Source organism: Bos mutus, chromosome 20, assembly GCF_027580195.1.
Source record: "Bos mutus isolate GX-2022 chromosome 20, NWIPB_WYAK_1.1, whole genome shotgun sequence".
In the NCBI taxonomy this organism is placed as follows: Eukaryota; Metazoa; Chordata; class Mammalia; order Artiodactyla; family Bovidae; genus Bos; species Bos mutus.
Window position 1 is genome coordinate 67,599,202 of NC_091636.1, and position 288,358 is coordinate 67,887,559.

The 288,358-nt window shown below is 45.7% G+C and overlaps 1 protein-coding gene across 1 annotated transcript; it reads right to left on the minus strand.

Moving 5' to 3' along the window:
• Nucleotides 1–23,711: 23,711 nt before the first annotated feature.
• ADAMTS16 (ADAM metallopeptidase with thrombospondin type 1 motif 16) lies at nucleotides 23,712–216,961 on the minus strand. Its single transcript, XM_070357849.1, is given in 24 exon segments — nucleotides 23,712–24,783; nucleotides 25,866–26,013; nucleotides 30,284–30,508; nucleotides 32,991–33,185; nucleotides 33,358–33,559; nucleotides 71,678–71,804; nucleotides 100,676–100,814; nucleotides 103,055–103,299; nucleotides 103,704–103,827; nucleotides 105,956–106,086; nucleotides 107,922–108,094; nucleotides 109,557–109,594; nucleotides 109,597–109,707; nucleotides 116,585–116,680; nucleotides 126,777–126,930; nucleotides 131,835–131,972; nucleotides 141,171–141,276; nucleotides 142,943–143,102; nucleotides 145,518–145,601; nucleotides 147,876–148,075; nucleotides 153,483–153,762; nucleotides 205,820–206,145; nucleotides 216,533–216,635; nucleotides 216,735–216,961. Coding segments are annotated over 24 exon segments (3,741 nt in total). The 5' UTR covers nucleotides 216,855–216,961; the 3' UTR covers nucleotides 23,712–24,667.
• Nucleotides 216,962–288,358: the final 71,397 nt, after the last annotated feature.

Sequence of the window (288,358 nt, forward strand, 5' to 3'; positions counted from 1 at the left end):
CCATTGCCTTCTCCGGGAAACAGTGACAGACTTTATTTTCTTGGGCTCCAAAATCACTGCAGATGGTGACTGCAGCCATGAAATTAAAAGACACTTGCTCCTTGGAAGAAAAGCTATGACCAACCTAGAGAGCATAGTAAAATCAGAGATATTACTTTGCTGACAAAGGTTCATCTAGTCAAAGCTTTGGTTTTTTCAGTAGTCACTTATGGATATGAGAGCTGAACCATAAAGAAGGCTGAGCACCAAAGAATTGATGTTTTTGAACTGTGATGTTGGAGAAGACTCTTGAGAGTCCCTTGGACAGCAAGGAGATCAAACCAGTCCATCCTAAAGGAAATCAACCTTGACTATTCAGTGGAAGGACTGATGCTGAAGCTGAAGCTACAATACTTTGGCACCTAATGAGAAGAGCTGACTCATTAGAAAAGACCCTGATGCTGGGAAAGATTAAAGGCAGGAGGAGAAGGGGACGACAGAGGATGAGATGGTTGGATGGCATCACTGACTCGATGGGCATAAGTTTGAGCAAGCTCTGGGAGATGGTGAAGGACAGGGAAGCATGGAGTGCTGCAGTCCATGGGTCGCAAAGAGTTGGACTCGACTGATGGACTGAACAGGAGCAGTAAGACCCTCCCCAGACAGCTCCTGTGGAAGGAAATACTTTTCTGGAGCTAGTGGCCTCCATCACTATTTTTTTTTTAATTTGAAGTATCGTTAATTTATTCATTACAATGTTGTGTGAATTTCTGCTGTACAGCAAAGTGATTCACTTATACTTTATACACATAATCTTTTTTACCCCTTCACTCTTTCATTGGGAGATTCTGTACACTCAACACCAACTGTACAAGTTTACATTTGAGTGAAGTAGGAGTCTCAGCTGCACAGAGTTGCAATCACAGAATTCTTCTAACAAGATTGGAAGGAAATATACAAAACATTTTAACTGTGATTATTTCCAGCTGGTGGGATCAATGAGGCTATACCCTCCTTCCTTTTTTTTCCCTCAATTACCTTCTAATGGACACAGCGTGTGTGATAACTTCCTAATCAGGGAGAAAGTGGAGTGAGCTGCATTTTGGGCACACTGTCTCGGTGTTGGTGACCAGAGGGAGAGCCGCAGCCACCCCAGGCTGGTGCTAATGGGGAGAGTGGACTCTCAGTGGGATGTGGACTCTCAGTGGGATGTGGAGTTACCAATGATTCAGCGTTGCTCCAAAGAAATGAGAATTTTGCATTGAAGAGTCTCCAAGGAGTCATTGTCCTAACTGGTAGCCAATGAAACTGCCTTCAAGGAAAGAAGACCTTAGCTCTTGCTTTTCTATTGAGTGAACTGTGAATTCTGCATCCATGCGTAACCATTTCACATCCCCCTAACACACTTAAGATGCTCTGGTAACAATTGAAGGTCTGCTTGGACTGTGATGGAAGGAGGACCTTGGGGCCTCTGAACTCAGGCACTGGTTGGCGGTCCTGAGGAAGATAGAGGGTCCCACACCATACGGAACAGGAGCAGTTCCAGGGCCAGGTCTCCGGAGGGCTCTCCCAGGGCTGGAGCGAGGATTTTAAGACAGCATTGAGAGCAGAATGATTCTAAAGATGCATCAAAACAGCCCCAAAGTGGACAGGCACTTCTCAGCCCTCTGGGGCGGCTACATTCTCGGAAGGCTCTTCCTTCTGGTGACGCTTCAGGGACATGGGTGTTCCTCCAGGAGGAAGGGGTGTGAGGGGCCCTCGGAGGACTCCCGTCCCACCCCATGCTCTTCAGTCACGGTGTTGCCAGTGGTACTCTGTGATCTTGAGAGAAGGTTCTAGAGGGAGAGGAGGGAGCCAGTGCTGGCTTCCCTGGACTGGCGACAAGAGTGTATTCAGAAGTGTTGCCCTCCACTTAAACACGTAAAGTCAGCCCTCCTCTACTGTGTGCAGCGGCCTGGTCTAATGTGCCATTTAAGGCCACCGTCCGGATGTCTGTCCACTGACGTACGTGGGGTGTTGAAGTCCACGACCATCACTGTGCTTCTGTCAGTTACCCTTTATGCCTGGCCCGTGGTGCTCTGCTTAATCACTCAGGAGTGTCCGAGTCTTTGTGACCCTATGGACTGTAGCCCACCAGGCACCTCAGTCTATGGGGATTTGCCAGGCAGGAACACTGGAGTGGGTTGTCATGCCTTCCTCCAGAGGATCTTCCCAGCCCAGGGATTGAACCCATGTCTCCCATATTGCAGGCAGATTCTTCACTGTCTGAGCCACCAGGGAAGCCCTTATGCCTGTTAGTATTTCCTTTATATATTTGGGTGTTCCTGTACTGGGTGAATATATCTTAATGAGTGTAATATCCTCTTCTGATATTGATCTCCCAGCATTATATAAAACCCTTCTTGATCCTTTATTGTAGACTTTGCTTCAAAATCTGCTTTGTCTGATATGAGTACTGCTACCCCAGGCTTCTTTTCGAGGGCTCACCAGCTCACGCTGGAGAGCTGCAATCACCGATGACTGTGACATCCTTTCTTTACTGATGTGGGCGGAAGTAGCCCATGTCTCACTGCCTACCTGGAGACAGCATCTGATGCTGCAGATTAAGGGCGCTGTCTTAGGAGACTGCCCACCCCCCTGACACACATACTTCAGATGCCAAACACAAGTCCAGGTTTTCAACTGTGATTCTGACTGATGGCTGTAGATTGGAGATTCCAATGACCCCCTCTTTGGATTCAATTTATTTGTTCAAGTGGCTCACAGAACTCAGAGGAACAGTTGGATGACTGGTTTGCCAGATTATTATGGAAGGATAGGACTCAGGAATGGCTGGACAGAAGAGATACAAAGGACAAGGTACGGGGAGGGGCTTGGAGCTCCCATGCCCTCTCCAGGCACCACTCCCCCCAGCCTCCGTGTGACCCCCACCTGGACGCTGTCTGAGCCCTGGCATTTTAGGTTTATATGGAGCCTTCGTTGTGTAGGCCAGACTGACTTAATCATTGGCTGTTGGTGACTCATTCAACCTCCAGCCTCTCCCCTTCCTCAGGGATCAGGAAGCGGGGTTGAAAGTTCCAACCTTCCAATCACATTGTTGGGTCCCCTGACAACCAGCCCCCAACCTCAGGCTACTTAGGGGCTTTCCAAAAGTCATCTCACTGACAAAAGGCACATTTATCGCTCTCATCACTTAGGAAATTCCAAGGGTTTTAGGAGCTCTGTGCCAGAGTCAGGATGAAGACCAAATACATATTTCTTCTTGTAAATCAAAATATCACAGTTTTAGTTAAAATAAGATTATCCAAGTATTTAAAACTTAAGTCTCAGACCAAAAAAAAGAGAAGAATTTGAGGAAGTTTTGAAATGATGTCAATTTCTTAGTCCCACCAGTAAAAGACAACATTAGGTGCAGTGATTACCATTGGGGTTAATATCACATTGGGCTTCCCCAGCGGCTCAGCGGTAAAGAATCTGCCTGCAATGCAGGAGCTACAGGAGATGTGCATTCGGTCCTTGAGTTGAGAAGATCTCCTGGAGGAGGTCATGGCAACCCACTCCAGGACTCTTGCCTGGAGAATCCCATGGACAGAGGAGCCTGGTGGGCTACAGTCCACGGGGTCACAAAGGGCAGGACACAAATGAAGCAACTGAGCATAACACGCAGTATCAGGTTGAGGTTCAAATCTAGGGTGAGTGCAGAGGAGAGCCTAAGGGTGTGAGAGTCCCTCCATGAGCAAGGACATGAGATAAATGAAAATAAGTTTCAAAGAAAGCTTCATGAGAGTTTATGAGAGTCACTAAGGTGTGTTGGGAGAAGGCGATGGCACCCCACTCCAGTACTCTTGCCTGGAAAATCCCATGGACAGAGGAGCCTGGTAGGCTGTAGTCCATGGTGTCGCTAAGAGTCGAACATGACTGAGTGACTTCACTTTCACTTTTCACTTTCATGCATTGGAGAAGGAAATGGCAACCCACTCCAGTGTTCTTGCCTGGAGAATCCCAGGGACGGGGGAGCCTGGTGGGCTGCCGTCTATGGGGTTGCACAGAGCTGGACATGAGTGAAGTGACTTAGCTGCGGCAGCAGCAAGGTGTGTTGATTGAGGAAAAAAATGCACAACTTAAAAGTTGAGAATTATGTTTCATCTGGTGGATGTACTGAAGACTTGGGGCTTCCCTGGTGGCTCAGAGGTAAAGAATCCACCTGCCAAGCAGGAGACATGGGTTTGATCACTTGGTGGAGAAGATCCCCTGGAGGAGGAAATGGCAATTCACTCCAGTATTCTTCCCTGAAAAATCCCATGGACAGAGTAGCCTGGTGTGCTACAGTCCACGCGGTCGAAAAGAGTCGGACATGACTGAGCGACTGAACAGCAACAACAACTGAGAACTTAAGACTAGGAGGCAGCCTTTCAGGTCGCTCTAGTGACCGCTCTGAAGAGGTAAGGGAGTGGCCAGGATGAAGTGAAGTCGCTCAGTCATGTGCGACTCTTTGTGACCCCTCCCCACCCCCATGGACTGTAGCCTGCCAGGCTCCTCTGTCCATGGGATTCTCCAGGCAAGAATACTGGTGTAGATTGCCATTTCCTTCTTCAGGGGATCTCCCCAACCCAGGGATCGAACCTGGGTCTCCCACATTGCAGGCAGACTGTTTACCGTCTGAGCCACCAGGGAATTCCAAGATATAGAGGAGCTTTTGCAAAAACAATCAATCAATCAAAAAACAGGTAGTTGATCAAGAGATTACCGGTAAAAGGGAATAACCAGATATCTCAAGTTAATGAATTCAGAGCTTTCCTCTGTATGGGTAGCAGCAGACTCATTCCTCTGATGGGCACCTTAGCTCTCTAGGGCCAGCGTCCTGCTTTTCTCCATCTTGAATCCCCTCCGGGTGCACAGCCGGGGGCGGCTGCAGTGGCTGCCACTTGATGGTCCCACATCCTTTGTTTACTGACATGGCAGGTGGCATTCGTCCACCCCAAGTGTTAAGGTAATATTGTGGATATGATGGGCTGCTGGCCGGTGGCCAAAGGAGATTTAAAGGTTGCTCACATTTCACATCATGACTTCTTCCAAAGTAGAGATTTTTGAAGGTGGGACTAAAGTTCTGTGTAGAACCCATGTTTCTGGTGTCTTCCCGCCTTTAGCATTCCCTTCTGCTCCTTCTGTCGAATGAGCCCTGGCTTCCTTTGGAGAACTCACCCGTTTCCTTGGTGTGCCATCGTGCTTGGGCAGATCTTCACGGACAAAGACCTCCCTATCGTCAGGTACCGGGGTTGTGCCTGGATGAAACTCCTGGGTGCTTAACTCAACGTCTGCCCTTGAAAGGGGCCATTGGAGAATGGGAAGAAATGCCATTGACTTAGCATGCACGCGTGCAACCCACTCCAGTGTTCTTGCCTGGAGAATCTCACGGACAGAGGAGGCTGGCGGGCTATACAGTCCAAGGGGGCCGAAAAGAGATGGACGTGACTGAGTGACTAACACTTTTACACTTTTTCACTTTTTCGAAAGGAATGCTTTGCAAATGAGTGGTCAGAATGGTGAAATGAGCCAGACACGGAATTGCAGTTTGAACCCCGAGGGGCTCTGGGGGCTGTCACGATGCCCCCGTGTGGCTGGGGCGGGGAGCACTGCTGCACGGGGGGAGGTCTGAAGGCTGAGCTTGCAGTGCCCCAAGTCCTGAGGGAACCAGACTGGACTTCAAGTGAAAAGGGCTTGTTCCTGTGGTTCCTTGGACTTTCCTGTGGTCACAGGAGGTGTGGGCGATGGTGGCCCAGGGCATGGCTCTCCCCAGGCCCTGCACTACAGCATCCCTGCCCACCCGGAGGGTGCAGCTCCAGTGTGCAGTGGCCTCGATGGAAGCGTGGGGGGCACAGCTGTGGGGAGACGGTCTTCCCGCTGAGCTCTCGGGAACAGAGTGGGAGGCACCTAGAAGTGTGCTGGCTGGGGTCTTCTTGGCCCAGGTGGGTGGCATCCTGCAGGTGTATGCTATCCGATACACTGGGTGTGAGTCCGTGGGGACCTTTATGTCACTTTCCAGATGTGTGAACTGTTTCACAGTTGTTCAGTCGCCAAGTCGTGTCTGACTCTTTGCGACCCCATGGACTGCAGCACACCAGGCTTCCCTGTCCTTCACCATCTCCTGGAGTTTGCTCAAACTCATGTCCCTTGAATCAGTGATGCCATCCAACCATCTCATCCTCTGTTGTCCCCTTCTCCTCCTGCCTTCAATCTTTCCCAGCATCAGGGTTTTTTCCAATGAGCCAGCTCTTTGCATCAGGTAAACTTTTGAAAAATGAGCTGAGGAGAAAGAAGTAAAAGCAGGAGCAGAGGAAATGGGACTGAGCTCCTTAACCGACTGAGCCGGTTTGAGAACTGGCCACATGCCGGGGAGACGAAGACCCCTGGGTGGGGACGGCAGCAGCCAGAATGCCGGGAGAGATCAGCTCAGGACAGAGAGCAGCTGCCCGGAGAAGCAGGAAGCCGCAGATAGAAAGGGGACACTTTCAAAACACTTTCAAATTCTCCTCTATTTGCAAGGCCTGGTACACAATGGTTCAAATTTACACAAAAAGTCATCAATGAGCATTGAGATGATTTCCTTTCAACTTCACTCTGTAAGGAGATTTCCGTAGGAGAGACTCTCATAGGAGCAAAGTGAGCTAGCACATCTTGGTGCCCAGAGTGCCGGTTAGAACCAAAGGGTGCCTGCCTGGTGAATCTGCAGAGAGAGGCCCGGAGGTCTGTCCACCAGGGGTGGAATCCCCAGGGCAGAGCAGCTCCCCAGTCAGGTGGTGGAGTCCTCTGTGTGGGCTGAGTCACTGCACGTCCCTGCGGGCAGCAGGGAAGGGCAAAGAAAGCATCCAGTGGCCCTGGGGGCCCTGATCCCGCCCAGGCTCAGCCCCCCAGATTCAGCTCCGGCCCGGAATCAGCAACAGGGAGGAGGGTCGGTCAAACACACTAGGGCCGTTTCCCTTATCCAGCGGCACGAATGAGCCCTAAGGTGCTTACAGCCCAGACAGAAGCATTCGGTGCTGAGCCACACATTTCTTTCAGCCTGAAAAATCCACTTGTCACTCACTTGACGAGTGCCCTAGCTTGTCACTACCCTACTCCAGTACTCTTGCCTGGAAAATCCCATGGATGGAGGAGCCTGGTAGGCTGCAGTCCATGGGGTCGCTAAGAGTCAGACACAACTGAGCAACTTCACTTTCACTTTTCACTTTCATGCATTGGAGAAGGAAATGGCAACCCACTCCAGTGTTCTTGCCTGGAGAATCCCAGGAACGAGGGAGCCTGGTGGGCTGCCGTCTATGGGGTCACACAGAGTTGGACATGACTGAAGCGACTTAGCAGCAGCAGCAGCAGCTAGCTTGTTAGTAGGATCTCAGAACAAAGCGCCTGAGAAAGTGTACAAGGTTGGGAATTGTGGACACCAATAGGAAAAAAAATAACCTGCTTTGAAACAACTGTGGGCGACTCTGACACTGTCGCCTGGGGCAGTATGTTCCCCTGGAAACTCATAAAGCCACCACTAAGCAAAGCTTGGGGAAAAATGAATTGCTCCTCTGAGACGCCAGGAAACATCGAAGAATCCTTCCCTCACGGGTGCCCTAGAGCCTGCGCGCATTCCTTCCCACTCGTCTCTCCCCCTCACCCCCAAACTCTAGAGTTCACGGTGCTGGTGGTACCCTGGAGTCCAGGAAAGACCCCATGTCCCAGTGAGGTGGTTAGCTCACTCCTCCGCCTTCTGTCTGAGGTTTTCCTTGCATTGTTTGCGGGTACCGCAGCGGCATCCAGCTTGCCGCAGCACCAGCACAGGGAGCTAGGAAAGACCTTCTCAGCAGGAACCCGTGGGACCCGAAACTCTGAAAGCGGAAGTGCTGCCTCTCACAATGCATTCAAAGCGAAAGATTACTGAAAAAAGCCCCAAACCAAGAAAAGGAAAAAAGGACGACCAAACAACTCAGAGTCAGGCATTTGGTTGTGTCCAGATTCTTCTTCCAGGCTTCCCTTGTGGCTCAGTTGGTAAAGAATCTGCCTACAATGCAGGAGACCCCAGTTCGATCCCTAGGTTGGGAAGATCCCCTGGAGAAAGGAAAGGCTACCCACTCCAGTATTCTGGTCTGGAGAATGGGGTCACAAAGAGTCAGACATGACTGAGCGACTTTCACTTCATTTCAGGGCCAACAAAGAGAGAATCCATTTATGTTTTTTTAAGGTTATATTTTTGTTGTGGTGGCTTTGGGGCTTCCCTGGTGGCAGAGTGGTTTGTTCCAACACAGAGGATCCTGCAGGGGCAGTTCATAAACTGTGCTTGGATTTATTCTTGCTCCCAGCCTGCTTTAGCAAAAATGGAATCATTCTGGTATGAACAGACATTGGTGAAACAAGGGTGTCACACTCCAAGCGTGTAGGATGCAGGAAGAGCGTCATCCCCAGAGTGGAACAGTCAGGAGCTGGAGGGCCTGGCTGATCAGAGCGCATGGCTTAGAGAAAGGCACTCACACATGTGTCCTGACAAGAAGACAACTGTGGGCCCAACAGAGACTCGGCCCTGGAGCCAGCACTCTGTGACGTCTGAGAGGCAGAAGCAAACCACCCACGGGATACGTGTGGACACCAAACAGTGACTAGACTTGAGTTTCGATCATCAGCCACTGCACCACACTGAAAGGCATGTGTGGGAATGGCACCCTTCCACATCGTATGAGCTAATCAAGGAGAAGACATTCTTTTCTTTGGTTTCCCTGGTAGCTCAGATGGTAAAGAATCTGCCTGCAGTGGGGGAGACCTAGGTTCCATCCCTGGGTTGGGAAGATCCCCTGGAGAAGGAAATGGCACCCCACTCCAGTATTCTTACCTGGAGAATGCCATGGATGGAGGAGCCTGGTGGGTTACAGTCCAAGGGGTCGCAAAGAGTCAGACACGACTGAGTGACTTCACTTCTTACTTCTTTCTAAAATTGAGATGATGCTTTTCAGCGCTAGGATGCTGCCTTTGAGAGAAATGCCTACAGCGCAGCAGATACAGACCCCCGCTCAGTCCCAGCTGGCTCCTCTGCGAGGTGTGTGCTAACACTCTGCTCTCCACTCCAGCGAGACTCCACGCTGGGCTCCCCAAGCCCCCACTAAGCATCCCAGTCTCTCTGGGAATGGGCACTCAAGGCAAGCAACTCAGAGCTCCTCGGGGTGTGGGAGGGAGCAGCCCAGCACCCCGACTTCATCACTCGCGGAGCCCAGAAATGCAGGAACTGAAGGGGCTCCCTGCAGGAGACCACCGGGGAAGCGCCTGGAAAACGCCTCTCTTCCTCACGGTGAGGGGGCGCAGGGAAGGGCCTTCTTCTTGGAAAGCAGCCCCTGGGAAAGAACACATTAAAGAACTGAAGGCCTCTCTGGCACTAAGCTTTCTACCAGGAAACGTTTAGGATTTCTCCCGCTTCCACAAGTGCGTGTCCACCTTTTGCTTATATGCTCCCTGTCTGTCACGACTCACACGGATGGAGGCTCTAAAACAGGGCAGCAGCTCTCAGCCTGCAGTGCTGGGCTCCTGTGTCTTCACGCTGCGACTAGACAGGCCAGGCTGCCAGAGATTCTCAGGAAGTGCCGGCTCATTTGGTTCCCTGTCTCTTAGGGGCCGGAGAAATACCAACAGCCTCAGATATGCAGATGATACCATTCTAATGGCAGAAAGTGAAGGGGAACTAAAGAGCCTCATAATGAGGGTGAAAGAGAAGAGTGAAAAAGCTGGCTTGAAACTCAACATTCTAACACCATACACAAAAATAAACTCAAAATGGATTAAAGATCTAAATGTAAGACCAGAAACTATAAAACTCCTAGAGGAGAACATAGGCAAAACACTCTCCGACATACATCACAGCAGGATCCTCTATGACCCACCTCCCAGAATATTGGAAATAAAAGCAAAAATAAACAAATGGGACCTAATTAACCTTAAAAGCTTCTGCACATCAAAGGAAACTATTAGCAAGGTGAAAAGACAGCCTTCAGAATGGGAGAAAATAATAGCAAATGAAGCAACCGACAAACAACTAATCTCAAAAATATACAAGCAACTCCTACAGCTCAACTCCAGAAAAATAAACGACCCAATCAAAAAATGGGCCAAAGAACTAAATAGACATTTCTCCAAAGAAGACATACAGATGGCTAACAAACACATGAAAAGATGCTCAACATCACTCATTATCAGAGAAATGCAAATCAAAACCACTATGAGGTACCATTTCACACCAGTCAGAATGGCTGCGATCCAAAAGTCTACAAATAATAAATGCTGGAGAGGGTGTGGAGAAAAGGGAACCCTCTTACACTGTTGGTGGGAATGCAACCTAGTACAGCCACTATGGAGAACAGTGTGGAGATTCCTTAAAAAACTGGAAATAGAACTGCCTTATGATCCAGCAATCCCACTGCTGGGCATACACACTGAGGAAACCAGAAGGGAAAGAGACACGTGTACCCCAATGTTCATCGCAGCACTGTTTATAACAGCCAAGACATGGAAGCAACCTAGATGTCCATCAGCAGATGAATGGATAAGAAAGCTGTGGTACATATACACAATGGAGTATTACTCAGCCATTAAAAAGAATACATTTGAATCAGTTCTAATGAGGTGGATGAAACTGGAGCCTATTATACAGAGTGAAGTAAGCCAGAAGGCAAAACATAAATACAGTATGCTAACATATATATATGGAATTTAGAAAGATGGTAACAATAACCCGGTATACTGAGACAGCAAAAAGAGACACTGATGTATAGAACAGTCTTATGGACTCTGTGGGAGAGGGAGAGGGTGGGAAGATTTGGGAGAATGGCAATGAAACATGTAAAATATCATGTAGGAAACGAGTTGCCAGTCCAGGTTCGATGCATGACGCTGGATGCTTGGGGCTGGTGTACTGGGACGGCCCAGAGGGATGGTATGGGGAGGGAGGAGGGAGGAGGGTTCGGGATGGGGAACACATGTATACCTGTGGCGGATTCATTTTGATATTTGGCAAAACTAATACAATTATGTAAAGTTTAAAAATAAAATAAAATTAGGGAAAAAAAAAAAAAAGAAACTCAACATTCAAAAAACGAAGGTCGTGGCATCTTGTTCCATCAGTTCATGGGAAATAGGGAAAAAGTGGAAGTAGTGACAGACTTATTTTGTTGCACTTCAAAATCACCTCGGATGGTGACTGCAGCCATGAAATTAAGAGACACTCACTCCTTGGGAGGAAAGCCATGACAAAACTAGACAGTGTATTAAAAAGCAGAGACATCACTTTGCCAACAAAGGTCAATATAGTCAAAGCTATGGATTTTTTTGTAGTCATGTCTGGATGTGAGAGTTGGACCATAAAGAAGGCTGAGTGCCAAAGAATTGATGTTTTCAAGTTGTGTTGCTAGAGAAGACTCTTCAGAGTCCCTTGGACAGCAAGGAGATCAAACCAGTCAATCCAAAAGGAAATCAACCCTGAATATCCACTGGAAGGACTGATGCTGAAGCTCCAATACTTTGGCCACCTGATGGGAAGAGCTGGCTCATTGGAAAAGACTCTGATGCTGGGAAACACTGAAGGCAAAAGGAGAAGAAAGCAGCAGAGGATGAGATGGTTAGATAGCACCACTGACTCAGTGGACATGAGTTTGAGCAAGCTCTGGGAGATGGGGAGGGACAGGGAAGCCTGGCGTGCTGCACTGCAGTCCATGGGGTCGCAAAGAGACAGAGACGACTTAGTGACCGAACAACAACAGAAGATATGAAAGCAATGAATGTAAAATGTTCCTCTACCCACTACTTGGAATCTTCTAGGGTCCCTTCCCTTGTTTCAGAAGCCCTATAAAACGGATAATCTATTTTCTAAAATAAAGAACTGTTTATATAAGTCTATGTAGATCTGTAAAGACTTTGAAGATTCTTCAAATGGTAAACACAGGATAACAAAATTAACAGCTACGGGCATCTGGGGAAAAGAACAAGAAGCACAGAAGGCAGTGAAACCAGGGCTCTGAAATGAGTGTCTGCTAGACATAGGTTGCCAATTTTATTTGGTAGAAAAATTAGCAGAACAAACCATGAATGTTTACCAGTTATAGTGCCCATAAAATTAAAAAAAAAAATAGGGCTTCCCAGGTGGCTCAGAGGAAAAGAATTTGCCTGCCAATGCAAGAGACAGAAGAGATGGGTTCAATCCCTGGGTCTGGAAGAGCCCTTGGAGGACGAAATGGCAACCCACTCCAGTACTCTTGCCTGGGAAATTCCATGGACAGAGGAGCCTGGAGGGCTACAGTCCGTGGCTGAACAAGCATGCTCCTGGAGCACGACTGTTCTGTTTTAATAAGTTTCCTCTTTCTTCAAATATTTTGGAGACTTTTGCCATTTTCTGTTCACGTACTCTGAGTAGACCTCATGACTACTATCCACTCTGTAGGATGCTCACCTGGTACATTTCACCTGCACTCTATCTGATTTATTGTTATCATATTTCAGAATGTGGAGTAGGTGGATGAACACAGGAAGCGGCTGATCGTTTGTGTGGTCTCCAGTCTGCTGAGCAAAGCCAGAGAACGTTGGTCAGAAAGAAACAACAGGGGCAGATGGAGGGCATTGGCTAAGGAATGTCTAACTCTTTGATATTAAATGACAACTTGAAATATACATCGATTACAAATTAACGTGCATTTCGATGATAATTTCCGATCCATTGGCTGATATCGCTACCATCCACGTGAGATATTGCTCCCACTGTGGTGTACATGTTTGTTTAAAACTAGTTTCTTCTCCTTCCTGTCAAAAGTCAGTAAAAGGGATGGGAGGAGTGGGTGGGTGAATCGTAAAGTGTGATGAAATGCCAACGTTTGGTTTTAACTGCCAAGGCCCCCAGATTGGCCTCAGAAAAGCAAATTAAACCCACTCCAGGAATCACTGCATATTAAGGAGAAACTGCAGCCTCCGGGGGCCAACGTGATCCAGTCTGTGACAATGCAGGGCTTTAAGGCTCTTGTGTAGGAAAGAACAAGGCTTGGGGTTTTCCAAGGCAGGATGTGTGGGTTGAATGGCTTTTTATTTGATTTTTTCTTAATTTCCTGACTATGCAGGCAACAGTTGTGAGCCCTGAGGGTCGGGGATGGGAGGAGCAGAGCCGCAGTTGGGTCCTGACGCACTCAGAGAATTACAGAAGGGAGAGGTCATTTTGTCAGACTGAGCTGGATCTGTGTCTAGGAGCGAGGCACGGAAGGGTCAGTTCCATGCTCAGGGCAGAGGCCACTTGACACGTTACGTCCAGGTGGCTGGAAAATGCTTTCCGTTTTCAGGCAGGGCTGGCCTTCCACTGGGAGGCCTTTGTTCTGCAGTTTGTATTAGTCCTGGGAAGGGAGGACCTTGAGGGGCTCAGGCGTGGATGTGGGATGATTTAAGACATTCTCCATTGCCGTGTGATCCAGCAATCTCCCTTGTGGACGAGTATTCAGACAAAACTCTAATTCAAAAAGGTGCATGTACCTCGGTGTGCACTGCAGCGATGTTTGCAATAGTGAGGGTGTGGGAACAACCAAGTGTCCCTCAGCAGATGACTGGCCACAGAAGATGTGGCGCATTAACACGATGGGATATTATTCAGCTATAAACGGATGAAATAATGCCATCTGCAGCAACATGGAGAGACCTAGAAAATAGCACACTGAGTGAAGTGAGTCAGACAGAGAGAGAGAGACGTGTCGTTTCTACGTGGAATCTAAAGTACGACGCAAATGAACGTGTCTATAAAACAGAAGTAGACTCACAGGCACAGAGAGCAGACTTGTGAGGGCCAAGGGGGAAGGGCAGAGGAGGAACGGAGTGAGAGGTTGGGACTGGCAGATGTAAATCAGTGCACAAAGGATGGATAAGCGACAAGATCCCACTGAATAGTACAGGGAACTACACTCAATATCCTCTGATAAACCACGATGGGAAAGAACATGAGAAAGGATGTCTAGATAGGTCTGACTGAGTCACTTTGCTGCACTGCAGAAGTTAACACAATGGTGTCAATCAACTATATTGCAGTTGAGAAAAAAAGATAGACTCCAAGAAGAAGGATTAGTCCCTTTAGGAGGTTTCAACTCTAGAGTGACACGTATAGCCTACGTTAGTGTGCACTGACCCTGAATCTCACGCTGCGTGTCACAGCCCTGCCACACTCCGGACAAGGGACGGTCATCGAGGTCATCTTGCAGTGAGGCGGCAACAGGTGGTGGTGCTGGAAAAGGGGAGAAGGCGGAAGTTCTCTGCAGAAGAGTGACTGGCAGGAGGTGGGCATCGAAAGGCTTGGAGCCGCCACTGCCCTTGACCTACAGCCACACTTGACTACGTCACACACACACACACACACACACACACACATGTGCGGACCCTGAGAAGGGAGGTGCTATGTAAGGAAGAGACGGCAGGAAGGCTCAGGAGTCCCCTAAAATACACAGCGAAACAGTTTCCATTCTGCCTTAAGTACTGGGCTTCTCTATCGTGTTAGGCATTAATCTCTTGGGATTACTTAGGGAGTAATGAAATGAACTGACTCTTGTTTTCTGTAATGTTTTCCCTCCTTTTCTTTCCCTCCTTGAGAAGTAGGGATCATCACTGAAGTCATCAGAAGCTAAACTCTTGGAAGAAAACATAAGCATACATTTTTCGTGACCTTGGATTAGGCATTAGTTCCTTTGATGTGACACTAAAAACACAAACAACAAAATAAAAAAAAAACACAGATAAATTGAATTTCATCAAAATTAACTTTTTTCTCTTTTTATTTTTTAAATTATGAAAGTATGATAACACATTTATGAGAGACTTGGGAAAAATAGAATAAAGTTACATATAGTTCTACTAGATATTACAATTATTTTTATGTGGATAAATTAAGATTTTTAGTTGGAGTTTAAATGTCAAATTCTCAAAAATTAGTAGAATGAATATACAGGAAAGTAGATACAGTTGGAGAAGGCAATGGCACCCCACTCCAGTACTCTTGCCTGGAAAATCCCATGGACGGAGGAGCCTGGTGGGCTGCAGTCCATGGGGTCGAGAAGAGTCAGACATGACTGAGTGACTTCACTTTCACTTTTCACTTTCATGCATTGGAGAAGGAAATGGCAACCCACTCCAGTGGTATTGCCTGGAGAATCCCAGGGACGGGGGAGCCTGGTGGGCTGCCGTCTATGGGGCTGCGCAGAGTAAGACACAACTGAAGTGACTTAGCAGCAGCAGCAGCAGAAAGATACAGTAGACCCAAAGAGCGCCAGGAACCAATTCAACATAATTAAGATTTATACAATTTTTACACAACAGTAGATACAAATTCAAGTTCCCATAGACTACTGCCTAGGAGACATTAGAACATATCCAGGGACATAAAACAAAGTGCAAACATTCATAGTCGAAAGGTATTTAAATCATAAGAGTCTGCTCTCATCACTGTGGAATCATGTTAGAAATCAATATCAAACAATATTTTAAGATAACCCATATATTTTCAAGGGCAATATGACATTTACCAAGAGATATCTTTGACTTAGCCACTGAAAGCCTCAGTAAAGTTAGAAGGCTAAAAAAATCACTGAGGGTGATTATTTAAATGGGAAATTAACATCAAAGATTAACTTTTGTTCTTCAAAGGAGACCATTGAGAAGGTAAAAACACAACTCTTACAATAGGAGAAAATATGTGTAAATTATGTATCTGATAAGAGGTTTATATCCTCGTACATAAAGAATTCTTATAATTAAAGAAAAAAAAATAAAGAGCCAAGTTGAAAATGGGCAAAGGACTTATATCCATTTATCCAAATCAAGTATACAAATGTTCCACTGGAGTATTCAAAGATGTGAATATCATCAGTCATCAAAAAATGCAAGTCAGAACCATATCGAGACGTGACTGCACGTCCATTAGTATGGCTAACACAAAAAGAAAGAAGATAACCTTTGCTGCTGAGGATGTGACCATGGAACCCCTAAACATTGCTGGCGGGCTTGTTAAAACGGTGCAAGTTCTTTGGAAAACTGATTGGCAGTTCCTCAACATATTAGACAGAGGGTCACCCTAGGACCTAGCTCTTCTATTCCTAGCTCCAAACCTGAGAGAAATGGAAACACACGTCCACACAAAATCTCGTGCACAATTGTTCATAGCAGCATTATTCACAAGAATAAAAATAAAAACCACCCAGACCTCCATCAATTGATGAATGAATAACCACGAGGTGGCATTTCTATTACCTGCAACAAAAAGGATAACGCAGTGATGCACACTACGCTGAGGATGAACCTCGAGAATTTCTATTACCTGAGACAAAAGGAATAACGCAGTGATGCACGCTACGATGAAGACGAACCGAGAAACCGTGATGCTGAGGGAACGCAGTCAGACACCAGGGCCACAGAGGCAGGATTCCTTTGATAGGTGGAGTCAAAGTCATAAAGACGGGAAGTACATGAGTGGCTGCCTGGGGCTGAGGACTAGCATGGGATTCCTTTGAGGATGACAAGAGTGTTCTGGAATTAACCAGCGGTGGCAGTTGCAAGGCCATGTGACTCTGTGAAAATCCGCTGAACTGTACACTTCAAAAGGATATATCTTATCATATGTCTTTGTTTTTTTTTAAAGAGCAAAGAGGAGGAAGGCATACCGCATGCACCAGCCGTTTGTAAACAAGACAGTGGAAGTCATATTTAAAAGCCAAAGCTTTGGATTATCAAACATTTCAGCCCCCAAAGTAAACTTTTTGGGGTGTTATGGGCGATGGGTTGGTGCATACAGCTCAGTCACACCGGTAGGTGGATGGACAATCCATCCTGTGAGGCAGGGCATGGAGTGGGGGATGGGCCTGGCCCAACTCTTCGCGGGTCCAAGCCCAGGACCGAGAGAGTGTCACCCAGCTGTGAGCCCAGATCCAGCCCCAACTGGGGGTCCTGGACCTACTGCTCAGTCCCAGCCTTTGACGGGTCAAGCAGCAGACAGGCGAGACTCTCCCCACCCTCTTCTCCTCCCGACCCTTCCCCAGTACAGATCCCACCCATTAGAAGGTCCCTGTGGCTGCAGGGGGATCCTCTTGTATTTTCTTTAATTTCAGTTCAGTTCAGCCACTCAGTCATGTCCAACTCTTTGCGACCCCATGGACCGCAGCACGCCAGGCCTCCCTGTCCAGCACCAGCTCCCGGAGTTTACTCAAACTCATGTCCATCGAGTCGGTGATGCCATCCAGCCATGTCATCCTCTGTCATCCCCTTCTCCTCCCGCCTTCAATCCCTCCCAGCATCAGTCTTTTCCAATGAGTCAGCTCTTCGCATCAGGTGGCCAAAGGATTGGAGTTTCAGCTTCAACATCAGTCCTTCCAATGAACACCCAGGACTGATGTCCTTTAGGATGGACTGGTTGGATCTCCTTGTAGTCCAAGGGACTCTCAAGAGTCTTCTCCAACACCACAGTTCAAAACCACCCATTTTTCAGTGCTCAGCTTTCTTTATAGTCCAACTTTCACATCCATACATGACCACTGGAAAAACCATAGCCTTGACTTTAATTTGCTTACTGTTTTTGGCTGTGCTGGGTCTTCCTTGCTCTCCACGGCTTTCTCTAGTTTCGGCAAGTGGGGGCTCCTCTCTGTGGCATCATGGTGGCTTCCTTGCTGCACTCCCATGGCTCTAGAGCACAGGCTCAGCAGCTGTGGTACCCACGGCATGTGGAATCTTTTGGGATCAGGCAGGGATCGAACCCGTGTCCCCTGCATTGGCAGGCAGTTTCTTAACCACTGGACCACCAGGGAAGCCCTGGCTCCTCTGTGTATACGCATGTTGTGGGTGGGTGTCCACACTCCTTTCACTGCGAAGATACTTAGAGTCTCAGGATGACTCTGTGTCCCACAGATTCGTAACGTTGGTCTGGGATGTGAACTCCAGTTTCCAGTTCTGCAGAATGGCTAGCATTCCTCGAAATAAATGCTCCAATCATCATGAAGGACCGCCTGTGCTGATAGAGACGGATGACCTTGATTCCAAGCACGATGTGGGACCCCCTTGCCGGCATCTGGGCCTGACGAACTCCCACCCAGGCTGTGATGAAGATGGAGTTCCATCTGCAGTGGATTTTGCAGATGCTTGAAGATTAATCAGTTGGAGTCCATTAGGAGAAAAAGAAAGGCAAGGGTGATCGGCTGGCCGTGTGGGGCTGTGGGGGGAGCCCCAGGCTGCATGGATGTTGAGTCATGGTGAGATGAGTAATGCTAAGAGGAAACAAATGTATGGCGGGTTCCGTGAGCAGTGGGGAGGCCAGGCCTGCCCCTGGGACAGAAGGGGCTGGGAGGTCTGGGAAAAGCGCGTGTATGTTTAGCGTCAGCTTTCCTGGGATTCCCTCAATGCTAATTACCACCGCCTTGCTATGCTGCATCACAATAAATTTTCCTAAGTGGACTGATTATTTGCCCTTGAGGTCCTGCCCACATCTCTCACCTCCCACGCCAAGAATTTGGTTCTCTGGAGACGCGTGCGTTTTTGTTCTGGCCTCAAGTCTTTCTAGGAGAGAGGAAAGTCCCAGGATGGAGCTGCCAAAGTTAATCCGCTTGACCACTAATTGTCTGAATACAAACGAAGAGGCACCGTGAAAGCTGTTTCACGAACTTGGACTGGTTAGACACTTCGCATGAACATTTGGGGATTAGTCATGAAACACAGCAATTAACACAAAAAGAGGCCCTGCCCTAGAAACGGTTTAGTATCTTTGAGAAGGAAAGAAACTGATGTGGTAGGAGGTTTGCCCTTGAGTTCTCAACTCAACTCTGGGAAGCGGCTTAAAGAAATCTCCCAGGAAAAGTGAAGGGGGAATTTGGGCCGCTTCCTTTCAGGTCCTGGGGCTTGCCAAATCAAGGAGGGAACATGGGTGCCCAGCCACCTGTGGGTGGGGAGAGAGCATCTCTGGTTACCGAGTGCTCAGCCAGGGGGAGCCAAGGCGCTCAGGAACCTGGAGGTGGTGTGTAAGCAGCTACCGGGCACCACTCGCTGACTGATGCTGCCCAGGAGTCCTGATGGAGACAGGCTGCAGAAGATGCTTCCAGGCTGGCCCCGGTTCCCATAGTCGCTGGCTTTCTCTGCCTGATGAAACTGGTTCTTTCTTGACTTCTCATACAAGGCTGATGCTTATTAGGCTCTTAAATAGATTTCTCCAGGAGGAGAGAACTAAAACTTCCCCTCACGAAGTCTAGTGTCTTGGTGACCCTCCTGTCTGGGCTGAGCCATTGTGAACAGGGGTGTACACGTTTCTGTGTGAGCACGTTTCCATTCTCTTAGGTACATACTTTACAAGCGGAGCTGGCGGCTCGCACGGTGGTTCTGTGTTCAACATTTTCCAGGAGTCGCCAAAGGAGTTTATCTCATCAGCAAGACCTGAGGGTTCTAATTTATGGTTGGATGGCATCACTGGCTCCATGGACACGAGTGTGAGCAAACGCTGGGAAATAGTGGAGGATAGGGAAGCCTGGTGTGCTGCAGACAGCTGCAGCCCATGGGGTCGCAAAGACTCAGACACGACTGAGCAACTGAATGATTTCTCCACATCCTCACCAATACTGGTTATTTGGTGAGTCATTCTTTCTTCTTTCCTTTCTCTGAGAGCCATCCTCGTGAGAATGATGACCTCTCTCATTGTGGTTTTGCTTCTCCTCTTCCTAAAGACTGCTATCCCACTGACACAGCACACATATTTCCCCTCTCCTGGGTGAGTCCCCAACCCCTGCCCCCACCAAACAAATTTGCAAGAAAACTGGAAACTCTTTGGAAGACAGTCTTTGTTCTTCCCCTCTGGACGTATTTGTCCATTGATGGTGTTTCTGGTCCTTTCATTTTTGGCAAAAAAGTGTCTCTTCTGAGGAAGAGCTCTGTCTTCATGAAAAATGCCTTCCTCATGAAAAGCGCCTTTCTCAGTAAGAGGGTGCATGTCTGGATCAGTGTGTATCTTGCATTCACGTTCAGTCGTGTCTGACTCTTTGTGACTGGAACCTGAGAGGCTTCTCTGTCCATGGGATTTCCCAGGCAAGAATACTGCAGTGGGTTGCCATTTCCTTCTCCAAACAGAAGACTGGGACTAACATAGAAACAAGGACCACTGCCACAGGAACACCTTCCTGTTGTGGAGAGAAGGGCCACAGAAGGAGTGATGCTGAGATGACCCTTTGTGTTCATTGACTGTAGTTTTATCTCTCAAAATTGAAGACAACCTCCTTTGTTACATGCTGCACCCTCAGATAGGATAATAATGAAAGAATGTATTTGCTATCAAATTGTTCCTGCAGGCTGCTCCGTCCTGATGGAACTTCCAGCAATGAGCAGTGGTACCAGAACCTGAATGCCTACCTGACCGTGAGTCTCTAACGATATCACCCTTTTTTCCTTCCTGTTGTCTTTTTCTTATTTAAATTTGCCAAGAGTTGATTTGAGGCTAGGTGAATAAACAGCACTCCTTTTAAATTATTTTGTACCTGCTTTTTGAGATTAGGGGAAGAGAATAAAAAATAACCGGGTTGGTTTTTTTTGCACATCTTACAGTATTCTCCCATCTTCCCACCCAGACATGCACAGGTTAAGTGTGTGTATGAGAGAGAAAGAGAGAAAGACGGAGAGAGAATGAATGAATCTCTGGTGCCTCTTTGTTTTCTGATGAGGACCCCAGCCCTGTGGGACCATGGACCCTCTTGTGACCTCATCTAACCTTAATTATCACCTCCCCCCGCCCGTCCCTCCATCTCCAAATACAGCCACATTGGGGGTCAGCATATGAATTTGAGGGGGACACAATTCAGTCCCTGGCCAGCAGGGAGCTGGAGGAGCGGGTTTCAGAGTGTCCTAGGGTCTAGGAGCAGCCCTGAAGGGTACGGAGTGTGACAAAGTGCAGTACTCCCCAGGACTACTGCGCTTGTTCAGAAACGAGGGGAGAGACTTAAAGCCGCACAGATTTGGCCCGTTTCCCCTGAGGCACTGGGTCCCCATGTCACGGTCGGGTGCGGAGGTGCTCCCGGCTGTGGAAGACAGACAGACCAGAGGAGCCCGTCTGCCCTGGGGTGGACGGCTCTGAGACCTCCCGATCCTGTCGGAAGGCATGCTTTGCCGCTTGGAGGTGACCCGCGAGTGAGTGGCACGCCGTGGTACTGACTGACACTGTGACATGAACCGGAGGAGGAGGTGCTGGGGGAGTCATGGACACGGGAGGCAGGCACACTCATCTCCTGGTGGGCCCTGGCTTCCCCCGGGAAGCTTGGCACCCTTCCTCAGCTCCTGAGAAGATGGTGACGGACAGGCGTGTGTGCAAAGCAGCAAAGCACGCTCCCCCAGCCTTTCATGCTCCTCCCCGCAGGCGCATGCCCCTCTCAGCCACAGGACACATGGGTGCCGTTGAGTCTCTCGCCAGACTACGGATTCAAGCTCTTTGGATCCGTATGCCCGAAGCAGACCCCCAGCCGGGACGTCAGCTGCCGGGCTCGGCTGTCCAACTCGAAGTCAGAAGAATCCTCAGCCATTGAGCCTCCTGGCTGGGTGTGACCCAGATGGGAGCCTTGCGCGGCCGTGCTCAGGCCTGTGACCACAGAGTCAGCCAGCCAGGCGGCTGTCAGGGTGCGTCCGGCAGGCAGGTGGGCCTGGGGGCTTTCCTGCTGGAGACCCTGGCAGGAGCAGCCTCGGCATGGTTTTTGGTGTCCTCCTTTGCCAGGTGGGCAGGCGGCCCTGGACACCCTGATCTGTAGAGGTGGGCTCTGCTGGGCCCAGCTCTGGAGTCAGCGAGTGTGGAGTGTAGGTGTGAGGATTTCCACGCGTGCGTGTCTGCTTGGTTGCTTCAGTTGTGTCTGACTCTGTGACCCCATGGACTGTAGCCCACCAGGCTCCTCTGCTCGTGGGATCTCCAGGCAAGAATACTGAAGTGGGTTGCCATTTCCTCCTCCAGGGACCTTCCCGACCCAGGGATGGAACCCGGGTCTCTTATGTCTCTGGCACTGGCGGGTGGGTCATTTACCACTAGTGCCAGCTGGGAAGCCCCGTACATATGGAGATGTATGTGTATCTACATGTATAACTTCTTTTCCAGATTATTTTATACTGCAGTTTATTACAAAATATTGAATCTAGTTTTCCATGCTATACGGTAGGACTGTGTGGTCTGTCTATTTTGTATATACTAGTTTGTATCTGGTAATCTCACACTCATAATTTATCCCCCCCCCCGCCCCCACATTTTCCCTCTGATAACTGTAAGTTGGTTTTCTATGGCTGTGACTTGTTTCTGTTTTGCAAATAAGCTCATTTGTATCATTTTTTTAGATCCCGCATGTAAGTGATATCATATTTGTTTTTCTCTGTCTGACTCCCTTCATTTAGTATGACAATCTTTAGGTTTATCCATGGTGCTGCAAATGGCATTATTTCCTTTTCTGTGGCTGAATAACAGTCCAGTGTATGTGTGTGTCTATGGCTGTTGTTCAGTAGGTAAATCATGTCCAACTCTCTGCAAACCCACGGACTACAGGACACCAGGCTTCCCTGTCCTACACCATCTCCAGGAGTTTGCTCAAACTCAGGTCCATTGAGTCAGTGATACCATCCAACCATCTCACACTCTGTTGCCCCCTTCTCCTCCTGCCCTCAATCTTTCCCAGCATCAGGGTCTTGTCCAAATGAGACCGCATCTTCTTTATCCATTCATATGTCAATGGACATCTAGGTTACTTCCATGCCTTGACTATCAACATTGGGGTGCATGTATAGATGTGATTAACATTTAAATCGGCGGACTTTGAGTAAACCCAATCACCCTCCATAATGGGGTGGGCCTCACCCAATCGGTTGAAGGGTCCCAGAGCAACAACCAATGTTTCCCTGAGAAGCAGGAATTTGGCCTCAAGACTACACTGTAGAGACTCTGCCTGAGTTTCCAGCCTGCTGCCCTGCAGAACTGAGGCTTGAGGCTGCAGCCTCAGCTCTTACCTGAACTCCTGGAGTGCTCCCTGCCCTACAGATGTGTGAAACCTCCACAGCTGTGTGAGTCAGTCCCTTAAAGCAACCCCCCCTCATAAGCTACGGTGCCTGTGTCTCTAGAGAACGCTGACTATTAAAGCAGGCTGAAGTGAAAGTCGCTCAGTTGTGTCTAACTTGTTGCAATCCTGTGGACTGTAGCCCGACAGTCTGTCCCTGGAATTCTTCAGGCAAGAATACTGGAGTGGGTTGCCATTCCCTTCTCTGGGGTGGCGGGGGGGTGGTCTTTCTGACCCAGGGATCGAACCCGGTTCTCCCGCACAGTGGGCAGATTCTTTATCGTCTGAGCCATCAGGGAAGCTCAGTGAAGCAGGGAGCGCCTGTTAATTGATCATGGCGTCTCTAGGGAGGCCGCACCTACCCGTTGCAGACTGCAGGTGCAGCTGGAGAAAACCTGGTCCCTGGGCAGGGAGCTGTGGCCCTGCCCCTGGCACTGGCCACCACCATCCCCAGGTCACCAGCTGTCTTCCCTGCAGCCTTCTCACTCAGGGGCCCTGTCTACTCAGACTGGTTCTAGCACTTTCTACCATATTCTGAGCCCCATTTCTGCCTCTCTGAGGCCAGGATCCCGATTCTGTGCCTGTCTTCCGCATTTCCGAGTAAACCTCACAAAGAATCACAGCTGTTCAGAAGCACGCTGCACAATATAAAATTTATTATAAAACTTCAGCAAATATAAATATCCAGGAGCCATTTGGAATGGAGACCACACCGCAGAAAAAGACTGAAATCTGGGGTTGGGCGGGGAGGGGAGGTTGGAGGCCCCCTGCTGCATAGCTTTTCACCTGGAAATCCTTGGCCTCCCTTCAGAATGGATGTTAGGAAAACAACCAAAATTTACGGGGGAAAAAAATCGAAAACCCTGCAGCACATAAAAGCAAACCCAAGTGGGCCAATCACAGCCCACAGTGCTTGGTGTAAACCCCATGGAGTCTCTAACTCGGGTCCAGCCTGTCATTCTGCCACTTGAAAGAGAAAAGCATTAAGAAATGCGTTTACATAGGAACACTCACTTGTAAATAACTGAGAAAGAGAGAAAAGGCAACGTGTGAGAATTCTTTCTTGCTTCCAACGGGTCTGAAAGGGACAGAGCACCATGGCGGGAATTTCATTTCCCGTTTCCAGAGGCCAGGCTCCCCACCAGCATGGAGACCAGCTCACCTGCCCGGGGCCACCCGGGGTCCCTGTGCAGAGAAACCGCCGCTGGGGCAGGACACAGGCCTCAGGACACTGGGGATGCAGCCCGGAGGGGCTGACCCCGCCTCCGGAAGCGGTGGTTTCCAGGTGGCAGCTGGGCCAGTCCTTAGAAGCAGACCTTCTGCAAGTCTTCCTTATTCCGGGCCGGCCTGCTTTGCCAGAGGTCCGCGGTTCAGGGCGAGCAGGTTGGGGAGCTCTGTCCTGACTCCAAGCCTCCTCCCCGCCAAGTGTGTGCCTGTGTGCCCGGGGATGAACACACACACACCCCCACGTGCATGCACACACACACACGTGCATGCACACACAGGCACACGTGTAGTCTGGTCCAGGAGCTCCGCACGGATTTTTCTTCTTCCTGGGACGCCTGCTGGTGGAGAGACCACACGGCCAGCTGGTGCTGGAGACGGCCCCCGCGCCTGCCGGCTCACAGGTTGGACGTGGAGCAGGCTTTGCAGCACTGCTGGCCGTAGAAGCGGTGGCCGCACACCCCGTGCTGGGGCGCCAGGGCACACCAGCGGAAGCGGTCCCCGCAGGAGGCGCCTGAAAGCCAGCAGCCCTGCGTCAGTCACCGGTGCCGCACCCCACCCTGGGTCAGCCGCCACCCGCGGAAACCCCGGCAAACCAAGGCAAGCCTGCCGCCACCTTGTGGCTGCTCTGCAGGGAGGGCAGCTCTGCAGGTCACACGGACCATGTGGGTCGTGCTGTTTGCACAAGATCTTTCTTGGCAGGTTCCTGCAAAGCTGTCATTTTCTGCTTTTCGTGCTAAACACCCCCCACGGAACCACTCAGCCACCCGAGACAACGGGTCTTCTGTGGACTGGACTCTGGTTCTCGGATCCCTGATTGAAGCAGACCACTCACTCTCCTCCAGCCCCATTTTCTCCTCCAGGAACCTCGACAGACAGACAGACAGGGCACGGTGCTGCAAATCCCCAAGGCACTTTGGGTATGTGTGCAGGGATCGCGTTTACCGAGCAGCCAAGGAGCAGCAGGAGAAGGGGACGACAGAGGATGAGATGGTTGGATGGCATCACCGACTCAATGGACATGAGTTTGAGTGACCTCCGGGAGTTGGTGATGGACAGGGAGGCCTGGCGTGCTGCAGTCCATGGGGTCGCAGAGTCGGACATGACTGAGCGACTGAACTGAACTGAAGGAAATCCCACGGACAGAGGAGCATAGCACGCTGCAGTCCACGGGGTTGCAAAAGAATGGGACACGACTTGGCGACCCTAACATCAACAACAAATGAATACGTTGGGGTCTCGTTTAACTTGGGGTGCAAAAGGCTGCTTTACTCAGAATGGCCTTCCCTGAATACAGACAGCAGCACAGAAACACAAGAGGCAGTTGTGCTTGCTGTGAGCCAAATGGCTCTCGCAGCCGCCTGTGCCGTTTCCGGGGAGGAAGGCGTGAGCAGCGAGGGGTCTGCTCCGTGGGCCCTTTCATGGGGAAAACTGGTGGAGGTGGAGAGAGAACAGTGTAGCGGACACAAGACCCTCTAACCCGCGGGGACCCCTGGTTGCTCAGCTCTCTTAGCAACCACTCCAGAAACCCGACAGCCCCAGCCGGATCGCGAAGGTCAAACCCAGGCGGGGGAGGGGGGGGCCCCCGACACTCACCTTTCTTCTCTGCGATGGGGCAGAACCGGGTGTTGCAGGCCTGGGAGACGGTGGGCTTCTGCAGCACGGAGCAGCCCGCGGCCGGCCGGCCCCCCGCCAGGCACTGCACGGACCGCGTCTGCATGCCGCCTCCGCAGCTGGCCGTGCACTGCGGGAGACACGAGCCGCCGTCACGCTGGGCCACCCGGCCGTCCAGCCATCCCTTTCTACGGGTCCCCTCCACCCAGGCTCCGCAAGGTGGTCTCTCTGTTTCTCGACCGGGGTAGGGGGCTGAACACAAGTTGCATATTTCCCAGGTATGGACACTGGGAAGACGGGCCCAGAAGTCTGAACATCTTGAATCATCAAGGGTTCGATGGACACACACAAAGCGACACCTGTCTGGGGATACAGGCTGCAGGCCCATCCCGAGACCCTCTCACAAGCCAGCCTTTCTGGTGCCCCTGACTCGGAAAAGCTTGACAAGCCAGCCCCCTCCACAGAGGCACAAAGACAGCCCTCTGGACCCCAAGTTTTGCAGGGACTCCGGATGCCTGGGCATGGCCGCCCCCTCCCAGGAACACCATGTCCCTACACTGGGGCCCCGCACTCTGAGGCTCAGAGCACAGAGGAGCCAGGGCAGGGAGAGGCGGCTCGGTCAGACCAGTCCTCACCGGCGGGCCGGGCACATACCCCATAGACCACGGCAGTGGGTCCACTGGAGACCCACTGCTGGCAAGAAACCGGGAGAGACCCAAACCTGCAGCAATGAATCTGCCCAGAAAGAAAGCGGCTCACAGTCCAGACCGAATTCTGACAAGCTCACGGCATGGCTCACACAAGGCTGCGTGTTCAAGAATGCTAAGAATGTTAAGTGGTAGAGGAGCCCCTGCAGAAAGATGGGGTCAGGAAACAATCTGGAGGTCCTGGTGCACGGTGGGTTAAGTTAAATAGTCGCGTTAACGCGTGAGGATAAAGCTCTGCTGATTTGGAGACACACACACAAGTTAGGCTGCTGCCAAGATGTGTGGACAGGACCAATGCCAGGATCCCCCTGGAGCAGTGGCCTGGGGGTGGTCTTCCATGGCCGAAACCGCCCATGGCCAGACTCTGAGGACCGGCTGCAGACAGAGCCAGGGGAGGTGGCTTGTAAACCCCTTGGGAGAGGGACGCAGTGATGCGGTAAGTAGAACATCTTGGTTTGCCCCTCGACGGAGGAGAGAAGCTGGAAACAGAGTCCCCAGAGCTCATAAGCTGAAGGAGTCGTTCTTTCTTCTTTTTTCCCTCTTTTGGGACAGGACGTCTGGGCCTCTGGAGAGAAAACCCAGGGCTTTTCGCTGATGAGCGTGTGGGTTTGGAACACACCCTGTGAGGCTGAGCCCTGCTCTTCAAATTCAACATCATCGGCGAACGCTGTGGGTCGCCCCATTTCAGGGTAGGACACCGGCAGCCAGGAGCGCGACAGTGCCACGGGCAGACTGGTGACGCGTCCCCGAGTCGTCAGGCCCGCTCGAGTCGTGTCAGCTGTCTTGCTGGGGCTGCGGCGTCTCGGACTCGTGACACACGCCTGAGTCGTCAGGCCCGCTCGGCCGCGCCAGCTGTCTTCCTGGGACTGTGGCGTCTCTGAGCGTCACGGCAGAACCACGCTCCTGGCCCGCAGCCTCTGACTCGGGTCCCAGGCGCTCCCTCAGCCCCTGTCCCGGGCTGGGAACTCACTCGGGGACCTGGTTCCTAGTTCTCTTTTCTCATCCATAGTGTTGAACCTCTCTGCCTTGGAGTTGAATTTCTTTCATCACGAGCAGCAGGGCAGACTGCCACTCCCTGCATATATCATATCTGTTTATATTTGAACCCAAGTTGTGGGCACAGAGGCTGACATAACTATATTTACAGAAAACAGTTTTTACAATTACAATTCACGTTTTAACATGCTGATACTTTTGACCTACTTAAAACAGGAAATGCTTGAAAAGGATACAGTCCAAATGTCCTGTGGTCCAGTATTTTAAATGAAACAGTTTCTAATACCATTCGGGGAGGAGTTCCTGTATTTCTAAATGAAAAGGTGACATCAGATTTGAAGATGTGCTAAGTCATTTCAGTTGTGTTCGACTCTTTGCCATTCCATGGACCTCAGCCACCAGGCTCCTCTGTCCGTGGGATTCTCCAGGCAAGAATACTGGGGTGGGCTGCCATGCCCTCTCTCCAGAGGATCTTCCTCACCCAGGGATTGAACCCGTGTGTCTTCTGTCTCCTGCACTGGCAGCTGGGTTCTTCACTGCTAGCACCACTGGGAAGCCCCAAGTTTGGAGATAAGCAGAACCAAAGGCACAAACACACCTAGAGGGCAGGTGCAGAGTGGGCGGGGAGCGAGAGCAGCCTCTGGCGGGCTTCAAAGACTCCGCTGCTCCCCATGGCCTGGCCGCAGAGCGCACAGTGCCGATGACAGGGACACCAGCCCCAGACGAGAGTGAAGCTGTGCTGGAGGGGAAAGTTCTCCAGATGAGGACCAGATGCGGCTGCCCTCAGGCACTCATGGATTTGCTTTTCATCTGAAATTCCACATTCCGCAAACACTCCCTGAATACTCAGTATGGAGAGTGTGCCCTGGTGGACACTGGGGACTGTATATATAAAATATGCATGCATGTATGTGTACACATATGTCAACATGGGGAACACACCGCAGAACAGCAGGGCACTCGCCACAGAGTTACCGGTCTGGACGGCTGTTTTGTGACTGCATCCGCTTTCAAGCAGCTCACGTCAGCGGGGCAGCCTTGACCTCTGACGAGGCCGCAGCACGGACGTGGCATGATTCTGGGATGGGAGGCGCGATTCTCCACTCCGGAGTCTGCTTTCTGTCCTTGCTTCCTTTTTGGCACAGGGCGCCCAGGAAGCTCGAGGATGCGGGACGCGCTTCCTGGGAGGGCAGTCACTGCATGGGCAGGGAAGACTGCCACCTGCAGCTGCCCGGGTCATTCCCGTGGCACCAGGCACGGAGCACGCCTTGTGGGAAGTGATTTGGAGAGAGACGAAGACTCCTGAAAGTTCCTCTGAAAGCAATGGGGAGCAGACATCCGCCTGCGGTTCCCGGGATCAGCCTCTGGAATCAACGAAGATCCTGCTTGCTGGCCCTGAGAGATCTTCTGCGATGGGAGTGTCCTGGTGGCCTGGTGCTCCGTGGATCTCATAAACTTGGTAAGACTTCACCTCGGAGGTCCTGGAGCCAGTGTTGCCTGATATGGTTATGAGAGCTGGCCCAGGCGGGAGCACAGACGTTCGTGGCCGTCCCCGCTATCATCTTCATCTGCTTTCTCTGTTTTCTTCACGTGGACCATTTTTAAAGTCCCTACTGAATTTACTACAATATTGCTTCTGCTTTATGTTTTGCTTTTTGGCCTTGAGGAATTAAGATCTTACCTCCAGGGATGGAGCCTGCACCTCCTGCACTGGAAGGCCAAGTCCCAGCCACCAGCCTGCCAGGCAAGTCCCTTCCTTTGCTTCTTAAAAACTGACCACCCAGACCCAAGTGCCCAAGAAGACACTGGGCTCTGAGCTGCTCTTGTGTTGCCCTCACTCACAGATGGCAACAGGACAGGCAGAGAGGGCTGCGAGGAGCCCAAAGCCAGAAGCAGGGCCAGGAAGTAGGCTGGGTCAACAGTAGTGTGTGCAGAATTCTTCCCTTACAGCTGCAGGGAGCACAGGAGGAGGAGGGAACTAGGGACACGGAGATGCCAGGACAGATCCCGCAGCCCCTCTCGGCCTGGGCTGGCCAAGCCTGGGGACAAGGCGGGTTACAGCCATTCTGGGGGCTCAACCCCATCCTCATTTGCTCAGCTTTGTGGTTGGCCTCAAACAGACTTACAATCACCTGTTTCTTCCAGATCTCGCATTTCTTCCCCATCCATACTCACCTCTGGGGAGCTCAGCCCAGCTTTTACCCAAACCATTACATCCTCTTACCCTGCACAGGGTTAGGGTTTAGAACAACCACGCTGAGCCTGTGTGCTCAGTCATGTCTGACTCTGTGAGACCCCATGGATGGTAGCCCACCAGGCCCTCTGTGCATGGGATTCTCCAGGCAAGAACACTGGAGTGGGTTGCCATTTCCTTCTCCTGGGGATCATCGCCATCCAGAGATAGCACCCACAGATCCTCCTGCATTGGCAGGCTGGTTCTTCTTCACCACCAGCACCACCCGGGAGGCCCTAGAACAATCACAAGTGCCCTAAAAGACGGAGTAACCTTTGGAGATCACCCCCTGGAAGGGCCCCCGCAACCCTGACCCCCAGAAACCCAACACCTCACGGGCTCTGGAGGGAAGGGCCTGGAGCTGGCTCCATGGGCCTGGGGGCTACACTCCGGCAGAAACCTTCCAGCCGAGGGCAGCTGGCAACACCGAGGAGGGGCTCTGCCCGCCACCCCTTCATCCCTACCTGAGACCAGGGCGAGGCAAACCAGCCGGCTCGCGGGGGTCCTGCAGCAGCAAATGCGGGGCGTTTGGGGCAGGGAAACGGGGCACAGGCACGCTGCAGCTCCAGCTGGGGCTGCGGCAGGTGCAGGCACTTCTTGGAGGCCAGCTCACGGTACTTCCCAGACACGTACTTCTCAGCACACTTCAGGAACCTTTTCTGGGTTCCTCTTTCACAGGTAACAGAGCACTGAAAAGAAGACAACCAAGGACGTGCGTGAAAGGCATGTCTCCCCACGTGGTGGCCGTTTCTCTCGCAAAATCGTTGAGTGGAGATGCCTCCTGATTACGTCAGCCTGAACATTTATAGATGTGTGAACAGTCAGTCCATCCTAAACGACATCAACCCTGAATACTCATGGGAAGGACTGATGCTGAAGCTGAAGCTCCAATACTTTGGCCACCTGATTGATACTTTTGAACTGAGGTGTTGGAGAAGACTCTTGAGGGTCCCTTGGACTGCAAGGAGATCAAATCAGTCCATCCTAAAGGAAATCAACCCTGAATGCTCATTGGAAGAACTGATAATGAAGCTGAAACTCCAATACTTTGGCAACCTGATGCAAAGAACTGACCCATTTGAAAAGACCCTGATGCTGGGAAAGATTGAAGGCAAGAGGAGAAGCAGACGACAGAGGATGAGATGGCTGGATGGCATCACCAACTCAATGGACATGGGTTTGGGTGAACTCCGGGAGTTGGTGATGGACAGGGAGGCCTGGCGTGCTGGGGGTCCCAAAGAGTCGGACACAACTTAGCGACTGAACAACAAACAGTCAGTGAAACTTATGGGACCTCTGCATTTTAAAATGGTGTTAACAGTATCTGCCAAAAAAACAACGACTCTCTTGAGGTCACAGTGGCCTGGTACTAGAGACATAAGTTGGGGCAGGGCAGTTAGAAACCGTGAAGGGAGTAATTCCGGAGCTATCACTGCACTGGGGAGTGAAGATGCTGGGCTGTAACCGATACCAGAATGCACTGGAATCTACCTCACAAGGATGTCAGGTAAACCCCAGAGCTCCTCAGATTCACACACCCAACAGCAGCGTGATGCTGGCCCCTAGCACAGGGGCAGGCAGGGGAGACCCAGGGCTTCCATCTCCCCCGGGAAGCTGAGTGCTGCCCTGGACAGAGCACAGCAGGCTCATTCATTCCGACCAGAAGTGCTCTGAGCCCGAGCTGCCACTGCAGCCGCACCCTCTTGCATGGACAGCGGGGCCCTGGGCCAACCTGTGGCCAGGCGGGGCTGCAGCCACGTGACACACGGGGATGACGCAGAAGGCCAGGCACAGACTGCACCAGGAGGCTGGCTCGGAGGTCACAGGGCAGGTCCCGGGGGCTGGCATCGCTGCCCCGGGCTGGCATGTCTGCAGGTCCCATCCACGGAGGAGGCTGGGTGCCTGGGGCTCCGGCCTCATGCTCAGGCTCGGCTTTGGGGCGTGCTTGGCGGGTCCTGCTGCCAGAACAGAGCTGGAGGGCTCCTCTCGGGGGCTTGTTGGGGCCAAGCCTGAGGGAAGCTCTGGGGTGTGGTGAGTGTGTGTGTGTGTGTGTGCATGCCCGAATGTGTTAGATATTCAGGGCAAGGGATTTCCATCTGGACACCTTCCAGACACCGTGTGTGTTAATCTCTCAGTCATGTCTGACCCTTGGTGATCCCAAGGACTGTAATCCACCAGGCTCCTCTGTCCATGGGATTCTCCAGGCAAGAATACTGGAGTGGGCAGCCATTCCCTTCACCAGGGGATCTTCCCAACACAGTGATCAAACCCCGTACTGCAGGCGGGTTCTTTACCACCGCGCCACCTGGGAAGCCCTTACTAGGCAGATCAAGCTGTTTCCTTCCTAAGGACTCAGCCTCTGGAGATATGCATAGAATCAAATGTCTCCTAATGACTGCATGATTCAGTCATCTAGACACTGACGCCCCTGTTCCCAGGTGAGAGAGGATCGGGAGTTCTTCCTTAGCAGCAGCAGGGTTCACGCAGTAGTGATGCTGTTTTTATTTTTCAGGGGCAAACAAGGGCTGTCTCATTCGGGATAAATGTCCTGCCTGGCACGCCATCACTTTATAGAGGCCTTCCTCCCTCCTGGACTAGACGCCATTGGTGGCCAGGGTGGGGATGAGACCCCGAGTCTGCCCCTGAGGGCCAGGGATCAGGGGGCCTTCTTTCCCCGGTTGCTAGGGAAACCAGCTGTGTGGGCTGCGTACACACATGCATCTCAGGACACGCTGTCTCCTCCTGCGGTCACCCCCCTGCCCCACCACCTAGGCACATCCTGGGAAACGGCTGCAGCTGCTCGGGGTGAGGTGGGTCCCCCAGCCCACAGCGGGCATGATGAACACCCCCCGGCCAGCACCTGTTCACCCACCCATCCACTCCACATCGAGGGAGGGATGATTGTGTGGGTGACCTGGGTGGGGTGCTCCACGGATGTGATACGAAAGCCAGAGAAAACGCCAAGGAGTGGAGGCCAGGTGTGGGGCTGAATACCAGGGGCAGTGGGACCGGAGACTTAGAGGAAAGGAGTGGAAGCAGAGGAACCCAGCAAGGAGGGGTGGCCCTGAGGTGGAAGGTGGTCGACCCAGTTCCACCTGGACCCGGCACGCCTACCTGGGACCAATGCATCTACCTGGGATCTGGCACACCCACCTGGGAAGGTGCACCCACCTGGGACCAGGCGGACACGAGCCACTGCAGCTTCCTGTGCTTGTGGCAGCGCCTGAGCAGACAGGCCTCATGAGTCCTGGGCTTGGGCTCCGCGGTGCAGACGGCGTCAGGCAGCAGCTGTGCCCTGGCTGAGGGGTTGGTGCTCTTACAGGCCACGGACCTCTTCCGCCAGCCCTTCCCGCAGGTTCGTGAGCACTGCGAGCAGGAAGAGCGAGTGTCGGCTCCCTCGAGAGGGGGATGGGACCGAGCTGGGGCTCCAGCCCTGAGCCCCGAGGCTGGGGAGACTCCAGGTGCCCCCACAGCCTGCACTGCACAGGAGGGACCCCATTCACCACCCCACCCATGCCAGCCCCCCCACCCCACTTACCTCCGCCCAGGGCCCGGTGCTCCACGCCGGCGGGCAGCTCTGAGGCTGGCAGGCCTGTCGGCTGGAGGGGACGGGCTGTGGACACAGGCTGGCCGAGACCCGCTCCGATTTGTAGTGCGCGCGCCGCGTGCACTGGACCGCCCGGCTCTGCGTGCCCCCTCCGCACGTGCGGCTGCAGGCGCTCCAGTTCCCCACTGACCAGCTGCGGGGACAGGGGACCCCACGGTGAGGGGCGGGGCTGCGTCTCCGGGAGGAGGGGGCAGGGTCCGGGGGCGGGGCATCAACCTGCATAACTTCCCACCTGCTGCCTCGTGTGTGCAGTCCTTTTCAGTCCTGCGTGTGGTCTCCCAGGCCCCTGCCCCTTCTAATTTCCTGATTAGTGTTCCTGACGTCAGGCCTCCCCTCCTCTGGCTGTCAGCTTCTCTTGGGCTTGGAAATAACTCCCCTCAACGCAGTGCATCTATTCCCCCCACCCCCAACCTTTTCCTAAAAGGAAAATTTCAAACATATACAAAAATATAGGCCCTCCGTGTCCCTGTCCACCCAGTCTCAAAGATTATCAGTTTATGTCCCCGATCCCTATAGCATTTTGAAGCAAATTCTAGACATACTCATATCTCAATACACACCTCTAAAAGATAAGGAGTCAGGTTTTTCAGCCTAATTATAATGCCACTGTGACATTTGAAAATTTTAACAATAATCCCTTAACATCTTTAAATAGTCAATGTTCCATTCCCAATTATGTTGTCCCTGTCAAAATTTAATCTGCTTGCTGGAGTCAGAATCCAAATAAAGCTCCTGCTTTGAAATGGTTGATGTGTCTTTTGTTTTGGTCTATAGGTTCTCCGAAATTTCATTTAGTTTTCTCTTTGTTACAGAATGACAGAAAGATGGCTCACCTTACTACATCTCTACAGCTTTCTTTCTTTTTTTTTTGCTGATCACAGGACTTTGCAAGCTACATCTCTGTGGTATCACTTAGAAGGCTCTCTGTCCTCTGCCCTTCTTGCAATTAAGTCATTAGTCTAAAGACTTTGTCATATTTTGGGGTTTTTGTTTTGTGTCTACAGATGCCCTGAAATTGTACCAATACTAGGTGGGCTGAGCCCCCCAAATTGCTGAACAAAACCACCAGCATGCGTCCTCAAGTTCTCAAAGGGGTCTGGGACCCAAATCATGGTCGAGCCTGTCTTTGGGCTTTTGTGAAAGTTCTAAGGAAGAAGGAGGCGATGGAGGGAGGAGAGGGGAGTCGATGACACTTGCTGGATTAGGAAGTGGGGTGACCCCGCCCCGGGACTTGGCAGCGCTGCAGTGGCACCAGGTGCACTCGGGCTGCACTGTGAAATGGGAAAGCGCCTGCTGCATCAGGAAACAAGGATGCCACAGCTATCCGTGATTCCAGCCCTCCCACGTGGGCTTCCGAGCTGGGCCCCACTCCCTGCACAAGGAACTGAAGGATGTCGCAGCCATCAGCAGTTCCAGCCCTCCAGCGTGAGCCAGAAGGCCCTAAGGGAATTCGAGAGAGAGAAAAAGTTCTTCTTAAATGTGCAGGGTGCTGGCCCCAGATAGCTGAGATGTGTTATGACAGGAATGACTTCAATGATCCCAGACTTGCATCTTCCCATGCATAGAAGAACACTAAATTCCTTAACTTGGTATCTGATTTTCCTTACTTAACAATCTTTGATGTTCAGACTGCCTGCCCTCCTTGCTGCAAACTGGTGTATAGCCTGACTCCCCTCCCACCCCCTTGGAGCGGTTTTCTCAGGGTCACTGAGATGCCCTCTCCCGAGCTTGGAATCCTTAACATTCCTGATAAATAACTCTCTACTTTCAGGTTGCAACTGTATTTTTGTAGTTGACAGAACCATGATATGTTTACTTAGCTTTGTTTGTAGAAGCTTTGAGCTAGATTATGCCAAAGTATTTCTCATGAACAGACTCTATTATCTTTCTAAGAAAATTATTTAAAAACTGTGATTAAAAGTTTTATGCATATAATAATAAACTATGTCAGGTTTGTAAGAACTGTTCCGTATCAACTGCGGAAATGCTTCCACTTCTCAGTGTTACCAAGATTGTTGCTGTTGTTTAGTTGCTCCGTTGTATCAGACTCTGCGACCCCGTGGACTGGAGCCCACCAGACCCCTCTGTCCATGGGATATTTCAGGCAAGAAATCTGGAGTGGGTTGCCATTCCCTTCTCCAGGGGATCTTCCCAACCCAGGGACTGAACCCTCATCTCCTTCACTGTAGGTAGATTCTTCACTGCTGAGCTATTGGGAAGCCTGGTCTTTACCACCATGTTAAACCGTGTAAATTATGCAAACTCCTTAGGAAACCCAGGCTTTGGGCTCCTGGCTGCGTTGATTCTTCATCTGGAGGCTCTCCATTGCTTTTCTATTTTTTATATTTCCTCCCACTTACATTTGCTTCTCAACTGCGCAGCCTCATAAACTCTAACTGGTCAACCCTGGGTCTGTGGAGGTGTCTTGGCTGCTCCGAGGCTTTTCACATCCCTGTGTTAAGTCCTCGGTCTCCACCATCTTAAGCTGTTCCAGTGGGTTGGTCCATGCTCTGACCTCCTCTTAGCCGCACACCATTAAGAAATGGTCCTGTGCAAAAATCGTTCACACGGCATCTGGAGATGCCAAGTGCTTGCTTTGTTTCACAGGCAGAGCTCCGGGCAAATGTCTTGACTGCAGCTCAGGAAAGAGTCAAATCCACACAAGCTTCTGTGCTGGTGTCTGAGGGTCCACTGAGCAGAACGAGCCGTGTCGGGTGGCTGACGAGCGGCCGAACCTGTCCTGCTGTGGTCTGGTTTTTCAAGTCCGCCAGCTGGAACAGAGCAGGCCGTGGGTGTGACTCCCGTCAGTCAGGTGCCCCAGGCAGGGCCTGGAGCACTCGGCCACCCGGCCACCACGGTGCTGCCCCCAGCCAGGAGTCACCTGGCAGGACTTACCCTGCAGCTCTCAGAGCTGCCTGGACAAGTGGTGGAGTTTACAGTAGTTACTCAACAGTCTGGGCAGGGTTCCCTGGCACCGTCTGCCCCATATTCAATGTCACTAATTGTCAACAGTCAGGAGCTGCTTCTCATAAAATGACTTTTGCCTTCCCATTAAAAAAATAGCAATATTTTGGTTTTGGTTATTTAATGTTTCCTCTGAAACTGCAACAAGGGTATTTGAAAATGCAAATTCTCAACAAGGGTGTTTGGTTTAGTGCAGTACGCTGTCGTGAAGCACTCCCCAGGCAGCCTCAGGGCTGTGACTGCCCTTCAGGCTCAGAGGTCACCCTTGGCGGGGACCAGACCTGTGGCTCACGGCCGAGCCCCACCTGTATGGTCAGCTCAGGGCTGTCACAGAGTCAGCATCAGAAACCGCTAACTTCGTTTTAGAATTGGGTTTCAGTGTCTCTTCCTGCTCCCTTCAAAGTTTTCAGACAAAGCACCCTGTTGATCCCATTTTCAGGAGTAACTCCTGGTCGTCAGTGGAGTGGCCTCTCATAACTCAGTAAGCACATGGGGTAATGACCAGGCAGAACCCGGTTGATGGGGTGAACCTAGAGAAGGCTGTGTTCACCGCTGGGTTTAGCTCCAGGGAGGTGCAGGCTGGACAGGGCGAAGGACAGCATGCGAACACAGCTCCAGTTACAAAGTGTCCCCACGTCGGTCAGGACTTTCACAGGCTGGTGTCCGTCACCGCCTTCAGGAAGGATGCTCTCAGTCACATTGCCCGCTTTGACTTTGTGACATGATCTTTGAAATCCTCTGTGACTACAAACACGGACATTCACACGCCCCATACTCAGTGGCCTGGACTGTGACAGTTGCCATTGCGGCCCAGCGGTCACTGGGTGGGTTCTGAAGACAGAAGGTTCTTGTCTTCATAGGAAACTACAGCCACGCCTCATGTGCAGGCGATTGAGGTTTACCACGCTTTCCGTCTACATGAAGTTGTCGACTTAAAAAACATTCACAACCTAAAAAGCTGAGAGTTATGTTTTATTTGGTGGGAATTTTTAGGGCTTAAGCCAAGGAGGCAGAATCTCAGGGAACCCTGAGAAAACTCTTCAAGGAGCTGAGGGGAGGAGCCAGGTTACATAGAAGTTTTGTGACAAAGGGCAGGTAGTCTGAACATCAAGACTATTGTTGAAGAAAACCAGATATCTCAAGTGAAGGAATTTAGTGCTTTTCTATATATGGGAAGGCACAAGGGTCTGTGCTCATTAAACTGTTCCTTTCATATGCTGTTGGGGCAAGTAACCTGTATTTTCACATCCTGAGCTCCGCCCCCGGGACTCACTGTGGGTAGTAGCCGCTGTCAGCTGCTAGATCATAGGGATTCTCCTCCTTCCTGAGCACCCTTAGGACTCACCAGCTCACACTGGAGAGCTGCCATCGCTGAGGACTATGACACCCTTGTTTACTGATATGGCGGGAAATACGCTGCTGCTTTCAAGATAACAATGCACATCCCATAATAAACAGATGCCAGTTTGAAAAATCTGCCTTAGCTGCAGGAAGAGAATGTCCGCAAACACATTAACTTAAAGAGAGCAGACAGACTGGGAGCTGAAAGCTCAGTAGCTGAGATCACAGGACTCAGGGTGATGAAGAGGGAGAGAAGCTGATTTCTGAGCCCATCTGGCAGCTGGCCACGCATGGGCTGTTCGCTGGCCTGGCCCATATGCTGAGTCAGGAATTACTGGTCTCTGTCAGGGGATGTTTCAACTGTATCAGAGGGTGCCAGCTGCACTCCAGGCCAGTTCTGAGGCAGAAGTCCAGTGCTGAAAGGGCCAATGATCTCGGTAACCAATTGTGCGAGTGAGTGGTGTGAGAGGCCAGAGCTGTTGGACACACAGCTTGCACTCTGCACTCCTGCCTTGATGCCGAGAGCAAGTCTTCCTGAATTGCAGCAGTAAGTACATTAGAAGTGACAGCAGCACGCCAAACACACACACACATCCTCCACCAGGTGTTGGCAGGGATGTGCTAGACTCTCTGGTTGTCTGCTGGATGCAATGCCGGGGAAAGGCCTCCATGGTCACCCCAGAACTGAAAGTCCATTACTGATGACTGGCTGGCAAGGATGGGGGCCAGACTTCAGGAAACTGGGCACCTGGATCAAGAATCCAGGCTCTGGGAAGCTGGCAGCTTAACAGTGACTTCACTTTGTTCAGTCTCAAAAGGCAAACTCCTTTGTTCGATGTGAGAGTGAAGGAGAGATTTATAATGAGTCATGCACAGGACTGAATTTTTTCATCGTTAAGGCAGCATTTCTTTGCTGACTCACATGGAGCCAAACTGCAGGACCTCAAAACCTCCCCAAAAAGGAGGTTCAGTGGATGTTAATCTTACGGACTGCGAGAAGCCAAAGATACGGAGATTTTTTATTATTCAGGGGCTGATGTGCTATTTTTACTGAACTTTCCTGTCTCACTCCCCTGTCATCAAATGTTATCTTAAGAAGAATCAGTAAGATCTACAGAGCTTCATTTACATGGGGGAGGCATGGGAAATGGAATTATGAGGGATGCACAGGCCAAAGAAATCTACCTCGCTGTTCCAGACAGCCTTGATAATTTTCTGTTTCAGCAAAAACCCTTCATCTGGAGGTTTTTTCTCTGCAGACCATGGGGGGTGTGTGATCCCATTAACTCAAATGAAAAACCCCGGCTCATAAAAGGTGAGAGGGAAATGCTTAGATTCCGAGTGACAGTGAAGGGCTGCTTATTTGCAGGGCTGCTCCCTTTAGCCAGTTTCCACGGGAAACTGGAAGAAAGAGGCTGAGTCTTAGAGTTGGGTAGGGCTTCAGATATGGTCTGCTTTTCCAGTTGTATGTTATGGATGGGGAAGTGGCACCTCAAGAAGCAAAGTGTCATGGAGGGAGTGGATAATGCAAACAAGATGGAGCTCAGGACTCCCCCAGTGCTGCCCTCTGCCTCATCCTTGCTCTGCTGGGAAGAGTGAGCATCTCCCCATTGTGAGATGTCAACGTGGGGAAGGCAGCCACCTCCCTCTCCTCTTCACCCCATTCAGCACCCAACCATCGAGCCAGCTCTGTGTCACAAACACCTCTGCTATGGAGTAAAAATAAAAAACTGGAGTGGTAACTACATACAGGTAGCCCAGTGAGCAACCTATACCCAACTGAAACTGAGTAATGACTTGGTCGGCGGTAACTCCCTCCACTTTCACAGGGTTCGCACCCCAATTCTTGTGCCCCAGGATGACCCCAGGGGCTGAGAGGACCTGTGGCTCAGCCCAGTGCTGAGACAGTATTTCCCAAACCACGGCTGCCTGGCAGGGCTTTCAAACATCCACACGCACCTGGTCTTTCCCCCGCTCTGCAGGAATCACAAATCTGTGGTTGAGAGTCAGAAATCTGAATTTTTGCAAAGCCCTCCTTCCCTGGATTGGGAAGGAGGGCTCTGTAAAAGCCCTTGAGAAGACCAAGAAACAGGACACCTGCTCATCAGGGCAGTCCAGGGCTCTGGCTCCTGCGGGTGGTAACTGCCCTCGCTCCCAGTTGTGTTAAAGTGGCTGAAAGAAACACAAGCTGGAATCAAGATTGCGGGGAGAAAGATCAATAACCTCAGATATGCAGATGACACCACCCTTGTGGCAGAAAGTGAAGAGGAACTCAAAAGCCTCTTGATGAAAGTGAAAGTGGAGAGTGAAAAAGTTGGCTTAAAGCTCAACATTCAGAAAACGAAGATCATGGCATCCGGTCCCATCACTTCATGGGAAATAGATGGGGAAACAGTGGAAACTGTGTCAGACTTTATTTTTTTGGGCTCCAAAATCACTGCAGATGGTGACTATAGCCATGAAATTAAAAGACGCTTACTCCTTGGAAGGAAAGTTATGACCAACCTAGATAGCATATTCAAAAGTAGAGACATTACTTTGCCAACAAAGGTTCGTCTAGTTCAGGCTATGGTTTTTCCAGTGGTCATGTATGGATGTGAGAGTTGGACTGTGAAGAAGGCTGAGCACTGAAGAATTGACGCTTTTGAACTGTGGTGTTGGAGAAGATTCTTGAGAGTCCCCTGGACTACAAGGAGATCCAACCAGTCCATTCTGAAGGAGATCAGCCCTGGGATTTCTTTGGAAGGAATGATGCTAAAGCTGAAACTCCAGTACTTTGGCCACCTCATGTGAAGAGTTGACTCATTGGAAAAGACTCTGATGCTGGGAGGGATTGGGGGCAGGAGGAGAAGGGGATGACAGAAGGTGAGATGGCTGGATGGCATCACTGACTCGATGGACGTGAGTCTGAGTGAACTCCAGAAGTTGGTGATGGACAGGGAGGCCTGGCATGCTATGATTCATGGGGTCGCGAAGAGTCAGACACGACTGAGCGACTGAACTGACTGAACTGATGCTATTTTTAATGATTATGAGAACTCAGAGGTGCCAATAAAACATCAGGGGCAAAGCCTGGTGAGTAGGTTCCTCTCCAAAAAGCCATCAACCCTCACTCCTCACAACAGGAAATCAGAAAAGCCCACTCAGGCAACCCCATTGTCTGGCAGCTCCCATGCCCCGGCCACCCCATCTTCAAGCATCATCCCTGGCTGTAAACACTCTTCTCTGGAGCTGGCATCTGGCCCCAGACTCAGCGACCGAGCCTCTCGGAGGCTGGCATGTCAGGCAGGCTTGGGCTCCTTCTGGAAGAAAGACTTCTCAGAACCAAAGTGGTGGAGAAGCTGGGTCAGAACAGAGCTGCTTCTCCTGTACGGCCCTTCTGACCTCCAAGTGAAGTGCTCAGAGAAGTAAAGGCAGACACATCCAGTGCTGATACTCCGGATCCTCCCAAACAACCCAACCTGACAGCTGGGGAGACATGGTTCCTATCTAAGGAAGGTCCCATGGAGCAAGGTCTTTGGAAATGCACATTTCTGTCAGGCATTGTCCACTTTAAAGTGCACAATGTGCAAAGTGAGGACTGGAGTCCGGGAGACAGCACCTCAGTGGCTCTGAGAAATCACTCCGGAGAAGTGGGGGGGTTGGTGGGGGACAGGAAGGTCAGTACACATGTGATTTTGGTGAAGTGGAAGTTCATGCAATTCAGCACATATCTTTCCAGAACGTTTCTGCTAATCTCATGAAGCTTTTGCTAATCACGAGAAGCAGTTGTCACCATGAAGGGTTTTAGTGCTTTTCTATATACGGGGAGATACAAAAATTGGGCTCATAAAACCGGTTCCTGAAAATATCTGAGTCTGAAGACCTGCCTCCAGTGTTGCCCTGAGCACAGAGGGCCTCATCTCTGCTCTCCACCCTGAACTCCTTGCAGCTTCACTGGTGGCTCAGATGGTAAAGGATCTGCCTGCAATGAGGGAGACCTGGGTTCTATCCCTGGGTTTGGAAGATCCCCTAGAGCAGGGAATGGCAACCCACTCCAGTATTCTTGCCTGGAGAATTTCATGGACAGAGAAGCCTGGCAGTTACAGCCCAAGAATAGGACATGACCGAGTGACTAACTGAACTCCTTTTGAGGGGTGTTGAAGCTCAGCAGCTGTAGCAGTACATGATTTAATCCTTGTAGATACTCAACATTCAGAAAACTAAGATCATGGCATCCGGTCCCATCACTTCATGACAAATAGATGGGGAAACAGTGGAAATAGTGAAAGGCTTTATTTTCTTGGGCTCCAAAATCACTGCAGATGGTGACTGCAGCCGTGAAATTAAGAGACGTTTACTCCTTGGAAGGAAAGTTATGATCAACTTATACAGCATATTAAAAAGCAGAGACATTACTTTGCCAACAAAGGTCCATCTAGTCAAGGCTATGGTTTTTCCAGTGGTCATGTATTGATGTGAGAGTTGGACTATAAAGAAAGCAGAGAGCTGAAGAATTGATGCTTTTGAACTGTGGTGTTGGAGAAGACCCTTGAGAGTCCCTTGGACTGAAAGAAGATCCAACCAGTCCATTCTAAAGGAAATCAGTCCTGAATATTCAGGACTGATGTTGGAGCTGAAACTCCAATACTTTGGCCACTTGATGTGAAGAATTAACTCATCAGAAAAGATCGATGCTGGGAAAGATTGAGGGCAGGAGGAGAAGGGGACGACAGAGGATGAGATGGTTGGATGGCATCACCGACTCAATGGCCATGAGTTTGAGTGAACTCTGGGAGTTGGCGATGGACAGGGAAGCCTGGCTGCTGCAGTCCATGGGGTCACAAAGGATCAGACATGACTGAGCAACTGAACTGAACTGAACTGAACTGAGAGATATGTGGCAAGTGCCTGTCATCTGTATCTGACAGGATGGAAGCTTGTGACAATAGATGTATTCATAGCTGGGGACACCATTTAGGTTACAAATATTCTACCACCCTGCCCCCTCAGTAGACAGTTGGTTTTTTACTGGGCAAGACCAATATAACTTCTAACATGAGACTCCTTCAGCGTCATCCCCCAAGAGAACAGAACAGTGGGCGCCTCCTCCGTCAGCGTCTGTTCCTGGGGACGCTTGCTGTCGGTTCTGTTCTTCTCTGAACACGAGACGCCCTCTGGATGGGCGCCTCCCTCTTACTGATGCATTTCCAGCCTCGGGAGCAGCTCCCCGCTCTGTTCTGAACTGACCCGTCAGATTCTTGGACGTCTTTTCTGTCTTGGCAAAACGGCCGGGCTGCTGCCTACGCCATGCTGAGCGCCAGGTGGGGTGAAGGGCCAGCCGTGCCCCAGGCTGTCAGCATCCTTCCCTGACACCCAGTGACGCCTGGCCGCACAGGAACCAGCGGAGCCTGCCCTCAGGGCTGCCTCTGCCAGCTGAACTTGGAATCGGAATTATGTAATATAATGAGGCTTGGTGTCGCTGGATGAAACATGAGCTTGGAGAAGGAGAAGGCTGTTTCTATGAACACTGGGTTGAATCTCTGGAATGACTCAGTAGAGACCCGTCATTAAATGGAACTGCTCTCAGCTTAGGTGTGGCTCAGAGAAAAATAAAGTCTGGAGAAAACATGAAAGATTTAAGATGATTTTGCACCCGGGTGAATGGGACAGGTTTCAAGTTTTTCCTTCAAGAAACTTAAACAGAACATCATAGGTGTGGGCACATTTTATGCAAATAATCAACTTAGATCTTTAATAGGCAGATTCCTACCCAAGTAAGCTTTGGTTATAACTGAAGGAGTTAGCAAATGGATGAACATTTCTGTATTTTAAGTGAAAACACAGGTTCAAGGCATATGTGTATCTTGTATTTTTAAAGGAGTTTCCCTTAATTTGCCATTTTCATCAGTGGACCAAAATGAGGGTCACTCTCATCCTCTGTCTGATGAGAACCCTGACTCCCCCCGTAAGCATCTCACCTGTAGAGACCTCTGCATCTCCATCACATGGCACTCCCACCTGGCATGTGATGGGAACTCAGAGCCAGCATTCCCCACTGCCCCACTGTGCCCCCTCTGCCCTGTGTGCCCATTCCAGGGGGTGGAACCCCTCCTGGTTTCTGTCCTCTAGCTCTTCCCATGTCTCCCCCCATCACGGATTCTATTTCCCAATTCCCCAGCAAAGCTGCCCTTCCTGAGTGTGTGTGCGTGTGTGCTAAGTCGCTTCAGTCGTGTCCGACTCTTTGTGACACCACGGACTGTAGCCCACCAGGCTCCTCTGTCCATGGGATTCTCCAGGCAAGAATACTGGAGTGGGTTGCCATGCCCTCCTCCAGGGTATCTTCCTGACCCAGAGATCAAACCCACATCTCTTATATCTCCTGCATTGGTAGGTGGGTTATTTACCATTAGCACCACAAGGGAAGCCCCTCTGATCAAATCCAGGTCGATGGTGGTTCATTTTATGTGTCAACTTGATTGGGTCATGGTACCCAGATATTTGCTCAAATATTAGTCCAGGTGTTTCTGGGGAGGTGTTTTTTTTTTTTTTTAAGATGAGGTTAGCATTTAACTCAGGAGGTTCTAAGTGAAGTAGATTGTCCCCCATAACGTGGGTGGGCCTCGCTCAATCAGTTGAAGTCCTTAATAGAAAAATACTGAGGTTCCCCAGAAGAAAAGAATATTCTAGCAGCAGACAACCTTTGAACTTGAACCATGGCACTGATTCTTCCCTGCGTCTCCAGATTTTGGACCTGCCAGCCTCCACAATTACATGGGTTGATTTCTTAAAATCTCTGCACACACACACACACACACACACACAGGCACACACACACCCTCTACTGGTTCTGTCTTTCTGAGAACCTGGCCCAGTGTAAGATCTTTGTCATTTCCCATTTGAATTGCCTCTGCACTGGCCTCCTTGCTCCTGGGTTTGGTGTGATAAAAGCCAGCCTCCCATCTGCTACCAGGAAGTTAGTTTCAGTGCTAACATGAATGGGCCCCTTCACTACCTAAAGTCCTTTCCAGTTTGGTTTCCTGGGATACGTGGTTCACCACCCAGGTGAACCTGCTGCATCACTGGGCTCCTTGCCTTCTTCCTCAGGTACTTATGATTTGGCAAAGTACTAGATGCAGAGTACGAGGTGCAGGGTACAAGGCGTAGAGCATTAGGTATAGGGTACTAGATGCAGAACGCCAGGCTCCCAGTACTAGGTGCAGGGTACTAGGTGCAGGGTACTAGGTTTAGAGTACCAGGCTCCCAGTACTAGGTGCAGAGTATGAGGTGCAGGGTACAAGGCATAGAGTATTAGGTATAGGGTACCAGATGCAGAATGCCAGGCTCCCAGTACTAGGTACAGGGTACAAGGCATAGAGTATTAGGTATAGGGTACTAGATGCAGAATGCCAGGCTCCCAGTACTAGGTGCAGGGTACTAGATTTAGAGTACCAGGCTCCCAGTACTAGGCGCAGGGTACTAGGTGCAGAGTATTAGGTATAGGGTACTAGATGCAGAATGCCAGGCTCCCAGTACTAGGTACAGGGTACAAGGCGTAGAGTATTAGGTATAGGGTACTAGATGCAGAATGCCAGGCTCCCAGTACTAGGTGCAGGGTACTAGATTTAGAGTACCAGGCTCCCAGTACTAGGCGCAGGGTACTAGGTGCAGAGTATTAGGTATAGGGTACTAGATGCAGAATGCCAGGCTCCCAGTACTAGGTGCAGGATACTAGGTACAGAGTGCTAGGTTTAGAGTACCAGGCTCCCAGTACTAGGTGCAGGGTACTAGGTGCAGAATGCTAGATTTAGAGTACCAGGCTCCCAGTACTAGGTGCAGGGTACTAGGTTTAGAGTACCAGGCTCCCAGTACTAGGCGCAGGGTACTAGGTGCAGAGTATTAGGTATAGGGTACTAGATGCAGAATGCCAGGCTCCCAGTACTAGGTGCAGGATACTAGGTACAGAGAGCTAGGTTTAGAGTACCAGGCTCCCAGTACTAGGTGCAGGGTACTAAGCTCCATCCTAGTGCAGGGTAACTCCTCCTCCACCCCATCCTCCACCTTCCCTCTCCTCCTCCTCCTCAGCCCTCACCTGGTGGGTGAGGTCATTCACATGCAGCCCAGCTGGCTCTATAAGTACAGCCTCTCCGTCTATCTACTCAACATACAAGCAAAGAAGGAAAGCCATGTTTCCTTACTGCATCAACTGTATTTCATATGTACTTTTTGACAGTCAATGAAGGGCTGATAAGGACATAACTAGTAAATACGAATTTTTAAAAAGTGAAAAAAAATCCCACAAAGATGTGCCCATTAATTTTGTTGCATTACTTCTAAGTAATTTTCTAATTATGGGTAAAGATCATGTGCTCAAGAGATCATGCTGCTGAAAGTATGTAATTCTCCACTCAGAAAAGAATTATTGAGAAACTTTAGAACTAAGTTCTAAAAGTGGTGCTGGGGGAAGAATGAGGGAATATGGAAAACAACGGTGACCTAACATATTTATTTACATCTGGAGAAAGGAAACATGGAAACTATCTCAACTATACTCAGCTGAATTAGAGACACAGGAGAGGCCCTGGGCAGGTTTTCCCATCTGTCCAGGTGTTTCTCACCTGAGCACAGGGCAGACATAGCTGGTCGCTGGTGAAGGAACATGGTTCTACACCGTGAAGGTTTGGATCCATCTCGAAACCAGTGCAACATCGTAAAGCAATTATCCTCCCCCAAAATGAAAAAAGACCCTGGAAAAGAACCTGATGCTAGGAAAGAATAAAGGTAAAAGGAGAAGAAAGGAAATCAGCCCTGAATATTCATTGGAAGGACTGATGCTGAAGCTGAAACTCCAATACTTTGGCCACCTGATGTGAAGAACTGACTCATTTCAAAAGACTCTGATGCTGGGAAAGATTGAAGACGGGAGGAGAAGGGGACGACAGAGGATGAGATGGTTGGATGGCATCACTGACTCAATGGGCATGGGTTTGAGTAAGCCCTGGGAGTTGGTGATGGACAAGGAGGCCTGGCATGCTGCAGCCCATGGGGCCACAAAGAGTCAGACACGACTTAGGGACCAAACAACAACACAGAGAAAAAAAGAAGTTAAAAAAAGCCTGTCTTTCAAAAAGAAAAGATAATGAGATACTTTGAGAACCCCTAAGAGACGACGCTAAAGCTTTTTGAGTTATGGGAATAAACAGACTCTTGCAGTTTCTTGACCTGCTTTCAAGCAACAGCTTATTAAGGAGCGTTCCCAAAGGACAAAGGCTCCTTCTCCCACCATGTCCGGAGAAAATGGCATTACGCTGTCCACCAGACTTAAACATTTTGATAGCAGGTGAGGAAATGATACAATGTATGGACAATCCAGGTGTATGAACAAGAGCTTACATGTTATGTGGATCTGTGGATTCCACATGGGATTTCCTTGTTGATTTAGAGAAACTTTCCTATCCTGAAGATATGCCATTTTCCCTAATTGAGAAAGGATGAGGTAATGTTTACCCAAATCACTGAGCGTGTGTAAATACACCCTTTAACTCACTCTAAGAGACACTCACAAGCTCACGACAGGAGGCTTGAACCTGTAAGGGTTTAGATTCTCTCAACTACTTGGATTATGCTTGGAGAAGGAAACGGCAATGCACTCCAGCATTCTTGCCTGGAGAATCCCTTGGACAGAGGAGCCTGGTGGGCTACAGTCCACAGAGTCGCAAAGAATCAGACACAACTGAAGCGACTTAGCACACATGCATGGATTATGCTGCTACAATAACATGAAGGCTTATTTTTCCCCGAAAAAGGCTGACAGATAATAGAGATGACATTTTCTATTCAGATACTCTTTTTCTGAAAAGAAAAAAAGCTTTCATCTAGCCCAGGAGTTGGCAAGCATTTCCCTAAAGGGCCAGAGAGTAGACAGTAGGTATTTTAGGCCGATGGCCACACGATTGCAAGTCCTCCACCTTGCTGTGGCAGGGAGAAAGCAGCCAGAGGCAGGATGTAAGAGAACGGGCAGGGAGTGTCCCAATAAAACTTTATTTGCAGAATCAGGAGGTGGGCTGCATGTGGACCTGGGGCCACAGTGTGCCAGCCCCAGACTTATCCGTTCCACTTAGGAAGGCGTGGACCGAACACAGCTGCAGACACCAGGAAGTGCTGGGTATTTGTACAACAATCGGGATGGCTCTATAAGGTCAGCGTGTCAGGGTTTAGACCCAGCCTGAGTGCAACCAAAGCAGATTACTGGGAGGAGTGGGTGGACACACTGCCTCATCGTGGGGGACAGATGTCAACAACACAACAGTGACAACAAGAACAGCCAGCCGCATACAATCGATCTTGAAGTTCCAACAAAGAAGAGTCACAAATAAGACAGGGAATCAAACTCAAGGCATACGGCTTCAGTACACGGGGGCAGGGGGCAGATCGTGGGCTCCCTGAAGGGACGGCCAGGCTGGGCTCTGAGAACCCAGACAGCCAAGAGCTCCTGACCGTCCTGCGGTCCTGCCAGCTGGGGGCTGGTCCTCATTCCAGCTGCTGGAGGACAGGGGAGAGCTTGGGAAGGCCCCACAAGCGGTGTGGGCCAAGGTTTGCGCCCAGGGTCCAGCCTGCAGGCAAGGCACTCCCTGGCTCCCTTTCTACGCTTACATGTTGCCCACTTTGTGCCCTGTGCCCTTCCAAATGCTTATGTGGATTAATCCACTCACACACCCATCCGTCTAACAACCCCAGGGAGGTGTCGTCAGAATTCTTATTTTACAGATGAGGAAACCGAGGCCCGGAGACAGTGGAGCCTGGACACAGCTCAGGCTGCAAGTCCCTCAGGCTCTGGACAGTCAAGGTCACACTGCCGGGAAGCGGCAGGGCCAGAGGGAACAGGGGAGAGCCGTGCTCTCAGCCGCCCTGAGTTCTGCTGCTCAGTGAGTCCAGGCCTCTGCAAAGTGGGCCTTTTAGCTGGGAATCGAATGAGGCTGTTGTTCATTGTGGCTTAGCTCTAAACCAGCCCAGGATAAATGCCTATATTGGGGGGGAGGGGCATTAATCTTGAGTGGGTAGTTAAAAATTTTTTGTGTATTGCTTCCACATACGTGTAAGTGTGGAATTCACTGTTTAAAGTAAATGCTGTGTATTTCTACCTTATGGATCATCACCATATAAAGCACTTTTTTCAAAAGTCCATAATGATTCAGTATTGAATCAGTGCTACGGTTTCTCCAATAGTCATGTACAGATGTGAGAGCTGGACCCTAAAGAAGGCTGAGTGCTGAAGAATTGATGTTTTCGAACTGTGGTGCCAGAGAAGACTCTTGAGAGTCTGCTGGACAATAAGGAGATCAAACCAGTCAATCCTAGTGGAAATCAACCCTGAATATGCATTGGAGGGACTGATGCTGAAGCTGAAGCTCTGATCCTTTGGTCACCTGATGAGAAGAGCTGACTTACTGGAAAAGTCCCTGATGCTGGGAAAGATTGAGGGCATGAGGAGAAGGGGGTGACAGAGGATCAGATGGTTGGATGGCATCACTGACTCGATGGATATGAGTTTGAGCAAGTTCTGGGAGTTGGTGATAGACAGGGAAGCCTGGCGTGCTGCAGTCCATGGGGTTGCAGAGTCAGACAAGACTGAGTGAGCAACAACAAAACACAAATACTCAGTTAGGTCCATGCTGTTTCCAAATATTTTTCTCCTCAGTCACCACGACATCCAGATTTTCTGCAACATCTGAAATATCTCTTCCTGCCTCTCAGGAAAACCTGTTTAGTGATGTCCTAGGGGAAAGCCTATGTGTCTAAAAGGAATTTAAACATTTCAAAACTGGCTTAGGTTCAGTTTTCTTTCTTTTAAAATGGATGACCTTCCCAGAGGAGAGGGCTTAATTCATCTCTCAAGGTGCAAAATGTGATTTAAGCCGTGGAAGATTCACTAGGAAATTCGTGGAGACTCACTTTCTTCGGATCCCTGTTTTCCTTGGAAGGCATGTCAGTTTCTTGTTCTAATACAGAAGTTGAACTGTCCCTACTGTGGCTTCTTGTTTATGAGGAGGATTTTAAAGATGATGGCATCACTCCTACAGTTTCAGGCGTTTCTGGGATTTTTGCTGTAGCGTTTGTTGGATCTTCACTCCCAGATAAACACTTTGCAATGATCTTCTGCAGACATATGAGTCGGTTTCCTGAGAATGCTTTCCAGGTGGCCTCGTCCAGCACATCTGGATGGTTTGAGCCTGACCACAGGCATTCAGTTCCCAGGGATTCTGCCCTTGACCGGGACGAGGGCTCGGAGGGGTCTGGGCCAAGGTGGATCAGTCACTTAGAGCCATCTTCAGAGGGTTTTATGTACCAGGGCTGCCAGGAATGGATATAAATCTAATGGGTTTTAAGAGGGAAACCAAAGAAGCAGATTGAAGTCATACTGCACACAGAGCAAATCTGCAGTCAAAGTGACACCGTAGATGAAATCAGTGTCAGTATCCTGCTCAGAGTTTCAGTCACACTCTGCTGGAAGGTGGTAGGAAACAGTAAGAGCATCACGGTCACAGGCTCACACAACCTAAGTCCCCGACGGAGCCACAGAGCTTCCTGAGTGCTGGTGGTGGTTGCTGTTTAGTTTCTAATTTGTGTCTGACTCTTTGTGGGTTGTAGGCTGCCAGGTTCCTCTGTCCTGGAATCTCCAGGCAGGAATACTGGAGCGGGTTGCCATTTCCTCCTCCGGGGGATTTTCCCGAAAGAGGGACTGAATCTGCGTCTCCTGCTTGGCAGGCAGATTCTTCACCACTGAACCACACTGCTACACGACTCTGGTGATATCAACTCCTTCCTTAAAGAATTATGAAAGCCGTAATGAGAACTGACTGACACCTGGGAATATGAGGCATAAAGCTACACAGAGGTTTGGGGTAAAGAACTTAACAGTAAGGGACAGAAATGATAGCAGACACACGGATATTTACTGTGGTTTCCACAAAATGATGGCAGGGTCTGACTTTTTACAGTGATTTCAAAGAATCTCCAGGTTTGATGTGTTAAGCTGTCAAACAGCTTCCAGACTGAGGTCCAGGTGTGAAGGCACCCCATGCCAAGATGCGTCTGCTGACCACGGGAGGCTATTAGGCTAAGTGCCTGCCAAGAACATGTGGGTAACATTTGATGCTGGGGTCTTCTTTCTCCGGAGGGCGGGAACTGTTCCATTCTCTGCAGGAAGCAGGCTTCTCACCGCAGTACTTTGAGGAGATTAATCGGATCCAGGAAATGAACACGTAAGAGTATGTAGAACAATATTTATGTAACCTCCTGGCTCCTGTCCCCAGGAAACTACCTTCTTAAGTTGCATTCATTCTTCTTCAAGACACTGAAGATCACTTATTTCTTATCTTCTTACCAAGTCTTAGGTACTCATTGGTTGGACTGCATCCTATCAGCTGTGTTTCATGTCTTTGTAAACACTGAAAGGCTGTAACACTTTAGGGAGTATTTAGTTAAGGAGCAGTGCTGCTTATTTAGTTGCTTAGTAATTATTTAGTTAAATGCTGTTTTATTCCTCGGAATCACTTTCCTAATCTAAAGCTTCATATGAAACATTACAAAACTTACCAGAGGATCCATGTAGTAAATGTTATATTCATCCGTTGTTGTTTAGTCAATGAGTTGTGTCTGACTCTTTCGTGACCCCATGAACTGTAGCCCACCAGGCTCCTCTGTCCACATGATTTCCCAGGCAAGAATGCTGGAGTGGGTTGCCACTTCCTTCTCCAGGGACTAAATCCATGTCTTCTGCATTGGCAGGAGGATTCTTTACCACTGAGCCACCAGGGAAGCCCCTGTATTCATCTACTGCTCTTAAAAATGTTGATGCTCAAAGACCAAAGCAGTGTGAAAAGGCATGTGTTCATACTATCCTGGTATCACATTCAGTGATATTTGCTGTATTACACTTGCCATGCTTGATCAGCCTGTGCTGCAAAAGAGCCTAATAATTCAACAGTACTTACATTATCTATATAGACAAAAGAAGGCCCTCTATTTTATATTTAAAAGCTTTCTCATATGCTCAATATTCTTACAACAGGTTGAGGCAGAGAGAAGCCCCACATGTAAAGACTTCATTCTCTAACTCGGCTGGTTTAAATGACTCAAATTGGGATAGCAGCCAAGCAGTGTAGCATTTATGATAATTTATTCCAAAATATCATATGCAGAACATGGAAACGATGTCTGGGCAGTTTAGACAGTACGATGATGTCTTTCTTTAACTGCCCGTATGATGTAAGGTCTACATTTGCACAAGTAGCCATGAGAGAATTGCCTTAGTGTCCACAGACATAGGATGGAAATCAGTGGAAAATTTGCTTCTTTGAACTAAATAAAGGGCCTCCAGAGGAACAGCAAGTAAAGGCATCAAAAAGTGCTGAGGTCAGTATGGCTCCCTGTGCATCAAACAGGCGTGGAGTGACATCGGACAGGCTGTGCAGGTTTTCATTGTCCTAGAGAAACCAATAAATTTTCCAAGTCCTGAACAATCTATAGCCAGATGATCTGGGCTAATGAATCCAATGCCCAAATCCCTCTAGTCTACCGGGTTCCGATAGTACTAGTGATAATGGGGTGGTGGTTTAGTCGCTAAGCTGTGTCTGACTCTTTGCGATCCCATGGACTGCTGCCCGCCAGGCTCCTCTGGTTGTGGGATTCTCCTGGCAAGAATACTGGAGTGGGTTGCCATTTCCTCCTCCAGGGGATCTTTCCCGCCCAGGGGATCTTCCCCGCCCAGGGGTTGAACCCGAGTCTACGATAGCTAGCATTCAATGAGGAGCTTTAGCTATGTTAACTCTTTCTCACAACAAATTTGTATTACAGGTGTGCTTATCATGCCCATTTCAGAGAGGAGAAATTGAGGTTCAGAAATACTAGCTTATGTGTTGAGGATATGTGGGGGCACATGGTAGAGCCAGGATTCCAGAGTTGTGACTGACACCCGCGATTCCCAGGCCATCTGGAAGGATGTCACAAACACAGGTGACATTGTGGTTAGCTACCCATTCTGGAGAAGAAGAGAAGTGAAAGTCACTCAGTCGTGTCCGACTCTTTGAGACCCCATGGACTATACAGTCCATGGAATTCTCCAGGCCAGACTAATGGAGTGGGTAGCCTTTCCCTTTGCTGGGGGAATCTTCCCAACCCAGGGATCGAACCCAGGTCTCCCACATTGCAGGCAGATTCTTTACTATCTGAGCCACCAGGAAGGCCCACCCATTCTGGAGAAACCCTTCACAAATGTCTTTGCTGCAATCAGGATAGTAACATTGTCTTATGCGGTGTGCCTGCTCAGTCACTCAGTGGTGTCTGACTTTTCGCAAACCCATGGACTATAGCCTGCCAGGGTCCCTGTCCATGGCAGTCTCCAGGCAAGAATACGGGAGTGGGCTGCCACGCCCTTCACCACGGAAGGAACTAACCTCTTCTGTCTCCTGCCCTGGCAGGCAGGTTCTATTATCGATCAATAGACCGGATTTTGAGTTAATGACTTTGATGACCAGAGGTAGGCCAACGAGCGATTTGATGAGTTATGAACACTCTTTGAAAACTTGATAAAAAGGCACATTTCCCTGAAATCTGTTTTGGTTAATTAAAAAAAATCATAGTGGAGATTTTGGGAAAGACAGTGCAAGTGAGGTAGCATAGAGATTCCTTTTATCCAAAGCAAATAAATGGCTGAGAAGTTGTGAACATATGAAAAGAATCAAAATAGAGGGATTACTCACGTTACACATCATCCATGTTTGCTCCATAAAGCACTTGGGAAAAGTACACCACAGGAACAAGGCCAGGCGGAAGGAGACCAGCTCCATTTGGGGATGTAAAGGACTTGGATGCAGATTCCTTGGTCAGAAATGAGCTGAGAAAAAGGAACTTTGTATGGAACCTAGGTGAAGATTGCAGACAACCTTCTTTCCATCAAATGCACGTGCAGAAGAGATACACAGCATTCAGAAAACAAAACAAAAAAAGGAAAATGAAGTATTCTCAAAGAAGATGTGCTCATCAAAAACAATTTTACAAACTAGAGTTACACTGTCAGGGAGCTTGGAAGCAAGCAAGAGGTCAGATGACAGAAGGATGTGAAAGGCAGCTAGGAGAGAAGCAACAGAAGGAAGCTCCCAGACGGGTAAGGAATTTGGCTTCCCAGGTGGCACAGTTGGTAAAGATACACCTGCCAATGCAGGAGATTCGATAGATGTGGGTTCAGTCCCTGGCTCAGGAAGATCCCACAGGGTAGGAAATGCAACTCACCCCAGTGTTCTGGCCTGGTAAATTCCATGAACAGAGGAACCTGGTGGGTTACAGTCAATGGGGTTGTAAAGAGTCGGACATGACTGAGCATGCACTTTTTTAAAAGGAAATTCATGATTTAATTATCCTAATTGAAAACTCTCTTAAGACACACTCCTGCTGACCAGGAAAACATTTAAACTGCTAAACTCAAGAATGAGAAAGCTATTGTATAAGAAAAGACTGGTGAGGCCACGTTGTTCAGTGTTCAGTTGCTAAATCGTGTCCGAGTCTTTGTGTCCCCATGGACAGTGGCACGTCAGGCTCCCTGTCATCCATTATCTCTGAGTTTGCTCCAGCTCATCTCCATTGAGTTGGTGATGCCATCCAACCATTTCATCCTTCGTCATCCCCTTCTCCTCCTGCCTTCAATCTTTCCCAGCATCAGGGTTTCTTCCAATGAGTTGCCACTGGATCCATTTAAACAGACAGTTTCACTTAAACAACTGTGGTCACAATTGTAACACAGAATTAACATTCTATAATTATTGAAGTGATAGAGGCGCATGATATAAAAAAATAACACTAAAGCCAAATGGAAATGAGAAACCTGCAAGCAATTATAACAAAGATTAAAGCCTGAACTGAAGTGTGAATAGCAGAGAATGAAAGAAGTAGAAATGTTCTAATCATCTTATTTTTCCAAATAGGGTTTAATTATATAGATTTATATAATTATATATATATAGAATTATATAAATGTATATATAATATATATACAGTATATATATATATAGCTTTGTGAAGTTGATAAATCAAAAAGAACAGCCTAAGTATATGATTTTAAACAGTACAGGCATCTAAAGTAGACTGAGAAATATACTGTATGTTTCCTAAATAAAAAGAGGGGTGAAAAGGCAATAAGTCAAAAATTAGAAAAGTAACTTCCCTTGTGGCTCAGCTGGTAAAGAATCCGCCCACAATGCAGGACACCTGGGTTCTATCCCTGGGTTGGGAAGATCTCCTGGAGAAGGGAAAGGCCACCCACTCCAGTATTCTGGTCTGGAGAATTCCATGGACTGTATAGTCCAAGGGCTCACAAAGAGTCGGACATGGCTGAGAGACTTTCACTTTCAACAGTAGAGAAACATTAAATAAAAATAGGAAGCAAACAGATGAAATAATTACAAGACTTTATCTATCAGAAGTAGCACACAAATGAAATCACAGATTAATGTTATGAAATGTACGAAAATCACAAAGAAATCTGTACAATTAAAGCATACACAGCGATGGCTGGAGTGAATGATGGGAGTGCAGGGATCACAAGAGGAGAGCAGGGAGCCCAGGCCTCATTAATCTCAGGCTGGAGAGTGAGATGTGTTTTTCTTTCCTTCACAAATTTAACATCACAAGTGTTCACTTGCTTGGATGATGAAAATGCATCCTAGTTCCAGCGTCCTCCAGCGACTTGGGGCTGACACTTGGATATACCCTCAGAGCTTCAGTCGACACTCATAGACTGTGGTCCCTTGGTCCCTGCGAGCTTCCGTCTTTTGCCTGTAAAGCCCACAGACCTGTGTGTGTAGAGAGGGCCAATATTCTTGATCCAAGGGATAGTCACCGAGACACTCTGGCTATAAATCCTAAGGTGACCATGTCCTCCGGGCTTCCTTGGAGGTGGGGTGGGGATAGGAAGTCAGCTCTGCCATGTGCTGAGTGCAGAACCTCACAAACTTCATAAAACGGATTCGTCAGCTTCTTTTCTTAAACCTCTCCATCTCTGCCACAAAACTGCTATGTCAGGAAGAAAAGGCACTGGCCAAAATTCAGTATCTCCTGAGAGAACAGAAACAAGTGGAGTTTCCAAAAGACAAACAAATAGAAATGCAATGGATGGCTTTTATTAAGTGAAGAACCAGCGCTTACTTGTAAAAATGTGGATTCAGACCAATAGGGATCAATAAAAAAGAAAGAACATATTTTAGTATTATTCAGAAAGCATACGCCATTGAAACTAAAGTGGGGTGGAGGTGAACGATGTGTATAAACAGTGGAAAAGGAAGTCAGCACTATCATCGTTAGTTTATTAATATAATGTTAAATATGTTTACTACCGAAAAATTAAAAAATATAAAATTTTAGTGTCAGGGTACAAAGTCACTATTTCATTGTAGGAAAGAATAACTAAGTAAAATATAATGGCATAAAATTATGAAATATTCAGGAAAATAAAATATATTTACTTATGGAAATAAATCTATGAACTATTCTTGAAGAACCCAATGACTAAATGGAATGATGAAGGAAAAAAACCTTGGTAGCTTCTATATTTTCAAGATTTCAATTATCAATTAATTAGGTCTAAAGGAACCTAGTAATGGAAAATAACCTCAGTTGAAATGTCAAAAGAATTCTTTTATATTCCTTAGCTTGACAACATGAATTCACCTGGAAGAAAGGATTCAAGAAGAAACAGGAAAGTTTTAAGAAAGACAACTGGTTTGTGAAACACTACAGGCATCACACAGTGAGATTCTGGCCCAGGAGGATAAACCACTGAAACAGGGGCCAGCACTAGAGCCGGTCAAGCAGTTACAGCCACAGATACAGGTCGTCCCAGGTCACTGGTGTGAGACATGGGGGTGAGAGTTGGACTATAAAGAAAGCTGAGCGCCGAAGAATTGATGCTTTCACTTTCATCTTATTCAGAGGGAGTAGAATCTGTGGGTCATTCCAGTCCTGAATATTCCTCGGAAGGACTGATGCTGAAGCTCCAATGCTTGGGCCACCTGATGCGAAGAACTGACTCATTGGAAAAGACCCTGATGCTGAGAAAGATTGAGGGCAGGAGGAGAAGGGGATGACAGAGGACCAGATGTTTGGATGGCATCACTGACTCGATGGACATGAGTTTGAGCCAGCTCCGGGAGTTGGTGATGGACAGGGAAGCATGGCGTGCTGCAGTCCATGGGGTCACAAAAAAGAGTTGGATGTGACTGAGCGACTGGACTGAACTGAAAGTACGAAAAACTTTCTCTGCTGTATGAATAAGATTTTACTGAAAACACAAACTTCATTGCATATTAATTTAAAAATATCATGTGACCGTTATAAGAAATGTGTCTGACAAGGTCCTACAACAAATTTTCCCAAATGATTATCTAGAGAGCAAGGGTCACATGCTGATCAACCAAATAGTTCATCGTCCAAACTAGGACACTCTGGAGGGTAAGAGCACCGTTACTTATAGCAGGACAGCAGGAGCTGGGTAACTGGACGAACTGGAACTGCTCTGGGCAAACTGGAACCTGCGGGACTTCTAATTTCTATGTCACACACACACACACACACACACAGAAAACCAGTGAAGATAAGGAGTTGTACATACAGTTTCACACTGACTCACGTACAACAGCTGTCTGGTTGGCTCAAGTGCTTCCTTGATCATTTTCTTGGGTACACTCTCCAAAGCCCATCTGCCTTAATTCTGCACATCTAAACCCCAGGGTTGGTAACAGTATCCAGATAATAACTGAGGCTATTCTGGGGATTGATGGCTTAATCCCTCATTTCATTGAGCACTAGACTCTTGCCAGGTAGTATGATTTTATCATTATCATCATCACCATCATTGGGGAGATCTAGGTTTGGTGGGGCCTGAAGCTTATATAATTGAGGTCAACTCCTGTAAGGACAGTAACATCAACACTGGGAAATCAGATGGGATCGAGAGGAGCCTTCCAGCCTCAGCTCTGGGGGCCCCACACAACCCCCCAACCACTAACATTCCCTCAGTGACACTGCGCCTGGGTTCCTTGGGCATTTCTACTCCTCTTTGGAAAGTGATGTAGCAGTGAACACCACTGGTTATAAGCATTTAGAAGAGGCATTTTCTACCATGATTCAACTCTTACAAGTCACACAGTTGGGGGAGAGGGCAGAGTGACCAGCTGCTCTGGTTGGTCTGGAACTGAGAGGGCTCCCCAGACAAGGGACTTTTGAAGTCAGGATCATCTAGGTCATTTGGGCTGTGCTGATCACTGTAGGAATAACTTACTTTCTTTTCTTCTCAATACAGAACTGATTTAACAATGTGAAGTGAAGTTGCTCAGTCGTGTCTGACCCTTTGTGACCCCATGGACTGTAGCGTACCAGGCTCCTCCATATATGGGATTTTCCAGGCAAGAATACTGGAGTGGGTTGCCATTTCCTTCTCCAGGGGATGTTCCTGACCCAGGGATTGAACCCAGGTCTCCCGCAATGCAGGCAGACACTTTACCATCTGAGCCACCTGGTAACCACAGGCATGTGTAAAAATTTCCAATAATTTTCCTCCATATTTCCATTGCCTTGCTTCAACTTACCACCGCTAACAGCACAGCACTGTGCCGATTTCGTTATCTCACGGCTGTTTAGCTGTCAATCTAACGACAGCAAACAGATGCCTGTAGTGAGACGTGGTGGATCAAGTCCGCGTGTTCACCCCTGTTGCCTCCCCCGCTGCTAGTGAAGGCCAGGAAGGAGGTTTCCCCTGCAGAGGCTGATGTGGGAGAACCCGGGGGCTGTTAGAATGGGAGGCTCTGAGACCCCCCGCCCCGGGGCCCGTCTCTGCTGTGCTGGGCACAGGGGCTGGCCTGTTCCCGATACACATGCATCTGATAACGGGACCCACTGGAGAAATAGATGATTCCAGGGGAAACTCTGGCAAGGGACAGAGCTGCTGAAGAACGCTGTCTCAGCTCGGAGATTGTCTAATGAGCATCTTGATGGCGGAACAGAGGATTGCGAGGCATCGGAGGGAGATGCCAGCACAAGATGGAAAGAGAAACCCCCACCACACGACTGTTAGAGGAGAGCAATACAGAGGGCATAGGACCTGTGGGTAAGGGGGTGTGGCGCAGGGGCAGAGGGAGGGAGAGGGAGGCAGGATATGAAGAGAGAGAAAAAGAAAAATAACAGAAGGGCAGCAATATATAATGTTTTCTTTTTTTTAGAATTTTCAAAGAGAAAAAAAAGAAGCAGAATGTCTTAATACAGAGGGAAGAATCAAAAACAAAAAAAAAAAGAAAAAAAAAGTGTGTGTCAGGTACTTAACAACAGGCTAAACGGTCTACAGCAGAAAACTTCAAAGGTGAACCTTAAACATCTCCTAGAACAAAAAAAGAAAGAGACGGCATTTGAAAAGAAAATGAGCACGTTATAATCCAAGCCTAATGCATCCAGAGTTCAGAAGGCAAGAATGTGCAGAATGAAGGGGGAGGTGATTAAACCCATTTTTCCCCCTAAACCCACAGGGCCCATGTAGGCTCAACAAACAAATGAAGATACGACAACATGAAAGCAGATGAGAAAGTTGGGAATAAACAAAAGAACCCTGTGATTTTACAAAAGGAGAGGTAAACATTAAAAAAAAATACCCCGTTTCCAAGTAAATGACTGAGAATCCAAATAGTAGCAGACTTCTCAGCAGGCGCAGGGGACGGAAGAGGTGATGTCATGCCCATAAAAGTCCAAGTGAGCGTGGCCTCCACCCCTGAACCCTCCTTTCAAACTCTGTCATCCCTGAAGCCTCAGAAAGTTCAACCCCCCCGAACGCTTTCTCAGACAGGAGAAAGAGGCTGTTTCCTAAATACGGTGTCAGCCAGCGGAGACAGACAATGGCCTGGCAATCAAGCAGCAGTGGGATCCACGTGGCAGAGAAAGAAGGGGTGTTCAGGACGACGGGCTGGAACAGAGGTGGTGGCACTGGTTCCCCCAGTGCCCAGGCCCCAGGACGAGGTCCCCAGGGAGAAGAGACTCTCTGGCACATTTAACCAAGCGAGAAGCATGGGACAGACCTGGGACACCCTCACCTTCTATAAACCCTGTCCACACTTGCTCACTGAGGTCTGCCCGACACCCTGACCCTTCTGCTCCCATGGTGCCAATCTCCTCTGCCTTGCTCTATTTTTCCCTTTATATCCATGGTTCTTATCACCTTCTAAACATGCCATTGTTTCAAAAATACACTATGTTTATTATTGACTGTCTCTTCCCCACTAAGCTTCTCAAGACTTGGACCTTTATCCCATTGATAAATGCTGAGTGCCCGGCACAGAGTAGACACTCAACATGTATTGGTTAAATGAGTTCACGAACGTGAATTTTTTTAAGGGTTTATGTAAAAAAAAAAAAATTCATGCAATCATTAGCTTTTAGAAAATACAATTTTATATACAAAAGGATACAGAATCAGGATGTTCTGCTTAACAGAGAATAATAAATAACAATGTCAACAATGAATACCAATGGGATATAACCTTACCGGAAGGATGGAGGTAAAGGAATTTGGTGTGAAGAGAGAGCTTAGTGATGTGAGAGTCACACAAAATGATGCTGAAGAGCTGCAGGCTCCCCTGTAGCGGATCAAAGGGTGGTCTCCAAGCCCTCACAGAGGAAAATGATGACTACACCCAGTATTGAGAAATACTGGAACAGACCCCAGAAGAGAGAACCAAGGTAAGGGAGTTGTTCCTCCTGGTCAGTGGGGCTGCGTGCGTGGGACAGGGAGTGTGGCCTCTCAGAGTAAGCCTTTAAAAAGCAATTAAAACAATGCATGTAAGAAGCAAAGACCAAGGTTTAGTGCAAATGCTGAGTTTTGAGGATTTAAGTGAATTCTTCTCTTCAGTCTTTTTTATTGTTAGATGTCATAAATGCATGAAAACAATTAAGAATCCCAGTAGTTGGAATTCTGTTTGACGTAGGGATAAAAGAAGGCTGCTATCACATGGCGGCTGGAGGCAGGAGGGGGACACTTGTGTGTTTTCCTGTGTTGTGTGGGATCCAGACAAATCTAAACATTCTAGGAGACTGCAGTCTTTATGACAATTACATTCCTGGTGACCACAGTCAAAGTGTATTAAGAATTTGTCCTCTTCTAGGTCTTTGGCCCTGAACTAACACGGAACTTGTTAGTTCTAACACGGAAACCAAGCTGAACGCAGAATCTTTCATTCTGCCATGTGGTGCTATTTCATCCTGCAACACCATTTCTTTGTTGAAATGAGGTCCTGTCTGGAAAGGGGTATTTTAATTGAAAATGTAGTTTACCTAAACAAATATATATGAGGATCTCTTTGGCTCTGGGAATACTGTTTAAAAATTATGCATGTCTTTAAAATGCAATGAATCATAAGTAATATTTATTAGAAACTATAAATAAAATAGGGACTGCTGAAGCAGGAACACTGTCAAAATAAGATGAAAAATAATCTAAGATTCAATGATGATATTCATACTTGTCATAATATCTTATAGCCACATGCTAAAATTAATTTAAAGTGACACTCCTTTTTTTCTGAGACTTTAATGTTATAAAGTCACCACAGCTGGTGAATATGCTTGGCAAAATCATGTGGCTTGTAGATGACTTTGGAATGACAAGACATCAAAAGTCCATCAAAACTAAGAAAAGTCTAATGTGAACAGCAAAATGAATGATTAAACTCCTGTATCTGATTCTGGTCAATTAGTTCGGCTGCCCTCTTAGGCGACAGCTCTTTCAGGGTTACATGAGTTCACTATACTCATTTGCTCAATTTTCCTAGTCCTAGGAGTTTGCTGATTTTTTTCTTTTTAATTTAGTGAAAGTATTTTTAAGGTGGCGGGGGGTGAGGTGGGGTGGGGTGAGGAAAGCAGGCAAAAAGGAGGATTATAATGGAGGGGAAAAAAAAGAATTTTTCTTCCAAAATAACTCAGGTAGCTTTTCAGGGAGCAGAAAAGTGCCATGTCACACTTTGCTGCTGCTGCTAAGTCGCTTCAGTCGTGTCTGACTCTGTGCAACCCCATAGACGGCAGCCCACCAGGCTCTCTGTCCCTGGGATTCTCCAGGCAAGAATACTGGAGTGGGTTGCCATTTCCTTCTCCACTTTACCATGTGGTATCATCTTGTAAGTTTGGTCTGAAACCTTAAAGAACCATATGGGGCCTCTATGAGTCAGAAGCCCACCCTCTGCAGAGGTTGCTATGGAGACAGATGTGAAGCTGAGATCCCGCCAGCCTAGAGTGCAGACTTTCTAAGGGGATGGAGGGGTGCAGCCCTCAGAAGGGTTACAGGGAGATGCCACTTTTGCCTTCTTCCACTCCCTCCCCTGCCCTCCCCCTTGACCTGCTCAGTTTGGACTTGTGGGCTCATCCTTAGGGAAGAAATAAAGGCCACATCCCCTCCTGCCCTTCCCAGGTTCATGCTGACTTCTGAATCTGGGATAGCAGAGTAGGTTGCATGTTACCTCTGAAGAGAAGGTTCAGGGATTTGTCTGATGCTACGGCCTTGGATTTGTCATACATTAAAACAAAATAAGGAGACAGGCTTCCTAAGGGCTTCCCAGGTGGTGCTAGATGTAAAGAACCTGCCTGCCAATGCAGGAGACTCAAGAGAAGCAGATTTGATCCCTGGGTGGGGAAGATCCCCTGGAGGAGGGCATGGCAGCCCACTCCAGTATTCTTGCCTGGAGAATTCCATAGGCAGAGGAGCCTGGCAGGCTATAGTCCATGGGGTTGCAAAGAGTTTGGACACGACTGAGTAACTAATGTTTTCACCTTCTTGGATTTTTTTTTCTTTTATCCTAATTCTTGTTGAGCTAACTCTGACCACCACACCTGTACCCATGACCTGTGTGATTAGGCTCTCTGTAGGACCTGCAGACCCAAGTGGGCACTCAGGGAAGTGCCCACCTGACTCACATGGCTGTCCAGGGCACTGCCCATCTCACCTTCTCCTTCCCGTCAAGGCAGCAGCCTGCTTTCCTGACGCCCAGGTGGTGTAATGGAGCAGGACCCTGCGGGCCCTTCCCAGGACAGATGCCCCACCTCCTCTACCTGACTCTTGCTTACAGGAAAACCTTAGCCCAAGAGTAAATGTCATCAGAGAAGTGACAAAAATCCTGAAGCAAAGAAAGACCAAAAAAGACAAAATCATATTGATAATAGTTTAACCATTAAACGAAGTCAAGGACCTTTAGTTCCTCCTCAGGGCAGGATTACATTTTGGATCATATACTTTGAGCTGCTGTGTAGATGCCAAAATCCCCACCCAGTGGAAGGAGTTACCTACATGATGATCAGACTGTAGCCATGACATCAGCTGCTCTATCTTGCACGATCCCAAGAACTGGGAACCAACCACCCCAGGAACTGAAGACTAACTGTACTTAAAACAACCAAGATGACACTGATCAGATCACAGGTGACAAGCTTCCAAGGTGACTGTCAAGGGCCGACTGTATGTGCAGCATGAAGCCCCCTTCCTCCTGTGCATCCCCGAAATGCCCCCTTTAAAGCTCTTCCCTGTGACTGGCAGTGGGGCGTTAGCCTTTGGACATGAGTCCACCTTCTTCCCAGGTCGCCAGCCTCCTGAATAAAGCAAACTTTCCTTTGTACCAACACTTGTCTCTGGAGTATTGGCTTTCAAGCGGCGAGCAGCCAGACCTGAGGTCAGTAACAGAAACGCTTAGCTTTTTTTTTTTTTTTTCCCCCCACTGGAAAAACAAAAGCAATGTGGCAGGAGCTTTCTCAGCTTCCAGCCCCCACTTGCCTGGGCGTGTCCCTGCTCCTGCCGAGGCCCCACCCTCACAGCTGCTCTGTGTCCCTCCCTGGTCATTCCCGAAGCCGCGCGGGCTCAGCGCACCAGCTCTCCCACGAGGCCGGAAGCAGCTGCCCCTTGGCTTCGTGGCCATTTCCAGGTGCAGCTCCTTCTGTCCTTTACGGCGAGATTCACCAGGGACGGGCCCGTCCTCACCTGCTCTGCTCTCTTGCCTCTCTGGAAATCCCACGTCTTTGCTCACCACCCGCCCCCACCGGACATGCTCATGCGGTGCTGATGATCCAAACCTTCCTAAACTTTACCAGCACTCGGGGTGCAGGAGGCGAGGGCCCTGCCTCCCAGGCGGTGCATGCTTGGACCCCCTGCTTCCCACAGGTGTCTTTTGTCCGCCTCCTCGCCCTCCTCGGAGAATGCACCCAGAGAACTCGAGCAGCACTGTATGAACGATCTGTAAGGGGCTCCACTCCAGTGTGAGCGCTGTCACAGCACACTTAGCTTTGTCTATAAATCCATTATTTCGGAGAGCTTCATAATAATTGTGTGTGGGCAACCTGAAGATGTTTTTAAAGTTACACTAATTTATGTGGCTGTCTGTGTTATTTATCTATATCAAAAAGCAGTGGTGTGAAAAAAGGAGAGAAGGTAGGATTTCCTACAGTAGAGGCCATACTACTACTACTACTAAGTCACTTCAGTCGTGTCCGACTCTATGCGACCCCGTAGACAGCAGCCCACCAGGCTCCCCCGTCCCTGGGATTCTCCAGGCAAGAATGCTGGAGTGGGTTACCATTTCCTTCTCCAATGCATGAAAGTGAAAAGTGAAAATGAAGTCGCTCAGTCGTGTCCAACCCTCAGCGACCCCATGGACTGCAGCCTTCCAGGCTCCTCCGTCCTTGGGATTTTCCAGGCAAGAGTATTGGAGTGGGGTGCCATTGCCTTCTCCAGTAGAGGTCATAAAAGAGTAGAAAGAGAATTGTACACATTCATTAGAGAAGAGAACAGGCGTGAAGCGATCAGATGCATAGATGATGGAAGACTCAAATCCTAAATCCTGACCTAGATTTATTAATAATACACGAGCAGCCACATCTCATGTAGACAAGCTAAGCTTGTAGGTAAAAGATACGCTGATTTGATAAATTCAAAATCCAACAGAAAATTATCCAAGGTGAAGAGAAACCTAATAACAGAGCTATTTAAAAATACAGAGAATGAAGAAACGTAAGGCAGGCCAAAAACAAGTAAAGGTAGCCTAGTGCCATAATGTCAATGAAAAAAAAAAATAGATCATCCACTAAAGCCATATTAGGAATATTGGGAAAAAGCAGTATTAGGAATAAGCATGGCTATTGTTCAATATAAAGAACAATTCATGCCAAAACTAGACCCCTACCTAACAACATAAAGTAGAATTTTAATGTTAACTATAAAGCAAAATTAACAGCAGAAACAGAAAAATGAACAATCCTAATGTGAAATTTTAAAGTGTTTCTCTCAGAAACAGACATACTAGAAGGAACATATTTGGATAAAGAAGAAGCCTGATCTGTCATATAAATAACCCTAATACAACACAAAACACACATTCCTTCATTCCCACAGAAAATATTTGTAAAAACTCCCATGCCTAAGGCAGAACGGAAATCTTGGAAATGCTAAAAATTACATACTTTTTAACTCTTTCTTTGATCTCAATGTAGAAACATCTGAAATAACAAAAAATTCACCCCGAAGCCTCAATAAATTTAGAAATGCAAAACCACAATCACTGTAAGTAATTCACGGATCAGACAGTGAAACAATGGTGTCTAACCTTACTTAAAAAACAACATACTGAATTCTCCTCTCAGAAAGATGTGACTCTGAGTGAAGCTTCAGTTTTCAACAAATATTTCCAGAAGACCTGACTAGGACACTTGCAGTGAATATACACGTGTACCTATAGAGTTTTAGTAAAGTCTATTCTATTAATATCAATAACCTCAGATATGCAGATGACACCACCCTTGTGGCAGAAAGTGAAGACGAACTAAAAAGCCTCTTGATGAAGGTGAAAGAGGAGACTGAAAAAGTTGGCTTAAAGCTCAACATTCAGAAAACTAAGATCATGGCATCTGGTTCCATCACTTCATGGCAAATAGATGGGGAAACAGTGGAAACAGTGTCAGACTTTATTTTTTGGGGGGCTCCAAAATCACTGCAGATGGTGACTGCAGCCATGAAATTAAAAGATGCTTACTCCTTGGAAGGAAAGTTATGACCAACCTAGATAGCATATTCAAAAGCAGAGACATTTGTCAACAGAGGTCCATCTGGTCAAGACTGTGGTTTTTCCAGTAGTCATGTATGGATGTGAGAGTTGGACTGTGAAGAAAGCTGAGCGCCGAAGAATTCATGCTTTTGAACTGTGGTGTTGGAGAAGACTCTTAAGAATCCCTTGGACTGCAAGGAGATCCAACCAGTCCATCCTAAAGGAGATCAGTCCTGGGTGTTCACTGGAAGGACTGATGTTGAAGCTGAAACTCCAATACTTTGGCCACCTCCTGTGAAGAGTTGACTCATTGGAAAAGACCCTGATGCTGGGAGGGATTGGGGGCAGGAGGAGAAGGGGACGACAGAAGATGAGATGGCTGGATGGCATCACCGACTTGATGGACATGAGTTTGGGTGGACTCCGGGAGTTGGTGATGGACAGGGAGGCCTGGTGTGCTGCAGTCCATGGGGTCGAAAAGAGTTGGACATGACTGAGCGACTGAACTGATTCTATTTATCTATAGATCTACCTACCTATGTTGAGAAAGATTGAGGGCAGGAGGAGAAGGGAGTGACACAGAATGAGATGGTTGGATGGCATCACTGAATCGATGGACATGAGTTTGAGCAAGCTCTGGGAGAGTGAAGGACAGGGAAGCCTGGCGTGCTTCAGTCCATGGGGTCACAAAGAGTCGGACGTGACTCACCATCTCAACAACAGCCTGCCTGTCTTTCTAATTGCCACCTATCTATCTACCTTTCCATCTATCATCCGGGTATTCCATTTATCTATTCGTAGGCTTCATTTTCATTTTTATTCCAACATATTTGAAGCATATGCTCTCATGTGTATTATTAGGACACTTGGTGAATTTTAGTTCATCATATTGAGGTCTCAGGACCAGAATAATAAAACTATTATGATCATTACAGGTACTATTTAACCTTTGTAAGTAAGTTCCCTGAAATATAAAAGTATTTCCAAAGTGCCTTTCTGCCTTTGCTCATATGGATAGATATACAAAACAACAAAATACTCACACACATATACTGACACACAAACATGGACCAAAACAAAACAAGTAAGGCAAGACAAATAAGGAGGCCCCCCAAAAAAACACCCAAAGTATTTTACGGAACTACATAAGGCAGATTTCTGGTGTGAAATGATGACTCCAGATCTAAATAGTTAGCTCACTTCTATAGCTCCACTTCTGCAATGATTTTTCCATTTTAATATTTCAGTGACCGAGGAAACAAGTCAAGTCAGCCTTGATTAGGACCAGTCTGTCCATATTTGTAACTTGGTTTTCATTATGGATGCACTGTAACAAACGTCACTATGATGGTTTTCATTACGGATGCATTGTGACAAACACCTTTATGAGCCTGAATGTACTCTAACTTCCTTGTTTTGGTTCAGCCACATCTTTCTTGGGGGAGATACAGTAAGACACCCCCGTTTACACTGAGACTGTCACATCTAGGTGATGACGCAGTCACCTAGTCAAGTCTTGATGCTCAGCCCCTGCACTGGCAACTTCACACTTCACACCGAATGGTTCTCCAAAGACTGTCAAGTACAGAGATGACCTAACGTTTTTGGTTTCTCTGGTTAAAAGGAGACAGCTAGATGCCTTTTCAGTGGGGGCACAGCGGCGGGAGGACAAGGTTTCTCAAGAAGAGGAAGGGCCCCTCAGGAGGCGGTGTCTGTGGGCATGAACCCTATGTAGCACCAGGTTCCCTGACAGTCAGCTCAGTCCCAGAAGAACAGCAGCGGGAAGTGCAGCACCTGGGGGACTCGGGCTCTGCAAAGCTCCCCAACCTGTGGCTTCACGCGTCCACAAGGGTTCTGAAGTTCAGCAAAGCTGATGCTCATCCCGTAAGTGGAAAGAAAACAGGAGAGGATAACTGTACCAAGTCTCCTATATCCTTCATCGCCACTGTCATGTCACCAGAGAAATCCATGATCTGAAAAGAGACAGCTAGAAAGGACAGGCTTGTGGACACAATGAGGGAAGGACAGGGTGGGATGACTTGAGAGCACCATGGAAACACAGACACCACCAAACGTAAAGTGGGTAGCCATGGGAATTTGCTGTGCGATGCAGGGAGCTCAAAGCCGGCGCTCCATGACCACCTAGAGGAGAGGGATGGCGTGGGAGACAGGAAGGCGGTTCAAGAGGGAGGAGACATGCCTCTGCCAGTGACTGATTCGTGTTGCTGTGTGGCAGGAACCAATACAATATTGTAAAACAATCATCGCCCAATTAAAGATAAATAAATGTATATAACAAACAAAGAAACAGTAAGTAACATTAAAAACAAAATAAATGAGGTTGTGCTCAACTCAAGGGGGACGTGTAATTAATTTACTAAAAGAGGAAACACTCTAGTACGATTCCCAAAGATTCCAGAATTAATGGTGTTGAGACAGAAGTTGGGCTGCTAGGTGAGAGGACTGGCTCTGTTCTTTGTGGAACCCGGTGCCAGGTGCGAGACCACGAGGGATTTCAAGTTGGCGGCATCGGAGAATTAAACCAAGTGGGGAGGGTTTCCAGCACAGGGCCCTGAGCCATGGGCAGGGAACACGCCCAGGAGGCTGGTCCTGCAGCTAGTTTATTCCCAGTCACTCGAATAATTAAATGAACTGACATACTTCCTTACCATCCTGGGAGTTAAACCCCTTCACATATATGGACCGCCTCCATGACCAGGGTCCTCTTCATCCCTGGGTAACCTGCACACTACCGGGTGTGAATATTTTCAAGGCTTAAACCTAGGCTGCTGTTGCTCAGTTTCGCAGTCGTGTTCGATTCTTTGCGACTCCATGGACTGCAGCATGCCAGGTGCCTTCACTATCTCCCAGAGTGTGTTCAAACTCATGCCCCTTGAGTCAGTGATGCCATCTAACCATCTTGTCCTCTGTCGCTCCCTTCTCCTGCCGTCAGTCTTTCTCAGCATCAGGGACTTTTCCAATGTGTTGGCTCTTCGCATCAGGTGGCCAAAATATTGGAGCTTCAGCTTCAGTATCCGTCCTTCCAATGAATATTCGGGATTGATTTCCCTTAGGATGGACTGGTTGGATCTCCTTTCGGTTCAAGGGACTCTGAAGAGTCTCCTCCAGCACCACAGTTGGAAAGCATCAATTCTTCCTGTGCTCAGCCTTCTTTGTTGCAGGACAAGTGTTACTGCCCCATCTCCTGTTCCTGGCAGTATTGCGGGAAGAAGATCATTAGTTCTTCATAATCACTAGAACATGACGTTCCCCTGCTCATCTCCTCCCTCATTTCTACCAAATGGACGCAGTCACCCTCGTCTGGATCTCGGCTGTAAAAGAAACAGTTCTGCTGATGGGTTTGTAGGAGTCAGCAAAATGTAGACAGGAACAAGAGGACCATCCAAAGACCAAGCGGGAGGAAAGCAGAGAAGGGCTCCGTTTGTACCGGGAGGAAGCATCGAATGACAAGACGCTTTATCTACACCCTTCCTCTGCATCCCTAGAAGAATCCTGCAGAAAGAGGCGAAGCATCCATTAACCATCTGGAAAGTATTTCCTCTAGTTCTATCTTCAGCCGGTTGACCAGGAAGGCGTGCAGTGAACGCTTGTGCTTGGAAAACGAGAGCGATAAGAGGAACAACAGGAAGAGCCGCTCCATTTAGATAAACTGAGAAATCGAAACGAAATAAGTATCCGTGTGATTTATGGCTCATGTATCAAAAGCAAGCCATAAAAATGCCTGATCCTCGCTCCAATGAGCCGGGGGAGTGCCGCGCGTTGCTGTCCGCGCGGGCCGGCAGAGCCTCCTTCCAGGCGCACGGAGGCGGCGGCGCGGGGGGCCTCGCTTGGTCACCAAGGCGCGGCGCGAAGTGCCGATGCTCCACGACCGGGCCGGGGTGCCCCCGCTGGCCCCCGCCTCGCAGACATTTGAGATCACCTTCCTCCAGGCTGGGAGGCTCCCGGACTCCCGGCTATCTGCCCGCGGAGATTTACGACCTGGGTTCGGACCCGGGGCCCTTGTGTGCCCCAGACGCCGGTGCGCACTTGTGGATGGAGACCGATGGGGGCGCAGGGTGGGGGGCGGGGGAGTGGGGAGCTGCAGGGCTGTTTTTTTTGGATCACGTCCGTTATAAAGAAGACTAGCTGTGATTAAGATGTTTTAAATCGCCCCCCGCCCCCCGCCCCCCGGGTCCTTCGGGGAGCCTCCCTCATGAGGAGGAGGAAACAGCACATTGCTCCCCGCTCCATCCTCTGTGCCCCGCTGTGAACCAAAGACGGTGGGAGGCTGAGCATGCAGCCGTGCCCTGTGGCCGAGGAGGCTTTGTGGGGCCCGGAGAAGCGGGTGGACCCTCCGCTTGAGAGGGTCATGGATGGACGCCTCGCAGGAGGCAGTCTAGTAGGAAAGACATAGGCTCTCCCAGGCGTCTCCCAGTGGGTGTGCCGCTCACTTAATCAGGAAGGAGAAACTGGCAGTATTCTGGGCAAGAAAGAAGGGTATCTTACATTTCAGAGGACAACAGAACAGCTTTAAAATTAAGATCTATTCTCCCAGTGCAGTTGGGTAATATGACAGTGCACAGGGACGGGTGCATGTAACGTAGTTCCTTCTTCTGTTTGTCATTGACCGTCAGTAAATAACTAATGCGAACTTGTTTCTTCTTTCCGGGCAAAAAAGCAAAGAGCCAAGATTTAGTGAGTGTCTTAGCACATGTCCTGGACTGAGTGAGAGCTTTTACATGGATTCCCTCAACACTTCCTTGACCTACACTGCCCTGATAAGTACAAGGTGAAGGTACTAATATAATATAATATAACATAATATAATATATATAACATTAAGAATATAATATGTCCTTGTGCTCAGTTGTGTTTGACTCTTTGCCACCCCATGGACTATAGCCCGGCCAGGCTCCTCTGTGCATGGGATTCTCCAGGCAAGAATACTGGAAGGAAAGTATTCGTTTCCTCCTCCAGAGGATCTTCCTGATCCAGGGTTTGAATCTGTGTCTCTTGTGTCTCCTGCCCTGGCAGGTGGATTCTTTACCACTCTGCCACCTGGGAAGCCCCCAAAGACCCTGCTTTCTGTTTTTGAGGCCAAGTTCAGCAAAGCCAGCTACTGTGGGTCTTTAAAATCAAGACGCATGAGGCCACATGTGACATGGTGAGTGCCTTGGCTGTCAGAAGGGCCTAGTGAGCTTCCCTTTTGTAAACACGTTACTCGGATGCTTTTGACAACCTCTCTGTGATGATGAAGCCTGGGAGATGCAGACAGACGGTGGGCGAGCCTAGGGGGTGACAGCTGGGGGAGGCAGGGCAGGACCTCGGCTGCCCCCCCGGGCTCCTGCCTGCACCTGAATCAGGGGACCGGGGCTTTCTTGAGGAGCGTGTCGGGGCAGCGGTGCTGGGGACGGGTGACCAAGATGGCCAAGGCTTGCTGCCACATTTGCACAGGGTCCACCCTCCCCGGACAGCCGGGACAGGCCTCACCACGGGCTTTCCTAACACATTTCACTCGGTAAGGACAGGAGACACTGGGGCAGGGCACGGAGGCTTGGTGGGAAAAAGTTCCCCTGCCCATGGCCCGCTGCCCCTCCCGCAGCCTGAGCCGATAAAAGCCAGAAAAAGCACCGTCCACTCTGAGACCTTCCGCGCCCCTGCCCAGATGGGCCAGGCCTGCCCCTACCCCGAGCACACTTTCTGTGGCTCATCTGTTCAGGCAGCTCTTGCTCCTCTCACTTCTGCCATCACGGATCACGTGGCCTCGGTTGGCACTTCTAGTCCCTAGGCTCAGGAGCCCCGAGGATTGGGCCTTATAGCTGCAAACCCCTGACACTCGTTCAGAGGGACGCGGCAGTTCTTACCTGGGGGGACAGGCAGACACCTTGCAGGGCACGACCCCTGTGACCGGCCGGGCGTCAGGGCTGCAGAAGGAGGCGTTCACTGGGACACGCAGGTCTCTGTAGCAGGCTGCTCTCGCGGTCGTCTGCCCTGTGAGAGAGAGGGATGCACGGTGAAGACCACAGACACGACCCGTGGTAAAAGCAGGCGAAGAGCTAATGCCGTCTCCGGAAACTCTGTTCCTGCATGTTAGCCTGTTTTTGCATGAATGACATTTGGCTGACTATGATATTCCACTTCTCTGATCTGTCTTGATGACTTTTTTTAGTGGAATTCATCAGTTCTAAGATGCCTTGTATCTTCCGCCTACATTAAAAAAATATATATATTTATTTTTATTTTTGGCTGCATGCAGGCTGTTCATTGTGGCGTGCGGCCTCCAGAGTGTGTGGCTCAGAGGTTGCCTTGTACTGGCTTAGTTGCCCTGAGACATGTAGGATCTTAGTTCCCAGACCAGGAATTGAACCCCTGTTCCCTGCATTGGAAGGCAGATTCTTAACCACTGGACCACAAGTACCCCACCCTGCCTACATTTTAACGTCTTTAAGTGTGTGCCTCGTTACTGGTGCCAACTTATATTTGGTGAAACTATCTGCCCCCTCATCCGGTCTTAGCCCCGACATCCCCAGGCTGGCCTCCCGGGCTCATGGAGCTGGCTGTCTAAGAGATACACAATCCATCAAATGCATTCAGAACAGGCTTCCTGAAGCCCCTTCTCCGGGGTCTGTAGTCTCTGTGTAGTCAAAGGATCAGTCTTGTAAGCCCCTGATTCCCACTCCCATGCCTTGCTCTGAGTCCACTGTTTAACTGATACCACCTATATTTATTTCCTTTACACACACACACACGCTCACGCTGCTCCCAGATTAAAAGCCTGCTCTTCTCTCGTTAAACTGGAGACCTCCTGGCCTTGTCCTCCAGCCTTACACACAGACACACACACACTCACACACTCTCACACATGCTCACACTGCTCCCAGATTAAAAGCCCGCTCTTCTCTCGTTAAAGTGGAGACCTCTGGGCCTTGTCCTCCAGCCCCGCTGCCTCCCTCTTGTACCAACATCTCCCCTGGTCCTCTGACCCCCAGAGCCCACCCACAGCTGTGTCTGTACGTGGAACTTGGTCCTCATCCACTGTCCCCGACACACCTGGTGGAAGTCCTCTCATCCCTCTATGGCAGGCCCACACCCTGTCCTCTGACACAGCACCTTCCCCTGCTCAGGGTTCTCAGACTCGAGTGTACATCTGAATCCTCTCGTTAGCTTAAACACACTCCCGGCCACTTCCAAAGCCTTGGATCCGGCAGGCCTGGGATGGGTCCTGAGAATGTAAGTTTCTAACATGTGCTCAGATGTCCAGGAGCTGCTGCCCCGCGGACCACACTTTGAGAACTGCTGCTCTAGGAAATATCAGAAGCTGCCACTTTAATGTCTCCTGTTACACAGGTGTGACAGAGTAAAAGATGAATACTTGGTCTCTTTCCCTGATTCTTGGAACAGCTCCTAGAACCTTTGGAGTCTCCTTTGTGAGCTACTGAGCAGACTGGTGGGTGGGGGGAAGCCCTGCACAGCTTATGGATGGAGCTGGTCCCAGAAAGACCAAGGCGTGATGCGAGGGTTTGCAGCCCAACCCTGGACCTCTGGGGAGGAGACGGGCTGGAGATTTAGTTTAATTACCAATGGCCAAAGACTTAATAATCCTGCCTGTGTAATAAAATCTCTATAGAAACCTGTAAATAATGGGGTTCAGAAAGCTTCCAGGACGATCTCTCTCTCAACTGCTTCAGTTGTGTCCAACTCTTTGCAATCCCATGGGCTGTAGCCCACCAGGCTCCTCTGTCCATGGGATTCTCCAGGCAAGAACACTGGAGTGGATTGCTGTGAACGCCAACATCTCATCCTCTGTCGCCCCCTTCTCCTCCTGCCCTCAGTCTTTCCCAGCATCAGGGTCTTTTCAGTGAGTCACCTCCTCACATCAGGTGACCAAAGTATTGGAGCCTCAGTTTCAGCATCAGTCATTTCAATGAATATTCAGGGTTGATTTCCTTTAGAATTGACTGGTTTGATCTTCTTGCAGTCCAAGGGACTCTCAAGAGTCTTCCCCAGCACCACAGTCCAAAAACATCAATTCTTCAGTGCTCAACCTTCTTTATGGTCCAACTCTCACATCTGTACATGACTACTGGAGACACCGTAGCTTTGATTATATGGACCCTTGTTGGCAAAGTGATGTCTCTGCTTTTAAAGATGCTATCTAGGTTTGACATAGCTTTCCTTCCACGGAGCAAGCATCTTTTAATTTCATGGCTACAGCCACCATCCGCAGTGATTTTGGAGCTGAAGAAAATACAGTCTGTCACTGTTTCCACCTTTTCTCCATCTATTTGCCGTGAGTTGACAGGAATGGATGCTATGATCTTCGTTTTCTGAATGTTAAGTTTTAGGCCAGTTTTTTCGCTCCTTTTTTCACCCTTCTCAAGAGGCTCTTTAGTTCCTCTTCACTTTCTGCCATTAAAGTGGTATCATCTGCATATCTGAGGTTATTGATTTTTCTCCCGGCATCCTCGATTCTAGCTTGTGATTCATCCAGTCCGGCATTTCGCATGATGTATTCTGCGTGTAAGTTAAATCAGCGGGGTGACAATATACAGTGTTGACATACTCCTTTCCCAATTTTGAATCAGTCCTTCATTCCACGTCCTTTGCTCCATGTTACTTCTTGATCTGCAGATAGGTTTCCCAGGAGACAGGTAAGGTGGTCTGATACTTTTATCTCTTTGAGAATTTTCCACAGTTTGTTATGATCCACACAAAGGCTTTAGCATAGTTGATGAAGCAGATGTTTCTCTGGAATCCCCTTGCTTTTTCTATGAGCCAACGGATGTTGGCAATTTGATCTCTGGTTCCTCTGCCTTTTCTAAATCCAGCTTGTACATCTGGAAGTTCTCAGTTCACTGCTAAAGTCTAGCTTGAAGGATTTTGAGCATAACCTTACTAACATGTAAAATGAGCACAATTTTATGGCAGTTTGAACATCCTTTGGTACTGCCCTTCTCTGGGACTGGAATGAAAATTGATCTTTTCCAGTCCTGTTGCTACTGCTGAGTTTTCCAAATTTGCTGACATATTGAGTGCAGTACTTCAGCTGCATCATCTTTAAAGATTTTAAATAGCTCAGCTGGAATTCCATCACCTCCACTAGCTTTGTTTGTAGTGATGCTTCCTAAGGCTCACTTGACTTCACACACTCCAGGATGTCTAGGTCTCGGTTAAGTGACCATACCATGACCATACCATCATGGTTATCTGGGTCTCCTGCATTGCAGGCAGATTCTTTACCACTGAGCCACCAGGAAGCCTAGTGATTTAATAATGCTTGACAAGAAATCATCAAAATATAGGCATATAGGCATATAGACATATTCTATAGGTATATTCTTTATTCTACAGCACTTGGGAAGAACTGAACACAATTTTCATGATTCACCTATGTATCAATGTAGAGATGAAATCTGAATCAATATTTTATGAACTTATTTTTCCACTTGCTAACAGGGAATAAGAGACAGGACAGGGAAAATTTAAAAAAAAAAAAAAAGAAACAGACGTCACTTTAAAGCTGTTCTGTAGAGAATCTTGTAAACTCCCTTACATTAAGCCAACTAATCTTAATGACCCAATTTATAGGAGGACATACTGAACAAGAGTATCATTTTTTTAAACTGTTGGAGGTCAGTTATAATGAGTAGAGAAGGAAAATTAAACTTTTCTCTTACATGAGCACTTAAAAGTCCATTTTAAAATTTTCTAACCAAAGTCTTCTGGCATTTTTGGTGTGACTCTGTGAATAATGACTTTGGTTTGGGTTCCAGTTTTGAGACTGAAGACGTGACATTCATATGACATATGACATTCTTATGCTCAAGTCTTAATAAAGAGTCAGGCCAAATGATTCTGCTGAGCAGGGTACAGGCTCTCGGTCAAACCAACAGGAAACTGCTTTGCTTTCAAACAGAAACAGAAGTGTCCTGTGTTAACATATTCATTTCTCCTTCTTGGTGGAGATGTTTGTCTGACTCTGGTGCCAGTCAAGTCCCTTTTACCTATTAATTGGATAAGGGGGAAATCTAGATCTAGTCACTCTTGGAATGATTTTAGTAACAACATGATAGGAAAAATATAACCTAAAGGGAATTTGCCCAACACATTTCTAAGTTCACTTTTTTAAGCTGCTGACATCGGAGACCTCTCACTTTTCCTACTGGGGCACTATTGGCATTTTAGGTAAAAACATTATTTGCTGTGCAGCATGGTTGTCATGTTGTAAAATGTTTAGCATCCCTGGATCCTGCCCACTAGATGCCAATAGCCACCCATGGCAACTAACATGCCTGCACACATGTCCAAATGCTTCTTCTAAGGAACAGTGCAGCCTTTGGTTGAGAGCACTGATAGACCACAAGCAGATAAGGAAGAAAGTACATGCTTAGGAAAAAAGAAAGGGAAAATGTAACGTGTTGCTTGGAAATCTTTAGTAATTCCTAGAAACAAGATCAAAACAGGACAGTGGTCATCAGGTTCATAGCAAAATTCATTTAAGAAAATGACAATGACAAAAATGCTACAAAAAAAGAATTTATGGTGTGTAGCTCAAAGTGAGATCCAGAGGGTATTTCACGGCCTTAAATACCTACAGTGATAAAGATAGGTATGAATGGAAATAAATGAATCTAATACTAATTATGGTGTTAGAAAAAAGGATAGCTCAAGGGCTTCCCTGGTGGCTCAGCTGGTAAAGAATCTGCCTGCAATGCAGGAGACCTGGGTTTGATCCTGGGTTTGGGAAGATCCCCTGGAGAAGGGAACAGCTACCCACTCCAGTAATATGGCCTGGAGAATTCTATGGACTGTATAGTCCATAGGGTCGCAAAGAGTCGACACGACTGAGTGACTTTCACTTTTACTTTCAAGGAAGCAGAAAGAAGGAATTGATATAGATTGGAACAGAAGTCAACATATTAGAAAATGAACAGACATCAATACACTTGCAGACAAACATGTGAAGCAGAAGTCAGTATGTCAGGAAAGAGAAAATGATGAATCCAGAAGCTGATATTTGGGAAAGGAGCTTATCCTCAAGCACAACAACCTGCAACTCTGCTCACCCCACTCTTTCTAGCTCTTCCCTGGATTATAGGGGTTCCAGGTGGGCCCTTCAATCTCTACATCTCTTGTCTGTGAGGCTGTTGGATAGATCCCATCACTGAGATGCTTGAGCACATGATGTGGTCAGAGCTGCAGCATCATGTTCCTGGCAGCAAGGATTTAAAACGTGGGCTCTGGCAGATGTGAAGTCTGCTGTAAGTCTCCAGACATTTTTCTGGGAATCACATACTCCAGTGCTGGCTTAGCTCTAATCCTCGCCAGGAATTTCTGGAATGTTCAACACATTCCACCTCTTTAGTAGCCAGAGCAACTCTGAGACCTAAATGGGTCTCTCTTTGACTTTTACTTCCCCAACTTTTCCAACTATTTTGTAAACATACGACGCTTTATAGTAAATACCTTCCTAGGATACCTAGGATGGATTCTGTTTTCCTGGCTCAACTGTCACTGACATACTAACTTAATGAAAAAACAAACAATAAGCACAAATATACAAAACAAGAAATCAGAGTAAGGAAATAGCCACAAGTAGAATAAACAACTGGAAAAGACCCTGATGCTGGGAAAGATCGAGGGTAGGAGAAGAAGGGGGTGACAGAGGATGAGATGGTTGGATAGCATCATTGACTCAATGGACATGAGTTTGAGCAAGCTCTGGGAGATAGTGAAGGACAAGGAAGCCTGGTGTGCTAAATCCATGGGGTTACAAAGAGTTGGACACAACTGAGTGACTGAGCAACAAGAAGAAACAAAAATGTTTTAATCAGAGTACTTTGTTCAAATATATTAAAATATTATTTAAAATCCTAAAGGAAAAAAATGGTTTTAATTAGTAAGACTACTCTCAAAAGAGATAAATAATCTAATTAGTCTAACTACCATACATATTATAAAAAAAAAAATCAAAGATCTAATGCCTGAAAAGGTATCAGATTCAAGTGCTTCAAAGAAATTCTACCAAATGTAGTAGATGCTACTGCTGCTACTAAGCCGCTTCAGTAGTGTCCAACTCTGCACAACCTCACAGACGGCAGGGTCCTCTGTTCCAGGGATTCTCCAGGCAAGAACGCTGGAGTGGGTTGCCATTTCCTTCTCCAATGCATGAAAGTGAAAAGTGAAAGTGAAGTCGCTCAGTCATGTCCAACTCTTCACGACCCCAGTGGACTGCAGCCTTCCAGGCTCCTCCGTCCATGGGATTTTCCAGGCAAGATTACTGGAGTGGGGTGCCATCACCTTCTCTAGTGCTGTTTAAATCATTACAGAGCAGACAAAATAGGAAAGATTTCCAACATTTAAAAAATTTCGTATATTTTAGGATGCAAAGGAAAATTATATTAATAACTCGATATATTTTCACCCTGTTCATTTAACTTATAGCAGAGTACAATTATGCTAAATGCAGGGCTGGATGAATCACAAGCTGGAATCAAGATTGCTGGGAAAAATATCAACTTAAGATATGCAGGTGATACCACTCTAATGGCAGAAAGTGAAGAGGAACTAAAGAGCCTCTTGATGTGTGAAAGAGGAGAGTGAAAAAGCTGGCTTAAAACTCAACATTCAAAAACCTAAGATCACAGCATCCAGTCTCATCACTTCATGGCAAATAGAAGGAGAAAAAGTGTAAGCAGTAACAGATTTTATTTTCTTGGGTTCCAAAATCACTGCAGCCATGAAACTAAAAGATGCTTGTTCCTTGGAAGTAAAGCTATGACAAACCTTAACAGTATATTAAAAACCAAAGATATCCTTTTGCTGATAAATGTCTATATAGTCAAATTATGGTTTTTCCAGCAGTCATGTACAGATGTGAAAGTTGGACCATAAAAGAAGGCTGAGCACTGAAGAATTGATGCTTTCAAATTGTGATGCTGGAGTTGACTCTTGAGAGTCCTTTGGACAGCAAGGACATCAAACCAGTCAATCCTAAAGGAAATCAACTCTTGGATATTCATCGGAAGGACTAATGCTGAAGCTGAAGCTCTAGTACTTTGGCCACGTGATTTGAAGAGCCAACTCATTGGAAAAGACCCTGATTCTGGGAAACACTGAGGGCAGGAGGAGAATAGGGTGGCAGAGGATGAAATGGTTAGATGGCATCATCGACACAATGGACATGAATTTGAGAAAACTGGGAGATCACTGAAGACAGAGAGGAGCCTAGCATGCTGCTGTCCATGGGGTTGCAAAGATTCAGGCATGATTTAGCACCTGAACAACAACAACCCTTAGAAATACTAATGGAAAAAATACAAAATAAAACAGGACAGAATCTAATAGTACCTTGGGGGAAAAAAGACATCAGATAATAATTCTCAGTAGAAATATAAGAATGATTTAGTGTTAGGAAAATCATTCCTAATAGTTTAGTGTTAGGAAAATTGGCTCGGAGAAGGCAATGGCACCCCACTCCAGTACTCTTGCCTGGAAAATCCCATGGATGGAAGAGCCTGGTAGGCTGCAGTCCATGGGGTCGCTAAGAGTCGGACACGACTGAGTGACTTTACTTTCACTTTTCACTTTCATGCATTGGAGAAGGAAATGGCAACCCACTCCAGTGTTCTTGCCTGGAGAATCCCAGGGACGGGGGAACCTGGTGGGCTGCCGTCTATGGGGCCACCCAGAGTCGGACACGACTGAAGCAGCAGCAGCAGCAGGAAAATTGGCTAATATATTTTACCATTTTAATGGATTAAAGAGTAAACATAAAGTTCTTCACAAATGTAATACATTTCAGCATGTGATAAATTCTGCCTCAATTTTGACAAAAATGTTTACAAAATTGACAACTGATGAATACTTAATCAATATATCTGTATATTTGCATGAGTATACGTGTGCATATATATACCTATGTATCTACATAGACAGATGTAGGTATTTACACGTTTATTTAAACCTAGAAACCAGCATTATGGTAAACACTATAAACAGTCCCATTAAGGTTGAAGAGAAGTGAAGTGAAGTCGCTCAGTCGTGTCCGACTCTTTCTAACCCCATGGACGGTAGCCTACCAGGCCCCTCCATCCATAGGATTTTCCAGGCAAGAATACTGGAGTGGCTTGCCATTTCCTTCTCCAGGAGATCTTCCCAACCCAGGGGTTGAACCCAGGTCTCCTGTTTTGTAGGCAGGCACTTTACTGTCTGAGCCACCAGGGAAGTCCAGACTATAGGTTAGGACCATTAAGGTTAGGAATAAGAAAAACATATATCATCATGCAGAAAACCTGGGTTGGATCTCCAGGGAAGATCCCCTGGAGAAGGGAAAGGCTACCCACTCCAGCATTCTGGCCTGGAGAATCCCATGGACTGTATAGTCCATGGGGTCACAAAGAGTCGGACACGACTGAACGACTTTGATCATTATCATTGATCATATCATCATTTCAGTTAAGACCATAAGGAGATACTGGCTCACACAATTAGATAAGATAAAATAAGGGTTATGAACATTGTAGTGGGGAGAAACTTCAGGTGGTATCACTATATATCTAGAAAACTCAAGGAGGAGTAGGTGTAAAGATGTTGGAGGAGGGGGAGAAAGAGCAGACTCTTGGGTACAGAGAAAAGACAAAGCGTGGACACAGACTGAGCTCAGAAGCAAAGAGAAAACAATGCCTGTCGCTGAGACAGTAAGAAGTTGCTCTGATGTGAGAGCCGGTATCACCAGTGTGAGGCCGAAGAGCACAGAGATTTGTATCAAAAGACCCTCATACGTAAGTGATGATGGGGAATCAAGGGCAAACCAGCCCCCTGGGGGAGGAGATGGAGACACAGGTGCTGGGCTTGTGGTGCACCTGCAGTAAGGAAGTTAAGGGACAGGACCAGTGACAAGACCGTGCTGATAAAGGAAGGAGGCAAATGGGCAAGATGGATGTCGGAAATCAAGAGCAGAGAAAGCTGGAAGGAATCAGGTCAATGGTGCTAAGGGCTTCGGGGAGGCCAGCAGGAGGCGGCTGAAGAAGGGCTTCTGATGTCATCACAGGGTGGTGGTCACTGCTAGAAGCGTCTCAGATATGAAACCAAGAAGCTGTAAGGATGACCAGCAGGGGCTCCTGGTTGGCAGTGGGGCAGGAAGTGGAGGTTATTCTCAAGGCAAGAGAGAGAAAAAGGAAACAATGGGAGACTGATGGGAAGGCTGAGGAAATCTGAGAGGGGGAAGACGGTGGGGCAGGGAAGAGTGACTTGAAAGGGAGGAAGGTTGTGTTTTGGTGGTGAGAACTTTGTGTGATGAGGTCACGGGTGAAAGCGGAGTATTGAGGTTGGGGAAGGGGGAACATCTCCCTGGGGCAGAAGATGCAGAAGGAATGAGTCGCAGAAAATTCTGCTGTGGTTGGTGGGAACCAGCTGACGTTTACACTGGGCTTAACCCTCCCCACACGGGGGATGGAAATCGCCCACATGTATGTGCAGAAGCAAGCTTGTGTAGAGACACATGGAACCTATTACAGCAGGACTCCACAACGGGTCTGGCTTCCAATCTACTAGGGCAGTTCAAGTGCTACCTTTAATCTATAATCTATAAGGCTCAGTAGAGCTTGAGGTCTGTTAGCAGGCACTGCTTCCCTCCTCTTACAAAATTACCATGATTAAAAGCATATGGAGAGGGGGCTGCTAATGGTCCCCGGACTCGCTTCCTGGGTGTGTTCCAGGAAATTTCTTGTCTTCAGTTCTCCCACCCATCCACTGTTGTTATTGTTGTTGTTCAGTCGCTAAGTCGCGTCTGACTCTTTGCAACCCCATGGACTGCAGCATGCCAGGCTCTTCTGTCCTCCACTTCTCCCAGAGTTTGCTCAAATTATTGTCCCTTGAGTCAGTGATGCTATCTAACTGTTCATCTTCTGTTGTCCCCTTCTCCTTTTCCCTTCCATCTTTCCCAGCATCAGGGTCTTTTCCAATGAATCGGCTCTTCCATCAGGTGGCCAAAGTGTTGGAGTTTCAGCTTCATCATCAGTCCTTCCAATAAATATTCAGGGTTTATTTCCTTTAGGATTGACTGGTTTGATTTCCTTGCTGTCCAAAGGACTCTCAAGAGTCTTCTCCAGCACTACAATTCAAAAGCATTAATTCTTTGGCACTTAGCCTTCTTTATGGTCCAAGTCTCACATCCATACGTGACTACTGGATAAACCATAGCTTTGACTAGACCGACCTTGGTTGGCAAAGTGATGGTTTTGCTTTTTAATACACTGTCTAGTTTGTCATAGCTTTCCTTCCAAAGAACAAGCATCTTTTAATTTTGTGGCTGCGGTCACAGTCCTCAGTGATTTTGGAGCCCAAGACAATAAAATCTGTCACTGCTTCCATTTTTTCTCCCTCTATTTCCCAGAAAGTGATGGGACCAGATGCCATGATCTTAGTTTTTGGAATGTTGAGCTTCAAGTCAGCTTTTTCATCCCACTAAACCTGTCTTAACTCACCTCTCAAGGAGCATTAAAGCATGGACCTTTGACCATCACAGTCCCTGGTGGGAAATCTTCTGACTGACATTTAAAAATTAACTGTAGGGTTCAGTGAAGTTGTTGCTCTTCTTTTAGAGCCAGTTCCTCTTGGAGAAGTGGTCATCCCTTGGTATTCCTGAATGCCAGGGACTCCACAGATGCCTCCGAGGGCTGCTGGGGCACTGAGCAGGGGAGAAGCCCTAGCCAGTGGGTTCCGCCTACAGTAGAAAAGTCCTCTCGGCAGAAGCACAATTGAAAGTGACTCCCTGAACCAGGGGTTCTCAATGTGCTTCATCACCAGGAGCTCTTAGTATAGTGCAGTCTGCTGGCCCATCCTTATTGCTAGGACTTCTGACTCAGCAGGTCCTGGGTGGGCCCAGCAGTTTGCATTTCTAACAGATTCTCAAGTGATGCTAATGATGCTGGCCTGGGGCCTACAATTTCCACAGCAGCTCAGTGACTTTTGCATATGATTCTGTAGAAAGTGACCTTAAACTGGGAGGCACCCTAGTTTTGTGAATGCGAAATCAGAATCTTCTATAATTTTTTTTATGTCAGATCCCATGCTACCATTCAAACTCTGCATCCACAAGTGAACAAATCTGCATGCGGGTGTCCACACATATGAGGCAAGGTCATCCCAAGAGAAGCCATCTTAGTCTTCTAGGAGTGAACCCTTCCGATTGTGTGTGTAAGTTGTGCAGTCATGTCTGACTGTTTGTGACCCCATGGACTGGGGCCCACCAGGCTCCTCTGTCCATGGGATTCTCTAGGCAAGAATACTGGAGTGAGTTGCCATTCCTTTCTCCAAGAGATCTTCCTGACCCAGGGTTCAAAACTGCGTTTTTCACATTGCAGACAGCTTCCTTACTGTCTGAGTCACTGGGGAACTGAGTCACCAGTTCCCCATAAAGAACCTGCCTGCCAGTGCAGGAGACGTAAAAGAACTGAGTCTGGTCTCTGGGTTGGGAAGATCCTTGGAGGAGGAAATGGAAACTCACTCCAGTATTCTTGCCTGGAGAATTTCATGGACAGAGGAGACTGGTGGGCTACCGTCCATGGGGTGGCAAAGAGTCAGACACAACTGAAGCGACTAAGCAACAAGCACAACTTTCAAATACTCTCCCTAAAAGTGGAGCCAAAATGTATCATTTCTGGAGCAATTTTTGGGGCTTTGGAAGGATTCACTATTTACAGTTCATTTTAAGTGTGAAAATTCATAAACAGAAGCCTCATTTAAAATGGAGTTGATTTTGGTGCTGACAACTTTTCAGTTCTTTATGTGCAAATACGCTTACTTTCAAAAATTAATCTATATTCTTCAAAAAAATTAATATGAAAATATGACTAAATATTCTGATAATACTAAGGTTTTAAAGGACATAATGTGAAATTCATGAATCTTTATTGTGAGCACTTCAACACTTAAAAGTACTTGACGCACAAAGTGAAGAATAGCAATACACACTGGTTGAATTAGTCAACATAAACTACTGGCTACCAAAAGAGTTTCAATGCTGACATCTTACTTGAAACTAGTATAGAACTGCACACAGAGACCATTTAAAAAAATTTATATAGGAATAATGCTGTTTATGTCCAAAGAAATAAGAGTCATTCAGGTCTCTTATATCCAAAAATAAAATTAAAGGACTCAGGAGGCCAGAAGGGCCCCAGCACTGGATGTCAACTGCATTGCCAACAAGAACAGTACCTTGCGGTGTGTCCAATAGGAAGGTGATTACTTTACTACCAGCAGGAGGAAGAATCTCTCTTTGCCTAGCAACAGCCCAGCCAATGAGAAACCTCACAACTCAGCCAATGAAAAAATCAGTATATTTCAAACTCCCAGTTTCCTCCAATGGATGTATTGTTATGATTTTTAATAACAGCCGCTGTCAACTCCCCCTTCTCCTCTATAAAAGACCTTTCTTTGTTCATGGGGCTTGTCTGCGATTGTGTCTAGAATTACAGTTCTTTGTTGCTCCCTGATAAATCCATTTTGCTGGTAAAATAACTAGCTGTTTTATTGTTTTAGGTCAACGAAAATATCAATAATGCTTCAACATATTTGCTCAAGAATGTGAACTCCCCTGTTAAAAAGGAGCCACTGGCTTAATACATAAAGAGGAACTCTTTGCAAATGAAGGATACAGATGAGGTGATAACAGGGAACACTTATCAGTCAGGATCTTCTAAAAGAGGGCGCACACATGGAAACCTGAATGTGGGAGGAAGGGATGAGATGGGACAGGGTTTACTGAAGTGTCTGCAATGACCTTGGGTCAGGGGGAGGTTTGTCTTCTGCATTTTCTATGGTTAGGACACTTGCGGTTAAAAAATAATTCCGACATCCACAGATTGGAGCCTCCATGAAAGTGCGCCTCCTCTCCTGCTGACATCCTGGGCAGTCTTTTCTCAGGAGCATCGGGCAGGGAGGGATGGCCGGATGGAGGGGTGCTGGGCCTCCCGGGTGACGCTCACCTGGCTGCCTACGAGCCTGCAGCCCGTCTGCCCACCCACCTGCTCTGGCCTCTCCTCCTCCTTCCTGCTCTTTAACCCCAGCAGACTCAGTTTTGGAAGTCCAAGAGATGCACCAGGGAGGGGGAAGCGAGGGCAGCTGACAGTCGGGTTTCTCTTTTGATCCACCTGGTAACTGTTCACTGACACAGAAAATCGAACTAGAAGGCTTGTCAGGGTCCCTAAAGCACACCCCTACACGGGCACTGAAGAAGCAGACAGGGTTCTGGGCCTGTTCAGAGTCCCTCCTCAGCAGAATGTGGAGTGGAAGGCAGGCTCTGACTGTGCCCTGACACTCACAGCTGACACCTGAACCCTTAGGGAGCATCCCAGGGGTCACACGGCCAGGCTGCTTAAAAACGGCTTTGGGTTAAGGTTTGATAAGCCATTTTTCACAGTTAATCCAGGGCCGCCAAAAACCCCATGAGATCAGAAAGTCTGTGCTTCGTTTGAGAACCTGAAAATCTGAGTCTGCAGGCCTGGCCAAGAATATCTGCGTTTCTTTTTTCATATTTCTGATTTTGCCCCTTAATTTCCGTGTTGTTCCTGTCAGACCACTTCTCTGTTACTGGTTCACTCCGAATGAATTCTCTCTCAAATGCCTGCTTTTCTGTTGTGCATTCATTACATTGGGCTTACGTGTATTTCAACCATCCAGTAACCTCGCCTGAAGGAAAAACAGTGAGCTGAATATTAAGTGAAAGAGATGGCCCACATGTTCGTGTGCAGCACCTAGACCTTTTTTCCCAAGGGTTTTTCTCGGGCCCTTGGTCCAAGCTTTTTGATCACAGTGTGCACGTAGTCTAAACACTCGGGTTGTTGGGTTGAGCGTTTACCTGGACCTGAAGTCAGGCAAGCAGCGGGGCAGGCTGCAGGCTGCAAACTGTCGGGTCAGATGCTAAGCCTGGGTAGAGAAAGGGAAAGCAGGAGCCCCACAGGACAGGTTTCAGGACCAGGGGAATAACTGGAGCACTCAGCATGGGGCCACGTGCTCTGCAAGCTCAGGACCGTCAGTGTGAACAGGACCACGTGCTGCCTTATCACACCACGTGCTGCCTTATCACACCATGTGCCAGGGCTGAGTCCACGTAGTGAGCGGAGCCTGCCAGGGAAAGGCACACTCCACCCAGGAGGCTGGGGAATCAGCCTGAGCGGCCCCCAAGTCCTGCCCCCAGGCCACTGCCCCTTCCAGGCAGGAAAAGGGCCAGGCCACACTTTGTCCACTCGCCGTGGTGGCTACCAGCCTACACACCCTCTACGCACAGAGACACACTGTGGGCACCTCTCCAAGTGTGTGTGTCCTGCACATGCCTGCCCACACGAGTGTGCAGAAGATGGCAACACAGTTCAAAACAGGGAGGAACGCGTTCATCACCCTTGCCTGGGGCCACGTGACTAGTGTCATTGTGGAATTTCCTTTGGCTTTAAGGGTTTAGTAACCCAAACAGTGCGATTTCTTAAGCAAAGCTATAACACTAACAGAAGAGAATAGAAGCTGACATTTACTTGGCTAGATGGAGTGTGAGAGCTTTACAGGTTTTTCTCTCCTGTAATCCTTAAAGGAACCCTATACGGTTGATTACATGATTATTCTACTTTACAGATGGGCTCACTAGTGTGTAAAAGGCTTAAGGAGCTCACAAGGTCACGTGTTTTAAAGGGCCAGAACTCAATCTCTGGCAGTCTGGCCAAACCCCCCGCTGCAACCTTCCAGCCTCGGTGTGATGGGTCACTGGCTGGCCTGGTCCTTCTATCCAATGTGATGGGCACGTGTGGCAATTGCAACCTCTTGTTTGATTTTTGCTTGAGAAGGAAGGAGATTCATAACATTTTCTACTTCAGAACCCGTCACACACTGGAGGGCAATTTCTTACACTCTGTTTCACTGGGAGTGGAGTTTAAGGCTGGAAGTAATGAAATGTGAATTCTAAGCCATCCACTTTCAGGCACGCTCCCTTTTTTCACACACAGCAGCAGGTGGATGAGAAGCATAAGGAGGCCCTGGGGACGCCGCCGTGGAGGGGAGGCGGCTGGCTGACCCTGTGTCATCATTTCCATCTGTGCCCTCGTGTGTTTATAAATCAGAAAGTGGTCGAGGTCTTGCATTCATCCTTCAACAAAGCAATGCCTGGTGCCTAGGCTGTGTGGACTCTGTGCACACAGCAGCTGATAATACACAGGAAACATCACCAACAGACCACCACCCCAGACCGCTCCATCACCGTCAGTGAATCTCAACCACAGAGACAAAGAAGCGACAAGTGCACACGTCAGGTGTAATCGAGCCGTGAGACAAGCGCCTGGGCGTGGAAGCTGCAGGAGGCACCGCCTTGGGGTGGCAGGGACCGTGGCCTGCTGCCTGAGTGCCTCCTAGAGCTGATCACTGGTGAGCAGAGCAAAGCCCACCAGAGGTGCAGAGAAGCTACAAAAGCCCTTCCTCAAACCCAAGGGACGTTCAAAGCATCAAGAAAGCTTACAAAATTGAAACCAGTGCAACAGAAGAAATCAAAACCAAAGAAAGGAAGAAAACGTCCTGTCATCAGTCAACACAAGAGCGCACTGGAATGATGAGATGTGAGGACGCATCATACGAAGCCTTCCCTCGGCAGGACACTTAACATGTCCAGGCAGAGGCTGGCCTGGGAGCCTACAGAAAAAAATATCCTTTCAGTCCCACTACAGTCATCCCCTCCATTCCTGCATTTTCAAGGGAACCACACCCAATGTCTCTGTGCATTTTCACCAAGATTAAGTCAGGTGGAGAATAAGACAGGCTATTGGTCAGCTCTCAGATGGGGAAACTCAGGCAGACTGTCGGTCAGCAGTCTTACCACCCATGGGCTGGGTGCCTGCACACCAGGCTTCTCAGGCTGCAGGCACTCCTGCTTCATGCGGACAGACACTGGTGAACGGATGAAACATTACCTGCCAGGTGCCTATGGGATGGCCCAGTGATGCCCCAATCCTAGACTATTAAAATGGAAACGGCAAGGCTCAGCTACCTTCAACATTCTCTTCATTGAACTCATGTCCTTAGGGACACTAAGGTGTCAGCGCCCACATCCCAGGGTGAAGAGCATCACCGCAGGTCCTGCCAGACGGGAGGTAGTTGCCTATGGATATGCATGCTCAGTCGCTTCAGTTGTGTCCATCTCTCTATGGCCCCATGGAGCATAGCCCACCAGGCTCCTCTGCCCATGGGATTTCTCCAGCAAGAATCCTGGAGTGGATTGCCATTTCCTCCTCCAGGGGATCTTCCCGATCCAGGGATCAAACCCTCATCTCCTGTGTCTCCTGCACTGCCAGGCAGATTCTTTACCACTGAGCCACCTGGGAAGCCCTGGATATGAGGATAGGAAAACACTCCTGACTCGGGATCTCTGATCAAGTCAGAGCATTTGAGTTGATCTGAGATTTTCATAGGGATTCAGCCTGGGAAAGCTCTGCTTTATTCCACATGGAAATGCTCAGGAATCTAAAAGTCCAGCAACGCGCCAAGGGATGATGAATTCTGGAGGTCAAATCTGCTTGTGTGTGGTAGGGATGCTCGAGGTTTTAATGTAAAATTAATTTTCCATATCAACAAAATAGATGTAAAGGTGAATTTAAATGTTTCTCTTGTTTTCAAATATCTAAATATCCTGGGAAAATATAGACAGCCATATGGCCAATGGTATTTAGGGTTTCTGGGTTCTATTTCTACACTAGATTTTAGATAATTACGTTTTCAGATGAGTTTCATGTGGGATGAGGTCTCGTCAGCCACCTGGCTGAATGTTTGCAGAGACTCAGGTATCATTTTTCTGACCAAGGCACAGCTGTAAAGCAATTTCTCAACTGTACTTACAATCTCTCAACTATTTGTCAGAAAGAAAAATCTGTGAGTCCACAGGAATGTTAGAATCAAGCTGGCCAACCTTCTAAAATGATCCATATTAATAGATAAGAGAGAAGCAGAGTTAAAATTCAAAGAATAAATAAAAAAAGACAGAATAATCCTTTAAATGGGAAAAACCCAAAGCTGAACCCTGGCCATGGAAGGTGGTGAGTTTAATGAGCAAAGAGATGAAGCTCTATCTTAATCTTTTTACAGAAACCAGCTCTGGCCAGCTCTTTGGAAATCATTTTAGAATCTTCATACTTTGCCAAAGTATCTGGAAGAAGAGTATTCAGTCTTAAAGACGGTGATTATATCAAAGAATCTCTACGTTTTCAGTCATTCTAATGGCAGAATGATTTCCAGCTGTTGCCAAAAGCCTTAGCCTTCTTTTATAAAGGCAAGGAAGCCAATCCTGTAAGCAAAACTGCCCAGGAAACCGGAAGATATTCCACAAACAAAGCATGTGCTTTCACAAGAAGTGTGCGCCATGCGGACACGTGGTGTCTGTGTGCTGAAGGGCCTTGAAGGTGGAGAGGGTTGGTAGCTCCAGGAAAGCAGGGTGGGGGAACTCCTGGCAGCTGATGCTCAGAGTCTAAGCTGTTCCCATGTGTGCCTGAGTGGCAGCTTTGCTGGCATGATCACGCCAGGCTTACGGAACCTGAATGGGCACCTGAGCTTGGAGGGTGGCGATGACTACCATTTATGGATGGCCCGTGGCATCCTGTGTCAGTTCTGATTGATGAGAAACTGGCCCGATATCTGAGTTCCCCGACAGCATGGGCTGGTCCAAGGTGACAGCAGGACATGCCGCTCGTCTTGTTTTAGGTGGGCATTCCCCGTCTTTAAGGTCCCAAGTTTGGTTAACTGAGATGTGGGCAGCAGGACTTGAAACCCACACAGGCACACACACAGACACACACACACACACACACCCATGGCAAGAGGGGGGAAGGAACCAGTCATGACCACATGACCACCATGGGCCTGTGTGAGGGACTAGACCTTGGGCAGGTCCCAGTGCCCCAGAGGAGGGGGACTTTGCAGGACTGGGAGACTCTGAGAAAGGGAAGAATTCCTACTCCTTGGGATGAGCTGGGCTTCTGCAACTTACCCTGCACCTTTGAGGGTGCTCCAGGAGAGGGATGGGGTGGACATCACACATGGCCCCTGAGGACAGTGGCCCCTGTCCAGGGATGAACTTTGTATTCCTCTTCTCTGCTTTTCTGGTGGGTAAGAGGGCTAAAGGAGGATGTGCTTTGCAACTTCTCAGGGTCTTGGATAAAGACACAGAAGTAGTTTCATGAATTTGGCTCAAAGGTGACCCGACACAGGGAGGAAAAAGCCAGAATCATTTCAGTTGATATCTGGGACCTAGAAGGACAAGCTCAAGCCTTTAAAGTTTAAAAAAGTAAAATGCACATTTACTTTAAGACTCAAAGCATGTAAGGATGTTCTAAATGTATGGATGGGGGAAATCTAATTTGAAGTAGTTCCTGTGAAAAAGATATGACTTTTAGCCAACTAGAGGAAGACTATGAACAGTTGATGTTCAAAAGCGGTCCCAGGTCTCCACCTGTGACTACTCCAGATGCTCAAAGTGCAGCTCCCCAGCGCTCTCTGTGCCGGGTTCCTGGGGCTCTGGGCTCTCACGGACCCCGGCACACGACAGCATGTAGCCTTGCATGTTGCATAGGTGGGTATGCATGTTTTTGGGGACAGGGCCAGTCTACATGATTCCTCTTCACAGACAGAACTCGGCATGGTGCCTTACACATTTAAGGAAGAACAAAAATGCCCCATGCCATAGAAGTTCAATTCAGTTTGGTGGCTCAGTCGTGTCCGACTTTTTGTGACCCCATGGACTTGCAGCACGCCAGGCTTCTCTGTCCATCACCAACTCCTGGAGCTTGCTCAAACTCATGTCCATAGAGTCATCCAAGCATTTCATTCTCTGTCGTCCCCTTCTCTTCCTGCCTTCAATCTTTCCCAGCATCAGGGTCTTTTCCAATGAGTCAGCTCTTTGCATCAGGTACCTTATAGAGGTCCCATGTTTCAGTCAGCCATATTGCTAGTAAGTCACTCAATACTTTTTAATAAAAGTAACAATTACATTATGGGGCTTCCCTGGCGACTCAGATGTAAAGAATCTGCCTGCCAATGCAGGAGACATCAGTTCAATCCCTGGTCTGGGAAGATCCCCTGGAGAAAGAAATAGCAACCCACTCCAGGATTTTTGCCTGGGAAATCCCCATGGACAAAGGAGCCCAGTAGGCTACATACAGTCCATGGGGTCACAAAAGAGTCAGACACTATTTAGCAACTGAACAAGAAAAATTACACTAGTGTTTCATCATCCAGTTCAGAGACAGAGAGGTTTAAGCAAAGGTCTCTACATTTTCCCCACTTGATTTAAAAGTTTGAGGTTCAGCACTTTTGAACTGTGGTGTTGGAGAAGACTCTTGAGAGTCCTGGGTGTTCATTGGAGGGACTGATGTTGAAGCTGAAACTCCAATACTTTGGCCACCTGATGTGGAGAGCTGACTCATTTGAAAAGACCCTGATGCTGGGAAAGATTGAGAGCAGGAGGAGAAGGGGATGACAGAGGATGAGATGGTTGGATGGCATCACCGACACAATGGACATGGGTTTGGGTGGACTCTGGGAGTTGGTAATGGACAGGGAGGCCTGGCGTGCTGCAGTTCATGGGGTCGCAAAGAGTTGGACACAACTAAGAGACTGAGCTGAACTGAGGTTCAGACTGATACTCAGAAACATTTGCTGACTGGACAGTAAATGAATAAATGGTTTCCTATCAACAAAACAAAGGCAAGGTTTCCAATATGTAATTTTTATTCTATTTTCTAAACCTCATCACTAAAATTAAAGTTTAAGCCCTAGAAATATCTGCAGCTGATGATGAGAACATTGCTGGAAAAGCGTAAGAGAGCTTGATTTACAAGTCAGTCTTAGGGTTTGTCTGAGGAACACTAACTGTAAATCAGAGGAATTATTCCCATTTGAAAAAAGAGATCATCCCCAGATACTGCATGATATGTATCAGAGAGATTAAATGTAACTATAAGCCATGCTGCAGTCCATGGGGTCGCAAAGAGTCGGACACAACTCAGCAGCTGAACTGATAAGCCAAATCTGAATAAGCCTTTTCATGTGAAAGTAAAGCAGTGGTTTGAAATTCATTACTGTTTGAAATACATTGAGCCAACGGAGTCACCGAGGTTGATTTTTAAAAAGCACAGCATAAGTAACTTTGAGAAATAGCTGATGCCCTTACACTGGAAACAAGAGTCTGCTGAAGCCATTCCCGTGTCTGAAAGTCCCTATCTTAGAGTCACACTTAATCGGCTAAGTTGGATCCTCCTCTCAAATACTCTTGGCTTAGCATCTCCCTGTGTGAATCCTTCCTCCACCACCCCATCATGAGTGCCCCAGTGAGAGTCCGGCAAAGGCACAACTAAGCAGGATTACTGAAATAAAATCCCATGGTTATGTCACAAGAGTGAGTGGAAAGGAAAAAAAAAATGAGCAGAGGACGCTGCCAGAAAAGATGAGAGGCACTGCCTGCCTTGTCAGGAAACCTTGCTGTCTAAAGAGAAATGGCCCATTAGAACAGATAAGGGATGGGACTGTCCTTTTTTTTACAGAGGCCAGGTGATGTATCCAGATGAAACCAGGGCTGGGGGGTTTCCCAGGGGTCTCCTCCTGGTTTACTCGTTCCCTAGCTGTTTCTCCAGCTTGTAGACGTTAAAGTCACAAGAAGGAAACTAAGCAAAGCATGCTTCAAGTGTTCCAGCCTAGGTTAGGAAGAGGCCTAGGCAAGTGGAAATCTTCAAAACGTAAAATATGATGCAGATGAAACAAAACCCAGACCTGAACCTGATCTGGCTGCCTCAGGTGGGGTCTTTCTGTTTTTAAGCCCTGTTGAGGAAGGAAATCAGTCCTGAATATTCACTGGAAGGACTGATGCTGACGCTGAAGCGCCAATACTTTGGCCACCTGCTGTGAAGAGCTGACTCATTGGAAAAGACTCTGATGCTGGGAAAGATTGAAGGTGGGAGGAGAAGGGGATGACAGAGGATGAGACAGTTGGATGGCATCACTGACTCAATGGACATAGGTTTGAGTAAACTCTGGACATTGGTGATGGACAGGGAGGCCTGGCGGGGTGCAGTTCATGGGTCGAAAAGAGTCGGACACGACTGCGAGACTGCACTGCACTGAACTGAACTGAGGGTTTCCACAAGACCAGGCAAGTGACAGGACGCGGTAGGTGCCCAGTTAACCACAATGTTGTGTTTCTTATTTTTATCTTGTTTGTACAGAAAATAGGATAATCCTGGGGGATGCAAGAGAAAGAGTGGGAGAAGGGAAGGTGTGGTCTTGCCCTTTTAGGAAAATATAGGAGGGTCCACTTCAAGCCAATAGCATTTAAACAGTGCCCTTTCCTTAAGCCCACCTACTTATGCTTTATTAATATACGAAAAAATAGGCAAGAGTACACATGGAAAAAAAATGATTTCTTCAATAAGTGGTTCTGGGAAAACTGGACAGCTACAGTCTTCCCAGGTAAAAGAATGAACTTAGAACATTCTCTAACATGTATACAAATATAACCTTAAAATGGACTAAAGACCTAAATGGAAGATCAGATACCATAAAACTCCTAGAATAAAACATAGGCAGAACAGCCATTGACATAAACTGCAGCAATATTTTCTGGATCTGTCTCCTAGAGTAATGCAAATAAAAATAAAAATCAACAAATTGGACATAATTAAACTTAAAAGCTTCTGCACAGCAAAGGAAACCCTAACTAAAATGAAAAGGCAGCCTATAGAATGGGAGAAAATATTTGGAAGAGAAGTGACCAACAAGGGATTAATTTTCAAAATACACAAACAGCTAATGTCAAAGAAACAAACAACCCATTAAAAAGGTGGGAAGGAGACCTAAACAGACATTTCTCCAAAGATATACAGATGGTGCAAAGGGACATGAAAAGATGCTCAGTACTGCTGATTACTGCTGCTGCTGCTGCTAAGTCGCTTCAGTTGTGTCCGACTCTGTGGGACTCCAGAGACGGCAGCCCACCAGGCTACCCGTCCCAGGGATCCTCCAGGCAAGAGTACTGGAGTGGGTTGCCATTGCCTTCTCCGGCTAATTACGAGAGAAATGCAAATCAAAACTACAATGAGGTATCACCTCACACTGGTCAAAATGGCCATCAAAGAGTCTACAAAAAGTAATGGTGGAGAGAGTGTGGGAATATAAATTGGTGCAGCTACTATGGCAAACACTATGGAGGTTCCTTAAAAAACTAAAAGTAGAGCTACATCAGATCCCGCTCCTGGGCATATCCAGATAAAACTGATTCAAGACGACACACGCACCCCATCATCCATAGCAGCACTGTTTACAACAGTCAAGACACTGAGGCAACCTAAGATGAATGGACGAAGATACAGTAATCTTGACACAATGGAATGTCACTCGGCCATAAAAAAGAATGAAATAAGGGCATTTGCAGCTACATGGACGAACCTAGAGGTGATATACTTAGTAAGTCAGAAAGAGAAAGACCAATATCATATGGTATCAGTTACATGTGGAATCTAAAAAAAAATGTTACAAATGAACTTATTTACAAAACAGAAAGAACCTCACAGACATAGAGAACAAACTTACGGCTATGTAAGAGGGAAGGGGAGGAGAGATAAGTTAGGAGTTTGGGATTAACAGAGACACACTACTACACATAAGCTAGATAATCAACAAATATATTCAATATAGCACAGTATATTCAGTTATACATATACGTATATGTTATTCAGATGTACATACGTTATTCGTATACATATATATATATATATATATCATGGAATTACTTTGCTATACCCCTGAAACTAATGCCAAATTGTAAATTAGCTATACTTCAATTAAAAAAAACTTAAGATGCTCTTGGTTAGGCACTGAGTCCTGGGAGCTGCACAGCCTTGGCATTTCCACTGGAAGACTGTATAAAAGAGCCACCTACTACACAGGTGATGATAAAAGGATGGGGTTAGACATCCCTTCTAGCTGTTGAATAGAGAAACCTTGATTTTCCATGAATTTTCCATCAAAGTTAAAAACAAACAACCACTCACTGACTCTATAACACAATTCTTCAGGCAAATGACTAGGGGATGGGTTTTGGGTTGATTTCCTCTAGAAACCTCAAAGTGAGAATTATTCCTTAGGTGGACCTTGGTGATTTGCAAGCATGCTCAGCATCTGCTAGAGTGTTTCAGGCTATTGAGGCGGCCATGTGGTTGGAGCTGAGGAAACCCAGCGTCCTCTGCATGCCTGGCTCTCCCAGGGAGGACACGGAGAAAAGCCCTAATGAAACATACTCATGGACCAGCCGTCCTTACACGTGCTGCCATGTGACTTGCTGCACTCTTTTAGCCACATGAAAATCTACAAGGACGCATCTGAAAATTATCCTTACACAAATAGAAGGCTTTGTGGTTTATTATTTTAATCAAACACTGTTAGATAATCCTAAATAGGGACAGATAAAATCAAATGCAGCCAATAGGGACCAGAGAGTCGTAGGGGATGGCTGTGAGACCAGAAGAGAAAGGGAAGGAGAATAAATGGGATTAGAGTAATAGCCAGACCACACACGGGATGCCCACGAGTACGGCCTGTTTTATTTCCCAAATGGGGTAAAATTATAGCTGATGTGGGTCCCTCGCCAGAGTAGATACCCCACATTTTCTCTGGCTGCCTTTAGGGTCATTTGTTGCTAGTCTGCATTGCAGAAAGGGATTCTATTTTGCCTTAGAAAGCTCCTAAAGTCAGAATTTAAATAGGATTTAAACATTTTATTTTTAATGAGAAGAATAAATACATATCGAGTACGTGGTGTTAACTTTTCAGACTGTTATTTTTTAATTGTTCAATTTTTCTGTGTTTCCTTCCATTCATTGATTTAAAGCAATTATTAAGAAGACACGAGTTCAGTTTTTTCCTTATCAACTCATTTTATTCTTACTTTATAAAATGTTCATTTGTGTCCTATTATACTTAAACATATGGACTTCCCTTGTAGCTCAGCTGATAAAGAATCTGCCTGCAATGCAGGAGACTCTGGTTTGATTCCTGGGTGGGAAAAATCTGCTGGAGAAGGGATAGGCTACCCATTCCAGTATTCTTGGGCTTCCCTGGAGGCTCAGACAGTAAAGAATCCGCCTGCAATGCAGGAGACTCAGGTTTGATCCCTGGGTTGGGAAGATTCCCTGGAAGAGGGCATGGCAACCCACTCCAATATTCTTGCCTGGAAAAGTCCATCAACAGGGGAACCTAGTGGGCTACAGTCCACAGGGTTGCAAAGGGCTGGACATGACTGAGCAACTAAGCACAGCACACAGCATGTACTTAAATTTACAGTACTGTTTAGACTAATTTCCTAATTATTAAAACCTGGAATGTACAAAGCTGAAAGCCCTTTGGCCATATGGAAACGTGTCTGTTTTTCAATATTAGGTAGAATTTAATATTTTGTCTCTAAAATTTGTAAGTATTTATTCTCCATCCTTTCCCAGATAGCACAAAGTGGCTCTAGCTAAAAATATCTCTCCAGTGAACTGGCTTCCTCAACTCAGTCATGGGCTGAAAATTCTTAAGGTATTAAGATGACAAACTCATCTTCTGTCAAATGAAATTCTTCTTTTTGACATGTTGTTTCTTGTCATTTTTACTGACTCTTTCATGAAACTCTTATAATTTCTTAGTGAATTTAAGTATATGACTTTATAGCAAATTTCTTTCCAATAAAATGTTTGAACAAGACCATTTGATAAAGGGCTTCCCTCGTAGCTCAGTCAGCAAAGAATCTGCCTGCAGTGCAGGAGACCCAAGCTTGATCTCTGGGTTGGGAAGATCCCCTGGGGAAGGAAATGGCAACCCACTCCAGTATTCTTGCCTAGAGAATCCCATGCTCAGGGAAGCCTGACAGGCTACCATCCATGGGGTTGTAAGAGTTGGACATGACTTAGCGACGACATCACCACCATTTGATAAAAAATTATCACTCTGTATCACTCGCTTCCACAAAGGTTTCTATTTCTCATCATCAACAAGAAATATATAATAATTTGAGTGGCTTTCATCTGAATGATGGAGGCTGAACAACACGCTGCTGAATAACCAACAAATCACAGAAGAAATCAAAATTTGCATAGAAACGAATGAAAATGAAAACACAACAACCCAAAACCTGTGGGACACTGTAAAAGCAGTCCTAAGGGGAAAGTTCATAGCTATACAGGCATACCTCAAGAAACAAGAAAAAAGTCAAATAAATAATCTAACTCTACACCTAAAGCAACTAGAAAAGGAGGAAATGAAGAACCCCAGGGTTAGTAGAAGGAAAGAAATCTTAAAAATTAGGGCAGAAATAAATGCAAAAGAAACAAAAGAGACCATAGCAAAAATCAACAAAGCCAAAAGCTGATTCTTTGAAAGGATAAATAAAACTGACAAACCATTAGCCAGACTCATCAAGAAACAAAGGGAGAAAAATAAAATGAATAAAATTAGAAATGAAAATGGAGAGATCACAACAGACAACACAGAAATACAAAGGATCATAAGAGACTACTATCAGCAATTATATGGCAATAAAATGGACAATGTGGAAGAAATGGACAAATTCTTAGAAAACTACAACTTTCCAAAACTTGACCAGGAAGAAATAGAAAATCATAACAGACCCATCACAAGCATGGAAATTGAAACTGTAATCAGAAATCTTCCAGCAAACAAAAGCCCAGGTCCAGACGGCTTACAGCTGAATTCTACCAAAAATTTAGATTAGAGCTAACACCTAGCCTACTCAAACTCTTCCAGAAAATTGCAGAGGAAGGTAAACTTCCAAACTCATTCTATGAGGCCACCATCACCCTAATACCAAAACCTGACAAAGATGCCACAAAAAAAGAAAACTACAGGCCAATATCACTGATGAACATAGATGCAAAAATCCTTAACAAAATTCTAGCAATCAGAATCCAACAACACATTAAAAGATCATACATCATGATCAAGTGGGCTTTATCCCAGGGATGCAAGGATTCTTCAATATCCATAAATCAATCAATGTAATATACCACATTAACAAATTGAAAAATAAAAACCATATGATTATCTCAATAGATGCAGAGAAAGCCTTTGACAAAATTCAACATCCATTTATGATAAAAACTCTCCAGAAAGCAGGAATAGAAGGAACATACCTCAACATAATAAAAGCTATATATGACAAACCCACAGCAAACATTATCCTCAATGGTGAAAAATTGAAAGCATGTCCTCTAAAGTCAGGAACAAGACAAGGGTGCCCACTTTCACCATTACTATTCAACATAGTTTTGGAAGTTTTGGCCACAGCAATCAGAGCAGAAAAAGAAATAAAAGGAATCCAAATTGGAAAAAGAAGAAAAACTCTCACTGTTTGCAGATGACATGATCCTCTACATAGAAAACCCTAAAAACTCCACCAGAAAATTACTAGAACTAATCAATGAATATAGTAAAGTTGCAGGATATAAAATCAACACACAGAAATCCCTTGCATTCCTATACACTAATAATGAGAAAACAGAAAGAGAAATTAATGAAACAATTTCATTCACCATTGCAACGAAAAGAATAAAATACTTAGGAATATATCTACCTAAAGAAACTAAAGACCTATATATAGAAAACTATAAAACACTGGTGAAAGAAATCAAAGAGGACACTATTAGATGGAGAAATATACCATGTTCATGGATTGGAAGAATCAATGTAGTGAAAATGAGTATACTACCCAAAGCAATTTATAGATTCAATGCAATCCCTATCAAGCTACCAATGGTATCCTTCACAGAGCTAGAACAAATAATTTCACAATTTGTATGGAAATACAAAAAACCTCGAATAGCCAAAGCTATCTTGAGAAAGAAGACTGGAACTGGAGGAATCAACCTGCCTGACTTCAGGCTCTACTACAAAGCCACAGTCATCAAGACAGTATGGTACTGGCACAAAGACAGAAATATAGATCAATGGAACAAAATAGAAAGCCCAGAGATAAATCCACGCACATATGGACACCTTATCTTTGACAAAGGAGGCAAGAATATACAATGGATTAAAGACAATCTCTTTAACAAGTGGTGCTGGGAAAACTGGTCAACCACTTGTAAAAGAATGAAACTAGAGCACTTTTTAACACCATACACAAAAATAAACTCAAAATGGATTAAAGATCTAAACGTAAGACTAGAAACTACAAAACTCCTAGAGGAGAACATAGGCAAAACACTCTCCAACATATATCACAGCAGGATCCTCTATGACCCACCTCCCAGAATATTGGAAATAAAAGCAAAAATAAACAAATGGGACCTAATTAAACTTAAAAGCTTCTGCACAACAAAGGAAACTATAAGCAAGGTGAAAAGGCAGCCTTCAGAATGGGAGAAAATAATAGCAAATGAAGCAACAGGCAAACAACTAATCTCAAAAATATATAAGCAACTCCTACAGCTCAATTCCAGAAAAATAAATGACCCAATCAAAAAATGGGCCAAAGAACTAAATAGACATTTCTCCAAAGAAGACATACAGATGGCTAACAAACACATGAAAAGATGCTCAACATCACTCATTATCAGAGAAATGCAAATCAAAACCACTATGAGGTACCATTTCATGCCAGTTAGAATGGCTGCAATCCAAAAGTCTAGGAGCAATAAATGCTGGAGAGGGTGTGGAGAAAAAGGAACCCTCTTACACTGTTGGTAGGAATGCAGACTAGTACAGCCACTATGGAGAACAGTGTGGAGATTCCTTAAAAAACTGGAAATAGAACTGCCTTATGATCTAGCAATCCCACTGCTGGGCATACACACTGAGGAAACCAGAATTGAAAGAGACACGTGTACCCCAATGTTCATTGCAGCACTGTTTATAATAGCCAGGACATGGAAGCAACCTGGATGTCCATCAGCAGATGAATGGATAAGAAAGCTGTGGTACATATACACAATGGAGTATTACTCAGCCATTAAAAAGAATACATTTGAATCAGTTCTAATGAGGTGGATGAAACTGGAGCCTATTATACAGAGTGAAGTAAGCCAGAAGGAAAAACACCAATACAGTATACTAACGCATATATATGGAATTTAGAAAGATGGTAACAATAACCCTGTATACGAGACAGCAGAAGAGACACTGATGTATAGAACAGTATTTTGGACTCTGTGGGAGAAGGAGAGGGTGGGATGATTTGGGAGAATGGCATTGAAATATGTATAATATCATATATGAAACGAGTTGCCAGTCCAGGTTCAATGCACGATACTGGATGCTTGGGGCTGGTGCACTGGGACGACCCAGAGGGATGGTATGGGGAGGGAGGAGGGAGGAGGGTTCAGGATGGGGAACACATGTATACCTGTGGCAGATTCATTTTGATATATGGCAAAACCAATACAATATTGTAAAGTTAAATAAAATAAAATTTAAAAAAATGAATGATCTCAAATAATAAAATTACCTTTTAAAAAATCTTATACTAGACAAAAAGGAGAATCCAATTCACTAAACTTTAAGGGCACTTGTGGACACAGCTGAATTAGAAAAGGGAGCCCAAGTTCTCAAGGGACACTCGGGACCACTGCTCAGACACTGCCTCTGGAAGAGTTAAGGAGCCCTGGGGTCCTCATCAGGACAAGATGAGGGTCAGTATATTGTGATGAGGACCAGGGCACGTGATGGGGACCAGGGCACGTGATGGGGACCAGGGCTAGATGTTGAAGACCATGGCAGTGCGTCCCATGGCCCAAAGAGGCCTGGCACCTCTGTGCCCATCACCAGGTCAACTGTGGGATGAGACTTACCTCCTCCACAGGAGACGGAGCACTCGGAGCGGATGGTCACCCACGTGTAGCTGGGCTGGGCTCCAAGCTTCTTCTCAACCTCCAACCTTGGCATGGAGTATTCCCAGGCAATGCCTGGGTTCCTTCCCTGAAACAGAAGCTACAAAATAAAAAAGGGAAAGAGAAAATGAGTTAAAGTAGAACATACAGTAGGTAACTTGGGATTCCCTGGTGACTCAGTTGGTAAAGAATCTGCCTGCAATGTGGGAGACCTGGGTTCGACCCCTGGGCTAGGAAGATCCCCTGGAGGAGGGCATGGCAACCCACTCCAGTATTCTTGCCTGGAGAATCCCATAGACAGAGGAGCCTGGCGGGCTAGAGTCGATGGGGTCACATAGAGTTGGACATGACTGAGCCACTAAGCACAGCACAGAACCAACATATAGAAGGTAATCTGTTTTAAGCTCTTGAAACATTAGTCGTGTCAATAAGAAGATGATCGTAATATTAAACTAGACTCAAATACATCTATAAAAATATATAGACATTTGATTCTTTTGCTGTATGCATATTCCCTTCATAGTCTTTGCAACCTAACAAAGGGATCTGGTTCTTTTCCTGGGTGTTTCCTGGAAAGCCCCAGCCATCCTCCCCAGCTGAGCAAATCAGAAAGTGATACTTAAAAAGCACCTTCACAATTCCTAGTGAGTTCCAAACAACCAACAGTTGAGTGCATCTCATCTCTGCAGGATGGAAGCTAACTCTGAGTCCTTTCTCAGGGGATGGGATGCAGAGATCTTCTGCCTACTGACATGTTCCGTGTGGGCGCAGGAGGAAAGATGCCCTCTCTGGCTGGGCACACCTGTGAGCCATGCTTAGCACATGGAATGGCACTTGGACTCTTCACTTCCTAGCTGGAAACCTGACCACACGGGCCAACTACCTTTTCCTCCTAAAGGTATCTGATCCCTTGATCTCGATGACAGGCTTTTTTTGTGTGTGTGTGTGGGGAGGGGGGAGCATGGAACTTTGCCATTAGCCTGTTACTAGAAATCCCATCTCTGAAGCCTTCACTGCTTCTTAATGGGAAGGCTCAGTGGATAGTCACTGGATCTTCCCCGACTCCCTGGCACCACAGTCCCGTCCCCGACAACACAGCTCAAATCTAGTTGGGCAAGATGCTATAGGACAGGGATAAGCCCTGGACAGATGGCCGCACTGCAGGCCATAGATCTGCTCTTGCACCTGACATCCTGAAATGGGAAACGGGGTTCTCAGTAAGCCTCGATCACTTTCAACCCTGACCGATCTCTGTTTCTCTGTGAGTAATAAAGCTAAAAGGGGCTTCCCAGGTAAAGAAACTGCCTGCCAATGCAGGAGATAAGGTTCAATCCCTGGGTCAGGAAGATCCCCTGGAGGAGGAAATGGCAACCCACTCCAGTATTCTTGCCTGGGAAATCCCATGGACAGAGAGCCTGGTGGGCTACAGTCCAAGGGGTCCCAATGAGTCAGATAGGACTGAGCACACATGCGCGTTAAAGCTAAAAGCCTGAGATGGTGGGAGAGAAATAACCAAGGCAGGAATCCAGGGTAAACATGTCTACAGAGGGGAGGGGGAGCAGTCCCAGGTCGAGAGGGGAGATGGAGGTGGGACATGTGGAGATGAGGCATCTCTCAGGATGATGCAAGGATGGCGGGATGGAGCTGCGAGGCCCACGTTGCAGGTGGAGGGCACCTGGGGGGCTTCACAACTGCACACACAGGTGCAGGCTGAGGGGGCAACTTTTGAACCAAGTTTTTCCTTTAAATGTGCACAGAAACGTAAAAACGCGTGAAATTAGTGTGTCCGCTGCGTGTTGCCACCATCTGCCTGGTCCCAAGGGGACACGTGACATTGGTAGAAGTTGCTCAAGCGTATCTCATGGGCCTGTGCCATCTTGGGCAGAACACAGAGGGGCTTGTGTAGGAGGTGAGTGTGAGGGTCCCTGCCTGGCACTGGGCCCAGGCGGTGGGTTCTCATCTCACTCCCGTTTCCACCGGACTCAGAAGAATCCTGATCCCGCCTGAAACACAGGCACAGACAGAGCCCCCCCACAGCGGCCGCTTCTCACGGCCTCAGAGCTTACAGGAGAGAAGCAGGCTTAGGTCACAATCCACTAATAAAGATGGAAAACCCAGGACTGCATGCTGTGTGTCCTTACAAATTTCATCACGCGTCTAGAGACGAAAGACGAGCGGTCCACTGGCCCACTCAGTCTCTGCATTGATTAGTCTTGTTTCTGAGACATTAACTGCAAACAACTTTCTGGGGACGTGATATTTTGCCAATACAGCCTTGAACCTACAGAAATGCCCCAAGACCCCCCGTCCAAGCCCTGAGAGCAGGAGGCTGGGGTTCACCTCCACGATCAGCGTTTCGTTGGTTGGCCCAGGAGAGGCTAAGCTCTCAGGCTCCTTGTAGGAACGTCTGTAGTCAAAGGTGGTTCCTGAAAACTTGTACTGGCCAGGCCAGTCCACCGTCCAGTGTCCGTTCAGGTAGTACTTTTTGAGTGCATTTCGCACGGAAATGTAGGAGGTAGATACGTTCGTTTCATAGATGCGGATGCTCCGGGCTCCGGAGGGGATGGTGACCATCTGGTAATACTCTGGGCAGAGGAAACGGGAGGGGAGAACGTGGTGTTTCAGCAGCGCAGGGCCAATCCCAGTGCCCGCGGCTCTCTGTGACCAGCCCTTGGGGATCAGGGTTTGGAACCTGGAGGTCTAGTTTGGCCATCCAGGTCCATGATTCCTATAAAGGAGTTTTTTTCTTTTTTTTAATTGGAACAGAGCTATTGTAATATTCATGGTTTCTAAAAACTACTTTAATTGAAATAACCTAGCAACCACTTCTAATCAAAACAGAGGGTTTGAGAAGCAAAGCAGGCCAGGAATCACACAGGGCTCTCAGGACCCTGCCTATTGGCTCTTTTCACTACACCCTCCTCCTTCCCACAGAGGGTCCCTTTCCGTCTCTGCTTAGGTGGTGGGCGGATCCCACGGGTGGACTCACGGTTGGTGCGGTGCTGCTTGGCGTAGAGGCCCTTGTGCATTGTGCAGCTGGAGTTGTTGCCCCGGCACACGCCGCAGGCATCTTCCGTAGCATCGGACCCCAGGATATTGTCACACCCCACTCTCTGTGGGACCCACGAGGCCACGGGTCATTCATGAAAGACAAGACAACAGGAGCGAAGTCACAAACCTTTCCCCGGAGAGTTGAAAAGTTTCACCAACACGGGAGAGTTAACAAATATTTATTGGATACCCAGTATGTGCACTGTGAGACTGTCAAGCTATGCTTCTGTCCAAAGGAGACCTTCTCATGGCAAACACAGCCTGTCCTCTTTGGCATTGCTACACGACTGTCCTGTCTGGAGCCCTGGATTACACCTATCAGATTGTCTTGTGGGAGACGTGGGTAAATTTCAGCCCGACGTGAAGAGCCAAGCACAAATGACAAGAGATGTGGCCTCATGGGGGTCCACTGGAATTCACCTCGTGCTTGTGAATTGTCTTGTGTAGAGATAAAGAAGGAACGTAGGCCATGGGACGATTATTCCCAAATTATAGCACATTTGGCTATGGTCTTAGAATTTTAGCAGCTCTTTATAAATTCTATGACGCTTGCTAGTCTTACATTTCCTAACAAAAAATATAGGCTACCTAAAAAAAAAAAAAAAAAAATCCATTCAGAAATGAAGTAATCAGGGTCCACAATCCCTTGTTTGAAATACCAGGACCAGATACAGTGCAGAACTCGGGGTTTTTGGACTGCAGGAAGGTGAGTAACATGTTATACATAAGATGTGGGGACATCGATGATGTTTGTAAACTCACACACTGAGCGGGATAAACATAACTGAAGACAGTCTCATCAATTCAAGGCAGCTTTGCAAACACATAAATTCAAGTTGCCTTATATTTTACAGCCAAATAAACTTTCCATTTTGCAGCTCTTTGGACTTTAGAATTAAAAATAAGGAATTGTGACACTCTATCACTAAGAGTACATAAAAGCAATGAGATATTTAACAAATTGACTGATAATCAGACACGGTGGGTGGAGACCTGAGCGTTTCAAAAAGCTGAAAGAGATCTGAACAGTGTGTTTGTGTGTGTGTGTGTGTGTTAGTTGCTCAGTTGTGTCTGGTGTCTGACTCTTTGCAACCCCATGGACTGTAGCCCGCCAGGCTCTTCTGTCCGTGGGGTTCTCCAGGCAACCCACTGCACTGACTTGCCATTCCCTTCTCCCAGGGATCTTCCCCACCCAGGGATGGAATCCGGGTCTCCTGCACTGCAGGCGGATTCTTTACCGTTTGAGCCCCCAGGGAAGCCCTGTGTGTGCTGCTTTAGTCTAACCTCATAGTGCTGGTCCAACTTTACCGCCGTCACGGTTTACACTTTTAGAGGAAATCAGATCTGGGACCAAGGTCTTTGGACTCCACTGAATACAGATATTGAGTCACTTCCCTGAAAAGCCCGGTATTTGTCACTGCACATAGCCCCCTCCCTTTGTTTATTAATGTAACGAAATGCTCCCCACATCTCACTTCTGCACATGGTGATAAGCTCAGAGCTTTGGGTCCACACAGCATCCCCTGTTTCCCAGCCCATGCCCTGAGTCCCTCTCCAGCAGGAGTGAGGCTGTGATCTCCCCAAGACCCTGCCAGAACGATGCAGTGGCCCCTGGCTCTAAGCTGTCCCTGGCTTCATTCACTCTGACGCCACTGCCAGGTGACTGCCGTCTGATGCTGCGACTCTGCCGGTCCCCAGTCGCAGTGTCTTCCACCGAAATGTGAGGGTAAAACCGAGTCTTCCAGCAAATGGCCCTTTGTGAGCACCTCTTCCTCCACTCACCACCCTCAGCGCCCCCAGCTCCTGCCTGCCTCCTTGTTCTCTGACCACCAAACCCGTTCCTGCAGCCCATGATTCCTGTACCACCAGGTCCCCCTCCCCCTCCCCGTTTCCCCCTCGGCCCTCTTCCATCTCATCCTTTCAGGTCTAGCTCCCCTCCCCAGCAGTCCTGAGAGTTTCCCGGGTCCACATCTAAGAGGGAAGCAGCTTGTCCCTCCCGTGGAGCTCTGCACACACCTCCACTGCCAAACTGCCTCCTTCTGTGCTCATGGATTTCTCTCCCTCTGGGCTGCAACAGGGAGGGAAAGGGTGTGGTTTTCGGTGTCTGGTCTCCCTAGCCCCTTACAGGATGCCTGGCACAAAGCGGACTGTTGGGAGATGTTTGTTGAACGAATGAATGATCATTATTACCTCACATATCCCATCTATACAAACATTACGGCTATCCTCCGAGCATGGAGTCCCATCTGTGACTTTATTTGACAAAGAAAAGAAGAAATCAAATCCTTCTGCGATACAGTAGAGTTTGCAGAAGTCCTGATCTTAAAAAGAAATACACACACAAACACAAATAAGAAAGATACTTAAGCTCTGATCACTTTTTGCTCTAAATGTTATAGACTATTTTTTTTCTTTTTTTGCCCATAAAAACTCCCACACAATAATACATAGCAAAGACATTTTTAAAATTGCCTCTTTTGGCTTCATTTTCCCTTTCATTTTTAAATTATTTTTTAAAGCTTCACTATTAATTTTTATTTTACTCTACTGTGTCCTTTATTGATACTCATTCTATACACAGTGGTTGGCACATAACAGGCATTCAATAAACATTTGTTGACTTGAACTACATTACTGTTCAACTATTTTACTAGTATAATTAATTGATCTGTGTAGAAATGCAAAAAATCACTACCATTGTGCAGCAATATACAAAATTCTTACAAATAAAGTATAATAAAATAATTGAAATAATCACAAAATTTCTTAATTAGCTACTATATTTACTAAAACACATAATATTTTTAAACTGATAAAGGAAATAACTTTTGGATGAAATCTCCAAAGAATATTGGTTTTTCTTAAAAAATATAATGAACTGCCAAAAATATTGTAACACAGAGAATACAGATCTCATTATGTACTTAAGACTGGAAGATCAAGTTCACACCCTCTCTCGGTAATCCACTTCAAGGACTTATGATTTATATGGCTAATATGAACTTTTGTAGAAACTTTTTTCCTTTGTTCTCTTCTCAGTAAAGAAGGGAAGAGTTGATAATAAATATTAAACAAGGGAACAGTTGATAATAAATATTTATCTGCCTTAGGAATTTTCATTGGCCCAATGCTCATATACAAATATGCCCTTTATTGTGCAGGATAATAGAACTGACTGAATAATGCTAAGAATCAAATTTAATATTTGTTTTCATGATCAATGACCATATTTACTGAAGACTAGAAAAACCAGAAACAGCACACAGATTTTTTGACCCTGATCTCAAGGTTCTTTCTCCTTTATTCTTCTGCTTACTTGTTTCTTACTGGCTTAATTTTTACTGAGTATGGTAGTAATAACCCAACAAAAAATTCCTTTGTATAAAACTGCTTCAATTTTCCTTACAGAATTTATTGATTTCATAAACCTCTCACCATGATAACATTATATATATACTGAGATAGTTAAAGTGAGTGCCACGTGAGATAAGGCCCAACTTATGTATTCCCCAAGTATTTCCTGATAATATTCTCAATTCCAAAGAACACGATGTTTAGGTGTTCTTTGAATTTATTCTCAAATTATACTACTATATTATACTTATTCTCAAATTATACTCAAGTTATTATAATGATAAGAATAATGCATATTTCTCTCCACCTGGAGAGTAAAATCTTACATACAGTACAAATAAGCTTCTTGGTTCCTAAATTATAGATCAAACCTTTCCAAATACAGTATAGTATCTGATTTTCCAAAAGATACGGATATTTTATCTTTCATTTTTCAGCAATGCTAATCATTCAGTGGGCGATATACTCATCGCCATATCACCATCAACTACTGTGATTTGTAATTTTAAAAGAATTGATTCATTATCAATAAATCATCTACTTTGAGTGTTTCATCACTTCTTTAAAGATTCCACGGTATTTTGCACAGACTCACTATCTAGCTTGCTGTTTTTCCGAGCACACAGCTCGTCAGGTTTAAATAAGATGCCTTGGGGCAGGCAGAACAGACCTAACAACCAGAACAGAATCTGTGACTGGCCTCACAGTATTCGGTCTACCTGGACCCACTCTACAGACGACGCAGTTCTTTAAAGAGTGAAGCAGCCGAGGCCGCTACCAGAAAGCGTGATTTGAGATTTACCTTCCACGTGGGTGTATGGCTTCCACTTGTAGGACCATCCTCGGAACCGTTTGCCGTTGAACTCGGCGCACTGCTGGGCGCGGAAGTCGATGCTGTTGTGGGGACATGTGTGACTGTTGCAAAGCTTCAGAGTTCGCGTGGAGCCCACACAAAACTTGCCGCCATGCGATGGTCTGAAATGTGTAGTTCATGGTTAGAAGCTCGCCTTAGAACAGCTACTTACCCCTGCCTTGAATCGGGCTTGTTAGGGAGAGGGAGCAGGTAATGTTAAGGTATTTACTGTCACCAGTCAAGGAAAGTGCCTTTCTAAGAAGCCCCTTGCACTTGTTACATACTGACAATATGGGTAGTGTTTTCCTTTTTTATTGGGTGTATTGTTTGCAATATTGATACAACAGGTTAGAACTTTGAAAGCGGGTGGCATGTATTTGCTCGTCTCCCCACAGACTCAATGGACGTGAGTTTGAGTGAACTCCAGGAGTTGGTGATGGACAGGGAGGCCTGGCGTGCTGCAATTTATGGGGTCGCAAAGAGTCGGACACGACTGAGCGACTGAACTGAACTCTAGGAGGCAGGTGGGCACCTCTGTTCTCTGATCTAAAAAGCAGAGCATGACTAAGGGCAGTGGTGAAAAGCAGAAATGAGCCTAAAATTCAACTGCTTCATTCTCCAGATGGCAGCTTCCTTCCACTCCCAGCTTCCTGTGACAAGGAAGGGGATGGAAGGAGCAGTCGTCCTCCACTGGCTGCAAGGGACAGTAAACAACCCCTTCACCCCTAGAATTCACGCAGGCACCCCTGAAGGGGAGCACCTTGCCAAAGCAGGAGACCACCTGGGTCTCATGCATTAAAGACAGGACTAATATAAATCATTTTGCTTAGTGTCAACGTAAGTTAAACAAATAAAGGTGTACAATGAGGGCTGAACACCCTTTCACTCCACCGCACTGAGTTCTGCTTCTAACACCCTTGTCTCCCACAGAAGACACAATGAAACCACACACCGCGCAGGGAAATATCCTTGATGAAAAACCAAGGCTTTGTTTTTCTCACTTGAAAAAACTGTCCCTACTGATTCTCACTCATTTGTGTTCTCTATATTTTTCTTATGACTTATTTCCATATTTTAGATGGAACCTTGGTATTTCATGTAAACGGACTACAATCGAGTTCCTGAATATTGTTGTCGGGTCTGTTACTTTTGGGGCTTCCCTGGTGACTCTGCTGTAAAGAATCTGCCTGCTAATGCAGGAGAGTTGGGTTCAACTCCTGGGTTGGGAAGATCCCTTTAAGAAGGAAATGGCAACTCACTGTGGTATTTTTGCCTGGGAAGTTCCATGGAGAGAGGAGCCTGGTAGGTCTATGGGGCCGCAAAGGGTTATATATGACTGAGAAGCTGAGCATCCATGCACAGTTACTTTTGTTGTGGTCAAATAGTTACAAGCGCCTTAAATCATATCACAGAGACATCACTATACAATAAATGCCTGAGTGAAAGGGCTTTCTGCCTTGGAATTCTTTTGCAGTAATACAAGAAGTACAGAATTATTTTCACTGAGCTTCCTTCCACATACTCTTTGGGAAGTTTGTCACAGAGAGATGGCTCGCTGGGGAGGAGGGAGGTCTGAGCGCTCACCTGGGGTTTGTGCAGAGTCTGTCCCTGTGCGACACCCCCCTCCTCCGCAGGTCCTGGAGCAAGGAGACCAGGGAGACCAGTCTGACCAGTGACCGTGAGTGGGCTTGGGGCCTTCGTCCCCGTATTTCACACACTGTCCTCCGCGGCACCACTGAAAATTAAAACAAAAACAAGAACAGTGATCTGACTGTGGGTGGAGACTGACTTCATCACTACAGCAATGCTCAGCCCTGGAAACTTGGTAGTATAAGCAGATATCAGTCTCCCTGCCCTCAGGAGCACATAATGAAAATACATTTAACACTTCTTTTTTTTTTTTTTTAATTGAAGTATAACTGCTTTACAGCATTGTGTTAGTTTCTGCTGTACCACAATGTGAATCAGCCACATGTATACTTATGTCTCCTCCTCCTGGAGCTTCCTTCCCAGACCCCCTCACCCCCATGCCACCCCTCTGGTCATCATGGAGCACCAGGCTGAGCTCCCTGTGTTACACCGCAGCTTCCCACTAGCTTTCTATTTCACACACGGCAGTGTATATATGTCAATGCCACTTTTATTCTTTCCAAAGTTAGCCTTGTTCTATAAATCCGCGTGAAGGGAAGATACAGAGAAGACTAGTTTTCAGGCATCTGTCTGAGCTGCTGGAATCTTGCACATGTAGTCAAGTTTTGTTGTAGGAACACGTAGTCCAATTGTTCACCTCTCAGGTGTGTGAACTCTAATCTTCCCTGGCAACAACACGCTCTTCATCTCTTGCTGTCAGAACAGACTGACTGTCGGGCAGAAAAGTCCAGCTGGAGGGTCTGTGTGTCTCAACACCTTGTCATTTCCGTCCGGTGCTTCGTGCTTTTACTCCGAAGCACCTGGGCTGGGAGCCTGGAGGCTTTAAGTGATGCCTGTCAGAGGTCACACAGCCTTCTGAGGACACGAGACAACCCACACAGGGCTCCACCTGTCCTGGGGAGGCCGGGGATGCTATCAGCTCCCCTTCCTCTAGAGAAGCGCCCATTGATGTTATTCTGCTAAAGTCCCCGTGGTTCCTGCACTGGCACCACGTGCAAAAGCTACACAAGATAGAGAGCTGCATTCAGTGGCCTGGGTTTTCTCACTGATGGACTTACGCACTGGGCACAGTCGGCATTCTGATGGCAAACACTGTAGGAGACTAGAAAATAATAGTTCTAGGAAGGCAAAAACAACCTACCAATATTGATATGGTCGCTGAAAACAGCTTATGATTCCTTCTAGTACTTGGTGTCTACTGCATACATTCGACCTGAGATGCAGAAAGCGCTGGGTTCGATGCTCGATACTGGATGCTTGGGGCTGGTGCACTGGGACGACCCAGAGGGAGGGTATGGGGAGGGAGGAGGGAGGAGGGTTCAGGATGCGGAACACATGTATACCTGTGGCAGATTCATTTCGATGTTTGGCAAAACCAATATAACATTGTAAAGTTTAAAAATAAAATAAAATAGATAATGTAACAATAAAAAAAAATAAAGTCACTTGGCTAATTCCTCTGTCAAGTCATGGTTAAGCCAATACCTTGACTTAAAGCCTAAATGGGACTTGTTTAGGTTAAATTATTTCATTTTTCTTGGGATGCTTATAAATTACTTTAATAAAATTTGGTCTAGTTTTATTTTAAAATGACATAAAGTGTTTACATGATGTAAGGATTTGTTTTAAAATGACACGAATCAGAGATCAAATTGCCAACATCCATTGGATCATAGTAAAAGCAAGAGAATTCCAGAAAAACATCTACTTCTGCTTAATTGACTATGCTAAAGCCTTTGACTGTGTGGATCACAACAAATTGTGGACAGTTCTTCAAGAGATGGGAATACCAGACCACCTTACCTGTCTCCTGAGAAAGCTGTATGCAGGTCAAGAAGCAATAGTTAGAAACAGACATGGAACTACAGACTGGTTCCAAATTGGGAAAGGAGTACATCAAGGCTGTATATTGTCACCCTGCTTAATTAACTTATATGCAGAGTACATCATGCGAAATGCCAGGCTGGATGAAGCACAAACTGGAATCAAGATTGTTGGGAGAAATATCAACAACTTCAGATACGCATACACCCTTATGGCAGAAAGTGAAGAAGAACTAAAGAACCTCTTGATGAAGGTGAAAGAGGAGAGTGAAAAAGCTGGCTTAAAACTCAACATTCAAAAAATGAAGATCATGACATCCAGTCCCATCACTTCATGCCAAATAGATGGGGAAACAATGGAGACAGTGACAGACTTTATTTTCTTGGGCTCCAAAATCATTGCAGATGGTGACTACAGCAGTGAAATTAAAAGACACTGGGTCTTTGGAAGGAAAGTTATGAAAAATCTAGACAACGTATTAAAAAGCAGAGACATTAGTTTTCCAACAAAGGTCCATAGAATCAAAACTATGATTTTGCCAGTAGTCAGGTATGGATGTGAGTGTTGGACCATAAAGAAGGCTGAGCACTGAAGAACTGATGCTTTTGAACTGTGGTGTTAGAGAAGACTCTTGAGAGTTCCTTGGACTACAAGGAGATCAAACCAGTCCTGAAGGAAATCAGTCCTGAATATTCACTGGAAAGACTGATGCTGAAGCTGAATCACCAATCCTTTGGCCACATGATGAGATGAGCCAACTCATTAGAAAAGACCCTGATTCTGGGGAAGAGTGAAGGCAGGAGGGGAAGGGACGACAGAGGATGAGATGGTTGGATGGCGTCACTGACTCAATGAACATGAGTTTGAGCAAGCTCTGGGAGGTAGTGAAGGGCAGGGAAGCCTGGTGTGCTGCAGCCCATGGGGTCACAAAGAGTTGGACCCGACTGAGAGACTGAACAACAACAAAGGGTTTATGTAATGTTTTCCTGAAACTTGGAGTTTATTCTTTTATTTTTTGATGTAAGCAAATAATGTAGATTAATCATTCCTTTTCTTTCATAAATGACTCCATGTTACCCACATCTTTTTCCATTCTCTTTTTTTCACTTAACTCTATATTCTGTAGTTCATTCCATAGAAGAAGGTAGACACATCCCTCACTCCTTTGTTGCAGCAACAAAACATTCCAGTAAGTGTATTTCCAATCCATGTCCTTCTGATGAACACTTGCATCATTTCCAGGCTTTTGCTTTGATAATCATTGCTTCAATAATTGTATTGCAAAAAACCGAATTTTTTTTTTTGCTGTTTTTGTCAGAGTGTACTTTTGTAAAATTGAAGTGAAGTTGATTTACAATACTGTGCTAGTTTCAGGTTTATGGCAAAGTGATTCAGTTATACTTACATAAATATGTACTTTTTTTCAGAATCTTTTCACTTGTAGGTTATTATACAATTTATAATATAGTTCCCCATGCTGTAAAGTAGGTCCTTGCTGTCTACTTTATGTATAGTGGTGTGCATCTGTTAATGCCACGCTCCTACTTTATTCCCCTTTGGTTGCCATATGTTGTTTCCTATATCTGTGAGTCTATTTCTGTTTCATTTATAAATTCACTTGTGTCATTTTTTAGACTCCACATATCATATGATATTTGTCTTTCTCACTTAGTACGATAATCTCTAGGTCCATCCGTGCTGCTGCAAATGCCATTATTTCACTCCTTTTTATGGCTGAGTGATATTCCATTGCATACATGTACCAAATCTTCTTTATCCATTCGTCTGTTGATGGACATTTAGGTTGCTCTCATATCTTGGCTACTGTAAATAGTGCTGTTATGAACATATGGGTGCATGTACCTTTTTAAATTATCATTTTCTCTGGATATATGACCAAGATTATCCTTAAGTGAATATTCTTAAAAATTATTTTTAAAAAGTTATTTTTTTTGTGAATTTGAGGAGAAGCCACTACATCTTCTCCCAAGAAAGTTGCATGTAGACACACAAACATACATACACGCACACAATTTCGAGCATAATTTCTCACAGGTTGCAGACCCCTGCAGCTGGTGAGTGAGGTGGTCAGCATAAGATCTTTGTTAAGTAGACACACAAAATGTCTGAAGAAGCACTGGTTGTATTTCTAAGAACCATTCCATTTGGTCGCAGTTTTATATTTTATTGATGACTTGAAAGAAGGCTTTCTCTTGGGCAGTGTGATGTCACCATGAAGCACACATCCTGTTGTGATGCTGACCACGAAATCCACTGTCACTCTGAAACCCAGTACAGACAGGGAAGCAGCATAATGAGTCACGAAAACTGATGCCGTGGAGGAGAAAATGAGCCCTACATATCAGCTCAGCCAGGTGCATGACCTGGGCACTGACTCAGGTGCCCCGAACCTGCCCTCCTCTGACCATCAGGCATGATGGAAACCACCAGACTGAGTTGTTCCAGGGACCCAAGGTAATGACCCAGTCCTTGTACCAAACGTAATCACAAAGCGAGAGCTGGTTTAATTTTACATTAGGGATCACCGAAGAACCAGAGTCTGCTTTGGCATGCATCCAGGCTGTAGTCCTCATCCCCTTGCTATGGATTTCTCATGGCGAGAGCACAGGGAACCCAGTGTCTTTTTCCTGGAAGAGTTCTTGGGTCTACAGTGGGGGCTACCGTAGGTTTACCCTCCGGATGCTTGTGGGGATTCAATGTATATAATGCTCTAAGGACAGCTCCTGTCACTAAAAGATGCACTGACCACGGGTCAGGTGTACCAGCATGCAGGTCCACCCAGAGCCTCATTGTTGTAGCCGGTGGAGGGGAATAGGCTCCCATTCAGGAAAGAGATATACAGAAGCTGGAGAGCTACTGTCAGTTATCTAGAACATACCCACTACTCTCGAATACCCCAAAGTACTGGCACACTGACTTTTGATAATGCTCGCTTCTCAGTCAGTACACCTCATGGACACTGTGGACCAGTGATGCACAAAGACACACCACTAACACCAAAGAAGCTTTTACAGGGGCCTCTGATGCTTGTCCCATCCTGGCCACTGGGCACCCATGAGATTCTAGGCAGAACACTTAACGCCGTGCAATTCGTAAGGATCCATTCTGGCTTAATATATACTAATTCTTTTCAATTTGAAGGAAAAGGCTCTATTTGGAAACATAATGAAAAAAAAAATACCACGGAAAATCAGCAACAGAGGATGAGATGGTTGGATGCCATCACTGACTCAATGGACATCAGTTTAAGCAAACTCAGGAGATAGTGAAGGATAGGGGAGCCTGGTGTGTACTGCAGTCCCTGGGGACCCAAAGAGTCAGACACAACTTAGAAATTGAACAACAACACTTGTGCTTTCAAGGTAAACAGAATGTAATGATAATACACGGGTAGCACCAGAGTTATTACATCATCCCTGAAAAATAGTAGATTTTAAAGAAAGCAGGCTGCCTGGAGAGCCAAGCCACACTGGTGTGCACCATCACCAGGGCAACAATGGGAGGGCTACCAATCTTTCAAGAAATCAGCATAATTTTGAAAACTTTGCAATCAAGTATATGCAGGGAGTCATGATCACCTGCAGCTTAAAGCTCAGGTAAATTGCCTGGTTAAAGTGTCAGTCACTCAGTTGTGTCCAACTCTTTGGGAACCCATGGACTGTAGCCCACCAAGCTCCTCCGTTCATGGAATTCTCCAGGCAAGAACACTGGAGTGGGTAGCCATTTCCCTCTCTAGGGGATCTTCCTGACCCAGGGATACAACCTGGATCTCCTGCATCATGGGCAGATTCTTTACCATCTAAGCCACCAGGGAAGTCCAAATTCCCTGGTATCCTGTGACAACTGGCGTTTCTACATTGCAGTATCTCAGCAAATGCATTTCCTCTTTTGAGAAACTATTGTTCAGTCGTCAAGTCATGTCTGACTCTTTGCGACCCCATGGACTGTAGCATTCCAGGCTTCCCTGTCTCTCACTATCTCCCTGAGTTTGCTCAAGTTCATGTCCACAGGATGCCATCCAGCCATTTTATCCTCTGTCACTCTCTTCTCCTTCTGCCTTTTGAGAAACTAAAAGCATTCTTATTAGACTTTTTTGTTATGGACTAGTTTACTGCTGTCTATATCACTAGACAGATTTAAATATCAATCTCACCCTTGGAAGGTCTGAAAATAAAGCATATTAACAGATGTAGGATGAATGGTTCTTAGGTGCTATTCCTAGGCAAATTTACCTCACTTCTCTTCATTTTCTCAGTCAGCACTGCAATAATTTAACCTGAAAGCATGTTAACATTGTTTCTTAATACTGTAAATCCTTTCTTTCTGTACTCACATATAAATATGTTTATAGTGTAACAAAGTTTACTTCAGAATTTAAATGTACTAGATCAATAATATTCAGGCATATGTTTCTCTTTTGTACTTGTTAGCATCACTAAAAAGTTCAGATACATAGAAGAAAAAATGGTTACGGTGACAATTTGGTTCTGACATATTTCTGTCTTTTTCTAGTAGCCTTTTATAGTTTGAAAAATACAATCACGCAGCTTAAATAAAAATAATTAAAATATTACTCTTTAGCAGTAAGAGAATTTAATTTTCAGTTTTAATGACAGAATTGTCATTGTCTCCCAGCTAGTAATGAACTTGCCATCTTATGAATTTTCTCTTTTCCCCAGGACAGCATCTTATTTTCCCAGGAGCAATAGTCAAAAGGCTCTGTTCAACAGTCTTCAATGGATGCTCTGAGGCTTTATCAGAACTACTGAACACTAGTTCTTTGTATGATTATAAGGTAGTCAAGAGTTTAACATTATCGCTCATTAAACAGAATCAGCCATCACCTGTTGCCTGACATCAGTGTCTAGTAATTGCAGGTATCTCATCAATGCATCACTAGAAAAGTGAGAAGGGGAGTCAGTCCTCTTCATAGAATTAATATAAATTAAGCAATTTTTCGACATAGTATCAGTTCAGTTCAGTCGCTCAGTTGTATCAGACAGGAGCATAAAGATCAGGAAGACAGGCTCAGAAATACAAAGACAAAAGGAGGAAGGATGCATGGCTGAAAGGCTGACATCTGAATATGATGTCTGTACCTAAGGTGAGCTTCTTACCATGTCATGCCCACAAGTAGTGCCTTCTGCAGCTGGCATGAATTTAGTCTCACATTTTCTTCCTATCCGGTGGCACCACAGGGCTTTACAGATATCCTAAAATGGAAAGAAGTTCATTAGTATTACAAATAGTCCACACAGCTGTGATAAAATGTTGTCATTGTTTAGTTGTTAAGTCATGTGTGACTCTTTTGCCACCCTATGGACTGTAGCCTGCCAGGCTCCTGAGTCCATGGAATCTTTCAGGCAAGAACACTAGAGTGAGTTGCCATTTCCTCCTTTAGGGGATCTTCCTAACCCACGGATCAAATATGCATCTCTTGCTTTGGCAAGCGGGTTCTTTACCACTGAGATACCTAGAAAGCCCAGTATTACTGAAAAGTTTAAGGGAAAAACAACTGATACATATTAAAAGCTAATGTCTACTCAGGAGTAGGTACTCATGGTAGACTAATGACCCAGAAGTCTCATGTTCTAGACATGGTCCAACTTCATTCTATCCCCGAAGCTCTATTTATTTCTATTTATTCATCATACATTTAACAAAATTATACTTCCTAAATTAAAAATAAAATATGCTTAATCCAGACATTGAAGAAAAGTACAAATAATTAAAAATTAAGAAATTAAAAACCAATAACACATAACATTTCATAATTCACTCTTGCTCCTACCTTTCACTAACCTCTGCAACTCTGAATCCTCATTTCCATGTTAAAGATGATGATGAAACTTGCTGACATGTCCATTTCTCTAGCCAGTCATCCATTCATTCATTTACCCACCCATCCACCAACCCCAAATCTTTGATGAAGGTCTAGAATGTGCCAGGTATCTAGCTAGGCATGGGGTTTCATAAGCAATATGACCAGACCTACTCTCTCAAGAATGGTCTTAGAGGGAGTAGATCGGTGTAAATCACCACTGGTGAACATGGGAAGAGGTTCCCCTGCTACAAGGGAAAGAACATGGTGCAGCATGGGCTTGCCATTAGAAAAGAGCTTCGCCTGAAGGACTCAGGAAAGGAGTGGGAGAAGATGGACAGATGAGTCAACTCTTCAGATCAAGTCTGGCTCTTTCCGAAGAGAAAGAATGAAGGGTTCATGCAAAGAAAGATAAGAAAGAACAATGGCATGTGCAGAGGAAGGAAGCTCCACATGGCTGATTCGTGAGCAAAATAAAACAAGATCTGAGGTTTAACCACAATAAAAAGCCTCTCCAACTGTAAGAAATTATTTACGCTTTTAGATCCAAAGGAACATCTTAGTGAAGGGTAGACCGTGGGGCTCATGAAATGATGGGACCTTCAGGAAAGCTGGTGGGGGCTGCAGTGCACATGACGAAAACATTTCTTAAATGACCTGTACAACTGTTCTAAATACTTGAACCAGTGCTGCACTATTTCCCAAGACATTTAATATCTGCATCTACGGGGTGCTTCCTGTTATAAAGAAAATGCAACACAGCAAAACTTCCACATGGTTCTGTCTGAAAAATGGCATTTCACGGCATCTGTGCCTCTACTTCCAGTTTCAGGTGGTGCTTCAGAGTGACTGTGCCTCTATTCCTGTTTCAGATGGCACCTCAGGGCGTCTGTGCCTCTTCTTCCTGTTTCAGGTGGCGATTCAGGGCGTCTGTGACTCTACTTCCTGTTTCAGGTGGCCTTTCACTGCGCCTGTGCCTCTACTTCCTGTTTCAGATGGTGCTTCAGGGCGTCTGTGCTTCTTCTTCCTGTTTCAGATGGTGCTTCAATGCCTCTACTTCCTGTTTAAAGTGGCGTTTCACAGCGTCTGTTCCTCTACTTCCTGTTTCAGGTGGTGTTTCATGGCGTCTGTGCCTCTACTTCCTGTTTCAGGTGGCACCTCAGGGCGTCTGTGCCTCTACTTCCTGTTTCAGATGGCGCTTCACGGCATTTGTGCCTCTACTTCCTGTTTCAGGTGGCGCCTCAGGGCGTCTGTGCCTCTACTTCCTGCTTCAGATGGAGCTTCAGGGCGCCTGTGCCTCTACTTCCTGTTTCAGGTGGCGCCTCAGGGCATCTGTGCCTCTACTTCCTGTTTCGGATGGCGCTTCACGGCATTTGTGCTTCTACTTCATGTTTCAACGATGCTAGAGATGAGCTCACACGAGGCTTTCTGCATTGTATGAGTGACTAATTGAAAGATTTTCCTTTTAGCAATCCATATGGATTTTACCTTCACAAAACATAATTCTGAAATCTCCATAAATTTATTCATTATATGTTTAACAGTTAAAATAGCTGTTAAAGACACCCCCTCCCCCCACGCTTGTATCTCTCTCACTGAAAAGACAGATTTTCAGAACATGGAATTTTAAGAAGCTTTTGATGTTTTAATTTGGATATCAATTCATTGCTTTTATTTTGAGGTGTTCATAGTAATCTCCTATGGTTACAATCATGGTACTGTTAAATTGTATTTTCTCTGGAGCCTGACAGAATCATGAAGTGCTACTGGGGCAAACATGTCATGCCTGGTGGTCAGTGTTGCGCCTGGTTCTCATGACATTAATTAGCATGCTGTACCAGGGGTCTCTGTTCTTGGCCGGAATGGTGTTTAGAGATCAGAGCCATAAGAAGACCTAAAGGCATCCATAACATCAGGGGGCTGGGTGTCTGTAAGTCTCCAAAGGGACAGCTAGGAAGCTCTGTTTGCACGGATGACACACAGATTTCAGACAGTGGTGCAGGGGAGGGGTACCTGCCCTGATGTAACCTAGTGATTCGGGCAGCTGGGCAAGCACAAGCAAGGGGAAGGACACACAGATGGATAAGTGCATGATAAGGGAATGGTTAGCTCCTATGGCTGGGTTAGCAGGAGACACAGAGGCCCAGGGGAGGGTTTGGGCTTCTGAGAAGGTATCTGGTGTAAATTGGGCAGGACAGATAGGGCAGGCAGAACCCGGGTATCCTCTTTGTATGTAGCTGCCCATCGACTTGTCCCGGGGGCCACATGAAGTGTCAGAGGTCCTGTGCCCCCTTTAGGGCTTGGCACCCGACAGGCACCAAATTCATGCCAGTGTCCTTTCTCAATTCCGATCATGAGGAGATGTGAGCTCACTTCCAGTTCCCAGCCTGGTTCATGGCTGTGGCTGGAGGGAGCCAATGCTGCTAATTCCTGGGGCGGTTTCGGAGATGATGGAAGAGGGTAAAATAAATGGGGCTTTAAAATGTTAAATTATTTTTATGTTTTTGTCATCAATACCTGGAACAGTGCTTAGCACCTGGCTGGCTTTCAATAAATGCTTTCTGAGTGAGTCAAACATCTGTTAGTTTGTTTCTGTGGAAACGTTGGACAGAGTGAGCAGAAACTTCTTTAGTGTAAAATGATCATAATAGTGATCAGTGGATTGTGATCATGAAAACATCTACGATAATTTAGGAGGGTAACCTTATGATATGAAAATGCTACACCGAGACTACTGCTAAAAGTATTTTCATAGTCTTCTTACATGATAGTTTTGGGTAACGTTCTGCAGAATATAGACATATAGATGGAAGATACTAATGAAAGTGACGGTTTTTAAGTTTTTTAAATAAGAAGCTCCCATGTAGAGGAGGCTGGTGGCCATCAGCACACCACTAAATCATATGATGTGTCTCTTCTTCAGCCTGTGCCCAGTTTATGCCATCTGTGTATTTCAGCCCCATCCTTCAAACTGCTCAGTCCCCAATTCTAGGCCCCCAGGTAGAAATAAATCAAGAGTTACAAGAGCCTTGAAATATATAATTCATGTTATTGTGTTCTAACATGTCAGAAAGTATTCGAGGCTTTGGTGTCTTTATGTAAATGCTGGCCACTTAATAACAATGTGACATTCTATCCTGGAAAACAAATAGAAAACCTAGTATCTCAAATGATGTTTATTTTGTTATCTAAACAACTCAAATCCAATTATTCCCTCTTGGTTTTATCATATTTTGACTTTACTGCTAACTTCTGGATTAAGTACAAGGGTGGTATTAAACTAACATTATGATCATTACATTCTTAATAAAATTTTAGGTCCTCTTGGAACAAAGATACTATTAAATAATGGTTCCAGGGATAGGAATGTGGAATGCAATAAATGCTGGATGGGGTGGGGTGGGCACAGGGCGGGGGACTTCCCAATTTACCAACAGTACCCAGGACACTAAGGTGATAAAATTTCCAATTCTCACATGCTGCACCTCAGATTGTCAGTTCAGGACACCAAGCGATGTTGATGAAGCAGAATAGGAACTTAACAAAGACAAAGTGTTCAAAATAACTAAAAATGGTATAGATGATCCTATTAGCAAAGCAGAGATAGAAAGAACAAACGAATGGGCACCGAAGGAGGAAGGGGAGCTGGATGAACTGGGAGATTGGGACTGACACATATACATTACTGATACTGAGTGAGTATACTTTCACTTTCATAAAATAGGTAACTAATGAGAACCTACTGTATAGCACAGAGAACTCTACTCAATGCTCTGTGTTGGCTTAAATGGGAGGGAAATTAAAAAAAGAGGATACATGTAAACATATAGCTGATTCACTTTGCTGTACACAAAAGTTCACAACACTATGAAGCAACTATTGTTGTTGTTCAGTTGCCCAGTCGTGTCTGACTCTTTGTGACCCCATGGACTGCAGCATGCCAGGCCTCTCTGTCCCTCAACATCTCCTGAAGTTTGCCCAAGTTCATGGCATCAGTGATGCCATCCAGCCATCTCATCCTCTGAAGCCCTGTTTAACCCTGTCTAAAATATCATCCATCCATCTGTAACCCTTCCCAGCAAATTTGTACTGAGTGGGTCTTAAGTGCCAAGGGTTGGTTTAGGCACTGGGTAGTTTTTCTGTTATTTATTATTTTATATTCTCCCATCAGAAAAGTTCAAGATATTTACATTTCAACTTAATCAAATAGACTCATTCTTAGAAGATTTCAGCAGGAGGTCATTTGAAAAATTAAATTTTGTAATTGAGAATTTCCTGAGATGCTTCAATTCATATAGAATATATAGAATCTAATTGTCACTCTATATCTAAAGTTGAGATTCTTTATATTAGAAGGTTTGGCCACATGAGTAGAATTTAACTTCTAAAAAGAAAACTATGTCAATTTTATTTGTATTAAAAAACAATTTCACATCATAGGGAATTATGTTACAATACTGACTTTGATGGATTTTTTTTCAAAAGGTATCTTCTCTATTGTTTATGGTGAAGTAACTGGTACTAGGCTTACTTTTCTACATTTAAAAATTATAAAACTGGCTAATTGTTTCAGACTCTTGCAACAAGCAACACAGTACATAGTTCTCAAGAGAAGAGAAATTCATCAGGTGAGTGCCACCTCTGCCCAACTCCCCCCCGGGTACATTTTGCTGACCATGGTACAGAAATGTGGATCCTACGCAGACAACAGCGGTCTCACCGAACTGAGAGTGCAGAGATCCAAGTTGGGGCTGCAGAAGTAGCCAGAATTTGTGGGACGACGATCAGAAAGGAAAAAGTTAAATTGAATAGGGAGCCCTGAAGATTCCCTTCAGGTCCTTATCTAAGGGGTGAATGGCTGATACACAGGATGAGACTCCAAGTGGTCTGGCAGAGCGCAGCATCTTTGAGCTGATAGCTGATAAGGGTTGGAAGATTGTGCATACACAATGCTGGGAAAAAGCAGTGTTCTGGCCCACACAAAGTGAGCATCTGGGCATCCAGTGGAAAGCCCGAAGTCCACGTTTCATGAGTAAGAACCATAAGCTGTCTAATAGGTAGAGTACAGGCTGTGCCTTAGAGCTAAGGAAAACCTTATGGCAGAAAGTTAAGAGGAACTAAAAAGCCTCTTGATGAAAGTGAAAGTTGAGCGTGAAAAAGTTGGCTTAAAGCTCAACATTCAGAAAAGGAAGATCATGGCATCCGGTCCCATCACTTCATGGGAAATAGACGGGGAAACAGTGGAAACAATGTCAGACTTAATTTTTTGGGGCTCCAAAATCACTGCAGATGGTGACTGCAGCCATGAAATTAAAAGACGCTTACTCCTTGGAAGGAAAGTTATGACCAACTTAGATAGCATAATGAAAAGCAGAGACATTACTTTGCCAAAAAAGGTCCATCTAGTCAAGGCTATGGTTTTTCCTGTGGCCACCTATGGGTGTGAGAGTTGGACTGTGAAGAAGGCTGAGCACTGAAGAATGGATGCTTTTGAATGGTGGTGTTGGAGAAGACTCCTGAGAGTCCCCTGGACTGCAAGGAGATCCAACCAGTCCATTCTGAAGGAGATCAGCCCTGGGATTTCTTTGGAAGGAATGATGCTAAAGCTGAAACTCCAGTACTTTGGCCACCTCATGTGAAGAGTTGACTCATTGGAAAAGACTCTGATGCTAGGAGGGATTGGGGGCAGGAGGAGAAGGGGACGACAGAGGATGAGATGGCTGGATGGCATCACTGACTCGATGGACGTGAGTCTGAGTGAACTCCGGGAGTTGGTGATGGACAGGGAGGCCTGGCATGCTGGGGTACATGGGGTCGTAAAGAGTCGGACACGACTGAGCGACTGAACTGAACTGAACTGAAGGAAGAATAATGGTGGCTCAGACGGTAAAGGATCTGCCCACAGTATGGGAGACTCAGGTTCAATTCCTGGGTCTGGAAGATCCCCTGGAGAAGGAAATTGCTACCTACTCCAGTATTCTTGCCTGGATAATCCCATGGACAGAGGAGCCTGGAGGGCTACAGTCTATGGGGTCACAAAGTCAAGTATGACTGAGTGACTAAAAAAAAAAAAAAAAAGGAATAATAAAACAAAGGCTCAGGGGATCGAAAGAATTCACCTACTATAACAACATAATATTAATATACATAACATAAAATAACAATATATCATGATATATAATTGTAACGCAAGTGATATATTCAAAAAACGGGCATAAGTGAACAAGTAGGATATTCTCTAGAGACATACAGACTATAAAAAAGAACCAAATGGTGATTCTAGTATGAAACTTAAAATAAACCAAATGCATAGTTTGACGAATTGTCTAAATAAATGACTAGGAATGTTAGAAGAAAGAGACAAATGATGAGAAACTTTTATTAGAAACAGCTGAGTCAGATGAAAATGGAACTATGTCTTTAAAGGGTCTAAAGGGAAAAAAAGGAACAAAGAATGGACTGTTTAGAATTTTATATTCAGAAAAAAAGTGTTCTTCAAAACTGAGGGTAAATTAATGACATTTTTCAGATAAAGAAAACCTGAGATACTTTATGGCCACAGATTTGTGCTACAGAAATGCTAAAGGAGGTTCTTCAGGCCGTAAGGAAATGACACAGTTTGAAACTGATGAATAGTAAATGGCAAATGTGTGGGTTAACATAAAAGATGACCCTATTTTATTTAAAAATAACCCATTATTTTAAAACACAAATTGTAACAGTGTGCCATGTGGCTCATAGCTTGCAAAAGAAATAAAGTACATCATGACAATAGCACAAAGAGTGAAAGAAGGCTACATGGACCCATTTGTTGTAAGGATCCTGCATTTTGCATAAAGTGACATGATGCTAATTCTATGTAGGTTGCAAGTTAAAGATGCAGCTTTAGAGCAACCACTAAAAGTGCAAGAAAAAGATAGCTAAAAAGCAAATTGGTTCAAAAAATAGAACTTTTGAAAAGACATTTAATCCAAAAGAAAACAGAAACAAAAAAGGAATGAGAACAGGAAACAAATAGCAAAATGGGAGATTTAAATCCACTGTGTCAGTAACTGTTGTGCTTCGTCGCTCAGTCGCGTCTGACTCTTTGTGACCCCACAACCCTCAGTCATGTCTGACTCTTTGTGACCCCAAAATAAAACAGAAACAAAAAAGGAATGAGAACAGGAAACACATAGCAAAATGGGAGATTTAAATCTGCTATGTCAATAATTGTTGTGCTTAGTCCCTCAGTCGTGTTTGACTCATTGTGACCCCGTGGATTATAACCTGCCAGACTCCTCTGTCCATGGGGATTTTTCAGACAAGAATACTGGAGTGGGTTGCCATGCACTCTTCCAGGGGATCTTCCCAACCCAGAGATCAAACTCAGGGTTTCCTGCATTGCAGGTGGATTCTTTACCATCTCAGCCACCAGGGAAGTCCCATGTCAATAATTACATTAAACATAATGGATTAAACATTCCAGTGAAAGGCTAGAAACTGTTCAACTGGATACAAAAGCAATATCAAACTAAAGGATGCTACAACAGACACATGTTACATAAAAACACAAAGAAACGGGCAGTTAAAGAATGGGGAAAATATGCAGAGTATTCTTAAATAAGCTGATGTGGCTGTATTAGCATAAGATAAAGTAGAATTCAAGAAAAGTGACATTATCAAAAGTAAAATAAAGTTATTGTATATTAATGAAAGGATCAGGAAGAAATAAATCCAAAACTTGTATACACCTAAAAACCTAGCTTCAAAATACACAAAGCAAAAACTAATAGAACCAATGGGAAAAACAGGAAAATATATAACCTTTGTTAAAGATTTTAACACTCATCTCTGAAATCATTACATAACAAGTAACAAATATTGTAGAGGCTACAGAAGTTGTAAATAATATTGGCAAACAAACTAACAGAATCTCTTACCAAGCAAGGACCAAGAGGGGACCTCAGTTTGATAAAAGGTTACCAGGTAAAAATTTAATTGTCAACCTAAAACAAATGCATTTCCCTGAGTGTAAATATTTCCTCATTAATAGAAAGATGTCTGGAAAAGGAAATGGCAACCCACTCCAGTGTCTTGCCTGGAGAATCCCATGGACAGAGGAGCCTGGCGGGCTACAGACCATGGTGTCACAAAAGGGTCGGACATGACCTAGTGACTAAACAGTAACGACAATAGAAAGACATGCTGCATTGAACTTACTCCCTGTATTTCCCAAACACTATTAGTTTACCACGGATGATAGCCTACAGTCTCAGCAAAACAGTGTGGAAACCAGGAGTATGCTGTAGAACACTCCACCTTTGAAAGAAAATGTTAGATGTGGGCTCCTTTTCCTTAGCAAACAGAAGAGTAACACAAAAAATTCTCAGGGATCTTACATATTCCTCCAACGGAAAAAGCAACACTGGGAATACTGTGTTGATGCTAGCTGATTTACTATTCTGGTTCGAAGCTGAGATTACCCAGCTGAGGAGATAAACATCCAGTTCTGGCAGACAGCTGTAACTGACTCTACGGGGAGACCTACTTGAGTTTAGAAGAAAGAAGATGATCATGTTGGATTTAAATTGGGCATATTCCCAACGTGTTCTGAAATGTTGGAGATTTCTGGAGGACTATATATTTTTGTCCACTTTACTTTTGATTTTATTATAAACTAGGATAAAAGAAAACTCGTGTGACCCCATGGACTGTAGCCTGTCAAGCTCCTCTATCCGTGGGATTTCCCAGGCAAAAATAATGGAGTGGGTTGCTATTTCCTTCTCCAGGGAATCTTCCTGACCCAGGGATCGACCCCAGGTCTCCTGCATTGGCAGGTGGATTCTTTATGGACTGAGCCACCAGGGAAGCCCCCAAAATCACTACTTTCATTCCATTTATGGGTGGCTTTGATAGCAGTTTAGTAGAGCGAGTTATGAAATCTTCATGTTCCCTTGTCTAGCAAGACCACGTGTCTCTGTGTTACATGGGGAATCTATGTGAGAAAACCGCTCTGCTGGTGTCCCTGGGGTCAGGAGACTACTATGAAAGGCTTCTCTAGAAATACTTCATTTGAGGAATTTAATAATCAGAAGTCCCAGACAGGCTACTGCCTTATGGTAAATTCTGTCTCTGTCTGAGGAAGGTAGGGGAGCAGAGGCAGTGCGTACTGTTCCTTAAACACCATTTGAAAAGAATACAGTGTATTAATTTGCCACCTTCCACCAACCAAGAGTTCTCACTGAACTCGCATATGATAAATCAGAAGGAGCTGACCCAAGAGGCCAAGTCAGTACTCGAGAGAAAGCTGATACCTACCGCAGCATCCACGGCCACCTTCTTTGCCAGTAAAACATGTGTTTCCTGTTATACAGGGCCAGCCCTAACACACAGGATTTGACATTTGGTAGGTACCCAATAAACGCAGCACACATCAACGTCAGCTTCACCGAATAAAACGGTTTTATGAAGCATTTCGCGCTGAACACTTGCGGACAATCGCTTGCCTTTTTGAAACCCAGCGTGCAGAGCTTGGCTTCCTCTCCAAATTGCCACTTGCACTGTGTGTTCGCGTCGTATAACTCTCCGGGCAGCTTCTCCGGATACTTGTACTCCTTCACGGGCTTTGGCCGGTCGGCAAGGCAGGTAGCCTGGGCGGTGCTAGAACACAGAAGAGCTGCTGGTGAGGCCAGGAGTTCCCAAAGGTGTACACGCAATCAGGCCTTTTGTTTCCCCTCATCAGTGGCACCCCACTCCAGTACTCTTGCCTGGAAAATCCATGGACAGGGGAGTCTGGTAGGCTGCAGTCCATGGGGTCGCTAAGAGTCGGACACGACTGAGCGACTTTACTTTCACTTTTTACTTTCATGCGTTGGAGAAGGAAATGGCAACCCACTCCAGTGTTCTTGCCTGGAGAATCCCAGGGACAGGGAAGCCTGGTGGGCTGCCGTCTATGGGGTCGCAGAGTTGGACATGACTGAAGTGACCCAGCAGCATGAAAATCTACAACATGTCTTGTGCAAAGAAGAGGAGACTTTTTTTTTCCCCTGAGGTCGAAATAAAACATTTATCTTAATCGTATTTCAATATAGGGGCCACAGTTTCTAAAATTGTTCAGAATCTATGTCATGTTTTCTGGGGAGGCCATTTGCTCTTCCTGGGATCTCTCACTTAGCGTGGGGAAAGTGGGAAGAAATGGTACAACCAGATGTTCGATGCAAGAAGCTCCTATAACAGACACTGTCTAAAGTACACTCCTTTCCAGGAACAATAAAAAGATGAAATGAGCATTGTTAATAGCAGAAACATGATCAACCTGTGTCAAAGGCTGTGATTTTTTTCTTCCTTCCTTTCCTGCACAATAGCTTCCAGCTTCCGCATGGAACATGTGCAGTGATTTCCATCAGAAATGCTCTATACGAAGGCTGATTTCTGACCAGATTCCCAGGCCTAGAAGAAGTTCATTCTCTCCTTCAGTTCACTAGCAGATAGTTAACCACCAATTGGTGATTTCTTCCTCCACAAACAGGGCATTCTGTTCCCTACAGAGACGTGCTTCGGGATAATTTTGCATTGGGAGGAAGGAGGAGAAACAAGTGTTTGCAAATAGCAACTAAATTCTGCTTATAAATTTCCATAAGCAAAAGTGAACAGCAAACAAACAAAAATAAAACACTTCTGTAATCACAACAAATTCCACAGCAGTAGGTCACCTTAGGCATCTCCCAACTTTTCTTTGTGGGGTTGTTCACCTTGAGGGGAATCTTTACCTCACCCTACTCACCCCAAAGTAACAATCTGTTCTCTGTTTCTGTTTTTCTTTTCAACATCCCACACATTCATGAAATCATACAATGTCTGTCTTTCTCTGACTCATTTCACTCATTTCACAATGCCCTCAAAATTCATCTATGTTGTCACACGTGATTGAACTTCCTTCCTTCTCGTGGCTGAATGATATCACACCGTGTGCACGTGTGGATATAGACACAGTACACATACGAGCTTCCCAGCTGGCGCCATTGGTAAGGAATCCACCTGCCAGTGCTGGAGACACAGGAGACTTGTGTTCGATCCCTGGGTTGGGAAGATCCCCTGGAGAAGGAAATGATGACCCAGCCCAGCACTTTTGCCTGCAGAATCCCATGGACAGAGGAGCCTGGCAGGCTAAAGTCCATGAGGTCGCAAAGAGTCACTTGCGACTAAACACACGCACACACACACACACCAGTGCATATACACATGTGAACATCACATGTACATCACATGTATCAAGTCCTCTTTACTCTTTCACCCACTGAAGGACACTCAGGCTGTTTCCAAGACTTGGCCATTGTGATGTGCTCCAGGTCATGACCTCGGTAGAAGTTACACCAAAGTGTGTGTGCATGTGTGCTAAGTCGCTTCAGTCATGTGCAACTCTGTGACCCTATGGACTGTTGCCCCCAGGCTGTAAAATGTTATTGAGCTTATAATTTGGTACATATATATTATATATGTGGTCAAGCACAGCAAAAAATAACATTAATGAAGAATATTAGGCCAAGCCGGAGGTTCTGTAAGAAAATTTCAAAGTCCTTTTCCCCGCCATGACTCACGAACCATAACAGGTTAAAGACTTCCAGAGATTTTTTTTTTTCTTTTTTTACCTTTACCACCTCTTCTTCCAAGAGAGGACACGGGCCCTCAGGAAAGGCTACCTACTTGCCACGGTCAAGGTCTCCCAGGCTTACGTGGGGAAGTCCAAGTTGGCGCATGAGCTGATTCCCTGGCTGATCTACAGGAAACTGCTCGTCCTTCCGTCTCACAAAAACTACACTTAGCCATGACTCGAGGGCTTGTTTTTCTTAAGATCAATATTAAACAGCAGGGCAAGATGTAAATGGAAATGTCTTATTTCTCTTATGTCCCCAAACAGATTCTTTCAGGTCAAATCAAATTTTCTCATCCACAGGGTGGTCTGGGGCACGCCAGGGCATCCGTGCCCCTTTAAACTCCTGCTTTCCTGCAATGACCTTTCTCATGTATGGATGTGGATTATGTGATGAGAGGGCTTCCCTCGTGGCTCAGACAGTAAAGAATCTGCCTGCAATGTGGGAGACCTGGGTTTGATCCCTGGGTTGGGAAGGTCCCCTGGAGAAGGGAATGGCACCCCACTCCAGTATTCTTGCCTGGAGAATCCCATGGACAGAGGAGCCTGGAAGGCTACAGTCTTTGGGGTCGCAAAGAGTTGGATACATCTGAACAAATGTTTCAGTTCAGTTCAGTTCTGTGATGAGAAGGGAGGTGATATTTTCTGATCAGCAGTTCATGATTCAAACTTTCAAGCAGCAAATTGAAGATGAGCCCATGTTGCCATTAAATTTAAAATAATGAGCTAAAATTTCCCTAAGTCCTAGGCCTCCCAGATACAGACATGAGTAAATGTGATGAAGTCTGTCTGTCTGCAGGAAGTGACATACGTCTTTACTGATGAGTCTGAGGAATTTACTGTAAACACTTTTCTACTAAGTATAGAGAAAAGTCATGCTGACAACTTCAGGCCAATTGAGTTTCCTTATTATATATAATTTTTCTGTATACCTAATGCTAAACTGCTAATAAAGGAAAGCAGATTCATCTTCGAAAAGTTGGTCACTTATCCTTACTCATTGTTGGGATCACATCCAAATTGCTGACTAACTGGTGGAGAATATAACAGTGTTTTGATTACTTAAAAGTTAGGGAACCAGAAAACATGTAAAAGAAGATGGATTCAGGGTCATTAAGCCAACGAAAAATCAGGGTTGAAACACTGGGCACATTCAGTTCACAGCCAGACATCTCAAGTGCTAAGAATCCGAAGAGTGAATCGGACAATGAGAGGCTTTCTTGGAAAACTTGATCTTTCAAGAAAACACATTTCTGAGCATGAAAAACATCTTATTATTATTATTTTTTTTATGTGTGGTCCAAATTTTTATTATTATGTGGTCCAAAGAAATTAGTAAACTCCCTGAAAACAACTGTTTATTACTGCATGGCTAGAGAAGAGTTTTAATAATCGGCACAAAAATCAACCGAACAAAATGGCTCTGGGCTCCAGACTCTCATCGGTCATTCCCAGGGCCACATTTTGATTTGGCGATTACACCCCTGATTAGTGGCATGGAGAGAATTATTGTCTCAGACTAGGACTGCTCTCTTTCCGTGAGTTCCATATTTCTTGGCAGTTTAAAACCCAAACTCTCTCATGAAGCTGATCTTCATGCAAGCCCACACTTTGTATCCCTGATGCCTGCACTTTTCAGGTTTTCAGAGCACATTTCAAAAAATTTATGATGTTTATATGTCTTCATCAAGACCAGTAAGATGAAAAAGAAGTAAATTTTTAAGAATATAAAATTTATACAAAGGATTTGAGATATAAAAACATTTAAAATTTTCCTTGTCAATACACTTCTTTGTTAGAGAAAGCAGAATCCTTCACACACACACACACACACACACACACACACACACAAACACACACCCCTAAAAATTTGAGCAGCTGCATGAAGCAGCGAAAAACAATGCTAACAATCCCCAACTTGACCCCAAGAGAACACTGTGCAGAGAAAAGCAAATGTTGACAGGACCCATTGTGCCCTGCCAGTTGAAGAAGAGTGTGAATGCTGCCCTTTTGGTAACAGAAGTTTTAAGAAGCGATCAAGTGTGTATCCCTGGAGTACAGGTTTATATTACAGGATACAGATTTGTTATTGTTGTTGTCTAGTCACTTAGTCTTGTACAACTCTTTTAACACCCCATGGACTGCAGCCCACCAGACTCCTCTATCCCTGGGATTCTCCAGGCAAGAGTACCGGAGTGGGCGGCCATGCCCTCCTCCAGGGGGTCTTCCCCACCCAGGGCTGAGCCTGCATCTCTTGCGTCTCCTCCACTGGGAAGTCCTAGGGTCTATTTGTGTGTTTCCCCCTGGTCTTCTTTCATTTGTTTTCTCTCTCTGACTTTCAAGTCTACTAATTTTTTTTTTTTTACTTTTTTCTTTTTGATTTATTTTTGGAGGCTAATTACTTTACAATATTGTATTGGTTTGGTTTTGTCATACACTGACATGAGTCCGCCACGGGTGCACATGTGTTCCCCATCCTGAACCCCACTGCCTAATTTTTTTCTTGTGATAATCTGCTACAAACTCAAGGTAAGGTGGTTTCATGTGTTAAGTTTTTTCCCCAAGAACATATAATTGAAGTACGAGTGGTAACACTCACACTCTCCTTGATGACGCTCAGACATGTGAATGTGCTTAAAGAGACCTAAGTAGCCACTTCCCTCCTGTTTCTTGCCAGCATGCGAGTATTTTGAAAATAAGGAAGCATGCTCTTTGCATCTCCTTTACAACAGGGGTCCCCAAACCCTGGGCCACAGATCACTCGTGTTCAGAGGCCCCTTAGGAACCTGGCTGCACAGCAGGAGGGGAGCGGCTGGTACACATGAGTCTGGGGACCACTCCAACGGGACTTGGCGGACCCAGCCGTGAACGTCAAAGGCAGCGAGAGACACACAGCCAGCTGCGGGGCTCGTACCTTAAAAACCTGTGCAGGTACTGGCGGCTGCAGGGGGACCAGGAGAAGACCCCGTTGCGTCCTGCCAACGTGGGGGACATTATGTTGCCTTCCGACTTCTTGCACACGTTCCCCTCTCCGTCATGGACCATGCCGAAGCTGTGGGAGAGAAACGGGTCTGTCAGAGCAAAGAACAGGGTCAGCGATCGCACTCACTCAAACCAACACAGGTCAGCCCTGTGAAGACCACTCCTCCTGTGTGCTAGGCAGGCTGGCAAGGGGAAACCAAACCGGGGAAAATATCCACGTGGTCACGGACCCTTCCGGGAGAAACTACCATTTGTGCAGCTACTGAAAGTGCCCACCATCAAAACAGAGCCCACGGCCAGGTATCTGTGAAGGGCAGACAATTCAGTTATAAAAAAGCGTTTCCAGTGTGGGGGATGTGTGCGTGTGTGCTCGGTCACTCAGTCATGTCCGACTCTTTCAGACTCCATGGACAGTAATCTGCCAGGCTCCTCTGTCCATGGGATTTCCCGGGCAAGAGTACTGGAGTGGGTTGCCATCCCCTTCTCCGGGGGATCTTTCCAACCCAGGGATTGAACCCAGGCCTCCTGCATTGCCGGTAGGTGTTTTGCAGATGGTCAAAACCCAAAATGCCAACAGTGCATCCTTACTGTCCCTTGGGAAAACTGCAGTCTCGAGCTTATAAGAATCCCACTGACAGCTGCTACACATGCCCATTAAATCAGCTGCTGCTTAACTTCCTAAAGCTAGTCCTGTAGGATTGCCTCAGGTTGCCATCTTCACCCACCTCAGAAGAGCACAACTTGCTGCACTGGGAAGGAAGCCTGGGGGACTTGGGAGCTCCATGACCTGGAAGACTTCCCATGGGGGCGGACACATTCTTGGAGAGTCAAGCCATTTTTGGCCTTTAGTGCCTGGTACCCACCCGCTCAGGCTTCCCTGGCAGCTCAGCTGGTAAGGAATCTGCCTGCAGTACAGGAGACCCCAGTTCGATTCCTGGGTCGGGAAGATGCCCTGGAGGAGGGCGTAGCAACCCAGTCTAGTATTATTGCCTGGAGAATCCCCATGGACAGAGGAGTGTGGCGGGCTACAGTCCATGGGGTCTCAAAGAGTTGGACGTAACTGAGTGACTCAGCACAGAGCCCACCCGGTCACTGTACGGAGTCCCAGAAAGCAGTTCTGAATGAGCGGGATACAGAAGGAAGGGGAAGGGAAGAGAAGGAGGAAGCAAAGAGGGGTGGATGGTTCCTGCATCCATGTGGGCTTTCCTCTGCCGAGAACCCCATGATGAATGGAGGGAGGGGCACAGGGCTGGGAGACAGGGACACATGGGAGGTAGCTCCCAGGGGGCTGGGGAATCTGCACTTGTGGCAGAGGCTGAAGACTCAACTGTTTTCCTTAGAGCTGTTTAATAATATCAGGAAGAAGAACAACTCCCATTTGTAAGCACTACTTTTCAGGTATGGAGAAGGCAATGGCAACCCACTCCAGTACTCTTGCCTGGAAAATCCCATGGACATTAAGCACATTAAGTATTATTTTCTCACTACAGGTCTACAAGGTAGACATTATATTTGTAACGATAGCAAGATGGGAGGCCGGAGACAGCCTAGTCCAGAGTCTCAGAGCTGGGACTGGAACCCAATACTCTTGATGTCAGAGCTAGGACCGACCCATGCAATAGTGTAATCTGAGCGTGGTTGAAGGGTGGGTCCAAGGAAACCTGCTGCACAATCACTGTCCAACTTCTGCATGATTCCCGCTCAGGACCAAGGGGATGCAGATGCAGTCACTCCAGCCTCCACCTGAAATCCCATTAAAAGCACTCAGTCAAGGCGAGGTAACCGTACGGCAGAGGGGATGTGCCCCAGAAATGGAGGATTCAGGCGTCATCCATGGGAGGCTGCCTCGGGGAGAAAGTGATGAAGATGAAATAGCAAAGTACCTTCCCCTGGATGGCCCTTGACTCGAATATGAAGAAAACACATTAGGGTCCAGCAAGTGCCCTAGATGAATCTGCTACCAATTCTGCCTTCATTTCTAAGGAATTCAAAACCACAGTATCCCACATCTGGGGATTAAACATCTTCATCAAAGTCATTTTCGATGATTCTCAGACTTGTCTGAGCATCAGAATATCTGAGAAATGTACCACACGCTGGCTCCCCAAAGCCTACCTGGTAGAGTTTTGATTTAGTAATGTTGGGGGTTGTTGTTGAGTCGCTCAGTCCTGTCTGACTCTCTGTGACCTCATGGACTGCAGTTAGCCTGGCTTCCCTGTCCATCACCATCTCCTGGAGTTTGCTCAAACTCTTGTGCATTGAGTCGATAATGCCATCCAACCATCTCATCCTCTGTTGCCCTCTTTTCCTCCTGCCCTCAATCTTTCTCAGCATCAGGGTCTTTTCCAGTGAGTTGCCTCTTTGCATCAGGTGGCCAAAGTATTAGAACTTCAGCTTCAGCATCAGTCCTTCCAATGAATATTCAGGGTTGACTTCCTTGAGGATTGACTGGTTTGATCTCTTTGCAGTCTAAGGGACTCTCAAGAGTCTTTTCCAGCACAATTTGAAAGCATCAATTCTTCAGCGCTCAGCCTTCTTTATGGTCCAACTCTCACATCCATCCATAACTACTGGAAAAACCATAGCTTTGACTATATGGACCTTTGTCAGCAAAGTGATGTCTCTGCTTTTTTAATATGCTGTCTAGGTTTGTCATAGGTTTATTCTTTACCATTTGAGCCATCAGGAAAGCCCAAGTTGGGGGTTAGGTTCTGGTGTTTGGGTGAATCCTCACAAAATGATTCTGATACCCAACCAAACTTCAGCACTACTATGTTTCAAGTTGTTCTTGGAAGCAATACAAACCCTAAACTGCACTGAAGGAGTGTGGGGGATCAGCCTAGTGGCATGAAAGTGCACACAATAATCACAGTTGATAGTAACATTAATAAAGTCATGGAAGAATGACTAGGGCACATTTTGAAGATAAGGTTGGTATTTGGCAGCTAAGAAATGAAATTACTATTCAAGTTGCACATGCCAGACATTTTTTTTTTAGCTTCCATGACTCACAGTACTTTATTCCAAGTGGTTACTATTCTATATTTTAAAACAATACATATTCCCGCTTTCTTGTGTACTAGCTTTTAAGTTTCTAGAGAACAGAAGGTCTTCTTAACTGTGCTCAGAGACCCAGCACTGGTGGACTTTCTAGCTCATAACAGGAGCTCCAATGACGTTTGCTGAATGAATAAGAAACGACCTTCCAGCTTTAACAGCAACTCAAATACCCAAATGTAAACATCATTTCACATCAAACTGGACTTGAGAATTATATTCAGTGTCACATGCTTTTAATGTCTTTTACAGAATTTTCTTGAGTTATTCAATGACATCAGCCAGTATTTCCTTGTTACTAGGGATATACCCAGGCTTCTCAGGTGGCCTAGTGGTAAAGAACCTGCCAATGCAGACTTAAGAGACCCGGGTTTGATTCCTGGGTCAGGAAGATCCTCTGGAGGAGGGTGTGGCAACTCACTCCAGTATTCTTGCCGGGAGAATCCCATGGACTGAAGCCTGGTGTGCTATGGTCCGTTGGGTCGCAAAGAGTTGGACATGACTAAAATGACTTTGGCATGCATGCAGTGATATACCCAGGATGAACAGCCAAGCATTTTTAGAGGTTGCATCAATATTTCAGGCTGATCAGACAGCAGTGGTTAAGACAAAGGGAAGACCCTTCAGAAGTAACGATAGGTCAGAGTCATCTGGAAGGTAAATCACACACTGGCTGTGATGATGGTGCCACAGGTAGGACTTGTCCAGACTCGGATGCAGGCTTTTGAAGAAGCAGACCCATCCTCCCTGACAGACAGGAAGCCGACATGGGGACAGCAGTCAGGTGGGACTCTTGAAGCCAGGGCAGGTCAGATAACCTGGGAGAACATGAGTTGCGGCGGTGGGGGAACCTCCAGTCAGGGTCTTGGCCCTGTCATTCACAAGTGGTTTGATGTGGAGCAAATTTTTCAAGTTCCTGAGTCTCAGTTTTCTTACCTATAAAATGGGATGATAAAACTTGCCTCTTAAACTGTTCAGCATATCTGGCATCATGCATGTAAAAAAGGGAAAATTCAAAATATCTCTTTCCCTGATTCACATGGGGTCTTAATCTCAAGACACCTAGATGCCAGCTATCACTTGCATACATAACTTTGGTGTGTGTGTGTGTGTGTGTGTGTGTGTGTGTGCCTGTGTGTAAGGGCGGTAATGAGGAGGCAGTTCAGCCGAAGGTCAATGGGTTTCGAATACTTTTGGTCACAGAAACAAAAATCTTAAGAGGAACGACAATAAATAAAATTGGTAAGAAATGATGCTCCAACCTGCTGGGGGTCCTGGGGGACAGTCTGACAATCACCACATCAGATGATCTTTAAGCAACTATTGCTTTGATATTCTTTAAACCCTTAAAATCACCCAGTGCCTACCCGATCCAGCTAGGGGCTCAGGCTGATGGCAGAGAACAGCCATAAATCAGTGAGGTGCACACATCACCAGCCAGTGCTTGGAAGGGCATCTAATATCAACAGCTAAGGATGGCAATGGACCCCACTCCAGTACTCTTGCCTGGAAAATCCCATGTACAGAGGAGCCTGGTGGGCTCCAGTCCATGGGGTCCCTAAGACTCGGGCACGACTGAGCGACTTCACTTTCACTTTTCACTTTCATGCATTGGAGAAGGAAATGGCAACCCACTCCAGTGTTCTTGCCTGGAGAATCCCAGGGACAGAGGAGCCTAGTGGGCTGCTGTCTATGGGATCGCACAGAGTCGGACACGACTGAAGCAACTTAACAGCAGCAGCAGCAGCAAGGATGGCTAAGCAGAATGGTATCCGCACACCAATTCTGTTTCTTTCCGAAAGACTTCCCTGATCTTCCGTGCACATCTTGCCATGCTGCAGCCCTCACTGCTTGGCCTCTCACATGCCGTGTCTATCTTACCTGGCTTTAGGCTTTTGGAGGGCATGGACCACTAGTCAGTTTGTAGAATCCTACACAATGGTCTGCTGGCACAAGGCAAATTGCACCTGGTGAATGGATCAGAGCATGCATGTGTGTGTGCAGTCATGTCTGACTCTCTGTGACCTCATGGACTGTAACCCACCAGGCTCCTCTGTCCATGGGATTCTCCAGGCAAGAATACTGGAGTGGGTTGCCATGCCCTTCTCCCAGGGATCTTCCCAATCAAAGATCAAACCTACATTTCCTGTGTTGGCAGGCGAGTTCTTTACCAACTAGGAAGCCCCCATATGGATTGGTAAATAGTGGAAAAAAGAGGGGGGCAGGATGATGGCTCATGCATACTCTTGAGCGCAGGATGTTTAATATCATCTTGATGGTCTGCGATGACCATGAAAATTATGTATTTAAGCCAACTTCATATACAAGCAATGCTCAACTCAAGTAACACAACTCAAATTGCACCTGCTGAGGTCTCACAGACTCTAGGGGTTTTATATACAGAAACCTATGGAAGAGGAGACCAGGCTATGCACCACAGTCATGGTCAGGCTGCCAGAGAACCACAGGGTATCTGGGATCTGAGTTCCAGGGCCCTGCCCATCGAATGGCATGACTTCCTTCGGCAAATGAGAATTTTTCAAATGGATTCATGCCCAGATGACACATTTTCCAAAATGTGTAGTTGAGCCCTCGTGCCTCTGTGTCAATTCTTCAACACCTCCATTGAGCAAACCGCACATGCTGTGTGTAACAAGTGACTCAGTACAACCAGGAAGCCCACCCTCCACCAGACCTGGCTCAACCGCACACTCGAAAGGAGCAGACACGTGCTTGTTTCCAGTTCCAGTCTCTCTCCTCCCCTTCCCAACACAGATCCAAGCCATGGTTCTTGGCAATTCCCGTTTCTAGGTCAGATTCCCCAGTGGAAACCACAAGATGCCTTGAGATTAAGAAAGAACCGAACCTGGCGGAAAAAACGGGCTGGACATGAACTGAATCTTTTTGAGCTGAAGGTTAAGAATCTATGGCTGAAAGGCTCTGAGCCTTACATATATACTGCTGTGCATAATATAAATGCATTACAATTACATTATCCACTGTAATGATAAACCTGAATGATCAGGTCCTCTGGACATAAACCAAACTTCACCTGTGAAACAGGATGCTTTATAACTCAATAAATGTAATCACTTCTCCACTGATCTCCAGTGGCACCCAATATGCTACTGGAGGTCAGTGGAGAAGTAATTACATTTACTAAGTTATAAAACATTCTGTTTCACAGGTGAAGTTTGGCATAACTGACTCAATGGACATGAGTCTGGGTAAACTCCGGGAGTTGGTGATGGACAGGGAGGCCTGGCGCGCTGCAGTCCATAAGGTCGCAAAGAGTTGGACATGACTGAGTGACTGAACTGAACTGTAATTACTGTATAAATGTAAAATTACTTCTTAATTCTTATGGTATAGAACTCAGAAACTGCTTCTGCTTAGAGCTCCCTGCTAAGGATAAGGTGAAGGCATGCTGCTGGATCCCTGCCTTAAACCTATGACTACTTCTCCGAGTAGTAATAGTTATTAAGTGAATAAACTGAATCACTGGGTTTGTTTGTGATTCACCTGAAAGGCATGGAGCCACATTTCTGAGCCTCCCTGCCACGGCCCCCTCATCGGACGCAGGTGCCACAGTGAATGATGTGTTAGTAACACGCCCCCTTATGTACAGACAGTGAGAGGGAAAGAGAGGCGAGATGAACTGGGGAATTGGGATTCACACACATACACTATTGATCATTGTTGTTGTTCAGTTTCTAAGCTGTGTCTGAATCTTTGCGACCCCATGGACTGTAGCCCATCAGGCTCCTCTGTCCATGGGATTCTCCAGGCAAGAATCCTGGAGTGGGTTGCCATTTCCTACTCCAGGGGATCATCCCAACCCAGAGATTAAACCCAGGTCTCCTTCATTGCAGGCAGATTCTTTACCATTTGAGCCATCAGGTCGCTGACACAGATGCAAATTTCCATTCATTACATGCATGACCCTAACAGACAGGGCTACCATTCCAGGCTATTTGCTATGGCAGCTGGCACATGCCTTTTCTGTGCACACCTCCCACTGTACTTCCTATTTCCTTAATACGATCAGAAGCTATTTCACTGGTGACATGAAACACTCAGGGCTCTCGGACTCTCTGACTCTTGCACAGTGGTCTCAAGCAGCAGGTGCTGGAGAAGGAGGTCTCAAGCAGAAGGTGCTCACTTCATGGGGTCAGTTCTATTAGGAGTGGGACTCTCTGCACCCACACCTCTAGAGTCCCTTTCCTTCCTCTCATCTATATCCCCACTTGCAAACAAAAGCACTTTTCTCCTGTTTGGAAGAAATTCTTTTTCTACCTACACTGAGCCCTAGTGACAAAAGGAATAATAGCTGGCTTCTAAGAAAAAGGGGCTTCCCAGGTGGCATTAGTGGTAAAGAACCCACCTACCAATGCAGGAGACCCGGGTTCGATCCCTGGGTCAGAAAGATCCCCTGGAGAAGGAAATGGCAACCCACTCCAGTATTCTTGCCTGGAGAATCCCATGTACAGAGGAGCCTGGTGGGTTACAGCTCATGGGGTCACAGAGAGTTGGACACGATTGAAGTGACTTAGCACAGATGCACCCACTCTAGGAAAAAAATAAAAGCAAACGCTGATGCTTGTTGACATGGAAGATGGGGAGTCTTGACTTGGATGTACAGAGTTGAATTTAGTTAAATTCACCAGCTGTGGCTGCCAGGACTGCCAGGGCCCAGATCACAACTGCTTATCTAATGCTGGTTTGTTCAGCCCTTGATGACTTAAATATTTCTTACCTTGATTGTTTAATTAAATTTAGGTATGGTTCAGAGGACAGCAAGAGCCCCATGTCATAAAAATAATGAGAGTTTTTGAAGTTTTAACTCCAGCAGCCCATTTACAATTATGATTTAATTGAAAGCTTTGTAAAGTGTAGGTGCAATTTTCTAGGCACTGAAAACGTCAATCATTACCTGTAATGATGAAGGGATCAGTAATAAGATATAAAGCTTCACTTTCAGGTCATCAGTTCACACAGAGCCTAAATCTGCGTGGCTTCTGTGAGATTCTATTAAAGGCAGGCACACGTGTGTCCACACACACACACTCATACACACACACACACACTTATACACACACACACACACACACACAGATGCTTTGAACAGGTCAGGATGATACAACTGGCCTCAGTCCAATTTCTAACCAGATGGAGAAGTCAGTTTTGCAAAAACCAAGTGACAATCAATGCCTTTTGCAAATTTTGTGATTAGCAAGATCAATGAGGATGGAAGTAAAATTAGAAAAAAATTGTAACTCCTGGTTGGGGCTTTCTAGAAGCTTCAAGTACAATTTCAATCCAGAAGAAAAACATTTGTGTTATTATTGCTGATGCTCATATAAACAAAGCAATTGCAGCAAGTGAGCCCCATTGAGTAAAAAAAAAAAAAAATTAAGTAGATGGTGCCTCAAAGTGAGGCGACCTATAGATTATTAGAGTAAGAAAGCTTGTTTAAGAATAACAGCTGCTAGAAATAATTGACAGAAGTGTTTCATTTTTACAGGAATGAAGGTAAGCTTCTCACTTGAAAAGATATCGCTAATGACAAGCCACCCACCACTGAGAATTGCTTGGTCCTGCACTGTCCATCCGTCCGCCAAAGCCCCAGGCTCCCCACTCACCCTGTTGCTGCTTCACTTCACAACTGACAATGGTGGGCACGTGGGGATGTGAAAGCCAACCAGCTCCTACCAGACTGCATCTCTTGTCCTGTCTGCATTCCCCAAACCCTGCACACCAACCACAACCCATCTCTACAAATGATCAGAGTGACATCAGAATGCAAACTTTCGAACAGTAAGTTACCAACGTTTACCATCCTCAGCTACGTGGGGTCCTCCTGCAGGAGCTAACCAGGGAATGCAGTCAGCCCACAGGACAAGCTCAAGACACAGGACAGAGGAGCAGGGACAGACAGACATGTCTGCAGTGTGCGGTTTTTTGCACATGTGTGAGCAGGAACGGATGAAGAGAGGGAGCAAAGAGCAAACGCGTGGATCACCACCGCTTGAGATCGAGCACAGCGAGGCATTCAAATGGAATAGATGCACCTACGAGATCATCTCCTATGGTCCATGGCGTTCCTGCTGGGATGTCCCCTTACAGACGTGACCTACCCATCACCATTTCAAGACAAACATCCAGCCCAGAGGGGATGCCAGGCTCCGCCCTCCCAGGGAGATGCACTCACTTGTGTCCAGACTCGTGGGCGATGGTGAAGGCCAGTCCAAGACCCGTGTCCTCATTAATCGTACAGCTGCGGTATTTACTGCACATGCCACTGATGGGTGCGAATCCTACGAGACAAATGGATGGAAAGAACGTACAGGCCGAGCACCGTAGGAAAACAGAGACGGGGCACAGCACACACGTGTGTTCATCTTTGTCCTTCCGAGACGCCTGGTTCTCGTCTTGGTCAGGTGAAACGTGAAAACAGGAAACCCCTGTTAAGGGCCCTGAATAACGTGGGAGGGGGCATTTGTTCTCTCTTCATGGAAAACAGTCCACAGTTCTACCTCATGTTCCAGTTACAGGTTACAAGGGGGGCAACATCCAAGAGGGGGTTCCGTGCTGAAGGAGGAGAATTTCAGCTTTTTTCCTACAAACGTCTGTGTCCTCAGAGGCCCGACACAAAGTGCTGTGGAGAGTGGGTGTCGGTGGCCCTCAAGGCCATGCCAGGGTGGACGACCTGCCGGCGGGGGGCTGTTCACAGGACTCAGCATCTGTCCTGCTCATGGGTATAGTTTAATGTGGATAAAATGATAAAGTGTAGAATCAGCAGAGGGAGCGAGCACCTGGGGAAAGGCCTGGGGGAAACCAGGCGCGAGGACCCGGGGCCTTCCCTGCAGTGGCCTTGCACAAAAGGACTTAATCCCCCACAGGAGGAATAATGCCGACCAGGGGTTCTCAGCAGAGACTCAGGTCCAGGCGTTGGCTGGGGGCTGGCCACAGGGCACCTCGGCCTGGTGTGGGCCCCGGTTTCAGGCCCCAGATGTAAAGCAGGCGTTCCAGGTCAGCCTCACGGCGTGCATGGTGTAGGCCCAGTGGGTCAGGCTCGCCAGCTGGCGGCCAGGAACTCTGCTGGATCCCACAGCCGAGGGCCCACTTTGTATGCAGGCCTTTCGGGAACAAGGAGTCAGGACTGACCTCTATCAAACCCAGCCTTGTTTGAATGTTTTTGTAACAAAGAGACTTCTTCCCCAAGACCTTGGAAAGAAATGGAGAAAGAGAAAAAAAAAAAAGTCCAGGAGCATCTCTGTCAGTAGCTCACTGTTTACACTATTTTACACCATTCGCAAAAAGACCGCCTCATGGACATTGCCCCCATTGTAACCTGTAACTTGAACATTACACAGAACTGTGGACTGTCGTTCCACACAGAGAGAACAAACGCCCTTCTCCCACCTTATTCAGGGCCCTTTGTGTGATTGTCCAAGGGTTTCCTGTTTCACATTTCACTGTTTACACTGTTTGGAAAAGTATAAAAAAATTTGCATCATAAAGTACCACTAACATTCAGTCAGCCCTTTAAGCATGCTAAAAGTGGCTAAGATTGAGATATTTATAGAGAAACAGAAAGATGAGGAACACAATATTATTGTAGTATCTCTATAAATATTCACAAACATATGTCTTTTCTATCATGAGAGACCCACTTGGACCTCTTGATCCCACTCTCACAATTAGAGGAAGAAATGGAAGAAATTATTTCTTAAATTAGAAGAGACAGGAGTTCTTGAATCTGTTAGACCTTTCCATGGGAAAGAAGTGATTTTGGTGACGACAAGCGCACTCTTATGTTTGGCCAATGTTTATGCAGGGACAGCGTCTGTTTCTCACAAAGGCACTCAGCAGCAGCTGCCACTTACGGATCCGGGTGGGAGGTGAGAACCCTCCGTATTCCGGGCTGCTGACGGAGCACGGCACACACGAGTCTGTCAAAGCCCCAGCAGAGGCTCTTACCCAGGGTGTCACAGGGCTCGTTCTTCCAGGAGCATATGTCCAGGCCGGTGAGTAAGATGGCGTGGTCGTGGCGAGCCCCATCTTTCCCCGTCAGTCCAGACTGCCACTGGCAGAAGCTGCTCAGGCTGTGGTCCGCGTGATGGCTTATCACCAACCCTGGCTGCGTGGGAGGGCACCCGAGAAAACAGGAAGAGAGCATGTCAGGCAGCGGCACTGGCATCATCGCACACTACCACTGATTTGGATTTCAGTGACGTGGTGAATCTGAATGGCAGACGAACTAGTCTATCCATCTCATGTATTAAAATACAAAGGAGGGCATTGTATATAAAACTTGTAGATTCAGTGTAGATGCTCATGTCCCTTTCTCCAGTTCTGTACAAAAACAGTGGGGATTCAATCACTGATCACACTTCGATGACCCAAGAAACATTACTTCTGTGTCTGTAACTCTTCTAAGAGTTATTACTACAGCATTAAATTAGGTCAGTTTTACACGGATACACCATGTTGTAAGAAGGGGCTGCTCAACTGACAAAGCTTTATTTCTTTATGTCTAGAAAGAAATTTCTTTATTTCTAGAAAACAGGCTGGAACTAGAAGGATAGTTCCAGGTGACGTTCAGCCTCCTCCATGTATTGCTATTGTTGTTCAGTAGCTAAGTCATGTTTGACTCTTTTGTGACCTCAAGGACTATATCCTGCCAGGCTCCTTTGTCCATGGGAATTCCCAGGCAAGAATACTGGAGTGGGTTGCCATTTTCCCTTCCAGGGTATCTTCCCAACCCAGGGATCAAACCCGCATCTCCTGCATTGGCAGGCAGATTCTTTACCACTGAGCCACCATGGTATATATACCAAGTTCTAATAGATCAGCAATGAAAGATCAGAATGAAGGTACTTGAACTCTTGGTAAACGAAGAACTGGGGGGCTGGTAAGAATAGCTCTCAAAGCTGGCAGATGAGTTATTTAAACCTTATCTATAGGTTCGATATATTTTCCTATGGATGGTCACAGAAAACCAGCTTAAACATCTCCATTTCAGGACAACAACTTTAAAGCTTTTCTGACCAGAGTGTTGGGCTGGAACCGTGTCTCTCAGTCACTAACATGCTTTCTCCTTCAGTGCTATTGTGTCTTTCCAGAAGGCCAAGTGCACCCAAGCTTAATGCTGCACATCAACCCTGGGACATGCCTTACATTCTTCAGCCGGTGATTTCCAGGAAAACTGCATTAATTAAAGTTAACACAGGTGTATGATCAAACGATAACCTCGCTTATTCTTTGCTGCTTGGATGAATTCCAAGGTGAAACATTTTAATGCAGAGAATAATTAACCTGTCACCTGGAAATCCCTGCTCAGTCAGCAGCCCCCTCTGCAGACACACACGAGAGGCAATGGAGTTGTACTTCGCTGACTATTCAGTCCAGAAACATGCCTGCCCCTGCACACCCCGCCTGCATGGAAAGAGGGCCTCAGCCCAGAACCTGCAAATCTAAAGGCATCTGAGATCTTATCAAGGATCTCAGAGTTCATCTAAAAATTATTTGTTTCATAAACAAGACAACCATGGCTAACAGGAGACTCTGCCGAAACACCAGCAAGGGTGGAACTGGAGGTTGGGTGCCTGACTAGGATCCGGGGTTCACTCCCTGACGTCCAGTCAATGACCAGCTCAGGGCAAAATAGAACTGAGAACCCTTGATGGCTAAGAAACTCCCCCTTACTTCTGCCACAAGACGCCCACCCGAGGTGCACTGTGAACGGAGGTGCACCTCTGTGTGTCCACACAGGGGTTCTGAAATGAAGGCGCCAGACAATCTTTTCCCCACTGCTCCCAGGATCCAGCATAATTTGGAGGTTTGCACGCAATGAGAGAAATGTGCCTGACATTCTAGACTCTACGAATAAAATGCTGAGACTGAAGGTGGTGAAGGTGAGTGTCAGCGCTTGGGAGGTAACAGAGTACAAGCACACAGAGCCGCACGGTACGGTGCCGTCTCCGGGCTACGGGGCGCTATTAAACGCCTTCCAACAAAAGACGCCACCTCCATCCCCAGGCTCACAGTGGAGCACGCTTCGTATTCCGGGTGTATTTCCCACCCAGGTGCTACAATAGTTCTTTTTGGGACTTCCACAGTGGTCCAGTGGCTAAACCTTCACGCTCTCAATGCAAGGGGCCTAGGCTCAATCTCTGGTCAGGGAGCTAAATCCCACAGGCCACAACTAAAGAACCCTGCACGCTGCAATGAAGGTCGGGGATCCTGAGCATCTCAACTAAGACCAGTGCGGCCAAATAAACAAATATATTTTAAAGTTACTTTTCCTTTCCATTTTCTTATTAGCCAAGCAAATGAGTATGCTTTACTTCTCTGCACAAAAATCACAAACAAAAGTCACATAAGCATTATGGGAACTGACAAGAAACTGACTGTATTATACACAATATCAGAACGTTTCTGTCCTCAAGGGAAAGAGAAGGAAAGAATCCATAGAAAAATTACATTTAGGAAAATGAATATTTTGCACGTGTTTTTCTGAGGCGGGAAGCTGCTGGTATCAAAGATAGGATACCTGTTCCTCTTCCAGAAGAATCAGGGCGACAATGGCAATGTTGATATTCCCTCCTATTGTCCCGTCTTTGAATAAAGCAGACACCTGGGAAAGACAGGTAACTCACGTCAGTCCCTGCACATGACACCCTTTCCCCCAGCCCTTAGCCTGGAGTTCACAGCTGAAGGCCAATCCCGTGTTCTCCACGTGACAGAGCAATGTTCGGTTTCTTACACTGCTAGACACACAGGGATGTGAAGTGAAAGTGTGAAAGTGAAAGTGTTAGTTGCTCAGTTGTGTCTGACTCTTTGAGACCCCATGGACTGTAGCCTGCCAGGCTCCTCTGTCCGTGGGATTCTCCAGGCAAGAATACTGGAATTGGTAGCCTTTCCCTTCTCCAGGGGATCTTCCCAACCCAGGGATGGAACCCAGGTCTTCTGCATGGCAAGCAGATTCTTTATCATCTGAGCCACCAGGAAAGCCCAAGACACACAGGTATGGGAACATCTAATCACACCAACTCTTGGGTCCTTATGGTTGGTGCTTGGAAGTAAAACAATGAAGTCTGGGGAGGTAGGTCCCTCGTGTTACCAAACACCAGTGAAGGGCTCACAAGTCCCCTTAGTTGGAAAGTGTCCTCATTAGACTACAAGGAAGTTTCTTTTTTAACTGACAGTGATGACCCACAGGTAAGCACTCTCCAAGCTGTCCCAGTGAAAGATTCCAGAAGCATAAGAGAACTTCTTGGGAAAAGACCAGAGGATACAAGAAAGAGAAGGAAATCAATGCAGAAAGACAGTGATCAAGGGGAGATGCAGACGTTAGAGGTGAAGGTCACAGGAGTAGAAACGAGTGATCAGAGTGATCAGGCGTCACCTCAGGCATTTGAGGCGACGAGTGAGGACGAGTCAACGGTCACGGGAAGCTCCAGGGAACTGATGTGGCACCAGGATGTGGAAATGAGAGAAAAGCTCAACAGAACAGAGGCAACGTTTGCAAATGGCAGAGACCTGCAGTGGCGGGTGCCTCTGGGTGACCACCTGCCTCAGTCCCCTGGGAGACTGGAAACCACGAGGGTCTGGCCGCCAAAAACAAGGACGGTGAGAGCAGCCATGCCGAATCATGGCAAACTGAATCATATTTAGGGGTACTCTGTTTATCGGGATGTGAAACGTATGTTTCAAATAAAACTATTTTAAAAATTCACTTTGATGGCCCCAAATTTTGTCTTCTGTTATGCAGATTCCACTTAGGTGGAATGGGGTTTAGACACCTCTTGCTACACTTTAGTACAGACTAGAGCTGCCAAGCAGACACAAAGCCAGACACATTTCTATCTGCAGTGACATTTAAAAAAATTATTGGAGTATAGTTGCTTCACAGTGTTGCGTTAGTTTCTGCTGTGCAGTGGAGGGAGCCAGTCATATGTATCATATCTCTACATCATTTGCTATTGTTGTTAGTCACAAAGTCATGTCCGACTCTGGCATCCCATGGACTGCAGCATGCCAGGCTCCTCTGTCTGTGGGATTTCCCAGGCAAGAACACTGGAGTGGATTTCCATTTCCTTCTCCAAGGGATCTTCCCGACCCAGAGACTGAACCCATATTTCCTGCACCGGCAGGTGGGTTCTTTACTGCTGAGCCACCAGGGAAGCCCCATGTGTACACACATCCCCTTGATTTTGGACTGCATTTCCATTTAGGTCACCACTGCAGTGACATTCTAAACGGTGTACTGCTTCTTGTTCTTGTAGATAAAATAATGCATCTTTTATATTCATATTCCTAAAAAGATGAGCATTTTCTGTGTGCTGTGTTTTAAGTCACTTCAGTCATGTCCAACCCTTTGTGACCCCATGGACTGTAGCCTGCCAGGCTCCTCTCTCCATAGAATTCTCCAGGCAAGAATACTGGAATGGATTGCCATTTCCTTCTCCAAGGGATCCTCCCAACTCAGGGATCAAACCCAGGTCTCCCTCATTGCAGGTGGATTCTTTACCATCTGAACCACCAGGGGAGACGGGCATTTGTATAGGGCCACCTAAAATCACACATATATACTGCTGATGGGCAGACTTACTGCACTCAAAGGTCTCAGCATCCTCTTGGAGATTTCTGATAAATGGAGACATCGTAAACTTGAAATATTGTTCATATTTTTTTCATGCCAAATTGTTCATCCTCCAAATTTTATTCTCTGAAGGATTGAAAATGGCTCTTCTGATTGGAGCATAGTAAAAGTGAAGGAGCTATCATGGATGAAATATTTCTTGAGTATGAAACATAAATCCACAAGTAAAAGAGGGAGGCAAACGCACACACTACACCCACACGAGGCAGAATCACACACGCGGCTCAAAGAGCAGGACGAGCCTACCATGTTGAGAACTGTCAGCACGTAGGTGGTGATGTTTTCATGGCCATGGTTTTGCATCATCTTTTTGTCAACCACCACCAGCGTCTCCACATTCAGCTCTTCATTCCTATGGGACTTCAGAAGGGAGCGCTTTTGCCTTACACATGATTTATACTCATCCGGCAGGATGAAAAGGTCTTCTTTGGGAGGCTTGGGCATGTCTACAGGGGGGGCATTTGGAGAGGAAGTAAAAGCAAAGTCATCACACAAAACCTGTGGCAGAGCTCGCGCTAAAGAAAATGGATTAAAAAAATGAATATTCATGAAATGAACCATAAAACCCTTAAAACTATGATGCGAAACTTGTGTTAAGGTGGGACACTACATTTAAATAAAGTTTGCACAGCCTAGATGTCATAGAATTCATCACTATATGGACTTTTGTATAAATTTCTCCTGATTTAAAACAAATTGGTCTGTATAGTCAAAGCGGTGTTTTTTCCAGTAGTCATGTACAGATGTTAAGAGTTGGACCATAAAGAAGGCTAAGCACTGAAGAATTGATGCTTTCAAACTGTGGTGTTGGAGAAGACTCTTGAAAGTCCCTTGGACTGCAAGAAGATCCAACCAATCCATCCTAAAGGAAATCAACCCTGAATATTCATTGGTAGGACTGATGCTGAAGCTGAAGCTCTAATCCTTTGGCCATCTGGTGTGAAGAGCTGATTCACTGGGAAAAAACCTGATGCTGGGAAAGACTGGCAGCAGGAGGAGAAGGGAACGACAGAAGACGAGATGGTTGGATGGCATCCCCGATTCAATGGACATGATTTTGACCACACTCTGGGAGTTGGTGATGGACAGGGAAGCCTGGTGTGCTGCAGTCTGTGGGGTTGCAAAGAGGAGTTCACAACTGAACAACTCAACAACAAAAACAAAAAGATCACTTTGGTTCTGAAGTGCTGGTGTCTAAAAGCAAGATGTTCCAAGATTGTGAACATGAGGGTATGTGCAACAGGGGCTCCGAAATGGAGTCACTGACAGAGCAATAAAACTAATAATTACAAAAAGAAGTGCTGTCTTACACGGTGTTCTCATTTGAAGACTTTTAATGACCTAAGAGGTTTTAAAGTTGATTCCCGGGTCTGGACACACAGCTGGATAGTCTGTAGTATTTCCAGTGGGTTATAAACACACAGCCAGATTGTCTGTAGTATTTCCAGTGGGTTATAAATGCTCCAGACAGATCCACTGTAGAGCTGAATTTCCTCAAAAGTATTATAAATATTTACCTAATTTAACTGGAAGACAAAATAGACTTGATCTTCTTAGTGCAAGCTGTTTAAAAATAGTTTTGGCTTTGATAATCGGGAAGTTGACACTATGCTAAAAATGGTCAAGTTTGGTGGATGCCTCAGAAAACGTGGTTAGAACTGCTCCGTGTGAAAGTATCCAGGTATTAGGTGGCAGTACTTTACTGAATTAGGTGAATTACTAAATTCAGTCAGTCGGTTCAGTTCAGTCGCTCAGTTGTGTCTGATTCTTTGCGACCCCATGAATCACAGCACACCAGGCCTCCCTGTCCATCACCAACTCTCGGAGTTCACACAAACTCACATGCATAGAGTCAGTGATGCCATCCAGCCATCTCATCCTCTGTCGTCCCCTTCTCCTCCTGCCCCCAATCCCTCCCAGCATCAGGGTCTTTTCCAATGAGTCAACTCTTCGCATAAGGTGGCCAAAGTACTGGAGTTTCAGCTTTAGCATCATTCCTTCCAAAGAACACCCAGAACTGGTCTCCTTTAGGACGGACTGGTTGGATCTCCTTGTAGTCCAAGGGACTCGCAAGAGTCTTCTCCAGCACCACAGTTCGAAAGCATCAATTTTTCGGCACTCAGCCTTCTTCACAGTCCAACTCTGACATCCATACATGACCACTGGAAAAACTAGAGCCTTGACTAGATGGACCTTTGTTGGCAAAGTAATATTTCTGCTTTTAATATGCCATCTAGGTTGGTCATAACTTCCCTTCCAAGGAGTAAGCGTCTTTTAATTTCATGGCTACAATCACCATCTGCAGTGATTTTGGAGCCCAGAAAAATAAAGGTGGCACTAATTCAAAAGCTATGCCAGCTCTGCTCATGGAATACTCAGCTAGAAGACACTGTTTTGATTGACTGATACTCACATCCACTGCATTTTACTCTCTTTGCTAAAATACTTGCAAACTTAAAAGAACTCTTGGGAGGATAACAGTTACACCACTACAGTTTAATAAGCACTCATCACATGCCATTTGCATTGATGCAGTTTACACTGATGTGGTCTCCCCCATAAAAGATGTCTATGTATAACCCACTCACTCTCTACACCAGCTGTGGGTAGGAGTGAGGCCACCGAGACACGGGAGATGAACATCACTTTCTCAAAATCCCTCCCTAGAAGGCACTGGGAATGGATTTCAGATCTGGCATTGTGGTCCCAGGGCCCTTAGTCTTAATTTCCATAAGTACAGGGTACAAGCGGAGATGGGAACATAGCAGTTCCCCAGGCCCTCAGTACTGGAAAAAGGCAGGAGCACAGAGGTGGTGGTCTCACTGGCCTGGGGTCTGAAAAGCCCCTCAAAACAAGTCATCCGCTCAATATGGTCCCACAGCATCTCCCGCCACACATGAGTCCCAGCTCAAAACCCACCCATGATGCCTCAGCTAGAAGCAGCAAGCTACTATTTGAGCCTGAGGTTCAGAGTCACAATTGATTTTAAGCAAATCAGCCTGCTTTTCTCTGCCCTTTTCAACAGAGAGAGATGCCTAAACCCACAGGAAAGCGAAAGGGTTAGCTGCTCAGTCATGTCCGACTCTTTGTGACCCCGTGGTCTGCCCATGGAATTCTCTAGGCAAGAGTCCTGAAGTGGGTTGCCATTTTCTTCTCCAGGGATCTTCTCCACCTAGGGATCAAACCTGGGTCTCCTGCATGGTAGGCAGATCCTTTACTGTCTGAGCCACTGCTGCTGCTGTTGCTAAGTCACTTCAGTCGTGTCCGGCTCTGTGCGACCCCACAGACAGCAGCCCACTAGGGAAGCCTGAACACACAGGAAAATCCCTCATCTCCTGAGCAGAGACTCCAGGAAAGAATCTTTGTAGGTGTAAACCCCCTGAGACAGAAGATGGAGATACCTCTAGGGAAGCCCAAAGCCTCATGGATAGTGTGGGAATATCGTGTCCCATGCTGTCAGATAAGTGAGCCTTGAGGACTAAGTGCTCAGCCCAGAGGGATTGTGCCAATTCTGCTAGGCGTGGCCCCAGCTGCTCGGGGGGCCCAGGGCAAAGAACTGCCACGTGCCCTGCAGAAGCGGGCAGAGATGGCAAGTCAACAGCACCAGATCAGCCACTGACATGGCCCACATTTTCTGCCACCTTGTTTCTAGTTTTATTATGAAAACATAGTGCTTTTCAGGTCTACTATAGCCTTCTACTTCTCTGTATATTCGTTCTATTAATTTTTGAGAGTTTGATATTGAAACTCCAACTAAAAATCTTCATCTACTTAAAAAAAACTGTAATATATAGTGGAACTATATGTAACCTTGTTCTGTATATTCTGAGACTCCTGTAAATGAGTTATCATACTTTTGTAATTTAAAAAATTAAGATTAAAAAGGAGAAAAAAATGGCTACATTTTTCCATTTTCCAGCTGCGAGTCTTATTGTATAATTTAGTGTCTTATTCAGATATCTCCCTCTCAACAACCAGACTCCACTACTGAGATTCTGAAATGCCTCTGGAGACAAATGCATCGACACAGGTGCACAGACAGCCCCACCAAACAGAACAATCGTACTGCCCTGCATGCCCAGGTGCACTGCCTTTGAGCTATGGGTCTGAATGACTCCGATCACCTCCAGATAAGAATGAAAGGGTCACATTCATTCCAGAAGGGTCAGCACTGCTGGATTGCTCAGAAACACTGAAACATCTGCGTTGGGCCCTGGAGCGGCCTGTCAAAGACACGTGGACAGCCCTGCCCATCTTTCCTGCCTGGATCCAGGTGCTTGGTCAGCTTTCTGTCTCTGACACATGGAGTCTGTCCTACTCTGACTACACCCTCACCGGGAGCCCTGCCAGCACCTTCCTGGCTCTGACCTTGTCTGTGCCTGAGTCCTGCCTCTCTGTCTGTTCCAATTGGTCTCGACCTGTTTGGCCCCGCCCCTGACCTGCCTGGCCCCGCCATTGGTCTGTCCGGCCACGCCCCCCCCCTCCCCACCCCACTGGCCCCCGACCTCCTCCCTGTCTGCACAGACTCAGGAAGCCACTGCTGGTCAGTGTGCCCTGTTCTGATGCTCAATCAGCTGGACTTCCCTGACCTTCTCACCCTCCTGTTCGCTCTCCTTGTGCTCAACACTGTTCTTCCTGCTGCCTCCCCTAAGACCCAGCCCACTCTTGGTCAGTTTGGGATGAGATTTTTGAGACCGTCTGAATGTATTCTGAGACTGATTTACAGGACATGCGTTCAGATGACACACGGGTGCGAACAGGTCAGCCGCGCTCGTTCTTCTGTCGTAGGTGCCAGGTGATTCTGGGTCATTCTCTCTTCTCTGCAGTGTGTTATGGACCCCTGCATGTGCCCACACTTATGTGAGGGTGCTGGCCCAGCGGCCAATGAAGCTAAGCAGCAGAGAAAGGTGGGCTTCCAGAAGTGCTTTGGGGAAGGTTTGCTATTAATAATTAAAGCCATGCTTGAGGGGAAAGCTGAAGCAAATGAGGACACGTTCAGAAAACACTGATCTTCTATTCCTGAGTCTGTGAGAGGGTCCTACATAAAATGTAAGTATCATTTCTCTTCCTCAATGTTCATGACACAAACAAAGAGGACTTCGATAAAGCCTTGGTGAAAAATTGTAGGTAAATTACACCATGCATCCTGTGTCTTCTGACGTGATGAGTGAAGTATATAAACCTACCTAGGGATAAATCACCTCAGTGGGAAAAGCATGTCAGCTTTAACAAATCTGCTGCTAAGTTGCTTCAGTCGTGTCCGACTCTGTGTGACCCCATAGATGGCAGCCCACCAGGCTCCCCCATCCCTGGGATTCTCCAGGCAAGAACACTGGAGTGGGTTGCCATTTCCTTCTCCAATGCATGAAAGTGAAAAGTGAAAGGGAAGTCTCTCAGTCATGTCTGACTCTAGCGACCCCATGGACTGCAGCCCACCAGGCTCCTCCGTCCATGGGATTTTCGAGGCAAAAGTACTAGAGTGGGATGTCATTGCCTTCTCCGATTAACAAATCTAGACCTCAGAAATAAAGTTACTGGGTAGAGACACCAGGATTCTTTTGAAGATGTCTTGTAGAGGAGTCCACATTTCTGTGAATCACGTCATTTAGTTTGCCCAGGGAACAGCTCTTAAAATTAAAAAAAAAAAAACTACCTTTATCCATTTGCCATGGAAAGATGTTTTATCCTGAACATCCAGACAATGGGCTCTCTTTGGAATCATTACTTAGGATTAGCAAAGGTGGTCAATAAATTTCACCTCGAGGGCAGACTACTTTGAAGAAAATGAAAATACTCCAGTGTCTTACTTAACATCCTAATCGTTAAATTACAAAGACAATCGTCCTTACATACATTTCTTGCGCCTTCCGCAGAAATGCTGCTTCTGTGGGTGCCTGAAGCTGAAGCCGCGTGGGAACTGATCTTCGTGGTGGAAGAGATGGTGGTTTTCCAGCCCCCACTTTTTCTCCATCATCGCGACCCGGTGGGGCCCCACGGCCGGTGGCTCGGTGGATCTCTTGTACAGGATGTGGGAGGGAGGCCTGCCCCCCGTGGAGTCACTGGGGCTCCCTGCCAGGTGTGAAGGGAGGGGCTTCAGGAAATAGTCCGCTTCCTGGGTTCTTATCATGCCTGACTGCAGAAGAGAGAGGGAGAAAGAAAGGTGCATCGCTCCTTTATCATCTGCTCACAAACACGCTGCTCCCTCCAGGGATAAACCTGGAATGGGAAATGACAACCCACTCCAGTATTCTTGATTACAGAATTCCATGGACAGAGGAGCCTGGAGGGCTACAGTTCATGGGGTCCCAAAGAGCAGAGAAACACACACACACACACACACACAAAAACACACGGTTCCCTCCAGGGAGAACCCATGTGGAAAAGGGTCATGTAGGGGGCTGAGAATTAGGGGATGAGGGGTCCACCCCATCTTTTCAGAAACAGTGGTGTGGTGGTCAAAGGACTTGACTCTTGGAGCAGAGAGAGATCTCACAGCATACCAAGGTCAGGTTCTTTACTGGAAAAAATGGAGGAGAAAGCACACACACAGCCCTAGATAGTAATACGGGTCAGGGTGGGTGGGGGAGCTCTCAAAGAAAGACATAAATTTATAAACCTATTATACAGAGTGAAGTAAGCCAGAAGGAAAAACACCAATACAGTATACTAACGCATATATATGGAATTTAGAAAGATGGTAACAATAACCCTGTGTACGAGACAGCAAAAGAGACACTGATGTATAGAACAGTCTTATGGACTCTGTGGGAGAGGGAGAGGGTGGGAAGATTTGGGAGAATGGCATTGAAACATGTAAAATATCATGTATGAAACGAGATGCCAGTCCAGGTTCGATGCACGATACTGGATGCTTGGGGCTGGTGCACTGGGATGACCCAGAGGGATGGTATGGGGAGGGAGGAGGGAGGAGGGTTCAGGATGAGGAACACATGTATACCTGTGGTGGATTCATTTTGATATTTGGCAAAACTAATACAATTATGTAAAGTTTAAAAATAAAATAAAATAAAAAAATTGATAAACCCAGCATAGTCAGCTGTTTTTCTAGTTTTATGCACTGTTCACTGAAGAAGGCCTTCTTGTCTCTCCTCGCTATTCTTTGGAACTCTTCATTTGGTCGAATGAAACTTTCCCTTTTTCCCTTGCTTTTTGCATCTCTTCTCTAGAAGAAAACAACAGAAGAGGAAAGACTAAAGATCTCTTCAGGAAAACTGGAAATATCAAGGCACCATTTCACCCAAAGATGATCACAATAAAGGACAGAAACAACAGAGACCTAGTAGATGCTGAAGAGATCAGGGAAAGATGGAAAGAACACACAGAAGAGCTGTACAAAAAAGATCTCAATGAACCAGATTATTATGATGGTGTGGTCAGTCACCCAGAGCCAGACATTCTGGAGTGTGAAGCCAAGTGGACCTTAGGAAAAACTGCTGCTAATAAAGCTAGTGGATGTGATGGAATTCCAGTAGAACTATTCCAAACCCTAAAGGATGATGCCATCAAGGTGTTGCATTCAATATGTTAGCAAATCTGGAAAGCCCAACAGTGGCCACAGGACTGGAAAAGGTCAATCCTCATCACAATTCCCTCGGACATGGGGTAACTCCTCTCGTCGCTGCCCTTGACCTCGGACACTGGGTATCTCCTCTCAGCTGCACCCCCTGACCTCGGACGCGGGGTAGCTCCTCTTGGCCGTTCCTGCGCCGTCGCAGTCTGGTACTCTCGGCCACTACCCCTGACCTCGGACATGGGGTAACTCCTCTTGGCTGCCGCCCTTTGGGCATGGGGTCCTCCCGGCTTCTGCCCCTGACCTCGGATACAAAATGATAGGATACTGAAAGAGGAACTCCCCAGGTCAGTAGGTGCCCAATATGCTACTGGAGATCAGTGGAGAAATAACTCCAGAAAGAATGAAGGGATGGAGCCAAAGCAAAAACAATACCCAGCTGTGGATGTGACTGGTGATAGAAGCAAGGTCCGATGCTGTAAAGAGCAATATTGCATAGGAACCTGGAATGTCAGGTCCATGAATCAAGGCAAATTGGAAGTGGTCAAACAAGAGATGGCAAGAGTGAATGTCGACATTCTAGGAATCAGTGAACAGAAATGGACTGGAATGGGTGAATTTAACTCAGATGACCATTATATCTACTACTGCAGGCAGGAATACCTCAGAAGAAATGGAGTGGCCATCACGGTCAACAAAAGAGTCTGAAATGCAGTACTTGGATGCAATCTCAAAAACGACAGAATGATCTCTGTGCATTTCCAAGGCAAACCATTCAATATCATAGTAATCCAAGTCTATGCCCCAACCAGTAATGCTGAAGAAGCTGAAGTTGGGTGGTTCTATGAAGACCTACAAGACCTTTTAGAACTAACACCCCAAAAAGATGTCCTTTTCATTCTAGGGGACTGGAATGCAAAAGTAGGAAGTCAAGAAACACCTGGAGTAACAGGCAAATTTGGCCTTGGAATACGGAATGAAGCAGGGCAAAGACTAATAGAGTTTTGCCAAGAAAATGCATTGGTCATAATAAACACCCTCTTCCAACAACACAAGAGAAGACTCTATACATGGACATCACCAGATGGTCAACACTGAAATCAGATTGATTATATTCTTTGCAGCCAAAGATGGAGAAGCTCTATACAGTCAGCAAAAACAAGACCAGGGGCTGACTGTGGCTCAGACCATGAACTCCTTATTGCCAAATTCAGACTTAAATTGAAGAAAGTAGGGAAAACCACTAGACCATTCAGGTATGACCTAAATCAAATCCCTTATGATTATACAGTGGAAGTGAGAAATAGATTTAAGGGCCTAGATCTGATAGATAGAGTGCCTGATGAACTATGGAATGAGGTTCATGACATTGTACAGGAGACAGGGATCAAGACCATTCCCATAGAAAAGAAATGCAAAAAAGCAAAATGGCTGTCTGGGGAGGCCTTACAAATAGCTGTGAAAAGAAGAGAAGTGAAAAGCAAAGGAGAAAAGGAAAAATACAAACATCTGAATGCAGAGTTCCAAAGAATAGCAAGAAGAGATAAGAAAGCTTTCTTCAGCGATCAATGCAAAGAAATAGAGGAAAACCACAGAATGGGAAAGACTAGAGATCGCGTCAAGAAAATCAGAGATACCAAAGGAACATTTCATGCAAAGATGAGATTGATAAAGGACAGAAATGGTATGGACCTAACAGAAGCAGAAGATATCAAGAAGAGATGGCAAGAATACACAGAAGAACTGTATAAAAAAGATCTTCACGACCCAGATAATCATGATGGTGTGATCACTGACCTAGAGCCAGACATCCTGGAATGTGAAGTCAAGTGGGCCTTAGAAAGCATCACTACGAACAAAGCTAGTGGAGGTGATGGAATTCCAGTTGAGCTCTTTCAAATCCTGAAAGATGATGCTGTGAAAGTGCTGCACTCAATATGCCAGCAAATCTGGAAAACTCAGCAGTGGCCACAGGACTGGAAAAGGTCAGTTTTTATTCCAATCCCAAAGAAAGGCAATGCCAAAGAATGCTCAAACTACTGCACAATTGCACTCATCTCACACGCTAGTAAAGTAATGCTCAAAATTCTCCAAGCCAGGCTTCAGCAATATGTGAACCGTGAACTTCCAGATGTTCAAGCTGGTTTTAGAAAAGGCAGAGGAACCAGAGATCAAATTGCCAACATCCGCTGGATCATGGAAAAAGCAAGAGAGTTCCAGAAAAGCATCTATTTCTGCTTTATTGACTATGCCAAAGCCTTTGACTGTGTGGATCACAATAAACTGTGGAAAATTCTGAAAGAGATGGGAATACCAGACCACCTTATCTGCCTCTTGAGAAATTTGTATGCAGGTCAGGAAGCAACAGTTAGAACTGGACATGGAACAACAGACTGGTTCCAAATAGAAAAAGGAGTTCGTCAAGGCTGTACATTGTCACCCTGTTTATTTAACTTATATGCAGAGTACATCATGAGAAATGCTGGACTGGAAGAAACACAAGCTGGAATCAAGATTGCCGGGAGAAATATCAATAACCTCAGATATGCAGATGACACCACCCTTATGGCAGAAAGTGAAGAGGAACTAAAAAGCCTCTTGATGAAAGTGAAAGTGGAGAGTGAAAAAGTTGGCTTAAAACTCAACATTCAGAAAACGAAGATCATGGCATCCGGTCCCATCACTTCATGGGAAATAGATGGGGAAACAGTGGAAACAGTGTCAGACTTCATTTTTCTGAGCTCCAAAATCACTACAGATGGTAACTGCAGCCATGAAATTAAAAGACGCTTACTCCTTGGAAGAAAAGTTATGACCAACCTAGATAGCATATTCAAAAGCAGAGACGTTACTTTGCCAACAAAGGTTCGTCTAGTCAAGGCTTTGGTTTTTCCTGTAGTCATGTATGGATGTGAGAGTTGGATTGTGAAGAAGGCTGAGCGCCAAAGAATTGATGCTTTTGAACTGTGGTGTTGGAGAAGACTCTTGAGAGTCCCTTGGACTGCAAGGAGATCCAACCAGTCCCTTCTGAAGGGGATCAGCCCTGGGATTTCTTTGGAAGGAATGATGCTAAAGCTGAAACTCCAGAACTTTGGCCACCTCATGCGAAGAGTTGACTCATTGGAAAAGACTCTGATGCTGGGAGGGATTGGGAGCAAGAGGAGAAGGGGACGACAGAGGATGAGATGGCTGGATGGCATCACTGACTCGATGGACATGAGTCTCAGTGAACTCAGGGAGTTGGTGATGGACAGGGAGGCCTGGTGTGCTGCGATTCATGGGGTCGCAAAGAGTCGGACACGACTGAGCGACTGATCTGATCTGATCGTCACAATTCCCAGGAAGGGTAGTACTAAAGAATATTCTAACCATTGGACAATTGCACCCATCTCCCTTGCCAGTAAGAGTGTGCTTAAAATCTTGCCTGCTAGGCTTCAGCATTATGCAAACCAAGAACTTCCAGATGTCCAATCTGGGTTTAGAAAAGGTAGAGGAACCAGAGATCAAATTGCCAATATTCACTGAATCATAAAGAAAGCAAGGGAATTCCATAAAAATATCAATCTCTGTTTCATTGACTACACTAAAGCCTTTAACTGTGTGGATCATAACAAACTGTGGAAAGCTCTTAAAGAGATGGGAATACCAGACCATCTTACCTGTCTCCTGAGAAACCTGTATGCGGGTCAAGAAGCAACAGTTAGAACCATGTACAGAACAACTGTTTGATTCAGGATTGAGAAAGGAGTATGACAGGGCTGTCTGCTGTCATCCTGTTTGTTTAACCTATATGCTGAGCACATAATGAGAAATGCTGGGCTGGATGAGTTACAAGCTAGAATCAAGATAGGTGGGAGAAACATCAACAACCTCAGATACACAGATGGTACCACTCTAAAGGCAGAAAGTGAAGAGGAACTAAAGAACCTCTGTATGAGAGAGGAGCAAGTCAGCTTAAAACTAAATATTAAAAAGCTAAGATCATGCCACCCGGCCCTATTATTGGATGGCACATAGAAGGGGAAAATGTGGAAGTAGTGATGGATTTCCTCTTTTTGGGCTCCAAAATCACTGTGGATGGTGACTGGAGCCATGAAATAAGAGGACAACTGTTTCTTGGCAGGAAAGCAATGACAAACCTAGACAGTGTGTTGAAAAGCAGAGACATTACTCTGCAGACAAAGGTCCATATAGTCAAGGCTGTGGCCTGCCCAATGGTCATGTATGGTTGTGAGAGCTGGACCGCAAAGAAGGCAGAGCGCCAAAGAATTGATGCCTTTGAACTGTGGTGCTGGAGTAGACTCCTAAGAGTCCCTTGGACAGCAAGGAGATCAAACCAGTCAATCCTAAAGGAAATCAGTCCTGAATATTCATTGGAAGGACTGATGCTGAAGCTGAAGCTCCTGTGTTTTGGTCATTTGATAAGAACAGGCGACTCACTAGAAAAGTTCCTGATGCTGGGAAAGATTGAGGGCAGAAGGAGAAGAGGGCAACAGAGGATGAGATGGCTGGATGGCATCACTAATGCAATGGACATGAACTTGGACAAACTCTGGGAGATGGTGAGGGACAGGGAGGCCTGGTGTGCTGCAGTCAGTCCATGGGGTTGCAAAGAGTCAGATGTAACTGGGCAACTGAAGGAACGAACAGATATAGTCAATAGCAAAACTCCATTCAAACCTGAATATGATGTAACACTTTCTATAAAAGCGTAACAATGAAATCAACCCAGTAGGAAGCAAAAAGGAATAGTTTAAGGAATTGGGGAGATCTTTCTAAACAAGGTATTTGGGAAATAGAAAAGAATTGATTATAAAAGTAAAAAAAAAAAAAGTACAGTATAACAGACAATGAAGCACAATGGCAAACATAGCTTAAGTGAGAGAAAACAGAGACCCTTTTACATTTAGAGTGACAAGGACTTTCAGAGTTGATAACTATTGGGAACAGACTGGCAGTGTGGCCCCGGGAAAGGGTGAACTGGGGCCCCGCCAGGCTCATCTATCAACACTGAAAATGTATCATTTGATTCCAGGATTTTAACCCTCTGGAATTCTTGCTTAATTTATTTTAATTGAAGGATAATTGTTTACAATATTGCAGTAGTTTCTGCCATACATCAACATGAATCAGCCACAGGCATACATATGGCCCCTCGCTCTAGAACCTCCCTCCCACCTCCCACTCCGGCCCACCCTCTTAGGTTATCGCAGAGCATGGGGTTTGAGCTTGTGTGATACAGCAAATTCCCACCAGATATCTATTTTACATATGGTATTGTACATGTTTCAATGCTATTCTCTCTATTCTTCCCTAGAGGCTATCACACAGAGTGAAGTAAATCAGAAAGAGAAAAACAGCTATCCTATATTGCCAAATGCTTCTAGCAGGCACTCCCCCAGTATTGATACATATTGTGAATGTATAATTTAGTCACTGTTTATAATCATTTAAAAGTACAGACAAAACAAATTAATAACAAAAATAAATAATGTTTATCAATTAGTTCAGAGTGGTTTTTAAAGTACATTTTTTTGGTATTTGGAGAGTATATAACCATTTTAAAAGGCCAGTTAATTATGTCCTGATGATAATCTTAAGTAAACACTTTTGTGTGAGCTCCTAAGATTATGGCCAGCATTTCCTATATGACACCTTATTTATCACAGACATCCTGGAAGGTTGGTATCACTCTGCTCTTCCTTCTATGGACAAGGAAATACAGAGTCTGGCTGATTAAATAACATATTCAAGGTTACCTGGGAAAGTATAAGAATTTGAACAAAATCAGAGTAAGTTCAAAACCTGTAAGGTTTAGGCTTATAATGTAGGGTTCCCAGAAGTTGTTAAATTTTTTTTAAAGTGTATGCTGCTACTGCTGCTGCTGCTGCTAAGTCGCATCAGCCATGTCCGACTCTCTGCGGCAGCCCACCAGTCTCCCCCGTCCCTGGGATTCTCCAGGCAAGAATACTGGAGTGGGTTGCCATTTCCTTCTCCAGTGCATGAAAGTGAAGAGTGAAAGTGAAGTAGCCCAGTCGTGTCTGACTCTCTGCGACCTCATGGACTGTAGCCCACCAGGCTCCTCTGTCCATGGGATGCTCCAAGCAAGAGTACTGGAGTGGGTTGCCATCGCCTTCTCCTTTAAAATGTATAATAAAGTATACATATAATGTATAATATATGTATTATACATATATTGTATAATAAAGTATATAGTGTGATTCCAAATGTGTTCATTTTTTTAAGTGTGCATCTCCACTTAAAGTATTTTCCTAGAAGGGCTAATGAAAAATTGCTGAAGCTGGTTATGTTCCGGGAGAGGAAATCAAGGAGGAGGGATGTAAGAAGAGAATTCCACATCCATTTTTACATCTTTAGGCATTACTCAAGTTTGTAAAATCTGTGTACATCCTTACCTTAAAAATATCAATGGCGTTGCTGGATCGTGGGATGACAGATAAGCTTTTAAAATCCTTATGAGTGTTTTAAAATATCTTTATAATTTTAGAATACAGTTAACTATTCCTACAGAACTATTAAGGTATCGCTTAGCATTCTCCAATATAGTATTATAAGAGTGCGGATATTTTCCTAATTATTTTCTTAATTCAGCACGTGATTAGCACTTTCTAGGTACTCAGAGACACTGGTGCTCGGGTGCTTATTCTCAGCGAACATCTGATTTAGGACCTGAAGCTGACCCTCATCTGGGGGGGGGGCAGTGCCCATCACCACCCACCAAACTCAGTTCTGTGGGTGCTGAGCTGTCCTGCACAGATCTGAGTGTTTGCACAGGGTGGGATGATAGACACGGAGAAGCCCTTCCCAGATCTCGGGAAAGTGTCAAATGCAGCTCTCAGGGACAGGAGGGTGGGGTGGACACAAATGAGAGGGGAGACCAGGCTTATCGTGCATTCAGAGGTGAAGCCCTGGCCACAGTGTTCCTGCAGGTGGGGAAGGGGGAGACCAGATCGTGCGTGAGTGCTTAGTCACTCAGTCATGTCTGACTTTGTGACCCCATGGAGCCTGCCAGGCTCCTCTGTTCATGGAATTCTCAGGCAAGAGTACTGGAGCGGGCTGCCATTTCCTTCTCAGGGGAAGAGAAGGTTAACAGCAGTAAACAATCAGTGAAGCCATCAGCACCTTGGGGGGTAGACCTCCCAGGGCAGAAATGCCAGCCTGCAAGGAAAGGTGAAATCCTTGGAATGTATGCTGCAGATCCAGGTGGTGGAGGAGGAGGGCTGGGGAGGCTGTCCCTGGTGCTCTCCATGGATGCCCGGGAAACCTTTTTGGCTAAGTACTCTGCCAACTAAACTAGAAGAGACAATACTTTAACATCTGCAGTGCTATCAAGGAAAAGTCAAGTGTGGGATTAAATAAAAGCTGGAGCCAGGTGGGTTTCATCCTGTTGGCAATTAAACTAACTCAGGAGTAGCAGGAGCAGTTATGGGTGTGTTCAGCCTTGTGTGATAACATACCCAGGAGTTTCCACACTTGCAACTAGTTGAAGTGTTATATTCAGTTCAGTTCAGTTCAGTCGCTCAGTCGTGTCCGACTCTTGGAGACCATGAATTCTGCTGAATTCTGCTCATGAATTGCAGCACGCCAGGCCTCCCTGTCCATCACAAACCCTGGAGTTCACTCAAACTCATGTCCATTGAGTCAGTGATGCCATCCAGCCATCTCATCCTCTGTCATCCCCTTCTACTCCTGTCCCCAATCCCTCCCAGCATCAGAGTCTTTTCCAATGAGTCAACTCTTCACATGAGGTGGCCAAAATACTGGAGTTTCAGCTTTAGCATTATTCCTTCCAAAGAACACCCAGGGCTGATCTCCTTTAGAATGGACTGGTTGGATGTCCTTGCAGTCCAAGGGACTCTCAAGAATCTTCTCCAACACCACAGTTCAAAAGCATCAATTCTTCGGCACTCAGCTTTCTTCACAGTCCAACTCTCACATCCATACCTGACTACTGGAAAAACCAGAGCCTTGACTAGATGGACCTTTGTTGGCAAAGTAATATCTCTGCTTTTGAATATGCTATCTGGGTTGGTCATAATTTTCCTTCCAAGGAGTAAGTGTTTTTTAATTTCATGGCTGTAGTCACCATCTGCAGTGATTTTGGAGCCCCCCAAAAATAAAGTCTGACACTGTTTCCACTGTTTCCCCATCTATTTCCCATGAAGTGATGGGACCAGATGCCATAATCTTCATTTTCTGAATGTTGAGCTTTAAGCCAACCTTTTCACTCTCCTCTTTCACTTTAATCAAGATGCTTTTTAGTTCCTCTTCACTTTCTGCCATAAGAGTGGTGTCATCTGCACATCTGAGGTTATTGATATTTCTCCTGGCAATCTTGATTCCAGCTTGTGCTTCTTCCAGCCCAGCATTTCTCATGATGCACTCCGCACATAAGTTAAATAAGCAGGGTGACAATATACAGCCTTGACGTACTCCTTTTAAAAACAGTCATTTTTTTTTTTCCTTAAAAAACCCTTTTCTCATATGCAAATAATGTCTTACTGTTCAAATCACCTGGAAATACAAACAACTCCTGTGGGTTCTCTAGAGTCAATGATGTCCAGCATCTCTGACTGGAGCCCAGATGGACTTACAGAGAACAGAGAGATGAGTCTGATACCGATTATTCGATTCTAACATTACAATCTTTGTGCCTTTGGACGAGTTACTCATTCCCTCTGTGCTGTTCTGTCCTAGGGAGTGGATACAAAGACAGCCACTTGCCATGAGTTTGTAAGACTTAACACTAATATATACCTAAATACATAAATGAACGCTCAGTCATGTCCAACTCTTTGTGACCCCATGGACTATACAGTACATGGGATTCTCCAGACCAGAATACTGGAGTGGGTAGCCTTTCCCTTCTCCAGGGGATCTTCCCAACTCAGGGATCGAACCCAGGTCTCCTGCATTGCAGGCGGATTCTTTACCAGCTGAGCCACAGGGAAACCCATTTAAAATACATGACCTCCAGTAAATAAGCAAAAAAAAAAAAAATTTGCTGCATAAATGAAACAAAGACTGCAGATACCATGCTTCAGCCTGAAGATCTATGATTCCCTTTGGATAACGCAGGTGGTTTTTGTCGGATGGTTCACTCTACAGTATAAGATCCCTCTGAAGCCTGAGTGTGGGGGTGCCCCAACAACATCATCATCACCCCAAACACACCTTGGTTCCTGGCTTGCTGCATTGGCCTTTCTGGCTTACTCCCCTAAAAACACTTGGGTTCTGTGAGCACTGTTCCAGATTCAAACCCATCTCCTTTTTCCCTTGGGTTCACTCTGGGTGGCCCAGAGAACCAGACTGTCAGGCAAGAGTGACCTCCACCCCCCGACCCAAAGGACTTCTGAATGTTCACTGACCAAGCAGTCAAGTGTTTATGCTTGTTTCATTTATAATTCAGTCTGAGGTACAGTATTCTGTGTTTAAATAATACCCATGTTCATTAAATACATAGAATAAAATAACTGATAACACTGATATTTTGATATTCCTTGATAATCAATACACAACGAAAAATACAAGAGGAAAGTGACCCCACTGTCTTGCTGCATTATTAGTTTGCAAGCTTATTTAAATGATTATGTAAATTGTGGAAGATTAATGTTTTCTTCTTATCAAAGCTTTTCTTCACTGAATCAAGAATATTTACTTGGAGGCTCATAAAATGTCTGGTGTACACCTGCCCACAGTCACCACTGGGAGGTCAGCTGGGTGGATTATTAACCGGGCTTCAGAAAAGGCCAACATCCCCCAGACATCACAGGGGAGCTCTCCAGATGCCTGCATCTCTCATTGCCAGCTCTGTAAATCATTTGACACTGGGGAACTCAACACTAGCATTGCATTTATAAGAAGAGGAAGAGTAAGTGCCTTGTCAGTGATGAGAATGGGCAGCTCCTCAGACTCACAGACACAAACAACAAAGTTGTGGTTTGTCTACAACAAAGTAGACAAGCAGTGACTGGGAGGGGCGATATAAGGGCAGAGGATTAAGAGGCACAACTATTATGAACTAAGCTATGAGGATATACTGTACAACATGCGGAATACATCCAATAATCTATAACAACTATAAATGGAGTATAACCTTACAAATTGTGAATCACTATACTGAACACTTATATTGCACAGCAACTATATTTCAATAAAAAGAACATTTTAAAAAAAGAAAAAAGCTGCTTCTGAGCAATGTGAGTAAAGAAAAAAATATTGAAGCTTGAAAGTAGGATGTTTACTGTGTTATATTTGTTGCTATTCGCCCTTAAATGTTGATAGACCTTTATTTAAGCGTGCTTCCCAGGTAGCTCAAATGGTAAAGAATACACCTGCAATGCAGAGACCTAGGTTCGATCCCCTGGGTTGGGAAGATCCCCTGGAGGAGGGAATGGCAACCCACTCCAGTATTCCTGCCTGGAGAATTCCATGGACAAAGGAGCCTGGTGGGCTACAGTCCATGGGTTGCAGAGAGTCAGACATTGAGTGACTAAAACACACACACACATACACAGACTTTTATTAATGTATATCTATTTAGAAAAGTTGTCTGTAAAAGTTGTGTGAGTCAAAAAATAAAGTGTAAATTAGGAAGTGATGAGCTTGGTGGGGCGTTCACATGGTGCCGTCGTGAAAGGGAATTCCCACTGAACTGGGGCCAAGCTTGTCTCGGGTGGCACCATGCGCCCTTTGCTCAAGAGCTAGCTATCAGTCAACACAGGGAAAAAGAGATCTAGCTAATTAGAAGAAATATGAATTTCAGTTCCAATTCATTTCACTTTTTACTCAACTTCTTTGTCATTTCTTCCAAAATGTGGTTTGTCTGGGGACTATTCTTCTCATTCTAGTCTTCTTAGTGACGTTTCTAAAGCACAAGACAAATGCAGCGTCTATAGATCTTTCACACTTACTTTGTCTCGGGCACCATCTTTGTGGCTGCTACTGCCCTAGGTGTTTTGCTTTATTTATTATCTTGTCCTAAGTACTCTTGCCTGGAGAATCCCAGGGATGGAGAAGCCTGGTAGGCTGCAGTCCATGGGGTCACTGAGGGTCAGACACAACTGAGCGACTTCACTTTCACTTTTCACTTTCATGCATTGGAGAAGGAAATGGCAACCCACTCCTGTGTTCTTGCCTGGAGAATCCCAGGGACGGGGGAGCCTTGTGGGCTGCCATCTCTGGGGTCGCACAGAGTCGGATGCGGCTGAAGCGACTCAGCAGCAGCAGCAACAACAAACATACGAAGTGAGAATCACAATTCCCATTTAAAGGAATGGGACACTAAATGCAGACATTTGCCCAAGACGGAAAAGCTAGGAAGTGGGGTAGCTAAGAGGGAAACTGAGTCTGAGTAACTCAGATTTACAAGCCACTGTCAGCAAACCATGTTACTTCTCTACCACCATGTACCCTGGAGAATAATACCAATGGTTGTGGTCACTGAGAGTGAACTCAACTTAGTTGTAAATGTATATTGCAAACACTAGAGCAAAAAAAAATTTTTTTTAAGTATAACTGATATGCTAAAGAAGGATATAAAGTATGATTATAAAAATGCTAAATTAAACTCACAAATAGCAGAAAAACAGTTGAAGGCAAAATATGAATAATGAACAAAGGCAATGGTAGAAAACTGTAACATATATAGTAGATATTATTTCAGTTACATCCACTTTGACTGTCAATGGTTCAATGTACCAATTAAAATACATGTAAAATATCATGTATGAAATGAGATGCCAGTCCAGGTTCGATGCACGATACTGGATGCTTGGGGCTAGTGCACTGGGACGACCCAGAGGGATGGTATGGGGAGGGAGGAGGGAGGAGGGTTCAGGATGGGGAACACATGTATACCTGTGGCAGATTCATTTTGATATTTGGCAAAACTAATACAATTATGTAAAGTTTAAAAATAAAATTAAATTAAAAAAAAAGATACTAAAAAAAAAATAAAATACAGAGATTGTCACAGGGCAGAAAACATGATCCATCTATATGCTGTCTACAAGAAACCCATTTAAAATATAAAGACACTTATAAATTAACAGTAAATGGATGCAAAAATATACCTTGATAACACTCATCAAAAAAAAGCAAGAGAACTATATTAATTTCAGAAACAGCAGACTTCAAAGTAAGAAAAGTTATTAGAAACTAAGAGGGAAATTAAATAATGATAAGGGAGTCAGAACTCTAAGAAGATGCAGCGATTCTTAATACATATGTACTTAACAACTTAACTACATGAAGCCAAGTCTGGTAGAACTGAAAGGAGAAATAGATGAATGCACTATGGTAGTTGGAGTCTTTATTGCTCCTCTTTCAGAAATGGACAGATTCAGCAGGCAGAAAATCATTAAGGACATAGATGAACTCAACAATGCTGTCAGTCAACGGGCTATAAATGACATCTATAGATAGGAAGCTGTCGGGCTTCCCTGGTGGCACAGTGACAAAGAATTCGCCTGCAATGCAAGAGATGTGGGATCTTCGATCCCTGGGTCAGGAAGATCCCCTGGAGAAGGAAATGGCAACCCACCCCAGTATTCTTACCTGAGAAATCCCATGGATGGAGGAGCCTGGGGGACTACAGTCCATGAGGTTGCAAAGAGTCAGACCCAACTTACCAACTAAAAAACAACATATATGATTTCATCCGACAACATCAGAACACACTTATTTCTCAAGCTCATTTAAGACATTCATCCACATAGACCACATTTTGGGCCTTAAAACACACTGCAACATATTTAAAAGAATGGGAATTATACAATGTCTGCTCTCAAACCACAAGAGAATTACACTGGAAATCAATACAAAAAAGTAACTGGAAAATTCCTAAATAAGTAGAAATTAGACTATACACTTCTGAATAACACATGGATCACAAAGAAATTCAAGAGAAATTTTGAAATATTTTGGACTAAATTGAAATGAAAACCCAATTCATCAAGATTTGTGGGTTGCAATAAAATGCTAAATGGGTAATTTATGATACTGAATGCAGACATTAGAAAAGAAGGAAATTCTAAAGTCAGTTATTTAGGTTCCTGGCACAGGAAACTAGAAAAAGAAGAGTGAATTAAGTGCAATGTAAGAAGAAGAGAAGAAATGATAAGAATTAGAGCCTAATCAATAGAATGGAAAACAGGAGACCAACAGAGGCAGGTCAGAAAAACCACGAGCAGATTCTTTAAAACTGCAAGATGTTCTCATGCTGCACTTGGAGAAATTTGAAGCTCTAAATGCTTTCCTTTTAAAAAAATAAAGAAAATAAACCAACCAAGTATTAGGTCAAAGGGTTTTTAAAATTGCAATGAATGCCTACCTAGAAACCAGAAAAAAACTTATTAAAAATAAATTCAGAATAAATGAATCAGTAACTACTAAAAGAATGTGGTTATTAAATTGGAAAAGCCTAATAAAGTCAAGATCAAAACGGGTATACCTCATGAAAAACAATGAATATGAAAACAGTTAAGAACATAGATAAACCTAATAGGCCATGGCAGTTATTTATAAGGGCAGATCAGATCTCTCTTGGAGCTTAAATGTTATGGCCATGTGTAGTCTTATTTTTCATTAGCAAATTCTGGGGTTCAGCTTTCAATTTTATGACCTCTTTCAGGTCAATCTATTACAAGGATTTTAATCTCTGCTAGAGGAAAACTTCTAGATATGTGCTCTTCCAAATGGTAGCCACTAATTTTAATTAACATTGAAGAAAATTAAAAATTCACTTCTCCAGCTGCTCAACAGTCAAGTTTAAACAAATTAATATCAATTCAAGTTGAAAAGGTAGTCTTGCCATTCCTCAATAGCCACATGTGACTAGCTGCTCCCATACTGGACATCACAGATAATAATATTATGGCACAAAATTTTATGGAAGAACACAGTTCCAGAACAACTGGTAATTAACAAATCTTTGGGGGCTTACTTCTTAAGACTGGTCTCCTAATTCATGATAGTTGGCTACAGTACTCGTCTGTAACAAGTAGTACATATCACATAATTAGGAACATTCTTATAAATCACATCCACCTAGCATCTTTATAAAAGTTTGCCAGCTACAAATCAGAACATGTCCTAGACTGATGCTTAGTAAGACTGCCTTTGGTTGACACGAAAATATCTGAACTAAAAACAGCTCAAACTCTCAGATCCTGTGTTTCTCTGTACATTCCCAAGACACAAAAAGAAATGTCTATGCAAATAGTCATTTAGTCAAGGCAATGGATACATTGCTGCTACCTAATGTAATAAAAATACCATGGATTAAATGCTCCAAAAAATTCATTTACAGAGTTGCGCAACATTGAGACATGAATTTGATCCTGTAGTGGAGGAAATTCACAAATTCTCTCATCCAAGAAATGTGCAATATTATATATTCATTCATTCATTCATTTAATGCATTCATTTAATTAATTCATTCAATTAATTGCATATTATGAGCTGGGTTCTCTCTTGTCTTAAAGAGATGGGAATACCAGACAACCTTACCTACCTCCTGAGAAACCTATATGCAGGTCAAGAAGCAATGGTTAGAACCAGACATGGAACAACAGACTGGTTCCAAATTGGGAAAGGAGTATGTCAAGGCTGTATATTGTCACTCTGCTTATTTAACTTATATGCAGAGTACATCTCGTGACATGCTGGGCAGGATGAAGCACAAACTGGAATCAAGATTGCAGGGAGAAATATCAATAATCTCAGATATGCAGATGACACAACCCTTACAGCAGAAAGCAAAGAAGAACTAAAGAGCCTTTTGATGAAAGTGAAAGAGGAGAACAAAAAGGAAAAAGCTGGCTTAAAACTCAACATTCAAAAAATGAAGATCATGGCATCTGGTCTTATCACTTCATAGCAAATAGATGGGGAAACAGCAGAAACAGTGACAGATTTTATTTTGGGGGGCTCCAAAATCACTGGAGATGGTGACTGCAGCCATGAAATCAAAAGATGCTTGCTCCTTGAAAGAAAAGTTATGACAAACCTAGACAGCATATTAAAAAGTAGAGACGTTACTTTGCCTACAAAGGTCCGTCTAGTCAAAGCTATGGTTTTTCCAGTAGTCATGTATGGATGTGAGAGTTGGAGCATAAAGAAGGCTGAGCACCAAAGAACTGATGCCTTTGAACTATGGTGTTGGAGAAGACTCCTGAGGGTCCCTTGGACTGCAAGGAGATCCAACCAGTCCATCCTAAAGGAAATCAGTCCTGAATGTTCATTGGAAGGACTGATGCTGAAGCTGAAGCTCCAATACTGGCCACCTGATGTGAAGAACTGACTCATTAGAAAAGACCCTGATGCTGGGAAAGATTGAAGGCAGGAGAACAAGGGGACGGCAGAGGATGAGATGGTTGGATGGCATCACCAACTCAATAGACATGAGTTTGAGCAAGCTTTGGGAGATGGTGAAGGACAGGGCAGCCTGGCATGTTGCAGTCCATGGGGTCGCAAAGAGTTGGACATGACTGACTGATTAACAACAGCTCTCTTGTCAATCCAGATACAACAATGAACAAAATAGACAAATACAACTTCCCTTGTGAAGTTTAAATTCCATCTTGGGGGCTCGGGGGGCTTGGGGGACATATAATAAACAAAATGGATGACAAAACTAAACGTAAAACTATAAGCTTATAGAAGATGACATAGGAGAAACTAGATGACCTTGTCTGGCAATGACTTTTTAGACCCAATGCCAAAAAGATCCATGAAAGAAGGAATTGATAAGCTGGACTTCACCAACATTTAAATTCTCTGCTCTAGGAAAGATACTGTCAAAAGAATGAGAAGAAAAGCCACAACTGAGGGAAAAATGTGCAAAAGACATACCTGTCCTTCAGTAGGTTAATGGATAAATAAACTCTAATGCATCCAGACAATGAAATATAACTCAGTACACTAAAAAATAAGCTATCAAACCATGAAAAGGCAGGGAGGAAGCTTAAATACATATTACTAAGTGAAAGATGTCAGTCTGAAAAGGCTGCCCACTGTACAATGCCAACAATACGACACTTTGGAAAAGACAAAACTATGGAGACATTAAGAAAAAAACAGCAGTAACCAAGGCTTAGTGGAGCAGAGCACAGAGGACTTTTAAGGCTGAAACTATTTTATATGACACTGAAGAAGACTCTTAAAAGTCCCTTGGACTGCAAGGGGATCAAACCAGCCAATCCTAAAGGAAATCAGCCTTGACTATTCATTGAAAGGACTGAAGCTTCAATCCTTTGGCCACCTGATGTGAAGAGCCTACTTACTGGAAAAAACTCTGATGCTGGGAAAGACTGAGGGTGGGAGGAGAGGGGGACGACAGAGGATGAAATGGTTGGATGGCATCACTGACTCAATGGACATGAATTTGAGCAAACTCTGGGAGACAGTGAAGGACAGGGACGCCTGGTGTGCTGCAGTTCATGGAGTCGCAGGCAGTCTGGCACAACTGAGCAACTGAACAGCAGTGACGATGAATACACATCCTTACACCTATCTGTGTATGGGTGTGTGCGTACTCCGTGTCTGACTCTGCGTGACCCTATGGCCTGTAGCCTGCCAGTCTTCTCTGTCCACAGAATTCTCCAGGCAAGAATACTGGGGTGGGTTGCCATTTCCTTTTCCAGTGGATCTTCCTGACCCAGGGATCAAACCTGCGTCTCCTGCACTGGCAGGTGGATTCTCTACCAGCGAGCTGCCTGGGAAGCCCATACGTATTTATCCAAACCCAGAGAACGTGTATCACCAAGAGTGAACTGTAACATAAACCATGCACTTTGGCGATTATCAGATGTCAACAGAGGTTCATCAGTTCTGACAAACGTACCACCTGGTGAGGGATGTTGACGATGGGGGTGGGTGGTGTGTGTGTGGGGGCAGGGTGTGTATAGGAATTCTGTGGACTCCATTTTGCTGTGTCCTACTAAAATTGCTCTGAAAATAAACACTATTAAAACATAACTCAGAAGGAAGAAGAACACCAGGAGTGTAGGAGAGGGGGTTTCAGTCTTAGACAGGGTAGCCAGGAAGGCCTCATTGAGAAGGTGTATTTCAGCCAAGCCCTGATGGGTGGGGAGTCGGCTGTGAGGTTCCGGGGGAAGGCTGCAGGCCCGGCAAGGGAGCAGCACCCCCAGCGGGCCTGTGGCCCAGCGCGGCATCAGCCGATGCTGTGTTTGCTGCAAAACGTCTACACGTGATAGACTCACCAACGAACAATGTTAACAATCATTCAGCAGGGCCTTGCTTGGACTGCATAGACTTTTGAGGAGGCCTCTTGCGGCCCATCGAAAGGGGGGACACATAAAGATCCTTCTGGCTTTTCCACCTCCACCTTCTCCCGTAGAGGGCTACGCTTACTGTCCGCCACTTCCACTCTTATCCTCCTTCTAAGGTTTCCTCTGCTTGTTTGGAGGAAAGAAGAAGCATCAACCAGATCACTGACTATATACAACCTTGCAGTTGCATCTTCTGATTTGAGAGCACAGTCCTGGAGCCTCCCCCGCTCCAGCCTGTGTCGATTTCCTTCCAGGTGATGCTCCTGCCGCCTGCCCTGGGCTCAGGACCCTCTGCTGCACCTGCCGTCCTGCAGTCTCAGCAGCACCTGGGCACCTTCTGGCCTAAGAGTCTGGGCTCCCACTTGTCCGGCTTCCTATGTACACCTGCACAGACCTCCACCAGCCTGGCTCTTCCTCCCCTCTCAGTCTGGAGTGACAGGGGGAGGCGTGGGGCCTTGCTTGCCCTGGTGTCGCTCTTAAGGGCAGAACAGATGTTAAACCCAGCCTCGTGATATGTGCTGCACTGATGCAATGGCCAGCAGTCACCACTGAGGTCCAAGCTCAGGTTCAAGTCCTAACTCCACCTCTCTTCCCAGGGCAAGCCTGTGTATGTGTGTGTATTTACTTGAATGTGTCCTGAGTGTTCTAGTGTGAGCTGCTCAATCATGTCTGACTCTTTGCAACCCCATGAACTGTAGCACATCAGGCTCCTCAGTCCATGGAATTCTCCAGGCAAGAATATTGGAGTGGGTAGCCATTTCCCTCTCTTAAGGGATCTTCCCAACCCAGGAATCGAACTGAGGCTTCCTGCATTGGCAGGTGGATTCTTTACCAGCTGAGCCTCCTGAGACCTAGTTCCTATCTTTGCAAATACAGGACAATATCTACAGCTATTTCCCAAGCTGACTGTGCAGATTAAATCTATACACTTCAGAGGTGGCCAGGCTTCCCTTCTGGCTCAGCCGGTAGAGAATCCAGCTGCAAGGGGGGAGACCTGGGTTTGATTCCTGGGTTGGGAAGATCCCCTGGAGAAGGAAAAGGCTACCCATTCCAGTATTCTGGCCTGGAGAATTCCGTGGGCTGTTTAGTCCATGGAGTCACAAAGAGCTGGACATGACTGAGTCACTTTCACTTCACTTCACTTCAAATGTGGTCAAAAAACAGTACTTTAAAGACATCCATCAAGATCCCAGCAGATACCGTGGAAGAATGAGGGCAGCACCTCACTTGGAAAGCTGCAAAGAGAGGAGGCAGCGAGTGTGCAGGGCTGGGCAGGTTGGCAAAGAAAGGCCAACAGGCCAAGGGCAGCTCCAGAGGGTCCCAGCAGAGCCGGTCAGCCATGGCCGCAGTCAGGGCAGAGAAGTTGCCAGAGTCGCGAGGCGGGGCAGGCACACATGTTTCTCATCAGAGGCCCTGGGGCCCCGGGGTGTTGTCACCTGGATCCCCGAGCCATTGCTGAAATCACCCCGGTTTTTCCGCACACACTCAATCCATCCCAGTGGATGATCTGGGCACTCCCCCCCACCCCCACCAACGCCAACAGCGGCAGGCTGCTAGCTCTGGGAGGCTTCTGTTATGAGCTCATCAAGCTGACACTTAGCTCATGAATCAGCTGGTTTTTCTATTTAATTGGCAGCTGGGGTATTTCCCTTCCCCTCTGGTCTTGGTGTTGATATCCAGTCTCTGACAACAGTGCCCTTTAAGCTCTGGGTTCCAGGACTGTGGCATCATGTTTCTCTGAGCCTGTTAAGTCCCTTCAGTACTCTTTGCAACCCCAGGGACTGTAGCCCACCAGGCTCCTCTGTCCACGGGATTCTCCAGGCAAGAGTGCTAGAGTGGGTTGCCATGCCCTCCTCCAGGGGATCTTCTCAACCCAGGGATGGAACCTGCGTCTCTTATGTCTCATACATTGGCAGGTGGCTTCTTTACCCCTAGTGCCCCTTGCAAAAACTTAATCATCTCAATATTGATGCCATTCTGCCTATCACACCACTCCTCTGTCCCAGGGACTGGGATACCACCTTCTTATCAGTAATCCTCAGAACAGGATTGCAAGGGAGGGATCGGCAGCTACATTTCTGCAGACAAAGAAACAGGGATGCTCAGAACCCAAATATCCATCAACCGGTGAATGGGTAAACAAGATGTGGTGCGTCCTTACAATGGAACACCGTTGGCAATGAGAAGGGATGCAGTATGAATAAACACGGATGAATCCAAGTGTGCGGAGTGAAGAAAGCCATACCGTGTTGTGTGATTCCATCTCTCTGAGATGCCCAGATGAGGCTAAACCATGGAGGCAGGAAGCAGAGCTGTGGTTGCCAGGCTGGATGGGAGCAGGGAGTTACTGCTGGCACAAGGGTTCTCTCCTGGGTGAAGTGAATGGTTTAAAACTGAATCACCGTGATGGTTGCACAACCCTGCCTGTTTACTGAAAGACCACTGAACTGTGCACTTGAAGCAGTGAGGTTTTCTTAAGTGAATTATATCTTGGTAAAGCACTCAGAGGGGCTTCCCTGGGGGTTCAGTGGTAAAGAACCTGCCTGCCAGTGCAGGAGACATGAGTTTGAGCCCTGGGTAGGGAAGATCCCCTGGAGGAAAAACTGACAACCCACTCCAGTATTCTTGCCTGGGAGATCCCATGGACAGAGAAGCCTGGTGGGCTATGGCCCATGGGGTCGCAAAAGAAGTCAGACAACTTAGCAACTAAAAAACAACAAAGTGTCTAGAAAATAAAACAAACCTGGGGCCCCAGGAGTGCAGGCTGAATGAGGGCAGCAGCCAGGAGGGCTGGGCTCCACTGGCCTTTCCTTGCACACCTGGGGCTTCCTGGGTGCACATCGAAGTCATTCAGAGACGTGCCCTCACCAACAACCCGCCTGATAACCAGCACAACACAGACTTCACGGCCCTCCAAGGGGTCAGATTCCTCACGAGCGATCACAGAGGCAGCCGATGAAGCTGAGAGACTCAGAAAGCCCAGGGGCCAGAAGCCTGGCCCGGGCGGGAGCTGTCTTCCCCGTGATCCACCTGGGGCATCCTCGCAAGGCTAAATGCGAAGCCTCTGTCCACTTCACTTCATCTTTTCCACGAACCCTGTCACTAAAGATGATGAACACTGGAGGTCAGTTCTTCACTGGGCTCCTCCCCGCTGCCCCGGGACCGGGCAGAGCACAAGGCAGGGGCATGAGCTTTTCATCTGAGGGGTCCCTGCTGCAGACACACCACAGGAACTTCATGTGCACCCCCCGAGGAGGCACTGGGTTGGGGAGGGTATCACTTATGCAGACCATGTATCCAGTGGGGACTCCAAAACCTGTCCATGAGAATCCTCTGAGAAGCCCATGGAAACCCACACTCCCCTTCCCTGCCCAACGTTCTGAATCAGCAGATCTGGGTGGGGCTTGTGACAATGTGCATGTTTAATGAGACACATCGACGTGACACTGAGACACACCCAGTCTCTGTGTCTCCAAGGCCAGGGCGGGTACATCCCACACTCACCTGGCACCTTTCACTTTCCAGCCCTGCGCTCGGGGAACAGGACCCGCGAGACCCCTGTGGGGTCAAACAGTTTTGTCAGATGTCTTCTGCTTACTAAACAACTTGCCAGGACACAATTCAACTTCACGAGAAGCTTGCTATAACTAAGCTTCCTTGTTTGCAAGCAAGTTGACATCAGACTTGCTTGCTGTCAGAATCAATATGGCCCCATACTGGCTTTTGTAATGTAGGGCCTGGGATGGTCATCTGTACCAACACTGTGTGTTTGACACGACTTCTGTGACACATGTAACCTTCCAGGCAGTTTCTTTAAACATCCGTCACTATGGATACCAAATCTGACCGTTCACAAATTCCAGCCTCAGTCATATATATGACTGCACATACTCTCACACACATGTCAGAATCCCCAGGGGGTTATAAAAGTTAGACCCATCCTGTTTCCAGAATGTTAACTCAAATTGCATGATCATTATAATGTGGCAAAGCATATTCGAAATGGTCTATTTTAGAATGACTTCTTTTTAAAACATGTTTCCTGATTCCTTCTTTAGTTTTAAAACAGCTAACAATTACAAACAGGAATGCATTTTAATTTTAAATATTCAAATTTAGTTGGACACAACTGAAGCGACTTAGCAGCAGCAGCAACAACATGTGCTACATATTCCTACATTAAATGATTGATTGGAAATAAACAATAATAGCACCATGATGGGTAAAAACAAAAGAGAATGCCTTCTTAATAAGCTGGTGGTATCAAGAACCCATTAGGCAAATACCATCTCTTTTTTCTTTTGGTAGAAATTCCCTAATAGCTCAGTTGGTAAAGAATTCAGCTACAATGCAGGAGACCCTGATCTGATTCCTAGGTCAGGAAGATCCACTGGAGAAGGGATAGGCTACCCACTCCAGTATTCTTGGGCTTCCCTTGTGGCTCAGCTTAAGAATCCGCCTGCAGTATAGGAGACCTGAGTTAGATCCCTAGGTTGTGAAGATCCCCTGGAGAAGTGAAAGGCTACCCACTCCAGTATTCTAGCCTGGAGAATACACAGTTCTGTATACTCCATGGGGTCGCAAAGAATTGGAGCAACTTTCACAACTCACAACAAAAGCATTGAACACACTAAGGCAAAATCAGTCCATACGAATCTAGGGGTATTCTACACAGCACCTTCTCAAGGAGAATGCTCACTGCAGAAAACGTGGACAGATCCAGCACTTCCAGAGAGGGAAAGCAACAACAACAACAAAGAAACAAGACAAACAGCAACAAATAGGAAAAAGAAACCAGGCCAAGGCTGGTTCCTTCCTGTGATTCACAGCTCGCTCCCCTCGTGGCAGATTGCCTTTGCCAACCAGTGAGGAAAGGATTCAGTTCCCATGATGGCTCAGAGAAAAACCTCCAGATTAACCTGGTATCAGCTCTGTCCTCCTTTCCTACAGCCACGAGAACCGCCCAGCTACGCAGACTGAGCCTGTGGTCCTAGGGGTGGCAAACAGCTATTCCAGACCATGCAGATATACTGTTCTACCTTAACTGGGTTTACTGCTGATTTAGCCTCCTCCACAACTCACATTCAATTATGTCAACCACCAAAGAGCCCCCTAAAAGGATGAACGTCACCTACATTATTTCTCCCATAAGCATTTGTGCTCAATCAGATCAGTCGCTCAGTTGTGTCTGACTCTTTGCGACCCCATGAATCGCAGCACGCCAGGCCTCCCTGTCCATCACCAACTCCTGGAGTTCACTGAGACTCACGTCTATCGAGTCAGTGATGCCATCCAGCCATCTCATCCTCTGTCGTCCCCTTCTCCTTCTGCCCCCAATCCCTCCCAGCATCAGGGTCTTTTCCAATGCTGTATGTTAATCACAATTCAAATCCTTCTGTCGTCAGTCGCTTCTCTGGGAACCCAGAAGCAGGTATCATGGCTCAGCTGGTCCTTCACATTCTTGGGAGTATTTTGTATATATTTTAGAGCAAGCATATCTAGAGAACTTGTCAAATAGATGATGGTGGATGGGGATCATTCAGCTGCCTTGAATGGTGCATTAACCAGTAACTCTGTGGTGCCTTGGCTCACTGATCTCTGGCCTTTTCACATAAGTCATGCACATAAAGCAATAACTGTTAAAGACTGAGACCCAGGTCCAAGTGACTGGTTCTTCTACAGGTCAGCACATTGAAACCCTTGGGGGTGGTCCCCATGGGAACACTCAAAATCCATGGGTTATGCTCTGCAGAAGGGTAAGATATTGCTCACATACTAGGATTACATATTATGATTAACATATAGATAAGAGCTAGAAATATAGAAGATGATCAGTACATAAGAACTCCGTGTCTCTGATCAGATCATAGACTTTGTATTAACAGGGCAACTCTTGGACCAGTGAAGTTAATCACACTCAGGTTACCTCCCATCCCATCTAAAAGTATAGCCCAGAAAGTTAAAAAGTTTCTGGAAGGACATTTTTTTGAAATTGGTATGAAAGAAAAGTGAAAAGTGAAAGTTGCTCAGTCGTGTCCAACTCTTTGCAACCCCAAAGACTATACAGTCCATGGAATTCTCCAGGCCAGAATACTGGAGTGGGTAGCCTGTCCCTTCTCCAGGGGATCTTCCTGACCCAGGAATCGAACCCAGGTTTCCACATTGCAGGTGGATTCTTTACCACCTGAGCCACCAGGGAAGCCCACCAGGGAAATTAGTATAAATTAGTATATATGAGTATGTATGTGTGTATTTAATGGACAAAGATGATTTCTGATGAGATAGTTTATTTATTTTATTCACATAAGAAATTAAACAAGAGAATGCCTGGGACCAGTTCTCAGTTATCTGCAGGTGAGACACTCATTTCTCTCAGTCAGCCTATTATAGCTACACTCACTGTGCTCCCTGAGGCTGCCTTTTTGCCAGTTTTCTACATGCATTTTCACCTCAACCATCTGGAAAGGAAATAATGCTATTACACACTGCTTTCATGTCCATAAGAAACGGACAGTGAGTTAGGCTGAAACACAGGGACCAGTCACTGTTTATGATGAGAGATCTCTGTAGCCTTCCTTGATTAGTTTTGGATTATGAAAGCTTTAAACTATGTTCTCTGTCATCTGTCTTTATGGTCTTTCATCACTAAATAATATAAACGTGTGAGTTGTAACCACTAGAATGCTAAAGGACACAGAAGCCCCCTAAGTTCTCCACAAGAATCATGCCATCTGAGAAAGGTTGTGCAGAATTGCATGGCTGTCCTCCATGCAAGCATCAAAGTGATTAAAGGCACGGGTTTTGTACATCTAAGTTCTTCTTGTGGTGCCCAACAAGTCAGCTGACTCCAAGGAGAAAGAGGAAGAATGTCCTTCAAGGAGACAAGAGTGTGAGGGGTGGGGGACAGTTCACCATTTGTTCTCAGGTCCGACGAACATGGCTTGGATCCAGACTCTGTCCCTTATAGGATGGCAGCTTTGGGCAGGCTGAAAACTCTGACTGATCCTTGATTCCTCTTATTCACAATGGGAACAGAGATCCTTCTTGTATTACTAATATACTATGCAAGAGTAATGCAATGAATCTGATTGCAGAAATACCTGGCCTGGAATTAAAGCAAGCGCTCACTTTAATATCAATATCCCTCCTTATATTAGTGCATTTTCATGTTATTTGAAACTATTCAGAATGCCTCATTGATACATACTATATATAACACACATGCTCCTATGGTGAAAAAGTTGAACACACCTGGACTTCTCTGCAATGGAAATCTGCCTGCAATTCAAGAGACCTGGGTTCAATTCCTTGGTTGGGAAGATCCCCTGGAGAAGGGCATGGCAACCCACTCCAGTATTCTTGCCTGGAGAATCCCCATGGACAGAGGAGCCTGGCGGGCTGCAGTTCATGGGGTCGCAAAGAGTCGGACACAACTGAGCAACTAAGCACACACACCACATGTTTGCTCCATAAACACCAAAAATGGAGTGCAAATTAAAAGCAGGACTTTTCAAAATGATGGCTCATTGGTACCCAGGTACATTGAGCATTAGAAGAATTTTATGTTCAGATTTTCCCCAAAAACTGTGGTTCAGAAGTTGGAGGAGAGCAGTTGGTAGATTAAAAGATGGTTAGTTAGCATCACTGACTCAATGGGCATGAGTTGGAGCAAATTCCAAGAGATAGTGAAAGAAAACTATGACCAACCTAGACAGCATATTAAAAAGCAGAGACATTACTTTTCCAACAAAGGTCCATCTAGTCAAGGCTATGGTTTTTCCAGTGGTCATGTATGGATATGAAAGTTGGACTATGAAGAAAGCTGAGCGCCGAAGAATTGATGCTTTTGAACTATGGTGTTGGAGAAGACTCTTGAGAGTCCCTTGGACTGCAAGGAGATCCAACCAGTCCATCCTAAAGGAGATCAGTCCTGAATGTTCATTGGAAAGACTGATGTTGAAGCTGAAACTCCAATACTTTGGCCACCTGATATGAAGAGCTGACTCATTTGAAAAAACTCTAGTGCTGGGAAAGATTGAAGGCAGGAGAAGGGGACAACAGAGGATGAAATGGTTGGATGGTATCACTGACTCAATGAACATGAATTTGGGTAAACTCCAGGAGTTGGTGATGGACAGGGAGGCCTGGCATGCTGCAGTCCATGGGGTCACAAAGAGTCAGACACGACTAAGTGATTGAACTGAACTGAACTGAGTGAAGGACAGGGAAGCCTGGCATGCTGCTGTTCAGTGTCACAAAGAGTCATACAGGACTTAGCAACTGAGCAACAAGACTGAAAGAGGAAGAAAGTGAGTTAAACAGCTTTCCCATGAAATCATCACACTTCCCCCGTTTGTCTGTTGACAAGGAACAGTTGAACCACCATTTCCCAAGAACCACAAAACTGAAACAGCTCAAAGCTTAAGAATGTGTCCGCTTTCCTATGATAGAAACAGTATTACCAGAGCCTACCCATCTGGGCAAGAGCTGGAAATGTGGGATGTGAGATTATTAATATTAAAAAAAAAATAAAAGCAGTGGAAAGAACATGTGAATGAAAGATGATTAAAACACCACAGGAATTTGAAAAGTTAGCTCAACATAAAAGGAATTCTCTAACCACTATTCAACTAAACACGACGGCAACAGTGACCAGAATCTTATGATACAACTGTCTCTATACCTGACATATACAAGAGCACATTATCCACTGTGTTTATGGATCCCACAACCTTATCCACATGCGCATATCTATGATGTGTCATGGCCCCTCCATGCCCTGTAGAGCTGGAACGGGCCACATCTTTGACAAAGCAGAGATGAAAGGGCTTGAAACCAGAGAAAGGAGAAGTTTGTTGGGGTGGACTTTGAAACCAAGATCAAACAAAGAGTGCATGAGATAAAGGAGAAATCTGAACCATGAATAATTGCCAAATGAGAGGGTTAATCTGCAAACTACACAGTGGAACATGATACAAGGTCACAGTGTAATTAATATTCTTGACCTTCATAGTTGGAAGTCAATGTTGGATAGAATGGATGTTAACCCCTGATTTTACTTTAGTATACAGTATATAGTATGAGATGGTTGGAAGGCATCATTGACTCAATGGACATGAGTTTGGGTAAACTCCATGAGTTGGTGATGGACAGGGAGGCCTGGCGTGCTGCAGTCCATGGGGTTGCAAAGAGTCGGACACGACTGAGTGACTGAACTGAACTGAGCTGATATAGTATATACATAAACAATAATATAAGTAACACACTTGGATCTATGTGACTGAGGAATGCCACTCAACAACTGATGTTTTTTTATTTATTTTTTTAATTGAAGGATAATTGCTTTACAGAATTTTGTTGTTTTTTGTCAAACCTCAACATGAATCAGCCATAGGTATACATATATCCCCTTCCTTTTGAATCTCCCTCCCATCTCCCTTCCCATCCCACCCCTCTAGGTTGATACAGAGACACTTTTGAGTTTCCTGAGCCATACAGCAAATTCCCATTGGCTATCTATTTTACATATGGTAATGAATTGGTGATCGCAGCCATGAAATTAAAAGATGTTTACTCCTTGGAAGGAAAGTTATGACCAACCTAGATAGCATATTCAAAAGCAGAGACATTACTTTGCCAACAAAGGTCTGTCTAGTCAAGGCTATGGTTTTTCCAGTGGTCATGTATGGGTGTGAGAGTTGAATTATGAAGAAAGCTGACCACGAAGAATTGATGCTTTTGAACTGTGGTGCTGGAGAAGACTCTTAAGAGTCCCTTAGACTGCAAGGAGATCCAACCAGTCCATCCTAAAGGAGATCAGTCCTGGGTGTTCTTTGGAAGGACTGATGCTAAAGCTGAAACTCCAATACTTTGGCCACCTCATGCGAAGAGCTGACTCACTGGAAAAGACTCTGATTGGCAAAGATTGAGGGCAGGAGGAGAAGGGGACAACAGACGATGAGATGGCTGGATGGCATCACCAACTTGATGCACATGAGTTTGGGTGAACTCCGGGAGTTGGTGATGGACAGGGAGGCCTGGCGTGCTGCAATTCATGGGGTCACAAAGAGTCGGACACGGCTGAGCGACTGAACTAAACTGAACAGAATGAATTTAAGTGATGGGCTTTTAAGAGATTTTTGTGGTTGAATTGCAATCTATGAAACTGTCAAACTATTCTTACTGATATATTCACATTATAAGACAGAAGTGGCCAAACCATTTCGAACACGTATGTTCCTTCATATGTATAGAGGCACAGGGGTTCTGGGGCACCTGGCCTTTCTGATGAGGCTGAAGCTGGGTTTGCCCATCCTCCCAGTACCAATGCACTTCTGTGATACAGGCCTGGGGTGAAGTTGGGGTTTGGCTTTGTTGTTTTTAAAGTTTTAAATCAACGTGGAGAGTATTTTCATTACTTTGAAGCAAAACTTTCTATCCCCATAAAGCCCCTGCACCAATTGCAGCTTGAGGGCTGTAGTCATTTTGAGCCTTTAGATGTAGGTCGCTTTCAAATCTATGGGCATAGGTCGTTCCTCTACGGTTTTCATACACAAAGTGCCTCCAGTTCCTCCTCCAATAGAGGAAGCTGTGATGCACGTATTACTAAATCTTCACTGAGGGTTGTGTATGCATGCATGTGTGTATGCATGTACGTTTAGTCGCTCAGTCATGTCTGACTCTTTTTGCGACCCCATGGACTGTAGCCCCCAGGCTCCTCTGTCCCTGGAATTCTCCAGGAAAGAATACTGGCGTGGGCTGCCACTTCCTTCCCCAGGGAATCTTCCCAAACCAGGGGTTGAACCTGCAGCTCCTGCCGCATCTTCTGCAATATAGGCAGATTCTTTACTGCTGAGCCACTGGGTTAATAACAGCAAACTTGAAAGTGTTGGGGATTAATAAGCTCAATTTTATTAGCATATACAGCACATAAGCTACTCCCCATTGGACAACATATTGGATTTTTGGAGCTAGAGGTAGGAAATTATAATTGATATTAAATTCAGAAAAGTTTTTAATAAGGAAATATATAACTATGGCATGTATCAACGTTAAAAATTCATAATATGCTACCAAGTGGTTAATTGGTATATTATATTATATTATAATATATTATTGACCTTCTTTAGAACATATAATGACTTCTGTTTCCATATATGCCACGCTTACACTGTACAGTACTTATTATACATTTAAACATTTACCCTTCATTCTCCAAAGTCTTCTATGCATACTTGTACATTTCAGCTACACATAGATGGGTGCTATAAAATGTCCTAGCTTCTCTTTTGGCTTATTATTATGCAATCCATCACTTTTTATTTTATTACCTAATGATGACCTGCAAAGGGAATAGTCAAAACTCCCCCAGCTTCAGTTAGAGATAATCTCTGCATATAAAACAAGGTTTATAGCTCCTTTGGCTGCTTCAGGAGTATACAAAGCCAAGATGTCCACTATTCTGGGCATTTTTCTCATTTATGATACCTTGTAAGCACAAAGGAATCTCCCAGGTGTTAGGAGAGGACTGCTTTCTTTCAAATGTGTGGAAATAAGCAATGCTTCTCAAAAGTGCATAAACAGCTCCCTTGGATTTTAAATTGCTTGTTTAAATGATGTCTTTTAATCATCCTAAGTGCTTTCAATAAATCACCTAAGAAGTTTTAGTGTATTCTAATCCAGTCCTAATCCTATTCCCATGCCATCTGTAGGCCTTCTCTGAAGGTCAGTGGAGCTTCACTCTATGTTCTTTAATACCACTTGAATTTGCTTACCTGACAGTGTATTCAGTCATATTCTAATAAGATATTTTTGAATCTTGTTCTTATACTTTAACAAACTATTTTGGAGATTTTTCATGTTCAGTTAAGAAGTGCAGTCATGTCTGACTCTTTGTGACTCCATAGACTGCAGCACACCAGACCTCCCTGTCCATCACCAACTCCCAGAGTTTACCCAAACTCATCTCCATTGAGCTGGTGATGCCATTCAACTATCTCATCCTCTGTTGTCCCTTTCTCCTCCTGCCTTCAATCCTTCCCAGAATCAGGGTCTTTTCCAATAAGTCAGCTCTTCTCATCAGGTGGCCAAAGTATTGGAGTTTCAGCTTCAACATCAGTCCTTCCAATAAACACGTAGGTGTTCATAGGTCCATCCATGTCTCTACAATGGAACATAGGTCCATCCGTGTCTCTACAGATAACCCACTTTCACTACTTTTTCTGGCTGAGTAATATTCAATTTTATATATTGGAGGGCAGGAATAGAGACAAAGATATAGAGAACAGATGAGTGGACTTGGGGGAGGGGGGTGAATTGGAAGATTGGGATTAACACATGTGTATTGCCCTGTGTAAAACAGGGCAGCCAGTGGGAACCCAAAAGGCAGAGAGCTCAGCTCAGTACTCTACAGTGACCTAGAAGGCTGGGATGGCAGGGGAAGTTCAAGACGGAGGGGACATATGTATACATAGCGATTATTCACTTTGTTGTAGGGCAGAAACTAACACATCATTCTAAAGCAGCTATATACCCTAATTTACAAAATCAGGTAGATATTTATGTCCTAACATGAAAATCACTGCAGATGGTGACTACAGCCATGAAATTAAAAGACACTTAGTCCTTGGAAGGAAAGTTATGACCAACCTAGACAGCGTATTAAAAAGCAGAGACATTACTTTGCCGACAAAAGTCCGTCTAGTCAAGGCTATGGTTTTTCCACTAGTCATGTATGGATGTGAGAGTTGGACTATAAAGAAAGCTGAGAGCTGAAGAATTGATGCTTTTGAACTGTGGTGTTGGAGAAGACTCTTGAAAGTCCCTTGGACTGCAAGGAGATCCAACTAATCCATCCTAAAGGAGATCAGTCCTGAGTGTTCATTGAAAGGACTGACGTTGAAGCTGAAACTCCAATACTTTGGCACCTGATGTGAAGAGCTGACTCATTTGAAAAGACCCTGATGCTGGGAAAGATTGAAGGCAGGAGGAGAAGGGGGCAACAGAGGATGAGATGGTTGGATGGCATCACCGACTCAATGGACATTAGTTTGGGTAAACTCTGGGAGTTGGCGATGGACAGAAAGGCCTGACTTGCTGTGGTCCATTGGGTCGCAAAGAGTCGGACACGACTTGGTGACAGTTGAACTGGATGGACCTAGAGTCTGTTATACAGATGAAGTTAAGTTAGAAAGAAAAAATAAATATTGTATGTTAACACACATATGTATAATCTAGAAAAATGGTGTAGATGAACCTATTTGTAGGGCAAGAATAGAGATGCAGATTTAATTATGTTTTTATTTGCATTCATAGTTTAGTAATGGGGGTTACTGAGAAGAACAGACACTTGCTCAGATCCTACTGGGAGTCCTATGATAAGGCCTTTTCTATATATGTTGCCTCATTAATTCTCATGTGACCCTATGAGGTCAGAGTTATCTATAAATTAAAGAAACTGAAGGAAAGTGGTGAACCATTTGGCTAGTAGTAAGGGAAGTTAGATTTGAACAAGACCTTGTGTGATTTCAAAGGCTGTGTTTTTCATTAGATTTACCTTTTGTTTACCTTAAGAAGTCATTTTACTCTGCTTCTTATTTGAATGTCTGTCTAAGTAAATATCGTCCTTCATGTGTGAAGAGTTCATGATTTTCCCTCCACTTGCAGCTCTGAAAAACTACCACAGCCCTAAAATTGCAGCTTCTCCAAAATGCTTGTTGACTAGCTTGGTTCTAAATAAAATAGCTGCTTAATACTTATCTTAAATAAATGAAGTAAGTATGGAAAATTTCTTATTTTATGAGAAGTGTCAGCTTCTCATCCCTGAAAGTTAGTATAGAATAAATTTGCTGCATCACATTTTGTGAAGGATTCATGATGAGAAGAATGTAATTTCTCAGACATTTTCATGTGCAGTAGGCAATTCTCCTTGGTCATAAGCTTGATAAACAAGGAAGACAGCCATCCAAGAGACTGAGACACCCAAATCACACTGTAAAAATCACAGTATCTCTATGCTCATGTAGGAAGGTATAAAAGGCTAAGAGGTGGACATGTTCCACTGAGTTTCTTAAACCATTTTTTTACATAAATCATATTATATCTTCTTGTCTAAGTATATTGCGATGCCTCTTATTTAGGATTTGCTTAGAGATACTCTGTCATTAGAAAAGTTATTAATATGGTTAGGCCTGTAAAGTGCTCATTTGCAGATTGCATTTTCTGAAACTACGTGAATGTGAACAGCACTTGTTCTGCTCTTTTCTGCTGTGGAGACACACTCCCAGGCCTCAACAGACAGGCTTCAATCTGAGTGGTGCCTGGGAAATGCATGCTGTCCAAATTTAACCTAAAGCTGTTTCTAGACAGAGCTTTTCACAGTCACTACTCATTCTCTCTGGAAACAGGAGCTTTCTCCAGTATAGCTGGAACTAGTATCTGAAACGAGGATCCTCCATCCACCCATCCATCCATCCACCCATCTACTCAGCCCACCTCTCATCTACTAACTCCTTCCAAGGTCCAGGAACACTGCTGGGTGCTCTGATCCTTGAGGTATCCTGACAGTTAGTGCTACCATTAGGATGCTGACTATCTACTGAGAGAGGTGGGTAAATACTAAACTGGTGACCAAAATAAGAATTAAATTGATATCATTCTTTAAGTGAGTCATGAAGGTATTACAAGGGAACTTACCCTGGTCTGGAGCATCAAAGAAATAGGACTTCTGCAAGTGTCTTTCCAACTGATGCCTAAAGAATAGAGAACACTTAACTGGAGGAAGAAGGATGGGAATTGTGTTCCAGGCAGAAGGAACAGCATTTGCAAAGACCCTGAACAGAAGAGAAGCTCAGCATTATTATGAAAGAAAGAAACTGATGTCACTCGAGCCTGGAGAGTTTTCCCTACGAGGCTACAATCGTAGGCAAGGGCATACTCCAAGGGCATCTTCAGTCATACTGAGGAAGTAGGTTTCCCCAGAGTGCTCTGGGAATATACTGCTGTAAAGGAATGAAAAGATTGGAACTGTGCTTTTCAACCTCCACTTAGGCTGGAAAACTAGGAAAATGGTAGGGCTGCAAGCAGTTGGCCTCAACTTTCACAGAACCGTCTCTGACCCCTCCGTCTCCATGTCTGTGCATGCTTCCCAGAGCCCAATTTGAACTACCTTGCATGGAGGCCCTGACTACTTCTGAAGCCCAATCAAATCTAAGAATATTCTTTCAAAGTGCTCTATTGTGTAAACTTAAATGTAGGCTTACCTATATTTAAGCTTACATACGGGACAGCCCTGCTTTTTCACCTAAGAGAAGAAGATACAATGCATTCACATGAAAATTTAAACTATAATGAAATGAAATAACCCTAAGGTCATCAAGGCAAATATTTTTTTCAGACTTTACATACTGAAAGAAATCACCAATTACTTAAACTACATGTTACTTTACATGTATTACTCCAAATTTCTAATGTCTTACTCCAAATTTCTAATGTCTTAAGGGATGGAGCTGTAACTATTCAGTGACAGAAAATTGGAAAATTGGATAATATCTGTCATTTCTGAAGCTTTCTATTATTTTAGTGTGTGCACGTGTGTGTGTGCATGTGTGCATGCACTCCCTCAGTCATATCTGACTCTTTGCGACCCCATGGACTGTGGCCCACCAGGCTCCTCTGTCCATGGAATTTTCAAGGCAAGATTACTGGAGTGGGTTGTCATTTCCTACTCCATATTATTTCAGTACTGTTTTTAAAACTAAAGGCAGCCAGTCATTTTAACATGACTGCAAATCTGGTAACAGCTTGTATTTTTCTTTTAGTTTTTGTTTCAGTAATTTTTGTTTCAAAACTGGTAACTTTTACTATATTGACAGTTCATACCTCACTGGACATGCTCCTTCACTGTCAATTAACTATAAAAAAAAAAAAAAAATCTTGCCTACATTTCTTTAGATTGTCATTTTTAAAATGAGATATTATAGTTAGTTTTCCTATAATTTCACAGAAATAGAGAAAATGAAATTAGCATTGATTTTGCTACTAATTTAAAACATGGAGTTACTTAATGTCTTTAAAATACATGTTATTCTTATAATATTAAAAACAAGCCCTTGAGTAGTGAAAAGTATGTGCAATAAAGGACAAAGAATGAATACTATTATTAAACAAAGGAATAAAATCACCAAAAATGACATGTACTTGGAATAACTGGGAACTGGAGTAGAAGTAGAAAAGCAAATACTAATATAGTTGAGCTCTGAGGCTCAGGGAATCTGAGAGTTGGGGTGGGATTACTGAGAATGGCTGTTGTCCAGAATGAGCAAAGACGAGATCCACTAAGTGTGTAAATTCACGTTGATACCGAGCCTGGCCTCAGGCCTGTAGATGATGATACTCCAATATCTCCTTCAGAAGTGGTTTAGAGTAACCAGACTCACAGACACTATACACACACACACACACACACACAGGAGCCCTGAGTGCCAACTTATTCCTGTGTAGTAAGCAATGAAATACTACTTCCAGCCTACTGAGGAAACTCACAGTGTGATGCTTCTCTCTCCAGGCAAGCAACACATGGGACTTTATTTTATTTTATTTTATTTTTAATTTAATTTAATTTTATTTTTAAACTTTACATAATTGTATTAGTTTTGCCAAATATCAAAATGAATCCGCCACAGGTATACATGTGTTCCCCATCCTGAACCCTCCTCCTCCTCCCTCCCCATACCATCCCTCTGGGTCATCCCAGTGCACTAGTGGACTTTATTTTAATCAAGTCAGGAAGAAGGGCAAGAACAGCCCATCTCAGGGGAGGAATGTCTGCATGCAGGGGTCTCACAGCTCCACCCTCTCACAGTAATATGCCTGCTACCAGGCCTCGGGAGATCTATTTCTTGAGGTCCAGCCCTTTCCCTAAATAGGGCTGTGATGTTCCTACTATGCTTTGTTTTTCCTCCCCCACACCTCTTCTGAGCAGTGCCTGTGCAAATGATTTTTGCAAAGCAGCAGAATTTCCATTTCTCCATTAAAAAATAATTTGTTCATAGAATACCTTTTTATTGAGGATTTGAAAGGTCTGTCTAGTCAAGGCTATGGTTTTTCCAGTGGTCATGTATGGATGTGAGAGTTGGACTATGAAGAAAGCTGAGCACTTAAGAATTGATGCTTTTGAACTATGGTGTTGGAGAAGACTCAGTGTTCCCCCTGTTCTCTACTCACCTTTAATAACAGCCAACACAATGGGGGATTGGATAGAACTAGGAAGGTGGAAGAATGTGTTCCTTTCTTCCCATCTACTTCCTGTCTGCACCCTATGAACTTCCTGTCTGCTCCCAATTGACTTCCTGCCTGCTGCTTGTGGATTTGTGGACGCTCTATCTGCTCCTCATGAACTTCCTGTCTACTACTTATTGACTTCCTGCCTGCTTTCTGTGGACTTCCTGTCTACCCAGTAGACTTCCTATCTGTTCCATGTGGACTTCCTGTCCAGCCCCTGTAGAATTCTATCTGCCCAACATGGACTTCCTGTCTGCTTCCTGTTCCTGTCAGCTTGGTTTCATCCTGGCAGTGGCAGTTGATTCTAGTAATTGGCAGTGATAGCAGCTTACAGCAGTATACAGGTGGCTTAAAAACCCAGCTGCAAGGTGCCCCCTCCCAGTCCTGGCACCAGTGGGCCAAGTCCTCCTCCTCAGGGGTTTGAGCCCAGCTCCAAGCATCTAAATTTTAATGATCCTAACTTCTTCCTCAGTCCCTCAACTTTAGGTCCAGTGGCTACTTCCTGCACTTGCTATGCTGTGATGTCTGGGTATTTTCCTTTTCTGTTTTCAGTTTTTTAACATCCGATTAATGCACTGTATTAATTCTCTCTTTTCAATTAGTTTATGTGGTTTGTGTCCCTAACCAAGCTATAATTAATATTGATAATGATAAATCTGAGTAGAAACATAAATCTGGGAAGGGAATAGGAAGTACATGTGAAAGGAGAAGAATAGGCAATTTTAGATGGTGGTGGGGGGGAGGATCAGGGAGGTCCTCTTGTTGAAAGAGATATTTAAGAAGAAAAATGTTACATGTGATTTATGCAGGTACAATCAGACTGCTCTGGTCAAACCTCAGGCAAGACAGGATCACACTTTAAGGACCTTGCCTTCATCTGACCTCCTTTTTATATTCTCTCTGGCATGGACTTTCTCTGAAATAGCCACTCTCTAAAAAGTAGGTTTCAGGTCCTTTGAAAAATTCCAGACATGAATCATCCCTTAGAGGGATCACATCTTGGCTCCTCCAGGGGATCATAAGGCTGTTCTCAGGTTGAACTTTGCCTCGTAGAAAATCCTGGTCATACTGGTTGTGGAGATGAGCACCATTCCAGTGATCCTCACAGTAAATGTTGTACTGGCCACAGAGAGTGCTTATATGGGAGCTGCCATATGGGGGAGGCACTTACTTCCAACAAAAAGATATCAGGAGTACCAAACACTAACCATAACTGAGCATCCCACTCTGTCTTCTCCCTATGCTACCTGCCCCAGATCTCCAGAACAAGGATCACTTGCTTTATCATTAACATCTTTGGCATATATTTGAACATAGAAAGTCTTCAACTGACTCTTCCTTGTAATGAAAACTAATAGTATCCATTTCTGTTACAGTGAAAACATCCCTGGATGGAGAATCTAAAGACAAACATCCTAGACCTTCCTAAACCTTACCTGCCTTTATAATATTGACCAAGTCATTCATCTCTTTGAATCTCAGGTTCATCACTTGAAAAGTAAGGTAAATGGAATAAAATCAAGATTTTATACTTAAATTTCTCCAATCATCTCATTTTCTTGGTTTGTTTACAATGAATGGTAACCTAATAGAAAAATATGGTCACATCAAGTATATGCGTGTTCAGTTGCTCAGCCGTGCCCAACTATTTTGTGATCCCGTGGATTGTAGCCTGCCAGGCTCCTCTGTCCATGGAATTTTCCAGGCAAGAATACTGGAGTGGGTTGCCATTTCCTACTCCAGGGGATCTTCCTGACCCAGGGATCAAACCCACATTTCTTGTGTCTCCTGAATTGGCAGGTGAATTCTTTACCACTGCCTTTGACTGTGTGGATCACAATAAACTGTGGAAAATCCTGAAAGAGATGGGAATACCGGACCACCTGACCTGCCTCTTGAAAACCTATATGCAGGTCAGGAAGCAACAGTTAGAACTGGACATGGAACAACAGATTGGTCCCAAATAGGAAAAGGAGTCCATCAAGGCTGTATATTGTCACCCTGCTTATTTAACTTATATGCAGAGTACATCATGAGAAACGCTGGGCTGGAAGAAGCACAAGCTGGAATCAAGATTGCCGGGAGAAATATCAATAACCTCAGATACGCAGATGACACCACCCTTATGGCAGAAAGTGAAGAGGAACTAAAAAGCTTCTTGATGAAAGTGAACGTGGAGAGTGAAAAAGTTGGCTTAAAGCTCAACATTCAGAAAACGAAGATCATGGCATTTGGTCCCATCACTTCATGGAAAATAGATGGGGAAACAGTGTCAGACTTTATTTTTTGGGGGCTCCAAAATCACTGCAGATGGTGACTGCAGCCATGAAATTAAAAGACGCTTACTCCTTGGAAGGAAAATTATGACCAACCTAGATAGCATATTGAAAAGCAGAGACATTACTTTGCCAACAAAGGTCCATCTAGTCAAGGCTATGGTTTTTCCAGTGGTCATGTATGGATGTGAGAGTTGGACTGTGAAGACAGCTGAGCACCGAAGAATTGATGCTTTTGAACTGTGGTGTTGGAGAAGACTCTTGAGAGTCCCTTGGACTGCAAGGAGATCCAACCAGTCCATTCTAAAGGAGATCAGCCCTGGGTGTTCTTTGGAAGGAATGATGCTAAAGCTGAAACTCCAATACTTTGGCCACCTCATGCGAAGAGTTGACTCATTGGAAAAGACTCTGATGCTGGGAGGGATTGGGGGCAGGAGGAGAAGGGGACGACAGAGGATGAGATGGCTGGATGGCATCACCGACTCAATGGACGTGAGTTTGAGTGAACTCCGGGAGTTGGTGATAGACAGGGAGGCCTGGTGTGCTGCAATTCATGGGGTCGCAAAGAGTCGGACACAACTGAGTGACTGAAATGAACTGAACTGAACTGAGCACCACCTGGGAAGCCCCACATCAAGTATATTATAAATGTTACTTTATTGTTACTCACTCAGTCATGTCTGACTCTTTGTCACCCCATGGAATGTAGCCCACCAGGCTCCTCTGTCCATGGGATTCTCCAGGCAAGAATACTGGAGTGAGTTGCCATTTCCTTCTCCAGGGGATCTTCCAGACCCAGGGTTCAAACCTGGGTCTCCCGCTTTGCAAGCAGATTCTTTAACTTATGAGCCACAAGGGAAGCCCAAAAGTTACTTTGACCTTGTTCTAATAATAACATACATTCCATTCTGTCAATTTAAAGATTTGCATTATATTTAATCTTAAGTAGTTAGCAGAAATTTATGTAGTGATTCAGTACATTAAGTTCCCCATACCCACTTTTAAAATCTCCTAATAATCAATACTCAGGCCATACTTCACCCAAAAACTTTATTTTTTGTACAGTTTTCTTACATGCCTCCTAAGGCTGACCTATTTTCAACTGGTATGCCATCACTGGTCTTCTCAGATAGTGACATTTTTCTTTTAAAACTCATATTAGCTTTGCTAACCATCTCTTGTGTTGGTCCTCCCTTTCTGCTCCTGTTTTAGTTTCCTGGCTCAAGAACATTTTTCAAAGTCAGTTACAAATTTGGCAACATTTCAGACAGTTCCTAGGATTTATTGGGTGCATTAGGAAAACCCTCAATGACTAGGTTTTCCAGAGAATCCCTGGAGTTTGTGTCTGGAAATGAAACGTCATACAGTTCAAAAAAGGGCCCCAAGTAAGTCTCCAACCAAGTGAGGGAATTTGAAAACTTAAGTAAGAACTGTGGCATTTACAAGGTTTGCAATACTACTGAAAACAAGAAAGTAATTAGATTTTAGGAGAAGTGGTATGTATCCTATGCATTAACACCTTAACAAACTACACAAGAGGAGCTAAAATTCTGCCAGATTTTGTGCCAAGGACAAATGATAGATTTAATATCTTTTTTTTTTAAAGTACTAATCCAAGTATATGTTTCCCTGGTAGCACAGCAGTAAAGAATCCACCTGCAGTGCATGAGACGCAGGTTCAACCCCTGGGTCAGGAAGATCCCCTGGAGGAGGGCATGGCAGTCCACTCCTGGAGAATCCCATGGACAGAGGAGCCTGGCAGGCGATGGTCCATGGGGTCGCAAAGAGTCAGACATGATTTTGTGACTGAGCACAATCCAAGCATAGGACTGGCATAAGACCCTTTGAGAAAATCTAATTCTGTTATATGCAACAGAAGACAGTTCCAAAGAAAGCTCATTTAAAGTATTGACAATGGAAGTTTCTAAAAATAGCCTGTCAGAAATCTTATTGATTAGACCATTTCTGAAAAAAAATGTACTTCAAAAGAAAAAGAAAATTTATATTACTTGACATTAGTCACTAAAGGAAATCATACACAATGTATTATAACATGAATTTTATATTTATTCATATCTCAAAATAGAGATTGAGAAGACGAAATATTTTTGTTTGTGAATGTGAAATACAATCATTCATTGCGAGAAAAAAAAAGGAACTCAGTGTTAACAGGAACTTTGGAAAAACAAAGATGAATAAAACAATATCTCTTCAAGGATTCACAGTCTGGTATAAAAAAAACCTATAAATAAATAATTGTGGCATTGAAACATGTATAATATCATGTATGAAACGAGTTGCCAGTCCAGGTTCAATGCACAATACTGGATGCTGGGGGCTGGTACACTGGGACGACCCAGAGGGATGGCATGGGGAGGGAGGAGGCAGGAGGGTTCAGGATGGGGAACACATGTATACCTGTGGCGGATTCATTTCGATATTTGGCAAAACTAATACAATATTGTAAAGTTTAAAAAAAAAAAAAAAAAAAATTGTGGAATGAATCCATGTTTTTCAATATAAGGGCCTAATATATTACACATCACCCACTAAATTCAAAGAAGGCTTGATACCGAGGAAGGTGGCCTTGAGGTGGAAACCAAAGGAGAGCATGCTTACACTTCAGCATATTCAAGGATGATGCAATGGAATCCACATAAACAGCCTTGTAGGTCCCTGTGGTGCAACAATGACCTCATGATCAGGGGAAGCAAGACAGTCCTATAAGTTCAAGTGCTGTTTCTGAAGTCACTCAGCTTAGGTCAAAATCCCACTCTTTCAAGAATTACCTTGGGAATCATCTGTAGAATGGCCATAACAAAATAGCTTTGGGCAGTGCTTTGCAAAATATGTTCATAATAGCATCCAACAGAGACTGACTTCCAGAATGGCTGTGTAAGGAATGCAGAAGATTCTCTCTCAAGTGAGACAGCCATTTGCCTGGCGAAAATCACACACACACACACACACACACACATCATTGAAAGTCTCTAGAAATTGTCCTAAGGGCATAAAAAGTAGAAAATCTTTTCTCATATAGATTATCACAGACTACAAAGTAGAATTCCCTGTACTGTGCAGTAGGTCCTTGTTGATTACCTATCTTATATGTGTATAGTAGTGTGTGTGTGTTCATCCAAAGCTTATGATTCACTTCTCTCATACTCTAATAAAAAAAAAAAATGAAGGACTTCCCTGATGCTCTAATGGCTAAGACTCCATGCTCCCAATGCAAGAGGCCTGGGTTCAATCCCTGGTCAGGGAACTAGGTCCCACATGCCACAGCTAAGAGTCTGAATGCCACAACAAAGATCAAAGATCCCAAGTGCTGCAACTAAGACCCAGTACAGCCAAATAAGTAAAATAAGTAAATGTATTTTTATAAAGAGTGGGAAATCATCTATTGAATTAAATTTAGTAAATCTGTAAAAGAATGATAAAATTTGGTTGTATTTGAGCCCATGGTCTAGTCACATATTACCTTTTCCCCTGCTCAATATGACCACACTCCCTACGGCCTTAACACCCAATCTAGGGCTATATTTTAAAGTCAGGAGACACAAGGCGCCAACACTTCTTATCCCCTTGGTATTATATATATATATATAAAATCCCATGTTCAAGGGCAAGGAGAAGCCCCAAAAAGACAGTAGGAGGGGTGAAGTTGCATAGAATCAAACCCCATACCCACTAGAGATGCTCAGAAGGCTCAAACAAAACCTTGTGCCCACCAGGACCCAGGGACCCCACAGAGACTGAGCCAGACCTGCCTTTGAGGAATGCTTGAGTGTCTCCATCAGAGGCACGTGTCAGCAGTGGCCTGCCCCCGGGACAGGGGCTCTGGCTGCATCAGACCTTGGAGGCACAGCGTGCGAGCCCCACTATAGCCACCAGGCAGACAACCCACAAACTGGAGAACAATTATACCAAAGAAGTTCTCGCAATGTTGCAAAAGTTCAAGGGCCCACAACACATTTCCCAACCTGAGGATACACCAAAGGGAGTGAGAACCCCTAGGGAATGTGACTTTGAAGACCAGTGGGATTTAATTACAGAGCTTCAACAGGACTGGGAAAACAGACTCTTAGTTCAGTTCAGTCACTCAGTCGTGTCTGACTCTTTGTGACCCCATGGACTCCAGCACACCAGGCCTCCCTGTCCATCACCAACTCCTGGATTTTACCCAAACTCACGTCCATTGAGTCGGTGATGCCATCCAACCATCTCATCCTCTGTCGTCCCCTTCTCCTCCCACCTTCAATCTTTCCCAGCATCAGGGACTTGGTGGGCACAAACAAAACCTTGCTCCTTGGAAGAAAAGCTATGCCATACCTAGACAGCATATTAAAAAGCAGAGACATTACTTTGCCAACAAAGTTCTGTATAGTCAAAGCTATGGTTTTTCCAGTAGTCATCTATGGATGTGAGAGCTTGACCATAAAGAAAGCTGAACACCAAAGAATTGATGCTTTTGAACTGTGGTGTTTGAGAAGACTCTTGCGAGTCCCTTAGACAGCAAGGAGATAAAACCAGCCAATTTCAAAGGAAACAAACTCTGAATACTCACTGGAAGGCCTGATGCTGAAGCTGAATCTCCAATCCTTTGGCCACCTGATGCGAAGATCTAACTCATTTGAAAAGACCCTGATGCTGGGAAAGATTGAAGACAGGAGAAGGGTACAAGAGAGGATGAGATGGTTGGATGATCTCACTGACTCAATGGACATGAGTTTGAGCAAGCCCTGGGAGATGGTGAGGGACAGGGAGTCCTGGCATGCTGCAGTCCATGGGAGCAAAGAGTGGGACACAACTGAGCGGCTGAACAGCAACAACAACGTGAGTGTGTGTGTGTGTATTTACATGGATAAATATATTTTTGGCCATACCACATAACATGTGTCATCTTAATTTCTCAACCAGGGATCAAATCTCTATCCTTTGTATTATAAATGGGAAATCTTAACCTCTGGAATGCTAGGGAGACCCCCACCCCCACCACAGTTCTATATTGCAGAAACTCTATTAAGGACAGGCATGGATATGTAAGCTGATTTGCCTTCTGCTAAGCCACCCCCACCACTCCTCAAGATTTGGTGATAGACAGGGAAGCCTGGTGTGCTGCACTCCATGGGGTCACAAAGACTTGGACATGGCTTAGCAACTGAACTGAAGAAACCCCTGATCACAGGATGGAAGCTCTACATCAGGCTCAGCAGGCTGAGAATAACAGATCCTGGAACCCCTCCAACCTAGAACCTTTGTATAGTAAGGATTTCATGTTTGGAACCAAAGTAGACACAGCCAGGAGCTACTATTAGCATCCAGAGCTCCACTCAGAGATAGGGGTGTTACTTTGGAAGGAAAAGTATATATCAGTTCCAGCTCCTTTACAGGCACACAGATTTTTCCCAGGAGGAAAAACAAGTTCTATGAACAAGAAGCTCACTTTAAAGGAATGATTCTATTTGGAACAGACTGTGAAAGTTATGCCTAACAGCATTATAAAAAATAATGGGTATTCTTTAGGCACGCAATTAAGAGAAAGCTGATTGCTCCATGATACACATACCAATAAATGAAACAGTACCCCAACTGGAAGTTTAGCAGAGAGATTTAGGGAAAAAGACAAGAGGATTCTTCCTGCTGTTGGAGTAATCTCAGTAACTGGCCGCATCCTAGTCCTGAAAAGCTCTTCTGTAATCAAATTAGACTGTGGAGCAATTCAAGACCAAGCATGCTATTAAAAATAATGCAAAAAGATCACCTAGTAGTTAATGTAGGCTAAGAGCTGGGTGTGATACCAATAGAGGCAGATTAGCACAGGCTTTCAGAAAGATTGTGCACATGCCCTAACTCTGCACTCTCTGAGAGGCCACATTGCAGGCTGCATATTGCAAAGAAAACAGACTTCACTGATCTAGTCACTAAACAAGCAAGAAAGAAAGCAACAGCAACAATCACTTGAGTGGTGGCATATGGTCAGTCTCAGAGTATCGAGAGTTGCTAAGATATATTATCTACAATGCTCAGTATTCAGCAAAGAAATTATGAGAAAACACACACACACACACACACACAAAACAGAAAAGTGTGACCCATACACAGGAAAAGAAAGAAGAAATGGAAACTGCCTCTAAAGGGATCTAGGTGTTTAACTTAGTAGACAAACACTCACTCCAAAGTCACTGTTACAAATATATTTAAAGAACCAAAGGAAACCATGTCCAAAGTATTAAAGAAAGGCCTAATAGCAATATCTCATAAAGTACAGAATAAGAGAAATTATAAAAAGAACCAAATTGAAGTTGAAAAGTACACTTTCCAAATAAAAAAATTTACTACAGAAGCTTAATAATAGATTTGAACTGCTAGCAGAGAATCAGTAAGCTTGGTGATCAATCAATTGAGATCATACATTTGAGGAGCACAGAGGAAAATGAATGAAGAAAAATGAGTGGAACCTCAGAGAAAAGTGCTACATCATTAAACACACCAATATATGAAGAGCAAGAGTACCAAAGGAGAGGAAAGAAAGGAGAAGGAAAACATAGTTGAGGAAACAGTGGTCAAATACTTTTCAAATTGAGGGAAAATATTAATATGAATATTCAGGGAGCTCATATAATTCTAAGAAGGATAAACTCAACCATACGCACATCTATACACAGCATATAATAATGTTGAAAGACAAAGACCCATTGAGAGCAGCAACAAGAGCAGAAACCCCCAATGCTTTATGAATAACAAAACTACAGTGAGATAAATAGAAGACTTCTTAACAGAAACAATGCCAACGGCGGCAGGATGGAATATGCAAATGCGGATGGAAAAGCACACAGCAAACAATGAAAACTGAAAGAAACTGTCAACCGATCATCTCCACCTAGCAAAGCAAATTCGGAGCAAGATAACGCTTCATATCCACTCGGATGTCTCTAAGAAGAAGAGATGGACAAGAACAAACGTTTTCAAGAATGTGGAGAAACTGGAATACTTATACATTGCTGGATAGATGCAAAATGGTGCAGCTACTGTGAAAAAATGGTTCAGAATCTGATAAATATTAAGCACAGAATTCCCATTTGATCTAGCAATTGCACTTCCAGGTATATACTCAAGAGAAATGAAAACTTATGTCTACACAAAAGCTTGTACACAAATGTTTATAGCAACACCATTCACATAACCAAAGAAAATACAAACAATGCCTATCAACTGATAGACATCAAAATAAAAAGTGGTGTATGTATACAAAGGATTATTTACCAATAAAAATAATGAAGGCTTTAAACATGTTACAACATGGATGAATCTTGTATTCTGTATACTAAATGAAAGAAGCTAGTCAGAAAAGTCAATGCCTCCATTTATCAGAAATGTCCAGAGTAGGGCAATCTATAAACACAGAATGTTACACTAATTGGTGTCTACGACTGACTGATGAAGGTTTCAGAGAAATGAGAGGGACTGGACTATACAAAAGTTTCTTTTGGGGATGATGTAAATGTCTCAGTTTGTGGTAATGTTTGCACAAGTCAGAGAATATACTAAAAAAAAAAAAACATCAAATTATACATTTTCAAGGGGTGAAACTCTGTTGACATATAAATTATATATTAATAAAGCTCTTAAAAATAGTACCTATCTCTTAGAGATATCATTAGGCTAAGTGAGATAATGTGATGTGACTGGTGACAGAAGCAAGGTCCAATGCTGTAAAGAGCAATATTGCATAGGAACCTGGAATGTTAAGTCTATGAATCAAGGCAAATTGGAAGAGGTCAAACAGGAGATGGCAAGACTGCATTTGACATTCTGGGAATCAGAGAACTAAAATGGACTGGAATGGGTGAATTTAACTCAGATTACCATTATATCTACTACTGTGGGCAGGAATCCCTTAAAAGAAATGGAGTAGCCATCATGGTCAATGAAAGAGTCTGAAATGCAGTACTTGGATGCAATCTCAAAAACAACAGAATGATCTCTGTTCATTTCCAAGGCAAACCATTCAATATCACAGTAATCCAAGTCTATGCCACAACCAGTAACGCTGAAGAAGCTGAAGTTGAATGGTTCTATGAAGACCTACAAGGCCTTTTAGAACTAACACCCCCCAAAAGATATCCTTTTCATTATAGGGGACTGGAATGCAAAAGTAGGAAGTCAAGAAACACCTGGAGTAATAGGCAAATTTGGCCTTGGAATATGGAATGAAGCAGGGCAAAGGCTAACAGAGTTTTGCCAAGAGAACGCACAGGTCATAGCAAACACCCTCTTCCAACAACACCAGAGAAGACTCTACACTTGGACATCACCAGATGGTCAACACCGAAATCAGATTGATTATATTCTTTGCAGCCAAAGATGGAGAAGCTCTATACAGTCAGCAAAAACAAGACTGGGAGCTGACTGTGGCTCAGATCATGAGCTCCTTATTGCCAAATTCAGACTTAAATTGAAGAAAGTAGTGAAAACCACTAGACCATTCAGGTATGACCTAAATCAAATCCCTTATGATTATACAGTGGAAGTGAGAAATAGATTTAAGGGCCTAGATCTGATAGACAGAGTGTCTGATGAACTATGGACTGAAGTTCATGACATTGTACAGGAGACAGGGATCAAGACCATTCCCATAGAAAAGAAATGCGAAAAAGCAAAATGGCTGTCTGGGGAGGCCTTACAAATAGCTGTGAAAAGAAGAGAAGTGAAAAGCAAAGGAGAAAAGGAAAGATACAAACATCTGAATGCAGAGTTCCAAAGAATAGCAAGAAGAGATAAGAAAGCTTTCTTCAGCGATCAATGCAAAGAAATAGAGGAAAACCACAGAATGGGAAAGACTAGAGATCGCATCAAGAAAATCAGAGATACCAAAGGAACATTTCATGCAAAGATGAGACTGATAAAGGACAGAAATGGTATGGACCTAACAGAAGCAGAAGATATCAAGAAGAGATGGCAAGAATACACAGAAGAACTGTATAAAAAAGATCTTCACGACCCAGATAATCACGATGGTGTGATCACTGATCTAGAGCCAGACATCCTGGAATATGAAGTCAAGTGGGCCTTAGAAAGCATCACTACGAACAAAGGTAGTGGAGGTGATGGAATTCCAGTTGAGCTCTTTCAAATCCTGAAAGATGATGCTGTGAAAGTGCTGCACTCAATATGCCAGCAAATTTGGAAAACTCAGCAGTGGCCACAGGACTGGAAAAGGTCAGTTTTCATTCCAATCCAAAAGAAAGGCAATGCCAAAGAATGTTCAGACTACCACACAATTGCACTCATCTCACAAACTAGTAAAGTAATGCTCAAAATTCTCCAAGCCAGGCTTCAGCAATACGTGAACTGTGAACTTCCAGATGTCCAAGCTGGTTTTAGAAAAGGCAGAGGAACCAGAGATCAAATTGCCAACATCCGCTGGATCATCGAAAAAGCAAGAGAGTTCCAGAAAAACATCTATTTCTGCTTTCTATGCCAAAGCCTTTAACTGTGTGGATCACAATAAATTGTGGAAAATTCTGAAAGAGATGGGAATGCCAGAGCACCTGACCTGCCTCTTGAGAAACCTATATGCAGGTCAGGAAGCAATAGTTAGAACTGGACATGGAACAACAGACTGGTTCCAAATAGGAAAAGGAGTTCGTCAAGGCTGTATATTGTCACCCTGCTTATTTAACTTATATGCAGAGTACATCATGAGAAACGCTGGGCTGGAAAAAACACAAGCTGGAATCAAGATTGTAGGGAGAAATATCAATAACCTCAGATATGCAGATGACACCACCCTTATGGCAGAAAGTGAAGAAGAACTAAAGAACCTCTTGATGAAAGTGAAAGAGGAGAGTGAAAAAGTTGGCTTAAAGCTCAACATTCAGAAAAGTAAGATCATGGCATCTGGTTCCACCATTTCATGGGAAATAGATGGGGAAACAGTGGACTTTATTTTTTGGGGGGTTCTAAAATCACTCCAGATTATGACTGAAGCCATGAAATTAAAAGACACTTACTCCTTGGAAGGAAAGTTATGACCAACCTAGATAGCATATTGAAAAGCAGAGACATTACTTTGCCAACAAAGGTCCATCTAGTCAAGGCTATGGTTTTTCCAGTGGTCATGTATGGATGTGAGAGTTGGACTGTGAAGAAAGCTGAGCGCCAAAGAATTGATGCTTTTGAACTGTGGTGTTGGAGAAGACTCTTGAGAGTCCCTTGGACTGCAAGGAGATCCAACCAGTCCATTCTAAAGGAGATCAGCCCTGGGTGTTCTTTGGAAGGAATGATGCTAAAGCTGAAACTCCAGTACTTTGGCCACCTCATGCGAAGAGTTGACTCATTGGAGAAGACTCTGATGCTGGGAAGGATTGGGGGCAGGAGGAGAAGGGGACGGCAGAGGATGAGATGGCTTGATAGCATCACTGACTCGATGGATGTGAGTTTGAGTGAACTTCGGGAGTAGATGATGGACAGGGAGGCCTGGCGTGTTGCGATTCATGGGGTCACAAAGAGTCGGACATGACTGAGAGACTGAACTGAACTGAAATGAGATAATAAATGGGAAGCTATTAGGAAGTCTTTGGCAAATAACATTCAGTAAGTTACTGTTGTTCCTTCTGCTACTGTTATGGTCATCGTTGTTTCTTATGGTGTAATTAGCCCCATAATTCCATCCATTATTTAACAAATATTGAAGAGCACCTACTGTGTGGCACACATTTATGTGCTTGTGACTAGTAATCAGAACAGCTTTCTGATGTTATTTTGGTAGAGATGTAAGTACAGCAGATACTATTTTTTTATTAACCTTATTTAGCAAAATGAGTCAATATACTCTTGGCAACACCAGAGTGACTCTAGAAGTCATTTTAGGGCTTCCAGATCTTATTCAGTTTACTATACTTGGGCTTCATATACAAATATTAACTCCAAATACTCATGGATGGTGTTACCAAGGACCCATGAGCTTGACTGATGTTCATGATCTTCCCCGAGACTGCCTGTGACTCCTCCATTCACAAGCATCACACTCCAATTCTACAATAAGGATTCGGCTTGCACAATGTTCCCTCCAGAAGACTACTCTGGCACTGCTGCCCCTCACCGCTTAGAGCGAGGCGTCTTCATTTCAGTTCTCCTAACACCCATATCTGTCTTTATTTTATCACTCTACAGCAAATTAACTACCTCTGGCTTCTCTCATCAGACAATGCATTCCTTGGACCCAACTCTGATAGGCTCTGGCGAGGCACACTTCTGAAGCACATTCACTATTCACAGACAATTAAAAACGAAATGTTCATTTTGGTTTTGTCTTTCTTCTTTAGGAGTATGTACTTACTATAAATCAGAACCACACTCCTGACTCCCATCAGATCACTGCGTTATCTAGAAACCCAGTAAAAAAGGGCTTAACTGATATTCACCTGGACCTTTAATTAGAACCTGAAAGAACCAAGAATAACAATAACAAAAAAAGGCAGCATCATGTAATATAAAAGGTATGCTATTTTTCTTCATGTGTTAACAGGTTTGGAAGAGGAGGGATGGGGTAACCATCAATCAAGGAAGGAAATCACAGACTTGGCAGCGATTCATGGGGCATCTCCATTCAATAATTTTATTATCGGGCTAAAGATAGAGGACTTCTTAACCCTCCTTTTTTCTTCCTTATAATGCCTTTGATTTGTCCTATCATATGGTAAATGCCCCTGAAATGCACACTCCTAAGTCTAACTGAGGTCATGTATGAGGTCATGTCCACACTCTATGGACAAAATATCACTTTAGCTGGAACTAAGGTATTTGGAAGATTAATAGTGAAAGCACACAGCTTTCCATTCCAGTCACCAAAGTATTAAATTCCAACGTTTATTATGCAGAGGAGTCTTTTTCTGTTCCTTTCGCTATCTTTTATGTAGTTGTCATTTACAGCTTTTGGTGTTAACTCCCACTGAGTTCAAAGAGAGCCAGAAATCTCAAGCTGCTGCCAACCAACTCTATTCATGGGACAGACTCCAGGGCACAGCTCAGCCATCATGGAAAAGCCTTGGCTCACAAGACCCAAGGCATCCATGAGCCTGTGCCCCTGCTGGGTTAGTAGGGAGCCAGTGCCTTACTCAGCCTCCACAAACAAATTCAAGGGTGCTGTGAAGGGCATGGTGCACCTCCCTACCACAAAGATGGCTCCCATGCCTGGTCTGAGCCTTTGTTGAAGAAAGCCAAGGAATCTTCCTTTGGAGCCTTATATGAAGAGTTATAGCTCTTTCATTAAGGAAGATCTATGCTTCTCAAGAGAACAATGGGAGAAGCTGACCACGCCGTCTTCATGCTCAACAAGCGTGCCAAGTCACCACCAGCCTACCCCTGACAATTCTCCACTGTATCCGTTCTCAATCCAAAAGCCTTTCCAAAGATAGTAGACATGAGCCCAGACCATACCAAATTCTCCCTAAAAAGCAGAATGCTAATATATATATTTTTTAATTCACAGGACACAGCATTTTCACATATTTAGTATTTCAAGGAATTAACTTTGAATGCCCCTTCAGCATCTAGTATTCATGTACACGCACACAAAATCCTTACAAGATGTAGAGTCTGAATTCTCTTTCCAAACAGGGAAAGGAATAAGACAGACTTAGATGATTTTCTGGAGATGTAACAAATGTACAAAAACCTGGTTGCCAAACACGATCAAGATCTTATTGCTTTGACCACACATTGTTTTCAGCTTGCTACTTATGTCATGCTTCCCCCATATGTGTCTGACTAATTAGCTTGTGTCCAAGAATTTAAGCATCTTCTAAGCTTTTGTCTTCTAAAATGGAAATATTTTAAGAAAAGTAAAAGACAAGCCATTAAGACTTCAGCTTAGGTCAGCCTGAGGGATTCAGGTACCTTTTCAAGTTGACCTGATGCTCCAAACTCTGGGTTTGGAGCAAAGAGGACCACCTGCAGTATCGAAGATGTTTAATGGCTAATTTAGATAGTAGGCTTCTCTGGTGGCTCAGATGGTAAAGAATCTGCCAGCAAAGCAGGACACCCATGTTCAACTCCTGGGTCAGAAAGAACTCCTGTAGAAGGGAATGGCTACCCACTCCAGTATTCTTGCCTGGAGAATTCCATGGACAGAGGAGCTTGGCAGACAGTCCATGGGGTCGCAGAGTCAGACATGACTGAGTGAATGTTTCATTTCAGTTCAGATACTAAGGACAAGAAGAAAACACCATAGCATCACCAGCCCAGTAAGACCAGCTCTGCCCTGCCATCGACTCATTACTACGTTTGAAATGAATGCTCAAATCTGTAAATATGTCACCAACAGCAGAATGACAGAAATAAGGCATTTTCAAGCACTAGATCGAATAGCCCACATGGCCAATCAGTTGAATGCCATTGTTCTGTTCAAAATTAAGACAATCCTCCAGTGCTAGTAAGTGAGAAACCTGTTTAAGGAACCAATAAGTCAGAACCAATAACCCTGAAGAAGTCACAGCCTTCAGACTTGTCCATAAGTTCTTATATACAGTTTTCAAGCCTCACTCACTGTAGAATAAAAACAACAGAAGTCAGGACCTTCACGCTGCTTCCAAGCAGGGAAAGGACGCAACCCAGCATATTTTAGAAAGTACCTCTTGGCAGTTTTTCCTCCTGCTTTGACAAATCAGAGAAGTCTGTACTGCAGTGGTGGGAGAACAACCCAAAGTACAAGGGAAATATTGTCGCTTGTCCCCTTTTCCATGTCCCCATCACTTCATGATCAGCGGCATGAGCTGTACTCACCAATCCTTTGCAGGTCGAAAGAGCCACTGAGGAATTTTTGTGGGATCGCAAGGAGCCTTGATAAAAACAGAAATCCTCGGGTGGGAAAGCCTGCACCGACTTCGTGCCCTGCTTTCCCAAAGTCTGGATGAGAAATCCAGGTGCCACCAGCTTGCTGGAGGCTTTCAGATCCAGGTGGAAGTCATGCCTGAAGCCTTTCAGCCGAAGGTGCAGAGAGTCAACTCCGAGCTGGGCCAGAGCCCTTTTCCTCCTCTGGGGGTGGGTGATTTCATGGGACACGTAGTTGCCCTTGTGGTCAACCTCGTAGGGAGACACCAGCTCATAGTCTGAAATCAAGAGAGGATGTGTGGCTGAGTAATTTCAGAGTTCTGAAAAGGACCAAGAAATCTTCAAATATAATTTACACTGGATGATATTTTCACCCAGCAAGAAAGATGGTGGAAATGTCAACCTCCACCCGTTCAAATCCAAACTGAATGCATAAAATCAGAGTTTAAAGGGGAAATCTTAAAAGGGGCCTTTGGGGAAGTCACTGTTGTCCCTATAATGTGATATTACCAATCCAGCAATTGCTATGACACTTCTAAGGAGAAAGAGATTACAGACCAAATGAAGCTAAGACTGGGCTTTTTGGATCACTAGAATAATTATAATAAGTAATCATTTTTATATCCTTAAACATTCTTTTAGTCATATTGTCTTTTACCAACATCTTCATTCCACTGATAAGAAATTTTAGCTTAAAAATACTGATAATGTTTCCGAGACCAATTAACAAGATTCATGTCCGACTCTTTGCAACCCCAAGGACTGTAGCCCACCAGGCTCCTCTTTCCATGGTATTCTCCAGGCAAGAATACTGGAGTGAGTAGCCATTCCTTTCTCTGGGGGGTCTTCTATCCTGGTGTTCACTGCAGCACTATTTACAGTAGCCAGGATAGGGAAGCAACCTAGATGTCCACCAACAGATGAATGGATAAAGAAGATACGGTATATACATAAAATGGAATATTGCTCAGCTATAAAAAGGAAGGTATTTGAGTCAGTTCTCATGAGGTGGACGAACCTAAAGCCTGTTTTACAGAATGAAGTAAGTCAGAAAGATAAAAACAAGCATCGCTTATTTTTCATTGCTTGGATCAAAATTCTCTCTTTCATCCCCACCATTAACACATCATCTCTGCCATCGAGAGGTCAGGGAGCAGTTTTTTCTGGGCAGAGGGACAGAATGTAGACCACAGACATGGGGTGGGCTTTACACCAGGGATCGTATCTTCCTGAACTGCCATGCTCTAAGCTTGAACCTGGGCTTTTAGACCATGTGAAGGTCAGTTTGCCGAAGTCGGACATGCTCAGTCCTGTCCAACTCTTGGTGACCTCCTGGACTATAGTTCACCATGCTCCTCTGCCCATGGGATTCTCCAGGCAAGAATACTGGAGAGGGTAGATATTCCCTTCTGCAAGGGATCTTCCCAACCCAGGGACTGGGCCCATATCTCTTGTGTCTCCCGCATTGGCAGGTGGATTCCTTATCACTAGCACCACCCAGGAAGATCTGAAGGCAGATTTATCAAAGCTGAGGCTATGAAATATTTTAGCCAATGTATTGGTTTGATTTACATCTTTCAAACATTTAAACATATTTTGCGTGTCTCTCTATCTGTGTACTAGCAATGGGCCTGCACAGCTTTGGAGAAGACTTGCTATCTAGCCTGCATTTTGTCTGAACACCAGGAAATAGACAAGAAAGACATGGGCCTTCTCCAAATTCCCTCTAAGATGCCTTTGAAAGGGGTGTCAGACCCCAGCACCAGAGGACTAGACCTACACCATGGTGCTCAGACCTGAAAGACAGGATGCAACCTCCTCTTACATGTAGGACAAGACTTGGTCCTGATATTCTCATCCGGGTCCTCCACCAATAAGTGTTCTCAGGAGACAGTTTGATGCTTAATAACTGGTCCTTTTGCATGGGTTGGACATGTTTCCTGGAGTCATAATGTAAAGTAAAACATTGTCCTACAGAAGTGGCATTTGGTCATTTGGCGAACAATCCTAGCTAGGTTTTTATGTTTATTCTTGCCACCTCTTCTTAATATCTTCTGTTTCTGTTAGGTCCATACCATTTCTGTCCTTTATTGTACCCATCATCGTATGAAATGTCCCTTTTGTATCTCTAATTTTCTTGAAGAGCTCTCTAGTCTTTTCCATTCTATTGTTTTCCCTTATTTCTTTGCATTGATCACTTACGAAGGCAGTGATCAATGCCTTTTGTAAAGAAGAACTATACAAAAAAGATATTAATGACCCAGATAACCACAATGGTGTGATCACTCACCTAGAGCCAGACATCCTGGAGTACAAAATTAAGTGGGCTTCAGGAAGCATCACTACTAACTAAGCTAGTGGAGGTGATGGAATTCCAGCTGAGCTATTTCAAATCCTAAAAGATGTTGCTGTGAAAGTGCTGCACTCAATGTTGCAGCAAATTTGGAAAACACAGCAGTGACCACAGGACTGGAAAAGGCCAGTTTTCATTCCAATCCCAAAGAAAGGCAATGCCAAAGAATGCTCAAACTACTGCACAATTGCCCTCATTTCACATGCTAGTAAAGTAATGCTCAAAATTCTCCAAGCCAGGCTTCAACAGTATGTGAACAGAGAACTTCCAGATGTTCAAGCTGGATTTAGAAAAGGTGGAGGAATCAGAGATCAAATTGCCAGCATCTGTTGGAACATAGAAAAAGCAAGAGAGTTCCAGAAAAACATTTACTTCTGTTTCATTGACTACACTTAAGTCTTTGACTGTGTGGATCACAATAAACTACAGCAAATTCTGAAAGAGATGTGAATACCAGACCATCTTACCTACTTCCTGAGAAATCTGTATGTAGGTCAAGAAGCAACAGTTAGAGCCAGATGGAACAACAGACTGCTTCCAAACTGGGAAAGGAGTATGTCAAAGCTGTATGTTGTCATCCTGCTTATTTATTTGACTTCTATGCAAAGTACATCATGTGAAATACTGGGCTGGATGAAGCACAAGCTGGAATCAAGATTGTCGGGATAAATTATCAATAATCTCATATATGCAGATGACATTACCCTTATGGCAGAAAGAGAAGAGGAACTAAGAGCCTCATGATAAAGGTAAAAGAGGAGATTGAAAAAGCTGGCTTAAAACTCAACATTCAAAAAACTAAGATCATAGCATCTGGTCCAATCACTTTGTGGCAAAAAGATGGGGAAACAATGGAAACAGTTACAGACTTTGCTTTCTTGGATTCCAAAATCACTGAAGATGGTGACTGCAGCCATGAAATTAAAAGCTGCTTGCTCTTTGGAAGAAAAGTTATGGCAAATCTGTACAGCATATTAAAAAGCAGAGACATTACTTTGCCAACAAAGGTCTGTCTAGTCAAAGCTATGGTTTTTCCAGTAGTCATATATGGATGTGAAAGTTGGACCATAAAGAAAGCTGAGTGCTGAAGAACTGATGCTTTTGAACTGTGGTGTTGGAAAATACCCTTGAGAGTCCCCTGGACTGTAAGGAGATCAAATCAGATCAGATCAGTCGCTCAGTCATGTCCAACTCTTTGCGACTCCATGAATCGCAGCACGCCAGGCCTCCCTGTCCCTCACCAACTCCCGGAGTTCACTCAGACTCATGTCCATCCAGTCAGTGATGCCATCCAGCCATCTCATCCTCTGTCGTCCCCTTCTCCTCCTGCCCCCAATCCCTCCCAGCATCAGAGTCTTTTCCAATGAGTCAACTCTTCGCATGAGGTGGCCAGCTTTAGCATCATTCCTTCCAAAGAAATCCCAGGGCTGATCTCTTTCAGAATGGACTGGTTGGATCTCCTTGCAGTCCAAGGGACTCTCAAGAGTCTTCTCCAACACCACAGTTCAAAAGCATCAATTCTTCGGTGCTCAGCCTTCTTCACAGTCCAACTCTCACATCCATACATGACCCCAGGAAAAACCATAGCCTGGACTAGACGAACCTTTGTTGGCAAAGGAAATCAACCCTGAATATTCATTGGAAGGACTGAAGCTGAAACTCCAATCCTTTGGCCACCTGAGGTGAAGAGCCGACTCATTAGAAAAAACCCTGATGCTGGGAAAGATTGAAGGCAAGAGGAGAAGGGGGCAACAGAGGGTGAGATGGCATCACCGACTCAATGGACATGAGTTTGAGCAAGCTCTGGGAGATGGTGAAGGACAGGGAATCCTGGCGTGCTGCAGTCCAGGGGCGTCCCAAAGAGTCAGACACAACTGAGAGACTGAACAACCACTAGCTAGGTGGCGATAGTGGTAAAGAATTGGCCTGCAATGCAAGAGACATGAGTTCAATCCCTGAGTCAAGAAGATCTCCTGGAGGTGGAAATGGCAACCCACTCCAGTATCCTTGCCTGGAAAATCCCATGGACAGAGGAGCCTGGAGGGCTACAGTCCCTGGGGTCATAAAAGAATCAGACGTGATGAGTACCCCTCACACATGTGGGAACAGTACTTGAGTAACTCTTTTTCTGAAAAAAGAAATTTTCCTTAACAACCAAAGCTCTTTTGGTATAGGTACTTGCCCACAAGTCCCTGGGCCATCCTGGCAGGTATCTGAAGGGTTACACTGGACCACAGAGAGTGGGTGGCAGCCAGTGGATGGTCATAAAAGCAAGTGTCTGGTTTGGGCGAGGCAGAGAAGGTGGGGATGATAAGGCACTGTGCAGAGCCCCTGGTAATGAGTTCCTCAGCAAGGTGAGTGTCAAGGGCCCGGCACTCAGCCCATAACCGAACTCTTGGCCATGGCCTGTTTGAGCCCAGGCTTCCTGCTTCCTCGGGTCAAGGGCTTTGACGTCAACCCCTGGAGGGCTATTCGCGGGCTTACAGACCTGGCCCATCGTCCAGGTAACTGGTGATCTGGGGCCCATACAGATTAGACAGTCAACAGGTGCTGACTGGCCAATGGACAACCAAACTTTGCAATATCTATCAAAGCAGGGCCCTGGTGTCTGATATGGGAGAATACACTGTGATTATTTCACATTTTAGTTAGGAAAACAAGAAAGTAAAACAAACCTGCTTGAATTCTATGCAATAATTTTAAAAGGGGAGGAAACAAATTAGGTATTAATATCCTGGTGTAAGTGTGTGACCCCAGTCACTGCTTGTAGTTGGTCAGTCATTCAGTCGTGTCTGACTGCGACCCCATGGGCTGCAGCACACACCTCTCTGTCCCTCTCCATCTCCTGAGTTTGCCAAAGCTCATGTCCACTGAAGCATGATGCCTTCCAACCATCTCATCCTGTTACCCCCCTTCTCCTTCTGCCTTCAATCTTTCCCAGAATCAGGGTCTTTTCCAGTGAGCTGGCTCTTTGTATCAGGTGGCCAAAGTATTGGAATTTCATCTTCAGCATTAGTCCTTCCATGACTATTCAGGGTTGATTTCCTTTAGGATGGACTGGTTTGATCTCCTTGCAGTCCAAAGGACTCTCAACACTACAACTGAAAAGCATCAATTTTTAAATGCTCAGCCTTCTTTATGGTTCAACTCTCACCTCTGTACATGCCTACTGGAAAGACCATAGCCTTGACTATATGGACCTTTGTTGGCAAAGTGATGGCTTTGCTTTTTAATACACTGTCCACTGGGGGAAGGAATGGCAAACCAATTCAGTAAATTTTCCATGAGAACCTCATGAACTGTATAAAAAGAAGTCTGTCCCTGGGCATTCCAAAAAACAGGGAAAAGCTCTTGCTCATGTAGTTGTGTTTCCCCAACTGCCTTCCTCACCCCGCTTTCTGAACTCAGGGGAAAAGCTAGTGTGATGTGGCTGTGTTAACACCTTTCTTCCTGCCCTGCGAGCCCTTGGGGAGTCTCCACCTCACACCCGCCTGTTTCCATCCCGACAGAGGCTCTGGAATGAGGACAAAGCCTGGGGACTGTTCCAAACCCTGGTAACGAGCAGATTTATTGCACATAAAAAGATGATTACCATTCAAAAAATCAGATTGTTCCCATATGACATAAAGTCATATTCTTCTGACCTTTACTTGGGAGGACATACAATCTTTATCCTTTATGGGGAAGGGGGACCTACCACAACTCTTTTTCAAAGTAACTTTTAAGCCTCTTTTACAGAAACACACACAGCATTCTGCTGATGCTTCTTTCACAACCAGCTATGGTGGGGGTGGGGTGGGGGGATGGCCTGGTGGAAAGCATTTGCCAATTTCCATGGTATAAACACTCCCACCGAGGCTGATGTCAACTGCCCAGGCGACATCACTGAACGTGGAGTTTAGAGGTTTGCAAGGTGGCACATGGTTACAAAGCGTCTCCATACAGAGGAGATGCTGCTGTCGCTCAGCCGCTAAATCATATCTGACGCTTTGCGATCCTAAGGACTGCAGCACACCTGGCCTCCCAGTCTTTCACCATCTCCCAGAGTTCACCCAAGTTCACTGAGTCAGTGTGCCATCCAGAGAAGGTGGGATGGTAAGGCACTGCTCAGAGGCGACACAGGCAAGTATTGTCAAGAGGATAAACAACAGCAAAACCTTTAAAAACTGGGAAGTGATGAGATTTCAGTGTTTTAGTTTTGGTCTTTTTTTATTTTATGTTACTTTATTTGTTTATCTATTCTCTGGACCTTGGTACCCAGACCAGGGATCGAACCCAAGCCCCCTGTAGTGGAAGCTAACCACTGGTGCCCCAGAGAAGTCCTAATCTTCTTTAGAACATGATGGTTTCCCTGCAAGTTTCTTTTGATTTTCAACAAACCAGCTCACAAATTTCCTGATGAGGTTAAGAGTCAGCTCTGGAGACCTGGTGCGTGCTCGCACAGCACACTGGCTCCAACAACCGAGAAGCCGCTCACTGTCACCAATCACAGTCCCTTCCCAGGATGAAGGGGAACAGGAGTGAAAACTGAGCCCAGTGGCTCTCAGCGGGGGTGCTACCCCTCCCCCACCCCCAGGAGATGCTGGGGACATTGGGGGACACTTTGGTTTTCAGAAAGCAGAAGGAGAGGGCAGTGTTGTGGGGGTATAGTGGGTGAGTCCAGCAAGGTTGGTACATATTCTTCCAGGCACAAGACAGGCTGCCTCAACAAGAGATCTAGAGCATCTCCAAGGTGGGGAAACCCTGGCTCTTCTATCAGGCAGCAGTCCTCCGCATCAAATACACACTGTCAGTTCTGTGTAGATGACCGTGCAGAGGCTCGTAGCCACAGAATTCTATGAATGAACAGAGTAAGCAGAGCTTCTCCCCTGTCCACTTACTACTACTCCGAGAGAAAGTGATATATCATTGGTATAAAATGATAGTTTCAAACTAACTCTCAAGCTTAAGGTTTAAAATGATAATCCCCCAAACTACTGGCTTGTAAAATCAAGAAAAAAAAAAATTAGTGAGATTCCTGATCCTTTAGAATCCCTGAAATAAGACCTCAGCCCTACAGAGGCGTTTTTAAGGAGAAGAAACACACACGTGGCTGCTGCAGTCAGCACCCTGATCAACTTGATTTCAAGAGCTGTTTTTGACTAAGCACCAAGTCTAGGGAGAGTCCAGTCTCAGACTGAGTGCATGATGCATGGCCCACCTGTGAGTGTACACGGTCTGCCCGGTGCCAGCTCTGGAGGACGGATTTTGTCCATTGAGTCCTAACTGCATGTTCAGGGCCTCACACGCATAGCTTGTCATCAGCCACGGCGGGAGCATTTAGCCCATGGGAACCAGAACACATGACAAATCAGAGCCTCCAAGAAGCTGTTGTTAAACAGTTACCAGCAAAGCACTGGGCCAGCCTGCCCTGTCTCAGGGTATGTGAATGTGTGAGTATAAATCAATATAAACTATGAATGCACACACACACACACAGGTCTCTCTTGTTCAACAAAACAAAATTCTAAAAACTTCCCACCCTTGACCTGGAAGCTTAGCTTACCCTAGATTTTGAAAAGTTATTAATAACAAGCTCATGCTATATCTTTGGGGATTCCCTGGTGGCTCAGATGGTAAAGAACTGCCCGCAGTGCAGGAGAGCTGGGTTCAACCCCATCGGCCAGGAAGATCCCATGAAGAAAGGAATGGCTGTTGTCTTTGCTCTGAAAAAGACCTGCTATTATTATGACAAAGGTTAATTTGTAGAAAAAGCATTCAAGTCTTCTCTTAAGGAAAAGCAATGCTGAATCAGCCAAAATGAAAGGGGTGCACCGAATGTCTGAAAATAGAATTGATCTCAATGAACATATCTACTGTTGCTCACAGAATATATGGAGTTCTATTTCTAACTGCATAATTACTCCAGACACCCAGGAACATTGACTATAGAGGTTAAAATATGTGTTAAACAAACCTTTTGGCCAAAAGAGTTATTTCAAAGCCAGATGTAGGTTTTGAAAGAAAAGAAAGTGTTAGTCACTCAGTCATGTCGGACTCTTTGTGAAGTCACAGACTGTAGCCTGTCAGGCTCCTCCATCCATGGGATTCTCCAGGCAAGATACTGAAGTGGGTTGCCATTCTGTTCTCCAGGGCATCTTCCTGACCCAGAGCTCAAACTCGGGTCTCCTGCATTGCAGGCGGATTTTTTATCATCTGAGCCTCCAGGTTTTGAAGGCATCCCCAGACATCTAGCAGTCAGCTAACCCCAGCATCACACAGTCTATTCCATCTCTGCCATCCTAGGTCGAAAGAGGTCACTGCTGAGCACAAGGAGTCTTTCCCTGATCCTGTGGGAGCTTTCCACTGAAACTCACTCTCTCAAGTTAGCCATCTATAACTGGACCCGAAACACCCACACAGTGGGAGATGAGGGGGCGGCGTGTCCCCTGGGCTAGAACCTCCCTGACGATGGCGCCCACCTTCCCCATGAGGTTCCAACCAAGCCAGCTAACTGGTTCTTTCAGGAACTCTGGGCTTGTGACCCCCAGCTGAGGAGTTAGGTGACCAGAGCCACGTGCCTGCCAGGCTGGAGTCCAGTTCACAGGATGCTCCTCCAGGGAGAAGGGCACACTTGGGCAGGATGTCTTGGGTTCTCCTCCTGGAGGTGATTCTGTATCTCCAAAGCTTTTACCTCCCAGAAAACCCCATAAATGTTAAGAAACACTTTGAAAATTCTTCTGAGACCTTCAGGAGTTCTCATGATTCTAGAAAGCTAGAATTTTCAAAAAATCTTACTTTTTAAGTGGGGAAAGACAATTAACTACAGTGTAAGTCATTACATACTAGAATGAAACGTAAGAGAAACGCTGAGGATGAGGGCAAGCCCAAACAGGTGAGCTTGAAATAACTCTGGCAAATACAGGGACAGAAATGTTTTCTATTATTTACCGCTGGTGCCCTCTGGTGGATTTGGAAAAGGTCCTACGTTCCCACATTTCATTTATCACTTTACAGGCTCTTACAGGCGGAATCTCAATAATTAATGCATATAATTCAATGATTGTCTTTAGGAGTTTTATTAAGAAGCTACGTTCAGGAGTTCTGAATTATTAACTCATTTTTTAAGGTTTACTGAAAAAAATATGATGGGATAATCAAACCTGATTCTTCTTCTATAAGTCACTAACAACATTTGAGATGGCAATTTCTTCTTGGAATCGATGCAAAGTATTCGTATTCAGCAACTGCCAATGGACTGGGTTCAGATGAAAAGCCAGCTAGCAACTGAAATTAAACACCTGCTTTCTGATCTACCCTAAAGCAGGTGAGGACAGGGAGGTCTCTCCCCCTGACACATGAAATAATAAATGCCTCTTGTGAGGAGAGAAAGTACAACCACACACTGCAAAGTTCTGACCTGCTTTTATGTCAAAACAAGGCATGGACTTGGACACTGCTCTTACAGTCCCATGGACAGAGGACCCTGGTGGGCTACAGTCCATGGGGTCGCAGAGTCGAACACGACTGAGCGACTTCACTTCACTTCACTTATGAAGTCACAAGACGCTGATTACCCATCCTACCAGCTCTCCAGGAGCATGACTTTCGATGCTAAGGTGGTAACTACTGAGCAGAACAGCTGTCTTTTTGTCTCCTGCTCTGGCTTCCCAGGTGGCTCAGTGATAAAGAATCCACCCGCCCATGCCGGAGACCTGAGTTCCATCCCTGGGTCGGGAAAATCCCCTGGAGAAAGCAATGGCAACCCACTCCAGTATTCTTGCCTGGAGAATCCCATGAAGAGAGGAGCCTGGTGGGCTACAGTCCACCAGGAGCAAAGAGTCGGACACGACTGAACAGGCAGGCAGGCAGGGTATATGCCCAGCAGAGGGACTGCTTGGTCCTATGGTTGTTCTAGTTTCTAGTTTTCTGGCAATGGAGGGTGTTCGCTGTAAAAGGCCAGAAAGGGAACAGGTGAAGGAGGGGACGAGGGGATGGAGAAAGGCGTTGTAAGCTTTGTAATCGCTTTGGTGTCTGCATTAATATAACTCCTAGGTTATTTCTCCCTTCTATTTCATCTAAATACATTCCCTTGCTTTCTTCCCTAATGCTTATGGTAATAACCCTGGTAAATCGCATCTGTTTTACTGGGAAATGATATAAATATTGCTGAAAGTTGACTCAGCGGTGTTCGCTGGCGAAGCGCCGCAGCGTCTTACAGGGAATTCCCTGAGTTAGGAACCTTCGCGGCGCTTTGTAAACCAGCCTTCGGGCGTTTACAAGCTGCTCCGCGGAAAAGGTTCGAACCACCCTCCCGCCCCGCGCGGACTTACCGCCCTTTTCCCCCCAGCCCGGCCACTCCGCGGGTCCAGGAGGACGCCGGACGCTCGGGCTCCCGGGCGAGGCCGCTGCGGGTCCCACGGCGCAAGCAGGTGCCTGCGGGAAAACAGCGGCGAGACCTCGGTGAGACCCGGCTGCGCGAGGGGGGCTCCGGGGAACCCCGCCCGCGCCGTCTGGACCCACCTGCACACCCACCTGCGCCAGCAGCAGCACCCAGAGCGCCGCGCGGCCGAGGACCCGCATGGCCCGGCCGCCCAGCGCGCCCCGCGTCCGCCGCCCGCGCTGCGCCGCCGCGGGGAGAACGCACGGCTCCATCTAGGGGCGCTCGGAGGGGCCCGGGCCGCGGGAGGCTCCCCAGCCCGGCGGCCCTGCGAAGCGGGCACCGAGGACCAGCCCGGTCGGCACGCAGCACGGTGTCCTGCGGTGGATGCGCCGCCCGCGCCGGGGTTATTACTGCGGCTCCGCGCCGCGCGGGGGGCGGAGTGGCGGCCGCGGGGGCGGCGGGGGCGGCGGCGGAGCGCCCGCCCGCACCGTGGGAGAGACGGGGAGGGCAGGCGAGGGGAGGGGACGGGGAGAGGCAGGAGAGAGGGCGGCGGGGTGGGGCGCGAGGAGAGGAGGACCTGGGAGAAGCCGCGCGCTCCCGGGCTCGCAGTCGGCGCGCCTGGCCGGCCGTCCCGTGGGCTCGCGGGTGGCCGGGGCGGGGGGACCCGGGGTGGGGGCGGTGAGCCGCTTGAGGCCGCCCGCCCCGAGCGCTCCGGCCTGCAGTCCGCGGCTGGACAGGGCTCGCACCTCGCGGCGCGGCGCCCCGGCGCTCCCCGGTCCCCACTCCTGAGAGCCAGGCTTGCGCATCCAGAGGCCGACACCTGCCGCCCGCCGGCAAGCGGCGGGACAGCAACCCCTGGGCCTGCCCTTCCGCCCCGGGGGCGGGGCGGGGCGGGGGGGGGGTCGAGTGTGAAACAGGAGTGCCCAGACCTCCTGGCCGATGCGCGCGTCTGAGAGCAGAGGACGCGAACAGGCATCGCCCGCCGACTCGGCAGGCGCTGCGGGTGGGGAAAGCTCCGGCCTCCGTCCCGTCGGCCCTGGGCCTCCGGGCTCCGGGGATCCTGGCCGCCGCGGACTGGCCTTGCTCTGAGCGCGCCTGTCCCGGGGCCGCTGGGGCCCTACGTGCAGCCGATAGGGAAGGCTTTGGCTTCGCGGGTGGGTGCGGGCCGGGGCCAGTTCCTGCGCTGCTGTGTCAGTCGCGCTAGGAGGCTGAGGACGCGCCGCCACCCGCCCGCCTACCAGCCCAGCCCGGGTTCTACACCTGTTGATGGCTCTGTGTGTGAACGCACGTGTGTGTTTGAACGTGAGCGCACACGTACCTGCGCTAGGTGTACGTGAATGTGCATTAGAACCGGTTTCTGTGTCCTTCCTCCCGCGTCCGCCGCCGTGCCTGTGTGCGCGCTGGAGCCTCAGCGCACCGGATTCTCCGGCGTGTGTCCTGCCTGTGACCACTCCGTTCTACTCACTGCTCCTTGGCCTCCCAGACCTCTTACCTCCTGGAGGTCTCCGGAATCTGGGCTCCTGCTTCGTGGTCCCAGTCCCCTGCACATTCAGTTAAGCCCGTCTTGGCCGGTTTTTGCACATTTTGGAGTGGAAATTGGTGGCAGTGGTCTCTGGACCCCCCTTCGCCCGGCTCGCCCTGAGCCAGTGGGTGCCTCTGATTTCTGGCAGCTCGGCGGTGCAGGCTTACTGGGCAGACACGGAGCACCCTCAGGCTGTGAAGGGCAGACTCCGTCTCCATCTCTCGCTCTCTTTCTCATATTTATTTATTTGAAAACACTCTGCAGAAGTGGGAGAAATTTTACAAAAAGTCGTGCTTTGGGAAGTGGGCTTAAGCCCCTCCCCATCCCCTCCGGCACGAAGTTCCTAACTGGTGTGTGCCTTGGTGTGCCCACAGCCAGTCTGTCAGGGGCTCATTGGAAGCTAGCAAAGGTTCTGCAGGAGGCAGAGAGTCCCTTTGTCTTGAGTACTGGGCATTGCATGCTTGGTAAACCGGGGATCTCTAATTATCGCTAATTGCGTCGAAGTGTGCAAGGGCATCAGGTTTTCCAAGTTTAGCTACCATCATGCCCATGGCTCTCTTTAAGTTCATCAGATGGAATGAAAGAAGAATGGCCAGTAAAAAGGATCCACTTTTGGAATTCTTTTATTCCCCTTTTGGAATACAACCAAAATCAATCTTTCCATCGTTAAGAAGCGATATCCTTTACAATGATGAAGGTTTTCCAGGTTTTTTAGCCCCTCATTGAATCTGGTGCTCATCCTAGATGACATAGATGAAGGGTCTACTGCAGCCTGGGGGCAAGGTTGGGGGCTGAGATGAAGGAAATGGAGGGACTGGGTATAGAAGGGCCATAGAACACGGTGGAGCCCATTTGTGATTTATAATAAGATATGTGTATTTGGTCTCCTCCAATTCCTAGCACAGAGCGCTCCAAATTTGGAATTTCCTGAGTGCTGAGAGAAATAAAGGTAGCTTTTGTTATGTTAATGTGGTGACTTTGCACCCAAGGGGAGACCAGTTGCCCAGGGACCTAATCCTGTGGCTGTGCTGTGCTCAGTTGCTCGGTGGCCTCTGACTCTCTGCGACCCCTTGGACGGAGCTGCCAGAAGCTGCCATAATTCCAAGAATTGGCCTCAAAGAAATGGAAACCAACGCACCCGGGAACTGAAAATTAACTGTACCTAAAACAATGAAGATGATGCTGATCAGACCACTGATGACCAATTTCAAGATGACTGTCAGAGTTGACTGCTGTTTCTGCGTATAGTCCCATTCTGTGCAGAAAACCTCTTGCCCCACTGGTTGCTAGGGATGGGGGGGGGGGTCAGCCTGCAGACAGACGTCCACCCCGCCCCCCCACAGTTGCCCACATCAGAAATAAAGTGAACTTTCCTTTCCACCAACCTGGCCTGTTTATTGGCTTTTGGGCAGCAAAGAGCCAGACCCCACCATACACCTCTCGGCATCATGACTGGTAAATGTTGGTCATCTTGCCTGTCCAGGCAGGTGTCCTGTGTCTGGCTGTCCTGTAACCCTAGGGCAGGGGACCCCTCGGGACTGGAGAGAAGGGGAGGTGAGGAAGCACACGTGTGCAGACTTCCTTTTCAGGTTTTGTTTTGGCCACTTTGTAAAGTGAACTGCAAAGACTTCCAGGTGATTTCTTTGCTCTGGAACATTTCGAACAAGTGGCCATTGTCTGGGCCTCCCCAGGATGCTGAGTCATGGTAGAACGTTAGCGTTTTCATCCCCTGTGATCTGCTGCTGCCGGTTTTTCCATCTCTGCCTCTGGAATTCACCCGACATGTGCCCTACTTGGGCTTTCTGGGTGGCGCTAGTGGTAAAGAGCCTCCCTGTCAATATAGGAGACATAAGAGATGCAGGTTTGATCCCTGGGTGGGGAAGATCCCCTGGAGGAGGGCATGCAACCCTCTCCAGTACTCTTGCCTGGAGAATCCCAAGGACAGAGGAGCCTGGTGGGCTACAGTCCATGGGGTCACAGAGTCGGACATGACTGAGCAACTAAGCGTAGCACAGTGTTTAGCACTCAGTTCAGTTCAGTTCAGTCGCTCAGTCTTGTCCGACTCTTTGCGACCCCATGAATCACAGCACACCAGGCCTCCCTGTCTATCACCAACTCCCAGAGTTCACTCAGACTCATGTCCATCCAGTCAGTGATGCCATCCAGCCATCTCATCCTCTGTCGTCCCCTTCTCCTCCTGCCCCCAATCCCTCCCAGCATCAGAGTCTTTTCCAATGAGTCAACTCTTCACATGAGGTGGCCAAAGTACTGGAGTTTCAGCTTTAGCATCATTCCTTCCAAAGAAATCCCAGGGCTGATCTCCTTCAGAATGGACTGGTTGGATCTCCCTGCAGTCCAAGGGACTCTCAAGAGTCTTCTCCAACACCACCATTCAAAAGCATCAGTTCTTCGGTGCTCAGCCTTCTTCACAGTCCAACTCTCACATCCATACATGACCACTGGAAAAACCATAGCCTTGACTAGACGGACCTTTGTCGGCAAAGTAATGTCTCTGCTTTTTAATATGCTGTCTAGGTTGGTCATAGCTTTCCTTCCAAGAAGTAAGCGTCTTTTAATTTCATGGTTGCAGTCACAGGTCAATATAGAGTTTAGAGAACTGCTGATGTTACAAAATAACAAAAACCGTTACTGAAAAATGGAAGGTATATTTGTATGTATGTCTAAGCAAGGTTGATAAAAATTTTACTCTACAGGTGAGATGACTATACTCTAACATACACTGCTTTCTTTGTAACTGAATATCAGGGAATTAAGCTAAAATCCTTTTGAAAAAGTGAAAGTAAATACTGGTGATAAAAATAATAAGATACATGGGAAGAGAAAAGTAATGAGATTTTGAATATTTAGAGAACAGCAACAGAAAAATAAAAATCAGGCATAGGTGTGACAACCGAAGATATAAAAAAAAATTAGTACACATGATAAATTAAATTTGCTTATTATAAAACAAGATCTTAGATTTTGTTATGGAAGTAAAACTTGGTCATGTACTCGTAAATGTACCATGTACTGCAAAGGAAAACTGAAGGACTGAATGAATTGTTATTTTCATATTAAATTATTTATCAGGTAAAATTGAGAATGCCAAGATAAGATGCTAGGTCTGTTTCCTATCCTATAGGAGGCTTCATTTTCCCATCTGTGTAATGGACATGATAAAAATAGAAACTACTCCAAAAGGTTAGTATGAGGACAGATAAGTGAATGTTTACAGAGAACTTAGAACAACGCCTGGAATGTAGAAACTGATATGTGAATTTAACAGCACTTTAACTTAAATGCATTTTAGTGCACGTGAATGAAAAATAATGCATGTTATTTTAAAAAATAGAACAAATGAGAAAAAAACCAGTTGGCAGAATCAGATGAGTGTAGAGCAAATTCAGCATGAGCATCAACATTCCCCTTGCTCCAACCGTTGCGTCCAAGCCCAGTTGATTTACATGGGAAATATTTGCAATGATCCTTCCAGAATAAAGATTGCATCTCTTGAACAGAGTTCAGCATTTCTGCAGCCCCAAGACTGAGAATTGCACAGCAAATCTGATGTGACAAATTGGATTCCTTTTTCCCATATCACGTCTCATTTGTGAAGACTTGGATAACTGGAAAAAACTGCCCATCTGACTCACACAAACTATGGGGAAAGAGAACCCAGTCTTTCTCTTTGCTAAAGGATCTGGGAAAAGTCTGGATAATTCCCAGAGATGAAGAATGCCATCTGTAATGTTGTGAACACCACAGTTTGTGTTTAACTTAATGCCCTGGGTAAGATTCAAATGGGAAACCATGTCTTGGACAACTAATTAACATCATGACTCTGTCACTGAGCAATTTTAGTTCAGCTGTCTCATTCTATCTTCATGAGGTGGAAAAAAAAACAAAAACAAGTTCTCAAGCTATAAAATTTCAAATCAGTAACCACATGACACTATTTTACAGATCTCTATCTGTATCAGAGTAAATAAATACTCTATCAGAGTATTTATTGGTATTTTATTAAGGTTGCTTTATGAACAAAATCAGCTGTGGGTCTGTAAGGTCACTAAGATACAAAACTTTCCATTAGTTCCTGATAACTGAGCAATCCTATGTTTGGGGAAATTTGGATTTGAAATGATTACTTCTTAATAATGCAAATAAAATCTTCTCACTTGCTAGCTTTCTTTACCCATTCCCTCAAAAGAACCAATGAGTTTGGCTAATGTCTCTAAAATATCTTTGAGTCACACTTCTGTCATGTGAGTGTATGTTCCTCGGTTCTTTGTCTCGTCACAACAAAGATTTGGAGCAACGGACATTAAAGCCCTTGGCGCGTCACAGCTCTCAGGTCTTGGACAAACTGTGCTACAGCTCTTAGGCAAATCAGTGTTACAGCTCCATTTTATTTAGAAGATAGCAGGAGAATCCAAGACTCGAAGAGAAGGGAGTGGAGGAGTGCATGGGGAAGGAGAAAGAGAGAGAGAGAGAGATAGAGAAAGAGAGAGAGAGTGTGTGCCCATGCACGCGGGAGAGAAAGTCCGAGAGAAAGCACTTTGGCTCCTCCTTTTATATGTTTTTTCCTCCACCTAGGCCTGCCCTATGCAAATTGGGCTTAGCCAGGAGTGCTGTTTGTTCTGTTTGTTCTGCCTGAAGTCTTCACTCTGGTCCTTGGACCTTCCTTGTCTTTTAGCCACCGCCATTTTGGACTCCTTTTCCCTATTCTACTTACCTAACACTTCCAATGTGATAGGAAACATCGAGGGGAGGAAAAAAAGGGGGTGCCAGAGGATGAGGTGGTTAGATAGCATCACTGACTCAATGGATGTGAGTTTGAGCAAACCCCAATAGACAGTGAAGGACAGAGAAGCCTGGCATGGTGAAGTTTGTAGGGTCACAAGGAGTCGGACATAGCTTAGCGACTCAGCAGAAACAACAACTGGTGTGATAAGCGTACAAATCTGATAGCATCCTTCAACAAAATTTGGGATTGAAAAATAAACTTGATATATAATAATGATTAATTAAATCAATACAAATGCAGATTATACTTTTTCAAACTGCCTTTAACGTTCAGGAGCCCCTCTTAGCAGGGACAGGCATGGGTTTAGACATTGAAAAGTCAGTGTGTAGAAAGAAAGCACTGTCGATCAATCTTGGGAAGCACTGTTCTCATACTTCCCTGTCCTTTCATGTCTGAAGGTGTGCTCACAAATGCCTTTCTCTTGTCTGGGGCTTCCCTGGTGGCTCAGCTGGTAAAGAATCCGCCTGCAATGTGGGAGACCTGGATTTGATCCCTGGGTTGGAAAGATCCCTTGGAGAAGGGACAGGCTACCCACTCCAGTATTTGGGCCTGGAGAATTCTGTGGACTGAATGGGTTCACAAAGAATCAGACATGACTGAGCGACTTTCACTTTCACTTTCTCTGCTTGTCTGGCTTTCTTCTTTCTCTTCCTCTGCCTGGTATGACATTCTCTGTTTGCTGGGGGGCCTTGTTTCTTGATCACCTTTCCCCTGGAATGCCTTGCTCGCTCCCACATCTCCCCCACCCAGAGGCACCCAGAATGCCATAGGGTTCAATACCTGTTAGTTACCTGGATGGTGGAACATATCTACCTTTGAGTTTCCTTTTACCTTTATAATTCTCAGGAAAACTCATAATTCTCACTCTCCTGGACAGTCATAGAAGAGCTGGTATCTTCTACTCCATTCTGCAAACCTCCAAACTCTGCTTCAGTGATGGGCGGAAAGTACAAGCCCCCCAAGGGTATTTCAGCATGCCAATGGTTGGAAGAAGGACATTATTTTTCTGCCCAGAGATGGAGTGGCTAGCATGAAGAAGTTATCTCCCCAGGTGGAACGCTGATTAACTGTGGACACTTAATCTCCGTGTCCTCTCTCTTGTCCATATGCTCTGCAGTTGAGTACAGCGAGGAGAATCTGAATCTGTGTTTTAGAACACAAACCAGAGTCAAGCCTTTCAATTCAAAATCTGCCCTCACATTTTAAAAGATTTGGGCTTCTTCTTTGTCATGCTTCAAGTCTAGATGGGGGCCGGAGGCAAAGTTGATCAGATTCCAGGAAAGGATCTGAACCAGTGAGATTCAGCCGCTGGTAGACCCCGGGTCACCTGGCGAGGGGAGACCGGTGCTCAGAGCTGGACCACACAGATGTCAGGTCAACTCAGAGCAATGTGGCAAAGCTGGGGCTGCAGTGGCTCCAGGCCCAGAGTGGAGACTCAGACAGAAACTGAGAGCAAAGGCCCATCGAAAGAGCGAAGCACAGGTGAGGTGGCCAGGTGGAGGAGACAGCTGTGAGCGTTTCTGCCCTTTGAGATGCTGGCACTCAGCAGCGCCTCCTCCTCCTGGTGTCTGTTTCCTGTTCTGAGCGGGTTGTGTGGTTTTTGATACAAGTGCCAACAAGCTGGGGGCTCATTCTCCTCAGTGAGATGGGTTTGCAATTCTGCCGGGGTCCAGCCCCGCTAGATCCAGGGAATTCGAAGCAGGGACGGCGTTGGCAAGGATCAGGAAACAACTGCTTAATTAAACGTTAATTAAGGATATAAAGACTGGTTAAATAAGGATAGCTCAGTGAGGAAATTCAGTGGAGAAAAGAGGCTGAATAATTCAGCCAGAAGGTGAGAGAAAGAACGACATGGGGAGACCAAGTTTCGGTGAACAAGGCCCGCACTTTATTCTCCAAAGTAGTTTTTATACCTTAAGTTATGCATAGAGGATAATGGGGGAAGGGGTAGAGTCTTGCAGCAAACCAGGCTTTCTTCCTGCAAACTTATCATATGCAAAAGTTTAGGTGATTTGCATCATCTTCTGGCCCAGAGGCCTGTTAACATTTTAAGACCCTTTCTTCAGAAAACTTATTTTTCTCTAAAGGTGATTAGTCAGGCGCCACCCTCCAAAAGCATTAGATAAAGTTGCATTCCTATAGGGCAAAGGTGTGGTGGGCTACAACAAGAAAAAGAATTAACTCAAGGGTCCCAGGTTACAAACATTAAAGCTACTACTTACACCAATTATATTAATCAATACACTGCCAGGGACACAGCAGGTAAGTGATATGGAAACTTAGCAGCAAACATTGGCCCAACAAGTGAAAATCCCTTCACCAATACAATTTCTAATCAATCTTTTAACTGCTCAAAGGAATCTGTATTTAGACAGTTTAGAACATTTCATGCCTCTCACAGTTGGGAGGCTCTGAACAATCACATGTGGCCGGAAAAACCTATTCAGGCAGGCTAGAGGACTTCCAAAGGAGTTTATAGGTTGAAACACTATTACACCCAGGAACTTTATTAACTGGAGCTGTAAGTTAACTCTTTTTTTCAGAGAGATGGTGGGGGGACAGCCTCCCATAAAGTCAGAGGTATAGGTGAGAGCACAAAGCAGAAAGTAGGCAGATTCTGGTTTTGGGGGTAGATGCTCGAGAATTTCCAGGGGGACTCCTGAGGCTCGATCCCACCTTTGCGTATGCCGAGCCTCCTTCCTCATGACCTTTGCCATGGGCGGAGCTCCTCACACCGGCTCCTGGCACAGTTCCGTAAAGAAACCTCCCTCCCTAGTTCAGTTCAGTTGCCCAGTCATGTCTCTTTGCCACCCCATGGGCTGCAGCATGCCAGGCCTCCCTGTCCATCACCAACTCCCTGAGTTTACTCAAACTTATGCCCATTGAGTCAGTGATACCATCCAACCATCTCATCCTCTGTCATCCCCTTCTCCTCCTGCCTTCAATCTTTCCCAGCATCAGGGTCTTTTTCAATGAGTCAGTTCTTCGCATCAGGTGGCCAAAGTATTGGAGTTTCAGCTTCAGCATCAGTCCTTCCAATGAATATTCAGAGTTGATTTCCTTTAGGATGAACTGGTTGGATCTCCTTGCAGTCCAAGGAACTCTCAAGAGTCTTCTCCAACACCACAGTTCAAAAGTATCAATTCTTCTGCGCTCAGCTTTCTTTATAGTCCAACTCTCACATCCATACATGGCCACTGGAAAAACCATAGCCTTGACTAGATGGACCTTTGTTGGCAAAGTAATGTCTCTGCTTTTTAATACCCATCCCTAGATTCATCCCCAAATGAGTTGCAGAGCACATGGGAGCATGGTGCAGTTCACAAGAACCCCTGCCCCGTTCCCTTAGCCCGTTGTGTTTATAAAGATCAGATGTGGACTTGATCATGTTCTCCAGCCAGTTCAGGTTTGCCTTTCTTTAGGAGCCCATGGCACCGACTCCAGTACTCTTGCCTGGAAAATCCCATGGATGGAGGAGCCTGGTGGGCTGCAGTCCATGGGGTCGCTAAGAGTCAGGCACGACTGAGCGACTTCACTTTCACTTTTCACTTTCATGCATTGGAGAAGGAAATAGCAACCCACTCCAGTGTTCTTGCCTGGAGAATCCCAGGGACGGGGGAGCCTGGTGGGCTGCCGTCTATGGGGTCACACAGAGTCAGACACGACGAAGTGACTTAGCAGCAGCAGCAGCAGCAGCAGCAGCAGCAGGAGCCCATGGAAAGCAGCAGCTGGTAGTTTCCTCTCTACGTCCTAGCATTTGCTCTCAAGTGGAAGAAATATGCCAATGATGAGCTTTGGGTTAAGAGGGAGGCAGTTAAAAGAGAGAGTCTGCCTCTGCTGGGGAGAAACCTTCCAGACCGAGCTCAGTTACAGCTGCTTATAGCTGGTAGCTGAAAGAAGTCAGGGGAACAACATGCGAAGGGCATCTCGGGTCTCATCCAGACCCTTTAATTTGCCTCCAGCCCCTGCACACTCGGGCACCATCCAAAACACCAGGCTCCGACCTGCATGTGACTCCCAGGCTCAAGTCTAAGTCATCTGTCTTAACTCCCAGCCTGTTCCTGTGGCTCCTGACCCTGGTCGGGCTGGGCCCCCTGGAAGCAGCCCCCATGTGACCACCTTCATCCCTCCCTTTGCTCCCTGTCCATGTCCTCTCTGACTCCCACCAGCAGTCACTACCCGACCATGAGGTCCTGGACGACTCACAAGCCTGCCTGAGCCCCAAACCGACCCCCCCATGCCAGCTCCTGGCTTCATTCCATCACCTGTCACCTGCTGCCAGGCCACGCTCAGAACCTGGAGCTTGAGGGGAACCTCCATCAGGTCATCGTTTCTCTTTCTAGGCTCCAGGCTCGGGTCTCAGAGGGAGACCGATGGAGATTCAAAGTTAGGTTCTTTTCCAGCCTGGGTGGGTATGACTGGGGGGGCTTGATTCATCCTTACCTGCAGAGTCTGACTCATAAACACACTCTCACACACACATACACACCCATCCTCACAGGATGTTCTGGGAAACCCCAGCGCCCCTCTAGACAAGGACAGAGCCCCCTGGTGCCCTCCACTAAAGAACAGAGTACATGTGCTTCTGTGGAACATCTGACTCTGGAAAAAGGAACCCCCAGGGGGTCCGGAGAACCCCAGGATGCTCTCTGTAACCTGGCGGCACCAGCACCAGAGGAGGGGTCTGAGGGTGAGGGGTCTTGGAGGAGGCGACCAGGCAGGGAGGTGCTGACCACACCCCCCGATGTCTGGACCCCTGCCCCTGAGGGACCCCTTGGTGACACTGGCGGGGAGCCAGTGGCCTGGGGCGGCCTCTGAAGGAATTGGAGAGCCCTGATCAGGGAGGGAAGTCAGTGGTCAGCCCCTGCCACTCACCTCCGGGCCCAGGGAGCAGATGTAGAAATTCTGAGTTCAGCTGTTGAGACCATCCAGGGCTTGAGGCTGCAAAGTGCCAGCCGAGTGCACTGAGCAGCTGAGGACCTGAAAGTGCTGAGTGGGGACTCACAGTCCAAGTGAGCAAGGAGAGGGCATCCCGAGGACAGTGGCCACTGCAGCCCTGGGTCAGAGGTGAGCACTGAGTTCTTGGTGGAGAAAAGGGCTCTCCTGAGGGAACCCTAACGCCAGGCTCTGATCACCGAGAAGCAGAGCACAGAGGCCTCGGCGTGGACTTGGTTCTATGGCCCAAGCAGGAAGGATTCAGGGTTTGAACCAGAAGAATTGCTATACCCCAGAAGGGGATAAGGGCCTTTCCCGGGGTTGGTGGGGAAACTGGAGGGGAGGCCTGGTGGCCAGAGGGGCAGGGGGAAGTCTGTCCTTAGGGGGCGGCTCGTGTTATGAGGTGCCAGGGCTTCTCAGGTGGCTTAGTCAATAAAGGATCTGCCTGTGAGGTCTGCAATGCAGCAGACCCCGGTTTGATCCCTGGGTCAGGAAGATCCCCTGGAGGAGGGCATGGCAACCCATTCCCATATGCTTGCCTGGGAAATCCCATGGGCAGAGGAGCCTGGCGGGCTGCAGTCCACGGGGTCCCAGTCACACATGGCTTTGTCACTAAATCCCAAGAAACCATGACTTGCAGTCAAAGCTGTGTGGGTCATCAGAGAAATAGGGGTGCCTGAGAAGCTCTGAATTTCAGAGCAGAGGGGACTGCTTGCTGGCTCCTTTGGGAACTAGGTGGGGGAGAGGGAGCTGTCTCAGAAATTGCCTCCAAGGCCCCTGAGCAGACATCCCCGGGAAAGAGGTGCAGGGACCCCTGGAGGGTGAGTGACCCCAGTGGAGCCGGCTCCTTATTTTTCGCTTCCACGCCTAACACACCTATGACGCAGGCTGAGAGCTCACCCTGGTTTTGTGTTTTCTTTTGTTCCTGCTATTAGCTAGGCAAAATGAGGGCTTGTACCCAAAGGGAACTCAGGTTCAGAGGAAAAAGAAAGGCACATTTCTTCTGTGCATTTTGGTTATTGCCACTCATTTTAAACGTGGCATGCTGAAGTCCAGCTGACAAGAGGGTGCTGGAGATGTAGCCTCTGGACACCCTTGGGCACCCCCCTACCCCAGGGACATTCAGACATCCAACCTGGGTGCTCCTGACCATGTGGCTGGCCAGAGGGGGAGAGTCCTGTTCTGGTACCAGCCTGCGTCTGGACAGGAGATGGTTGGTGGGGCTCAGGCCCTCTGTGGTTGTCTATGCGGCCTCTCTGGACTTCTCTTTCTGGAATGTTCCTTTGTATCCATGGAGTATTAAAAGTCATAGTAGGGAGGTGTGCAACTTGGCTGCTCACTGACATTTTTTCCTTTTCTTAGCTCCTTAGCTCCTGTTTCTGGTATCTGTTGATCTCCCGGAGCACAGATTTGAAAAAGAAACGTTCCCAAGAACACCCGTAGGGATGTTACATGCTTTTCGGTACAGTAAAGAAGGGTTGTGAAAATGTGGTCTGTGGAAATGCCTTTCTTCTCGGGGACACTGGTCCTTGGGTATGAGCTCTCCACTTGCAACAACTTGCAGAGTTGGCATATAACTAAATAATCCCCTCCGCCCTGCCGAGAGGCTGAGCCATGGTTTACTGGTGAGGATGAAATGCTTGCTGGGACTTGGTGTCTTTCAACAGATCTTTTCTTGAATTTTGTAACATGCTTCTGCTGCCATCTGCTCAGCTTGCCAAGTGAGTTAAATATCGGATTGGCCAAAAAGTTCAAGTTTTCTGTAACATCTTACAGAAAACCCCAAACGAACTTTTTGCCCAGCCCGATATAAAGAGGGGCTGCCCTTTCTCCTCTGGGTCCTCTGTAATGGTATCCCTGTCTCTTGGCAACAAATGCGGTCCTCTTAGAGTGAATCTCTTCCCTGGTTTCATAACTGTCCCATATGGGAACCTCTGTTGTATAAATTCTACCTCCTGAATTGCTTTTATTTTTTTTGGTATCCAGTTCATCAGCCATCTTAAAATTTTACTTTAGTTTCTAGAGTAAAAGGAACTTCACATTACTCAGTGAATAGTTGTAATTAACTAGTTTCCAAAGTTGGAATATCACACATTTACCCTAGCTTATTGTTGGGCTGTAGCCTTTAAGGTCTAATGTAGTTTGTATTTTATTTATTTTAAAATTAATTAATTTATTTTTGACTGCACTGGGTCTTCATTGTGGTGTGTGGGCTTCTCTAGTTGTGGCTAGCAGAGGCTTAGCTGCCCCATGGCTGGTGGACTCTTAGTTCCCCGACCAGGGACCAAACCCAAGTCCCCAGCACTGGAAGGTGGATTCTTAACCACTGGCACACCAGGTAAGTCCTTAACGTCGGTTTCAAAATCTAATGATTTCACATAAGTCAATATATTTTAGATTTTTCTGGAAATACTTAAAAAAATGTTTAACATCATTTTAAAGAGTTTAAATAAAATTTTTGTAAATTTGGTGTCTTTTTTTTTTTTTTTATTGTGAAGCACTGACACATAAAAGTCAGCTTGTGAATGTAGCAGATTTGAAGGAATGACACTCAGTTTCCCAGCCAACCTGGAAATCTGAGGGTAGCAATGATAAAAGCTTCTTTAACCCAGATTGTTAAACCCACAAAGTAATCATCTGGAATTGACTGGTCGGCCCTTAAAGTGAAAGTGTTAGTCACTCAGTCGTGTCCAACTCTTTGCAACCCTACGGACTGTAGCCCTCCAGGCACCTCTGTCCATGGGATTCTCCAGGCAAGAGTAGTGGAGTGGGTTGCCATGCCCTCCTCCAGGGGATCTTCCTGACCCAGGGATCAAACCTGCATCTCTTCTGTCTCCTGCATGGCAGATGGGTTTTTTTTTTTTTACCACTAGTGCCATGGGAAACCCATGATTGTATATAGTAAGTCATGAAGGGAAGCCCATGATTGTATATAGCAAGTCACGAAGCTTGGCTTGTGGACGGATGGGCCCCGCTCCTTCTTACAGGGCAGGCTTTACTTCTAGAACAGAGAACGGCCTAGATCTCTCTTCCTGTTTACAGTCTGTCTCCTCTGTGTGTTCATGTGTTCTTTGGGTCCAATTCCCTCTTCCAGGCAAGTGAACTTGGGTGCTAACCTGGCTGAAAATCACTGGCTTCCAGGAATCTGGGGTTGGGTCTAGGGTGATAGAGGAAGTTTCTCTGTAGGCTTTATTGGGTCAGATGCAAGATTTGATCAGAGGGGGAAAAATTAATCCTGGAGAGAAACCTCGCTGGATTCAAGGCCCTGGGGCCCTGCAGGGCTCTGCCAGGTGCATTTGGAAAGGAAGCCCAACCTTGACCATGAATTAGCAAAGAAGCAGCATGAAGGACACCAAGCAAGCTCAAAGACCCAGGCCCAGGGTGCCATTAACATCGGTTAGCTGAGTGCATAAGCCAACACGTGTATGTTTGTTGATGTAGGGAGGCTTTAAGAGCTCACTAATAGAGTGAGCTGCCCCAGGAAATTCACAGCATCCTGGGTAAAAGTTCAGAAAACAAAATTCTCTCTGTGTTCTGTTCTACCCACCTGATGGCTAGAGGGACAACTGATATCCGTCTAGTAATTGCAAAGTGAAACGCTGGATATGGTCCAAAGGCAGATTTTGTAAAAGTTCTTTTTGAATTTCATGAGAAGCTAAGCATTTGTTCCACCTGGTCAGCACATACTTTGTTTTGGTATCGTCTCAAAAGTCAAATGAACCTTTGACTGCAAAGGCTAGGCTCTCTTCTCTGTGTTAGAAGGCTAGTGGTCTGGAGAAAGATTTTTCAAAAATTGCTCTTAGTGAGCACAGCCTCAATGAAGGGGGCCTGGGGAACTGACAGCCACAGGATACCAGCTAAGTTGCTTCAGTCGTGTCCAACTCTTTGTGACCCCATGGACTGTGGCCCCAGGCTCCTCTGTCCATGGGATTTCCCAAGCAAGAAGACTGGAGTGGGCTGCCATTTCCTCCTCTAGGGGACCTTCCCGACCCAGGGATTGAACTCACGTCTCCCGCGTCTTCTCTGTCTCCTGCACTGGCAGGCGGCTTCTTTACCATTAGTGCTACCTGGGAAGCCCAAGTGTCTCTTAAAGGACTGAGCACAATCAATGCCCTTCGTAAGGGGAAGAGTCCATGTGTTGCAGAGAAGAAGCCGATTCTAACCCCTTGAAGGAACTGTTTCTTTGACTTGCTTTTCGTGGCTTCTGTTATTATAATCATACAGAATGGCCTGCCTCAGAGGACCCTGCCCCTCTGCCTGACTGTTAAACTAAACTGTCTCTGTTCAGAACCCTGCCCACCTGTGCATGGCAGGCATGGAGAAATTAACACATCCCCTGCTTGCCATTCTCAGAGATGTTTGCAGGATTAATGACTTTTTTGCTTTGCTTCCTCACCTCCCCCGTCTCTAACAAAAGAACCTGGCATCCAGACCCCTATAAGATGGTTATTTTGAGGCACCAGCCTGCCATCTTCTCAGTCAGCTGCTTTCTGAATAAAGTCGTTTTCCTTGCCTCTTCTCTCAGATTCATTGCTCTGTTGTGCAGTGAGCAGAGCCGAGTGAGCTTGGACTCGGTAACCAAATGCCACCCCTTTATTCCACTGAAGCCAAATGCAGTTACACCCCAATGCCTTCAGTTTGAGCTCATGTTCCCCCTCCAGCATGGAAACAAGAACGAGCTAGTCCCCCATGCCTGGGGAACATTTCCCGGGCAGAGGCAGTACCATTGAGATTGACTGTGTCTTGCTTGTTCCACAGGCCTCGCATCTCATCCGTACAGTTATGGTTGGGGCACCAGCTCTGGGTGGGATGGTTTGTATATGAAGGGCCTGCTTGAGGGGGCTGGCCCTGTAAGGGGCAATCTCTCTAGGGTTAGCAAGGCTTAAATGTCAAAGCACCAAAATTACAGAAAATGAAAAGGCACGATGATACTCTTCTCTTGGCACTTATTCTGCCATTGATTATTTTTTTAATGGCAGTGCGGCTGATTTACATTGCTGTGTTAGTTTCAGATGGACAGCAGTGTAATTCAGTTATACGTGTGTTTGATCTATGTTCTTTTAAAAAATTCTTTTCCATTATAATTTCTTGCAAGACACTGAATATAGTTCCCTGTGCTATACAGTAGGACCTTTTTTTAAAATCTATTTTATATACAGGAGTGTATATCTGTTAATCCAATATCCCCAGTTTATCCCTCCCTTACCTCCCCTTTGGTAACCATAAGTTTGTGAGTCTATTTCTGTTTTGTAAATAAGTTCATTTGTATATTTTTTTAAAATTCCACATATAAGTGATATCATGTGATATTTGTCTTTGTCTGAGTTGCTTCACTTACTATGATAATCTCTATGTCCGTCCATGCTGATGCAAATGGAATTATTTCATTCTTTTTTATGGTTGAGTAATATTCCATTATATATATGTTCTGCTGCTTCTTTATCCATTTATTTGCCAATGGAAATTTAGGTTGCTTCCATGTCCTGGCTACTGTAGATAGTGCTGTTATGAACACTGGGGTGCATGCATCTTTTCAGATTAGAGCTTTTGTGTTTTCTAGATATAAACCAGCAGTGGGATTGCTGCGTCATATGGTAGCTGTATTTTTGTTTTGAGGAAGTTCCTTACTGTTTTCCATAGTGGATGCAGCAATTTACATCCCTACCAGTGTTGTAGAATGGTTGCTTTCCTTCACACCCTCTCGCGTGCGAGTATTATTTGTAGACTTTTTGATGATGGCCATTCTGATCAGTGTGAAATGATACTTCATTTTAGTTTTGATTTGCATTTTTCTAGTAATTAGCAATTTAGAGCATCTTTTCAGGTGCCAATTGGTCATCTGTATATCTTCAGATAAATATCTATTTCAGTCTTCTGCCCATTTTTAAATAGGCTGTTTGTTTATTATTATTGAATTGTATGAGCTGTTTGTATATTTTGGAAATTTAGCCCTTGTCAGTTGCGTCATTTGCAAATATTTTCTCCCAGTCTATAGGGTGTCTTTTTGCTTTGTTTCTGGCTTCCTTTGCTGTGAAAAGCTTATAAATTTGACTAGGTCCCATTTGTTTAATTTTGCTTTTCTTTCCATTGCTTCAGAGACCAGTTACAGATTATTAGTTGTTAACTTACCTAGCTAACTTACTGTCTTAATAAATGGATGCTTCCTGTTCAATTTTGTATATTTTGCAACATCCTCTAGTGTTGAATGATTATTGTAAATATTCAGTTGTGTCTGTTCACCAAAAGACAGCACAAGAGACATTTTCCTCAGGATGTGGCAGATGGAGACAGCAGAGAAAAGCTAGGTGGTTATAAAGTGTTTCAGGCCTGGGGCACCGATAAATAAATTGAACATGTGTACTTTGTCTGCAAGACTCACCATTGCCCTGTAAATGGATCATCTATTAGTAATCATCCAGTGTGTTGACTCTCTAAAGAAAACCTCACAAAATGCAAAAGCATTAGTAAATCATGTAAGAACTGAAGGATGAACACTTATACCTTTCCTGCATGCGTGTGTACTCAGTCATGTCCGACTCTTTGCCAACCCATGGATGGCAGCTCGCCAGGCTTTTCAGTCCATGGAATTTTCCAGGCAAGAATACTGGAGCGGGTTGCCATTTCCCACTCCTGGGAATCTTCCTGAGGGATAGAACCCATGTCTCCTGTGTCTCCTGTTTGGCAGGTGGGTTCTGTACCACTAGCGCCTCCTGGGAAGCCCACCTTTCTTCACCTGGTATTTATTTCCATGTCCTTATTTTTAGCAGCACCTAGAAAAAGCCAATAATAATTCAATTACAATGTGAGTGCTTGAAGTTTTTCTGATTAAGCAGATTGCCCGTGAAATGTGCAGCCTGTTTATTTTACAAGTGTGGGTGTGAGTGAGTATGGGCTTCCCTGGTGGCTCAGATGGTAAAGACTATGTCGGCAATGCAGGAGATCTGGGTTCCATCCTTGGGTTGGGAAGATCCCCTAGAGAAGGGAATGTCTACCCACTCCAGTCTTCTTGCCTGGAAAATGTCATGGACAGGCGAGCCTGGCAGGCTACAGTCCATGGGGTCACAAAGAGTCAGACACGACTGGTGAGCGTACATGCTTACTAAATTTGCTCCCTTTTGGGTGTTGGGAAAATGGCCCGAGCTCGATGGCAGGGCTCACATCCCTGAGATGATTTCAGGAGACAGATGCAGAGGCAGGGACCCAAAAAGCCACAAGCCTCTGGGAAGTTGGCCACAGCTTGGCTGCAAACCAACCTTTCAGATTAGATTTGCAGATGCCTCTGTTCCTCGGTGGGGGGATAATGGACAATTTGTCCAGTATGTGTTAATCTAATAATCCATCTCCATTTAACAACTTCAAAGCAAAATAAACACAAGGCACTCATTAATACTTACAAGTGGGGCGTAAACCTAGCCAGGCGATTTGAACACTGAGGTTTGACTACAAGCTGCTTTTGGAAGGTGGCTGTCTCTGCTCTGACTTGACCTAACCCTGAGATATCGTTCAGCTTTCCTCTCTGAGCACAGGATTTCAGGAATAAGTCCAGCAGCAGCGTTGAGGGGAATTGCCCGGGAAACAGGGCTAAGGAGGCCAAAGGGCTTGTTTTCAAATTAGCGGCACAGTTACTAGGGTGGTCCCCTTGCTTTACATATGAACACAGTGAACTTTGTGTAAATGCCTCAATACAGACAAGTCAGCTCAGTTCAATGACTCTTAGTTCCCGTTTCACACAGAGGAAAACCTAAAAGCCCAAAACCAGAGAGCATCAAGCTATTTGTTTAGGGAGCAAATGTAGCCCTTGAACTCAGATCTTCTAATTTCATTTCATCATGATTCAAACCAGTCCATCCTAAAGGAAATCAACCCTGAATATTCATTGGAAGGACTGATGTTGAAGCTGAAGCTCCAATACGTTGGCCACCTGATGACAAAGAGCCGACTCACTGAAAAAGACCCTGATGCTGGGAAAGTTCAGTTCAGTTCAGTCACTCAGTCATGTCTGACTCTTTGCGAACCCATGGACTGCAGCATGTCAGGCCTCCCTGTCCATCACCAACTCCCGGAGTTTACTGAAACTCATGTCCATTGAGTTGGTGATGCCATCCAACCATCTAATCCTCTGTCGTCTCCTTCTCTTCCTGCCTTCAATCTTTCCCAACATCAGGGTCTTTTCAAATGAGTCAGTTCTTCACATCAGGTGGCCAAAGTATTGGAGCTTCAGCTTCAGCATCAGTCCTTCCAATGAACACCCAGGACTGATCTCCTCTAGGATGGACTGGTTGGATCTCCTTGCAGTCCAAGGGACTGTCAAGAGTCCTCTCCAACACTACAGTTCAAAAGCATCAATTCTTCAGTGCTCAGCTTTCTTTATAGCCAACTCTTACATCCATACATGACCACTGGAAAAACCATAGCTTTGACTAGACGGACCTTTGTTGGCAAAGTAATGTCTCTGCTTTTTAATATGCTGTCTAGGTTGGTCATAGCTTTTCTTCCAAGAAGCAAGCATCTTTTAATTTCATGGCTGCAGTCACCATCTGCAGTGATTTTGGAGCCCCCAAAAATAAAGTCTGCCACTGTTTCCACTGTTTCCCCATCTATTTGCCATGAAGTGATACTGGGAAAGATTGAGGGCTAAAGGAGAAGGGTGTGGCGGAGAGTGAGTTGGTTAGATGGCATCCCCGACTCAATGGACATGGATTTTCTCAAACTCTGGGAGATAGTGGAGGCCACGGGAGCCTGGCGTGCTGCAGTTCATGGGATTGCAAAGAGTCAGACGTGACTGATGGACTGAACAGCAGCAGCATTACTCACTCTCAGGAAGAGTTTGAATCTCAGTGATGCTAGAGAGGAGAGATGAAAAATAAAGAGAAAAACTCCCCTGGGAGAAAGCCACTTAGAAAGGCACACACCCTGGTTCTCGGCTGCCTGTCCTGTGTCCACGAGGAGATTTGGGGGACTCTGTAAGACCTCAAGCTCTCTCCTCTCCCTCCACCTGCTTTGGGGTGAAAACTCATAATATTCTCACACTCTCCCACTTGAGGGAGAAAACAAACAAGCATGTGCTTCTCATCACCCTTGTTGACTTCCTTGTCTCTCTTCAAGGTCATTGGGGAGAAAGAAACTGTAAACAGCAGACAAAGTAGGAATTTTAATCTATCAAGTGACAGAACTTTTATAACAAACTTATAAGGCTGGCAACAAAACTTAACCAGAAAATAAAAGGTCTTTGGGATTAAAGCATTTAACAAACATTCGCAGACATCAGTTTAAAACTCGACTTTATACCAGACCGTTTCTTTTTTCTCATGAGTCGACTACTTGGTCACATAAAGAATGGTTGCTCCTTATCACAACACAAGAAAAGCAAAAATTGCTTGTTTATGTTTTTGGTCTATTAAGCATAATCGACATAGCATCCAGTGGCACCTTCGAGATTTCCAAGCAGATTCTGAGTTCTTTCTGGTATAACTTAACTTACACCCACATTTTCCAGCTTCAATCAACTCCCTTCTCACAAATGAACTCTTGATTATTTTAGACAGTCACTCATGCCTCTAAGACTGAGTGTCTGTTATATCTTCCCCCCTTCAGTTCTGACTCATTATAAAGATGTGAAATAGCGCCCCATCACTGCCTCACAAATTCCTACCAGACAGCAGATGTAATAAGGATAATGGGAAGAAAACTGCGTTGTCATCAACAAATGGGAACCAAACCAAGATGGCATCCTGAGGAGCCTGGAGAATTCCACGGACTGAGGAGCCTGGTGGGCTACTGTCCATGGGGTCGCAAAGAGTCAGACACGACTAAGCAGCTAACACTTTCATTTTCACAGACAAGAAACTTGGAAGGGTTTCTGCAAGGAAGTCAAGGCAGGGCAGGTTTGAGATGAAAACCTACCAACTGGCAAAGGATCTTTAATGAGCACGAGGGACTGGGAGGGGCTGGGGTGGGCATTGGGCTGAGGACTAGATGGGTGGGACAGTGATGGAGGGGGATATGCCTGGAGCTCAGTCACTACCTCCACCCTGGAGCTGGAGGAGGGGAGGCTGGGTGCCAGGGGAGGGTTGGGGACCCCTGGGACAGGTGACAGGGGAGCAATGGAGTGGGCGGGGCCTGGCTCTGAACAGGGGTCATCCTGCCCTCTTCTGGAAGTCCTGCATAGACGTGTTCCATTCTCTCAGTCTGTCTTCTGGATCTAACTCCCTTTTCTATTCTACTTTGAAATCACTTTACTCTCTGTTTAGCTTCTGTTTCTGTTTATTGCTTTTCAGTTTTGTTTTTAATTTTTTGTTTGTTTGTTTCTCTGGGCTTAATCTGAAGAAAGTTCTTCAGCCTGGCTACTCAATATATTACCTCTGTTTGTAGGCAGTTGAGAGTCCCTCCTGTTGTTTGGTTCCTAAGTTGTGTCCAACTCTGTGTGACCCCATGGACTGCAGCTCACCAGGATTCCCTGTCCTTCACTATCTCCCTGAGTTTGCTTAAACTCAAGTCCATTGAGTCGGTGATACCATCCAACCACCTCATCCTCCAAGCTATTGCTAATTTTTGTTTTAATGATTATAGTTTTTTTTTATTTCAACTCCAAGCTTTGTTTGTATTTTACACACAGGTTTGGCAGAAACCCCTGGTGAGGATTTTCTTTAGAGGATTGTTCACTATTTAGATGGTGTATAACTTTAATTGGAACCTACTCCTTCAGTCATTAAAGCTTCAAAGACTTATTAGTTTCATTCATTTAAATAGAAAACCTACCATGAGTAACATTTGGAAAAATATTCCCACTTTAAGCTTGGGCCCCTGAGTAGCAGGCCCCCTCAGTAAGGTAAAGTGAAGGTCAAGTTCATGAGCTGAAGTGCTGTCTTAGGTACAGAGAAGGCAACAGGTAGAGAGATAAGACTTTGGTGTGAGTTTGCAATTCTGAATTGCTTGCTAAAGGAACTAGGGTGAATCACATTGCTTTGAACCAATATCCTAATCTCTACATGAGATCAATCCCTTTTTTGCTCATTTTTACTGTGAAAATTGACTCACTTGAATGTGAAAATGATATGTCAAACTGAACCACACCGAAAACTATGAAGTGATTATAATACGATGCTACTGATAGTCACACTGTTCTATAGTTCTACTATGGATTTTTATATCACGGGTTCCTTTGATTCAACGTTATCAGTAACAGAAAAAAAGGTGGCAGGGATAAAAAGGAACGAATTTGAGTCAGTTGAACTGAGGTGGATGAACCTAGAGCCTGTTATGCAGAGTGAAATAAGTCAGAGATAGAAAATGTCACATATTAATGCATATATATGAAATCCAGAAAAACAGTACTGATGAACCTATTTGCAGGGCAGGAATAGAGACACAGATGCAGAGAATGGTCATGTGGACCCAATGCGAGAGGGTGGGATGAAGGGAGAAAGAAACACTGACATATGTACATTACCAGACGCAGGACTGACGGCTAGCGGAAAGCTGCTATTTAGCACAGGGAGCTCCGCCTGGTGCTCTGTTATGACCCAGATGGTTGGGATGGGGGGAAAGTAGGAGGGAGGTTCAAGAGGGAAGGGATATATGTGTATATATATCCCTGGTGGCTCAGATGGTAAAGAATCTGCCTGCAGTGCAGGAGAAGTGAAGAGAAGTGAAAGTCACTCAGTCGTGTCTGACTCTTTTTTGCGACCCCATGGACTGTACAGTCCACGGAATTCTCCAGTCTAGAATACTGGAGTGGGTTGCCTTTCCCTTCTCCAGGGATCTTCCCAACCCAGGGGTCGAACCCAGGTCTCCTGCATTGTGGGCGGATTCTTTTACCAGCTGAGCCATAAGGGAAGCCTATTTCCAGGTTCGATCCCTGGGTCGGGAAGATCCCCTGGTGAGGGAAATGGCAATCCACTCCAGTATTCTTGCCTAGAAGATTCTGTAGACAGAGGATCCTGGTGGGCTACAGTCCAAAGGGTCACACATGACTGAGCAACTAACAGAACAGAGCATATATACGTGAATCAGCCGATTCATGTCTTTGTATGGCAGAAAGCAACATAACACCGAAAAGCAATTATCCTCCAATTAAAATAATAATAATAAAAAAAGTGGCTGGGGAGTTGGTCAAGAAACAGGCAGAAGAAGGAAAGGGAGAGGGCAGAAGAGGCTCAGCCACGTGGTGGGTGTCTCACCCACCAGCTCGCTTCAGCCTGGAGTTCAGTCGCTCTTGTTAGAAAGTGGATTCTGAAAGGTTTTACCCAAAAATGATGAATCACAGCACCGAGGGCCAAGCTGGTCCTGCGGGGCAGCTCCCAGACCCGTCCCAGTGGCCACAAGCAGGAAATCAGCAGGTATCGGTTAATGGCACCAGCAGTAAAATATTTTATGCTGAGATTCTCAACATAAAATCCCTCTCTGGGGAGACAGCTGATGAGAAGCTAGACCTATAAAAATCACATTAGCAGATCCATCATTGGCTTTGAAACAGTAGTAATGAAAAGTGGCAACTAACTTTGGTTGGAAGGCACGATAGCCTGGCTCGACTCTATCTTCAGGGACTCTTCCGCCAGCCAAGCCCGCCGCATCTGTTGCCCGCTCATCTAAGCGCGCGTTTTACGTTAACTGCGTTTCACAGGTAGAGTGAGCCCCTCCAGGCCCACCGGGCCCTGCAGTGGAACGCGTCTAGGACCGGGGTGGGACCATGGCTGGGAGGTCACGGTGCCCAAACTCTCACGCTCACAACCTGCAGGGACCAGAGACTGTCACGCAGCCTCAGCTTCCTGACCTTTAACATGAGGCTGGGGGAAGAACTGCACGTCCAGAGTCTCAGGAAACAGCAACCTAGAGGGAAGTAAGGAGAAATGTGGTATGAAACTGCTCATAAGCCGAATCTAAAAAGAAATGATTCAAATGAACTTATTTACACAGCAGAAGTGGACTCACAGACTTCTGTTATGCTTACCAGGGGGGTAAGGGTGCGAGGAAGGGATAGTTAGGGAGCTGGGGACTATGTTTAAAATGTTACCTATGTAGCAGGCTGAAATGGAAAAGAATTTGAAAAAGAATATATATTATCTTTATATATCAATAGATATCTATATAAATATATATTTATATACATAATTATGTATGTATTATATTTATATATTAATTAAATTAATACATAATTATATTAACATTAAATATATCAATCCTATAATTGTATATAATCATATATATTATATTTAATATATAATGTAGTTATACATTATTTATATTTAAATTATTTATATATATTAATATTATATAAAATATATATTAAACATATACATAATATATGCACTGCTGCTAAGTCACTTCAGTCGTGTCCGACTCTGTGTGACCCCATAGATGCAGCCCACCAGCCTCCCCTGTCCCTGGGATTCTCCAGGCAAGAACACTGGAGTGGGTTGCCATTTCCTTCTCCAATGCATGAAAGTGAAAAGTGAAAGGGAAGTTGCTCAGTTGTGTCCAACTCTTTGTGACCCCATGGAGTGCAGCCTACCAGGCTCCTCCATCCATGGGATTTTTCAGGCAAGAGTACTGGAGTGGGGTGCCATTGCCTTCTCCAATACATAATATATAAATATATATTATATAAACTTTATATATATTAATTTATATATTTAATTATTTATATAAATATATTCTTTATATAAAATATATAAAATGAAATATATAAATATATAAACATAATGTTTATACATCTTTATAAATAAATATATATTATTAAATATATAAAATAATGTACAAATATATAGAATATATAGAAATAAATATAATTAATATACATTATAATATAATTAATATATTTAATTATATAGATTATATTTAATATAAATATATTTATATATTATTTCATGTTTATGTTCTTTAATTATTTATATATATTTATATAAAATGTATTTATACATATAGATATATATAAATAATATAATATATAAATAAAATATAAATATATATTCTTTATATAAAATTCTTTATATATGTGTGTGTATACATATAAAGCTCAATCACTTTGTTGTGCCCCTGAAACTAACACAACATTGTAAATCAACTACACTTCAGTAAAAATTAAAAAGTTAAAAAAATAAGGGTAACTGGCTAACTAAATAAGAGGAAATAAAAATAATCCGTGAGCTGTGCAGTCCTTGACGAGGCACCAGTCACAGTGGGGACTGCTGCAGCAGGGACTGTGGGTGGGGTGCCAGCGTTGGCAGGAGGGCCCTCCCTGCCCCTGAGCCATCCCGCTCTCAGGAAGCACAGCAAGCGGTGTGCAGCGCTCGCCGGCTCCCGGGGTTCGCCAGAGCTGAGGGAGCCCTGGGATGTGAGGATGTGGGCTTTCCATTCGGGAATTCCTCACGAACTGGTCAGGGAACCTGTTTCCAAAGGAGGACTCCTAACGGGTGTCCAGATCCGGTTGAGAATGGCAATGCTTCCGTGGACAGAAGTTTCAGCTGTATTTTCAGAATGCGCTTGGATGAAGCCCTTATGAGGAAATGGAGACTCCAGTGCATGCTAAGGCATGGCATTACTAGGGACGGTTCCGGAGTCAGAAAGATAGAAAAAGTACCCAGTAACGTGAGAGGCCCCATGGCTCAGCGGTAAAGAATCTGTCTACAGTGCAGGAGACAGGGGTTCGATCTCTGGGTCAGGAAGCTCCCCTGGAGGAGGGCATGGCAACCCACTCCAGTATCCTTGCCTGGAGAATCCCATGGACAGAGGAGCCTGGTAGGCTACAACCATGGGGTCACAAAAGAGTCAGACATCACTTAGCAACTAAACAACAGCAACAAACCCAGTAACTCAGAAACGTAAAAGGAATTTGAATTGCATGATGAACGTCACCTTGTAATGACTTATGTATTCTATTCTTGTTATAAGAAGAATGCATAGAGCTGAGCCAGCAAATTGTCGTCCCTTCTCCCTGAGTAACAGTGCCCTGATTTTTATTCTCCTTTGGGCGTGTGGCCATCCTGAACAGAGATTAGTTTCCTAGTTTCCCGCGAAGCTCGGAGAGGTCAGCAGGGCGGGCTGGTAGGATGTCAGCACCCTTGGCATGTTCTCCTTCCAGGGCATGGCCTCAGAGAAGTGTGTGCTCCTCCCTGCCTCTGTCCTGCTGGCTGGAACATGGATGCAGTGGTTGGAGCTCCGGTGATAATCTTGGACACTGAGACAGTGCCACGCTGCATCCAAGGTTGGGTGGCAGTCTGATGGCAGGAGCCTTTCAAAACCCCCTGCAGGCCCCCAGCTCCCCAGTGTCTGCCCAGACTCCTCTTCAAAGCGAGAGAAACACGTGTTAATCCTGTTTCACCCAAACCTACTTCTTGAAGCAAGAATTAGTCGCTCTGTTGTGCCCAACTCTTTGCAACCCATGGATTGTAACCTGCCAGACTCCTCTGTCCACGGGATTCTTCAGGCAAGAATTCTGGAGTGGGTCTCCATGCCCTCCTCTAGCAGATCTTCCTGATCCAGGGATCGAACCCAGGTCTCTTGCATTGCAGGTAGACATTTTACTGTCTGAGCCACCAGGGGGGCCTGCTTCTTGGAGGTAATAAGGGACAGTTCTGTATGTCACTCCCGGGTTAGGAGACTGACTCAGGTCCAGAGTGACACCCAGTTATCTACAGACAGACAGTAGAATGAGGACAGTGTAGGCATTTCAGGAAACAGTAACATCCTGAAATGGGATAGGAAGGACTTAGTATTCACCCTTTGAACCTGAGCTAGGTTAGGGAGGCTAGGCCAAGTCACTTCAGTCATGCCCAGCTCTTTGTGACCTTATGGGATTCTCCAGGCAAGAATACTGGAGTGGGTTGCCATTTCCTCCTCCAGGGGATCTTCCCCACCCAGGGGTTGAACCCACATCTCTTCATGTCCTGCATTGGCTGGAGGGTTCTTTACCACTTGTACCACCTGGGAAGCCCTGAGCTAATGATTAAATTAAAAGCAATATATTTGTCTTCAATTTTGTTAGCATTTGTATGTAAATGATATTTTATTAACTGATGAGGTATTTTGCTGTTTGTTGCCATAATCAGAGAGCTGGCTTGAATGACTTCCTTTGCTGGGCATCAGGATATGACAGTTGTTTTTCCGGGGCACAAAACACTGGGGTGTGGGTACTTAGCCTGTAGATCAAAGCAGCTGCTTCCAGGGGACACAGTCATACTGAATACAGCGTCTCCATCCAGCGTGTGGTCATGGGGAAGGGGCCCTCATAAGACAGATACAGGCAAAGCTACTCGCCACTCCCTTTCCTATGATGACCCTCACTGAAGCTGGGAAAGATTGAGGGCAGGAGGAGAAGGGGAAACAGAGGAAGAGATGGTTGGATGGCATCATCAGCTCAGTGGACATGAGTTTGAGCAAACTCTGGGAGATCATGAAGGACAGGGAAGCCTGGTGTGCTGCAGTCCATGGGTCACAAAGAGCTGGACACAACTGAGCGACTGAATGACTCAATCATGTGAAGTTTCTTCCTTCTGGTTTTGGTTGGAGAGCACCATGTCCCCCAAGCCCTGTGTTACCCACCCGCCCGCCTCTGTGCCTGGGTTAATGCTTCACCCTTCATGTGACTTACTCCTGACCCCCCGTGGAATTTCCCAGCGTTCCAGTGACCGCCCTCATCACTCAGTAACTGGGGGTTAACACAGACCACATTGCCATAGCCCCTCAGAATTCTTCTTATATCACATTGGGAATTCTGTTTTCCTTTGACCGAAAGAATAATGGTTTATCTGAGCTGACTCCGTAACCCCAAGAGGGGCAGTGAAGCTCTGAGGAGTTTGGCTAAGGTTCTGGGACAGAGTAGCACCTCCAGTTTCTGAGAGTGGCAAGAGCCCAAATGGAGGATGAGGACACCCCTGTCTGAGTTGGTGGGGGGCTCCCCACGTGGACACACTGGAGCGCATACCACGTGGGGAGGCAGAGGAGACCCTGCCCGTGTGTGCTGGGGTCACTGCAGACTCCCTGTGTTCTCAGGAACACCATTTTCCAAAGCACAGAACTGTTGCAAGGGAGAAGAGCTGAAGCATATTGTGCAAGTCAACATTTAAGCAGCTATTGAAACACAAACAGAAGAGCACCCTGCTTGGCCACCCCTGGCTGGCACTGCTCGCCTTTCTGCTCATCACGCGGGGCACAGATGCCTGTTGCTGGGCACAGGGCCCCAGACCGCACTCCTGCATGTCTGCCTGGTCCACAGACTCTCAAAGCCAGCTGCCTCCAGTCTCTTGGACACCGGAGGCTTTCCGGTCTCATATTTGTTTTCAACCAGGCTCCTGGTTAAAGGTGTGCCAGATTCGACTTCAGGCATTTGCCCGTATTGGGGGAAAACACTTTCCGTTGAATGTGATGCTGTGAAGCAAGGCTGGCTGTTTGGTGGGGGTGGGGGGGTGGGGGGTGGGCAGCAAGCAGGAGTGTGGCTGGAGTTCAGAAACAGGGATGTCAGGTCCTCTTGGTCCTAGAGGACCCCGGGTGTGGTCCTGGTTCTCTGCCCCCTGTGTATGGTTGCCCGGAACAGGTAAGGAACAGGCTGGGGAAACAGAGATCCTCATAGCTGGCCATGTGGCTCATGAGAGCACCCGGAAGGCTGCACCCCCCGCCTCCCCCGCCACATATATTATAAGTTTCCAGTGACTGCTGACAGTCCATGGTACCAACTTTGTGCCAGAGACTCTGTTGATCAGCCTATTTAGTCGCTGTCACTCTCGGTGGTATTGGAGGTGGGGAGAATCTCTACTTTGCAAAGGAGGACACGGGGACCCAGAAGTGTGAAGGTAAAACCATGGCCCAGGTGGGGACTTGACCCAGTCATCTGGCTTCAGCATCCTGCTTCCAGCACCATCCTTCCGTCAGGGGCTCGTCACCCACCGCAGGCAACAGAGCTGTGAATGACCAACTGGATTCATGTGCGGCCCTAGATGACCCCCAGGCTGCGGGCACCAGGAGAGAACCATCTTGACAAGGGTGACTCCATCAGGATTTATAGCAGTGACTTCCCACTCACTGCACACCTCTTTGGACAACTGGCTGTCAGAGAACATTTGTCCTGACCTCCCAAGGCCAGTGAGCACTGGTGGCCTTTTTGATATGAAGTAGGTCCTGAATAATTAATTGTTTTGCCAAATGCAGGACTTGAGCTCCCCACCCCCACACTATGTGCATGCCTGATGCTCAGTTGCGCAGTCGTGTCCGACTCTTTGCGACCTTGTGCACTGTAGCCCCCCAGGCTCCTCTGTCCGTGGGATTCTCCAGGCAAGAATACTGGAGTGGTTGCCATTTCCTCCTCCAAGGGATCTTCTCCACTGAGGGGTCGAACCCAGGTCTCTTGCATTGGCAGGCAGATTCTTTACCACTGAGTCCTCTTAGAAGTCTTTCCCCCAGACGATGGAACCCAAGTCTCTGGCATTGCAGCTGGATTCTTTACCAGCTGAGTCACAAGGGAAGCCCAAGAAATGAGGAAATACAAGGAAATCACCACATTTACAGTCTGATTTCCTTTCCATGCATTAAAAATGAGACTAAGGCTGCCAATCTAAACACCAGCATACTTGTTTCTTGTTTTTGCATTTTCTTTTCTTTTTTTTGGCTGCCCAGCAGGGCCTGCAGGATCTTCGTTCGTTGACCAGGGATCTAACCCAAGCCCCTTGTACTGGAAGCATGAAGTCCTAGACACTGGACCCCCAGGGAGGTCTCTGTGCATTTTCTTTTGACAGCATACCCCACCTCTGCCATTCCTGGTCAAAGCTCCCTGTTTTGGGGCTAACGTGAGGAGTGAGTAGCTGCAAGTTAGTTTTGGTCCCTGTGGGTGATGTCATGGCTGATTTTATCGCTGGGCTGCCCCCTGCATTTGATTTTTGAGCCCTCTGATCAAACTTTGCCATGTGCACTCATTTCATTGTCTTTTGCATGCCATTTTGAGATTGTCTCAGGTTAAAAAAAAAAAGCATATTGGGATATTTAATCTTTGTGACTAGCAGTCAAGTTTTACTCTACCTGAGAACATCTCCCAGGGCCCAGCCTCCGAGTGTTTATTCCTGGGCGTCTTCACTGTATTAGGGAAGTGGGACTCTGACTCCATATTCAATCTGCTTCTTTTAATCTTTGCACTCTACTGATTTTGCTTCAAGTTAAGAATCTTGCCAATAGGCGGAAATATACAGATAGCCCATTCTCCCATTCCCAAGGCTTTGACCTTATATAGAGCTACAAAGTTGCAGAAAGAGAACATCTTTCATCTTGTTGGAGGTTTATGGGAAGGTGATGACTTGACCTACCTGGTTAGCTGGAAGAACACAGAATTCCAGTACCAAAATGTTTGCAACAACCAACCACATCTCTCCCTCAACTGACCTTTAAAAATGCTTTGCTGAAACCCTTTAGGGAGTTCAGGGTTTTGGAGGCACAAGCATCTGTTCTCCTTGACCCTGCAATAAACCTTTCTCTGCTCCGGAATTTGACATTTCAGTTCGTTTGGCCTCACTGTTCCTCATGCACGTGAACTTGCCTTCAGTAATATTTCATGATGAAGGAATCTGTGACCAAGTCCATCTCAGAAAAGCACCGTGGAACTTAGCTTGCACTTTTCCTCTATAGAGAACTTCCAGAGCCTCTAACCTGCTAAGGGGGTAGGGGATCAGATGGGATGAGTCAGGAGGGAGGGCTGACCATGTGGAGCTCAGGGAAAGAGACACAAAGAGAGGTCCCAGCTGAGGAGGGACCCTGGGCTGGGGTCCAGGCAGCCCCTTCTAGAGTAGTGTCTGTTCTCAACCATTTTAGAAAATGGCCCTCCAGGTATGACATGGCCAGAATCGGGCAGAATATTCATGTACACACACATGTTATCACTCAGTTTATAGCAGAGAAGAACGAACCCGACTCCTTATTGAATCTATTCCTCCAGCTCTAACTCTCGGTCAGTTGCCTGTGCGTAGTAACACTCCCTTTTGTAAGAGTGTTCTCTATATTCTGAAAGACACAGGGCATCCCATTCTCAAGTCTCTGACCTTTAAAAACATAACACTTTTCAATTTAAAAAGTTGAGTAACAGAAAATAACATTTGTCTTGGAGGCTTACAGGAACTTTGTGATCAGACCTACTTGAGCAGCTACAAGTACAAAAGATTTAGGCAGCAAGAAGTTCTCCACAACCAAAAACTCTCCTTCCCCTTTTAGTGTAAAAGAAGCCTGAACTCTGAGGTGGGCAGGATGTTCTTTAAGGATGCTAGTCCACCATCTTCTTGGTCTGCTGGCTTTCTGAATAAAGTCGCTATTTTTTATCCCCAAAACTTGGTTTATTGGTCTGTTGTGTGGTGAGCCTGGACTCGGTAACAAGTTGTTTGGGATAAAACATATGCGGTGATGAAAAATTCTTGAAGGTTGATGAGCTGCACTTTGGAGAATGTAGTCTCCTTTTAAGGGGCACAGAAAGGAAAAACAATGTGATCTCCACATGTCGGTGAAAGAGTGGTGAGATCAGGGTAGGAACTGAGGGTGAATAGGATTCAGGTAAGGAGACACATAAGGAAACAGGATCATTTAAGGTGACGCTGGCAACTCTGATGCGGAAAGCCATGCCTTCCCAGGACTGCGCCTGGAAGGCCCGTGAAGGGATATGAGAGTGAAAGTGATGGGTAACACTTAGATGCCTAAATATTTTCTAACTATTCCCGTTTAGATTGCCCACTCTGCTAGAACGCCCTTTTTTGTTGTCTAATAATCTCCCTCGTTTCTTCCTTCTCTCTGGCACCACTGCTTCTTTCCCTGGGGCACCAGCTTTGAGGTCAAGGGTTCATGGTTTTATCCAACAGCAAGTCCCTAAGACAGAAGACACCAGCGTGAGGAGGGTGTCCCAGGCTGGTAAAGAGCCAGTCATCTCAACCTTCTCCAGGTTTCTCATAAATCCATCAGTTCAGGTCAGTCACTCAGTCATATCTGACTCTTTGTGACCCCATGGACTGCAGCATGCCAGGCCTCCCTGTCTATCACCAACTCCCGAAGCTTGCTCAAACTCATGCCCATTGAGTCGGTGATGCCATCCAACCATCTCATCCTCTGTCATCCCCTTCTCCTCCCGTCTTCAATTCTTCCTAGCATCAGGGTCTTTTCCAACAAGTCAGTTCTTCACAAAATCCACACTTTATGTTAAAAATAAAATGTCAACATGGACACCAGGCAGAGTGGCAATCTGGAAGTTAACTTGCTGCATCTCTGGAGAAGAGAAAGAGAAGAATTGGAGCAGAAGATCCTGTGGCCTAACAGGGGAGAGAGAGGGCAGAATTCAGAAGAAACCAGGGGAAATTGTGCACTGCACACACACACACACACACACACACACTCTTAAACTCCTGGGTTTAGAAGCCCACACTGTCACAATGACAAGAAGACTATTTAGTTTCAAGATACTGGGAGACAAATGCCCTCCAAGAAAAAGTAAAAATTCCTTATGGGTTTATATAAGTCCCAGTCCTCAAAATTTCTTACACTTTCAGGAAATTGTGTCTGAAAACAGGGGATTCTAACACCAGCCACTGTGCAGCCTGACAAGGACTTCCAGGCTGGGCTCAGGGCAGACCGGGAGCCACAGAGCCCTGGGCTGCACATGAAGGCTGTTTCCTGGCCTCTGGTGAAATCCTTTCTCTCTGCAGAGCCGTTCTTCCCAAGGACAGTTTTGTCTTTCCCAGGCCTATGGGGTGAGGAAGACTTCCGGTGGGCAAGGGGTCTCGGCCGCATGGGACAGTGGCGAAAGCAGCTGCCAATCAACCAAGTGGTAGCAACCAGCAAGGAGTCGTTGCTGGAATGCTCAGAGTGTTTGTGGAGCAAGCCGAGGGGCTTCACACTCTGTTCCTCCAGCCCTGAGATTCCTGCACGCTTCCCCTTGCATTCCAGAAATGTTCAGGGCTGCTCCTCAAATAGTTGAATGAATGGCTTTTCCCACCATCAGGTCCATTTCATCCAGGCTTTCTGACTCTGCACAACTGCCATCTTTCCCCAATACTTCCTCTTTATACTTTTATTTTTTATTATTTATCCTTACTGTGGATTTTTCTAGCTACTTTTATGGATATTTCCGTTTTATACCCATAATACAGTCAAGTCAAAGAGTTTACTCTCTCAGACCTCGTCTTCATCCTTCTCTACTGGGGAGCAAACTATCCAGTTTGATTTCAGAATCCCAGAACTGGGTTCTGCGGGGGGGTGCAGGACTCCTCAAGGGGTGAGTGTCTGGGTGTGTACCCTGTGGGAGGGACACCGCAGAGATGTCACCTTCCCTGGGCACTGACTACAGACACAGTGACACTCGGAGCAGAAACTCCATTGAGGACAAATGGTCAGGGCCCATGGAGACTTCAGAAGAAAAGAAGCGAGATGAAAGTGAAAGTGGCTCCATGGTGTCTGACTCTTTGAGACCCCATGGACTATACAGTCCATGTAATTCTCCAGGCGGAATACTGGAATGGGTAGCCATTCCTTTCTCCAGGGGATCTTCCCAACCCAGAGATCGAACCCAGGTCTCCCATATTGCAGGCAGATTCTTTACCAGCTGAGCCACCAGGGAAGCCCGAGACTTCAAAATAAAATGTGAAATGTGGGATTTTCGTGTTGGTTTCTGCCAGACATCATCATGAACCAGCCAGAGGAACACATATGTCCCCTCCCTCCCACTACCCACCCCATCCCACCCCATCCCTAGATTGTCACAGAGCCCTGGATTTGAGCTCCCTGTGTTGTACAGCAAACTCCCACTGGCTACCTAATTTTACATATCAGCCAGTCAGTTCAGTCGCTCAGTCATGTCTGACTCTTTGTGACCCCATGAACCGCAGCATGCCAGGCCTCCCTGTCCATCACCAACTCCTGGAGTTTACTCAAACTCATGTCTATTGAGTTGGTGATGCCATCCAACCATCTCATCCTCTGTCGTCCCCTTCTCTTCCTGTCCTCAATCTTTCCCAGTATCAGGGTCTTTTCAGTGAGTCAGGTGGACAAAGGATTGGAGTTTCAGCTTCAACATCAGTCCTTCCAATGAACACTCAGGACTGATCTCCTTTAGGATGGACATATAGTGATGTATATGTTCCAGTGTTATGCTCTCCAGTTGCCCCACCCTCTCATTCCCCCAGTGTATCCAAAGTCTATTCTTAGAGCATTTGAGGTTTATAGAACACTTAACACGGGAGGAACAGGGATTTCCCATGTATTCTCTTCCTCTCACAGTTTTCCCTTTCGTTCTTAACAATGTGAACTAGTGTGGTACACGTCTTGCCACTGATGAGCCAAAACTGGTGATTTAATTTTAATAAAGCCCTGACTCTTTAGCCTATGCTCATCACCCAGATCACTGCCGAGAATCTGACTTAGAAAATGTAGCCGAGTCCACCAGCCTCCTCTGCATCTGTGGAAATGAGGCTAGAGGATGAGATGGTTGGATGACATCATGGACACAATGGACATGAGTTTGAGCAAGCTCCTGGAAACAGAGAAAGACAGGGAAGCCTGGCCTGCTGCAGTCCCTGGGGTTGCAAAGAGGTGGACACGACTGAGCGACTGAACAATGACAACCACCTTGTGTCTGGGACATCCCTCCAACTAAATGCTTATTCCAGGTCAAAACTCACGGGGCTTGCCTGCGGGCAGTAGATATAGCCCTCTCTCTGTTGTGTCAGAAGGTTCCAAGCTCCACTTCCAGGACAGGAGCTATGGGAGGAACTGGAGGGCTCCCTTTTTTATTCCTTCTACGTCCTCAGCAAGGGGCATTTGTGTGGAACTGCGGAGGCAGCTAAAAGTTAGTGGGAAAGAGTGTAAATCACTTCATGAATGTATTCAGGAACTTTTTTTTAAACAAAAATGTGTATCTTGAAACATGGCCAATTCAACCCAGCAGAACTGCTGACTGCTGAAAATGTGTGCCTGGTACTCAGTCTATGGGCTCCGAATGCTGAAAATGCAGTTTTATTCATTTAAGTACCCTTACTCATGAACCTGAATGGAGGGAAAGTGTCAAAATGGGGGAGGCTTGGCAGGTTTGCTAATACACTGGTTTTCCTTTTCTCAGATTCAATAGCAGCATGTCTATCAGTTAAAATGTCCTCAGTTGTCTCCGAGGATGGATGAAAAGAAGAGTCAGAAATCAGGTGAGTGAGACGTGCAGGGCCGGGGGTGTGTGGGAGACCGTCCAGCCCCGGGTCTGCTTCTCAGCTGGGGACTTGACTGAGCCTGGAGCCCATGTCTCCTGTGAGGGCTTTCCCAGCTCTGCAAACAGCAAATCTGCAACAGTGCCATAGCGCCCAGTGTGCAGGAAACACACATTTTCTTACAGTTGAATTTAATTCAGCTCCAGGAAGCCTGTGTTCATCTGATCAGAAAGTCACTGATTGTCCTTAGTATTTACCCTATGGTGGATACCACAACAGGCACCCTTCTTGTACAATTCCCACGGTGCTTCTGTGGCTTCTTTCTGGGGTGGGATGGTTTAAGGGGGGCTGGACACTGATGTTTTTATTTTTAATTTTTTAAAATTTATTGGCATAGAGTTGATTTATTATATTGTGTTAGTTTCTGCTGTGCAGCAAAATGAATCTGTCACACATGTACATATATCCATTCTTTGTTTAGATTCTTTTCCCATATAGGCCCTTACGGAGTACTGAATACAGTCCTCTGTGCTCTGCGGGATGTTCTGATATATTTACTTTGTATATCAGATCAGATCAGATCAGTCGCTCAGTCGTGTCCGACTCTTTGCGACCCCATGAATCCCAGCACGCCAGGCCTCCCTGTCCATCACCAACTCCCGGAGTTCACTCAGACTCACTTCCATCGAGTCAGCGATGCCATCCAGCCATCTCATCCTCTGTTGTCCCCTTCTCCTCCTGCCCCTAATCCCTCCCAGCATCAGAGTCTTTTCCAATGAGTCAACTTTTCGCATGAGGTGGCCAAAGTACTGGAGTTTCAGCTTCAGCATCATTCCTTCCAAAGAAATCCCAGGGCTGATCTCCTTCAGAATGGACTGGTTGGATCTCCTTGCAGTCCAAGGGACTCTCAAGAGTCTTCTCCAATACCACAGTTCAAAAGCATCAATTCTTCAGTGCTCAGCCTTCTTCACAGTCCAACTCTCACATCCATACATGACCACAGGAAAAACCATAGCCTTGACTAGACTGACTTTTGTTGGCAAAGTAGTGTGTAGATATCAGTTCTAATTCCCAATTTTTCCCTGCACCCTCTCATACCCTGGCAACCATACATTTGTTTTCTACATCTGTGACTCTATTTCTATTTGGTCGATAAGTTCATTTTGGCTATGCCAAAATGCCAGGAGGGATCTTGGTTCCTAGATCAAGGATCAAACCTGTGTTCTCTGCACTGGGAGCGTGGACTCCCAGCCACTGGACTACCAGGAGATTCCTGCTCACTGATGCTCTTGAAGCTTCATCTACTGTTCATATCTTAAAGGTGTCACAAGAGCAAACCATTTCTTCTCTTAGTTGCCAACATTTCAGTTGGGGCACCTGTGAACAAATTGCATTTCAAGGGATTTTCTTGAGAAAAGAAAAGAGAATTAGAGTTCTGTCAGGAAACGTGAGGTCCTTATCTGCCTCTTTAGAAAATAGATAAATGGTTCTCTCTCTTCTCATCTCCTTAATCAGCAATTCTCAACCCTGGATAGATGTTAGAATGACCCTGAGAATTTAAAAAATTCCAGCGACTCCATTTGGGACAAGGCCAACTCAACCAGGGTCTCAGGGCAGGGTGTGTGTGTGTGTGAGCTCTTTTCTCTTGAAAGGGCAGGGGCTGTGTCTGTTTTGGTATCTGCAAGCTCCTCTGGGGGTTCTGATGGGTGGTTCAGCCTGAGAACAGCTCCCTGTAGGATGCCCACTTCTTGGTCCTTTTTGGTTATTTTCCCACAGTCCATCCTGTCACAGTTTACTTTCTTGTTTATTTATTCAGGCTGCCTTCATTGCAGCATGCAAACTCCTTGTTGCAGCCTGTGGGATCTAGCTCCCTGACCAGGGTTTGAACCTGGGCCCCCTGCACTGGGAGTGCAGAGTCTTAGCCACTGAACCACAGGGAGAAGTCCCTGTAATTGACTTTCTAAGGCAGCAATTCTCAAAGCACGGTGCTCTGAAGAGCAGCAACAATGCCCGTTCCCGGCCCCATCCCAGCTCTGCGGACTCAGGTCCTCTTTGAAGCAGGGACGTTTCCAAGCGCCCTCCGGGTGATTCTGTGAATTGAGGTCTGGGAACCACCTGTCTGAGGCATCTGCTCTCCCCTCTCCCAGCACGACTTAAACTTCCCATCTTCAGCTTCATCCTGGTAGGTTTCAGACGTCCATCTGAATGTCCCTGCAACCGTGTCAAACAGGAAACCAAGGCTTCTCGCTCTCCATGTCTACTTAGCTCTCGATGTTATTCACCAGGATTCTGGACATTCCTGCTCAAGATCTGACAGTCGCCTTCAGTTCCACCTTCCTCCTCTTTCCGGGAACCCGTGTGTCCCCGGGTCTGGGTGCTTCTCCTCCACTGCTGTCACCAGGCTCGGCATTCTCTGCTCATCACTCTTCCATGGACACGGCAGAAATCCTCCTGAGGAGGACAGGGGCTGTTTCCCTCCCTCTTGCCCACTCTCTTCATCATGCTACGCCTCCAGGGTAACTTGTAGGTCCCACCCGACCCCTCTGCCCTCACCGCATACCGCAAGCAAGCAAACCCATCAGTTCCTCAGAATTAGTACAAGATGCAAGCCTTGCTCCCCCGTCTGCCTGCTGACACTTGTCCACACTGAACTCCTCTCTGTGGCCCCTGCCACAGACCCTGGGTTTCTGGGGGTGTCAATGGCCTCCAGGCTTCCTGCCTCCATGTCTCTGGTCTACTCCTCTGGACACACCGATTTCACTACTGTCCACCCTTCAGAGTCAGCTGAACTGTGACTATGTCCCACCTGGAAATAATCTCATTTGAATGCCTTTAGCATTTGCCTTGCAACATTTTGTTAACACTGGACATATTAGTAAGAGTCTCATGTTTTACAGACATTGAGGTAACCTCAAAAAGCTCCCTCTCTGTCTTCACCAGAGCTTCCTCCATGGATGAAGCACTGGGCCTTTTCTCTTTGTCCTTGGGTTGACTCTCCCTTCTTTAATCCCTGGCTTGCCATGTCTGCGTGGGATCAGCTGTGTCAGTCGAATGCCTTACTGGGGTCTCTCCAAGTGGAGTTTCTCCTCATTTCTCTGATCTTCTCGATGATCTTAACTGTATCCTTCAAGATGCATTTGACACTCTTCTCACCAGCTCCTGTATTTATTGTTTGCTCAGATGTATGGTTTGACTTTCTCTCTTGTCTCTTGACACCAGACGAGAGAGTCTCCTTACCATTTCATGCCTGCTAAATGTGTAGCAAACACAGGTTGGAACAAGTCCTCAGGTGAGTGGTGTCCTTTTCCTGGGCTCCCCAACTCTGAGTGCTGGATCTCAACACAAGGAGCAGGTGAGTTCCAGACCCAGACAGTCAGGATGAGCACCCATAGCTCTACATGGAGAAGCCATTACTATGGACAGCTTGACACAAACTTAGTTACTTCTGGAAGCATCTATTGGGCTTTAAGGAAGGTTAGCCTCATGCCTCTGTGGGGGCTTCCCAGGTAGAGCTAGTGGTAAAGAAGCTGCCTGCCAAGGCAGGAGACATAAGAGACACTGATTTAATCCCTGGGTGGGGATGAACCCCTAGAGAAGGAAAGGGTAACCTCCTCCAGTATTCTTGCCTGGAGAATCCCGTGGGCAGAGAAGCCTGGCAGGCTACAGTCCACGGGGTTGCCAAGAGTCAGACAGGACTGGAGCAAATTAACATATGTGCCTTTACATGGGTATAAGCCCCTCCCAGCAGCCTCCATCTTTACACCTGCCCAGGTGAGGGTGTGGAAGGGACTGGTCTTCCACACGTGCCAGGAGACACAGGCTGAGTTCTGGCCCCAGGACAGCACCTGGCCGGAGCTCCTGCAGCTGAGAAAAGCCCAGCAAGAGGAGAGTGGGGGACCAACCTGAGTCTCCACTCCAGGGGCAAGGTTTGCCGTCTGACCATTTTCCTCCAAGACCCTTGGAGGAATGGATGTACGGCTCTTTAACAGTATAGCTCAATACAGCTCCCATCTGCTTTCCCCCTTAGTTGTTAGTGGCCTCTTATATACTCTGGAGGGGGTGAGTTCATGGTCCCACACTGAGTTTGTCCCCACGGGCACTGCATACATGGTTCAGCCTCTCTCTCCCAGATGTGGCCTCCATGAAACATCCTCCTCCGCTCCCACAGCTCCGTGCCCATGACCTCCGCTGCTCTCCCATCTCTTCTTCTACTCAAGTCTGCAGGGTGACATGCTGATCCAGTGTGTGCCTCTGGCGGTGTGTGTGCACGCATGCGCACACAGGACTGGGCATGCTGATCCAGTGTGTGCCTCTGGCGGTGTGTGTGCACGCATGCGCACACAGGACTGGGCATGTTTTTTTTCAGATCTGGCATTTTCACTTGATCGATAGTAAAATAAAGATTGACTTAGAGATACTAAGTGAAGTAAGTCAGAGAGAAATACAGATAATATAGGATATTATTTACATGGGGAATCTTTTAAAATAGGTAAAAACAAACTTATTTACAAAGCAGAAACAGACTCAGAGGCATACAGAGCAAACAGGGTTACCAAAGGGGACAGGTAGGGGGAGGGATAAATTGGGAGTTTGGCACTAAGAAGTACAAACTATATAGAAAATAGATATTCAGCAAAGGCCTCCTGTAGAGCACAGGAAACTCTGCTCAGTATTACATAATAACCTAAGTGAGAAAAGAATTTAAAAAAAGAACAGATGTATGTATATGTGGGGCTTCCCAGGCGGTGCTAGAGGTAAAGCACCCGCCTGCCAGTGCAGGAGTCGCAAGAGACACGGGCTTGAGCCCTGGGTCGGGAAGACTCCCCTGGAGAAGGAAATGGCAACCCTCTCCAGTATTCTTGCCTGGAGAATCCCATGGACAGAGGAGCCTGGTAGGCTACAGTCCATGGGGTCGCAAAGGGTTGGACACGACTGAGCGACTTAGCACGCACGCACATATGTATATGTATAGGTGAATCACTTTGTTGTACATCTGACACCAACACAAACTGTAAATCGATTATACTCCAGTATCAAATAAGCATTTTTAAAAATTAAAAGGAGATCCCGCCAGTTCTGTTCCCAGGGCAGTTTTATGTCCTCTGTCAAGCTTTTCAAAAGATTTGCTATCAAGGAAACACTGCTGCCCGCTTTGTAGCTCCCTGAAGCTTCTATTGTTTATTTATTTAAAATTTAACATCCCAGAGCACGCTCGTCTCTGCCTTTTCTGCCTGACCAGACTCCCAGGGCTGAGGAGGATCCCAGGGGAGCCAAAGACCAGGATCTTCTTTCCCAAAGCCCCACTTGTGGGTCTTCAGATGTCCAGTAATTTCAGCCTGTCTCTAGAAGTTATCTGGGCAGAATGCCAGCTGCCACGGATCTAAAGCTAAGGTCTTTGTCAAACCCTAGGACATTTCTTAAATATGTCAACTAATATTTATTGCTGGTATGTTTCTAATTCAGTTTCTTTAAATATGACCCAATGTTGCTAATGTTGAATGAAGCAAAATTCTATATTAAATTGCATTTAAATTAAAATGTTCAGTTTACTCATAATTAACAACCATGTTTATTTATTAATGTCACCTTACTTTAAATCATTAGATCAGCCTTCCAAGTTTATCCCCATGCTGATTTTCACAAATGGTTTAGGAATAGTTCAGGGAAGTATATAAAAAACCCAACCAAGCTTCCCCTGTGGCACAGGTGATAAAGAATCTGCCTGCACTGTAGGAGACCTGGGTTTGATCCCTGGATGGGCAAGATCCCCTGGATAAGGGAATGGCTACCCACTCCAGTAATTGAGAATCCCATGGGTAGAAGTAGCTTGGTGGGCTACAATCCATGGGATTGCAAAGAGTCAGACATGACTAAGCGACTAACGCTTCTCCAAGATGAAGACATTCTTTATAGCCAAAGAAACCCAACTTTTCTACTTCTGGTCATTCATTTGTTCACACTAATACACAGTTTTTTTTTTTTTAACTCTTTAAATGTACATTAGTAACCATATTAAAAAAAATTCTCAAAATGATCTTGTCAGTTTCTGCCTTTCGCTGTCAAACTCTGCAGTGTATTCTTCAGAAGTCAAGTGATTCCTTGTAGGTGTAGGTGCCTGAAATGGGGTGCACCTTTCTTCAGCTGCAACGCCGATTGATACATGTTAATCGGATCAGAGGCAAAAGAATTCCCTGCCCCTTACTGTGTCAACAGAGATCTTCAGTGATTAGCCTGAACCATGTGAAATTGTGTAAATAAAAAAGCTGAATCTCAACAGTTTCAAATGTTTATTTTTTTAATTTATTTTTAACTGGAGAGTGACAGCTTTACAGTAGCTAGGACTCAGAAGCCACCCATGTCCAGCAGCTGTTTCATCTGGTTTAACCGCACATGTACGTCAGCACGCATACATTTTTATGGGACATTTTTCAGGGAGTGTTTTCTGAAGCCTTGCCAAGTGGGGGTCCTCATTTGTCCCTTTCCTTCATAGGCGAGGTTTAAAATTTAAGGTACACATCTTGACTGTGGTTCATGAGAAGAATTAAAAATATCCTCCACGGCACATTGACCAGAAATTACCTGTAGAGACTTCATAGAGACAGACTAAGTCCCTGGACAAGGCCCCACCCTCATGGTCCCCACACTGAACATTCTCTTTCTCAGCCTCAAGTCCACCCCAACCCCTCGCTTCTGGAGTTCTCAGGGCTCAGCCTGAGCCCACTGGCCTGTGGCTTGCAGCTCAGTTTCCCCCCCTCTTTTAAGACACAGCCTGGCAATGTGTTTTTTTAAAATTTTAAGTCCTTTTGGCCTCATCCCAGGAAACTACTTGCTGCTTTGACCCTGGCCCCATCTCAGGGTGACCCTTGATCTTTTCCAGCCTTCTGGGGAACATCCTGGGCTCAGGGAGCTTCAGCTGCCCCAGCTTCCTGTGGAGTCTCAGAGCTGTGCTTTGCAGCACACACACGCATATAATGTATGGTACTAATATATATATATATATATATGAAGAGTATATAAAGTAAAGAGTCTGCTTGAAATGCAGGAGGCCAAGTCTCGATCCCTGGGTCAGGAAGATCCCCTGGAGAAGGCAATGGCACCCCACTCCAGTATTCTTGCCTGGGAAATCCCATGGATGGAGGAGCCTGGCAGGCTACAGTCCATGGGGTTGCAGAGTCAGACATGACTTGGTGACTCACACACACACACACACACACACACACACACACCCTACACACACATCTCTCACATCTTCTTTATCCATACATCTTCTTAATATTTTAAACTTACTTTTCACAGCTTTTCAAAAACCATTGGTGGTTTAGAATTGCCATTTATATAATGATGTTTAGATGATTAGATATAGTCAAGTGAAACATCTCTTCACCTCTTTTCTCTCTCATTCCATATCAGAGCAATATGAAATATCCAGTCTATTGGTGTTTGCTTGGGGTTTTGTAAAGCTCTGAGTGATCTATAATTAGTTTATATCTAAGAGTCCCCAGTAGCTATGTATCTCGTGGAATTATTTTTTATTGAGCCAGCAGGAATAAACTTGGAGTAGTTATTGTTTAATTCTCCCTTAAAATGTGGGGTTGGCTTTGGAGTGGTGTTGGCTGCTCTGTGGTGGCCACGTGCTCATGGATCTGAGTGTCCTGTGGAGTTTCTGTCCACCCAGCTCTGCTCACCCAGTGTTTCCACCTCACCTCCCCTGCCCTGGGTGCACAGGTAGCCTCTCAGGCTGAGTATACACAGACGTCATCTCCACAGCATCAGTAAGTGTCCACTCCCAGGGAGCACAGTGGTAAAGAGTCCACCTGCCAGTGCAGGAGACCCAGGAGACATGGGCTTGATCCCTGGGGCAGGAAGACCCCCTGGAGCAGGAAATGCCAGCCCCCTCCACTATTCTTGTCTGGAAAATCCCATGGACAGAGGAGCCTCGTGGGCTACAGTCCACAGGGTTGCAGAGTTGGACATGACTAGGTGACTAAGCACGCATATGCTCACCCTTTGGATTTCACTCCATGTGGAAGGCCAGGGTCGATTGCAGATTCCTGAAGAATGGAGACCTGGTCTTCTGAGAGATGATCATGGAAGTCAAGGAAGCCAGACAGAGAAAGACAAATATCATATGCTATCACTTTATATGTGGAATCTTAAAAAATGATACAAATGAACTTATTCATAAAACAGAAATAGACCCACAGGTTATTTAATAGACTCTAAGGTTACCCAAGGGTTAAAGGGAGGGATTAATTAGAAGTTCGGGATTAACATATATATGTATTAACATATATACTACTATGTGTAAAATAGATAAGCAACAAGGATCTACCGTATAGCACAGGGAACTATACTCAATATTTTGTAATTTTATATATATATATAAATAAATATAATGGAGAAGGCAATGGCACCCCACTCCAGTCAGTACCCTTGCCTGGAAAATCCCATGGATGGAGGAGCCTGGTGGGCTGCAGTCCATGGGGTCGTGAAGAGTCGGACAGGACTGAGCGTCTTCACTTTCACTTTTCACTTTCATGCATTGGAGAAGGAAATGGCAACCCACTCCACTGTTCTTGCCTGGAGAATCCCAGGGACGGGGAGCCTGGTGGGCTGCCATCTATGGGGTCGCACAGAGTCGGACACGACTGACGTGACTCAGCAGCAGCAGCATACATATATAAAACTGAATTCTTTGCTGCACACCTGAAACTAACACAACATTGTAAGTCAACTACTGCTCTTCAATTAAAAAAAAAAAATGAAAGCGCCATCCTAAAACCCACATATCATTTTGGAAGAATGAGAAATCCTCCAAATACAACACGTGTGTGGGGCCAGAATCACTTGTGTTTCAGGAACAGATACGCTCTGTGATTGTCAAGCGCTTGGTCCACCACTGAGAAGGACAAGGTGCTGACTCTCGCACTGACGGCGTAGCCAGGGCTCTGTTGCGTCGGAACCCCGAGGCTTCCTGCATGTGACCTGCACCTGGGGTAAAGGAGGGGTCCGCGCAGCACAAGAACACAGCCAAGCTGGGGGCCCCTCTCGGAGAGCCCACACCCACTCGGGCACAGCCAAGCTGGGGGGCCCCTCTTGGAGAGCCCACCCCCACTCGGGGGACGCGTCTGGCCGTGAGCCAGTCACAATGAGCTAGCAGAAGGAGAAGGACGCTGAGTCTTTGTCCAGGAAAAAGGTAAGTTTTTGAATCATAACAAAAGAGTTTGGCAAGATCAGTCTAAGTCCTGTATAAATTGTGTGAGTGTGCTTGCTAAGTTGATTCAGTTGTGTCTGACTCTTTGCGACCCTATGGATTGTAGCCCACCGCCAGGCTCCTCTGTCCATGGGGTTTCCCAGGCCAGAATACTGGAGTGAGTTGCCATTGCCTTCTCCTCTGACCCAGGAATTGAACCCCACATCTCCTGCTGCCCCTGCATTGGCAGGCAAATTCTTTACTGCTGAACTACCAGGGGAGCCCTGATACAAATGATCATAGCATATACAATCAGGGGATTTCACTCCACTTAAATCATGTATAGGGGAAAAGCCTGAAATAGTCCTCAAATATTACTAAGGTAAATATTAATATTGTACAGACTGCTTTAAAAATAAGTAAACTTTGTCATGGGGGACCTGGAAAATCACTTCAAGACTAATAATATTCCAGGAAATTCATCTCTGCTCATTCTGAGCAGCAGACATAACCTGAGTTACTAATCCCAGCCGCTATGACTGGCCAAGTATAACTAGTTGTGAGATCATAACAGGCGCCTATGGGCATGTCTTAAGCAAAAGTCTCTTGGTTTGAAGGTTTGGAGCACTCCCTCTGGACTGTCCAGCCAAACTCAGCCATCATGTCTAGAAAGACCTCTGGAAGGACACTCTCCACTACTTTTACGAGACTGTTTCCCCTCAGTGAGAATGGAAACCTACTTTAAATGATTATTGGAACTTAAACGACTTGGTCTATTAAGAATGTAACGTGCTTGTCCCAACCCGTCCCTAGAAATCTGCAAAGTTATAAGTGGGAGATACTATGGCCATCGGATTTCCCCAATGGCTCAGCGGGTAAAGACTCCTCCTGTGATGCAGGGGACACAGGAGACTCAGGTCAGGAATATCCCCTGGTGGAGGAAATGGCCACCCACTCCAGTGTTCCTGCCTGGAGAATTCCATAAACAGAGGAGCCCCGTGGGCTACAGCCCATGGGGACGCAAAGAGTCGGACATGACTGAGCAACTGAGAGAGCAACTGTGGCCATGACTGTGAACCAAATGTCAACATTTATTTCACACTTTAATGTGAAATTTTAATGAACTCCCATTTCTCCCAAATCAGGTACACTGTATCTTGATTCTCCATTTGCCCACAGCTCACACACAGGCTACAGCCTGTATTTTATTTTTACAAGAGGTAGGTAAACTGACACCAAGCCTTGTAAAAGGAGGACCACAGCAACAGCAGCAATGACTGCAGGAGTCAAACACAAAACACACTCATACTGTGTCATACTACTGACATTCAGTCCAGTAATCCTCCCTTCTAACAACTCCTTTATTTTGCAGTGAAAATTGATTTATATAATTTTTGTGCCTGAACTGTTGTGGAATTCCTAGTTTTGTTTTCCTTCCTAACCCTCCCTTCCCCTCACTCTTCTCCATCAATTGCTTCCTTGCACAAATTGGCTGTCCAATTGGAGGCGGGAACACTGCTGGGATGTGGGAAGCCGAAGGAGCCCCACTGTGGCCACACAGAACATAGGAGGGGACAGGGTGACTGAGTCAGATCCTGGGGGGCACAGACAGAGGGGAGGGGATTCTTTCTGCTTGGTTTTGGGGAATCCCTGGAAGGTTTCAAGAGTCTATGAGAGAGAGAGTGAAGTTGCTCAGTCATGTCCAATTCTTAGCAACCCCATGGACTGTAGCCTACCAGGCTCCTCCTTCCATGGGATTCTCCAGGCAAGAGTACTGGAGTAGGTTGCCATTTACTTCTCCAGGGGATCTTCCCAACACAGGGATCGAACCCAGGTCTCCTGCATTGCAGACAGACACTTTACCATCTGAGCCATGAGGGAAGCCCCAAGAGTCTATACTGTTTGATTATCAGAATTAATATCTCACCAGTTGGAGAGGGCAGAGAAAGCCGGAAACGTGAGTGAGAGATGCAGAGAAAGACTCTGAAAAGACAGGTGCTTTCTGGTGTGACCTGTGCATGAGATGGCTGGGGCGGTGTTCATTTTCAACTCATAGCTTGAGGTTGGGTATTGAAGGACTTTGAGGGTTATGCATTCAATTTGCAATCAATCGAAATTTATTTTGAAGAAAGTAGGGACATTTCATATTTTCAAGGAAGGGAATTGTATGAACTGATCTATGTTTTCTAGAGGCAACTCTAATAATAAGGATGGGAACCAATCACAAGAGACGTGCCTAGAAGCTTTATTATTTTCTTTTGCATATTTTATTCTGTCCGGTTAGGCTGGTTTTTGTCTCTAGTGTGAGGTAGTAGGCAAGATTCATGTTTTTTTTTCCTATATAGATGTAGGATTCACCAATACTACCCATGGAAATGATCACGCTTTTCACACTGAGCTTCAGTGCCCCCTTCACTGCATATCAGTGGTCGATTACCTACGCTAAGATCCCAGTGAAAGTCTCCTCTGTATCCAGTCATTGGCTCTAGAACACCTGTTCCTTCCAGTTTGAACTCAGCCCCATGACTTATTTTGACCAATTAGACATCCCATGGACAGAGGAGCCTGATGGGCTGCAGTCCATGGGGTTGCTAAGAGTCGGACACGACTGAGAGACTTCACTTTCACTTTTCACTTTCATGCATTGGAGAAGGAAATGGCAACCCACTCCAGTGTTCTTGCCTGGAGAATCCCAGGGATGGCGGAGCCTGGTGGGCTGCTGTCTCTGGGGTTGCAGAGAGTTGGACACGACTGAAGTGACTTAGCAGCAGCAGCAAAGAACATCAACGTGCATGTGAATTTTCATGTGCCCTCCGACATGATCATGCCTGCTGTCTTTAGAATCCTCTGAACTTAACATGATGGCATGCATGTTGGGATGGAGGATATGAGGGACCTGTGGCTGAGAACCCAGGCATGTTAGCCCTCATAGACCAACAAGAGCCAACTGACCCCAGACGAGCAAGGCAGCCCAGACTCCATCAGCAAAGGCACTGCCAGGAGCTGCAGTTGACCAGGGTGTCCAGATGGGATCTGTAAAACTATCCAGCTGGCCACTGACGCAGGGCATAATACACGGGCACGCTTTAAGGCACTGCCTGTCAGGGTGGTTTGTAAAACACCTTTATCATGATAATAGGGAGCTAGTGTAGACACTGCTACTTCAGAGTAGGGTGGTGCTGTAACAAAAATATAAAATAACCATCATTGCACTGGGGCTTGGTGGTGGGTCAAGACTGGAAAAAATGGGTGGAGACTTTTCAGGAGGCTGGAATTATGGAGGCCACGTTGTTGTTGGTGGTACAGTTTGTAAAACCATGGTGGGTGGTATCTGAGAAACAGCAAATGTACTAAATAAACTTTTGGATTTGAACAATTATATTTTGAGGCAGAATGCTGAATGTTCAGCTGGCTATTATTAGCTAAGTAAAGAGCTAAGATAAGAACACAGCATTTTACAGGTAGAATTTAGAGAAAATATGAAAGAACCAAAATTTTCAGCGTTGGCATATAAAACTATTTCTCATCTCCAGTATTTGCATCTGGTGAAATATTCTCTGGCTAAATTTTCAGCATCGTACATCTTCTCAGGTATGTATAAATTTTACCTACCATCGAACATTAATCAAACTGGGAAATACAACAAGGATATCCACTAATCCACAGTTCACTTTCAAATTTTAGCAATTTTTCCAGTAATATTTGTTGCCCTTACTTTATATTTATACTCCAGGACCCAATTCAGACTCCCACATCACATTTAATTGCCATGTCTATTTAGTCTCCTTTAATTCAGAAAATGTACTCAAGTACTTCTGTCTTCTATGACTTTGACTTCAAGAATACAGCTGTGTTATTGTGTACAATCTCTCTCAATGTGGGTCTGTTGCATGCTTCCTCATAATTGATTTCAAGTTATGCTTTTATGCATAAATATTAAAAAATGATGTTTTCTTCACAGGACATTATATCTGTAGGCAGAGGATATCAGTTTGTCTCATTATTAGGGATATTAACTCAGGTTACTTGGTTAAGACTGTGTTTGGTGAACACCTTGTAAAGTTAATGTTCCATTTGTAATTAACAAGTAATTTTGCATCTACACACACCTCTATTGTTTATCAAGTGTTCAGTGGTCCGTTTTTGTACCTAAAGAACCCAGCTTGACTCAGTTATTGCCATAGTGACGTTCTTCGTTCTTCACCAGGCACAATGACACTCAGTGTTGGTGGTTATACGTAAGTGAATGGTAGATTGTTACAAAAAATCATGAGAACAAATCATAAAATAGTAGAGACACTCTGAGCGTGTCCCACAGGCATCCTCTAAGGGGATGCAGTCAGGAGTGGCACCTGCCTCACACCATGGGATTTCTGCAGCAGGAAGCCACACTGCCCTGCTCAGCCCAGCCTCTGCAGACAGCTCTGTGGCGCTTGGTGTGGGTGCCAGGGCCCGACCTGGTGGACAGGTCTCTACCCTTCCCCTCACCACCCTGGAATCCATAGGGCACCTGTTTTTTACATGTCCTGGTTTCTGGATAGAAGCCACGTTCGAGTTTGTCCAAACAGACTGATTGGTGGAGCCAAGGTCACAAGCCTGCAGAATAGCTGCAAGGGAGTCTGGCGTCCAAGTTGTGGCTTCTTCCTTGTGAGACAGGAGCATCAAGCCACAAGTGAGGGATTCACTCACCTCTGTACGGGAACATTTGGATGATTTTTTAAAATGATTAATTTTAACAACCTCATTTTTCCTTTCTTTTTTATTTTTCTAAAATCACTTTCTACCAGAATAAAACACTTTCTTCATTCTTTTTTCTCTCTTTAACGTTATCCATGCTTTTAATAATTGTGGCTCACTCTAAATTGTGTAACAATGTTTGAAACTATTTAGGCTTTCTAATTTTCAACAGTAGGATAAAGAGCATGCTGTGCTTTAGCTAGCCTCCTGATTCTGTTCCTGTTATCTAGAATTTCAGTGCCAGCTCTTTAACCACAAAAATCAAATTTAGGCTCATAATTAATTATGGTATCACATGTATGTTACCAAGGTCTTAGATGAGCAAGGTTTCTGTATTCCCACTCCAAGCCTCTGCCTACACTTTTCTTCTTTTTATTATGTTTAATTTCTTCTTCAATTGTAAGATGTTTGTTAACTGGCTTAGAATTTAAAATTGAAAATGTCTTTATTATATTGTATGGGCTTCCCTGGTGGCTCAGGGGTAAAGAATCCACCTGCAATGCAGAAGATGCAGCAGGAACCACAGGTTGGATCCCTGGGTCAGGAAGATCTCCTGGAGGAGAATCTCACTGGCAACCCACTCCAGTATTCTTGCCTGGGAAATTCCACAGACAGAGGAACCTGGCAGGCTACCGTCCATGGGGGTTGCAAAATTGTCAGACATGACAGAGTGACTTAACAATATTATTATATCATAAATTTGAAAGACCATGGATCAACATATAATTCAATGTTGATCTTTCCCCCTTTAACATTTTCAAGCTATTATTCCAGTTCTTTCTTTATCAATTTAACCAATGAGAAGTCTATTAGTCTAACAGATATTTCTTTTTATTTATAAAAATTCTGAAAACTTTTATTTTTTTTTCTTTGCTTTGCTGTTCTAAATTTCCCTGCCTTACAATCCTATGTGAATTTTTCCTCTCAACTCACTTTGATATCAGATTGAGTTTCTTATAGAAGACACAAGGCTTTTATTAAATGGGAAAATGTTTCAGGCATCAGCCCTTAGACTGTTGTTGCTACTGAGGGTTTGTTGGAGTCTTTCAGTATATCTCTTTAAGTGTCTCTTAGTTTTCCTTGACTTTTCTCTTAATCCCTTCTTAATAAATTCCTCAGTGTTATCTTACTACCCAGTAATCCTCTGGGAAGCTCAACTTTATCTTGCTTTTCACTCTTATTTTCACTTTGACTATCTTCACTTTTGTTATAGTATCTATGCCAATGGTTAAGAAAGATTCATTCACTCACTGATTCAATACTCTTGTATTTCATGTATCTAGGCATGCTTTCAGTATGACTTCACTGAGTATCTGTTGGCATTGCAGTCTGTGTTAGGGAAGACTATTTCATATTTTTGTTAGGTTAGGAAATGGGCCAATTTTTCTTTACTTAAATATTTTTATTATCTTAGTTCAAGATAAGAGAAACTTGGTCAATCAATAACTTAAGCCTCAAGCTATCACTCTTAGCAAACATTGAATTAAATTTCCGTAACTGGCTCTTAGGAGAAACCAAAGACTTTCTTTCTCATTCTAACTCCTTATTTGTGGGCATAAAGCAAAGAGTCGGACACAACTGAGTGACTGAACTGAACTGATGCTTTTCTCCTGTGGGTCACATGGTCAAACCTGTCCCATTAATTATCCCACGATGGAAAAATTCAGGCTACATTTAATTGTTCTTTTCTTTTTCAATGCATGCACTAGAAATAATAATTATTCTTTTTTGATAGATGGCTGGGGTTAAGTCATCTTAAAAGTCTACTTTTCTTCCCTTTCTCCCTTCTTCCTTTCCCTGTTCTTCCCTATTCTCCTTTTTCCTACCTTTGCCACATGTTTGCTATCTATCCCGTGCTGGATGCTGGCAATCCTCACAACAAAATACCTGGCCCTTGACTTCCAGGTCTTCAGATTCTCTTGAGGAGCAGATTTAGCTAAGATTCTAACCATGGCATGGACACGAATTTGAGCAAACTCCAGGAGATCATGAAAGACAGACAAGGCTGGCGTGCTGCAGTCATGGTGTTGTGAAGAGTCTGACAAGACTTAGTGACTGAAAAACAGCAACAAAAAATAACTAACATGGCAGAGCTCCTTGCTTTATCAGGCCTGGGGTGATAATGGAAGTCATCAACTGTAAGACCTCCTGGTAAATCAAAGAGACTTCGCAGAGCAGCTGAAGCTTGAATTGAAGCATTCAGGTGTGTGTCGTTGTTGTTCAGTTGCTCAGTCGTGTCTGACTCTTTGCCACCCCATGGACTGCAGCATGCCAGGCTTCCCTATCCTTCACCATCTCCTGGGGCTTGCTCAAACTCATGTCCATTGAGTCAGTGATGCCATCCAACCATCTGGCCCTCTGTTGTTCCCTTCTCCTCCTGCCTTCAATCTTTCCCAGCATCAGGGTCTTTTCTAATGAGTCAGTTCTTTGCATCAGGTGGGCAGAATATTGGAGCTTCAGCTTCAGCATCAGCCCTTCCAATGAATATTCAGGACTGAATCCTTTAAGATGGACTGGTCTGATCTCTTTGCAGTCCAATGGACTCTCAGAGCATTCTCCAGCAACACAGTTCAAAACCATCAATTATTCAACATTCAACCTTCTTTATAGTCCAACTCTCACATCCATACATGACTACTGGAAAAACCATAGCTTTGATTTATGGACCTTTGTTGACGAAGTAATGTATCTGCTTAAGATGCTTTCTAGGTTTGTCATAGAACCTAGAAGATACAAGGCTTCTATTAATTTCATGGCTGCAGTCACCATCTGCAGTGATTTGGAGCCCAAGAAAATAAAGTCTCTCACTGTTTCTGTTGTTTCACCAGCTATTTGCCATGAAGTGATGGGACCAGATGCCATGATTTTCATCTTTTGAATGTTGAGTTTTAAGCCAGTTTTTTCACTCTCCTCTTTCACCTTCATCAAGAGGCTCTATAGTTCCTCTTCACTTATTGCCATAAGGGTGGTGTCATCTGTACATCTGAGGCTATTGATATTTCTCGCAGAAATCTTGATTCCAGCTTGTGCTTCACCCAGTCTGGCATTTCACACAATATACTCTGCATATAAGTTAAATAAGAGGGTGACAATACACAGTCTTGACATTCTCCTTTCCCAATTTTGAACCAGTTTGTTGTTCCATGTCCAGTTCTAACTGTTGCTTCTTGACTTGCATACAGGTTTCTCAGGAGGCAGGTAAGGTGGACTGGTATTTCCACCTCATGAAGAATTTTCCACAGTTTTTTGTGATCCATACTATCAAAGGTTTTAGCATAGACAATGAAGCAGAAGTAGATGTTTTTCTGAAATTCTCTTGCTTTTAAGATGATCCAACAGATGTTGGCAATTTGATCTCTGGTTCTTCTGCCTTTTCCAAATCCAGCTTGAATATCTGGAATTTCTTCGTTCATATACTGTTGAAGCCTGGGCTTGAAGAATTTTGAGCATTACTTTGCTAGCATGTGAGATGAGTTCAATTGTGTGGTTATTTGAACATTCTTTGGCATTGCCTTTCTTAGAGATTGGAATGAAAACTGATATTTTCCAGTCCTGTGGCCACTGCTGAGTTTTCCAAATTTGCTGGCATATCGAGTGCAGCACTTTCACAGCATCATCTTTTAGGTTGAGATAGCTCAACTGGAATTCCAACACCTCCACTAACTTTGTTTGTAGTGATGCTTCCTAAGGCCCACTTGACTTTGCATTCCAGGGTGTCTGGCTCTAGGTGAGTGATCACACCATCATGGTTATCTGGGTCATGAAGATCTTTTTTTGTACAGTTCTTCTATGTATTCTTGCCACCACTTCTTAATATCTTCTGCTTCTGTTAGGTCCATACAGTTTCTGTCCTTTATTGTGTCCATTTTTGCATGAAATATCCACTTGGTATCTCTAATTTTCTTTAAGAGATGTCTAGTCTTTCCCATTCTAGTGTTTTCCTTTATTTCTTTGCATTCATTCACTTAAGAAGGCTTTCTTATCTCTCCTTGCTATCTTTTGGAACTCTGCATTCAGATGGATATATCTTTCCTTTTCTCCTTTTCCTTTTGCTTCTCTTCTTTTCCCAGCTATTTGTAACTCCTCCTCAGGCAGCCATTTTGCCTTTTTGCATTTCTTTTTCTTGGGGATAGTTTTGATCACCACCTCATGTACATTATGAACCTCTGTCCATAGTTCTTCAGGCACTCTATCAGATCTAATCCTTTGAATGTATTTGTCACCTCCACCGTATAATAGTAAGGGATATGATTTAGGTCATACCGTAATGGCCTAGTGAATTTCCCTCCTTTCTTCAATTTAAGTCTGAATTTTTCAAAACGGAGTTCATGATCTGCACCACAGTCAGCTCATGGTCTTGCTTTTGCTGACTGTATAGTGCTTTTCCATCTTTGACTGAAAAGAATATAGTCAATCTGATTTCAGTATTGACCATCTGGTGATGTCGATGTATAGAGTTGTCTCTTGTGTTGTTGGAAGAGGGCATTTCCTCTGACCAGTGCGTGGATGGGTATGTATAGTAGAGATAGTGTGTGGGGCTGAGTCCCAGCGTTAGTAATTGTTAGAGAGAAAGAGAAGCTTGGTTCAAACCCAGTTCTTCCTCTGATTGGCAAATGCTGAACACATCACTTAACCACTAGAGCTTCAGTTCCCTCACTTGCACATGGGTTGCTAACAGCTGACCCAATAGAGTTCTGTGGGGCATAAACCAGGGGATACACTCAGACCCTGGCACAGTGCCTGGTAGGGGGAGCCTTCTGAGGGTGGGGCAGCTGTGACCTCTGTGTGTTGGGGGATGGCCAGGTCCTGAAGTGAAGTATTAGTTGCTCAGTCATGTCTGACTCTTTGCAGCCCCATGGTCTAACCATGGTATTCTTCAGGCAGGAATACTGGAGTGGGTAGCCATTCCCTTCTCCAGGGGATCTTCCCAACCAGAGATCAAACCCCAGTCTCCTGCACTGCAGGCAGATTCTTTACCATCTGGGTGACCAGGGATGCCTTTCTTTCTTTTCTATTTTCTTTTCTTTCTTTCTTTCTTTTTTTTTTTACCATCAAACCACTAACACAGGCCTGACTGTCTGCCTTGCTGAGGTCATGGAGTTCACTGGAATAAGGGCATGCCCCCACTTCCAAGCATTATGTGCTGTGTTATGGTCATTGGTGGCTTCTTCTCCAGGAAGCTGTAGATGTGCTTGCCAGCAGCCATCATCAGCTCCTAGAAAGCAGGTGCTTCTGCTCAGCTCCCTACTGGGACCAATGAAGCAATGGACCGAGAGTGCAGGATCAGTGGTCAGATGCTACTGCCTGCAAGGAGGTGTGTGTGCCCGGGAGCCAGGCCACGAGGCATCCAAGGCTCCCGCTCCATGTCAGGAGGGAGGGCAGAGAGCATGAGGCCAGCCATCCGCTGGGCAGCTCTCCTCTCTGCCTTGTCAAGGACTTTGCACAGACCTGGATCAGAGTACCTGCTGAGTCTGACCCTGTGCCAGGGGCTTAATGGTGGCTTTGAGATGTCCAGATGTGTCCTCCACCTGCCACAGCTATCCCGATGGCAGGGAATGACTTTCAGATCACTATGATCATCAATGGACAAACCAATCATCAATCAAATAGAACTTGGCTTTGGCACTGCATTCCAAAAGAAAATAGTATGGATTCTGTTGAATAATTTAGAATAAAGATGAAACGAGTACTTTGATACAACCTGTGAGTGCTCAGTGGCTCAGTCACATCTGACTCTTTGTGACCCCGTGGACTACAGCCCACCAGGCTCCTCTATCCATGGGATTTCCCAGGCAAGAACACTGGAGTGGGTTCCCATTTCCTTCTCCAGGGGATTTTCCCAATCCAGGGATCAAACCTGCTTTGGCAGGTGGCACTTCACCACTGAATCACTGGGGAAGCCCCAAGTCTGAAGCCACTTTATTACAATTCCACCCTTGAACTTGGAGAAGATTGACGTTATTTTATTGGCTTTCTGGTTCAGTGTGGTGTCAGATGTGACAGTGTTTGTACAGGTTTCCTTTATTCCTCATTCTGAGGGTAGATCAAGATGCCAGAGAAATTTGGCATCTAGATTTGGAGAGAAAAGTCCTGGGAGTCTTAGTAGGTGACACAAACCACTTATGTTAAATCCTTTAGGGACTGTTCCTTTTTGGGCAGGAGGTACCCTCAGGAATCTCCCTCCCCCAAGCCCCAACCACACCCTTCACCACTGGCCTTGAGTGGAAACCGTGAAGTTTTAGGATGGATCTGTCAGCCATTTTCTTTCCTTCAGAAAGTACTAATTTGGGGATCTATAAATATTTCTCAAAAGGCAAATACTTCACTTTTCTCTTAATTTGTTGTTCAGTTTCTCAGTCATATCCGACTCTCTGTGACCCCATGGATTGCATCACGCCAGGCTTCCCTGTCCTTCACTATCTCCCTGAGTTTGTCCAAATTCATGTCCATTGAGTCAGTGATACTATCTAGCCATCTCATCCTCTGTCACCCCCTTTTCCTCCTGCTGTTGATCTTTCCCAGCCTTGGGGTCTTTTCCAATTATTCAGTTCTTCGCATCTTCTGGCCAAAGTATTGGAGCTTCAGCTTCAGCAACAATCCTTCCAATGAATGCTCAGGGTTGATTTCCTTTAGAATTGACTAGTTTGATCTCTTTTCAGTCCAAGGGAGTCTCAGGAGTCTTCTCCAGCACCACAACTTGAAAACATCATTTCTTCTGTACTCAGCCTTCTTTATAGTTCAACTCTCACATTGCTAACAATTATTGAATATTTTCCTTGTTGGACTACTTTTGACCCCAGGAATGGTGGAACTAGAAACTAGCTCACCAGTCTATGGTTGTTGTTCAGAAGGGATATTGTGAATGTTTCGACTTGAAATCAGGTTTGTCATTGAACTTTGGGTGAATAAACAGAATATTAATGGCAAAAATATGTTTCTAGCCCAAGATTGCTTTTTCTCCCTATGCTTTATGGTCTTAAAAATCCACATCTGGTAGAAGCACTGTTAGGTGTTGAAAAAAATAAAGAATCTGGCCATCTGCACAGAGTAAAGCCCTTTGAGAAGTTAATATTAGTGAGAAGAAAGAAAAAGAGCTGTCTCTCAGTGACTGCCCTGATCCATGTCATAAGGGCTAAAAAATGAGTATCAGTGCTGAGTTATGCAGTCAGGGTCACCCACAGTCAGGCAGGAGTCACTGTATGGAGAAATTTCTGTTTCACTTTCCAAAAAGAGGAAAGGGCGGTCAGGGAGAACTAGACTGGAAGGCTGCTGGCAGCCCAAGGCAGGCGGTGGACCACGAGCGTGTCGTCTTCCCAGAGGACCTTGGAGCCGAGCCCTGTAATAGAGCAACCAGAGGGAGGGGCCAGGCGCAGTCTGGTCTGTCTTGCCCAACACATTCTCTGGGCCACGTGCTTGCTTGGTGTCTTCTCACCTGGGACTGTATCATCACAGAAGAAGCCTCACACTTATCCTGCCCACAAACAAAAATTATTAAACTTATTAATACTAACCTCAAGTGCTTACATGCTCAATTGTGTTCCACTCTTTGCATGAACTGTAGCCTGCCAGTCTCCTCTATCAGTGGGATTTCCCAGGCAAGAATACTGGAGTAGGTTGCCATTTCCTACTCCAGGGAATCTTCCCCACCCTGGGATCAAACCTGCATCTCCTGAAGTTGCTGCATTGGCAGGCACATTCTTTACCACTTGAGCCACCTAGGTATAATCTGTGAAAAGTGAAAGTGAAAGTCACTCAGTCATGTCCGAGTCTTTGCAACCCTATGGACGATACAGTCCATGGAACTCTCCAGGCCTGAATACTGGAGTGGGTAGCCTGTCCCTTCTCCAGGGGATCTTCCTGACCCTGGGGTCGAACCCAGGTCTCCCGAATTACAGGTGGATTCTTTACCAGCTGAGCTACAAGAGAAGCCCAAGAATACTGGAGTGGGTAGCCTATCCCTTCTCCAGCAGATCTTCCTGACCTAGCAGGACATATATTAAGTTAACCTTAAAAATGCCTTCCAATCTACAGTAGGTGCAGAAAAATACTGTTTGATTCCACTTTATAAGAGGTGCCTAGAATAGTCAGTTTCACAGAGTCAGAAAGTACATTGGTAGATGCCGGAGGCCTGGAGGTGAGGTGGTCGGGGTGGGGAGGGAGGGATGGGAGGTTAGTGTTTAAAGGAGACAGACTTTCAGTTAAGGAAGGAGATGGATGATGGCGAGAGTTGCACAACAATATGAGAGTACTTAGTGCCGCTGACCTGAATGGTTTAATATGGTTAAGGTAGTGTATTTTATATTATGAAACTTTTGCCACCACCACCACCACAACAACAAAAAACATTAAAAAAACTTACAGGTGATTTCAGAACAAAGATGAGGTCAGTGATCAAATGAGAGGTGGCTTAGTTTCTTTGGGCAACCAGAGGTGGTCAAGGAGGTATTGTTATAATGGAGCTCTGGCCTCCTGCCTTTATCTGGAGAAGACTGCATACAGGTTTCTGTTGAGAGCATGGGGGCAGCACAGCAGTGTCCATGGGGCAGATAAATCGAGATACACGTCTAAAACAAGGCTTTCAGTTGACTGTGTGGGCTCCGTGGTAATCTCAGCAAACTCGGGTACTAACACAGGCCACTGAGCAATCATTGCATGTCAGCAAAGTCTTCCTCTCTGCCCTGATTCAGTTCAATGAGCTCTCATTATGTGGTTGTGTAATAAAGGGCAAGGGACTTGGACGTATCCTATGTGGTATAAAAAAGAGAAGAAAGAAAGTAAAAGTGAAAGTCACTCAGTCGTGTCTGACTCTTTGCAACCCCACTGACTATACAGTCCATGAATTCTCCAGGCCAGAATACTGGAGTGGGTAGCCTGTCACTTCTTCAGGGGATCTTCCCGACCCAGGGATGGAACCCAGGCCTCCCGCATTCAGGTGGATTCTTTACCAGCTGAGCCACAAGGGAGCCCAGGAAGAGAAGAGGGGCGTGTAGCTCACTGTTCCCTTTGCTCAGTCCCGTGCTGGGCGGGCTCTCAGGCTCACGCACCTTACCCTGCAGTGTGCTGCGGAACCTCACACGGATGAGTGCAACCTGAGGCAATGCCCCTTCTTGCCAGCTTCAGTGGTTGGGTTGAAGAGTGCGATTCTTTTAATAAAGGGGTGAGCAGAGACCCAATGAGGGGGGACCTTGGAAGACAATCTGAAGGGTCTTACAATAGGGCACATATCTTTGTGGGGGACAAAAAGACAGTGAGGAGATGGACAGACAGTGGGATGTTTTAAGGTGAGTCAGGGTAAAATTTCTTAGAGATTAAGAAACAAAAGAAGAGGAGATGATCATACGTCTGCTAATATTCTTGAGGGCCACTATACAGTCCAGACATATGTGCTGAACTGTGCCCTGCCCCCTAAAATTCACGTTGAATTCTAACTCTAACTCAGAACATGACTCTCTTTGAAGGCAGGATCATTAAAGAAATGATTAAGGACAATTAATGTAGCCCTTGTAAGTGGCGCAGTGGTAAAAGAATCTGACTGCCAACGCAGGAGACGCAAGTCTAACCCCTGGGTCAGGAAGATCCTCTGGAGGAGGAAATGGCAACCCACTCCAGTATTCTTGCCTGGAAAATTTCCATGGACAGAGGAGGCTGGTGGGCTACAGTCCATTGAGTTGAAGAGTTGGACACGATTGAGCAACTGAAAGCAAGTAAGGGTAAATTGAGGCCATAGGGCTGGGCTCTCATCCAATATGGCTGGTGTCCTTGTGATAAGAGGAGATTAGGACACAGACAGCACAGACTGAGAGGCAGTCCTGTGAGGGTACAGAGCTGTCTGCAAGCCCAAGAGAGGGACTCGGAGGAAGCCAGCCCTGCCAACAGCTTCATCTTGGACTTTCAGCCTCCAGAAGGGGGAGGAAGTCAATGTCTCTTCATTAAGCCACCCAGTCTTTGGTATTTTATTATAGCAGACTAAAACTTCTAGGACATGTTCATTTCACTAGTTCAGCAGTGGGTGCAGAGCATTGAAAAAATTTTAATGTTATTACGGCAGCCTCGGATCTGAACACAACACGGGGCAGCGGAGTGGTAAGTGCCTGCGGGCAAAGACAGGCACCGGCGTGACTCTCTAGGCCAGCACCTCACTGGCTATGTGTACCTGCTGAGCACCTGAACTTGGGCCAGTCTGAATTAAGATTTGCTGTCATTGAAAAACACAGTGGATTTCAGCCACATGGTACAAAAAGAGAATGTGAAACATCTCACTTAACTGTGTATTTATACTGAACAGTGTTGTTCCAGGCAACAAGAGACCCTGGAGAAGGTGGAGGGTGGGCACAAGGTGTGCAGTAACAGAGGTTGACCAGATGCCTGGATGGAGCTTGAGGGTGAGGTGGTGGGACCCCAAGAGCCAATCTGTTTGGAACAGGAGTGGTGGAAGTGGAGGGACCAACTCGTTTTGGAGTGGGAAGGATGATTGACGTGTCACACATGGTTTTGATGTGCTGAAGAGTTCAAGTAACTGGTTGAACATCACCCATTAATGTGGGTCAGAGTTGTGATTTATAAACAAGGACTGATAATGGTCATCCCCCAGGGGTCACTCACCTAGCAAGGGTGCAGGGACATGAAGTTTGATCTCTTTGAGGAAACAAGAGGAGTAAGAGAGACAGACTGGGAATAGTTCGTGCTCTAACAATGTGAATACTGGATATAACAATAAATATCTTACCGTTGAGATGAACAGCGCTGAATGGGTGTGCTCAGTCTCTCAGTCATGTCCAACTCTTTGCAACCCCATGGACTGTAGCCCACCAGGCTCCTTTGTCCTTGTAATGGACAAGAATACCAGAGTGGGTTGCCATTTTCTTCTCCAGGGGATCTTCCTGACCCAGGGATCAAACCCTATGTCTTACATGTCTTGTACTGGTAGGGCCTTTCTTTACCACTGCGTCACCTAGGAAGCCTAGGATGTAAGTGCTACCCACATTTGGGCTAACTGACTTGGGTGAGCTGATGAGCCTGAAAGAGCTAGGAAAAAGGACCTTTAGATACAAATGACAATACTTGGGTACTGATTAGCTGGCCAAGTGCAAGAATGATTAAGGCATGACTTAGCACTTGGAGTTGGGGTGACTTGGAGAAAATGGTGATGACTGCAACATGCAGGGAAATTGGAGGGGGCAGTTAGTAGAATGGGTTTTGTGTTTTCCAACAGGGGCAAATGGCATTTGTGGTGGGATAATACTGTATAGGACTGTGACTCACAAGGTAGAACATACTACGTGTGTACAGCCAGGATTCTGGAGGATGGCACAGGATGCTTGTATAGAGCAAAGACGGCCTCTGCTTGAAGAACTAGGCTGAGTATCAGTGAAACTCACCCATAGCACACAGGCTGGATCCCTGTCATTCTCCACACTCTCTGACTCAATGCCTCCTCAAAGCCACCCTGGAATGCCTGTCATGCCCCAAGTCATCAGTGATTTCCTTTAAGGGGCTACTTTGCATTTGGATAGGCATTGGTATTTGAAAGAGTGTCCCTTGACATGCCTCCTGAATGGGAAACGGAGGCTGCTGCTGCAATGTGTAAAGAGCAGGTGCGTTCCTGGAGCTCTCAGCTCTACTCATTCAAAATCCTTTACCATCCTCCCAGCTCCTACAAAATGAAATCTCTATTTTTGAAGTGTATGTGACCACGTGGCTTCCATGGCCTGTTTTTTTATTTTTTCCCTACCCCAGCCAACAAAGGGATCTTCTCTTGTGGCTCAGCTGGTAAAGAATCTGCCTGCAATGTGAGAGACCTGGGTTTGATCCCTGGGTTGGGAAGATCCCCTGGAGAAGGGAAAGGCTACCCACTCCAGTATTCTGGCCTGGAGAATCCCATGGACTGTATAGTCCCTGGGGTCACAAAGAGTTGGACATGACTGAAAGACTTTCACTTCACTTCAGGGCCAACAAAGAGAGAATCCAATCATGCATTTTTAAGGTTATGTTTTTATTGTTGCTGTTTTGGGGCTTCCCTGGTGACAGAGTAGTATAGAATCTGCCTGCTGCTGCAGGAGACACTGGTTTGATCCCTGGATTGGGAAGACCCTTGGAGAAGGAAATAGCACCCACTTCAGTACTCTTGTCTGGAGAATCCCATGGACAGAGGAGCCTGGCAGGTGACAGTCCACGAGGTCACAAAGAATCAGACATGATTTAGTGCTTAACCAGTAACAACAAACAGGACCAATAAAGAGAGAATGCAGTCATCCCTTTCTCAAGGTTGTATTTTACAAATACTATGTCCTAAATATACAATATAGGCTTTTAAAAATAGACTTTTAATATTTACATTAGTTTAAGGCCTGGAACTTATTAATCTGATTTACTACTAGCTTCAGCATCACAGTATATTAAACAAATTACATATCTAAATAAGATAAGAATGAAGAGCCTAAATGTTTTCCAACATTTTGAAATTGAAAGAGTTTTCTTTCAACTCAATGAACAGAAAATCATCCTGCTCCATAGGTACCTACAATTAAAGCTTGGAAACATTTCTGTGATGAATTCAATAGAACGAGATTGTTCTACTGAGACTGGATTAAGATTTAATAGTCTTTGGGGAAATCATTTAACCTCATGGAAATTGAACAGTTCCTTGGCTGGTAAGGCAAGTTTACATACAAAGAACTTATGAGAAACTGTAGGCAAAAGCACTCTGCAAAACAATGACGAATTTGAGAACGGTAGGGTTTGTTCTTTCAACATCACTCCCTGAAAATGACGTGGGTCAGAGGCTCCCTCACGCTCCTTTCAGAGAGTGGGATCAGGTTCAGGCATCTTACAAAAGAATCCAGCGGAATGATAGCCTCTTTGCAAAGTTTTCTAAAACTTTTGAATCAATTCCCTTTATGTTCTCAGGTCACTGAGATTTGCAGACACAAACCAGAGGGGTTGAAAAGATAGTTTTTTTAGGGGAAAAAAGAGAGTGAATTTCAAAGAAATCAAGAAAAACACAATTAAACCAAGAATATATACCCAGGTTAGTAATTCTTGGCTCTTCTCCACACCTGAAACTCAGACAGATTACCCTCCATCATTAGAGTTCTCGTGACAAAAACATAGAAAATAAACTACTATCCCTTATTCAGGACTGAGAAAAACTTCTTCAAATTTGGGCAAGATTTTTTTTTTAATTCTTGATAATTTTTTTTAACTTAAAAATGTGGAGTTTTAAGTTAGATTGCAGTTAGTGGAGTGATGTAGGATTTCTGAGCTCACAGCCTGAGCTCAGTTGTGCTATGAAGCTGAATTCTTGTCCTAAAAATCAGAAGTAATTGGTGTATATCAGTCTGCAACAGGGCCTCCAAAACTCACCCGAGAGTGACTTCTTAGAACGGCTGTTGCAGCTGTAAGTAGGAGAGAAGCGTGCTCCACTAAGAGTTACTTTTGGCCAAAGTGCTTAAAGCAATTGTCAGTATTATCAAGGTCCTACCTGTTTTGATCCACCATCCACAATGAAGCATTTGACCAAGAAGTACCCGTGAGAACTGGTCCTCCAGGCTGTTCATGTCTGAGACACGCAGCTGGTGGTAGATAGACCACATAAAGATAGAGCGAATGGTTCTAATCGAGACCATGTAGTAGCCTAAGAATAAAACCCAGAGAGAGATCTGAGTGCTGAATAAGCTGGGCTTTCTGCTGAATTGGATCCAAACCACTGTGTCCAACATGTGGCCTCCAGCTTCAGGAAACTCATCTCTCTGTTCAGGAACAAAGAGTAGACAAGCAGAGTGTGCATTGGGTGCAGGAGGTCCCCCAGACTTGTGAAGAGGTCACTCTTCAGGTATCAGGTCTGCCATCTCTCACACTGAGACCCTCTGATGACCAATTTCAAAGGCTTGAAATGTTTCAGAGTATGAAACAACCACCCACTCCAGTACTCTTGCCTGGGAAATCCCACTGGCAGAAGAGCCTGGCAGGCTACAGTCATTGGGGTCACAAAGAGTCGGACACGATTGAGTGACTGAGCCCACGCACACACTAAGTATGAATGCAGGTGTAAAGATGAGAGCAGCGACTCCCAATGTAGCATCAGAAGAAGTGCGCAGTGAAAGACTTACTGAAAAAATAGCTTACAAGAAAAAAAAAAGAAAGGCGAAAAAGAAGCCATTTGCACTAAATCAAAGCAAAGGGCGAATGAATAGGTAAGTGCATTGCCAGGCACTTCTGAAATTTTTTTGTCCTGAATGTCATCTATCACAACACAAAGGGTAAGATGCAGCTAAGCATGGACTTAGAGACGTTAGTACATGGCTCTGGACACCCTGCAAGACAGGAAACAGAAGAAAAGTCCAGGTTATCAGACAGGGCATGAGATCTGAAGGGCAGGGTGAGTGTCCTGTGACAAGACAGCAGAATAATCACCAACAGGTCAGCTCAAACCTGCAATTCCCTGAATTAGAATTCTTATCCTGCCCTGGCTGCATGAGGACAGATCACATATGTAGGAGGAACTGAGCCTGGACGTGAGGATCAGTGTTACCAACTGTTGGGAGAAAACCTGCCCCTGACTTGGTTCCTTTGAGTTGGTCTGACGCGCCCCCTGGGGAAGATCCGGCCCCAGTCTCATGCTCTGTGATCATCCAGCCTGTTGCATGCTTCCAAGCCCACTTGGTCCTTCCAGATTCCGCTTCACTTCCAAGCCTTGGCTCACTCCCCTGGTTGCAGTCACTTCTTGCCCACATGGCATCCTCAAGTCACCCCAGAGGCTTATCTGAGACCCTTCCTAGAGATTCCTTCTGATTCAAACCCAGAGAGAAAAGGATCCTGCTCTGCTCCTTCCCAGGATCTAAGGCATCACTGCACACAGGGCCCAGGGGTTCAGGCAGGGCACACGGGTATCACTAGATGTGTCACGGTACTAAGAAGGCACTGTCCATCCCTAGATGCATTATGGTACTAAGAAGACACTGTCCATCCCTAGATGCATTACGGTACTAAGAAGACACTGTCCATCCCTAGATGCATTACGGTACTAAGAAGACACTGTGCATCCATTACCTCATCCTCCATCTTATCCAGGCAGGAGAATGATTGCTACTGCTGTTAAATAGATGAGGAAACCCAGGCTCAGAGCTCTATAAAGTGAAAGTGAGAGTCAGTCAGTCTCCAGGCAGAATACTGGAGTGGGCAGCCATTCCCTTCTCCAAGGGATCTTCCCAACTCAGGGATCAAACCCAGGTCTCCCAAATTGCAGGAGGATTCTTTACCAACTGAGCCACCAGGGTAGCTCAAGAATATTGGAGTGAGTAGCCTATCTCTTCTCCAAATTGAACTGGGGTTTCCTGCATTGCAAGAATTCTAGAACTCAGCCTCAAACCAAACTTCTAAATGAGAGTTTTGTAAAGATTAGACAAGAAGAATTGACGGCGGCAATTGCTCAGGGATGTTTGTTTCCTTCCCGTCTGCTCCGTTACGCCCTGTGTCACACCACAAGAATGCTCTGATGGTGTCCATATAGAGAAGGCCACTGGTGCCAGATCCAGGTGTTTACTGGCTGCATGTGTGGGTGAGAATAACTAGAGCTCTTTTAGAAGATTTTTGGCAATTTTATCATGTGATCCTTAAGCAAAAGAAATGTGTGGCTGGAAAGACAGAGCAAAAGACAAAAGGATGTATCTACTACACACATGCAGACACAGATGTGCACGTATATACACATAAACATGTACCTATATTTGTGTGTATACACACCCCCCCACACACTCCCATGCTCATCCTTCCACCTTGATCCTTAGCTTGGCTCCATCAGGTGGACGAAGAAATGATTGATTGTTAGATAAGTCTATGTAATCCTCTGCTTATAGCTATGACTATACCATGGAACTGAGAGTTCATCGAGACTCTGGCAATTCCGTTGCTGTTACGTGAGCTCTGCTCCTTCCTGCAGCCTCTCAGAGGTGCGGGACTCCTGTCATATTTACACTGCACATGTTTCTCCAAATTCTAAATCCAGGGATAGAAGGAAACCTTGAGCGCAGGACCGGTGCTTTATATTCAGGAAAGGATAGTGGAGCAGTTAAAAGATGTCAGAGACACACTTATGAAGGACTCAAGCTGCTCATATTTTACATTGGTAAGTAACCAGCTGCAAGTGAACCTCAGAGGATACACTGATACAGTGAAATGAAATGTGGCCATCTGAGCACAATGTATTTTTAGCAGGTTCTAAACTAAACACCAACCATGTTTCAAATTCCTAGTTAATCTTCACCAACTATTTAAACTATTTAAAATTGAATACATGTCTTGGGCTGTGCTAAGTCACTTCAGTCATGTCCGACTTTTTGTGATCCTTTGGACTGTAGCCCGCCAGGCTCCTCTGTCCACGGGATTCTCCAGGCAAGAATACTGGAGTGGGTTGCCATGTCCTTCTCTAGGGGATCTTCCCTACCCAGGGGTTGAACCTGTGTTGCTTACATCTCTGCATTGGCAGGTTGGTTCTTCACCACTAACACCAGTTGGGAAGTTAAGAATATATGTCTCCAGTTCAGTTCAGTTCAGTCGCTCAGTCGTGTCCGACTCTTTGCAACCCCATGAACCGCAGCACACCAGGCCTCCCTGTCCACCACCAACTCCCGGAGTTCACCTAAACCCATGTCCATTGAGTCGCTGATGCCATCCAACCATCTCATCCTCTGTTGTCCCCTTCTCCTCCTGTCTTCAATCTTTCCCAGCATCAGGGTATTTTCCAATGAGTCAGCTCTTTGCATCAGGTGGCCAAAGGATTGGAGTTTCAGCTTCAGCATCAGTACTTCCAATGAACACCCAGGACTGATCTCCTTTGGGATGGACTATTTGGATCACCTTGCAGTCCAAGGGACTCTCAAGAGTCTTCTTCAACACCACAGTTCAAAAGCATCAATTCTTTGGCGCTCAGCTTTCTTCACAGTCCAACTCTCACATCCATACATGACCACTGGAAAAACCATAGCCTTGACTAGACGGATCTTTGTTGACAAAGTAATGTCTCTGCTTTTTAATATATATCTTAAAAGATTTTAAAACAAACACACACATGGATATCTTTTGCTGTATCTCTGCCTATGAAACACACATGTGTGAGTGTGTATGAGGTGAGTGTGGTGATCACTTAAAATGTAGAGAAGCTGTACAAACCCAGCTGGGCTGGTGGACTCAGAGCCATTTGCTTTAGCATAAATGCTGCTTATGGAAGCCTGCTTGGCAGGAGCCCAAGTCAGGAAAAGGGACCGCGGTTGTCTCAGAAGCAGAAGGCATCCTGCTGTTTCACCGTCTTGGGTTACAAGGATCCCTGGGTGATAGACAAATTTAGAATGCATTTGTAAACTGCAATTCATTGTAAGATGCTAATCGGTCCTTGCTGAACTTTCCCAGTGGGCATATTTCCACTGCAGTATGGGAATTGACAGTTACATTCTTTTATAGACTGGTCACTTTTCCCAAGAGTATTTGAAGTTCAGGCTCAGAACCCTGGATTATCCAATTTTCCATCCACAAGGAAGAATTCTATAATAGCCCTTCAGACATCCATTTCCCAAGCTTCTGTTTGTCAGCTCAGCTGAGGTCTCAGTGAGAATCCCATGAAGGTATTTCAGAGGTCACTCACTTGCTGGGTTTCAAGTTCCCAGAACTTTTAAGTGAGGTGAGGAAACTAATTTCATACTTCTACATTTTATTGGAAGTTTTCATATTTTTATTGAAAAATCAGTCCAGTTATATGTTTATTATTAACATCAGGTAAGCCCTTACTCTCCACCCTTGCCCATCAGTAGGTTTTACCTACACAAGTTCGTTATCTGGGGTGGTTTTTGTTCTTCTGTACATGGTGGTTCCTGGGTGCCTAGAAAGTCCCTAGTATGTATTAGGCCTGAGTGCAAGTGTGTGTTGAGTCACTTCAGTAGCATCCAGCTCTGGGCAACCCCATGGACTGTAGCCCACCCAGTCCTCTGTCCATGGGATTTTCCAGGAAGAACACTGAAGTAGGCTGCCACTTCCTCCTCCAGGGGATCTTCCTGACCCAGGGATCAAACCCGCATCTCTAGTGTCTCCTGTATTGCAGGCAGATTCTTTACTGCTGAGCCACCAGGGAAGCCCAGATATTGGCCTTCTGCTGGTTGAGTAAATGAGCATGATATGAACCTACTTTTGGATGTTCTGCTGTTGGCCCATTTGATAGATGAGGAAATGAAATTGCAATAAGTATTCTGATCCACTCGCCCAAAGCCGCACAGCCTGGAAGCTGAGCTGGGATTTGAACCCAGCCTGTCAGACATCCAGAGGTCTGTCGGTGAGAACATTGAAAAAAGTCCCTGTGCTTCTCCAGGAACGAGGGTCCGGGGGAGGTGACAGACTGACCCCTGCTTCCCTAGCATCCAGTGAGAAGGACAGGTCAAATGTAAAGGTGTTTGGAGGTACATAATCTGACAGGCATCTTTGCACTGAGGCTGTGTCATCAGCTCTCCCCAAATCCCGTGTCTGGTGCAAAGTACCTTGTCTGCCAACTGCTCTTCCTGCTGCTGAAACAGCTCCATGCGTTTTGTATTAACCCCTTTGAACTCGATCAGTGAGGGAAGCTGCCAGGATCAGTGCAGGTCTTAGAAAACAGATCAGAGCAGCAACACTGTGTGAGGAAACAGGAATATGAAATCTGCAGGGAAAGTAAAGTGTGGCACATTCATATTCTATTCCCCCCATAACAGATCACAATAAATTCAGTGGCTTAAACAACTAGTTTACTGCAATGCAGTTCTGTGGGCCAGACACGTGGGTCGCTGGGCTACCTCAAGGTGTCAGCAGGCTGAGTCCTTTCCCCAGGGCCCTCATTGTTTATTGCTTCCAAGAGTCACTCGGGTTTCCCTGGTGGCTCAGCTGGTAAAGAATCAGCCTGCAGTGCAGGAGACCTGAGTTTGATCCTTGGGTTGGGAGGATCCCCTGGAGGAGGGCATGGCAACCCAATTCCAGTGTTCTTGCCTGGAGAATCCCACGGACAGGGGAGCCTGGTGGGCTATAGTCCAGGGGGTCACAAAGAGTCAGACACGACTGAATGAACTAAGCACAGCACAGCGCAGCAAGAGTCTCAGAATCTTTGGTTTGTGGACTCAAAGTTGCCAAGCAGCGTTTCTCTAACTATTTCTCTTGTCACACCTCTTTTCTTGTCACACCTCTTTCTCTGGTCTTACCTGAAAGAAACCATAATTCAAGGGATTCAATTAGGCTCAGTGGGATATTCCAGGATCATCTCCCCATCTTCTTCACTTCAGTAACATCTGCAAAGTCCTTCTGGCATGTGAAGTTCTGGGAACCAAGATGTACTCATCTTTAGGGACTACTATTCTGCCTGCACCATATGGCTCTGTCTTAGACTTGATGTCTGCCAGGAGATTAAAACAGGCCCCAAGGCTTCAGGGTGAACACTTTTCTGGCTAGTGGTACAGCTGATAATTGAGACTGGGGGGCTGATCAGATGTGAAGTCTTGTGAAAGAAGGTTTCACTCTTATTCATTTAGGATGATGACCTCTTACCTGCTCATAAAAGCCCTGGATGCGACAGGACTATTTTGGAATAAGTGTTGCAAACACTAAGAAGCATAGAGCTATACATAGAAGCTATTTGTGAGCTTTTTAAACTTTTATTTATTTTTAAATTGTAGGATGGTTGCTTTATGATATTGGGCTGGTTGCTGCCATACATCAACATAAATCAACCATAGGTATGCGTATGTCTCTAACTCTTGAGCCTCCTTCCATCTTCCACCTGATCCCACACTTCCAGGTGGTCACAGCACACCAGGTTTGAGCTCCCTGCATCACACAGCAAATTCCACTGGGCTATTCATTTTGCAGGCTTCACTGGTGGCTCAGCAGTTAAGAATCTACCTGCAGTGCAGGAGCTGCAAGAGACATGGCTTTGATCCCTGGGCCAGGAAGATCCCCTGGAGGAGGTTATGGCAACCTATTCCAATATCCTGTCTGGAGAATCCTGTTAATAGAGGAGCCTGGCAGGCTACAGTCCATAGTGTCACAAGGAGTTGGGTACTACTGAAGCGACTTAGTACGCACATCCATTTTACATTTGGTAAAGTATTTATTTCAGTGAATGGATAAAGAAGTTCTGGTACATATATACAATGGAATATTACTCAAGCCATAAAAAGGAACACATTTGAGTCCGTTCTAATGAGGTGGATGAATCTAGAGCCTAAGAGAAAAGCAAATATCATATATTAATGCATATATATAGAATCTACAAGGATGATACTGATCAACCTATTTTCTGGGTAACTATAGAGACTTGAACACTGTAAACATTTGGTTTTATTGTATTTTTCCCTTTCATTCTCTCCTGTGTATGACAGCCATGATCTAATATTTCACCTAATTCCCTATCCTGTCAGCTTTTCCCAAAACCCAAGAAGGTAAAAGACAGCCTGCACTGTTCATACCCCTCAAAGTTCCCAGAACTCTGAGAAATTCTTACAACCACAGTTGCTGCTAAAGTTGACTTTCCAGGCCAGGGGCAGTGATCAGGGTCGTGATGCGCTTGTCAGTTTCTGTGGTGTGAATATTCTCACTCTATTTGATTTTATGTTCCCCACATTTAAAATCAGTTCAGAGTTTTATTTAAGCTACTGTCTCTCATGAGCTGTAGCATGTGGCTCCAGCATACCAAGGGACCAACCCACTTTTCTCAGTAGCCTCAATCTTTTTCTTTTCTCTGACTTGGGACATCCTGTAATCAAAAGTGTAGTTTTTTCCATCCTAAGAAAGCATACTTTTCTTTGTGTGTGTGTTAGTTGCTCAGTCGTGTCCCGACTCTGTGCAACCCCATGGATTATATCTTGCCAGGCTTCTCAGTCCTCGGAATTTTCCAGGCAAAAATACTGGAGTGGTTGCCATTTCCTTCTCCAGGGGATCTTTCCCACCCAGGGATTGAACCTATGTCTTGCATTGGCAAGTGGGTTCTTAACCATCTGAACCACCAGGAAAACCCTTAAAATTGTGCTCTGGGTCACTCCAGACCACCCCTCTTCCCTTCTCCATCTGCTCCATGCCCTGGGCACCTACCTGTTTTTGAACGAGTTCAGTCGATGGGAATCAGAGGGAGGGAAGGAAGAGGGCTCGGGATATGCCTATTCCCTTTACAGTTTCCATAGTCCAGCCAATTCCTCCATTAAAACCTGCAGCTGCTGGTGGAGGCCCTTCTCCTCACCAGTCTCTAGGTTTCATTAAACATTCTCCAGTCTTGGGGATGGCAGGACCCACTGCGAAAATCTCCAGGTATGACTTTTCCCACTGTCTTTTTACACCTTTGTAAAAATCCCTTCATTAAATTATTTGGAAAACAATCACGTTTAATATCCTTTCTCTCTCCCATTAGGACCCACGCTGAGCCAGTGCTGACTTCAGTCCTTGTGTCCACATTTTAATGACGGTCCCCACACCCAAGAAGGTTGCTGGTTCCTCATCTTGAAATCAGTATCTTACTTTTACAGCCATTTTCTCTTTACTGAAGCTGATTCCTCTGAGATCCTCACACCTTTATTACTGAAATACCCATAGGTCACATTGCAATCCTGACTCTGGATATTTGGTAGGGACTTTCTGTTGGCTTTCTGTAGGCTTATGATACAACATCTGATTTAAAACAAAACTTTTCCCTTGGAGTTCTTGGCTTGTGCTTCATTTTGGCTTAACTTACAGCCTTTTTGACTGTCCCTGGGGTTTTATCCATCCCTCTGTTGTCTCCAGAAGGTCACATCTATGAAAATAATGCTTACACTTCTGCCTCTGGACCCTCCTTCATGGGCAACCCCTGTGTATGTCGAAGGCCCCACTTAAAATTACCGTGTGAAACCCTGCATCCTTTCTTACTCCAGGACAAGCTCAACATGTCCTGCCCAATCCAGGCCCTTGTCCAGGCTTCCCCTTGACCTGTCCAAGGGGCCACTGTGCTTTAATGACCCTCTAATGCCCCAAAGAGAAGCTATTTATTTCTTAAAGGGATATTCAAAACCGTGGGAGGAAAATTAAGCTATCTGAAAGCTTCACTTATTTGGCATTTTGTTTAAATGAGGTTTCCCCCCCGCCCCCCGCCTTGTTTTATATATATTCCTATCATCAAGCCAAGCAAGCCATGGGTACATTTTAACCTGTTACTTAAATGCTTTAGTTTTGCATCCTTGGTTATACTATAGTATCTATTCTTTTGAAAAAAAATTTTTTTTCTGTTAAACGAGAATCTACTCTGTAAAAATGCATATCATTGAGCTAGGAGAGATTCATGTCTCTCAGCACCTCATGCTCACAAAGGAAATAAGAAGGCAGATCAGTTCTTTCAAGTCAGGAGAACTCCCTTGGATCAGGGCAGAGGGCAGTTAGGAAAAAGGGGATGCCTGTGAATCATCTCTTTCTAT